At 37.8% G+C, this 206,638-nt stretch overlaps 3 protein-coding genes across 4 annotated transcripts in view; 2 read left to right on the top strand and 1 right to left on the bottom strand.

The window, feature by feature from the left end:
* atp6v0a1b (ATPase H+ transporting V0 subunit a1b) overlaps positions 1-11,350 on the top strand; it is a 40,615-nt gene extending 29,265 nt beyond the window's left edge. Inside the window, exons 18-22 of one of the 2 annotated variants that reach the window (XM_073830415.1) lie at positions 722-916; positions 2,546-2,563; positions 4,302-4,419; positions 4,514-4,685; positions 9,596-11,350. In XM_073830415.1, the coding sequence (XP_073686516.1) occupies positions 722-916; positions 2,546-2,563; positions 4,302-4,419; positions 4,514-4,685; positions 9,596-9,689 (597 nt within the window). In that variant the 3' untranslated portion in view covers positions 9,690-11,350. The remainder of the gene's footprint in view (positions 1-721; positions 917-2,545; positions 2,564-4,301; positions 4,420-4,513; positions 4,686-9,595) is intronic. The other variant, XM_073830416.1, reaches the window with a different exon arrangement.
* Positions 11,351-20,864: 9,514 nt separating this feature from the next.
* galnt11 (UDP-N-acetyl-alpha-D-galactosamine:polypeptide N-acetylgalactosaminyltransferase 11 (GalNAc-T11)) lies at positions 20,865-46,631 on the top strand. Its single transcript, XM_073830985.1, has 12 exons — positions 20,865-20,957; positions 23,507-23,794; positions 25,528-25,651; positions 25,945-26,111; positions 28,034-28,159; positions 29,483-29,723; positions 30,359-30,476; positions 34,913-35,065; positions 40,526-40,741; positions 42,207-42,311; positions 44,076-44,213; positions 45,631-46,631. The coding sequence occupies exons 2-12, from the start codon at positions 23,545-23,547 to the stop codon at positions 45,760-45,762; spliced, it is 1,770 nt and encodes a 589-aa protein (XP_073687086.1). The 5' UTR covers positions 20,865-20,957; positions 23,507-23,544; the 3' UTR covers positions 45,763-46,631.
* Positions 46,632-60,879: 14,248 nt separating this feature from the next.
* Positions 60,880-203,287, bottom strand: kmt2ca (lysine (K)-specific methyltransferase 2Ca). The gene is made up of 60 exons (XM_073830301.1): positions 203,217-203,287; positions 202,701-202,798; positions 185,203-185,353; positions 181,393-181,608; positions 173,646-173,797; positions 173,459-173,568; positions 162,402-162,564; positions 158,440-158,611; positions 155,165-155,279; positions 151,539-151,714; positions 148,702-148,844; positions 138,356-138,463; positions 137,446-138,272; positions 133,200-133,319; positions 130,964-131,080; positions 130,128-130,232; positions 128,290-128,394; positions 123,838-124,019; positions 121,607-121,771; positions 121,283-121,392; positions 120,681-120,758; positions 120,333-120,545; positions 115,856-115,984; positions 109,457-109,576; positions 109,250-109,374; positions 106,680-106,869; positions 103,710-103,808; positions 103,395-103,442; positions 100,368-100,505; positions 98,442-98,474; positions 98,056-98,190; positions 97,788-97,938; positions 97,456-97,682; positions 97,297-97,370; positions 97,006-97,200; positions 94,650-96,521; positions 94,209-94,537; positions 92,408-94,122; positions 91,981-92,092; positions 91,780-91,846; positions 91,578-91,641; positions 91,149-91,381; positions 89,069-90,688; positions 88,110-88,313; positions 86,978-87,142; positions 86,730-86,859; positions 85,912-86,059; positions 85,470-85,648; positions 83,755-83,891; positions 83,440-83,659; positions 80,674-80,813; positions 79,907-80,002; positions 76,106-77,255; positions 74,769-74,905; positions 67,572-67,714; positions 66,672-66,846; positions 63,456-63,572; positions 63,267-63,340; positions 62,935-63,043; positions 60,880-62,841 (listed from the first exon to the last, which is right to left on the bottom strand). The coding sequence occupies exons 1-60, from the start codon at positions 203,285-203,287 to the stop codon at positions 62,749-62,751; spliced, it is 14,790 nt and encodes a 4,929-aa protein (XP_073686402.1). The 3' UTR covers positions 60,880-62,748.
* Positions 203,288-206,638: the final 3,351 nt, after the last annotated feature.

Consider the following 206,638-nt stretch of genomic DNA (forward strand, 5'->3'; position numbering starts at 1 on the left):
GCTGTGATCTACTGCCTCAAAGGCATCAGGGCTAAAGTGGAGAGAACACAGACAGTCTTTAGGAAGTTTTATTTATCCACAGGCATCTTCCCATTCTTTTCTCCTCTTTTTATCGCTAGGAAAGCAGTGAAGACTTACATCACTTCTCTTGTTGCCCTTTGACTGAAAATCACAACCGAGAGCCACATAATGTGGCATCATATCTGTATTTTATTTTCCGAGTTATGTATTTTGGGTTGTGTTGCGGTAGAAATAGCGTAGCTCAGTGCCTGTCGCTCACCGAGTGCAACACTACTACGCAATCAAAATAATGATGCACCCCATAGTCTAAAATATGTATGAAATGATGTGGATTTTTTAAATAATGTAAGTCTTTCATGGGTTTTCTACTACATATTTTAGTAAGAAACATCATTTATGTTATATTAAGCCATACAAGTCTTAATACCCAGGATTCCCTGTAAGTTTGAAACAGCAATTATATTAAAAACTATAAAATAATGCACTAATGAAAATGCCTTTGAAAATCAATTCCAGGTGACACAAAATGTCCCTTAATTAGCAAAATAGTTCATTTCTGATGCTGGCCCAGCTGCGTTGTGATTAACAGGTGAAGCTCCATCGTGTTTTGGTAGGTGCCCCAAGCAGCCATACCAGACACAGCATACACTCAGGTGGCCCATGGCGTGCTGATAGCCACACAGACCTTGTTTGTATTTAGTCCCAGATGAGGGAGGCAAGACCTGCAGAGAATCTAGAAACTTTAGAGCAGACAGGCACCAGCTCACCCACCGGACTTACCCAACAGGGCACCCAGAAGTTCGGTGGCGTCCGGGTCGGAAACGGGCCTACAGAGGACGAGGCGGAGATCATTGACCACGACCAGCTCTCGCAGCACTCAGAGGAAGGAGATGAGGTGGGTGGAGCCTGTGATGTCAGCCAGTGGTACATGACATATGGAATTATTTGAATTAGGAACAAATTGGTGCATATTTGATGACACATAAAAAAACATTGCTGGAGTGATGTTTCTTGTGGGATGTAGTTTGTGGAAAAGAAACCATAGTTTATATACTACCAATGTTTTAAGTGTATCTGCTTAGACAGAGGTAAGACTGATTAAATGATTGTCATCCTACAATAATTTGAGAAATGTAAACAATGGAGTAACTCTACAACGAGACTCTGTGAGGAGCCTGACTCACCCGCTCCAAACATACCCACCACTGGAATGTGCAAAATATTTTCATCCTCTATCTTAACTTTTGACTTTGCCCTGAACCGTCTGTTCCGTCATGTGCTGAGCAGATAAAAACAACAAATATTAAAAAGTACACTTGAATGAATTAAAGGCTGCTTTCTTGGTAGCATGTTTTAGATGAGGGTGAATCTCATGAAATATGTCATGAAAAATTCCCAAAAAATATTTTACACCATAATTAATAAAAAATGCATGCAATTATATTTTGCATTAAAAAAAATGAGGCATCGTGTTTTTTAAGACCATTAAAATAGTTTTTACTATATAGTTATTGCTTTAATGCAAAAACAAAAATTATATTTTAATTGGGAAGTATTTATATTTCATAGTAGAATTTGTTGTAATACCTGATTCAAATAAAAAATATTGTATTACATTGCTTTACTGTAATGTAGTAAAAATATAATACAGTCAAAAGAATCTAATGAGAATCATTGGGAATAATGGAATTACCAACAACCTAAAAAATACTGCAATAAAAAAATTGCTTAATTGTTATAAAAATACTGTCATAACGCAAACAAATCTTAAAACGTATAATAATATGTTTAAATACTTATAGTATAATGCTTTAAAATTAAACAAAATAGCAAAGGTTAGATTTTTTGGTGGGACTTCAGCACATTTTCTTGAGATTCAGCTTATTAGATGTTTTTGTGGGCAAGATAAAGGGCAATAAACACATGTATGTCATTTTATTTATTATTAAATGTTAGTGCCATCACTATTATCGATGTGTGGTCTGTTCAAGACACTATGGAAACAGAAAGTTAGCAATACGATGATTCAATAATTTTGGAATGCACTGAAGTTTTGAAACTTGTTTTGAAACAGTGATTATTTATGGCTATCTGATTTGAATCTGTCTGTAATTTATTATTATGAGTATTATGATGAGTTATGACTGAGGTGAAGTTCTGTGGTATTACCCACACATGGCGTTAATTGTTCGTGGTGAAAGAGGATTGCATAGATCTACTGAGATGGAAAAATGTAGTATGTGTGCAAACACAAGGACAGGATCCAGCATGCACATATCAGAATATTGAATAATAGTCTATGAGTATCAGTGCTTGGTGCATGTGTGCCAGAGTTAAAGAGAAAACTACGCACATCACACGCCTGCTAAAGAATGAGTTTCCTAACAGATTGCTTTCATTGTCTGACCTGTAACCTATAGCCTAATATTTCATGCAGGTAATTTAACAAGAATTGAATTAGAAACACACTACTCATACTATTCTCTTATTTGTTTATCTAAAACTCTGTTCTCTACTTTTCAAGCATTCAGAGGAAGAACCGGTAAGAGAATTTTGTGTATTGTTCTGTTACTTTTGCATTCACGTAATTTTTCTCATCTATAAATTATTCATTAAAAGATTTAATCAAGTTTAATCAAATGGGCTACTAACTTGGAAGGGTGCATCCCGTAAAATTACAATATGAAACATGCCCCTACAAGTTACACTTCCTGCAAAAAATAAATTATGTCATATGCATGTGTTTTCAAGTACATTTATATGAAATGCAAGCTAAGTACATTGAATTTGACTCTTACGAAAAATGGAAAAAAAAAAAACTGCTTTTAGTGAAACATACAATAAATTATGCAATCAAATACAGACCTATTGGATGGTAATTACAGATACAAAACCCCCTAACCCTAAACCAAACCTCAGTCAAATTAAAAATTACTCTAGAGTTTCACTTTACAAAAAGGAAAAACAAGCAGGATGTTTTCTGTCATCTGTGATTTATAGAATACGGTTGTTTATATAGATTATTATTGGGAAATTATGACCTTCAGTGACCACTGTGGTTTATTGCATATTTGCATGTGCTAGGAACCACATATGGTATGTTTTATTAATTGTAATGTGAATGAATGTAAATGGGTGAAAACATCATTCGTGACACACTGTGGTTTCTTAGTAAGGCAGATATTTCAATACACGATTGTTATAGAATTACGTAATATCCTTGATATTGTGTTAATGCATACTAGTGTAATCTATGCACTTTGAGTCACTCAATAGCCTTGGGGTTCTGGTTCCTATGATATCCTGGTAACACACCTCTGCTGTAGAACAATGAGTGTGTTACGTCAGGTTTTCCATGATGGCTTTTGAACCATTCGACACTTTTAACAAAAGAATCAAGTGGAAAAGGGAAACCAGCCTCTGCCAAGCCAAACTTTACAAGACTTTGGGAAGAATCGGCCCTGTCTTTTCCCTCTTGATAAACACACCTGACATCAATCCTCGTTCAATTTTTTTTCTTGCAGAGTAAAACCTATTTCTATTGTACAGAACCTTCAACCTCCTAAGCAGCAACTCCCAAGTGCTGTCCATTCATTTAGGCAATGTTCAGACTGATATTTTTATTTTTATGTGACAGTTTTTTTAATAACAGTTTAATTCTAATTTGAGCCACTTACATGAGTGGTTCTAAATCAGATACTGGTCTGATGTTTTGCATTGAAACCTCAGTCTTATTGGACATTATGTGACTTTTGCATTACTCTAAATCAAATTTCCATCCATTTTCTATCCATATATTCTCCAAACCACTTGTCCTGTGTAGGACCAGTCCATTGAGGCACTCTAAAAAAAACCTCAGTAAGGACTCTTTATGACTTGACAGAAGAGGATATGTGATCTTTAGATGAAGAATGGAAAGAACATGCTCTTGTCTCTCTGTAATCTCTCTGGACTGTTAAAAGACAGGAAAACATTCACTGACATCACAATCATCACAGCTCTATTCTCAATGACTCCATGCATCTTACACAATATGAAAATATTATGATGGAAAGTGAAGATGAATTACAGAGCCAGTGCTCCTTGGCTTCAGTTTAAAAAGCTTTGAGTAGAAAAACAACAGCAGAATAATAAAGTAATATATGCACGAAAAAGTGGGTGTATCATCAGATAACTTTTTTTTTTTAAATATTGCTTTTAGTGCTGGGGGGGGGGGGATCCTACATTCAAAGATCATTATTGATTCTTTCTTGTATTTTTTATTATTTTTTTGTCTGTAGTTTGACTTTGGAGATGTGGCTGTTCATCAGGCCATTCATACTATAGAGTACTGTCTGGGCTGCATCTCCAACACTGCCTCATACCTGCGGCTCTGGGCCCTTAGTTTGGCTCATGCTCGTAAGTTCATACACACAAACACAGGCATAAATATCCGCAACAAATCCACAGGCTTGTTAAAATGTAAAATACTCTTTTTCTGTCATTCTATCAGAGTTGTCTGAGGTTCTTTGGGGAATGGTGATGCATCTTGGGCTGTCCTCAAGGAGTGGAGGTGGATTCTTTGGCCTGTCGATCATTTTCTCTGCCTTTGCCACACTAACAGTGTGCATCTTACTCATCATGGAGGGACTGTCTGCATTCCTGCATGCTCTGCGCTTGCATTGGTAAGATAAACACACATCAACATACAGGGTTACAATTTAACAACATACAAATGAAATGATTTCAAATTTTAGACTAATTTAAAATTTAAACAGTTCATCTATAACATGTTTTAGCCATTATAAAGACTTATCATTAAATACCATTGGAGGTATACATCTAGTTCAGTCATGAAACTGTGGATCGCACATTCTAATAGGCCTTTTCAAGCCTATAGCAAGTTTATTTGCTCAGCATTTAAATAGTCTGGTTCAGTGTTCACTGTATACTGATTCTGTAGACCATTGTCAGAGTGTCTGAAATCCACCACCTCCCCCAGCTCCACCTGTCTACATCTTCTAGGGTATTTATGTATGCCTATTCATGCAGCAGCAACGTCACATCTTACATGCTCACAGCAGCCTGTCTGTGTATCTGTTGACAATAGCAAGTCATATTTGATCTGCTAGATCAGGATGCGTAAGAGATCTAGTCTGCTAAGATCAACACACTTAAATTATTCTACGACAGCGTTTTAGTGCGACATAAAAAAAGATTACAAGATTAATGTCGTAATATTTCGTAAAGGAAGTCAAAATCACTAGAATGAAGTTGAAATATTACGAGAATGTCAAAATATTTCAAGAATAAAGTCAGAATTATGAGAAACAAGTCATGTTTTGAGAATAAAGTCAAAATTACGAGAATAAAGTTGAAGTGTTTCGAGAATAATGTTGAAATGTTTTGAGAATGAATTAATTTGTAGCAATTACGAGATTAAAGTTATTATATTTTGAAAGTATATTCTAGCCTATTGCACATGTAAATGGCCCGGATTGAGAGCACAGGGAGTTATTCCTAAGTCTCAGCTTTTCAAAATCTCTCCGTTTTATAGCGAAATACAAACAATATGTATATTACAATAATGTGTTTTTAACGCTCTTTAATGTGAACCAGCCGTCTTTCTGATTGCAGTGAGACATTCGTTTCATGAAATTAAGCTATAGGCCTACTGTTTTTTTTCTTCTACATTTCTTCTGATGTTCCTCCATGTTTATATCATGCTGTAAACTTCAAATAAAGAGGAAAAACACATTTATACTGTACTTTGTATTTGGTGATAAAACTGACAGAATTTGAAAGCTGAGCTGTGTTATATTAAAAGCAACAAAGCACAAAATTATTGTGATTACTGGGTGGCTGGCACGCTACAAATAATGAATGGAAGATGGTAAATATTGTTTCTAATCATTTACTGTATTATACCGTGAATAAAGCAGCTTGTGAATAGTGACTACCTCAGAAAAGAAATCAATATAACTTATGTTAACGAGTTAGAGTCCACTTGAACCTTTATAATGTTATGTTGTTTAAAAATTAAATACATGTCAGGAATAAAAGATTAATACCACATATGTTTTTGTAGAGTAGGTGGTGGAATTTTCACAAAGAAAACAGTATAATTTAATTAAATTAATTCTTAGTATTCGAAAAGACGACTGATTCACATAAATACAGCGATCTGTCGTGCCACATTAAAGAGTGTGTAAAACACATTATTGCAAGATACATTTTTGTATTTCGCTATAAAACTGACAGATTTTAAAAGCTGAGACTGTTGTATATTAAAAGTACCAAAAGCACAAAGCTCATTGCTATTGTTGAATGGCTGGCACACTAAAAATAGGCCTAATGAATGCAATCGAAGACATGAAATATTATTTCCAAGAACACTGTCCCTGCTGTCCCTACACATACTATGATTTCTGCTAATAATCCCACATATATTCGAATAAATTTCGGTGGCCTGACAACTGCTCCCGATGCTCGCAATCTGGTCCATTTGCATGTGCACGCTATACTCAAAAAAATTTAACTTTAATTGCTACGATTTAATTCTTATAATTTCGACTTTATTCTCGAAAGATTTCGAATTTATTCTCGTAGTATATTGACTTTAATCTCAAAACATTAAAATAACAAAATTAATAAAAGCTATGAATGGAGCTGTAAAAGTTGTCCATTCTACGTTTTTTAACAATCACTCTATCCTTGACACTCTTTTCTGTTAAGATCTCAGTGTGTAGATTATGTCATCCTTCTGAAATGTGCTACAGAGGGAAAGAATGTGAAGAGGAAAGGTAAACAATCACTGCCTCTCAAGAATAACTTGTTCTGATAATGATTTTACAAGGCAGAACTGCGTATGTATATGCATATATATAGCAGTTGTTGTATTCTATAGTCAAGGGAAGAATAAAACATTCAGTGAGACGTACTAAGTGTGGCTTGACCCATTCAAAAAGCCTTACATGGACAATACACACACAGACAAGTTGGTGGTAAATGGGGTTCTGCACCCTTGGTGGTTTTATTTGTTCTCTGTGCAGAAAGATGGAACAGTCTTTTCTCTCTTGACTAAAATATTTACCACAGCAGTGAGACATTCCCTCACGCTTAAATATTTCCTTCTCCTAAGTATCCACCCAACACAATGTACATCTAAAATAAGGGAGCAATTTTACATTTTTTATTTTTTTAACCCACTGTATAATCGTGTTCTGGTTTCATTTGATGTTTAAAGGTTTCTGAATTAAGGGAATACATGGAACATATTTTTCCCCCACAAGGAATTGCCTCCCTTGGCTTCTCAGATAACTGTCATGCACAAAATCACTCACTAACAGCTGTCTGTTTGATTTCAAAAATCTGTGTCTGGACATTACCTTACTCAAAATCTCAACCTTCAGTTCAAAAATATTTCTCTCAACGGCAAATCTAAACACTCTTATCTATGAGCCAATGATAGTGAAGGAATGTGTGCGATTACGGCTTTTTTCACTCTTGGCAGCAAAACCTGGACAAATTGAAAAATGTGAGTTTACAGGTATGAACGTTTTAGAAATAAACTTAAAGGCAAATATATGTTAAATAAGACACATTTGGCTAATTTACAAGCTTGAGCTATATATATATATATATATATATATCAGAATCACTCACTAACAGTATGTCACAAAAGTGAGTACACCCCTCAAATTTCAGCTACCATTTTAGTATATCTTCTCAAGGAACAATACTATAGAAATGAAACTTGGATATATTTTGGAGTAGTCAATGTGCAGCTTGTATAGCAGTATAGATTTATTGTCCCCTGAAATTACTCAACATACAGCCATTATTGTCAAAATAGCTGGCAACAAAAGTGATTACACCCTAAGTGAACCTGTCCAAAGTGTCAATAATTTGTGTTAGCACCATTGTTATCTGGCACTGCCTTAATCATCCTGGGCATGGAATTGACCAGAGCTGCACAGATTGTTGCTAGGATCCTCTTCCACTCCTCACGGAGCTTCTGGATGTTAGACACATGGTGCTTGTCCACCTTACGCTTGAGGATGCCCCACAGGTGCTTAATAGGATTCAAGTCTAGAGACATACTTGGCCACCCCAACACTTTCAGCTTCCTCAACAAGGCAGTTGTCATCTTGGTGGTGTGTTTGGGGTCGTTATCATGTTGGAAAACTGCCGTTCAGCCTAGTTTCTGGAGAGAAGGCATCATGTCCTGCTTAAGAATGTACAGTACATAATGAAATCCATGTTTACCAGCTCCCCAGTACAAGCAGCACTCATGCAGCCCCAGACCATGATGCTGCCACCACCATGCTTGACTGTAGGCAAGACAGAAGTTTCTTGGTACTCCTCACCAGGACATCAGCACACATGCTGGGCACCATCTGAGCCAAACAAGTTTATCTTATAGTCTCATCAGACCACAGGACATGGTTCCAGTAATTCATGCTCTTGGACAGGTTGTCTTCAGCAAACTGTTTGCAGGCTTTCTTGTGAGTCAGCTTCAGATGAGGCTTCCTTCTGGGACAACGCCTATGCAAACCGACTTGTTGCAGTGTGCAGCATATAATCTGAGCACTGACAAGCTGACCTTCTACTTCTGCAGCCTTTAAAGCAATGCTAGCAGCACTCATGCATATGTTTTTTGAAGGCAGGTTCTGCACCTGACGCACAGAACAAGTGCTCAACTTCGTTGATTGACTCTTGCAAGGCCTGTTTCGAATGGAACCCATCTTGAAAAATCTCTGTATGACCCTGACCTCAGTAGAGTAACTTGGTTTCAGGGTGTTACTGAACCTCTAATAGCCTTGGCCATCTTAGTGGAGAGCAACAATTCTAATTTTCAAATCCTCAGAGAGTTCTTTTCAACATGAGATGTCATGTGTCATGTGAACATCAGTGGTCAGTATGAGAGAATTGTACTTAAAGCACCCAATTTGAACTGCTCTAATAGAAGTTACACAACTTTCATAAACGTGATGAATAGGACATGTGGCTTTGCATGGTTAAACAACATACTGCTGTTATCACTTAGGGTGTACTCACTTTTGTTGCCAGCCATTTTGACAATAATGGCTGTATGTTGAGTAATTTTCAGAGGACAGTAAATCTATACTGCTATACAAGCTGCACATTGACTACTCTAAAATATATCCAAGTTTATAAATTGTTTTATAAAGGATTTAAATATATTCAAAGCAAATGTTTAATGTTTTGTTAATCAGTCAATCAGTCAAGTGAGAACCGTTATCAACGGATGCCAGAAATGTAGAAAATGAACAATAGTGTAGTTGTGTTTTAAGAGGGCAGGAGAGAGTTATTTGGCCCAGTAATAGATCCCACAGTATAACAGACTCTCCACCAGCTGACACATTCCTCATATGGTCATACAGCCCAACCCTCTCACCCTTTCACTTCAACACACTTTTGCTTTTGAGGAAACAACCACAACATACCACAAGTAAACAAAGATGCAAGCACATTGTTATAACCAGGAATCCACAGGTGTTTTTAATATCAAATGTCCCACTCATCACCGCTCTGACATTGCTTCTTTTGTCCTGTCCTTCCTGTCATTTAGGGTGGAGTTCCAGAACAAATTCTACACAGGACAGGGCTTTAAGTTTGTCCCATTTTCCTTCGAGAGTATCCTGGAGGGTCGATTTGACGAATGAGCGACTTCAGCTTTATCAAATATCATCAATTCCCACTCCTGCATGGATCCTGTCTCACCCTGTCCTCTTCTGGAGCAGTGCTGTCTGGTGAAGTGTTTGTAAGATGTGACCCCTAACCTCTAAATGCACATTTTCCTGGGTGTTTTTGAGGTGTTCTGTGTTCTGTAAGCCTTTCTGCCAGATTTATAACCCCACTTTATGTAAACAGTCCTTCAAAACAGTGTGTTAACTATAATGGATGTTACAAAGTAAAAAAATGTGTAAGGAGTCCTGATTGGAAATCTAGATTGAACAGTTTAATTGATTATTTGGAGGAATTTCACAATCCGAACTCAAAAAAGGGCTTTTCACACTGCGTTTAACCTTGGGTTATCGCCAGACCGTCATGGAAACATTGCACATTGTAAAAACTAACGTTTCAGAGTTTGAGGGGAAAAATTTTAACTTGTAACAGAAAACATGAAGAATGTGAGTGCCTGATAGTCTGCAAAGTATAATACAGAGATGACCAATGCTAAAACCGTTATTGTAAACTTATAATATCCAAATAAGAATGTTAAACCGGGGTTAAGGACTATAAAGTGTGAAATATCAGCTTATGAATAGCCAGAATCAATTGATAACCTTGTGTAAATTATAAGCAGTGTCAAACGTGAAGCAAATAACCCAGGATTCCATTTACCTGGCATTTAGAATGACCCAGGGTTAACTTCAATTGTGAAAATCCCTAAAGAGCAATATCCAGCTGAAGCAGGGGTGTCAAATCCTGCTCCTGTCGGGCCAGTGTCCTGCAGAATTTAGGTCCAACCAGCCCCAACTTACTTGCCCGGAAGTTTCTAGTGAGTCTAAAGACCTTGATTAGTGTGTTTAATTAGGATTAGAGCTAAACTCTGCAGGAAAGTGCTCCCTGAGGAGCAGATTTGGACACCTCTGAGAAAATATTGTAGAGCAGTGGTTCCCAGTCATGTTCCTGGAGAACATTTCAAATGTCTATTTCATTTTATAATGAACTGATGACCTGAAACAGGTGTTTTAATTAGGAACACATTCACAATGTCCAGTGGTGGGCTCCAGAAGTGTGGTGGAGAACCTCTGTTGTAGAACATAACTGGAATAAAATGTATATTCACTATAGAAATTTCTGTGGTGTTGACATAAAAATGTTTAGATTTTACAATTCTTTCCAGATTAAATGCGAAAACCTGCATTTACATCTAAAGTCATCAGTAAGGCTGGCCTTTATGATTAAATTACTTAATGAAAGGTATTCAACCTAGATCCCATCATGATAAAAAGCAACGTTTTACAGAAAGGTTAACATCCTGTTACTGAGTAAACATCAGTGGATATCATAAGTCTCATGAGGCAGCTAGTAAAAGGTATGTTTGGTGGACTGTCTTCAGCCGTGTCCTGCTCAAGTGAAACATATCAACATGGGAAAAAAATGTTGAAGATTTACTTTATCTATTTATTTGTTGCTGTGTTTAATTGTTTTGCTGTGGTGATGTGGCAAGTGTTTTACACGCAGAAGAGAGTGTGCACATGTTTGTGCATGAACGAACATTTCGGTGAGAAAATACAATCAGAAGAGTCAAAGCTGTCTGGTGTTGTAAAACCCTGTTCCTCCTAAATCTGATAATTAAAGATCTGGGGACAATAAACTAATGTCAGAGTGTTTCTATTAGATCTAAGACACTGTTCTCATCAAATACACATTTGATTGTTGGTCTTGAATGGTCATTTGGTGTTGTGTGACTTGCATATTTGTGACCCTGGACCACAAATTGAGATTTATACATCATGTGAAAGCTGAATAAATACGCTTAAAGTATATCCAAATTAAGTCTTTAGCAATGCATATTATTAACCAAAAGTTAGGTTTTTAGTAATAATTTTGTATGGTAGGTAATTTACAAAATATCTTCATGGAACATGATCGTAACTTAATATCCTAACAATTATTTTGACCCATACAACATATTTTGGGCTATTTCTACAAATATATCAGTGCTACGACTGGTTTTGTGGTCCAGTGTCATATTTGTTATATATTAAATATAACATGGAAAGATCTTGTTTCTTGACCCTGTGGCCATGGAAGGGATAGAAACGCCTCATAATACAATGAAGAACTTAATGAATCCACCAGGCTTTACAGCTCTAGTGGCTCCAGATTTCCTCCATGTTTGTGTCTAATTTCCTGTTCATGCAAAGGGAGGAAGAGAGGCAAGTATGGATGGAAAAAATGCAATCTGTGCTTTGTGTGCTATTCAATCTCTCTGTATTGTGAAACTCTGTACTGCATTCTGCACAGTTTTATTAAGTTTATATGCCATATTTTTTAAGTATTTATGAAGTATGTATTTGTTTTTGTATTCTGCCTACTATATTTTCAAGTTAATGGTTAGTGCGCCAACATATAGCACAATTGTGCTCACGGCGACCCGAGTTCGATTCCCACCTTGAGGTCCTTTGCCAATCCTGCTCCCCTCTCTCTGCCCATTTATTTCCCGTCATTTCTCTACTGTCCTGTCCATTAAAGGCATAAAAAGCCCAAAAAATATAACTTTAAAGACAACAACTATACCATATATAGGCAACTATACCGACTTCACGTGCTTTTACGTACCACAAGAAGGTCTGCGCGTGAAGCTGGGTGCAAACTGGTGACAGCAGTTAAAGAGGTCATCGGATGCCCATTTTCCACAAGCTGATATGATTCTTTAGGGTCTTAATGCAAATTCTATAACATACTTTGGTTAAAATTTCTCAATTGTAGTGTAATAAACACTCTTTTTACCTTGTCAAAATCAGCCCTTTTTAGAGCAAGCTATTTTGTTGCATGTTCCTTTAAATGCAAATGAGCTCTGCTCACCCCGCCCCTCTTTGCCGTGGGATGATGAACCCATTTAGCTGCGAAACTTGCCAACAACCACATTATTAAGAAAGGCCATTTGCAAAGATGCATAAAAAACCCTTATACTCACTTCTGCTGTGGCTGAAGCTGCATCACGAATGATTCGCACAAACATAGACACATATGTAGATCAGGATCAGCGCTTTCCTTTCAAAAACGAAAGTAACGTTAATCCTTTGCGTCTTCAGCGGCTCAGATGTCGGGAGTAAATGACTGCTATGTTCATTATTACATCCAACAACAGAACACCTCAATCGCTCAATCGGAGACATTCTTGTCTTCCCCTGCACCTGAGTCGACACAAAGGCGATCGGAGACTGTTTCAGCTCGGTGACGGTGGTTCTAAGGTAAGGCGCTCATGTCAATCAACTATCGTGGGAGCGGTGAGAATGATTAAAAAGGGGATATTTAATTTTAAAAAAAAAAAAAAAAAAAATACCACTGGGTGGATTTTGCTATATAAGCTTGACAATGTTTACTTCTCATTCAAGAGGCTCCATTGGTTTAAATTGATTTAAATCGATTCATAACTATTATGATTCATCACAGCATACACTTACAGCTGTATATAGCATTCAAATACATAAGCGTTATTTGAATGGATGAATGAACTCAACAAAGGTGTATGCCAAAGTGAATGCATCATGAGATTCTGGCTGAGATGTCACTGTGAAGGAACTTTTATTATTATATTTATATTTATTATTGTTTGCTTTACTCTAATAAAAAGTGTTCTTTAAACTGTCTAAATGCTTTATCGGTAGAAATAGAAAATTGCCTCGACAGTCACCGACAAGTCACAAGTCAAAAATGAAATAAACATGCTCATATATTAGTCTTTTGCCAAGAGTCATTTTTTTATAACAGATATGGGATCCCTGCAGTGTGAAAAGATGTTTGTACATATAAAATTGTTATTATTTATTAATCCTCATATTTCCGACCTATGAGTGGGAAAGACCGCAAATGTACACAAATTGAGTCTATTTTATGTCACTTTAAAGGAGTTATCATATTAGGCTATACAGTCTGAACAATTAAAACATTCATAACAATATATTGTACATCATAACTAATCCATAGCATCTGAAAATGATGTTACCACTCAAATGAAATCTGTGTTAACAAAACTGATCTTTCAACTGCAGAAAAAACAGAAGCAGCTGAAGTGCCATTTAGACGCACTTAGTACATGTTTAATGAAACTGAAATGTAGCATTAAAGCATTTCTACATCTACAATTGCAAAAGTATAAATAATGTTATGAGATTTGTGTAAAAAAAAATATATTTATATATATATATATATATATATATATATATATATACACCTACACTGTAAAAAGTTTTCACCAGATTCAACTTAAAAACCTAAGTTCAGCAGCTGCCTTAAGTTTTTAAGTTAAATCAGCTTAAAACTACAAGTCATTTTAACTTATTACAATAAAAATGAGTTGACTTGTGAGTTTAAATTACTTAAATTGATTTAATTTAAGATTTTAAGGCAGCTGCTAAACTTAAGTTTTTAAGTTGAAACTGGTGAAAACTTTTTACAGTGTAAGCAATGTTAAAGTAACATAATTTTTTTTTATTTAGATTTGTCCATAATTTTCACAGTAGATAGGGTGGGATTTTTCCACAATGATGTTTACGTAGGGAAAAATCTGGAATTATGTGTTCAGAGAGTGTCTATTATTTATTGGGATTATAAAAAAGTAAGTGGGTGGATTTTTACTGTTATAGGCTGATTGTTTTCACACACTGCGGTCACACAACTGTGTTCAAACACCTTATAAAAGTGATTTTTGCATAATAGGTCCACTTTAATATCTCTGTACCCACAGTAGTTACAGTTAGGTGTTACAGTAGTTACAGTAGTAATTGACCTAAACATTCACCAACAATCATTTAGCTCAACACTATACTATATCAAAGACTCTGTATTTATTTGTAAAGGTTATATTCTTGTTTCTACAACACAGTTCCCATCCAAGTATATTAGCGTACATAACTCCTTGCTGAGTTTGCTCTTTCAAGAGCACCAGCACTTTATCCTGGAATTATTATTCTGCAATGACTGCATCCGTTTCAATGCCCTGTGGTTAGTTATTAAATTTAATTTACATCTAAGTAAATAATACCTGAGAAAGTCCATGGCCCATTTATTAGCAAGGCCTTCATTTTTCAATTGTCTTCTTTCTCTCTCAAAGAGTTTTCAATTTAAAAACAGAATGAGCCTTTTAGTTCCAGACTCTCTGAAGTCACAAAGATGATACGTGTTCATTCAAGGTTCCATTATATACAGTCAAGCCCAAAATTGGCAAATTCTGACTTAAAGTTACTTTTATTCAACCAGCAAGTTTTTTTTTTTGACCAGAAATGACACAGGCGTCTCTCAAAAGATAATAAGACGATGTACAAGAGGCATCATTGTGGAAAAAAATATTTCTCAGCTTTTATTTACATTTGAACAAAAAGTGGCATGTCCAAAATTATTCATACCCTTTGCACACTGTCACAGTCTATGGGAAAATCCAAAGTTCTATACCATTCCAAATAGCCCAAGCTGTTCTAAAGCATCCTAATTACCCTGATTCATTGGGAACAGCTGTTTTAATCAACTCAACAGGTGAAAAGCAGAAGCTATCTGCTGTTGGTTTGTGGACAGTCATGGCTAAGACAAAGGAGCTCACTGAGGACCTGCGGCTGCGCATTGTGACTGCTCACAAGTCAGAAAAGGGCTATAAAACCATATCTAAATGTTTTGAAGTTCCAGTGGCTACAGTGCAAAGTATTATTAAAAAAATACAAGACGTTCCGCACTGTGAAATATCTCAGAGGACGTGGTCGGAAGTCAAGGATCACCACCAAGGCCATCCTGATGAATCTGGGCTCTGCTGGTGGCAACATCTCAAGGCAGACAGTCCAACAGACACTGCACACCACTGGGTTCCACGGATGCAGACCAAAGAGGAGACCACTTCTCCAGATAAGGCACACAAAAGCCCGCTTTGCCTTTGCAAATGCTCATCTTGACAAAGAAGAAGACTTCTGGTCTTCTGTTTTATGGTCAGATGAAACAAAATTTAATTGTTTGGCCACAATGATGTAGCCTTCATTTGGCGTAAAAAAGGAGAAGCCTTCAACCCTAAGAACACCATCCCCACTGTCAAACATGGTGATGGGAACCTAATGTTTTAGGGGTGTTTTTCAGCCGGTGGACCAGGGAACCTAATCACAGCAAACGGCACCATGAAAAAGTAGCAATACATCAAAATTCTCAACTACAACATCAGGCAGTCTGCAGAGAAACTTGGCCTTGGGCACCAGTGGACATTTCAGCACGACAACGACCCAAAACACACAGCAAAAGTGGTGAGGAAATGGTTGGCAGACAAAAACATTAACGTTTTGCAGTTGCACAGCCAGAGTCCTGACTTAAATCCAATTGAGAATCTGTGGAGGGAGCTAAAGATCAGGGTGGAACAACCAGCCAGGGATTCTAAGTATCTGCCAGGTACAAAATCTTGTCTTTTAGAATATACCAACCTCCACAGAACTTTTGTGCACCCACAGGTTTACCATCTACCTCACACACTTTCTGAAACAATGGCTGTAATGTAATATCTGACCTCTGCATTTCTCTAAAATTCAAGATTCAATCAGATCAGACTCAGGACCTGGGAGGCTTGGTAAAATCTTATGGGCCTTAAATTTCCTTCTATGTATTTCCTGTCATTGTTGTGTCCTACTCTTTTTGACCTTCTTGTTACCAAGGTGACAACTAAAGCTGCTCATTCATCTGTTTACCATCCCCAGGTTCTGCTAATGCACTTAAAATGGATAAAGAAGTTCTCCATATCGTCCCCTTTTCCAAAGAAATTGTGATTCATGATATAGTTTCAGCAGCTGGCTAAGTTGTACACTGTCAGCAGGATAAGCTTGAGCTGTAAGGGATGTCTCCTACTGGTTGTGTAATAGCACTAGGGTAGTGAAGGGTAAAGGGGTAGTGAGTATGTTGGCTGACTTGTTCATCTGATCCCCACTAATTTCTAGGTTTTTGAAGGGTAGTGGACTTTACAGTTATTCATGGTGGAAAGGAAATCCAGCGCCATACAGTGGAACTGACAAAGCACAATCATCCTTTGCGCAAGCCAAATGTTTTGTATCTCAAAGTGGCAATCAATCGCATGTCTAAACTTCTTGAATAGGAAAGCGAGGGTGGCGCCTCCCGATCATCAACTTCTCAGTGTCCGAAGAAGTAGACATAAGCATCTACAAACCAAAGGAGATTGCATCATGAGCTTCCGGATATCTTATGTGCACAATTTCTGATTCGCAAACTCCATCGAAGAAATACACTGCACATTGTCCAGGGAGAGCGAGAAAAAAGAGAAACCATCTTCACACTCTTCATAGCCTTGAGCATAACATCAGATCATCAAGACCTTATCTCAGCACCCGCAGAGTGATGGGAAATGGCCAATTTTTCTCCTTTCCTCAAAAATAAAGATAGGCCTTGAGCAAAGTACTTTCATTTTAAAGTTGCACTGTTAGCAGCTCAGTGAGATGAAACCAAAAACCAATAACACTGAATTGTGTATGTCCTTTCTCATAATGAAATAAGGACACAGAAGCACAGAAAAGCCATCCTGTTCCACCATGGAGAAACGGTTTTCTCATAGTTCACTCTACTAACTGCGATGCTGTTTATTAATGTTCTTTGGATCTATGGATTCGTGAAACACTAAATCGTTAAACTATGTTGGTAAAGATGGAACTTTTGACCAAATGTCTTACAATGTTTTTGGGAAGTGCACGCCCAGAATAAGTATTGTGCAGCTGCAGGTACACAGCTGCTTCTGTGCCAAAATGCATATGTCACAAAACATATCAAAGCACATTTTTGTGAGTAGCAGTCAACTTTGCCTTGCTCACGAGCAAGATTTGACGGTTGGATTTGGCAAATGATCTAAGAAAAACATTATTCATTTTTACAGAAATGGATTTAGTAGTACTTATGAATTTATATGCAAGTATGTTATATTATTCTTGCATCAAAGCATTAATGATGTCAATACAATAATGTCAATACAATTTTGGCATACATTATAATTACATTTAATTTAATGACATGCTTTCTTTGACTCTCTAAGCTTTTTTCTGTCAGCGCAATTCTGAATGTTGTCTCAAAACGTGTGTGGTCCAGGTGTGATTTGCCTTTTGTAGTGCACAAATTATAGATGTAGAAATTATAATTATGCCCAGGAGGCAACCAGCTCTGTAAAAATGTTAGCCACCCTCCCATAAGCATTTTGCATAATGTATGTGCTATCAGTTAAACTTACACATAAGCTAAATGTGCTTTATAAATCTTAGTACAACTAATTAAAAAATCTAAACTTGTTGTCAAGCAGCATGGAGTGTGTTTTTGTGTGAGATTAACCTTATTTTGAATGTTATTTTGTCATGGAGGTGTGTTTAAGTGGTGATGTGGTGAATGGGAGACTACAAATTTGCAGTCACTCCCTAGTAATAATAACAAAGCATTGTGTTATAAATTTACATTAAAAATATATATATATATAACAAAAAAATACTGCTAAAATCTATCTCCATTTATATTTGAAATAGCAGTGTATTCTCTTTGCCTTTAAAAATCTGGGGAAAAAACTGAAGTGACAGAAATGACTTCTGCAGAAGCCTCTAGGCCTGTACAGGCCCAGTTCCAGGCCAGTACTTGATGAAGAGCATTCATATTCTAAAAGAGGGCAAATAAACAGAAAACACAGACTTGTTATAGCTGACAGAAAAGCCTTTATGCAAGAAAATCACCCACAAATCCTGAAAACTATTGCTATGTATAGTAATGTACAATGACATTGGACATGAAGTCTATATAGACACAGAAATCACCACAGCAGGTCTATGTACTCCACTATATAACAAATAATAACAAAAGTAAAACTTACATTTAGTAGTCTTGGAGGTGAAACTTGCACAGTACATGTTCTTTCCACTTGTGATTTGTATTTTTTGGTCAAGTCTTTCTTAAAAGCAATGTTAAAACAGGTGGGCCTTTCTAAATGCAAGCAGTATTCATTTCTGTGCAAAGGAGTCACTCAGCAACAGCGTATTCGCTGTCAACAAGCTCCATACCTGTCAAGTCCAACAGTGGTTTAAGTTTGGTTCTGTCCAGAAAACACTCATTAGCAGGTTCCAGGACTATGAGAGCTTTCATGAGTTTACTTTCACAGTCTCCAGGCAACCATGCAGTCATTTTTCTGCTCACAGTATCAACCGTGTTGAAATAAAAATGACAAAGTTCAGTCTTGTCACTGTTAATGGTGTCTACTGATTCTTCCAAGAAATGCTCCAAGTTCTTACTCATCGCGTGTTGACTTTTGTTCGGTTTGGTTTCAGTTGGGGCATTCTTTGGTTGGGGCAACTTCTCAATCTGATCAAAGTTTTCTGGCACAATCAGCTGCATAAATTACAAACCTAATGGCTGAGAGTAATTCAGTGGTTTATGTTTAAAGCATTTTTTGGCTGGGACAAGAAGTTTCAGCATCTTATGTATTATGATACCATAAAACTGAAGTGGTCAAGTTGTCACTGACTGCACTGAATCAGTCACGTGGCCTCCACATGAGAGTCTGTTACATGAGCACAATCATTAATTACAGTATGTCCACCAACACTAAACTTTTATTTCCAAAGGACTTAAAGGGTCATTGGATGCCCATTTTCCGAAAGTTGATATGATTCTTTAGGATCTTAATGAGAAGTCTATAACATACTTTGGTTAAAATTTCTCAATGGTAGTGTAAAAAACACACTTTTTACCTTTTCAAAATCAGTTCTTTTTAGAGCGAGCTATTCTGTTGCATGTACCTTTAAATGCTAATGAGCTCTGCTCGCCCCGCCCCTCTCTGCAGTGGGATGATGAGCCACTATGTTTACTTTAGCTTAATTCAGCCAAGTTTAGCTGTAAAACTTGCTAACAAGCACATTATTAAGAAAGGCCATTTGCAAAGATGCATAAAAAAAAAACCTTATACTCACTTCTGCTCTGGGTGAAGCTGCATCACAAATGATTCGCATGAACATAGACTCATATGTAAGAATATGCATGTTTCGTTCAAAAACGAAAGTAACGTTAATCCTGTGTGTCTTCAGCGGCTCAGATTTAGGAGTAAATGACGACTGCTATGTTCATTATTACATCCAACAACAGAACACCTCAATCTCTCAATCTGAGACATTCTTGTCTTCCCCTGCACCTCAGTCGACACAATGGCGATCGGAGTCGGACTGTTTCAGCTCAGTGAGGGCGGGTCTAAGGTAAGGCGCTCATGTCAATCAACTATCGTGGAAGCAGCCTCTGTTGGTGTGGCTACACTATGTAGTTTCACCATAGTATTTGTAGTAGCTAAAAAATACAAATGGAAATCAAACCGCCAAAAAACATGGTTACTATACTTTTACTATAGGCCTAATATTATTATAGCCTAGTTAATTTTCATTACAAACATGACCCTTGATAATGCTAAAACATAACAGATTTTTCTATAAAGATATATTCAAGATGTAGCAATTATTGTAGTAGGCTAATTTTGACATTTAACCAAGAAAACAATAACACATGGTCCTAATGTAATACTTAAATAAATGTAGGCCTATACTATGTGCAAAACAAATTACAATGAGGTGGTTGTATTGCAACAAGGTGGAGATGTGTTGTTGAAAAGTGACAGGTACAAGAAAATTAGTGAAAAAAGTAAAGACACACATGAGAGACAGAGAGATGTCAGGGAAAATGAAGAGACTTAAAAAGGAAATTGTAAGTTCAAGAGATAACCTTTAATTATTTTGAGCGGCCACAGCCTAGGGATTTAAACTTTTTTAAGTGAAGATGATGGCCATACAAACAATACTGCTGTCTTTGGATTAAAAATTTAGTGTGGGTGTATGGGATGGCCTGGATGAGTGTGAGATTTCCCGGCCTGAATTTTTGTCCCAGTCCGCCCGATTGTATTCTTTTGTGACTATATGTCAACAGCATGTTGATGATACATAGGGTGCATTTTAGTAAGCTAATTTAACTAATTGAAACTTTTTAAAATCATCTAGAATAGGTGATGAGGGAGTCATCTCATAGTAGTCTCTGTTTAACGTAGAGAGAGCACAGCAGTCAACATTGTGCAGGTGGTGCCATTGTGAATCTCGACCAGCAGGCGGCAATAGAGTCAGTCAGGCGCAGCGGCACCGCTTCTCATCACCAGCGAGTAACGGACAGTAGCACTGAGAGCAGGAGAGGAATGGAGCTGTGAAAGACCTCTTCATCAGCGAGTGAGTCACTGGACCACATTGACATTATAACCACAGATTAAACGTTTTAGAGAGGTTTAGATAAGTGCCAGGTTACAGTACAGCAAGTGTTGTTTATTTTGTGCAGCTAGCGAGTTAGGTCGTAGCTCATAATGCCTGCGTCCTAGTGAGCCGCCTACATAGCCTACATCATGTTTGGGCGTCTGAGGAGCTTTACAAACCAGCAGGGATTTTTGTGCGTTCCGAGTAAGCAGTATTTAGGGCACCATCGGCGCTATTTATAAACCTCTTTGAGGCTCTTTCGTTTTTGAGATACAACCTGTGATTCTTTGACGTTTGTTGTGTGGTAAAGGTCATCTGATGATATCGTATTCAAAATGGTCTGGATGGGTAGCTGACTAGTTTGTGGAGACAGTCTGTGATGTTGTCTGTATACTGTAGGCAGCTCATAAGTTTGAGACTAAGCCCACTATTCGGGTTTGCGTGTCTGATGTTAAAAAAAAGCTTATGGGTGAATTATTTCTGTCTGTCATAACTTGTTCGTAAAAGAACAGAATTCTGGATAGTTAACAAACATGCCAACGCTTATCTTAAGGATATACACCAACGAAATGCCCTAAAAACTTAACTTGACTTGAATTTAATTAATTTCCTAGCTGATTAGTTTTTAGACTTGGCGCAGTCCTGTTTTGGAGAGATTGTTTAACAGTGCATATGACTGAAAAAAAATTATGCACAATATTTAATTACAATTGTTTGCTAGATTTTGGACTACAACTCTTATGATGACTTCTGGTTCTATTCCAAATCATCTAACATTCACCTAAGTGTGCATGTTTATCAGATGATGGTAATCTGAAAATGGCCAAAAATCAGCTGATCAAATAGTCTGCCCTATCTATTGGTCTTTCATTAGTTAAATTAGACTAGCATAAATCCTTGCATTTATGTGATGTCAGTTGTACCACACAGCGAGGTTATTTATTATTTAATGTTGTGTGCTGGCTTTTAGGACCCAAGCATAAATTAAACATTCACAAGAGCTGTGCTGTAATTCCATATGATTGCATTCACTGGTTTCAGATTTCGGATGGGTTCTCATATTATTGAGGCCGCTGGATGTCTGTATGGGTTTTTAAGACTGACACGTGTCTCTGTCATTCCTGTGATGCAATGCAATGAGACTAAACTAAACAATAAATTGATTTATTTTTACTCAGATTTGTTGTCTGATGTGTTACGGTTTAAAATGTTGTGCAATGTGCATGTTAATGATTGACCAGTGCATGCTTTTGAAATAGGCCTACATAATTTTCTTTATACCAAAAAAAGCATTGTCTCAAACTTTTTTCTTCCCCGCTTTTTAATTACTGAGGGTCAGTGTTACTGTAGTATGTAAGTATTTAAATGGGAGTCTGATTTGTGTTTTGCTATTAGGATTTTAAAATTGACACTGGATGATTTATAAAGTAAATGGTTATTATTAGATATTTTAGAGAAGAAAGGTACTTGTCATTTGACTTTCTCTTTTTGCTTGAAACTTGATGGTTTCTTGGATGGATTCTGATTATTCACAAATGAATGATGAATCTCTCATTAGTGCCAAACAGCATCACATTATAAAACACTGGTTTCCACAAAACTATTAAAGGAGTAGTTCACTTTCAGAACAAAAATGTACAGATAATGTACTCACCCCCTTGTCATCCAAGATGTTCATATCTTTTTCTTTCTTCAGTTTTTTGAGGAAAACATTTCCGGATTTCTCCTCCAATATAATGGACTTCTATGGTGCCCCCGACTTCCAAAAATGCAGTTTAAATGCAGCTTCAAAGGGCTCCAAATGATTCCAGCCGAGGAAGAAGGGTCTTATCTAGCGAAACGATCGGTTATTTTAACATTTACAATTTATATACTTTTTAATCTTCACACAGAGCTAGACAAGACGAGCATTTGAGGTTAAAAAGTATATACATTTTTTTTTTTTTTTTTTTGCTAGATAAGACCCTTTTTTCCTCGGCTGTGATCGTTTAGAACCATTTGAAGCTGCATTTTAGAAGTTCAAAATTGGGGGCACCATAGAAGTCCATTATTTAGAGAGAAATCCTGAAATGTTTTCCTCAAAAAACATAATTTCCTTACGACTCAAGAAAGAAAGACATGAGCATCTTGGATGTCAAGGGGGTGAATACATTATCTGTAAATTTTTGTTCTGAAAGTGAACTACTCCTTTAAACAGTTCAACTGTTTTTAACATTTATAATGACAAGAAATGTTTCTTGAGCACCAAATCAGCATATAATGATTTTTGAAGGATCATGTTAAAGTTTAGGTAACATCTTTCACGTTATTATTCTTTTTACTGTATTTTTGATCGAAGAAGTGCAGCCTTGGTGAGAAAGAGATTTTTTTTTTTTAATTCTGTTGATCCCAAACATTTGAATACCAGTGTACTGCAGTGTACAATGCAGATTGCCACCATGTCTGTCCAAACCATCTGATATCCACAAAGGATTTCCCATTATATTTAACTTTTGCCTAATTTCTTAACTCTCAATGTTGTCTTCCAGGGGCCTGATAATGGCCAGCCAAGGATGCTAGCATTACCATGGGCAGCGTCACTCTGCGCTACTTTTGCTATGGTTGCCTTTTCACCTCCGTGACCTGGTCGATTCTACTCTTCCTATATTTCAACCTCAGCCAGGAAAGCCGTTTGCCCTTCAAAAATGTGCCCATCCAGGGGCAGCACCGCTTTCAGCCTCGTTTTACCCGTGGCCCGGCGATCCATCGCAAAGATGGCAGTCAAGTCAAAGGGAAAGGACACGAGGCTCTCAAGCCGGACCTTTCTCCAGAGCTGGGTTAGTGAACCTTTTTTGATTTGAAATTTGTTTTGTTTATAGACATATCGTGAGGTGTAGAGGTCTGCTCCAGATTTTATATTGGATATCAAGTAGCACAGTAGTATTGTTGTTGACATTGGTTATATGCTTTTAACATCCAAAAATAATGGTACAATGGTTTTTTTAATTATTATTTAATTTATTTATTTTTTATATAAAAAAACTAAATTTTATATATTTAAATTATATTTATTTAAAAATACATAATTTTATTTTTTATTATCTATATCTATACAGAATGCAGTTTCACCTTTTTCATCTAGATCAAACTTTTAAAAAAATCCTTGCAACATTAGAAAAATAAAAAAAATAAACATCAAATCAAGAAAAAAAAAATTTGGACCAAAAATAGTTTGTCCAAGGTGCCATATAAGCTACAATATCTGTTGCAAATAAAATTTGACAATTTAAAAAGTTACTAACCTTTGCATGCAGCAGTTAGTATCACCCGTGGTCCTCCTCTGTGATATTATTTTCTCGTCACATGATCTTATATATTAACAAAATTGCGCCTTGAAATGGTGGTTACACCATGTTGACACTTTGAATTTGACTTGACTCGACACACATAATTCCCCAAATTAATTATAATATTCAGAACAATGGTGCTCCATTTACTTTTATTTACTATTAAATAGTACTAATGTAAGATTATGCCAAACCAGCTGGTCTGGTGTTTTATTGAGAATTTCACCTTTTTAAAACCAGATCAGTTATTTGGTACAAAGTTTTTACGGTTACACCACATTGACATTTTTTGCAATCATCCCCCTAATATTTTCTCAAAATGAATTAAAACTAGACAATTTTGACCTGGTCCACAAAAAATAGAATGTATGCAATTATGTTGCACATTTATTTTGAAATTTTAACCCTTTTAAATTTAATTAAACCATATGGACACACAAAAATAGTGTCACGTCATTGACCCAATTAATGAAATCTAAATAATATTTTGTATTTGTTACTGGATTTAAAGAATGAGGGAATGTCCATGCTGCCATGTGTCTAATTTTGGTTAGCCTCTACCACAATATGAATTTGCGCCAAAGTATTATAAAGTGAGATTGGCTGCTTAGCCTAACCTTTGACGTCAACAGCAGATGATGTGGAAAGTGTTCTCTCATCCTTGATGATCTGTTTGTCAGCTATCCTAAATAAACATGGCTATTCGATTTTTATTATTTGCATTTTCATAATTTTTTTGGGTTGCGACCCACCACTAGTCTAAATCTTCCAGCATTACTGTCAGCGAGTGAGGAAAAAGAGCCAGTGCTGCTCATTTACAGTAATGAGCTCTACTGGTGTCAAGCTGACATCTTTCTATGTGCTTTCTAGAATAATTTGTGTTTTGACAGTTTGTCACAGGTAATTAGAAAAGTCTGTTTGGCTAAGATGGAATTGCTTGAAAAAAGTTTTCATAACAGGGATGAAAAATAGAGTTGAATACAATTGGCTATTCACTGTGACTGTAATATGATTTTTGTAGGCAGTGAGGCAGGTTTTGGAACAGCGTGTGTTGCCATGACAACACACTTACTACCTATATTATGTTCTGAAACTGAATCAATCCACCAGTTTGAAAGATTTTTTACTAGACCACTAAATCCTCTGAAAAGCAGCTTTCTTTTAAGAAGTAGCCACAGAGTAATAAGTCAGTGTTTTAGGAGTGTCCTGATTTCGGATTTCAGGAATGATTTTTAACAAGCAAGACCAAGAGGTACGAGATATGGGCTATCATAAGCACGCTTTCAACGTTCTCATCAGTAACCGGCTTGGCTACCACCGAGATGTCCCTGACACCAGGAATGACAAGTACGAACATCTATCTGTGTACTAACCACTTGCTAAAATCATTATACTGTTAACTGTTTTTGAAAATGTATGTGACCCTTTCCCTCCCCCTCTCTATGATGGTGAGTAAAAAATTATAGAATGTTCGTTTTCAGGTAAACCATTATTTAAGACCTAGAGAAATGAGCATTTTATGAGGTCAAGGTGCACACGGTTTTGTGTAAAACATGCCATATTGTATGAAAGGAGGTGAAGGGACATGTGATTTGGTGTGATACTCCTGTAAATCATCACATGAATACTGTTCCCAACAGATGCAGAGACCGAAACTATCCCGTGGCCTTGCCCACAGCCAGCATAGTGATCTGCTTCTACAATGAGGCGTTCTCTGCCCTTCTTCGGACCGTTCACAGTGTGCTGGATCGCACACCAAACTACCTGCTCCATGAGATCATACTGGTGGACGACCACAGTGAACTGGGCAAGCTGCTTTACTTCTCTAAACATCTCAAGTCGTTTCTTCTCATTTTGGTTCACTGAAGCAAAACATGATAAATAATTGACAAGTTGGAACTGTCCTAATGTCCTAAACCTTAGTGAGCTACCTCACTGTCAAGAAACTCGACTAGCGCTCATGATCTCCTTACACAAGCGACTCAACTAACACTCATTTAGCACGTTTGCATGTTCCAAAGGTGAAGACTTGATTCACTTATAAACGTAAAACCCATAACACTGGAAGTGGGAGAAAATTTAATGACATTCTGAGTGTCAATATTATATTTACATTTTTAAAGTTTTGGTAAAATAGACTTAAATTCAAAGCAAGTCTGTGAAAGGATGGAATATACTGTAGAATTAGGTCAACACTCAATTAACTGTCCAAGAAAAGAATATAACTGCGCAAAGCACTGAAGACAAAAAAGTGTGTAAGAGACCTTAATATATCACTGTTTGTAGGGCTGCAACAATTAATTGAACGATGTTATGAGGCGCGTTTAGTCAATGAAGCCGGTACTTTGATTAGTAGTAAATCCCCATCACGTGCGTTCAGCTGGAGCGGCAATTCAAACACCCCGCCGTAAATCACTGACAAGCCACGCCAAATCGCGCTCAAAATCGAATTCGATTTTTAGCGCAATTTGGTGTGGCTTGTCAGTGATTTAAGGCTGTGTGTATTAACTGCCGCTCCAGCTGAACACACGTGTTCTGGTTGAATAAAAGTAACTTTAAAACTCTATTTTAAAGGAACACTCCACTTTTTTTGGAAATAGGCTCATCTATGCTAAAAGTGATATCGCCAAGATAGGAAAACGGCTGAACGGATTTCAAAACGGTAAAACTCAACTTATTAACTCCGGGGGAGTTGGAGAATGAGCCTATTTCCAAAAAAAGTGGAGTGTTCCTTTAACTTACTATGACTCATCTGTTTCAGTTATATTAAGCCTAAAAGTTCTGCATAAATAAGGGCGTGGCCACTTGGGAGACAGGTGGATCGCCGCTGCTGTCACCACTGTTGTGCTAGGTGGGCATGGTTTCAGTAACCAGCTCCACCCACGTCCCGCATTATTGTCCATTTTTGATTATCCTTGAGTGACGCGCAGTGACGCGATTCCAAGATGGCGACGGCTGACTACTGCCCACTTTGAGCTTCAAAAATGTTCTTCAGAAACTTACGGGTGACGTCACGGACATTACGTCCATATTTTTTACAGTCTATGATCTTAGTACACAATGTAACTACAGAAGTCAAGTTTTAAATAGGAAACATATCGAAACTCTTTGGTCATTTTTGAGCGAGATGCTAACGGTCTAATCAGATTCAATTATCTATGCTAAGCTATGCTAAAAGTGCTACCGCCAGACCCGGATATCTGCTGAATGGATTCGAAAACGGTAAAACTCAACTGCTTAACTCTAGGGGAGTTGAAAAATTAGCCTATTTTTTAAAATAGTGGAGTGTTTCTTTAAGAGTTGGGGGGCAGCCATGGCCTAAAGTCGGACTTGTAACCCAAAGGTTGCAGGTTCGAGTCTCAGGTCCGGCAGGGATTGTAGGTCGGGGGAGTAAATTACCAGCACTCTCTCCACCCTCAATTCCACGACTGAGGTGAGTCCCTTGAGCAACACACTGAACTCCCAACTGCTCCCCGGGCGCTGCAGCGATAGCAATATGGCTGCCCACTGCTCCGGGTCCGTGTTCACGGTGTGTGTATGTGTTCACTACTGTGTGTGTGCACTTGGATGGGTTAAATGCGGAGCACAAATTCCGAGTATGGGTCACATACTTGGCCTCACGTCACGTCCTTTCACGTCACGTCCTTTCCTTTAAAAAAAAAAAGAAATGAAGAAAGCTAAAAAAGGGTCGCTGGATGTTTGACTGATGTTACTTTGTATGTCTGACAGATGATTTGAAGGAAGACTTGGATTCTTACATACAGCAGCACCTGCAGAAGAAGGTGAAGCTAGTTCGTAATGAGAAGAGGGAGGGGCTGATCCGTGGAAGGATGATTGGGGCATCGCATGCTACAGGTCTGACCTGGCTTCACAAAAACTAAATTCCAAACTAAGATTTTTGTTCATCTTCAAAACATACCAATAAAAAATATTTTGAGGAAGTCTTAACATTATAATCTGTATTAAAAGCTTGTGCAACCTAAATTTTGACACTTTAAACAGCTGTTTAATCCAAGACTTTGACATAATATGATAAACAGAACACTGATGTGCATACATAAACCACATAAAATATGATCAACGGAAGCTCAGCTGTACCTCATTGGTTCTCACGTGTAAAGCATGCAAGTTTGAGCTTTATTTGATTTTGTGGTTTACCTATTTTGTAGTACATTATTATTATTGCAATACTAATGTCTTTCTTTAATGAATTGTTTAATTTACACTACAACTCAAAAGTTTCTTAAACTAAGATTTTTTATGTTTCTAAATAAGTCTCCGATGCATTTATTTGATCTAAAGTACAGCAAAAACAGTAAAGTTTTGAAACATTTTTACTATTTAAAAGAACTGCTTTCTATTTAATATAAATTAAAATGTTATTTATCCCTGTAATTTTAAATGTTTTAGTATCATTACTCCAGTCACATGATCCTTCAGAAATCATTCTAATATTCTGATTTTCTGCTCAATACACTTATACTTATTATTATTATGTTGAAAACCACTGAGTAGAATTTCAGGTTTCTTTAGAGAAGTAGAAAGTGTAGAAGAATAGCATTTATCTAAAATATTCCTTTGTAACATTATAAATGTCTTTATCATAACCTTTGATTAATTTAAAGCATATTTATAAAGCACAAAAAAGTATACTGACTCAAAAGCTTGTTACAAAAGCTTTTTTTTTTTCAGATAAATGCTAATCTTTGGATCTTTCTATTAATCAAAGAATCCTGAAAAAAAAACTGTTTTAAATATTGCTGATAATAAATTTTTTTCCCCTTGAATAGCAAAAATGATTTTTTTTAAATGATTTCTGAAGGATCAGTAATGATCAGTAATGAATTTGTAATGAATGATTTTGGTTGGATCACAGAAATAAATAGCTATTTTTTTTAAATATATTTAAATAGAAAACAGTTTTTTTAAACAGTAAAAAAATTTCAGATTTTTACAGTTTTGTTGTACTTTGGATCGAATAAATTCTGGCTTGGTGAGCAGAAGAGACTTCTTTAAAAAGCATTAAAAATCTTACTGTTCAAAAACTTTAGAAGTGTATATATAATTGAATAAATTAATAGTTTCTCTGCATTATTATTATTATTATTATTATTATTGTTGTTGTTATTACAACTATATACTCTTCAGTAAGACCGTCTTCATCTCTTTTTCTTTCAGGTGAGGTGTTGGTGTTTCTGGACAGTCACTGTGAGGTGAATGAGGCATGGCTCCAGCCTCTGCTCACACCCATCAAAGAGGACAGAAAAACCGTGGTTTGTCCAGTCATCGACATCATCAGCGCAGACACACTAGTATACAGCCCTTCTCCTATCGTGCGGGGGGGATTCAACTGGGGCTTGCACTTTAAATGGGATCCAGTGCCCATGTCTGAACTCAACAGCCCTGATGGATCCATCAGGTATTTCCTAATGCTAAGATGAAAACGTTCTGCACAATTTTCCATTTTGCAAAGAAATGTTATAATATTTTGCTTTGAGTTTATTAAGTACCAAATATACATGGGGTAACAAAACAACATATTCTATTTGTGACATTGCAATATCGTTTTTTTGACACTGCACACCCCTATGTAACACTGTACCGTGCACACTGCTGCATATCCAGTCCCTGAAGCTGCTTTCATGGACAGGGAAGAGGGCCAACACTTTAACCCTGGAGTCATAGACTGTCCTGTTTGGAATCAGTCCTGCCAAATGGATTCTTGGCACAGAATTTGAACCGCAGAGTTGTCTGCCCTTTCGCCCTTTCATGTACATGACCAGTCGTAATGTTTAGACACTTCTACTCGTTCTCTTTCATTACTATTTTGCAGATTTTAAAATAATAGAGATGCCAAATCAAAGTATGGGACTTATTTAGTGACCGAAATATTAAGTTTTGTACAAAAACAATTATATCTGTCTTGCATATGCCTTTAGATTATTGGTGTTTTACTATCATGTAAAAAAAACATCCAATTTGTTCATAATTTTGCTGGTAGTGCAAACAGCCCGACTGTGGTGAATTGTGATATGACTCTATGTTTCTCTGCAGGTCTCCCACGATGGCAGGTGGGCTGTTTGCCATGGACAGGAATTATTTTTACGAGCTTGGTCAGTATGACCGCGGCATGGACATCTGGGGTGGAGAGAACTTGGAAATCTCTTTCCGGGTAAATGGATTGTGTGTACATTAAGATACATTGTTTGATCTTTTTTTCTTTTTTTTTTTTTTTAGTCCAGGGTTCCTAGACAGGGGTTTACTAACCCCTGGGGGTTCATGAGGGAACAGCAAGAGATGATGAAAAGTTAATAATTATTAAAACTGAATGTAACATTTAAAAAAATAGTGCTGCACAATTAAATGTTGATTATCAAAATCAAAGGCTGCAATATAATTAAATAAAGCCCGGCGTACACTGTGCGATTTTGGCCACGATTTGGCCATCTGAGACTCATTTTGAAAATCCTAAAAGATTTCTATAATCCTAGGCTAAAATCTGTAGTGTTTGATCGTTAGTTTAACATGTTCACTGATAGCTGATTAATGGCTGTTGCAATCAAATTTTACCTCCAGCAAAATTCTGGCAGTGTCAGAAGTTTTGGCGCACAGTCCTGCAGTGTGACTTCTCCTACAAAGAACGCCAAACTGTCTTCATTTTTCAAGACGAGTCATGATCAGAATTAATGCTAGAAATTTATTCTATCCACATAATATCCGGCACTCCTGTCCTTCGCTCACACAATTCATCTAATATATTTCCTTTGCTATGATAAACACTGGTTGCACCGCTGTTTTCATGTGGGTATGTAGTGCTGCTTACACAAAATTCTTCTTAAATATGCCGGTATTGCCACCGTTTATATACTTTTCATTAGAGGTCGACCGATGTATCGGTTTTGCCGATTAATCGGCACCGATAGTTGATTGGCCGACCTATCGTTTATCGGCAAAAACCCTCGCCGATATTTTTTCCGGGTTGCGTTCTTTGCTGAAGCGGCTCACGCTCCGCTGTCATAGAGTATGAGAGGTTAAGCCCCAGACCAATATTTAATGTCAGGATTGTTACCATATATTTGTATTGATTTATATCCAGCTGTTCATATTCTTAGGCAGCAAAGTTGCAGATTTAAAGACGTGACATGAGAAAGCAAACTGTTCATTCAGCCGACAGAATCCTGCCGAGTCACAGCGGCGCCATAGTTTTACAGATTACAGATCTGTCCCAAATCATTGTTAATGTTCATAAAGACTTGACCCTGGGCTGGAAGATTGAGCAAAATATATTTTTTATTTCTGTAGCTCTAATAATGTCTGTATGCTTCATATAGAGCTATAATTTCATGTTTTAGCCTTTTCGTCAGGCAGCGGAAGCATGGTAGTTACGCACTTTATTTTACAATGCCATTTTCCTGTTCTTTTATTTTAATAACTGATCAACAAAAATATCTATTAAAAATTAAGATAAAAATTATACAAAACGAATTTCGTTTAAGAAGGGATTTTCCACAAATAAAAACGTACAAAGTGGTCAAAAATTGTGTCTGACCCTCTCAAATTCTCCCGGCGTATTGCCGTCCAATTCATACCACGTCCTTTATGACATTTACAAATTACACAAACTTCTCTGTAATTAATATATTAACCTGAAACAAAACAAATAATATTTAAACAAATGTAAAACAGAAAAGAAATTGTTTCTGAAATGGCTGCAATTGACGATATAGATCGCACTTTCTCTTTCCGTTTGATCTGTTCTTTAATCTAACCTTTGCCGCTTTTTTTTTATCATTCTTGAAGTAAACATTTGCCCATTTGGTGATTAAATAAACTGTTTTAGATTTCTGCTTGAACTACACAACGTGTCCTGTGTGTGTTGGATACCTGCAAGTTATCCGTTAACACAGCGCTGCACTTTTGTCCGGTTTCATTAAGGGTGGGTAAAAAAAAAAAAAAAGGATTCTCGGATGCATCGCAATCCTCTCTTCAATGAGCGTGTGTTTTCCTTGCAAATGGCACGTGTGCGCGCTAGAGACGCGGCGGGCTTCATTGCACAGGATTTGCACTGTGAGCTACATGTGCATTGTTTGACAGTGTGAACTTTCAACCGCAGATTTTTACTTTACATATGCCTTCATTTCTGCCGTTTGTAATGCAGTACTATTAGATGCACAAAACTCGCGCACTGACAGACTTTCACTTGTGCTTTGGGTTTGTTCGTCCTAAAAAGCTCGATTGCGGATGCGGTTAAATGCACTTGCATTTTTCGAATACTTTTATACGAAACTTATGTACAGTAGCCTACAGTCAGTTATGTTTTTAGAGCAGGACAAAACATTTGATATATCGAAGTAGATCTGTGCATTCGTTTTAATGCAGCCTGTTAAAGAAGCTACTGTCTACGATCTCATCAGTAATAATCAAATGATAAAGAAAAAAGAACACTTATTTTAAATAAGTAATTGTTTAAAAAAGTAGCCAAATCAATTAGATATAAAATGTAAATGAAAATTTAGCCATGTGCAGTAATATTGAAAACTGAGAATGTGACGCATGGTTATATTTAGTTGATATTGAAAATTTTAATTAAACTGAATTTTAATTTAAGATGGCAGTAGGCCTAAAGAGATTCCAAATATAAACAAAAAGGCATAAAACCTGCAATTTTACATATTGTTAAAATATAAAGATTCACACCCCTTTACAATGAGCCCATTTGTAACATCAACTAAGATTGATGAAAGCTGTAGAATAGAAGTATTGTTCCTTGTTAGAGTCTGTTAATTTCAACATTTTCTGTAATATTGTTAAATTTTGAAGTTTATTTTGTTAACATTAATGAACTATGAAATAACTTTAATGATCAATATATAATTAATATTAATATTTGTATTTATTTACAAAGTATGGTTTAGTATTTTTTTTTTTAAATAGTAGATTACTATTTTAGTTGCCGTTCAGTATCCATTTTCAAAAACTATCGGTTAATTAATCGGTATCGGCCAGTGTGGTCCAACCTAGCTATCGGTATCGGTAAAAACCAATATCGGTCGACCTCTACTTTTCATAATAACCAACATTTCAGCCCCGCAATGTAATGCAGCTTGCAGCCTCTCAGCGGTTATAGGTTGATAATAACTGATATCCCACAGTGTGACATGATCAGCATGTTCGCACAGTCTGACAAGTACAATCCTAAAGGAAAAAATCACACAAGTGTGCGCTTGGCTTAACTCCATCTCAGCAAGTGCTGTGAATTTAACATGCATTTGGAAATGCTGCTTGTAAATTTGTATCGAAGCCTTTAATATTAGTTGGTTCTTGTAAAGGGTGCACTCAAGTGTGAACAGTAGTGTCTTTGTTATTTGTAGTAGCTATATAAAATGTAATTTAATATAAAATGTCTCATCACATTTCAACTATTGAAACAAAATGCAGCAAAAGGAGTAGATATTTTGTTTACCTGCAAGTCAACCAATATAACCAATAGAAAACTATGAAAGCAAATGTGTCATTACATTTATTGAAATTCTCCTCAGGGTGTATTTTAAAGGTGCCATAGAATGCATTGATACAATATTTTAAATTGTTCTCTGATATCTATATAGAAGGTATTTGGCATAAGAAAATTCATAATATTTGGCAAAAATTTGGCAGAAATGGTTTTACAGGTCCATTTACACCCCTAGGATTTGTCCCTAGAATGAAATGGTCTGTTATTACCTTATTTGGAAGGTTCATGAATAATAATGATAAGCTCTGCTCTGATTGGCCATTTCACATAGGGGCTCATTTCAGTAGCTTGCACATGGAGGAAAATATATATTTAATCACGGAGCTCGAAACGCTATTAATATGCAGCTCATTGAAACTGCCGTTTTGAATGCGTGATCATTTTACTTTCGCTTTTGTGCTCTGTGTAACGTTATACTACAGCAGTAGTACTTACCACATAAGTTTAGATACTTGTTAGTGATGCTCAGGATCTGTAAATCATTCGCCATCGTCCACGCAGTCATCTCTCCGTTTCTGTGGTAAGTTAAATCTTATGTAATGCAATGTAACAGGCTACCGCTAACAGTAAGCTAACCATGTCCCTTCAGTGGCTTGTCTTATTCTATTAGAATGCCTTATTTGTTTTCCTTGCCTTTCTGAGTTACAGACACCAACCATCCCTGCACGTAACATCTCCTGCACAACCTGGAACATAACATTTATTTCCGTGATCTGCCATTTTCACTATTGTCCTAGCTTTATTTTTTCACAATAGCCTAGCTGCAGAACTTCTGATGATTCGGCTATGCAAATGTTGGGGGCGTAACTATTAACTATTTTTCAGTGGTCTTTTGCAAACAGCAGATTTATGTAAGAAAGAGGAAACAATGGTGTTTGAGACTCATGGTATGTCATGTCCATGTACAGAACTGTTATTATTCAACTATGCCAAGGTAAATACAGTTTTCCATTCTATGGCACCTTTAAGTAAACATTTCACTTTTAAGAGGTTTGGCTGACGAATAAGTTTGGGAACCCTTGGTTTATAAATTTTTATTTAATCTTGGTAACCAAAAATATCCTCACTTGGTTTAAAATATTTGTTTCCATCAGATTTGGATGTGTGGAGGCCAGTTACTGATCGTTCCCTGCTCCAGGGTGGGGCACATCTTCCGCAAGCGCCGACCCTATGGGTCACCTGGAGGTCAGGATACAATGGCCCACAATTCCCTGCGTTTGGCCCATGTCTGGATGGATGACTATAAGGTGGAGATCAATAACATAATACTTTTATAAAAATAACAATAAAATATTATGCATGTTGCAAATGGTACTTATTAACTGTTCTTTCTTTTAGCATTTGTATGCAAGAGAGATTGTAATATTTGAAGCTTAGCACCAGTGTGCAAGGGAATCTGTTTCCTGGAAGAACAGCCAGTTATACATCATTGTCTGAATGAGTGGACATTTCATGATAGTTGCTTAGGTTTTTTAGTCAATATTGTAGTTTTATTTTATTTTTTGAGCCAGGTCTCATTAAGGATTGACATTTTTTTTTTCTTTAAAAAAAAACTTATTTGTGGTCTAGAGGACAAATTGCTGAAAGTCAGAGGCAGTCTCCAAATTTTGGGCAGTCGGAAATTGACTGATTTCTCTGTAACCATTTACAAATCTGGAAAGTGTGTGACACATAGTGTTTTATAATAGTTGTATAGTGTGTTCCAGCCCTAAATTTGTGGTTTTCACTGACAATCTCTTTTAGAGTATGAAGTGTGACCTTTTATTGTAAAAACAGATAAGAGCAGGTATTACATGGTTTTTTGCTTTAAGAGAAATTAGCATGTACACCCTGACCCTGATTCTTTAAGGTCACTCAATAAATTGATTGTTTTTGTCGGGTTTGACATTGACAGCTGTGGTGCTGTCGTTCACTGCTGTTGGCAACACGTGCAGTGCGGTTCATTGCATGATGGAGATGTGTGAAATTCTTCATGCGTTTTTGAATTTTACAGCTGCGTCCATCCTGCAGAACTTCAAAGGCTTGTCATAATTGGCTCCTCGTCTAAGAGATAATTGCCCCAGTTAGAGGAGAACGTAATTACCTGTGTTAGACACATTAATGCTCTGCTTCAACTGGTTATTCTCAAGATTCTGTTTAACAGTGTCAGCTACTTTCTCAGCAATATTGGTTTAGTCTTTTTCTGTTGCTCTTTTTTTTTTTTGCTTCAGTGATGTGTAAATACTGTTGAGTTATTTTCCAGCCAGTGTGGGAGTTTTTATTTTTCGCTATGCTGTTTGCATGTCCTTTTTACTTGATGGTACTTCATTATGAATAACTCTGACATCAGTTCAAGTACACATAATGTAACACTTGAGTTCTTAACAGTTACACCATGTCGGTTCACTCATTTCATTGCAGTGTATTCTAGAATTTGCTATACTTATTGTATATGATGCATAAATTAGTGTATCAAGCAAAACTGTGACTAGCTGTTGGAACAGGCTTGACACTGGGATGACACCTATGATGCCTAAAAATGATGTCTAGGTGGGTGACTGACTAGTTTTTGGACAGGAGTTAAACTGTCTGTTCCGAGCGCATATGCCAACTATTTCCCCTGGTGGTAATAGCTTACAATTGGTGATCAGCTCAACTGCAATCTTTAGAGGCAGTGATGCACTGCCTCTTATAGGGTTCGTACAAGGTGTTTAAAGTGCTTGAAGTACTTGATTTTAACTTAAGAATTTGAATTTGAAATAAGTGTTTCACGGATTCATGGAATTCAAAAAAACACTCTTTTTGCTTATTTCAGTTATTATTAGAAACCAATCAAGCTAAGCAAGTAGTACTGACAGTGTCATGAAAAACAAGGCTGAAGATGTGAAAAGAAGGAACAGATGAATCAAATCATTTACAACCAAGTCATTTAAGCTGGAACTGCTCTAATTGATTCAAACTCGTGACTTCAATCATTCATTTGAAGCGATTCACTAGCAAAAAGCAGGCTAAATTAAAAGAGCCATTCATTTTCAAATTTTGACATTGCTTGTAACGGTTTTAAAAAGCACATAGTGATGGGTGAAATGGAGATTTACGAAACGCCGAATCATGTAAAACCATTGCATCACAAAATCAGGGGCGCCGCTAAGGGGGGGTAAGTTAGGACAATTAAGGGCCCACACACTTTAGGGGCCCCCAGAGATCTGCTTTAGTGTGGTAGGGGGGGCCCAACTTCATATTTTGTCATAGGGCCAAAAATTGCGAGCGGCGCCCATGCACAAAATTATTAACTATTTCAAATTGCTCCAATCGGATTGCTTTGTTTCGGATTATTTAATTTAGGTCGGGACTTCTGAGTGTAACGCAAATCATTTGATTTAGATCAGAGTGGGCTGATGAATCACAGCGATTTGAATGATTTAATTTTAAATAACACAAAATTCACAATACATGGTTTGAAGCATATTTCAGAGAGTGGATTGTGAATCATTTGATTCAGGTTGTGATTTTGGTGCGGGTTCATTAATAATCATTTGTTTCAGATGAGGATTTCATAGCTATTTTGCAAATGTTTTTTTTTTTTTTATTCTTAAACAGTTGAAAACATCAAACCATTAATGCAGTATGGTTACCAAAAAAAGTATACACAAATCCAAATCCCTTAGTATATAATAGTTATAGTAAAAGTGTAGTCACTTTTTTTGTCTTTTTTTTTTATGAGTACATTTTTAATTATCTATTTCTCAAGGAAGACCTTGTTCAATAAGCGAGACCTCTGATTGAAGTCCTTGCAAATAAAAAAAAGTAGTGCTTGAAAAGTCCTTGAAAGTCCTGGAATTTCATTTTACAGTATCTGTATGTAACCTGCTCTTAGTTCTTGTGGGAATTTTAAAAAATAACAATAAAACTAAGAACTGAAATACAAAAAGACTGTCATGTCAACATACATCAGAGAAGCATGAATATTGACCTAAAGTTACAGTATGTCACAAAAGTGAGTACACCCCTTTCATTTCAGCAACCATTTTAGTATTTAGTCTTCTGAAGGGACAATACTATAGAAATGAAACTTGGATACATTTTAGAGTAGTCAATGTGCAGCTTGTATAGCAGTATAGATTTACTTTCCTCTAAGAATAACTCAACATACAGCCATTATTGTCAAAATAGCTGGCAACAAAAGTGAGTACACTCTAAGTGATAACAGCAGTATGTTGTTTAACCATGCAAAGCCGCATGTCCTATTCATCATGTTTATGTTTGTGTTTGCTTGAGAGAACCATACAAAGTTGTGTATCTTGTATTAGAGCAGTTAAAATTAGGTGCTTTAAGTACAATTCTCTCACACTGACCACTGGATGTTCAACATGGCAAAGAACTCTCTGAGGATTTGTGAATTAGAATTGTTGCTCTCCACAAAGATGGCCAAGGCTATTAGAGGTTCAGTAGTCTCGCGTAGCCAGACCGAAAATAAAAGCGACACTCGTGTGTTTTGGTAATCCGATCAAATTCAACTAATCAGATCACGACTTCGACATTCCTGAAGTGTTTCCAGTTAAGTGTACCATATGCATCAGACGTTTAGCCGTGGGTGTGACGTCTGAGGCTGAGACTAGAGGTTCAGTAACACCCTGAAACCGAGTTACACTACAGTGGTCAGGGTCATACATAGTTTTCCAAGATGGGTTCCATTCGGAAAAGGCCTTGCAAGAGTCAATCAACGAAGTTGAGCACTCATTCTGTGCGTCAGGTGCAGAACCTGCCTTCAAAAAAAAAAGGATGCATGAATGCTGCCAGCATTGCTTTAAATGTTGCAGAAGTAGAAGGTCAGCTTGTCAGTGCTTAGACTGTGTGCCGCACACTGCAACAAATCGGTTAGCATAGGCGTCGTCCTAGAAGGAAGCCTCATCTGAAGCTGACTCACAAACAGTTTGCTGAAGACAACCTGTCCAAGAGCATGAATTACTGGAACCGTGTCCTGTGGTCTGATGACACTATAAGATAAACTTGTTTGGCTCAGATAGTGTCCAGCATGTGTGGCGATGCCCTGGTGAGGAGTACAAAGAAAATTTGCGTTTTGCCTATAGTCAAGCAATGGTGGTGGTAGCATCATGTTCTGGGGCTGCATGAGTGCTGCTGGAATTGGGGAGCTGCAGTTCATTGAGGAAAACATGGATTCTATTATGTACTCTACATTCTGAAGCAGAACTTGATGCCTTCCCTCCAGAAACTAGGCCAAACGGCAGTTTTCCAACATGATAACGACCCCAAACACACCAACAAGATGACAACTGCCTTGCTGAGGAAACTGAAGGTGATGTGGGGTGGCCAAGTATGTCTCCAGACCTGAACCCTATTAAGCACCTATGGGGCATCCTCAAGCGTAAGGTGGAGAACCACCATGTGTCTAACGTCCAGCAGTTAGGAGTGGAAGAGAATCCCAGCAACAACCTGTGCAGCTCTGGTTAATTCCATGCCCAGGGTGATTAAGGCAGTGCTTAAACAGTATATTGACACTTTGGACAAGTTCACTTAAGGTGTACTTACTTTTGTTGCCAGCTATGATGATTAATTTTCAGGGGACAATAAATTTATACTGCTACACAAGCTGCACATTGACTACTCTAAAATGTATCCAAGTATCATTTCTATAGTATTGTCGCTTGAGAAGATATACTAAAATGATTGCTGAAATGCTGTTTTGTGACATGTATGTGGCAATGAAATGCCTCACAATTCGTTTTGTGGATGTACAGTACAGTTTCTCAGTACAATACACTTTCTCAGTGCATCTCTAATGTTCAACAGCTGTGTAGAAGTGCAGTTTTGTACTTTGCACATCGCCCTTTCTGAAGTATGTAAGCAGGGATTTTAAAATATTAGTTTGCCCACAAATTAAAATTGTCTGAAAATGTACTCACCCTCAGGCTATCCGAGATGTAGATGAGTTTGTTTCTTTGCCCGGAACAGATTTGGAGAATTTTACAGCTTTACATTGCTTACTCACCAATAGATCCTCTGCAGTGAATGGGTTCCATCAGAATGATAAAAACATCACAATCCACAAGTAATCCACACGACTCCAGTCTATCATTCACATCTTGTGAAGAGAAGAATGTGTGTTTGTAATAAATCCATCATTACTATGCTTTTAACTTCAAACCATTGCAGGAGAGAAATATGCACACATCAAGCACTATGTAGAGTTAAAATAATCCAAAACAGGTCTACACAATTATGTCGGTGGAATTTTAATGTGACAGGACAACGGTCTTTTTCCACTGGAGAAAGCATTAACGGCATTTTGAAGTAAGAACATCTTAATGATGGATTTGTTTCATACAAACAACGAGCTTTTAATGTCACAAAACGTTAATTTTTAGTCTAGATGAGTGTGGATTACTGTAATGTTTGAACTCTTGACAGCACCCATTCAGTTTACCGCAAGTAATGCTAAATATCCAAATGTTTTCCCACAAGGAACTCCTCTGCCTCTTGGATGACCTAAGAAAAAGTACAATTTACAAATTGTTTTTTGTTTTATCTATTCCTTAAATACTTGCTTGAGTATGGAGTCGACTGCAACAGTCAATGTGAACACACCTTTTCACTTGTGATGTTGTGTTGTCCTTGCAAATGCTTTTATAGTGGAATTGAATCATTAACTAAACATTTCTATTGCATATGTGTGTGTGTGTGTGTGTGTGTGTGTGTGTGTACATCAGGAGCAGTACTTTGCCTTGCGCCCAGAGCTGAGGAACCGTGACTATGGTGACATCAGCGAGCGGGTCGCTATTCGGAAGCGGCTGCAGTGTCAATCCTTCAAATGGTACCTGGACAATATCTACCCTGAAATGCAGGTGTCCTCCCCACACAAGCCTCAGCAGCCTGTCTTTATCAACAAGGGTTTGAAGAGACCCAAAGTCCTGCAGCGGGGTCGGGTAAGACCTCACATTGACTCTAATGTTTACCATTTCCTATAACTCTGCTGGTCAATAAAGAACTGCATGAATCTTCAGCTGTTGTTGTCTAGGTTTGACTCTCACAACATACAAACACCTACTATATTCTAAGTGAAAGAAGTGAATTCAGGGCCATGTGAAATGAACTGACAGCTTTCTGTGTAAACAGCAGAGGGCAGTAGAGCAGCTCTTGAACAGTACCTGGTCAGCCGATTTATTAAGTCCACTGCTGGTTTGCATTATTTTTGCACTACATTAGCGTCATGCAAAAGAAGATTTAGAATATCGCCTGGGTTTTGTATTTTTCTAAGCCTAAAGCAATCATCATAAACTGGTAAGTGGTGTTTTAAGTATTGCTCTATGCAAGTAACCAAATTACAGAAATATGTCAACTTGAAATGTTCCTGGTCATATTGTAAGCCATTGCACATGTTATGCTCTCTCTTTTCAGCTTTTCAGTCACAAATCTCTTTTATTTTTTGACCTGTTTTTTCAATACACCACTTTTCATGCTCCAATCAGCATTTGTAAATCTGAGATGAGACTTTTAAAACATTACTTATTTATACAGAAATCAGTCATTTAGTTATCACATTATTAATTCATATCAAAATTTGGTACCTATCATATAAATTAATTAGGGGTGCTCCGATCAGGATTTTTGAGGCCGATCACAGGAAGCAGTATCTGCCAATGTATCACCGATGCAGACCTTTCTGTAGAATTATTTATAGTGAAACTCCAATCAGGATTTTTAGGCATTTAATCAGTTTTTTTAATTTGAGGGGTGGAGCGGAGCATTTTTAGAATTTTTTCAAAAATATATATTTATCTCACTGAAATGTTTGATCATGCAGTGCTTTTTTTTTTTGTGCAATTATTGCACAATATCTTAAACACAGCACAATCCTGATTTTCACAAACACATTTGTCCATTGTTTTGATTTCAAATCCAAACATTGTTATTGAAAATGCAGTAATACAGTACAGTTAATCTTTAATAGACGAGTTTAAACACTATAACTATAAGCAATACATTATTCATGTTTTTTACTTTTGCATTTACTTCTAGATTTATATATTAAGTTGCTCAAGCAAGTGGCAAAACATTTAAACTGCTTATGTTACCACAAACATTTTAAATGAAAAATTACTATTGACAGAAACAGTCAGTTCTACTGCCTTTCTTTTGCATTTAAATCTTTATTGCAAGCAATCCTGTTGTTAATAAAGAATTTTGTTTTCCTATCTCCACGAGTGTTATATATTATTGCCTTGTTTATCTAAAAATGCTCTTTTCCTTTAAACCTAGACAAAAACTGATCGTGATTGGTAGCGGATCGGAGCACCCCAAAATAAATTTCAGTAATATGTTTCCGCAGTCCGTAGGAGTTCTTCAAATAGACTTTTCCCAAAAATAATGTGTTTGTGTGTTTTCTTTTAGCTGCGTAATCTGCTGGCTGACAAGTGTCTGGTGGCACAAGGACGGCCCAGTCAGAAAGGGGGCGCAGTGGTGGTGAGAGACTGTGACCCTCAGGACCCTGAGCAGGTCAGTTCATCAGACTACTGTCATTCTGTGTTAATTATAGGGAGCTATTAAGTGAATTTTGTTGATAATTTGTTTCTTTTTTTAAACCTGATTTATTTCTTATCAGTATTCATTCCTTGTTTATGTTTGAAAAATGTACTGCCTTTCAAAAGTTTGGGGTCATTAATAATTTTACTCAGGAATGACACATTAAATTGATCAAAAGTAACATTAAAGGGATTTATTTTTCAAAGATTTATATTTAAAAAAAAAAAAAATCTTTTGAGCTTTGTATTCATCAGAGAATCCTGGGTGGAAAAAAATCCACAAAAATATTAAGCTGCACAACAGTTTTTTTTTTTTTTTTTTTTTTTTTTTACGTTGTTAATAAGTAGTGTTGTCAAAAGTAGTGTGTTAACACAGGTGATTAATTTTTCCAGTTTACCGGTGTTAAAGATATTCAAAGCAGTAAACGCAGGGACCAGGCTAGGGTTGACCACTCACAACTTCTAATATTAAAAATGGTTAAGGACATGAATTAATCTTATTGAAATTATTTCTGAATGAACATGTGACACTGAGGACTGAAGTAATTCCACTCTGCCATCATTTATATATATATATATATATTTAGTTAATATTAAAAAAAATAATTTAGAAATAAATCTTTCACAATATCACTTTTTTCTATGATTTTAATTAAATAAATGCACACACATTTTGTTGCTGTAGTTTGAAAGCTGTTTTTCTCAGCTAAAAAACTGATCCTTGTTATATGCTATAGACTAATGTAAGCAAAATGTAGGTAATTTTACTGTTTAACAAGTCTGAAAAGAAACGGGTTGAAATGGATCATTGTATCTAAAGATACAGTCAAACCAAAATTTATTTAGACACCTTCAACATTTCTCACATTATCACAGTTAAACTGTGTCAGAAAAAAATATCTTGATAATGTCAGATAACTGTGATAGAAAGGTATGTAATGAATTAGGTTTGTAATGTAATAGCTGTCAGCTGTTAAATGTAAGTACAAAAATTAGATAATACCAATTTAAGTCAACCAATTACCAAGCAATGCTTAATTTTGTTCAGTCTGTTGTGTAAAAAGGTCATATGTGACCCTGGACCACAAAACCAGTCATAAGGTAAAATTTTACAAAACTGAGATGTTTACAACATGTGAAAGCTCAATAAATAAGCTTTCTATTGATGTATGGTTTGTTAGGATAGAACAATATTTGGCCGAGATACATCTATTTGAAAATCTGGAATTTGAGGGTGCAAAAAAATCTAAATACTGAGAAAATCACCTTTAAAGTTGTCCAAATTAAGTTCTTAACAATGCATATTACTAATCAAAAATTACATTTTGACATATTTATAGTAGAAATTTGACAAAAAATCTTAATGGAACATGATCTTTACTTAATTTCCTAATGAGTTTTGGCATAAAAGAAAAATCAATCATTTTGACCCATACAATGTATTTTTGGCTATTGCTACAAATATACCCCAGCGACTTAAGACTGGTTTTGTGGTCCAGGGTCACATATTAGCAATTAAAGAAAAAACACTTAAGCAAAGCATGGTCAGGTCAAAGTGAATAATATTTGGTCCTAAATCAGTTTTACTATTAGTAGTCCATTGTATGAAGAATTTTTGGGTATAATATGTCACAGTTTACTTTATTTGACTGCATCTGAAGAACACATTTTAAGTTTTAGGATTAGTACCTTGTAGGTATATTGTAATTTATCTGTGTTTTTGTGTGTTGTTTTACAGGAATGGGCCTATGATGAGGAGCATGAGTTAATTCTAGCAGGGCTGCTGTGTTTGGACATGTCTGAGATTCGTTCTTCCGACCCGCCACGCCTCATGAAGTGTCACGGCTCAGGTGGATCTCAGCAGTGGACACTGGGGGTAAGAAATTATCCCATTACTGTCTTGTACCTCATGTATCCCCTGTACACTAGAGCTACAACTACCAGCTGTTTTGATTGAAATAATCTGTTAATTATTTAGTTGAATAAACAGATATTTAAAGCCAAATTTGTTTTTAGTAATATGCTAATTGAAAGCTATAAAGATGTAAATTCATTCAGTTGAGGTTAAAAGTTGAAATACACCTTGCAGAATCTTCAAAATGTTAATTATTTTACCAAAATAAGAGGAACCATACAAAATGCATGTTATTTTTGTATTTAGTACTGACCTGAATACGATTTCACAAAAAATGTTTACGTATATATATTCCACAAGAGAAAATAATTGTTGAATTTATAAAAATGACCCTGTTCAAAAGTTTACATACACTTGTATGTAAACTCATTCTTAATACTGTGTTCTTACTTGAATGATCCACAGTTGTTGTTTTTTCATGAGTCGCTTCTTTGTCCTGAACACAATTTTTATTTTTATTTTTTCCGAATTTTTGTGTTTGAACCCTTTCCAACAATTAATGTATTTTTTTTTATGATCCATCTTTTCACACTGAGGACAATTGAGGGACTCGTATGCAACTATTACAAAAGGTTCAAACACTCACTGATGCTCTAGAAAGAGAAACAATGCATTAAGAGCCGGGGAGTGAAAACTTTTTGAATTTAAAGATCAGATTAAATGTAACTTATTTTGTCTTTTGGGAAACATGTATTTTCTGAGCTTTTGAAGGGCAGTACTAAATAAAATAAAATAAAAAGATATTTAGGCAAAATACGAAAAATGTACACATCTTCATTTGTGCAAAAGTTTACACTCCTTAATGTTTTGTTTCCTTCTGAAGCATCAGTAAGTGTTTGAAACTTTTGTAATAGTTGTATATGAGTCCCTCATTTGTTCTCAGTGTGAAAAGATGGATTTCAAAATCATACAGTCATAATTAGAGTTAAAATACACAAAAATGCTGAAAAACCAACAAATTTGTGGAACCTGAAGGATTTTTCGGAAGAATAGCAGGCAGTTTAACCGTTCAGGACAAACAAGGGACACATGAACAACTATTACTAAAGAATAAAAACAGCTGTGGATCATTCAGGTAACAATATAGAATTAAGAATCAAGTGTGTAAACTTTTGAACAGGATCATTTTTATAAATGCAACTATTATTTTCCCTCTTTTATGTGAAGTATCTTATTATGCTTTTTGTATGATCCATCTTATTTTGGTAAAATATTGAACATTTTGCAAATACATTGACCAAAATGTGCACTTTATGCTTACTGTATATCCCTCAGTTGTTTAGCTCTGTTTAGCTGCCCAATTATGTGCTCCGCTTCAAATGCCATGTGTAATTAAATGAACAAAATAAGTGTAAATAATGTATTTTTGTTCTCTCAGAAAAATAACTGGCTGTACCAGGTGTCAGTGGGCCAGTGTTTGGCTGTGGCCGACCCTCTCAGTATCAAAGGATATGTTACCATGGCAATCTGTGATGATTCCCGTTCCCAGCAGTGGCAGTTAGAGGGTTGAGGACCCTGGAAGTGTAAGGAACAGCTATAGCCCCCCTCTGGCTGGGGATTGAACTGCACCGTCGCAGTGCTGTCAGCTCAGAAATGGACAACAGACCCTTGGCAGTCCAGATCGCTGTGACTGAGGGCCTGCAGTGAGAAGGAGCTCAACTTTCAGTTTCAGCCTTGGTCTGAAGCTTTCTTGACCCATATTCTTTACTCAGAAACAACTATTTTTAGAGAGTATTTTAAAAATCGTGTTTATTCAAGTATTTGTAAGTTTTAATAATTTTAATTTGCTCTTGAAATGTAAACGATTTGCACAGAAAAACCTTTTTCAATTTTCAATGTATTACAGATGTTAGATGTTAATGAATATAATCATAGTCTGATCGATTTTAAGTTCAACATTTTTAATTATGAATGCATTATTTCTTAGCATTACTTAATTGTATTTGCGTTTTTTTCAATCAAGCCTGTGATTTAGAATTCCTTCGTTTGATTTTATTTGATTTTCATGATCACTGGATTTACCTTGACCTTAATAAACTGAAAACCTATTGGGTCGTTTTATAATGGAGTAGTATTTCTTATTATTGCTGGTATTTCAATATAGATAAGATGAGATCAGTAGAACATCTTAATTAATAAAACCAATCAGTATTGGTAAGCTACTTTACTACAGTTAGTATTAAAACAAGAGGCTTGGAAAAGATGGACAGACAGTGTTTTTCAACTCCATTTTGGACTGACTCTGAAAGCTTCGAATATGTTTTGTCTTTTCATGGATAAAGGTACAAATATTTGAATGTCCAATGTGAATGTAAACTGCACTTATTGTAATTTTGTACATGAAATTGCAAATACAATTATATAAAAATATAACTTTCACTGGCTTTTTTTTTTTTTACTCAAATTGTTTTTGTAGAGTCATCTGAATGGTATGGAAGCACATTTCCGCTACTGAATAAAAAATGAAAAAGGTAATTGCGACTTTTTATCTCACAATTGACTTTTTTTCATGGAATTGTGAAATAAATGCGCAATTTGCAATTGCAAAATTTTGACCTTTTTTCTCGCAAAAAAGCGGGTTTGTATCTTGCAATTTTGACTTTTTCTCTCAGAGTTGTGTGATGTAAACTTGTGAGTTAGAAAGTTCAATTTTGAGGGGGAAAAAGACATATGTTTTAAGAATTGGGAATTTATATCTCACAATTCTGACTTTACTCGCAATTGCAAAAAAAGTCACTATTCTGAGAAAGTCACAATTGCAAGATATAAAATTCTGACTTCATAACTCACAATTGTGAGTTTATATAATGCAAAGTTGATTTAATTTCTCAGGGTTTATATCTCATAATTCTGACTTTATAACTCGCAAATGTGAGGTTATATCATAACCCTGAGAAGAAAAGTCAGAATTGCGAATTTGCATCGCAATTCTGAGAAAAAAAAGTTGCAGTTACCTTGTTTTATTTTTTATTCCGTGGCGGAAAAAGGCTTCCATAGTATGGTGTACACTTTTTGGAAACATTTTACAATAAGGCTGCATTTGTTAACATTAGATTTTTACAATAAGTTAACCTGAACTAACAATGAAATGAGAACAATTAAAAATTATTTTAAAGCATTAACAGTGAGGGAAAAAAATAATTTGATCCCCTGCTGATTTTGCACGTTTGCCCACTGACAAAAAAGTGATCAGTCTATAATTTTAATAGTACATTTATTTGAACAGTGAGAGAAAAAATCCAGAAAACGCATTTCAAAAAAGTTAGTCGCGTTTTAATGAGTAAAATAAGCAATAAATAACTTAGAAATCAGCAAGATTTCTGGTTCCCAGATGTCTTTTATACAGGTAACTCAGCTTGTTATCTGTATAAAAGAAATCTGTCCAAAGAAACAATCAATCAATGAGATTAAGATTGACTCTCCACCATAACCAAGACCAAAAAGGTGTCCAAGGATGTCAGGGACAAGATTGTAGACCTACACAAGGCTGGAATGGGCTACAAAACCATCGCCAAGCAGCTTGGTAAGAAGGTGACAACAGTTGGTGCGATTATTCGCAAATGCAAGAAACAAAATAACTGTCAGTCTCTCTCGGTCTGGGACTCTATGCAAGATCTCACCTCGTGGAGTTTCAATGATCATGAGAATGGTGAGGAACCAGCCCAGAGCTACACTGGAGGATCTTGTTGATGATCTCAAGGCAGCTGGGGCCATAGTCACCAAGAAAACAAATGGTAGCACACTACACCATGAAATACTGAAATCCTGCAGCGCCCACAAGACCCCCCTGCTCAAGAAAGCACATGTACAGGCCCATCTGAAGTTTGCCAATGAACATCTGAATGATTCAGAGGAGAACTGGGTGAAAGTGTTGTGGTCAAATGAGACCAAAATCAAGCTTTTTGGCATCAACTCAACTCACTGTGTTTGGAGGAGATGGAGCTTCCTATGACCCCAAGAACACCATCCCCACCATCAAACATGAAAGTGGAAACATTATACTTTGAGGGTGTTTTTCTGCTAAGGGGACAGGAAAACTGCACTACATCAAAGGAATGATGGACGGTGAAAAAACTTTGGGTGAGAATCTCCTTCCCTCAGCCAGGGCATTGAAAATGGGTCATGGGTGGGTATTCCAGCATGACAATAACCCAAAACACACGACCAAGGCAACAAAGGAGTGGCTCAAGAAGAAGCACATTAAGGTTCTGGAGTGGCCTAGCCCAGTCTCAATGCCATAAAAAATCTGTGGAGGGAGCTGAAGGTTTGAGTTGCAAAACGTCAGCCTCAAAACTTTAATGACTTAGAGAGGATCTGCAAAGAGGAGTGGGACAAAATCCCTCCTGAGATGTGTGCAAACCTGGTAGCCAACTACAATAAACGTCTGACCTCTGTGATTGCCAACAAGGGTTTTGCCACCAAGTACAAGTCATGTTTTGCAAAGGGGTCAAATACTTATTTCACTTATTAAAATGCAACTCAATTTATAACTTTTTTTTTTTAAATATGTTTTTGGATTATCTTTTGTTGTTGTTGTAAATCTGTCTCTCACTGGTCAAATAAACCTACCACTAAAATCGTAGACTGATAATTTTTTGCCAGTGGACAAACATACAAAATCAGCAGAGGATTAAATATTTTTTTACCCTTACTGTAATAATTTTATTTCAACATTTAATTTTATTTCAACAACTAAAATCAAAAGCTGTATCGGTGGCCTTGAACGAAAATAATCCAAAATTTTCATTTTTATTAAATTTAATTAAAAATTTATTTTGGTGATGCACTAATGTAAGCCTAATACAATGAAGCACACTAATCATGCTTTACAAAACGTACTTTATCTCCAAAACTGCAGCTCTAGTGGGGTGTTCTCGGTCTGCAGTGGTCAGTATCCATTAAAAGTGTTTCAAGGAAGGAACAGTGGTGAACCAGTGACAGGGTCAAGGCTCATTGATGCACGTGGGGAGCAAAAGCTAGTCCGTGTGGTCTGAGCCAACAGACGAGCTACTGTAGCTCAGATTGCTCAAGAAGTTAATGCTTGTTTTGATGGAAAGGTGTCAGAATGTCACAGTGCATTGCAGTTTGTTGCGTATGGGGCTGCATAGCCGCAGACCAGTCAGGGTGTCCATGCTGCCCCCTATCCACCACCGAAAATGCCAACAATGGGCACATGAGCATCAGAACTGGACCACGGAGAAATGGAAGAAGGTGGCCAGGGGCCTCATTTATAAAGACTTGCGTAGAAACCATCCTTAATTTTATCTAAGAACTTTTCTGATTTGATCGTAAGAGCGATTCAGAGAAACGAACGTACACACGAAATCCATGCGTACGCCAGTCATTCGGTTATAAATCACAAATGATCGTGGAATTGTGTGCAGCTGAATGTTCCGCCGTCGAAACGCCCCTGCTTAATTAATTAACATATAAAATGAGCTCATTCCTAAAGCAAAAACTCTGTGACAATGGCAAGTAAAAAGGAGCGCAAGAAATCAAATTAGTGAGGCTGAACTATCTGCAATACCAGGCATTACCACAAGGAAACGGTCGTACGCCAAGCTGGAATCTGACGTGGAGATAAGTACTTTTCCACGTCAAAGACGGTTTTTATAAATCTGTACTTTGACGTGTATTTGATCGTACGAACACTCTAAGATCAAATCAGTGCGTAAGAAAGTTTTATAAATGAGGCCCCTGGTCTGGTGAATCACAATTTCTTTCACATCATGGATGGCCGGGTACATGTGCGTCACTTACCTGGTGAACACATGCCACCAAATTGCACTATGGGAAGAAGGCAAGCCAGCGAAACCAGTGTGATTGCTTTGGGCAATGTTCTGCTGGGAAACCTTGGGCTCTGCCATCCATGTGGATATTACTTTGACACATACCACCTACCTAAGCATTGTTGCAGACCATGTACACCCTTTCATGGAAATGGAATTTACTGATGGCTGTGGCCTCTTTCAGCAAAATAATGCACCTTGCCACAAAGCAAAAATAGTTTAGGAATGGGTTGTGGAGCACAATGAGTTTGAGGTGTTGACTTGGCCTCCAAATTCCCCAGATTTCAATCCAATCGAGCATCTTTGGGATGTGCTGAACAAACAAGTCCGATCCATAGAGGCTCTACCTCACAACTTACAGGACTTTAAAGAATCTGCTGCTAACACATTGGTGCCCGATAACACAGCACACCTTTAGGGGTCTAGAGGGGTCCATGCCTTGACGGGTCAGGGCTGTTTTGGCACCAAAAGGGGAACAAACACAATATTAGGAAGGTGGTCGGAATGTTATGCCTCATCGTTGTATCTACCAAATAACTAGCTTTTTGAGTCAGTCAATTATTTCTAGCCCCTTGGTTGTGTGTTCTGTTGCATGAGTAGAAATAAAAAAAGTATTAGATGTGCAATGGTAGTTTTTTGACAGATTTGATTAATGCAGCCTAATTAAAAAAAAAAAAAGACAAGGGGATGCTAGGACATCAGAAACCCATTGTTAATTGAATGTGCAGCAATAGACAGAAATGTCTCATTTCACTAAAATTCTCAGTGTCCACAGCTCACAAAACTCCGTGCCAGACCTCAAAAGAACTGCGCACAGTCACCTAACTGTTTTGATTTGCTAAACTTTATTTATCCTCAGAGAGGGCAATTTTTCTGCTGCTAGCTCTGCAGTTCTGTGACTTTGGGTGCTTCTCATTTCCTAAGTTGTGTCCTTGGTATCCTTGGTTCCCTGCTTTCTTTCCTTAAAGTCCAGCATGAATGAAGGACAAATCATCATGCAGAGGTGAGAATTGAGAATGGAGGGAGGAAGCTTCCTGAGGTTGTTTGTGGGAGGAAACACAGGAGCGTTCTATGTGTATGCCTTTTTGTCCTAAATCAGGGATTGGCAACCTTTTGGGCATGAAGTGCCATTTTTATTTTTTCTGGTTAACCACTGTGCCAATAACCAATAATCCTTATTAACAAAAATGCATGCTGCATTTATACAATACATAAACATTTTTAAATGTTCAGATAAAAATCTATATTTGATTATCATACAAATAGTTTCCGAATTGTGTTTTAAATTTCTCAAATGTTTTTTTTATCTTAATGTTTAATTAGACTTTGAAAAACACCCTGGCGTCGTAAGACAAGACAAAACAGTGAGTAACACACTATATGGACGTATTGGGACACTTGCATAATGACAGTGCACTCCAACTACATAAACATTAAAGGTTTTTATTATAAAGCATAAAATAGCATTACATATTTGCAGATATTTAGGAAACATGCATTTCATATACTTGGTTCTCCAAAAAACAATGCTATAGCCTGTTATTCTACAGGTCCTTCTCAAAAAATTAGCATATTGTGATAAAGTTCATTATTTTCTGTAATGTACTGATAAACATTAGACTTTCATATATTTTAGATTCATTACACACATTTGAAAGTAGTTCTAGCCTTTTATTGTTTTAATATTGATGATTTTGGCATACAGCTCATGAAAACCCAAAATTCCTATCTCAAAAAATTAGCAAATCATGAAAAGGTTCTCTAAACGAGCTATTAACCTAATCATCTGAATCAACTAATTAACTCTAAACACCTGCAAAAGATTCCTGAGGCTTTTAAAAACTCCCAGCCTGGTTCATTACTCAAAACCGCAATCATGGGTAAGACTGCCGACCTGACTGCTGTCCAGAAGCCCATCATTGACACCCTCAAGCAAGAGGGTAAGACACAGAAAGAAATTTCTGAATCTCAAAAAATTAGCATATTTCATCCGACCAATAAAAGAAAAGTGTTTTTAATACAAAAAAAGTCAACCTTCAAATAATTATGTTCAGTTATGCACTCAATACTTGGTCGGGAATCCTTTTGCAGAAATGACTGCTTCAATGCGGCGTGGCATGGAGGCAATCAGCCTGTGGCACTGCTGAGGTGTTATGGAGGCCCAGGATGCTTCGATAGCGGCCTTAAGCTCATCCAGAGTGTTGGGTCTTGCGTCTCTCAACTTTCTCTTCACAATATCCCACAGATTCTCTATGGGGTTCAGGTCAGGAGAGTTGGCAGGCAAATTGAGCACAGTAATACCATGGTCAGTAAACCATTTACCAGTGGTTTTGGCACTGTGAGCAGGTGCCAGGTCGTGCTGAAAAATTAAATCTTCATCTCCATAAAGCTTTTCAGCAGATGGAAGCACGAAGTGCTCCAAAATCTCCTGATAGCTAGCTGCATTGACCCTGCCCTTGATAAAACACAGTGGACCAAAGTACTTTAGGGAAAGAGGGAAGGCCAGGGGAGAGGGAAATGCCAAAATGCCTGAAGTCCAGTGTCAAGTACCCACAGTCAGTGATGGTCTGGGGTGCCATGTCAGCTGCTGGTGTTGGTCAACTGTGTTTTATCAAGGGCAGGGTCAATGCAGCTAGCTATCAGGAGATGTTGGAGCACTTCATGCTTCCATCTGCTGAAAAGCTTTATGGAGATGAAGATTTCATTTTTCAGCACGACCTGGCACCTGCTCACAGTGCCAAAACCACTGGTAAATGGTTTACTGAGTCAGAGATCTACCCGACCTAGAAAGCTCCGGTATTCATCTAAAAAGCTGTGAGGCATATTAACACATGGACAAATCAACTAATCAACTTACAGTGCAAGACTTTTCACCATTCATTGTTGCGCGTCCTCAATCTGGTAACCCATGTAGAGAAACAACTCTCTTCAATATTTTGAATTTGGACTGCATACTCCTTTAATATGTAGTTGGTTCTATAACAGCTTCCACTTTTCCGGGATGGCCTTCCACAAAGTTTTATGGTGTTTCTGTGGGAATTTTTTTGCCCATTTATCTAGTAGAGCATTTGTGAGGTCAAACACTGATGTTGGACGAGAATTCCTGCCTGATTCAGAATCAGCCCCATATATTGATCCTTTTTCCCAGGGTCATACAATGCCCTTGACTTTTGACTTTTTGAAATTTAATTCCTGAAAAAGCTATCTGTTGCAGCTTATAAGGTGTTTGTTCAGATTTAAAATAATTTCCTTATTTACGTTGTTTCGTTCCAGAATGAATCAGCATTTTTTGAATTAATGTAAGCTGAACTGAAATTGCTGTTCAACTGTTCAACTGTCCCAACTGTGTTGGGTCTGTGTTGTTGAGTCCTCAACCAACTGAGTTTAAGATGTTAATTAATGTTTTGTAATCTTAATTTATGTTTATACACACACATAAATAGTTGCTGCTTATTAGTTCACTTCCAGAATAAAAATTTCCTGATAATTGACTTACCCCTATATCATCCAAGATGTTCATGTCTTTCTTTCTTCAGCTGAAAAGAAATTAAGGGGATAGTTCACCCAAAAATGAAAATTTGATGTGTATCTGCTTACCCCCAGGGCATCCAAGATGTAGGTGACTTTGTTTCCTCAGCAGAACACCAACGAAGATTTTTAACGAAAACCGGTGCAGTCTGTCAGCCAAATAATGTAAGTGGATGGGCACCAGACCTTTAAAAGTAAACAAAAACATGTACAGACAAATCCAAATTACACCCTGCGGCTCGTGACGATACATTGATGTCGAAAGACACGAAACGATCAGTTTTTGTGAGAAACTGAACAGTATTTATATAATTTTTTTACCTTTGATACGCAGCCACGTCCATCTGTCATGAGCACGAGTTTAGCATCAGGCACGTTACATGTGAACGCGCTCTGTCGTAGAATACGCAAACGCCGGAAGCGATCTGTCGCATGTATACAACACTCATTGTTTACACAGTGCACAGAGATTGTGGTTATAGCGGCTATTCAAAATGGTAATTACTTGCGCTTGTCCTGATTGTTCAAACCGATTCAAAGCTAAAAGATTACGTTTGCTTGCGCAAACTCATCCGGTACTTTACCGATTTCCCCTTACGGCGTTTGAGTATACTACACCAGAGTGCGTGCACATGTAACGAACCGGATGCTAAACTCGTGCTCAGGACAGATGGACGTGGCTGTGTATCAAAAGTAAAAAATGATATAAATACTGTTCAGTTTCTCGCAAAAAACGATCGTTTCGTGTCTTAGGACATCAATGTATGTCACGAGCCGCAGGGTGTAATTTGGATTTGTCTGTGCATGTTTTTGTTTACTTTTAAAGGTCTGGTGCCCATCCACTTCAATTATTTGGCTGGCAGACTGCACCGGTTTTTGTTGACTGCACTTTGTTTGTGTTCTTCTGAAGAAACAAAGTCACCTACATCTTGGATGACCTGGGGGTAAGCCAGGGGCCGAGTGGGGCACTAAAATCCACCGGGAAAATTCTGACGGCACCACCCCCTCCCCTAGAGAGTGAGCAACTGATATAAATATTGGTTGGACGTTTAGGGGGGAGTATGTGGAAGTATTTGGCTGCTATTCGCGGAGAATTTAGTAACGTCAATGAATCTAATAAGCTCAGGCCGGTCGCGTTCGCCTCGCGCACGCTCAATTTGTGATCCGCTGTGTAAATCCTTCGGCTGGCCGACCGGGAAAAGTCCCGGTCATCCCGATTGACACTCCGCCCCTGGGGTAAGCAGATAAACATCAAATTTTCATTTTTGGGTGAACTATCCCTTTAAGGTTTTTAAAGGAAAACGTTCCAGGATTTTTCTCCATATAGTGGACTTCAGTGGTGGCCAACGGGTTGAAGGTTCAAATTGCAGTTTCAATGCAGCTTAAATGGCTCTACACGATCCCAGCCGAGGAATATGGCCTTATCTAGCAAACATGCAAATAAAATTAAACGTCCTCTACAAAAAAAAGTAAAACAATGATGTCTGACAATTTTGAAGTTGGAGGGAAAAATTATGAGTTTTTCATCCTACCCTACTGTTTTGAACCAAAGTACTTAGACGAAGAACTAACCGTGCATGACTTTTCCAACACATATGTGCATCGCAGAGCATATTTGTGGTTAAAACGTACCTAAATCAGTAAGCTAAATAAGACCCCTTATTCCTTGGCTGGGATTGTGTAGAGCAGAGGTCTCAAACTCAATTCCTGGAGGGCCACAGCTCTGCAGAGTTTTGCTCCTACCAGCTCCAACTCACACCTGCTCAATAATTTCTAGTAATCCTGAAGACCTTGATTAGTTGGATCAGGTGTGTTTGATTAGGGTTGGAGCAAAACTGTGCAGAGCTGTGGCCCTCCAGGAATTGAGTTTGAGACCAATGGTGTAGAGTCCTTTGAAGCTGCATTAAACCTACAGTTTGGACCTTCAACCAGTTGGCCACCATTGACCTGAGAAAAAGGAATTTTTTCCTCAAAAACCTTAATTTCTTTTCGACTGAAGAAAGAAAGACATGAACATCTTGGGCCTCATTTATAAAGACTTGCGTAGAAACCATCCTTGATTTTATCTAAGAACTTTTCTGATTTGATCGTAAGAGCGATTCAGAGAAAACGAACGTACGCACTAAATCCATATGTACGCCAGTCATTCGGTTATAAATCACAAATGATCGTGGAATTGTGTGCAGCTGAATGTTCCGCCGTAAGAAACGCCCCTGCTTAATTAATTAACATATAAAATGAGCTCATTCCTAAAGCAAAAACTCTGTGACAATGGCAAGTAAAAAAGAGCGCAAGAAATCAAATTATAGTGAGGCTGAACTATCTGCAATACCAGGCATTACCACAAGGAAACGGTCGTACGCCAAGCTGGAATCTGACGTGGAGATAAGTACTTTTCCACGTCAAAGACGGTTTTTATAAATCTGTACTTTGACGTGGATTTGATCGTACGAACACTCTAAGATCAAATCAGTGCGTAAGAAAGTTTTATAAATGAGGCCCCTTGAATGACATGGGGTTGAAGAAATTATCAGGAATTTTCTGGAAGTGAACTAATCCTTTAAATGCTTCCACTTTCCAATAATACCACTTACTGTTGACTCTGGAATATCTAGCACGGATAGAATTTCACCAAATGACTTATTGCAAAGGTGGCATCCTATTACAATACCATGCTTGAATTCACTGAGCTCTTTAGAATGGTCCAGTTTTTAACAAGTGTTTGTAAATGCAGACTGCCTGGCTACGTGCTTTAATTGATATGCCTATGGCAGTGGGTTGATTGAAACACCTGAATGAAATTAAGAGGTGTGTCCCAATACTTTTGTCCATATAGCATATCTACCTTTATAGCATAACCATGTGCACTGTACAGGTCCTTCTCAAAAAATTAGCATATTGTGATAAAGTTCATTATTTTCTGTAATGTACTGATAAACATTAGACTTTCATATATTTTAGATTAATTACACACAACTGAAGTAGTTCAAGCCTTTTATTGTTTTAATATTGATGATTTTGGCATACAGCTCATGAAAACCCAAAATCTCAAAAAATTAGCATATTTCATCCGACCAATAAAAGAAAAGTGTTTTTAATACAAAAGTCAACCTTCAAATAATTATGTTCAGTTATGCACTCAATACTTGGTCGGGAATCCTTTTGCAGAAATGACTGCTTCAATGCGGCGTGGCATGGAGGCAATCAGCCTGTGGCACTGCTGAGGTGTTATGGAGGCCCAGGATGCTTCGATAGCGGCCTTAAGCTCATCCAGAGTGTTGGGTCTTGCGAATCTCAACTTTCTCTTCACAATATCCCACAGATTCTCTATGGGGTTCAGGTCAGGAGAGTTGGCAGGCCAATTGAGCACAGTAATACCATGGTCAGTAAACCATTTACCAGTGGTTTTGGCACTGTGAGCAGGTGCCAGGTCGTGCTGAAAAATTAAATCTTCATCTCCATAAAGCTTTTCAGCAGATGGAAGCATGAAGTGCTCCAAAATCTCCTGATAGCTAGCTGCATTGACCCTGCCCTTGATAAAACACAGTGGACCAACACCAGCAGCTGACATGGCACCCCAGACCATCACTGACTGTGGGTACTTGGCACTGGACTTCAGGCATTTTGGCATTTCCCTCTCCCCAGTCTTCCTCCAGACTCTGGCACCTTGATTTCCGAATGACATGCAAAATTTGCTTTCATCCGAAAAAAGTACTTTGGACCACTGAGCAACAGTCCAGTGCAGCTTCTCTGTAGCCCAGGTCAGGCGCTTCTGCCGCTGTTTCTGGTTCAAAAGTGGCTTGACCTGGGGAATGCGGCACCTGTAGCTAGGGCTGGGCAATATATCGAACGATATTGTGAGGCGCGTTTAGTCAATGAAGCCGGTGCTTTGATTAGAACCTGATCTGAGCCTGAGCGGAACGCACGTGATGGAGATTTTCTACTAATCAAAGCACCGGCTTCATTGGCTAAATGCGCCTCACAATATCGTTCGATATATTGCCCAGCCCTACCTGTAGCCCATTTCCTGCACACGGCTGTACACGGTGGCTCTGGATGTTTCTACTCCAGACTCGGTCCACTGCTTCCGCAGGTCCCCCAAGGTCTGGAATCGGTCCTTCTCCACAATCTTCCTCAGGGTCCGGTCACCTCTTCTCGTTGTGCAGCGTTTTCTGCCACACTTTTTCCTTCCCACAGACTTCCCACTGAGGTGCCTTGATACAGCACTCTGTGAACAGCCTATTCGTTCAGAAATTTCTTTCTGTGTCTTACCCTCTTGCTTGAGGGTGTCAATGATGGGCTGGACAGCAGTCAGGTCGGCAGTCTTACCCATGATTGCGGTTTTGAGTAATGAACCAGGCTGGGAGTTTTTAAAAGCCTCAGGAATCTTTTGCAGGTGTTTAGAGTTAATTAGTTGATTCAGATGATTAGGTTAATAGCTCGTTTAGAGAACCTTTTCATGATTTGCTAATTTTTTGAGATAGGAATTTTGGGTTTTCATGAGCTGTATGCCAAAATCATCAATATTAAAACAATAAAAGGCTTGAACTACTTCAGTTGTGTGTAATGAATCTAAAATATATGAAAGTCTAATGTTTATCAGTACATTACAGAAAATAATGAACTATATCACAATATGCTAATTTTTTGAGAAGGACCTGTATTTGTGGAATGTGGCAATTAATATCAAAGTGAATAGCTCCATATAGAGGAGTCAGTGTGTAGCGTGATACAACATGTTGAAATTTCTGTCTGGTAGGGACTAATCCCGAAAAAAACTTTCGACTGCATTCGTCCAGCAAGCGCCAGGATCGTCTCCTTAAGAGGATTCAGCTGCGGGATCGGAGTGCCACCAGTGCAGAGCTTGCTCAGGAATGGCAGCAGGCAGGTGTGAGCGCATCTGCACGCACAGTGAGGCCAAGACTTTTGGAAGATGGCCTGGTGTCAAGAAGGGCAGCAAAGAAGCCACTTCTCTCCAAAAAAACATCAGGGAACATCAGATTGATCTTCTGCAAAAAGTATGGGGAATGGACTGCTGAGGACTGGGGCAAAGTCATATTCTCCAATGAAGCCTCTTTCCGATTGTTTGGGGCATCTGGAAAAAGGCTTGTCCGGAGAAGAAAAGGTGAGCGCTACCATCAGTCCTGTGTCATGCCAACAGTAAAGCATCCTGAGACCATTCATGTCTGGGGTTGCTTCTCATCCAAGGGAGTGGGCTCACTCACAATTTTGCCCAAAAACACAGCCATGAATAAAGAATGGTACCAAAACACCCTCCAACAGCAACTTCTTCCAACAATCCAACAACAGTTTGGTGAAGAACAATGCATTTTCCAGCACGATGGAGCACCGTGCCATAAGGCAAAAGTGATAACTAAGTGGCTCGGGGACCAAAACGTTGACATTTTGGGTCCATGGCCTGGAAACTCCCCAGATCTTAAAACTTGTGGACAATCCTCAAGAGGCAGGTGGACAAACAAAAAACCACTAATTCTGACAAACTCCAAAAAGTGATTATGAAAGAATGGGTTGCTATCAGTCAGGATTTGGCCCAGAAGTTGATTGAGAGCATGCCCAGTCGAATTGCAGAGGTCCTGAAAAAGAAGGACCAACACTGCAAATACTGACTCTTTGCATAAATGTCATGTAATTGTCGATAAAAGCCTTTGAAACGTATGAAGTGCTTGTAATTATATTTCAGTACATCACAGAAACAACTGAAACAAAGATCTAAAAGCAGTTTAGCAGCAAACTTTGTGAAAACTAATATTTGTGTCATTCTCAAAACTTTTGGCCACGACTGTACATGTAGTACCTTGGGTTCAACAGAACTAGAATGAACCCCAAATGTCCAAACCTTTTATACAGTTACAAATTATTACCCATAATGTAAATGAAGTATCTCCTGTCATAACAGCTGTTGTCTGTATGTTAATAAAGCTCAGACACTCCATTATCTGAAATGGTTCTTGGTGTCCCACACCCATTCCCATTCTACATTTGTTGACCATTTGCTCAGGATGCGCTAGCTGTTATGAACGCGCCCAGGACAGTTGGACATTGCGGTGGATCAGAGGTAAAAAATGATTTAAATACTGTTCAGTTCCTTGCACAGACTGATCGATTTGTGTCTTAACACCTCAATGTATCGTCACGAGCTGCAGGGTTGAATTTGGTTTTGTCTGTGTATGTTTTTTGACTCTCAAAGCCTTGGATCCCATTGACTGCCATTATATGATGACAGACTGCAATGGTTTGAGTTAAAAATCTTTGTTTGTGTTCTACTGAAGAAACAAAGTCACATCTTGGATGCCCTGGGGGTAAGCAGCAGTGGCGGCTACTGGTCTGTCAAATAGGGGAAGCTCATTTTCGGTCTACATCATAAAATTGTCTATTTATTTAAAAGTAAATTCTGCCCTACGTTCCTTTTCAAGAAAATGGTCTGTGACCCTGTCGTACCAACTAGGCGTCTTTTCCAGTGACTTTTCTTGTGCAGTTTCATATGAATGAATGATCTAAAAAAAAAATATTAAACTCTGTAAAAGTGAAACAAGGAATGTGGTGTATAATTGTGTGAAATGTATGATGAAAATCAAGCAATTTCGCCAAGCAAATATAAAGAAATAGGTTGCAGCAGTGTTTATTTCGACTGAACTTGAGAAATCCACCACGATGGGACTGAGCGCAGAGAGCGCGAACGAATAGCTTCAGCGATTCCTTATAGGACAAAATCGCTGTCAGTCAAAAGGAGATGCAATCTTACGACAGACCCTCCAATCATCACGCAGAAGCTCAGCGTCCAGGCCAGCCCACTCCTCATTCACCCCCAGAGACGCTGAGCGTCCGTGGGCGGGACATAATCGCAGCGTTTATCCAATGACCGTCTAGTTTCAAAGCACTGAAAAAAAACGTTCAAAGCAGCCCCATTGAAGTCAATGGACGCTGGGCTTCAATGGGGAAATGCACTGTGACGCTACGGGAATGTATGAGAAGAAAATCAAGTCAGCCGACCTGCTATATCTAACTGATTCTGAACGAATTCGTCTTTGAGATTAACGTTTTCTAACGCATTTTTAGTCAATAAAATGTTAATACAATAGTACGTAATTTGACCATTAATTTTGTGACATTATAGGGGAAGCTGAGCTTCCCTTGCAGTCTTAAAGAAATCGCCACTGGTAAGCAGATAAACATTATATTTTCATTTTTAGTTGAACTATTCCTTCAAGAACAAAGCCTGCCCACCTAAACTACCTTTGTCCATTCAAAAGTGCAGATTAACCCTCAAAATGAACACAGGAAAAGATATATGACGTAAAATATTTTATTTTGTTTTTGTAAATGTTTCTAAATCTGATTCCACAAACTCCAAAACCCACACATTGTATACTTCAAAAGAAAAAAAAAAAAACTTTGTTTTAACATCGGATACTACTATACAGAACAAAGAAAAAAGACAAATACTGTTAAATGTCTGAATATTGTACAAGAAAGGAAAAAAAAATATCCAAGAAACAAATTTTATTACAGCCAGTCATTGAGAAATTATGTACAGTTGATTTATCTGAAAATTGAAAAAATACATCATGCCATCATGTATATTACAAGCTCAGGACTGTTTTAAGAATACCAACAATTGCAGTCCACATTAGTTGTGCACATGAAAAAACTTCATTTCAAACTGGTCTGCAAAGTGCTACCACCAGGTTTGAATTATTTCATTGAGTTTGTGACATCATACCATGATTTTTACTTTTACCAACACCAAAAATAAGTCATCATTTATTCTTTAAATGTAAACAAGAAAGAAGCATACTTTACATTTCATTAGATGTCTATGCATTAAGTTTTCTGAATGTGAAAGGCATTGAACTTCATCTGAAGTTCTAAATGTGAGTCTATGCTGTGGAGCGTTAAGAACAGCTAGTGCTCACTATTGGAAACTATCAAATGCATTATGGGTGGGAATTCACAGCGCACAGTAATCTGATGAACAGAGTTAAGATTTCACAATCGCCTCAGCATGATTGGTGCTCGTTCTGATTGCGAAAATATAAAAAAAAAAATGGCAAAAAAAGCAAAAGGAAGGAAAAAGTTCTTCAAGTGGTCAGATCATTTTAGACAATATTGATTCTACATTCTAAATACAACAAAAATACTCTGAATTCATTTTTTACAGAATCTGTACAATTTTATACAATACATATACTCTCAAAATGATATCTTGACATCCTTCTTAAATACTTTTTTTAAATCTTTTTTTTTTTTTTCCATTTCATTTTGTTGAAAACAAACAAAAGGTCACCCAGACAGCTATGATAAAGTTAAGGTAACATTTGGTCGAGTATTTAAAAATTTTCATTTATAGACGGATATTTACACATCGTATAAAGTAACATGTTCTGACCGTTCGGCAGGCTTTCCCAGCAGCTCGACTCTCTGCTTTTCCACATCTTTAAAAAATAGCTTCAATCAATAATAAATACAAAAGCTGTCTCTTATTTTACAGAAATCAAACAAAGGAAAAAATAAACTGACTCATGGAATCAAGTATTTAAACGGTATCTTTCTGTTTTAGTGCAAGTTAATAATTCCCTTAGCTTTATCCCTAAGGAAGTCTTCTCAGTACATTCCTTGTTCAGTGGTGTCTACATTTCTGTAACTATATGTGTATATATATTTGTGTGTATATATATATATATATATTTTTTAAATTTTATTTTACCCAGAGGACCTGCCTCTTTATATCTAAATAAGGCTGTGGCCAGCACTTTCAAGCCTAAGCCCACCTGAAAATCCTATTTACCACTCACTCGCCATCTGCCGGAGCACATTGTCTCGTCTCTCATGCAGGAAAAAATACAATTTCATTTACATTGTCTTTGCAATTCGGAGTTACCAGTGTGCAGCCTGTTTTATTTTAGGTGAAGGTGCTCAATCATAAACTACATCAACTCTTCCGCCACTGAACCACAACCGACCCCTGGAGTCGTTTTAACTTTATGAACACCAGGCTGTTATGCCTTTAAAACGCCCTACAGTTCTGCGGTCTACATCATGTCCTAACAATGTTTTTTTTTCTTTGTCAAAAATATATTAGAATTGAAGTAATTTCCTGGGCCTAAAAAAAAAATAAAGGAATGCATATGTTGAATTGTCAATCGTTTCGCTGATGTCTTTCAATTCATCCATTTCCGGCAGTTAACTGCACCACAGTGACAAGGGATTTTATGCTGATCATCCTCCAGATCAAACTTGTAGTCGTAACACAACTAGAAAAGGAAAACAAATTGACCAGAATGTTAAATGTCTGTACTATTGGGGAGAACAAATTCCTATCAGACTGATGGGATAAACTAGTTTACCTCTTCGCCTCTCTGGATTCTACGGTTGGAGCTGATGATAATTTTGTGACCTCTCTCGAAGCTTACAACCTCAGCAATGCAGTTGGGTGCACAGGAGTGGTTGATATACCTGGTGGAAAAAAAGAAAAATGTTAGATACAAATTTACCGTCAGACCCAGAAAGCAAGGCAGTTGATATTTAAAGCTAGCTATATGAATTCACACACTTGCAAAGCTTTGGCTAAGCAACTGTGTTTGTGTAACTTGTGTAGAGTATTTTTTCTAGTCTTGGTGTCTAAAGCTAACACTGCTGGCATATAAAAAATTTAATTTAATTTAAGTTAATTTTCCACCTTGCAGGTCCTCCTGAAATAGTCGCATCAATTACATGCTCACTATCGATGCGAAACATGTAGACTCCACGATTCTGAAAAACAAATAAAAAAAACAAGCAAAAATGAATTAACAACAAATGGACAAAACATGCACTTGTTCTGTATGACTTAATATTATTTTAGATTCAGTTTTATTACGAAGCATACCTGTGCCTCATACATCTTCTCTTTTCTGTTCGCCACCTCGTTGCGAATGATGGTACCAATGTATTCGATAACCATGGTGTATTTCTCAATGTCCCTAGCAGCGTACAGCCCTAAACCCTGAATTAAAATATGCAAGTTTCAAATTATAACAGGTTTGATTTAAGATAAAAAAACAGGTTAGTACATTAGAATATTAGCTAGATTATTTCTATATCCTGCATAGTATGAAATGTATATTGCTTACTGTATTCGACTGCAACAGTATTACACTAAAGAACATTTTATTTGATAGCATGCTATGACATTGTAATAAGGGAAAATGGCCTACAGTAACTGCTGGCAGTTCAACTATTAAAAAATAAATACATTAAATTAAATCATGTTAATTATTCTTCATACTGAAAACAGAAGATTGAGTAACGTGCATTGTATAGTGGAAAACATCATCTTACAATGCACACTTGTAGAGTGAGGGAAAAAATTATTTGATCCCATGCTGATTTTGTACGTTTGCCCACTGACAAAGAAATTATCAGTCTATCATTTTAATGGTAGGATTATTTGAACATTGAGAGACAGAACAACAACAACACAAAAAATCCAGAAAAACAGATTTTTAAAAAAAGAATTGCATTTTAATGAGTGAAATAAGTATTTAAGCCCTTCACAAAACAGTGTGTACTTAGTACTTGCTGGCAAAACCCTTGATGGCAGAGGTCAGGTGTTTCTTGTAGTTGGCCACCAGGTTTGCACACATCTCAGGATGGATTTTGTCCCACTCTTCTTTGCAGATCCTCACCAAGACATTAAGGTTCAAGAGTGACATTTGGCAACTCAAACCTTCAGCTCCCTCCACAGATTTTCTATGAGATTAAGGTCTGGAGAATGGCTAGGCCACTCCAGGACTTTAATGTGCTTCTTCTTGAGCCACTTGAGTTGTCTTGGCCGTATGTTTTGGGTCACTGACATGCATTGTCAATACCCTTCCACGACCCATTGCCCTGGCTGATTTGAAGGTGGGGATGGTGTTCTTGGGTACCCTGGAAATCCAGAGGTCTCGCGAGAGCACAATTTGAATTGTCTCTGCAAGACACTCTGGCATCGAGCAATGATGCAGGTTACTGCAATACGTAAGCAATTGTGGGAACCAATCAAATCGGTGTATCTGATGTAGGCGGGCCAGAGGCGAGCTAAGCTGATGATGACAGCACTGCGACGTCCGAATCATATAGTAAACTTTGAAAGATCGCTGTCGCTACAGATGAACAACAAGTTGTTTGAAACGGCTTTGGCCGCTACAATGAACGAGTTAGACTTGGCTTTCCATATAAAAGAGGAACAGAAAACAAAAAACTCGAATCGTTCCTCTGCAAGAAGGACGTTTTTGCTGTTTTGCCGACTGGATACGGCAAGAGTTTAATCTATCAGTTCACGAGTTCACGCTTACATATAATTAGCCGGAGAATAGTAGTGCATGTTTGGCGTGCTGTCTGGTGAAGGGCTCCGAGCTCGGGAGTGGCCCAAACCCAGAGTACGTTACCCCCCAATAGGAGTAGCGAGAACTCGGAGTGATGAGATTGGGTGGTGGAGGGTTACTGATAAACCATCGAGTGAATTGAGGTGAGTCAGCTGTATTTAAACCTATGGCGCTGATTGACTTGTGATGTTTACGCTAAGCATCTGACGCGCTTCTCCCGAACTTTGTTAATGAAACATCATTTAGCTCTGCTGGTAGCTAAGCGTGTATTGTTGTGATTGGTCGTGGCGTTATCCAATTGCGTGCAGTTAGAGTTTCAAATGCATGTTTGGTGCCGCCCCTCGAGTTAGGCAATTTTCATTGCTCGATCCCAGACCCATAATCTTAATAGATTAGGGTCTGGATTTTTCCAGGCTAGTTCTTGGGGTCATAGACAGCATTCCTCCTTCTCCAAAAATGACGAGTTGAGTTGATGCCAAAGAGCTTGATTTTGGTCTCATCTGACCATAACACTTTTACCCAGTTCTCCTCTTAATCATTCAGATGTTCATTGGCAAACTTCAGACGGGACTGTACATGTGCTTTCTTAAGCAGGGGGACCTTGTGGGCACTGCAGGATTTCAGTCCTTCACTGCGTATTGTGTTACCAATTGTTTTCTTGGTGACTATGGTCCCAGCTGCCTTGAGATCATTGACAAGATCCTCCTGTGTAGTTCTGGGCTGATTCCTCACTGTCTTCATGATCATTGAAACTCCTCAAGGATCCCCAGACCAAGGGAGATCAACAGTTATTTTATGTTTCTTCCATTTGCCAATAATCGCACCAACATCACCTTCTCACCAAGCTGACTGATTGATTGCTTCTGTAGACAGGTGTCTTTTATTCAGTCCCTTTAAGAGAGTGCTCCTAATCTCAGTTTGTTACCTGTATAAGATACCTGAGAGCCAGAAATCTTGCTGATTGATAGGGGATCAAATACTTATTTCACTCATTAAAATGCAAATAAATGCATAACTTTTTTGAAATGTGTTTTTTTTGTTAATCTGTTTCTCACTGTTAAAATAAACCTACCATTAAAATTATAGACTGATAATTTCTTTGTCAGTGGGCAAACGTTGTCAAAAAGTTGTCAAATGCAATAGGTCATTTGGGGCCAGTTGTTCAAAAAGTTGATTCTGGATCAGAATGATCTGGATTTGGAAATCCCATGTTTTGCTAACCAGGATCAGTCAACCCATCTTACTTTTGTGCAGTTTTTTTTTTTTAATCAAAATTGGATTGGATCACCTCGATCCAGATAAACACTTTTTCAGGTTTCCAAATCTGGATTACTAGTGCTCTACAGAGCCCCTAAAGGGACATAGTGATGGGAAAAAAATGACATGGGGGAGAAAAAAAGCCAATGATTTGCATTCTAGTTTTGCATATTATTTACATAAATAACTACTTCTGACTGGTCCATCTCTGATGATTGTGCCAATGTAGTTTACAATCAGTGATCACAAAAAAACAAACAAACAAACAAAATATTTTTGATCCAATCCGATGGCCAAAATCCGATCAGATTACTTTTTAACAAACGGCCCCTGGGTATTCTCTGTTTACAGAATATTTGCATAAATTTACTGCAGAAATTGTTTAAGTAGTTATGTTAGCATGCTAATCCAAACAATGTCTCTTTTTAGCTACTAAATCCCATAATTTTCTGTTAGACTCTAAACCATAATGATGTTTCTACCTGTATGCGTGAACGAGCCAGGTAGACGTTGGACTTCCACTCAGCTTTCATACGACGGTACTGAGAGGACTTGGAATGGACAAACTGCTTGCTGTATGGGGCGACACCCATCTCAGTCGGGTTTCCAGGAGTCTGTAGAGTCTTAGAGGAGCTACTGCTGGTTAGGGTATGAGGCCTAGAAACATAGGCATCAGAAACATAAGTATGCGTACTTCGTTTAAAAACCAAACAAACAGAACTTATATTGGGTCCTATTCAGAACCATTTTTGAGGTCATTTATGCTGCTTACTTCCATTAATGAATATTCCAATACCGGCATTACATTATTCTGCTGAAGTGGACCAAATGTTCTAAAAGAAACACTCCAATAGTATACTAGAGTATTATACTCTAAGAACAGTCTTTTCTGCTGCTATGCTAAATCTACAGTGCCACAGCAAAACAAATTAATTTATCTGAGCTGATTGACTTGAATGTGATGAGAAAGACTGCAGTGAAATGATAAATTAAACGGACAACATGACAACATGAAACATGAACAATGTAGTCTGATTTGCAAACAAATGACTCAGGTTATGAGCCAGGTTTTTAAAATAAGTAAGTTAAAAAGCTTCAAAGATTAGTCAGAGTTTGAATCATTGAATAAACTGTTCTTGACTCGCACTGAATTGCATGACTTTTTGTCCATGTCCAACTCAAAATAAACCAATTCTCATCACTTACTCTCTCTTTTTTAATATTAAAATGGATGCCCAAAGACTAACTGAGAGCAATGTTAACAGCAAACCAAGCTCACAGGCTAAACTGGGACATGAATAGATGTTCACTCACAGACCACAGGGAAAGCAGGAAATCCAATACAAACATGGACGGAAAAAAGTTTAAATTATACAGAATACCTTAACACGAACCTCTTGACATGTGTGCAAGCTTTTGGTTCAGAACGGGCACATCCAGATGGGTTAATGGCCAAGGGCAGCTGCATCAGCGGGTTACGGCCATAACGGAACGTGTACTGCTCACATGCTTCAACTCCAGGAAGCTAAAAGCAAAGATTAATGTTATAATACCATTCCTAAGAAAGGAAAAATGTCATTAAAATGTCATGTGCAAAATATAATGCTGTTTTGATATCCTATTGTATAGGATATTTGCATCTGATTTTGATCAATTGTTGCACACCAAATGTTGCATATCATCGCATCTTTTCATTAGGGGCCAAGCCCGAAGGGCTGTAGCCCCTATTGCAGGGCTAATCAATTGGCGGCCCGCCTATCATCTTCGTCCGGCCCGAGGGAGAAGTCCGCGCAGGTGGCTTATTGTTTTTGCACTAATTAGTTTGTCAACTAGGCGGCAACACTGGCCCGGGCCAACCAAAAAAGAAAAAAACAGAGAGCCAAGAACAACAACAATCTACCGGAGACCGCAGATTTGACAAGCGCTTGTAGGGCTCCAGACTGCGACCAAGTGGTCTCATTTTTTCTGCCGGTGCGACTAAATTTTGTGCGCAGTCGCACTGGCGCGACCACCGCGCAGTTTAACTCATAAGAGCTGCTATTTCTGTTTCATATGAGAAACATAAAACGGCAAACGAAACGAAAGAGAAACCAAAGCGCGCCACGTTTGAGCTGCGCTGCACGGACCGTTTATCAGCTCGGACCGCAACGCAAACACGCTTGTCCAAGCTCAGAACGGCCTTTACTCTGGAACCAAAGTTGATTTCGCGACACTGCACAGTGCTGCGAGATCCAGTGAAAAGTGTTTGAATTCGCCCAGAATGAATTAAGGTTGCTTAAAGATCTAGTGAGAACCATTAAAATTCTGCTCAGAACTCTGTTATTACTGTATTCATTTCAGGGTTTGTACAACCTTTTGAGAGAGAAATTCAAGCACTTTTAAATGACTTTCAAGCATTTTGCACAACCATTTTCAGCACTTTAAAACTCTTATGATCCAATTTGAATGTTATTTTGATGGCCAAAATATACTTTGAGGTAAACAAACACTTCTGTCAAATTAAAATACATAAAATCACAATTGTAACCAGTATATGGCAATAATAATCTGTATAGTTTATGCATATACAATTTATAGTTTGTGAAGATCGTTTTAAAATCACCTAAATTAAAAGTTCTTATATATTTCAGAGCCTATTAAATGTTGAAAATATTGGCTTTCAATTATACTGTAATGTTGAATAGACACAATCAATATGTAAAACTGAGAGAAAATTCATTCAGACACCAGTAGCAGTATTGAAATCAATACTTCATTAATAATAGGCTATTTTTAAAATATACTTTATGTTGTTTCTACCTTAATTTGGAGGTTCAGTGTGAAATTATGACAAAATAAATATATAAATATGCGATTGATCATGATTAATTACAGAAATATGTGTGATTTTTTTTATTTTTATTGATTGACAAACAGCACTAATGTTAACCTTTTATAGATGTTGGTGTTGGTAATATTATTTCATTTTAGTGAATATGCATTTCAATGTAATTGTATAGGCCCCCCTAGAAAGAGATCAGGACGGGCCCCACCCCCTTGGCCCCCCTTCAAATTTTCAGTTTGATAATCCGGCCCTCAAATGAATCTAATTGATTAGCCCTGCCCTATTGTATCTGTATGTTTTCTTATTATTATTCTGCTCGTCCAATGGGAGTCTATGGCAGCCCTATGAACGCAATATAGGAAAATGATGAAAATTGGCACAAGTATAGTCATGACCATGAATAGTAATCTGACCAAATTTGGAGTCCCTAGAACCAACTCTATAGCGCCACCACTAGTCCAAAAATTAAATATTAAAATGCTAGTAACTCCTGAACCCCTAATTCTAGCAAAATGAAACTTAGTACACATGATTCATCTCATCAGGCTGATCACATTCAATACCTTACATTAAGACTCCACCCATTACAGTAGCGGCCATTTTGAAAAGTACTTTGTAATCAGTCTTTTTGCTACTCCTCCTTCAAAATTGATCCAATTCTTCTCAAACTTGGTTCAGATGATCTCTGGACTGAGCTGAACAGACGAGACTAAACCAATTTTTTTTCTTCATCTTTGTTCAAAAGTTATGACGTCGCAAAATTAACGAGGTTGACCCAAAATCTGTTCAGAGGCTATATCTCTGCCAAACTTTAATCAATTGAAATGAAACTTGGTATGCTTCATCAGCACCATGGTCTGAGGGTCCATGCCAAAGTTGGGAACAGCGCCACCTATGGGTCGTGAGATACCAAAAATGCACTTTTTTGCTTATAACTTTTGAACAGTTAATCAGAAAATCATTACATTGGTGTCTGTGGATTCCTTGGGTCATGCCGAATCTGAGGATATCAATTTTCCCAGGATCGGCTGAACCATGTGTCCGCCATTTTGACATTTTACACAAATTGCAATATCTTTTGAACCATTTGACATATCTGCACAAAAAATAGGCATCATCAACACAATGTCCTGGAGGTACCTTAGAAGTTTGAAGACAGCGCCACCTACTGTTCCAGCGATATAACGATTCTTACAAAAACTACTGAAAACATTGTCCAAATTTCATCATTTTTATATCGTATTATTCCCTGGGTTATGCAGATTCTGACGATGTCTCATTTGTCATTTTCAAACAGTGTGTCTGTCCGCCATATTGAAGAAAATGAAAAATAGTTTTTTCCCTACTCCTTCTGCAAATTTTTCCTAATTTTATCCAAAATCTGGTCATATGATCTTTAGACCAAGCCGCACAGAAATGACTGAACAGATTTTTGATATTCACTACCGTTCCCAAGAAATACTAGCCTGGGTTTCCCCACACTGCCTTGCGCAGCGCGATTTTATTCACGCTGCTAGTCTAGTCTGGAAACCATGGACCTAATTTTCACCTAAGATAGGGAACCAATCACAGAACGGGGAGGGAGCAGCAAGACGATGACGCCTTCTATGCGACTCACCAAAGCAGTTTGTTAATAACTATGGATCTAGCATGGCAGCAGACGCGAAGTTATCTTTCGATGCAGCCTTACACCGTGTCTACACCGGACGGGAGCGGCGTGATGCGACGCGACAAATGACATTAGAACCTATTATGCTGTCTACACTGGATGCGGCGCGGGGCGGCAAATCCCAGACAGTAATCTGATGCCGCGTTCTATTTATGACGTGCTCACACAAAGTTTAAATGATTTGCAACGGTCGCCTTGTCGCGTCCAGTGTAGACAGACTTTAGCTGTTCCGGTGTAGACACGGTGTATAGTGTTCTAAGTAGTTTAGAACGCAAGTTTATTTTGAAAAAAGAGCAACTTTTGGCGTTCGCTCTACATACGTCATACGGTATAATTGAAATGATTGGCTATGAGCTACGCACAGGCCAGAGCCATACAAAGCTCTCTCTGTACGGCTCTGGCACAGGCGCATTTGATAGACATTCGTATCGCCCAATAAACGGCTCTGGGCATTCGTACACCACGCCTCAAATACGAGAAAATGAACATGTGGTTCCCAGACCACGAATCATGACGAAGTCATAACGTGGTCTGGCGTTAGCCAGGCTAAAGAAATACCTCTCCAAAGTTGACTGTGCCTGTGTTTGTTTAATTTATGCTAGTTAGCTTAGCATGCTAATTGGTTAGCATGCTAATTAGTTGCCATTCGTTCTAATGTGGCTTTTTAGCCATCGGTTAACTATAAGCTACTTTATTATTAAGTTAGCTTAGCATGCTAATCTGTCTACAATGCTAAATTACAGTTCATTTATGTACCAATTCATTCCTTTGAATGGATTCTCATTTGTACTTCTGAACTTCAGCAGCTGTGTCACCACCCATCTCCTCAGTGGCGCAACAAGATAGGTGACAGGCACTTGACTTGGAGGTAGTGGGTTCGAATCCTGTGTGGTGCAACTTTATAAAATTGTGTATAATGTCATGTCACTTGGAGCCATTTCCTCAAAATTTACCTTACAAAACTCAAGTCTGTAAAATTAAATAAACCACAATGTATGATTTGCATGCTGTCTAAAACAAAAGGTTAAAGCTTTAAAGCTTTTCTACAAATTCAGTGTGTAGCAAGTGTTTAAACATGAGAAATTTTAAAAGTTGTTTAAAAGTTTAACTATCAGGTTAACCATAAGCTACTTAATTATTAAATTAGCTTAGCATACTAATCTTTCTAGGGGAAAAGGGCGGTAGAGAGGTGAAGGGTGGTAGAGAGGGGAAAGAGGGTAAGGAGGCGATAGGGCAATAAAGAGGTGAAGGGTGGTAGAGACAAAAAAGGGGGTAGAGAGGTGATAGGGTGGTAGAGAGGTGAAGGGCGGTCGAGAGGGGAAAGGGGGTAGAGAGGTGAAGGGGTGGTAGAGAGGGGAAAGGGGTAGAGAGGCGATAGGGTGGTAGAGAGGCGATAGGGTGGAAAAGAGGTGAAGGATGGTAGAGAGGTAAAGGGTGGTAGAGAGGTGAAGGGCGGTAGAGAGGGGAAAGGGGGTAGAGAGGCGATAGGGTGGTAGAGAGGTGAAGGGCGGTAGAGAGGGGAAAGAGGGTAAGGAGGCGATAGGGTGGTAGAGAGGTGAAGGGCAGTAGAGAGGTGAAGGGCGGTAGAGAGGGGAAAGAGGGTAAGGAGGCGATAGGGCTGTAAAGAGGTGAAGGGTGGTAGAGACAAAAAGGGGTAGAGAGGTGACAGGGTGGTAGAGAGGGGAAAGGGGGTAGAGAGGGGATAGGGTGGTAGAGAGGTGAAGGGTGGTAGAGAGGTGAAGGGGTGGTAGAGAGGGGAAAGGGGTAGAGAGGCGATAGGGTGGTAGAGAGGCGATAGGGTGGTAGAGAGGTGAAGGGTGGTAGAGAGGTGAAGGGCGGTAGAGAGGTGAAGGGCGGTAGAGAGGGGAAAGAGGGTAAGGAGGCGATAGGGCTGTAAAGAGGTGAAGGGTGAGAGAGACAGAAAAGGGGGTAGAGAGGCGATAGGGTGGTAGAGAGGTGAAGGGTGGTAGAGAGGGGAAAGGGGGTAGAGAGGCGATAGGGTAGTAGAGAGGCAATAGGGTGGTAGAGAGGCGATAGGGTGGTAGAGAGGTGAAGGTTGGTAGAGAGGGGAAAGGGGGTAGAGAGGCGATAGGGTGGTAGAGAGGTGAAGGGCGGTAGAGAGGTGAAGGGCGGTAGAAAGGGGAAAGGGGGTAGAGAGGCGATAGGGCGGTAGAGAGGTGAAGGGCGGTAGAGAGGTGAAGGGTGGTAGAGAGGGGAAAGGGGGTAGAGAGGCGATAGGGTGGTAGAGAGGTGAAGGGCGGTAGAGAGGTGAAGGGTGGTAGAGAGGGGAAGGACGGTAGAGAGGTGAAGGGCGGTAGAGAGGGAAAAGGTGGTAGAGAGGGGAAAGGGGGTAAGGAGGCGATAGGGCGGTAGAGAGGTGAAGGGCGGTAGAGAGGGGAAGGACGGTAGAGAGGTGAAGGGCGGTAGAGAGGGAAAAGGTGGTAGAGAGGGGAAAGGGGGTAAGGAGGCGATAGGGCGGTAGAGAGGTGAAGGGCGGTAGAGAGGTGAAGGGTGGTAGAGAGGGAAAAGGGGGTAGAGAGGCGATATGGTGGTAGAGAGGTGAAGGGCGGTAGAGAGGTGAAGGGTGGTAGAGAGGGAAAAGGGGGTAGAGAGGCGATAGGGTGGTAGAGAGGTGAAGGGGGTAGAGAGGGGAAAGGGTGGTAGAGAGGTGAAGGATGGTAGAGAGGGAAAAGGGGGTAGAGAGGCGATAGGGTGGTAGAGAGGTGAAGGGGTAGAGAGGTGAAAGGGTGGTAGAGAGGTGAAGGGCGGTAGAGAGGGGAAAGGGGGTAGAGAGGTGAAGGGCGGTAGAGAGTGGAAAGGGAATAGAGAGGGGAAAGGGCGGTAGAGAAGTTAATGAAAAACAGTGTTATTGTTACTCTTTATTTTGTCCAAAATCTGATCAGATGATCTTTGGACTGAGCTGCATAGAAATGACTGAACAGATTTTTGATATTCGCTACCATTCCCGAGAAATACCTCTCCAAAGTTGACTGTGCCTCTTGATTTATGCTATGCTCTTTAGCTATATGGTTAACAGTGAGTTACTTTATTATTAAGTTAGCTTAGCATGCTAATCTGTCTACAATGATAAATTGTGCTTTTGTGAGCTCATTCTCACACCTAAACTTCTCTTTTGGAGCCAGTTATACTTGTGTCAACTTAGTGGCACACTCTGCTAAACTGTTGGCTCTGAAGCCAGAAGCCTGTTGTGTTGTGGGTTTCGAGTCCTGTGTGGTGCAGCATTATAAAATTGTAATGTTGTGCTGTTTTGATTAATTTATTATCCAGATCAGCATTGTACAAATCTGTATTGCTCCTGGATTAGAAATATATGTTGTTATCCATGTTGTGTTCATTTTCAATTGAACTTCTGTTTGTTGTGTTCATTCTTGCCGATAATTCTGAACTAGCCGTTTTTCATGTTCATTGAAGTTCTGCTGTATTTTTTCTTCCTGCTGTGCACTGGGGCTTGGCCCCGTAATCGCTGCTTGCAGCTATATTTACATCCTGTTTTTGATTGGTTTAGAAGTATTTGGTTCAGATTTCATTCAAACCGCACCAGAGTTTGTTTGGAAGCGGCACAAGGCCCATCCTTATAGCGGTTTTTGTTTGGTGCGCACCAATGGTTCGGATGGCAATGTTCACACTTCCTCAAATGAACCGTGCTAACAGATAATCTAACCAAACATGACAAGTGTGAACAGACCCTAAAAGTACAAAAAAATCCAAACGTGAATAAAACTCTGTAAAAAGAATTCAATAGTTCTATGTACACTTGCAGTCTGCATGCACACTTGAGAACTTAAAACCAGAGATACATCATGTAAGTAGAAAAGTGGTCATCATGTGCAAAGACCACTGGGAGAGACCCAAAAGTTGAGATGTAGACATCTATTCACCAATGGGAATTTAAAAAAAGGTGGTCCATTTGTGCTTTTAGAAATCTAATTAGCTGTTTTTACTCTAATTTAAATCTACCAAGTCTCTTTCCACACCTACAAAGTACATCTTAAACATTCCTATCTGTCAAGTGCTAAAATCAGAGCATTTGTTAACACTTAAAAGCATGATTTGATTTTTACTTACAGATTCTACAATCCTGGTAACAGCAGACACAGTCAGCCCAAACAGATCCTCTCCCTTAAGGTAAACTGGGAAGAGTTTTAGAGATCCTGTCTCGTTCCTTCTCTCAGCCACGGGCTCCAAAACTTTATCCCACACACCTGCACCACAACATGAGGAAATTGTCATATAGTTGACTCCCAGAAAACAACTGGATAATTCAACACAATAGAGACTTCTCAGAAATTGTCTTATTTTACACTATAAGGCTTAAAGTGCACATGCTTTTTGCAAAGAGAATGAGATACTTTTGTTAGAAAAACTAATAGTTGAATTTATTCAAATGACCATGTTCAAAAGTTTACATATGCTTGGTTTTTAAAAATGTGTTGTTACACAAATGATCCACAACTGTTTTTCTTTTTTTTGTTTAGTGATAGTTGTTCATGAGTCCCTTGTTTGTCCTGAACAGTTAAACTGCTCGCTGTTCTTCAGAAAAATCCTTCAGGTTCCACAAATTCTTTGGTTTTTCAGCATTTCTGTGTATTTTAACTCTTTCCAACAATAAGTGTATGATTTTGAGATCCATCTTTTTACACTGAGGACAACTGAGGGACTCATTTGCAACAATTACAGAATGTTCAAATGCTCAATGAAGTTCCAGAAGAAAAAACGTAAACAAAAAAAAACTTTTTTTTTTTGTGTGTAAACTTTTGAACAGAACGAAGATATGTAAATTTGTCTTATTGTGCCTAAATATAATTTTTTTCATTTATTACTGCTCTTCAGAAGCTACACAAGATACATATTACCCAGAAGAGAAAATTAGTCAAATTTACCCTGATCTTCAAATTCAAAAAGTTTTCACCCCCTGGCTCTTAATGCATTGTGTTTTCTTTTGAAACATCAGTGAGCATTTAAACCTTCTGTAATTGTCGCATATGAGCCCCGCAGTTGTCCTCCGTTTGAAAAGATGGACCTCAAAATCATACAGTCATTGTTGGAAAGGGTTAAAATACACAAAAATGCTAAAAATCCAAAGAATTTGTGGAACCCGGAGGATTTTTCTGAAGAACAGCAGGCAGTTTAAGTGTTCAGGTCAAACAAGGGATTCATATATCGCTAAAAAAAAAAAAACAGATGTGAAACATTCAGCTAACAACACAGTATTAAGAATTAAGCGCATGTAAACTTTTGAACAAGGTTTTTTTTTTATAAATTCAAGTATTATTTTCATTTTGTGAAACATGTATTGTATGATCCGTCTTATTTTGGTAAAATAAATAACATTCTGCAGATTCTGCAAGGTGTATGCAAACTTTTGCTGGAAAAAAACATCATATCATATGATCACTGATTACCTTTTGGTGAGGATCCAGTGAGAACCAAGTCATCGTAACCCTGCTCCACCACACGAATGATAAACTCAGGTTCACCATCTTTCTCATCGATGGAACACACGTAGTGGCAACGACGATTGCCATGACGCATGCTCCAGTAGATCCGGCTGGCCTCATAGCCAACAGGAAAAATGGCAGACATTGAGTGGAAGGCCTGCATCTGCTGAGGGAGCAGCTGACCAACTGCATGGAATACCAAGCTGCCTACACGGAAGGTGTGTTCCCGTTCACCCCTCTGAATGATGCTGGCGATCTGCCGTGCCTCGTCCCTCTGTACGTAGACCCTACGGAACACTGCAAAGCAGCGGAGTTCATGCTCGATCCCTGCCAGCCCACCTACTATTGAGCTAGTTCCTCGAGGTCTGTGGAGGTGGCACAGCATAGTCTTGTCTTTGAAGAACATGCACTGTGCTTTAAGGGCACAAGTAAAATGGTACGCATTAGTGCAACGCAAGCGGTGACAGCCACTTGTGGCGCCGGTTTGCTGACAGTACGCACAGCGCACAGATAGGCCTCTCCTCAGGGCCATCTCTACATTAATGAGAGCTCCAGCCTGGGTCTCGTACACTTCAGTAGACCACAGGGCACAGTTAAGGTGAACCCATAAGTCCAGATCAAGGTTTAGCAGACGGGCCGGCCCATCAGTGCGCCCATCACCTTCTTCATGGCAGAAGCAGCAACGGCGCAAGTCTCTGGGCATGGGCTCAGGCCTAAGAGATGTCCCCAGTTTTTTCAGTAGTTCATCAACCTCTTCCTCCTCCGGCAGGTGGTAGTTACCCTTAGGCACTATAATGTGAATGCTCCACTTTCTCCAACGTAGAGCCTTAAAGCGCTTTCCTGATAAATATCGAGGGTCGTCCCCATTGTGTACCGCTCGTGGTCGAGGCTTAAGCTTGACTGTGACCTTTAGAGTATCAGACTTGCTATCTCCTCTGAGTGTCTCAGAAGTAATGGAAGGGAAGGATATTATCTGAGTTTGGGGTGGAGACTGCTTAGGTTGCAGCTGGGCCAAACAGTGTACGTCAAGATCTGATATATTGTTACTGTACTGATGAAGCACCTTAGAAGGATTCAGCTTGTCCTCAGAGTCAGATGGTGGAGGTAAGTTTGACTGTGAGAGATAGCAAAAACAAAAATATTTTTTTAGTTTGGATTCGTTGGTCAATAAGACTGTTATCTTAAGGTGCGTTCACACTTCTAGTTCAGTTTTCTTGTTTTGTTTGGTACAGACCAAAAAAAGAAAACAACACATTTGGTCCTGGTCCTTCACATTTTAACAGCGACAGACAGAATAAAAAAAAAAAAAATCCAGAAAAATGAATTTCAAAAAAGTAAAAATAATTATTTGCATTTTATTGAGTGAATTTAGTATTTGATCCCCTATCAATCAGCAAGATTTCTGGCTCCCATGTGTCTTTTATAAAGGTAACAAACTGAGATTAGGAGCATTTTCCTAAAGGGAGTGCTCCTAATCTCAGTTTGTTACCAGTATAAAAGACACCTGTCCACAGAAGCAATCAATCAACCAGATTCCAAACTCTCCACCATGGCCAAGACCAAAGAGCTATCCAACGATGTCAGGGACAAGATTGTAGACCTACAGTTGCAATCAAAAGTATTCAACCCCCTTGACCTGCAAGACATTTTGCTGCAGAGAACAACATTATGTGAAAACAATTCAAAACAGGCATGAGTAAACTATTAAAGAAAGTTTATTAATACACATTTGAGTAATTCTGAGAACATAAGTTGATGAATAATCGCAAAAAAATTAATTGGCTCTAAACATTCATGTTCACAATTATTCAACCCCTGAAAGTAAATTTGGTGTAGAATCTTTTATTCTTTAAAACCACCAATAAAAACTGCCTGGAAGTGCTTAGATGCTTCTGTCACCTTTCTGCTGCAATCTTGGGCCATTCCTCCCCTGAAAAAGCTTTCAGATCACTGATAATATTTGGTTTTTACTTTGCCACTGCTTGCTTCAAATTCAACCATGTATTTTCAATGAGAATTAAATCTGGAAACTGAACAGGCCACTTAAAAACATTCTGACAGATTCCTAAACCAAGCTTAAGTAGATTTGAACGTATACTTTAGGATTGTCCTGCGGGAAAGTCCATTGATTATTAGCTTTAGACTTTGCACAAAAGGCATCACAATGTTTGCCAAAATGGTCTTATACTTTCATAAATCAATGATATCCTTTGTATGATCATGTTTTCCACTTCCTGCTACAGTAAAACAACCCCATAACAGGACTGGCCCACCTCCATGTTTGATGATGGAGATGGTGTTCTTCTGCTTAAAAGCTTTGTCATTTTTGCACCAGACATACTGCTGATCCATACACCCAAAAAGTTCCAGTTTGGACACATCACTCCATAAAACAATCTTCCAGAACTCCACAGGTCTATCCAAATGAATTTTGGCATGTTCAAGGCAGCCTTTTTGTTCTTCTTGGTCAAGAGTGGTATTCAGCAAGATTCCTCAACATGAAGACTACACTTGTCTAGTGTTCCTCTTGTACACAGCATTGAAATATTTTTCGTCCTTTCGTTGGGTCATCTTGCAAGTCTTTGGCTGTACATTGCAAGTTTTTCTCAGTTGATCTGATCAAACATTTTATGTTATTGTGCTTTTTTGTTCAACAGCCTCAAAGGTTTTCTGGTTCAATACACATTAATCTAAGGAATACGGCTGCCAGCTGTGTCTCTAGGGACTTGTAATGTCTTAGACATCTTCATGTAGTTTTAGACTTTCTAATATAGCAAACTATTTCTTCTCTATTGATTTTGTGTGAGCTTTGTTGACTTTACCATATTTGCTACTCCCTATCAGCACATGCATGGGCTAAGAGTATACTATGTGTAACACCCCAAGCTAATTCCATTTTGAATAAGTTTGTGAAGGCTTAAGACAATTTTTTAAGACAATTTTGTTCCTGACCATAAAAACAGCAATGTTGAATAGGGGTTGAATAATTTTGACATAGTTGTGTTATTAAAAAATCCTATAACTCAAAAACATTAAATTATATATTGACATTATCACTTTTTAATATGCCAGAAAACTGTTGTAGATGCAATTTAGTCCTGGATCTTCAGAAAGAGCAAAATTACATTTGTAAAGTACTGCAGTCTCTAGGGGGGGGGGGGGGGGGGGAATAATTTTGATTGCAACTGTACACAAGGCTGGAATAGTCTACAAGACCACCGCCAAGCTTGGTGAGAAGGTGACAACAGTTTGTGCGATTATTTGCAAATGGAAGAAACACAAAATAATCAGCCCACAACCACACAGGAGGATTTTGTCAATCTCAAGGCAGCTGGGACCATAGTCACCAAAAAAAAAACAAAAAAAAAATAAACAATTGGTAACACATTACGCCATGAAGGACTGAAATCCTACAGAGCCTGCTCAAGAAAGCATATGTACAGGCCCATCTGAAATTTGCCAGTGAACATCTGAATGATTCAGAGGAGAACTGGATGTTGTGGTCAGATGAGACCAAAATCGACCTCTTTGGCATCAACTCAATTGGCCGTCAATGATTAAGTTTGTAACAATTCTCATTGGTCTCATGATAACCACTTAAGAATTTATTGCCTTTATTAAAGGAGACACTACATAACATCACTTGGCTTTCTAAATATGGCAGCGGATCCCACACTGTCAGTATGCAAGCACAACACAAGCTTGCTGTTGTAGTTTCAGGCAGTTGATGACTATGTAACCTGATTTATTGTGATTTCTACTTACCCTGCCATCTACCAATTTAGTCTGCATGGCCGCTGCATAGAGAACAAAGCAGTTATGGCTGCAGAAGACAAGGGTCCCCTCTGCTCCTCTATGGCCCTGTAGAAAGAACATCTGTAAGATCAGGCACACCCTAGGCAGAGGCTGTAAAACGGGGAAAACAGGGCATGCCATTTCCCATCTACTGTCGCAAATTATCATTAGATCGAAGTGCCTCACTGGCAAGAGATCAAAGCTTGCATATGTTGCAAACCTTTGTTGATGCCATAAGGAATTAGATTTGCATACTATTAAAAGGAAAGGGAGGGGATAAGGGTGGGAGACATCAAAGGTGCCCCATGATTTAAATGACCTGGTATGGGCTTAACTGTTTTTGAACTTGGGTATCTCACAGCCTTTAACAAAATGTGCCTTGGTACACACAATCCCTTGGGTAATGTCAGTTAACCCAGTGACTGCAGAAGGGTGGATTTTCACTTCTCATCAGGGACAGGATTAGCATAATTGGAGCGCTATTCTGTGCCTCCTTGAGGGACTTTGAGGGGGTTGCACATTTTCAAGTGCTCTGTGGCCCTCGGCTTTAGCCTTCCTAAGTGCTATGTTCAGAGGATGAAGTCTAGACCCACACCAACTGACTGAAGCCCTTAGGTAGTGATATAAGATCTAATGACTCAACAAGGCATCCATGAGAAACTAGAATACACACGCTATAAATGACAGTCATCTGGGAAGGGTAATTTGGAAGTCTTAATCAACTTTGTGCTTTATACCTGTTTATTTATTGGCAGGTCTTTGATGGACTTCCGAACACCATTTCCAAGAACCACCACCCTGCAATGGGAGCACCACTGTGGTTTAAGTCCTGGACTGCTTCCACCCATCTGATAGTCTGGTCTGACCATAACTGAACCTGGAATTAAAGAAACATACAGTTGAGGTCAAAAGTTTACATACAAAATATTTTACAAGACTTCAAAGATATTTCACATAGAAGACTTTTACATATAGTCTACAAGAGAAAATAATAGTTTAACTTATAAAAATGACCCGGTTCAAATGTTTACATACACTTGATTCTTAATACAGTGTTGTTGAATGATCCACAGCTGTGTTTTTTGTTTAGTGATAGTTGCTCATGAGTCCCTTGTTTGTCCTGAACAGTTAAACTGCCTGCTGTTCTTGGGAAAAATCCTATAGGTCCCACAAAGTATTTTATTTATTTATTTTTTTGGCATTTTTGTGTATTCGAACCCTTTCCAACAATGACTGTATGATTTTGAGATCAATCCTTTCACACTGAGGACAACTGAGAGACTCATATGCAACTATTACAGAAGGTTCAAACGGTCACTGATGCTTTAGAAAAACCCCCACAATGCATTATTTTGTCTTCTAGGAAACATGGAAGTATCTTCTATAGCTTCTGAAGGGCAGTACTATATAAAAAAAAACATGATATCTAGGCAAAATAGGAAAAATGTACACATCTTCACAATTTTACACCCCAGTCTCTTAATGTATCGTTTTTCCTTCTGGAGCATCAGTTAGCATTTGAACCTTCTGTAATAGTTGCATATGAATGTCCACAGTATAAAAATAAGGATCTCAAATTCATACAGTCATTGTTGCAAAAATGCTGAAAAACCAAAGAATTTGTACGACCTGAAGGATTTTTCTAAAGAACAGCAGGCAGTTTAACGGTTCAGGATAAACAAGAGACTCATAAACAACTATCCCTAATTATCAGTATTATTTTCTCTTGTGGACTATATGTAAACGTCTTTTATGTGACATATCGTATTCAGGTCAGAACTAAATAAAAATAACACGCATTTTGTATGATCCCTCTTATATCAATCAAACATACCAATCATGCATTGGAACGATTACATCCATTAAGATTGCATGTTTTCTGTGTATTAACCCTAATGTGCTGTTACTTTTAGATATAGTACAGTACATGTACACTTCAGACACATACATGCGTAAATGTTTTTTTCTCTCAAATATTCAGATTCAGAGCTTATTTCAACCAATGCGTAAAACAGTAAATATCACTCACTTTGTCAATTTCACCACAATGAATTGCATTTATAGTTCATGTATTGGAAAATATATTGAAAATCACAACAGAGAACTTGAGAACTTTAAGAAACCACAAAGTCTTTGTTGGCTTTCTGCTAGGGCTGCACGATAGATCGTTTCAGCATCGTCATCGCGATGTACGCATGCGCGATAGTCACAACGTGGCAGTCACGATGCAGGGCCAAAAAAAATATATTATATGTGTCTGATTTAAAAGTGTACTTTCTATATTTCTAAACTTTCTATTCACTGATCTATATTTGTCTAAAATAAAGTAATTAACTCATGTATAAGGGTTCTTTAAAAACTACAATGCACACGTTGCTTCACCTACTTCATGCATGAAGTCTCTGCGTAAGCATGGCGAAATGAGCGCGGGACGGGAGAAAAGCGCCGAAAGGGAAGATTTGGTCGCAAAAAGAAACGCAACATCGGTCATATGGAAGTATTTTGGATACAAAAAGGATGCTGCTGACCAAAACCAGGTGCTTTGTCGGGAGTGCCTGGCAGTTGTTGCCACAACTCGCGGAAACACTACGAATTTAAGGGACCGTTCACATGTCGCGCCTAAAATGCGTGGAAAACGCTAGGCGTGCCGCTTTCTCCTTCTTTCCAAAGCACTCTGTAACTTGAGTGGCGTCTGCCGTTGCTAAGCAACCATGACCCGCGCTCTCCTAAAGACGCGGAAGTTTCAGCAAAGATAAATAAATAAAGATAAATGGATTTCCAAAACTAAAAATTGCTTGCAGTAGCTCTGCTGCTAAAAAATGTTATCCCTGTAACAGCTATGATCAGCTAGCTGTTCCTCCATCTTGGTTAAGCTTTTAATGTTTTTCGTGAAAGGAAGATGCTGATTTCCCTTTCATCAGGGTAAAAGCAACATTCATTATTAATTTCATATTAGAGCCTTGATTTGCCTGAATTGACAGTGAATAAGGTGAGTCAAACTGTTTATGAAACTACCCAAAATAAGCTTTAAAAAGTATTTTATTTCAGGGTTTTGATTATACTGTACTTTTACATTTTTTTATTCTTTGAAAATGCTTACAAAATTACCCCAATTATTCTTGAATTATTATTTGATTTTTAAGCAGTTCAAAACAACCTGATGAACATAAATTAATTTGTACACATCGCAATATATATCGCAAGAAAAAAATATATCGCAATGTAATTTTTTCCCAATATCGTGCAGCCCTACTTTCTGCTCTGATTTAAAAATACACATGAACATTATTTTAAAAAAAATGCCAATAAATCCAACAGATAGCACCTCAAAACTCTAAACCATTTGTGACATTAAATACTTAAAAATGTACTTTAAAATGTTTCTGCTAAATGTAACCCTGAGATATTGACAGTCAAAATCAATAACTGCATTTGTTTGATTCTAGAAGTCTGTCTGTTGATGTGGGTGAAATGAGTGCCTGTCTTGTTTTACATTTACTCACCCTGGCTGAATGTCTGGTGTGACGGTGGGGCACCTGGTGGTCTGTGGAGCCTCAAACCAGGTTGTTGGTGGAACATGGCAGTTTGAGAGGGTACCTTAAGTCCACTTAACATGTCTATTGAGCTACGGTGCTCTGGGCCTGGAGTGCGAATCACCTCAAAGTTTCCGGGTATGGACACACAAAGCATATTCGCCAGTGCTGACACAACTCCTTGAATGTTCTGGGACACAAGCAGACATATGGTCAGATGTGAGATTCTTGCTTTGAACAAGTCATTACCGCTATAGAAAGGATAATATAATTGCAGTCACTCACTTGTGCTGCCACTGGGTTCAGGGTAACAGATACTGATACCAGGTCAGTTTGTGAGCAATTAGAGAGCTGATTAAATTGTGAAGCAAAGAAACCACTTTGTGGCTCAGTCTTGATGTCCCACTGCCTGGCTTCAGAACCTAGAGGCAAATCAAGGTTTCAGATCATGTACTAATATTAAATTAGACTTAACATTTTAAAACAATTTCTGTTATGACAACTCTCTGAAAAGTTGCATGGTAAGGGATGTGACAATGTTAATATATTTGGTCTTGGCAGAACAGATCTGCTACGCCACTGCTGCTGTTGGTTATTGCTGTAGTTGTAGATTATTGCTGCTGCAAGCGAGTACAGAACTTGCTATTGCCAAAGCACATTGAGATACGGTGCTGTGAGTATTTAAGACATACTGCTGCTGCACAAATAGCATAAAATAACCCATAGCAGATCTATACTGGTGGAGCTGGGGAAGTGAATGCTACTAGCCATTTAAATAGCTACAAGCTCATTGGTTGCGTACGCAACATGAACCAATCAGCTTGTGCCAAGTTGTATAACTCTGTGATATCATCCGTTACGCTAACAATCCGTCAGCCTGCGTGATCTAGAGTTTCATGGCAGAACTAGGTATATTTTGCGATGCAGCATAATAGAGTGCAACAGTCAGGTTCCAGAAGTAAAAAATCTATAGGGAAATGAATTGTTAACAACTGATAAATCTTTAAAGGCCTGTTGTGAGCTTTAAGGTTGTTAATCAATTGTATATATTTTTGGTGAACCCATCGGTTTGCATTAATTTAACTTATTTTTAATGGTCAACTTATTTTATGGTGTTTTATTTCCCATGAAACACCATAAATGATGTAATCAAGTGAGTTTTTCTATGCTCTCAAAAAAAAAAAAAATATATATATATATATATATATATATATATGCAATATGTTGTTTCTATAGATACGAACGACAACTTTAAATGAAGTGTTTTATATTTTTCCATCAAATTTTAATTTAAAAGGATAGTTCACCCAAAAAAGAAAATTCTACCATTAATTCCTCACCCTCATGTCGTTCCAAACCCGTAAGACCTTTGTTCGTCTTCAGAACACAAATTAAGATATTTTTGATAAAACTCTCTGACGCTTCATAGACAGCAAGGGTCTTACCACATTCAAGGTCCAGAAAGGTACCAAGAACACTGACAAAATAGTCCATGTACCATCAGAAAGCTCTTGCATTTCATCAAAAATGTTCTGAAGACAAATGAAGGTCTTACAGGTTTGGAACGACATGAATTAATCACAGAATTTTCATTTTTGTGTGAACTATCCCTTTAAGTATTGTCATTTGCAAAGCCTCATGGGATTGTAGTGCTTTTCCTCACTAAAACCGTTTGTCTTTTTGTCCAATTTTTTGCTTTAAATAAAAAAATTGTAATATTGTGATTCTCCTCATAGCTGGTTGGCTTGTTTTATGGCTTATAACGCTTTAACAAAGCCTTAAAAAACCCCATGGGAAAATAAATGGGAAAAATACATCCAAAACCAGGGGATGCTGGCATATTCTATAAGCATCACCCCATTATCTTTTATTTTTGCTTACCCTGTCATTAATCTGAAAATTTTTTAGCTTCAAGTGCGCGCACAATGTCTTAAAATGCTATCTCAGCAGGGAGCTTACTAGGTTTTTATTACTCTTTCTTATTAGTGTCTTCAGATTACCTTTACCACTGGTGCTGCAAAGTATGGGGATGACTGGAGAGACAGCAGGGGATGGCGGTTCCTCTTTAACTCTAGAGAGATCTGGATAACGGCTGATCTCCATGCCAACCACACTCTCAGGAGAGGATGATGGGACATAACTGTCTGGAGTTTCCCTGTCGACACAATGCTCCTGACCCCTATTAAAAACACACAGAACCATTATTAACATACTAACCTAAACCAAGACGTTTTGGTCAACAATGGGTAGTCTCAAGATCAGAAAGCTCACCTATGGAACAGTGATCTGATGCATAATGCAACAAGACGTGCTTGAGCACAAAAGCTTATTTAAAGAGGAAGTTGGTGTTCTTGGCCAGAATAAGATATATGGCTTTATATAAATGAACAAACGTTTGGCTACATGGGATTAAACAATGTGTAAAAAGCCCTGAAAACCTACCGAATTTCCTCCTGGTTGTTGTGGGGTGGAGTGGGAAGTGAAGCAGGAACATCAACAGTCTTTGGGCCCTGAGTGATAGTGTGTCCCAGCTGGTCATCTTCAGCTTTGAATGGAGTATTGAGCTGCTTCTGACCCAGGCTTTTAGAAACTGAGACATAATGACAAACAAATACAGATTACCCAAGAGGGACTTTCAAAATAGATAGTGTATATTTATATTTATATTTCATTGTCTATTCTGTTTTAAAACAATGTGAAATAGACATTCCCATTAAGAACACACCAAACTGCTGAACATTCAACTTATTAAACTACTATATGTGACCCTGGACCACAAAACCACTCATAAAGGTCATTTATTTTTAAAACAGAGGTTTATACAATTATACAATGAATAAATTAGCTTTCCATCGATGTATGGTTGGTTGGGATAGGACAATATCTGGCCGAGATACAGCTATTAGCAAATCTGGAATTTGAGGGTGCAAAAAAAAAAAAAAAAAATCAAAACACTAAAAAAAAAATCGCCTTTAAAGTTGTCCAAATGATGTTTTTAGCATTGCATATTACTTATTAAAAAATTAAGTTTTTAAATATTTTCAGAAGGAAATTTACAAAATATCTTTATGGAACATGATCTTTACTTAATATCCTAATGGTTTTTGGCATAAAAAAATCTATAATTTTGACCCATACAATGTAATGTTGGCTATTGCTACAAATATATCCATGCTACTTATGACTGGTTTTGTGGTCTAGGATAACATATGATAAAACATCCATCAATTATTTCAGGCAGTGTATACCCTCATGCTTACCCATAACTTCTGCCTTCCTGGCCAGTTCTTCTGCAGTGGCAAAACCGTTCAACAACTTCTGCTTGGCTACAGGTGGCGGTGTGGGGGGCAGTGAGGCGGGAGGTGTTGGAGGATTGCTAAGATTGTTCTGCTACAAGAGACCAAACAAGCAAAAAAAAAAAAAAAAAAAACTTTGTTAAAGAACACAAATCTGCAAATTCACCATGTCTACACAACATAGCCACAAAAGCCAAACGTAAAAGCCAAACCTTATAGATAAGCTGTGAGTAGTAATCAGACACTCCATCCAGTGATGCACTTCCAAAAGTTCCAGAGAGCCTGTTCTCTCCATTTAGCTGCCCACTGCCATATGGGGAGAAATGTGCAAAGTTTACCCCGATCAAAGGCTCCATCAGGGGCAGCATAGACAGCTGCTGTAAGGATGAGAATGGAGGACATATGATTTGAGTGAAACAACAGTATTGTTCAAACATGCATATGATGTCTGCAATCAATGCCAGCATCTCGCTACCTAGGGTTACTCTGTTTTGTTGACGGTTTCACTCATAAGCCAAGTGGTCAATGGACATACAGTCAAACCAAAAATTATTCAGACACCAGATATAGTTTTTGACATTTTTTTTTTCTGGTGGGTGCAAGACACTATAGTTCATTTATGTAAGTGAGGATAACAAAATAAAGTAAACTGCCATATTATACCCAAAAAATTCTTACAGTGAGAGTGGATATACAGTGGATTGCCAGTAAAATTCATACAAATTTGGGAGCAAAAATTATTCAGACACTGACCATGTTTTGCTTAAGTGTTTTTTCTTTAATTGCTAATACAACCTTTTTACACCACAGACTGAACAAAATTAAGCATCACTTGGTAATTGGTCAACAAAGTATTGATAGTTGGCTAAATATTGTCATTCAGTTGTCTGAATTTTTCTTTCTATCAAAGTTCTCTGATTTTATCAAGATGAATCTGTTCTGACACAGTTTAACTCTTGAGTTCTTGTCATATTTTATTACCATTTTCTAAACTATAGTGAATAAACTGTGATAATGTGATAAATGTTGAAGCTGCATAAGCTCTAATAAAACTACTTTCCATAGATGACCATTATAACAAATAGGTCTGCACATAAAATCTATATGTCTACATCTCAGTTTCAATTGTATACTCCACTGTTAACAATATATTATATTATATATGTTAACAATAGATGTCAATTCAAGTCTAGCAATTCATAATGATCAATTATCATAATGATCATAATATCAATTATGCATAGTTTATTGTTGGTTATATCTGTCATAGAAGGTTCTATGACATAAGTTTGATCTTGCATAATCTTGAGACAGATTCATATAGGTATAGTAGTAGGTGTTCACCTGTTTAAGCTGAGTCATCAGAGTGTCTGTGTTGGTGTACACCGCCTGTCTCTCTTCATCATCCTTTTTCCTCTTCTTCCAGCGTGACAGCGGTTTCTCAGCCCCATTCTTTGGTGTCCGCTTGTTGCGCTGTTTTCTTTTGCATTGCTCTGGCACAGAAGGCTCCAAATCTGGATTGCCTGTCAATTGGCTGTTTAAGCCACTCTATAGACAATAAACAAGTCTTTCAGCTCCAAGAAAAAAATAGACCAGGACTAGCTAATAATCATCAATCAAATCTACCTTGACAATTTCATAATTCTGTACTTTGTAAAATGCTACTTTACTAACATCCTACATTTTCCCCCCACACCCCCCCAAAAAACATTGCATTCTATAATGTCATTCACCAGGTATTAAATGTGAAATTCAAAGATGAACAGATTCAATCATTTATTTCATTTTGCTAAACATTTTGAAAAAATGTTTAAAATGTTTGAAAAAAATTACAGATACCATAGGAATAAATGGGTGAATCCCACCTGTCGCAAAAAGTCAGAGACTTATAAAACTGCATTTTTCTGTGTAAACTCTAAGAAATACATTTGGATTGATATATTTTTAGTGTAAAACATGTGGAAGATTAGCCGATAGGCTGTCGAATCATTAAATGATGAACTGCTTTCTTCTAAAAAGCTCTATATTCAGAATTGTGAAGCCTCTCCTCCATTGACATTCATTAACTCCTCCTTTCCAGTAACATTAGCCATTACGCTTTTTTTGGCTAAAGGTTGCAGGTTTGCCTTCTAGATTTTTTTCAGGGTTGGAGCTAAACTCTGCAGGACAGCAGCTCTTTAGAACCAGATTTGCCTATCCCTGATCTATCCACATTTACAAAAGTGGTTACACAATTATAAGATTATAATTTTTAGCTTTATATTTTTAACTGGTTGTGTAACCATAAACCATAAAGCTCTTACCGAAGAATCTGTGCTGTCCAGTCTTAAAGAGCCTTTGCTGTCTGTCAACCCCTCATCCTCTGATTGTATACTGTCATTGGACATCTGATGCATAAGAGGTGTTGAGGAAGGAGGAGGGGTGCTCTTGTTCTTTAGAAGGTGCTTAAGTAACTCATTTCCAGTGTCCACTTTAGTGCTCTGAGCTGGACTCTGGGATGGTGGACTGGATGAGATTATCTCATTGCCCTCTTCCATCTTTACTATACCGGTTCCTCTTGCACCTTGGCCAGTCACTGCCTCTCTCTCAGCCTTTTGGCACACACTGGCTTCTAACTTTTCCAGCTTGATGTCATGGAGGAGGCCTCGCTCTGCCTCTGAGCTTACGCTGGACTGTCGCCCTAGTGGAGTACCTAGGGGGTTGGAAAACTCTGATGTGTCCTGGTCTCCCATGATGGCAACACTACGTGTTGGGGTGGAAGAGGTGTCTGATACACATGGCGTAAGTGGGGCAGTTATGTCAGAATGAGGTGTAGAAGGAGTTTTGACTGAATCTGCATCATCATCCAGTTTCTTCTTTCGACTCCTTTTCTTTTTGCCCTTCTCCTCAGGGATGATATTGGAGTAGAGCTGGATGAGGGACTGTCCTGACCCAGGGAAATTAGGAGGTAGAGGGGTTGTGGAATCCATACCAAATGAGGAAGCTTCACCACCACCATGGGGTGGCATACCATGCCCTCCAAACCCAGGTGCACGTGGCTGACCAGGGGTGAAACCATGCATCATGGGGTTCTTAGGTTGAAAATTAGGACCGATATCTGGGCCAAAGGAGCCATTCCCAGGCATAGGTCTGCGCTCACCACCTTGCAAAAAAGATGGGCTTGGACCTACAAAGTCTAATGGCATGTTTCCTTGCTGAGGGAACATTGGGCCCATTTGCTGTTGTTGCTGTTGAGGCCTGGGTGTTTGCATGAATTCCTGTGGCAGGTCAGAATTATAGAAGGGCATCTGGGCAAGCCCACCTCCACTGTTGTCAGAGCCAAGCCCCAAGCCCTGCTGCTCCAGCTCTAGCCTCTGCAAAGCTCTTTGTCTCTCCACTTCTTGCATGAGCTGCACCCGCTGTTTCTCCTGCTGCTCTCGTAGGCGCTCTCGACGCTCCCGCTCCTGGAAGCCTTCACTAAATGGATTATTATCATCAAACTTCACATGAGGGGCACTATTGCTAGATCCTCCACTATTACTTCTTGCTACAGGGCCAGGCTGCCCAGGTTTACCTCCTGGAACAATAGGGGGAGGTGGCTGTGCCTGGAGAGGCTGGGTGGGGTTAGGAAGTGGCATTTGAGGGGGCAGGTGAGGTGGCATCCTGGGTCCAACCATTGGTCCAGCAGCACCTGGATGCCAACCTGGCACATTGGGCATGTGAGCAGGCTTACCAAAGTGGGGTTGCTGCATGGGCAACATAGAACCCATCATTGGCTGGCCCACTGGGGGTCCAACAGGCATCATTCCAGGGCCCTGTCCTTGCATTCCTGGCATGCCCTTCATTTGACCCATCACACCAGGTTGGAGGCGCTGTTGCTGTTGTTGCTGCTTAACACGATATTCCTCAATGAGCTCAGCATGTTCTTTCTGTTGCTTTCGTATCTAAATGAGAAATGCTGTTTATATTATTCTGAACAATGTTGACCAAATAGCACGTAGTTAGTAATAATGTCAGATAATAATTAGAGGGAGAGTCAGGTGCTGAGTGGCTAAACTGACTGAATTTGTGCCTCACATTCTCTGATTAAATGTGTAACTGAAATTAACAAAGATATACATTTCCTGCTTTAATAAAGGCATGGTCAATGACAGTTTGTCTTCCTGACAGTTTGTCTACTTTGAGTGGCATGTGTGCAAGGGGGTGGCTCTTAAAATAGAATTCAAAGTTGATTGGTTGCCCAAAAATGGATTACTCCCAACTTGATTGACAAGTAGATAAAAAAACAGCAATTGGCAAGTAGAGAAATAAAAACAACTAAGTTTTGCTACATTTTAAAACATGGCAAACTATTTGGTGGATTATTTTAATAGTTATAGTTTATACTTTAAATAACTCTAATACCTGTTCCAATTGCTTTTGAACCACACTTTGCTGTTCAGTCACATGTTTCAGCTGTTCTGCATCCTCCTCTGGAAACTCTCGTCCAGCTTTCTTCGCAGTGCGCTGTTTTGCAGAGAGGGCCTTTTTAGATTTTCTGTGGGCCCCAATCTGGTCCTCCAAAAACTTCTGTTGCATTTGAAGAAGCTGTTGAGTTTCCTGCAGCCACTCCTCATATTGTTTTTTCTGAGAATCATCTGGGGGGAAAAATATGTGAGATTTTATGTGATGTCAAGGCTCAGTTGATTTACTTTTAAAATAATTACAATGACAAAATTACACATACTGATAAACAACTCCTTGGTAAATACTGAACAATAATAATAATAAAACAACTTTATATTTTAATATATATAATAAGACTATAAAAAAGAATAATAATAAACAACTTACTGACAAACCCTGGTCCGAAGTTCGGGGGATTGGGCCTTGCAATCTGTGGTGGCAACTTTCCATCCTAAAAGGAAATTATAGTATATGCCATTAGAACAGGTTTAAGTCTGGTGAGAAAAAGGTAAGTTTAATGCTGGTGAGAAAAGGTAAATTCAATGCTGGTGAGAAAAGGTTATAAGACTACATAAATCTGTGGACATACCGGTCCAAAAAAATTTTGTGAAAAACCAGCTGTATCTGGGCCATGTGATCCAGGAATCGGCTGCATTCTACCACGAAAGAAAATATGGAGAGTTTAGAAATTAACCATTCAAAATTATATGTGGCCATGTTCAGATGCAAGTTAATTGGGCCTACTGCAGTAATTGATCAGTAGAGCCACATTACATAATAAAGTGTTTACCTGTTCATAACTATGGGTGCCATACCCATACTGTTCTGTACCATCACTTTGTTGATTCCCTTCAGAGCCACCATCTTTGCCTTCATGATTGGGTCAGTAATGGCATCAAAGTCTACAAAGTAATAGAAACCACCACAGAAATTACAGGATTGTGAGTTGTACATAACAGTTAAATTCACATTTCAAGTATTTGAGTTTCTGAAGCATAAAAAAACCTACATGAAAACCTACATTCTAAATATTTAACACTTAAGCAAAAAAGCTGATATTTTTTTTTTTTTACAAAAACTATATTCGATAACAGTATAAACAGACTTGTAAAATAGGAGCTTTTTACAGTATAGAATCAAGTTAGGGTTAAACTACTGATAATGTACAGGTACAACAGCCTCATTTATCAATTAGTCAAAGTGGAGCCTAGGCTTACCAATGTTTGGAAAAAAAGTGTCACTTGAACGTTGCCGGATCATGGCCTGCATCTGCCTTTGCTGTTGTTGCTCTTGCCTCTCTTGATCCAGAAGATCTTGAAGAAGAAGGGGCTGCTCATCTAACAGAAGAGGCCTGTTCTGTTGACCCTGTTGTGCTTGAGAACCTTGTTGCCCTGTATTGAACATGCCCTGTTGAGTTTGGTGGTTTACAGGATGGGGAACAGGCTGCTGACCAGCAACCATAGACAGGTTTAGATCCACTTGCCCTTGCGAAGGTCCAAACCCTTGAAGTGGTAACTGCTGGTTACCAACCTGCATCAAATTTGCGTTACCTAGAAGTGCCCCTTGGGTTAGAGATGGATCTATCCTGTGCCCCATTGTTATTCCAGGGTTTATCCTGTGTTCTTGGGGTTGTCCTTGCAGCATCACCATACTCATGTTTGAGCCAAGATCAGCCTGGGCATTGGGGTCACCTGGGATAGGAGAAATTATGGATTCACTCCTAGTGTCCTCTAGTTTTTCCTTGATCAACAGACTTGACAGTACTGGAGCAGTTCCAGTATGCACATCAGTGCAAGATTCCTCAAAAAGACCAGAAACATCATCTTGACCACTTTTACTACTCATAGGCTGATGCTCATCCACTGAGGTTCCAAGACCTTGGCCTTCAGTTCTTAAAGTTTCAGACTGAGAATGATCCTGGCTCTCGTTTGACATACTCTTTTCTGGTTTGACATCACTTGGAGTCTCTACTCCCTCTGATTTACTTTGAGCTGAGGACATACCTCCACATCTGGCATTTCTTTTTTCAGACAAGGCTTTCTGAAGGTCTGAGGTATTCCCATGATCATCTTCTATGTGATCATTCAGCTCCAGCTCTTCATTAAACATATCTTTTTTGTCCTCAAGGTTTAGCTCAGGATCTGCATAAGCAATAAGGTCAAACCCAGATTCTAGAAGGTCATCAAGATGAAGATCATTTGTTTCCAAGTCTAAATCTTTGCCATCATCTGCATCAAGGTTCAGGTTGTCTAGGTCTTCATCAACCAAGTCTTTGACTTCCACATCATCAAGGTCCTTCACAGCAGAGTCATCTGTTTCTAGCTTTTCAACACCATCGCTGCAAGGTAAAGGGATTTCCTCTGTTGGACCAGAGGTTGTGACAGGAAGTAGTGCAGATTCGGTGGGAGTAACTGAATTACTACTGACCGAATGGATAAGTGGTCCTGCCAGAGGGGTCTGTTGTGGTGCTGTATTTGTATGGTGATGCAGATTATCCATAGTAGCTGTGGTCTGTAAGTGATTGACTGATCCTTGTTGTGACTGGGCCAACATCGGATCCATAATTCTGGGACCTTGGTTTCCTGTAAAGGCCATATTTTGGCCTCCCATGAAGCCATGAGGGGGTCTCTGGGAATGATTAGGATGGTCCAAAGCATTAGATGGACCAAAAGGTAGTCTGACCCTGTTCTCTGGAGCCCTGTGACAAAGTTCAATAAATGGTTGACCCATTATATTATGCTGTTGCATTGGAAGGCCACGTGGTGGAAAATGCTGGGGTAGGCCCATTTGATGATTACTACCTATTGACCTAACAACATCAACAGGTCGCCTCATATGTGGTGGAACATTGTCAACCATTGGTCCACCTTGTATCTGGTGAGGGGGCCTGAGGAAATGTTCTTGACTTGGAGCTCCAGGAGGAAATCCGAATCTGGAAGGAATTAAGTTTTAAGATAACTAAACACAAAATTAATTACTAGTTCGACAGTACAACTGATGAAAGAAAAAAACACTTACCTTTGTCCTTGCTGACTCATGCCATTGTTTAGATCCCTGGGGAATGGTGGTCGGTAGCACTGGGATTCATCAGGCATAGGCCCACGTTGATCGGCAAGGAAAGTTCCAGGAAATCTTTGTCCTGCATGAACTGGTGAAGATCTCATAGTACCTGGATATGGAGGTGGGGGTCTACCAAAAATATCATTCTGAGGCCCAGAATCTTCCTGTGACCAATGCCTTGGAGTCCCAGGTGCAGCAGCAGGAGCTGCCTCCTGGAGTCCCTTTTCTTGTCTGATTGCACTTTTTTGCTGCTGCTGTTTGAGAATTAACTGCCGTAATCTTTGACGCTAAAAAAAGAGCAATAACAGTGCATAATTAATCACATGCTATTAAAAATAGAACAGAGATTAAAGGAAAATTTAATGTTCTCTAATGGAGAAACGAAAAGTGTGTTCAAACCTGTTTAATTTTCTCTTCAGTCTCTCCAAGTGGTGGTTGCATTGTGTTTTGTCTATCCAATGGGTTGCCTGTGTTTACTGGAGCATCATGTGACAGTCTTTCCCCTGTTTGTGAACATGGTGTTAGAGTAGCTTGTTCAAAAGGATCATGAACAGGAGTCTGGTTAGGGTTTGTCTGTTGTAGAGAGAGACTTTCATCTGAAATCCCAGGATGTTTTGGGGTTTGAGAATCAGGAGCACAGGGACGAGCAAATGGGTCCTGCATTCTACTTTGTGCTTGAAGGCTAAGTGGATCTGTTTGATGGGACATGAAGTTTACTCTGGGATTTGGTCTGGGGAAGGCTTCTGGGTCAGCTCCTGGACGTGGGGTTCCAGGGGGTTGAGAATATGGGTCAGTAAGAACTGGCCTTGGTGTTCCTGGTGGTTGATCATAAGCTTCAATTTTGACTTGCCTAAGAGTTCTGGAAGGATGTGAAAAAGGATCTGAGGTTATCTGACTACTTGGTGATTTAGGGTATCTCTCTCCGGAAGAAGGTCTTGGAGTTCCTGGCATCTGAGCATATGGATCGATAGCATGAGCTGGAGATTGCCTGCGACTATTAGGTTGTGACTGAGAAAACTGATCAATTGTTGCACTTCTAGGTGTGGATGGTGGCAATGTATATGGATCAGAGTGTGGTCTTGGGGTACCAGGCATCTGGGCATATGGATCATGTGGTCTTGGTGTACCAGGAGGCTGAGCATATGGATCAGGCATTTGCTGAAGGTAGTCTGGTCTAGGTGTTGATGGTGCTTGTAAATATGGATCTCGTTGAGGGTGTCTGCTCATGGGCAATGGTTGGGCAAAAGGACTCCCTTGTCCTGGACGCATCATTCTGCCCTCATTATTGAAACCATCTCCCATTGATGGATGAGGTGTAAGAGGCTGATGTGAATAAGGGTCAGAGTGTTGAATTTGGGGTAAAGTGTCAGATGACCCTCTTCTCATGCCCTGTTGCCCTGCACTGAATGTGTCCAGCTGTAATTGGGAAGGAGGCATGGGTGTTTTGAACACAGGCACAGATCCTGACTCATTACTCCCTGGAATAGGTGTTAACAGTGGCCTAGAGTACGGGTCAGAAAGAACCATGCGGCTGTGGGCCATGCGCTGATATACTTCTGATCTTTGGCCTGGTCTGGAAAAACCATCTCCATGTGTGACGTTACTCATAAAATGTCGTCCTTGTTGCTCGGATAATGGTCCTGGTCTAGGTGGGCACATAGGTTTCACAAACAGGTCTGATGGTCGAGGTGTGTCTGGAGGCTTTGCATATGGGTCGATGCTGGTGGATGTTGGTGATCCAAAGGATTCATGGGCTGGTGAGGGCCGACTTCTTTCTTGCATGTCAGACACAGAACCTCTGCGAGGCGTGCTTGACCCAGATGGTGGTGGCCTGGGGGTTCCCACCATTTTGCCATACGGATCCCATGGAGAAGAAGGACGGGATCCAGATGATTCAGGTGAAAACATTTGAGGAGACTGAGGCTGGGATGAGGGACCCTGTGGGTACTGAGTGTCCTGGGTAGGGGTCTTTGCTGTGGAGGAGGGGGGTGGCAGTTGAGGACGCAGAAATACATCATCTGTTGATGCAACCGATGTTGCCGTTCCAGGCATCTGAGTCCTTGTATAGCTATCCTTGGAGGATGTTTGCAATGGAGAAGCATTACCTCCATTGCTGGGCTGGGTTGTTCCTGGACTCTGATCACCACTTCCAGAGGTGTCTCCACTGAGTTGTTGTTGCTGTTTCTGAAGTTGCTGCTGCTCATTTTTAACCTGTTCTAACTTTTGTGTTGCTTCAATTTTTGCCTGTTGTTTGCTCTTTTGTCTCATTTGCTGCCATGAAAAAAAAGATACTTTGTTAAATAAGCCATGAAAAAAATGCAGTATTGATTACATTTTTTTTTGCTACATTATTTCATTCAATTTTTACAGAAAAGTTACAAACCACATCAAATTATCCTCACAAAACATGCTGCAACTATTGCAACTAATGATATTTGATATTTATTTATCCACACTGCTGATGTGATGTTATCGCTAACACGCCCTGAGAACATCAGCAAGGCATATCGGCATAATTTTTACCAATTTTTTTTTTATCTGTAACTTTTACTTATTTACCATTTAATGCCTTAAAGCAGCACTGACTTTTACTTGTTATTTCTAACTAATTCTAATTAAAGATTATATTGTGCTGATCAACCCATGTTTTAAACATCAGGGTGAAAGCTTTCATCAGAGGTTGAGACACTACATTTTGCATAACACAGTCTAACAGTCTAGCTTTCAATGAAATATCCCTTGGGCTATCAATCACCTGTCTGAACTTCCACTCTTGCTCATGCTCAGACTCCTTGTGCTTGAGCGGGTCCTTGAAGAGCAGGTCTGTGTCCATGGGAACGCTGGGATCAAAGGGATCAGCTGGCTGCTGCTGTTGCTGTCTTTTCATTGTGTCATTAGACAACTGAACTTTGTTTATACGAAGGGCTGCTCTGTTGTCTCTTGCCTTTTGCTAACAGGGCAGAGCCAAGCAAAAAGTCAGAACTCTCATATATGTATACAAACACATCCAAAATTTGCATTTTTTAGGCTTAACAGAGTATCTTACCACATAAGGTGCTCTTTCCTGAGAACTAGCTTTCCTCCATAACTTTGCAATTTGCTTCACTCTAGTCGGCCAATCTGTGGAATAAAAAAAATCAGATGGTTGGTCTCTAACTTGACTCCATTTCAAGTTAAAATTAGTGCTTTAGGACAATCCATTCACCTGGAAATTCATCTTGAAGATTCGGGAAGTTCATATTGGTGTAAAGAACAGGAGCCACAGTGGCCATTTCACCAAGAGTTTCTTCTTTCTCCCACTTTAATGTGCTCCTCTGAGCATTGGACATGGTGTCAGTCTCCACCTCTGGTGGAGGAACAGATCCAGGCACGGGAACAGGAGAAGCCCAGGGACCAATCACATCACCCCCTATCTGGCTGAATTTCTTCTCCCTGTCATGAACACATCAAACCATTAAGTGTCACTGAAACTATTTAGATTTTATAAACAGAAATGTCAGTACCAATCTTTGTTACTCAGAATATGAATTTACTCACCTCACATTATCTGGAAAAGGCATACGGTGAATGGAAGAGAATGTGCCAGACACTCCAGCTCCAGGAATCACGGGGTTTGAAGAAAAGTGGGTGTCTGGCCCCATCATGCCATTCATCATAGGCATGCGTGGGAACATTCCACCAACATCTCCTGCAAATGAGACCATGGAGAAACATTTTACATGTGATACTCAAGGTAAAAGCACACAACATCAGGTGTGGTTGACCTGACTGTTAATATGAAGAGATAATGCAGATAACTTGATACCTGGGTTTTGGAGAGACATAGCTGTAGCTGAGGCATTGGGGACAGTGTTGGGTGGATGAGGAAGTTGAGGAGGCTGGCTGGCATTTGGACTAAGCACTGCGGTGAATAAGTCTTCCACATCTTTACTCTCTAGTTCTATATGGAATCAACAGAATGAAGGATATTCATATCTAAAGACCAACTTCTAACTAAGAAAATAATGCATTATTATATACATTGAATACTGTTAAAAGTTACAAAAGATGCACTGAATTTTCATGAAACTATGCATTTTCACAATGGGAGACAAAGGCATTTCAGAAAAACTAGGAAAAAACATTTAAAGTTGCAGAACGTGAAGTGTTCTATTCCAGAATGTTGTCAAAATACTTCAGAATGCAACAAACCTGGAATTTTGTAGAACTTATTCAGAATGGCCCCTGTAAAAAATATATATATATAATTAGACCATTAAACAAAATTCAACATTCAGAAAATCAAATATATCACAATATAGCAAATGAACAGACAAGTTAACTATTTATCAGTTATTACATCTACGTCTGCAAACAATAATCACAATTGACAAGTTAACTTCTAAGGAAAAAACAAGAAATATTAATCATTTAATAGAGATATCAAAATCAAATGTATCAAATTCATTATAAATGATCAGATATCTGTGTTAAAAATGTAACTAAAGTATAACATGCTTTATAAGCAGGGGTGCACATACAATTTTTTGCCTGGTTCTCGTGTATGTGACCCATTTATTATAACTCTAAAAAAAAATAATAATAGTGATAATAAAATCATCGGCCTTTATTTTTTTTAAATTTAATTAAAATAAAATAATGAAGTGTGGTAATACTATTATGTTTTAAAATAAAAAGGGAGTATTCTATAAAAATACAATTATTTTACAGTAAATCCTAAAAATAAAATGAAAATATTTACTTTTTTATGTGAATTTTCATCATTTTCAAACCTAAATTAGCAAGCTTATATTTTGGCGGGTTGCCGGCAAGTAAGTATACACGCCTCAGCCGGGTTTAGCGCTTCCGATTAAAGAGCGTCATTAAATGAAATGTCATGTTTTTGCACTGTGCTTAAAAAAGGGCAGAGAAAAGCAATTATGCTTTCAGTTTGGATAGAAATCTTATACAGTATTACAGTTTGTCGATCTAAAATGGTAATTGCGCATTAACAGCTGCAACTATGTCGGTACGCAAATGCGCGCTCTGAACTTTTTCACACAGTCTTTTTTTGGTCGCACATGTGGACCTGCGGACCACTTATGTGCACCCCTGTTTATGAGCAAGGATAATACACACTATATGGACAAATATATTGAGACCATTACACCAACAGGGCCTTTTTTGACATTACATTATAACACATAGACATTGATATGATGTTGGTCCCTCCTTTGTGGCTATAACAGCTTTCACTCCTCAGAGAAGGCTTTCCACAAGATTTAGGAGTGCTTCTGTTGGAATTTTTGCCCATTCACCCAGTAGAGCATTTGTGAGGTCGAACACTGATGTTGGACAACAAGGCCTGGCTTGCAACCTCTGTTACAGTTCATCCCAAAGGTGTTTGATGGGGTTGAGGTCAGGGCTCTGTGTGGGCCAGTCAAGGTCTTGCAAACCAAACTCACCCAACCATGGCTTTTTGGACTTTACTTTGCGCCCCGGGTGCACAGTTATGCATGTGTAGAAAAGGGCCTTCCTCAAAACTGTTCCCATAAAATTCAAAGCACAGCGTTCTTAAAAATGTATTGGTATGCTAAACCTTTAAAGAAAGTAAGAGGCCTAACCCAACACCAGAAAAATAGCCCCTCTACCCCTAAACTCAGCCCTTAAACTGTACAGTTGGCATAAATCAGTCAGACAGGTAAGATTCTCCTGGCATCTGCTAAAGCCCAGGCTCACCCATCAGTGAGCTCCACAGAAGCTCGTCACTCCACAGAACACTTTTCCACAGAGACCAGTAGTGGCATGCTTTACAACACTATATTTGGTGATGTAAGGTTTGCATGCAGATGCTAGGCTAGGAATCTCCCACCACGTTTTTACACTGATATTAATGCCAGTGGAAGCTTACAACTCTTCAATTATGGAATCAGCAGAGCGTTGTTGACTTCTACACACCATGCGCCTCAGCACAAATGCAGACTCCACGGCTAGGAGCTTGATTTCATAAACTGTGTCTTGATGAACACCATTATTCAATAAAAGAGGTGTATGCCAATAATTTTTTTGTCCATATAGTAAATGCATTTCATCTGTAATGTGTGAATAATAAAAGTTCCATTAGCAAAGTGCTCTTACCATCGGAAACCATCTTGTCCAGCTCAGGACTCAATATTACATCCAGAGGTTCTTCCTGTAGTGGCCGAGACCCTCGAGCAAGGCCAGGTTGAGGAGGAGCTGACTGATCATCTGGCAGGGTGCCAATGTCCAAACCAGCTGAGAGAAAGAGAAAGTTAAATAGCTACTCTCAAACTTAGTTTCTTATCTCTACTGAATATAAAACTCAACTTGCAAAATCTGCAGAAAAACAGAGCTGTCATTCTGCAAACGCCTAAATCAGTGTTGATAAGCAATTTATTTTCTACTGTGCCTGAATGTTTGCTAAGATAAGGAAGTAAAAAAACAGGGAGACTGTTATTTCATGTTACAGCAAAATGAGGAAAAAAGATTTCTTTCTCTCTCTCTCTCTCTCTCTCTCTCACTCTCTTTCATCCCCTCCACTAACTCAATTTTCCAAGAAAAACAGGAACCTAATTAGTGTTGCCTGCTCAACTGAGTGTGAAAAAGTCTCCTGAAAAATGGATGTTCTTTCATCATTGCTTATCGTTTTCCATTACAATACATCAGAGCTTAATCAATGAAAATGCAAGCAATTGCAATGATTAATCATATTAAATGTTGTCATCAAATCAAAGAGTCAGCCACTGTGCTTTGGTCTAAGTACAGTGGTGCGCTACCAAGCTTCCCAATGCCAATTACTCTAATTTCATGTAAAGTTCTTCTACCAGGTTCAAAACAGGTTAAACTCTATCAACAGAGTATGTGGCATCAGTTGTTTACACTACAGTAAATGCACTTACAAAGTCTATGGGGGCAAAGCAAGTCTGTTACAGTGTTTAAAAGCTGAGACGTGCAGCTTGTATTTTTGGTTAAACACTGTGTGAATTCTTCATTACAAAAAAAGGAACTTAACTATAATGTAAGTATAACTTTATATTTAAAAGGTTAGTAAGCAATTTTAATCACATTAATTTTTGTTTTGCCTGACTACCATTGTAAATGTGTTACCTTAAATTATTTTTTTTTTTTTACAAGTTGAAGGATAAAGTCTGATAGTGTGTTGTGAATACAGCTGAAGTTGTTCCACTCTAAACATTTTTAGGGTTCGTACAGATACTGTAAAATGAAATTCCAGGACTTTCAAGGACTTTAAGCACTACTTTTTTGACAAGGACTTCAATCAGAGATCTCACTTATCGAACAATGTCTTCTATTTCAAATTCAAAAGTAAAGCACATGCAAAGTATTACTAAAGTATACTACTACACTTTTAATACAGTAAAACAACGGTTAATTTTTCTTAAGGGATTCATAGGGATTCATTATTTCTTTTTTATGTTTTTATTACTGCACTGCCTTAATGGTTTGATGTTTTCTACTGTTTAAGAAAAAAAAAAAAAACAGGTAAAAAGATTCGCCAAATCGTTTTGAAATCCTATCCGATTGGAGTGCAAATCATCATCATCAATCGTGAATCATTTTGCGACGCAATGGTTTAACTGATTCAGAGTTTCGAAAAGCTCAGTTTCACCCATCAATACATACTTTTTTGTTTGTTACAAATTTGTTGAAAATTTTTTGCTAGTAAATAGTTTGAAATGAATGATCGAAGTCATGACATTTGAAACAATTGGAGCGGTTAGAGCATAAATAACTCAATTGATTGGGTTCATCTGTTCCTCTTTCCACATCTTCAGCCATGTTTACACGACACTATCAGCACTACAACTTGATTAGCTTGACTGTTTTCTAAAATGAACTGAAATAAGCGAAAAAGTTAATGTTTTTTTTAATTGTGTGTGAAGCGATTTGTGCATATTGAAAAAATTAAACACTTATTTTTTTATAGATACATTGTCTTTCAATAATTTAAGCACTTTTAAAGTACCTCTTCAGGAATACTGCTATTTTCAAGGGTTTTCCAGGCATTAAATTTCAAAGTCAAATTTGAGTACTTCAAGCACCTTGTACGAACCCTGCATTTCTCTAAACCAAGCAGGTTGGTATGCACTTAAAAACAAACCCTTATATATTTACATATATATTGCACAGAGGTTACGCTACGCTACAAATCACCATTATCTGTCACTTTGACAAAATGTAAATTTTCTGTCATGTTCTATGTTTATCCATCTGAAGAATATAGTAACATTTAGTATTTTAAATAAGAGACCACTGAATCTTTTGACATAATTTTGACATATTTTTTGTTTACTCTCATGTTTCTTTCCTAATTTGTTTTCACATTTCCAGGTACTCTTTGAAACTTTATTCTCCTTTATACACTTACAGTCCCTATTAGCCTCCGTTCACTGTGGCTTATTATTAGACCAGAATTATTATTCTTTTTATGTATTATTTACATAATTTTTTTAAGAACGGGGGAACAAATAGTTAGCTGTCAATGTTAAAATTCTGTAAATAACGGATTTTTAAAAAGCCTAACCTCTGATTGCGTGTTTTTACACTGTATGTTAAAAAGAAACCAGAAATAAAACTATTTTTTGTAACCCTGTGGAACTTGTTTTCACACTGCAGCAGTTACAGCACTGTCAAACCACTAGATTTTCCACAGCAAGGCCATTTCACAAAAAGAAGGGAATGTGTCCTTGCCAACTAAAAAGCTGGCAATTAGAAAGAAATAAAATATTACCTAAATTAGACTCTTGAGAAAAGAAAAAGAACTTCACATAGCACATTTCAAGCACACTTCAGTAAAATGTCGCACATTGCAAACAATCACAGCTGCCAGTGCCAACTAAGTTACAGTAGCGGCCAAACCCAACATCCATCTGAAGACAGTTTAGTTCTCACCTCAGTGTCACAATAGGTTCAAAAAACATGTGCAAAAAAACATGCAGTTTGTTTGTGGTTAGTAAAAAGATGCAGAAAGCCAAAGATGAGTGTGCGTGTTTGTCAGAAAAGGGATCATGCAGAAACTGGCACTACAAAAAGTCTGAGGGCCTGTTTGGGGGGCCAAGAGGCCAGGAGAGGGGGACAGCTCTACTTCTACAGCCAGGGAGGCTGTGCCAACAAGGCTCTTACCGAATGGAGAGTGGGAACTGTCCACCTGGAAAGGGCATAAATCAAGACCTACAAGAACCCAAACCAGATAAAACCAAATAATTATAAAACAGAAATGTAAAAAAAATGTAATAAGGAAAAGGAGGCGGATGCTAAGACACAACAAATAAAGAGAAACAGCAAATAATGCAAAATGCAAGTGTGAAAATGTGAAAGAAAAAAGGAGATGCAATTGTGAAGACAATCGCAAGTGTCCTTTCTGAGATTGTTAGAGCATCTGCAGAGTAAAGAGAGAGGGGATACTATCCTATGGACAGATCTTGGGACTGAGTCTACCTGATTCAGTGCCTGGCTTCACTAGGTCATCGGACAGCATTCCCAGGAGATCATCATCTGAATGTAGAACCAGCTCGGCTAAGGGATCCTCCACATTGGCTAGAGATCAAGAAAACAAGTGTTTCTGAGCACGCGTATCCATACTAATCACCAAGTGCTCTTCAAAAAAATTTACTCGTAAGTTTTAGGGGCTGGGTGGGGCAAGACATACTGTGTGAAGGTAGAAATGTGTCAATCGGACAACGTTCTTGATAACAGGGGTGCAACTTCTGTTACTTGTACACGGTTTGGATTTTAAAAACACAACGTCATGAACAAACTACACACTGTTACGAAAAGCTCTGATCCAAAACACAGTAAGCTGCCTATAAAGCATTTTAAAGTTACAATGAAATCTGAATGTATCTCCTTTTTTTTTACTTCCCCTTTTCCTCACGATAACATCTCTTATGACTTGTGCACCAACAACCAGTAACCTGTGACACAACCGACAAATCAATCAGTCAATTAAAATGAAAGTCTCCCCCTACACCACAATAGGGGAGAAAAGTCTATTACAAAATCTGTTTTAATGCAGACTTTAAAGGAGTAGTTCACCTCCAAAACAAAAATTTACAGATAATGTACTCACCCACTTGTCATCCAAGATGTTCATGTCTTTTTTTTTTTCAGTCGTAAAGAAATTATGTTTTTAGAGGAAAACATTTCAGGATTTCTCTCCATATAGTGGACTTCTATGGTGCCCCCGAGTTTGAACTTCCAAAATGCAGTTTAAATGTAGCTTCAAATGGCTCTAAACAATCCCAGCCAAGGAAGAAAGGTCTCATGTAGCCAAACAATCAGTTATTTTCTTAAAAAAATTACAATTTATCTACTTTTAACCTCAAACGCTCGTTTTGTCTAGCTCTGCATGAACTCTGTGTATACCGGTTCATGACAGTTAGGGTATGTTGAAAAACTCCCATCTTATTTTTTTCTCCAATTTCAAAATTGTCCTTCATTGCTGCAGAAGTACCAACCCAGTGTTTACAGTGGGTTAAGTGAACATGCAAAGAAGTTTTAAACACACTTTACAAAAAAGGTAAAACAGCCATGTAGGATGATTTTGAAGTTAGAGGAGAAAACGAGATGGCTGTTTTTTGACATACCCTAACTGTCATGAACCGGAATACACAGTTTATGCAGAGCTAGACAAGATGAGCATTTGAGGTTAAGTATATAAACTGTACATTTTTTAGAAAATAGCCGATAGTTTCCCTAGATAAGACCCTTCTTCCTTAGCTGGGATCGTTTAAAGCCCTTTCAAGCTGCATTTAAACTGCAATTTGCAAGTTCAAACTCGGGGGCACCATTAAAGTCCATTATATGGAGAATAATCCTGAAATGTTTTCCTCAAAAAACAATTTCTTTACCACTGAATAAATAAAGACATGAACATCTTGGATGACAAGGGGGTGAGTACATTATCTGTAAATTTTTGCTCTGGAAGTGAACTACTCCTTTAAGGCTGGTATCAAATGGCACAATATAACTCGTTTAGTCAAATTCTAAGGCAGCACTAAATGTATCATTCACCTTAAAGGAACAGCGACAAGATTTGTGAACAAAAATCAATCTAAGATGACACATTATGTGAGAAAATAAGATACTAACATAATTATTTCATTTAAAATTAAATATTTTCTATATAAAACAAGTCACAAAATTAGCAAGTTTAACCAGTATTTGTGCACGTTGTGTAACTGAAAGCCTCGAGCCTCTTGTGTGTTCCAGCACAATTTGTGTACATGATTCATCAACACCTTATGAGGTTGCATTTCAGTTAGGAAACTGACTTAAAAGGTAGCTGCCTGTGTATAAAGTAAGCCAAAAGGCAGCACACTAGATTTTGGAACAGAGCCACACTGTTAGAGTAATATAAAATTGCTCACATATCCTACCTTAAACATTAGGGCTGACATGTCCTGACATGCCCTCCCAAATATAAATTTTCAATGACATTTGCACCCCCTGCTCCTCATCGTTAATTTTTATTTCAGATCCTTGAAGTCGTATAAGATTTTATTCATCCCACCCACCGCTAACTAAAATATTCTTTATAACTTCATTAGCATAAAATGCATTAAATGTATGCATAATACGATTCCCAAATCAAGCACTTGTTTCAAGACTAAAGCTCCATAAAAGGGTTAAATACAAGAATCTGCAGAGCAGAAAGAGAAGCTTCACTCTATGGGAGATGAAAATCTCTAAGGACAAACAAGCGGCCCTGAAAGCCTTCAAATAGCTTTGTGATTGCTCTCCAAACGAATACGCACAAGCCTTCTAAACACTGCACTGTGACTGCCAGCTTCCTATCCTCCCAGAGAGCTCCGACAGGGAATTCAGAAAAGTGCTGGCAAATTGGGTTTTAAAAACATGTTAGGTTGGCTACGAGCAGAGGTCTGCCGGGCTGGGTGTAAATGAGGGTTGACAGAACTGAGGATAAGGAGAAATGGTGAAGAATGAGGCGTCTGAACGAGCTCTTCAGCATATAAGGGTATGCAAATCAGGGCTGAAGAGCACACAAAATGAGCACATGGGGCAAAAAAAGTTCATCTTCTTTAGTCCCCGTGGCAAAAGATAAACCAAACTGCCTCTAATGCAAACCACTGGAGTTACAGTAGACTGCAGTGCTGTTGGGCTGTGATGCATTCATAGTGTGCAGATGGGAAAGCGGGATATACGATGATAATGTGCATTATACCTCCCTGCAGAATTCACTGCAGTCTAGAGCAGAAAAATGTGACCTGACTGGTCAAAGCAGAAGAAATAAATTCATCTCTAAACAAAGGCACATCCTGGAGGTAGGAACTTCTAATATCTCTGGGCAGCACTGTGTGTATCTATTTGGAAAATATGTGTGTAGACATCAATAGCTCTATTTATCTATCTACATTTCTAAATATGAAGGTATACAGCTGAACATACGCAGTGGCCCTGCTTTAGACGAGACCGGAGTGGAAGTGGTACTCAGAAGCGGGTCAGATAAAGGGTCCAGGAAGCTGCTGCTCTGTGATTTGCTGTCTGCATGACTGGCTTCTTCCACCACAAGCCTTGTTTCCAGTGCTGACTTGGTCTGCTTGCTTTTATCCAGAAGTTCTTTCCCAAAAAACGCCTCCTGTAACACATACATGCACACAAGTTAATAATGCACAAGCACACCAAGTAAACACTGGATTTCCACATTCTCAAGAGTTTCTAGTGCATTGGTATGCTGTTGCTGCAATGTTCTGGGTACCAGGATCTCTAGGGTGATCTGAGCGGTTTATCCAAGTCTCCATGATAATTTGCTGTCTACAGTTGAGGTAAAAAGTTTACACCCCCCTTTCAGAACCTGCAAAATTTTAATTTTACAAAAATAAGAGGGATCATACAAAATGCATGTTATTTGGTTCTGACCTGAATAAGATTTCACATAAAACACGTTTACATATAGTCCACAAGAGAAAATAATACTTGAATTTATAAAAAAAATAACCCTGTTTAAAAGTTTACATCTTCTTGATTCTTAATACTGTGTTCTTACCTGAATGATCCACAGCTGTGTTTTTTTTTTTTTTGTTTAGTGATAGCTCCCTTGAGTCCCTTGTTTGTCCTGAACAGTTAAACTGCCTGCTGTTCTAAAGAAAAATCCTTCAGATCCCACAAATTCTTTGGTTTTCCAGCATTTTTGTGTATTTGAACCCTTTCTAACAATGACTGTATAATTTTGAGATCCATCTTTTCACACTGAGGACAACTATTACAGAAGGTTCAAACACTCACTGATTCTCCAGAAGGAAGAATGATGCATTATGCCAGGAGGATGAAAACTTTGAACAGAATAGAGATGTGTACATTGTTTTTATTTGGTCTAAATATCATATTTTTTCATTTAGTACTACCTTTCAGAGGCTACAGAAGATAGTTACATGTTTCCCAAAAGACAAAATAAGGTAAATTTACCCTGATCTTAATGCATGGTTTTTCCTTCTGGAGCATCAGTGAGCATTTGAACCTTCTGTAATTGTTGTATGAGTCCGTCAGTTGCCCTCGATGTGAAAAGATTGATCTCAAAACCATACAGTCATTGTTGGAAAGGGTTCAAATACACAAAAAATGCTGGAAAGCCAAATAATTTGTGGGACCTGAAGGGTTTTTCTGAAGAACAGCAGGCAGTTAAACTGTTCAGGACAAACAAGGGACTCATGAACAACTATCGCTACACAAAACGAAACAGCTGTGGATTATTCAGGTAATAACACAGTATTAAGAATCAAGGGGATGCAAACTTTTGAACGGGGTCGTTTTGATAAATACAACTATTATTTTCTCTTGTAGACTATATGTAAACATCTTTAATGTGAAAAATATGTATAATATAGGTATAATATATAATATATTCAGGTCAGTACTAAAACAACAACAGGCATTTTGTATGATCCCCCTCATTTTGGTAAAATAATTAACATTTTGCAGATTCTGAAAGGGGGAGGTAAACTTTTGATCAACTGTAGATATGGCTCGGGTTCATCCTTCAATGTAAATTCATAGTGGGTTTTTTTCTGCACATTTTGTCACCCACCGGATGAAAATCCATTTTCTAAACGTCAAAAGGTTGCCACAATGCTACATGGTAATGCACGTTGTACCACTTCAGAATAACTAACAGTACCAAACTATCAATGTGATGAGTCCCTGCTGTGTTAAAACATTAAAGACCTAATGTGCTACAATTTAAATCATTGATTCACGACATTCCTCTGGTGATGACCTTTACGTCTAATTTCAGGTTTGACAAACAGGAACGCCTAAAGTGACAGCTGTTACAGTTAATGCATCACTGCATCTCCACGCTGAGCATGATGGTCTCTTTAAGAGCATGTGTCAACCCTGCATATGCTCACAAAATCCCTTATCTCTACATTTCATTCCTCAGTTTAAACACATTCAGCTCTAACGTGGAGAAAAGTCTTGACAGGGATGGCTATGTTTACTGAGAGAACTAGTATTTAAGTCATTAGAAGAGAGTTTTATCTAAAGTGACTTATGTAGTACACTTATTACAGCTTTATTCCTCTGGAGTGGCTTGTGGTTAAAATAATGTTCCAGATTAAATACAAGTTAGGCTCTATTGATAACATCTGTGGAGTGCTCTCGATTTCCAAAGAAAATAATTTAGACTCAATTTGGGGAAAGTCTTTTCAGAGAGTTCAAAATCTGTTGAGGAACCTCTTTATAAAAAGCGTGTTATGAGCTGTAAAGATTTTTAAATTAGGCTTTTAGTAATGAGACTACTGTCCTAGTCTGTGGTTGTCAAACTTTTTCAAATGGTGGCCCCCTAAACCCTAAATATGTATCAAGCAATCAACTACTATTAAACAATTACCTACAGTCTGAAGTAGAGTACAAATTATTAGTTTTAGGGGCATTTCCTAAATTTCCAAAAAAACAAAAAAGCCACAAAAAAATCCAGAAATTAGGGAGAAACACTTGTACTAAATATCTTCGGGACTGACCTGTAGGTATGAGGGGAAGGCCTCCTCGAGTTTGGTTTTCTTTTTCCTGTATCTCTTCTTGACTTTCTCCAGAGGCTCGCTAATGATGGGAATCCCATCCACAGGAGTGTCTGGTTCATTCCAACCTGGTGAAAAAATAAACTTGATATAACGACTAAGTGTATTCCCCAAAATAAATACATGAAAACCTGAGATATCAGAACATACCTTCGTCCTTTCCTGTGAAGTTCTCTGTAAGCGAGCTTGTGGAGTTTTTCCGACTGAGAGACCGCTTGCCTTTCCCTTGTCCTGCTTTGCTCCTCTGACGCACCATAAACCCACCGATACCTAAATAGGGAAGATGGGGAACCAAAATCTCATTTAACTTAAAATAGTGTCAGTTAAAAAAAACAGCTGCTGGACCTCTAAACTGGGTGATGAATGCAATCAGGAATTAATAACGTGGAACCCTGACAGTGACGTCTTGACATTCATCTCCATAATTCAGGATGACGTATTAGCTTTGGGCCGGGAGAGAATGATTCATCTTGGCTACGCTCCTGGAGCAACCATTTCAGGTAAGTCTATTTCTGGCTGTACCACATTGGCTGAATCTGACCCAACTATGAAAGGAACAAGGTTCATATAAAAAAAATACAAGACTAACAAAAAAAAAAAAAAAAAAAATCTTGTTTGAATGTATTTATCTCTATCAAAAAATGTGGGGGTTCTTTAAAGAGCAGGTCATATGGGTTTAGAAAAATATCTTTTTTGCAGTTTGTAACATAGCTATCATTCAATGTGAACAGTCTGCAAAGTTGTTAATCAAAAAGTGCATTATACATAAAGATATTGCCTTTCAAAAGAAAGAGTCAACTTATAATCACCTTAAGGAGTCGTCATATTTTCAAATCTTCTGCCTGTTACCGATCTATGTCACAGTAACACAGTAGCATAATCCCTGCCTGCTTCCAAAATACGAAAAGTCTGACCTGCCCACAAACGCTTCCGCTGGTTAGTGTTTACATCATGTCTATGTTCTGCGCTGTGAAAGCAAGTTTTTGTTTTCATTGCCGAAAGATGATATGAAGAATCAGTGGTTAAAATACATTTAAAAATTCAACCACAGCAATACAATTCAAACCTTTTGTTGTATGATCGTCATTTTACTGAGGACTGCTTCTCTAATCTTGGATTTTATCTTCTTTGGCTTCTAATTGTCTTTATTTGGACTAACAAGCGTCTCCAAACCACAACCTGTAAGTACGGTTGATACGTTACGGGTACATTTTCAAGTTAGTGGTCAAAATATCTATTTTTTTTTTGTGTGCTAATATATGAAATATATACCTAGTGTAGTTTTAGGTTTGCAGGTAAACCACGATATTACTGTCTTACTGAAATACTTTTGATAATTTGCTGTGAACCTAAGAATATGTCAATTAACGTATACTGTTGATGTTCTAATTACTTTTTTTATAATAAAGAATGTAACTTAGACATATTTTGGTTTACAAACTGTGTTGTTTCATCAGTTAGCCATGATAGCACTCGGCTAACATATCCACCATTAATGTTTTGTAATGCGATTACAGTTTAGCAGCTAAACTTTAGCTGTGGGCACGATTCGCTTGCATAAGTGTTAAACAAAATGTTTTTGTTATTATTTTAAGAACAGATTTGAGCACTATAGTATTGCTTTCTGTAAAGGTGCATCAGGGTTGCCAGGTTTTTACAACAAAACCCTCCCAATTCCTACTCAAAAACTAGCCCAATCATGTTTCGAGGGGGTCCCCTGTTAAAAATCACATTGCGGGGTGTAAAATACATGCTTTTTGTCAGGGTTCCACTAATAAATTCACATGCCAGGAGCTAAATATGATGTTACTGGGGTCGCTTTAACCCACGGACTTGGCAACACAGATGGTAGCGCTCACTAACTTGCTCAAGAACTCCTCTCTGTGCCAATCACAACAGTCTTGGCCAGCTGACCAATCAAAGCAGAGCCTTATGGAAGGAAGGCGTTTACAGATATTACGAACCATTTTGAAATCATTGACAAATGACTATGTATAAATGTATATGGAAATTTTTATGTTTTCTGACTTTAGATGCATCTAAACCTGTTGTTGGGGACTCCAACACAATATTAGGACACTTTAAAAACTATATGACCTGCTCTTTAAAAACACCACTAAAAAGTAAGTGTGTCTATCAAAGAAAGACACAGAGGAAACAGAGGCTAAATATAGCTGCAAGCAGCAATTACGGGGCCAAGCACTCAAATGGGAAAATGAGGAGCTAAGGATGGCAGGAACAGCAGACCAACTGCAACAATAAGTAAAAAGAAGCCATTTTAGGATGATTTTAGTCAAAACGACAGAAAAATGATGTAGAATTCCTACTGATATGATTTAATGGCTTATTAGGTTTGACCAACAGGTGGCGCTGTTATCAAATCGATGTGGTGTGTTTAGTGTGAGATGACAAACGTTCACACAAAGTTTGGTGTCATTATGTCAAAGTTTTCCAAAGATATAGCCTTAGAGTCATTTTCACATCAAGCCTAAAATTTATAGAGCTGCTGTACGAAAACGGTTTCAACTATCAACATGAAATCCATAACTTTTTGTCAGCACAGTCTGAAGATGATCTGACTCGATTTTGGTGAAAATCGCACAAATGGTCTAGGACTAGTTCGAAAAAGTAGGTTTTCAACATAGATCTAAATGGCGGACAGGAAGTTTGGCCAACTGTGGCATAATTGGTATCTATGTTGTCGGCATGACCCAAGGAATATTTTGAGATCAGTTTCATTACAATAAGCTAATGCTATCTACAGTTATTAGCATTTTTGATCATTTTAAAACTAATGGTTAATGAATGCTTCATTACTCTTGACCAATAGGTGGCGCTGTTACCAAATTAATGTGGTGTAATAAGTGCGAGGTGGTAATGCCTCATACCAAATTTGGTGCAAATATCTCAAAGCTTTGCAGAGATACAGCTTCCGATGCACTTTGGCATCTTTCCAGCAAATTCGTTGATGCGTTAAATGAAAACGGTTTTGAATATCAACACAAAATCCATAACTTTTTGTCAGCATGGTCTGAAGATGATCCGAGTCAAATTTGGTGAAAATCCGACTAACGGTCTAGGAGGAGTTCGAAAAAGTAGGTTTTCTACATTCATTAAAATGGCGAACAGGAAGTTAGGCCAATTTTGGCATAATTGGTATCAATGTTCTCGGCCTGACCCAAGGAATATTTTGAGATCACTTTTATTAGAATAAGCCATTTTTTACAGAAGTTATTAGCATTTTTCGAAATTTCGTTATAACTTTTGACCACAAGGTGGCGCTGGCCCCAAAATTTTTATGTACATTCAGGACATGGTGCCGAACATTTTTGTAATTATTGTCGAAACGATACGTTAATCCCTTCTCAAGATACAGCATTTTAAAGCTAAATTCAAAATGGCCGACACCCAAAATGGCTGACATGGGAAAATTGGATATGGTTTGACTCGGCATGCTCCTCCGAATCTAACGGGACGAGTTTTGAGATTTTTGGCCAAATCACTAAGAAGTTATAAGCAAAAATAGGCAACTTTCATATCTCCTGACCACTAGGTGGCACTGTGACGAAACACTGCAGGTAGCCTCAGGTCATGCTTGTTATAACACACACCAAGTTTGGTCTCAATATTCCAAAGCGTTGCGGAGATATGGCCTCACTTCCATTTTTGAACGCTTTTCGTAGAATTAATTAGCACGTTATTCGATAACGGTTTGTTCAATTAACTTGAATTCCATAACTTTTTGCCTGCATGGTCTGAAGATGATCTGAGCCAATTTTGGTGAAAATCAGACAAACCGTCTAGGACGAGTTCGAAAAAGTAGGTTTTACAAACAATAAATTATTGAAAAAAAACTAAACCTTCCGAACCTTTTGAAATTTGGTGTTCATTCGACTCAGCATGACCCAAGGATTCAGAGAAAATTGGAATTTTGATTTTATGGCTTACGGTTCAAAAGTTATCAGCAAAAAGAAAGTGAAAGTTTGGACAAGTGGTGGCGCTAGAGAGTTTGAGTTAGAGACTTCAAACTTGCTATGGTTAAAGTTGAGACTGTCCTCTATCAGTGTGCCAAATTATACAACTTTCCCGCAAGCGGTTCTATGGGCTGCCATAGACTTGCGGCGGAAGAAGAATAATAAGAAATATAGCTGCAAGCAGCAATTACGGGGCCAAGCACTCAAAGCGGAAAATGAGGAGCTAAGGATGGCAGGAACAGCAGACTAACTGCAACAATAAGTAAAAAGAAGCCATTTTAGGATGATTTTAGTCAAAACGACAGAAAAATGATGTACAACGCCTACTGATATGATTTAATGGCTTTTTAAGGTTTGACCAACAGGTGGCGCTGTTAGCAAATCGATGTGGTGTGTTTAGAGTGAAGTGACAAACGTGCACACAAAGTTTGGTGTCATTATGTCAAAGTTTTCCAAAATTATAGCCTTAGAGTCATTTTCACATCAAGCCTAAAATTTATAGAGGCGCTGTACGAAAACGGTTCCATCTATCAACATGAAATCCATAACTTTTTGTCAGCACAGTCCGAAGATGATCTGACTCGATTTTGGTGAAAATCGGACGAACGGTCTAGGATTAGTTCGAAAAAGTAGGTTTTCAACATAGATCAAAATGGCGGACAGGAAGTTTGGCCAACTGTGGCATAATTGGTATCTATGTTGTCGGCATGACCCAAGGAATATTTTGAGACCAGTTTTATTACAATAGGCTAATGCTATCTACAGTTATTAGCATTTTTGTTCATTTTAAAACTAATGGTTAATGAATGCTTCATTACTCTTGACCAATAGGTGGCGCTGTTACCAAATTAATGTGCTGTAATCAGTGTGAGGTGGTAATGCCACATACCAAATTTGGTGCAAATATCTCAAATCTTTGCAGAGATACAGCTTCCGATACGCTTTGGCATCTTACCTGCAAATTCGTTGATGCGTTAAATGAAAACGGTTTCGAATATCGACACGAAATCCATAACTTTTTGTCAGCATGGTCTGAAGATGATCCGAGTCAAATTTGGTGAAAATCCGACTAACGGTCTAGGAGGAGTTCGAAAAAGTAGGTTTTCTACATTCATCAAAATGGCGAACAGGAAGTTAGGCCAATTTTGGCATAATGGGTATCAATGTTCTCGGTCTGACCCAAGGAATATTTTGAGATCACTTTTATTACAATAAGCCATTTTTTTCAGAAGTTATTAGCATTTCTAGAAATTTAGTTATAACTTTTGACCACAAGGTGGCACTGGCCCCAAAATTGGTATGTACATTCAGGGCATGGTGCCGAACATTTTTGTAATTATTGTCGAAACGATACGTTAATCCGTTCTCAAGATACAGCATTTTAAAGCTAAATTCAAAATGGCCGACACCCAAAATGGCTGACTTGGGAAAATTGGATATGGTTCGACTCGGCATGCTCCTCCGAATCTAACGGAATGAGTTTCGAGATTTTTGGCCAAATCACTGAGAAGTTATAAGCAAAAATAGCCATTTTTCATATCTCCTGACCACTAGGTGGCACTGTGACGAAACACTGCAGGACGCCTCAGGTCATGCTTGTTATAACACACACCAAGTTTGGTCTCAATACGACAAACCGTTGCGGAGATATGGCCTTACATCCATTTTTGCGCGCTTTTCCTAGAATTAAATAGCGCGTTATTCGAGAACGGTTTGTCCAATCAACTTGAATTCCATAACTTTTTGCCTGCATGGTCTGTAGATGATCTGAGCCAATTTTGGTGAAAATCAGACAAACCGTCTAGGACGAGTTCGAAAAAGTAGGTTTTATAAACAAAAAATTATAGAAAAAAAACTAATCCTTACGATTTTTGAAATTTGGTGTTCATTCGACTCGGCATGACCCAAGGATTCAGGGAAAATTGGAATTTTGATTTTGTGGCTTACGGTTCAAAAGTTATTAGCAAAAAGAAAGTGAAAGTTTGGACAAATGGTGGCGCTAGAGAGTTTGAGTTAGAGACTCCAAACTTGCTATGGTTAATGTTGGGACGGTCCTCTATCAGTGTGCCAAATTATACAACTTTCCCGCAAGCGGTTCTATGGGCTGCCATAGACTTGCGGCGGAAGAATAATAATAATAATAAGAATTCTAACGAAAACAATAGGTGCCTTCGCACCTTCGGTGCTTGGCCCCTAAAAAACAGAACGAAAACAATAGGTGCCTACACACCTTCGGTGCTTGGCCCCTAATAAAGAAATCAGATGCAACTAAAGGGGTGAAGCGACAAAAAAGCTGTGCAAATACACATACGTCTATACTGTCTGGATTTTTTTTTAGAAAAAAAGAAATGGAAGGTTGTGCTTAAAAAGGACATTACTTTAAAAAGATTGCTTCTTTGGTCAGAAAAAAGCTCAGAGAGAATGTTCTTTCCGGAGTTCTCCCCGGCAAGGAGCTTTAAAGAGCAAAGCACTGTGGGATGCTATTTAAGGTCCAGAATTTGCAGCCGCACTATTTCACAGTCCAGTGGAGCTGTCCTTTCCGATAAGTGCACCTTTCTCTCTCTCGCGCTCTCACCCGGTCTGTACGGCTTCCTCTTCCTCTTCTTGTTGCTGTCGCTGCCGTCGGCCCCTTTCAGGTGGTCATCACAGTGCTCCCGCTCAGGGCTGGAGTCAGATTTCCCAACACAGTCCATCGGGTCGCCCTCTGCAATGCGGCCAAACAAAATAGAGCACTCTAGATGCTGACAGAATATTCTCTAAATCGCACAAAGATACATATACACAAACACAGCTTGCACAACTCACTAAACAGAGCGGCTCAGTAGATGACATTAATAACCACAGAACAAAAACACAAAATAAAAACAGCACACATTTGTGTTCAATGCCATCTGACTTGTATAAAGATGAAAAAGAAAACAGTATTGTTTTGAAAAATGCTTGGCACATTCCTTAAATAGCGTACTGAATTATATTCAAAAAGCCACATTTTAATTCATTTTCAACAAAAGATTAAACAAGATGTTTAATCTTCAACTAAATGCTCTATTGTTTTTTTGTTTCTTTTATATAAGGTTTAGAATTTTTGAAGCCTTGTAAACAACTAGTCTCAATACTAATTAAATATATATATATATATATATATATATATATATATATATATATATATATATATATATAAAAAATTTAATGCTAACTCAGAAGCCATTTTTTTGCCATTTAATATATAATGTCTGGTAGAGAGGGGGTTAAACTGGTGGCCCCATTCCTCCAAATTACCCCCACCTGCACTCTCAGACTGGCGCTACGATGGAGGGGTCAGACATTAATTCAGTTAGAGCCGCCCAGCCTCTGATCAGTGAAATGCCAAAGCAAGTATAATTTGCTGACTGCTGTTTTCAAAGGCTCTTTTCTCTCTCTAAGTCAAATTCATTACATTGCTCACCTTCCTGTCAAATTTTCTCTCTTTCTAAGCACTCCACTCTGTTTTCTATATTTTTAACAAATCTTTGATTTTTAAATCTACTTTCTAGATTATTCTGTCTTTCTCGGTTATGTTGGCACACAATAATGCCATAGCCAGAGACTTACAAAATTACATTTGTGACCCAGAACAACAGAACCAGTCATGAGGGTCAATTTTTTGAAATTGAGATCTGAAAGCTGAAGAGATACAATTATTTAAAAATCTGGAATCTGAGGGTGCAAAAAAAAAAAAAAAAAAAAAATCTACATTGAGAAAATTGCCTTTAAAGTTGTCCAAATGAAGTTCTTACCAATGCATACTATTAAGCAAAAATTAAGTTTTGATAAATTTAGGGTAGGAAATTTACTAAATATCTTCATGGAACATAATCTTTACTTAATATCCTAATGATTTCTGGCATAAAAGAAAAATAGCTCATTTTGACCCATACAATGTATTTTTGGCTATAGCTACAAATATATGCGCTGTGCAGCTCAAACATAGTGCGGTTTAGTTTCGATTTCATTTAGTTTGATGTTTCTCATATGCAACAAAAATGGCAGCACTTATGAGTTGAACAACGAAGTGGTCACGCCAGTGCGACCGCTCACCAAAATTAGTCGTACTAGCAAAAAAAAAAAAAAACATTTGGTTGCAGTAAACAAAAATGCGCATCTGCGCCATTCATTAACACAGAGATGCACAGAATTCATATTTAAATACAGTGGTGTCAAAAGTATTCACATTCATTACTCAAGTAGAAGTATAGATACTAGCATTTAAAAAGACTTTTGTAGAAGTTGAAGTATCAACTCAAGCTTTTTACTCAAGTAAAAGTAAAAGTACTGGTTTCAAAAAGTAAAAGTAATGTAAGGAAAAAAATGCCATTAAGGACAAAAGATTGGGCCGCGCCACAGGGGCCTATTGTGCACTACCCCACCTCCCCAAAAAACATTTCTAAAGGCCATAGTGACTATGTTATATTAAAATGTTAATGCTGAAAAATTTGGGATGCACTAGGCTACCTGTTTCAGCCGCATATATGCCCAATGAAAATAAATGCATTTTATTACAATGCAAATACATTAAAGAACCATAAATGTGTACTACTGAGCATTAACGTGTTTCACGAAGCGGGAGATATGATGACTAGTTGCTGACTATAAGTATTGTGTTATCGCAACATTGTCAATCGCGTTGTCAATCGCAAACGCTAATTTATTCAAACATCCCTCTACCAAACTATCTACTGTAGCTTCATTTGCAGAGGATGAAGAGAAAGCACCCGTTTGATAAATAAGCTAGTAGTGGAGAAATAATAGCTTGTAAGAAATAATCTTTTTTGAGTAACGACCCGGACACTGGCTAAATCCTTGTTGGAGTGCAGGGCTGGACTGGGGTTAAAATTTGGCCTTGGACAAATCCAGCCCACAAGTTCCCCCGTGAGTTTTGTTTGGGTTATAGGGCCTTTAATTGAAGTAAATAAATGTATGAATAAAACAGGACAGAATCAAATAATGATAGATACTGAATTCAAATGCAACAAATGAATAATGCATTTTTGTCACATAGAAATGCATGCAGTAAAGCACTGATTTTGAGCTAGAATGCAGGACATTTATTGCTAATAAATTCTGTAAAAATGACTTACTTTTGTAGAACACAAAAGACATTTTTGTAGAATGTAACCAAAAGATATTCATTTACCCTTGATTTGTACTCTAAAGACAATTTTTTTTAAATTCTCAGAGTATCTTCCTTTATGTTCCACAGAAGAATGAAGAAGTTTATACAGGATTAAAAGTACATGATGTTGTATATAATGACATTTTTTATTTTTGGGTGAACTGTCCCTTTAAGAACTCCAATTAAAATGAATTACAATTTAACATTTAAAAAGAAAGAAATTTTTGATTAAAATCCAGATATTAACTGACTAATATTAGTAAGATATCGTCACAAGAAAACATTACAATAGTTATGTTTTTTTTTATAATTAATAATAATAAACTATAAAATTTGTAATAAAAATGACAGTATTGATGTATTGGCGTTTATCATTTTACCTCATCATGCAGCTGTTTTCAGCAGCCCAGCAGAACCTACAGAACCTGTAATGTTGTCGCATCACACAACTGCCTAACACAACTCTGTTTTAAATCTGAATGCGTCAAGCAACTTGCGCTGTTTATCACTTTACATCGCGGTGGAAGCGCAGCGTACGTTCGTCTGCGCTGTGCGGGTGACTGATCCCGCCGCTTCACACTTTTGGGCTATTTGCAGTTTCGAATGTCATTTAAAACAGCGCCTAATATGGGGGAGGTCTGCCTCGCTAAGGCGATCGGCTCACTACTCCACCGGCCCACCGGGAATGTCCCGGTTGTCCCCGATGGCCAGTACATCCCTGCTGGAGTGTGACGTGATTTGTGTCACGTGCAGGTGTGATGGATCGCGTACAAACCAATAGGATGTCGGAATGGGATATGTTTATACTTCTCATCCAACCACAACCAAATTCACAAATTCATGTGGATGGCGCAATTTATCTGGATAGTTTTTTTCTTTTTTGAACGATGACATGAATGAACACAATTGAGCCGAAAAGAAATAGGAGTAACGAGTCTATTTTTAAAATGTAAGGAGTAGAAAGTACAATAATTGCTTGAAAATGAAAGGAGTAGAAGTAAAAAGTCGGCTGAAAAATAATTACTCCAGTAAAGTATAGATACCCAAAATTTCTACTTAAGTAAGGTAACGAAGTATTTGTACTTTGTTACTTGACACCTCTGTTTAAATAATAGTTTTGTGGCTTAACATTTATAATTATTAGTCCAAATCGCGATTTGATTTAAGTGTAATGACCTACTTTTGATTAATTCATCCAAACTTTCTGTGACATTCCGCGTTAAATTCCATTTTTATGACTGGATTCCACAATTCCGTCTGTATTTTCTGCATTGCGGAAATCATATGGCCATACATATGAGACACATCGCCGTTTTACTGGTTGGTCCAGGCTGAAATACTGCCAGCACATTTGTTTTTCTTCTTCGCTGCTCTAAACAGTGGTTGCTTGTGGAGACATAGCAGTTTATGTGTTTGCATTTCTGAGCAGTGAAGAAGAATTGACTTCCGATCTGCAGTGTTAAGCAAAGCTAGCGGGTATAACTAGGTCTTGTTTAAGAAAATGGTATCAGATTGGTACATGGGTTCAAATACTCGCTGATACCAATGCTAGAATGTTTTGTGGTATCGGTGGCATTTCCGATACTAGTATCCTAATCCAATTTACACCCCTAGTGGTAGTGATTCCCCCCCCCCCCCTCCTTTTTTTTTTTTTACAGAGCAGAGTGGCCAACATGCACAAAATTCCATTTAAATGTGATGTGTGCAATGTTTTGCTCTTAAAATACTTTCTCTTATCCTATTTCAATATTTAGAGACAAGAATTTGAGCTTCTTTAAGCATCCTGACCACCCCAGCACAGAACCGACTCAACAAATGGTGTGAATTTGGGCCGGGCAAACATTAAAAAAAGAAGAAGAAAAAAGGAAATGTCACCTTTAAACACAAACACATTCTTTACCTCTACTGTCGTCCATGTCTCCATCCCTGAAGAGCTCAGCCTGAGGGTCAGGGGGTGTCTGCAACACAGCAACACTGTTTTGATTGATGATCTTCAGCTTAAGTTTGGGTTTGGGTCGTTTGCGGCGAGCAGTCTGGACACATAAACTCTTGAGCTGACATAAGCCTGACTCAGTCAGACACACGCCATCCTGAGTGTAGGTCCGCTGGAATTCTGGCAGAGAACAGAACACAGCGATAATGACTAAAAGAGTCTGAGAGAAACTGTTGCTCCAATGTTTTAAATAATTGTCACACAGCAAAACTACTAAAGCAAAGCTAATTGAAAAAAAAAAATATATATAAATACCATTTTCCTTGACTTTTGTAAGAATCTGTGTCACTACAGGAGGCTCGCTGATGTCCATGAGCTTTGCCACTGTGCCACCTGTAATAACACATAAGCAAGCTGGAAGCTTGACTTATTTCAGGATAACACTGTGTATTCATAGTCATTTGTTTAGTTATTTATTGATAAGAGGACAGTCTGGAGCCATTAAAGGCAGATTACATTAACTGCTGCTTAATTCACATGAACAGGTTGCAGCTTGATTTAAAATTCAGCCCATCTGCTTTTTTTTTAATGAACCACATTTTGCTGGAACAAAGTTTCATTGACCAAAACACTCTAGTGTCCATCTGTTACAGAAAAATCGGGCATCAACATGCATCAACGAGAGATAATTCCTGAAGCATATTCACCTGAGGTTACGATTAGAGCATTTTTGTTCAGCCATGCATCAAAAATCTGATTTTTTGGCCTATCCAAATCAAATCTGTTTAATTCTTTGTAGTTTGAACAAACAGAACGAGGCATGAAATCAATTTACAAATCCAATCCAAACTACTAATGCTTGCTGATTAAATGTGATTTTTGAAAATGTGAGCATTACAGAAGTTTGTGGCTCTTACCAGGAGTGGGCATGGTATGCGTTTTACATAGAGAGCAGTCGAAGCCCTCATCTGCTGCGCTCTCAACCTCTTCATCAGAGTTCAGCCCCTGACATGAGGCATGAACCCACCTGCAGACCAAACGTCATCATTAGACCATATTCACAAGCACTCAGCCATTAAGAATAAGTCACAAAGCAAGCAAATATCACATGCTCAACGTGATGAATATTTTCCCCCATCAACACCTGCGTTTATTCATGTACTAATCTACTGCTGAGCCATTTCCCAGGATACTCTTTTATTCTGCCGTTATGGCATTTGGCATGATGGAGTGCCACCCACCTGTCACACTGCCGGCACTGTAGGATGAGCTCTTCCTCTCTGTAGCTGCGCGCGCATAAGGGACACACAGTGAGACTCGCACATGGACCGCATTGCGTGTAGTTATTCTGCCACTCACAGCGCAGGCCAGGCGACGTGGCTCCACACTGAGTACACAATACACACCTAATGGAGAATAATAGAGTTATGCACCAATATAAAATACAAATACACATTATCAGACACACACTTTTAATGATAAATGCCTAAATCCATCCTTTTACACAAATTTTTTGGCCTTTCTGTGAATTGTTTGCACATGGCTTAGCATTGACTGTGCTGCCTTAAAAATAAATATTTAAATGGCTCCAATCCATGTAAAGCTCTGACTGAATGCGTCACAATGCAGTGCAAACCCAGCTCTGTTTGAATGGGGATTACATATGACATTACAGCAAATTTGTAGGAAATCCCTTTCGATCTTGTTTGAAAAAAGCTGCTAAAGATCAAGAGACTGTTAGATGGTTAAAGAGAGAGAAACAAAAAAATGAGAGAGACATGAAGCTAACAAAGAGATAATGCTACAGCATTCAGAGTGGAAGTGAGATTTAAATGGAAAAATCGAGAGGGAAAGTTCAGAAGTGAATCCACAGCATTTGTATAGAACTTGTCCAGGTTATATATCACCGCAAGATCAAGAGAAAGAAATAAGAACTATATTTTGCATAAAGAAACTGAAAGGATCGTTAGGATAATTACAATTTTTCATAATGGCGAGAAGACAGCATGAGAGAAGACAGCATGACTTTAAATATTTTTAGGACAAACTTCCTTGCAAATAAGTCCACCTTACTAATGCACTCATTATTTGCAAAAATGTTCCCTTCTACTCTAGCTCTCAAATACGTAGCTAAAACAGTCTTAACATTAGTATATTTACTAAATATGATTCACAAAAAAAACTCATTTGCATCCATAAAAACGTAATTTACAGACTAATAACAAATTACAGTTGAGGTCAGAAGTTTACATACACCTGCAGTATCTGCAAAGTGTTAATTACTTTACCAAAATAAGAGGGATCATACAAAATGCATGTTTGTTTTTTTTAACCATGCATAAGGTATTTCACATAAAAGACGTTTACATATAGTCCAAAAGAGAAAGTGATAGTTACATTTAAAAAAATTACCGTGTTCAAAAGTTCTTCAGAAAAATCCTGCTGTTCTTCAGAAAAATCCTTCAGTTACAACAAATTCTTTGTTTTTTCAGCAATGTTCTGTATTTGAACCCTTTCCAACAACGACTGTATGATTTTGAGATCAATCTTTTCACACTGAGGACAACTGAGGGACTCATATGCAACTATTACAGAAGGTTCAAACACTCACTGATGCTCCAGAAGGAAAAATGAGCCTGAAAATTTTGGGAATTTCAATCAGGGTACATTTAACTTATTTTCTCTTCTGGGAAACATGAAAGTATCTTCTTTCGCTTCTGAAGGACGGTACTAAATGAAAAAATAATGCATCATTTTTCCTTCTGGAGCATCAGTGAAAATTTAAACCTTTTGTAATAGTTGCATATGAGTCCCTCAGTTGTCCTCAGTATGAAAAGATGGATCTCAAAATCATACAGTCATTGTTGGGTTCATATAACCCCCCCCCCCCCCCCCCCCCAAAAAAAAAGGACGAATTTGTGAGACCTGAAGGATTTTTCAGTAGACAAGGGGCAGTTTAACTGTTCAGGACAAACAAAGAACTCATAAACAAATATCACTAAACAAAAAAACAAAAACTGAAAAGAAAAAAAAAAGCAGTGTGGAATAAAAAAAAAACATGCATTTTGTATGATCCCTCTTATTTCGGTTAATTAACATTTTTCAGATTCTGCAAGTGTATGTAAACTTTTGACCTCAACTGTATATTGCAAAATAATACCTAGATCTGCATTTTAAAATCATTTGTTTGTGGATCGCTTTGGATTTTCGTGTGCCTATTTTAAGACTCTTCGCTAGCCATCGACTTTGTGAATCATATTTAGTAAATATTAATTCTGAGGCTGTTGCAGCTCCACACACAAATCCCACTCTTGTGTTAATGTATGCAATTAATATGGGCTTGCAAATAATCTTGAAGGTTTAAAAAGAAAGAAAAATTACAAAGATGAAGACAGAACTATGAAAGTGGGCTGTCGTCCAAAGCTGCATCTAATTTTAGCAAAGACTTCGGTTTGTGTGTGTGCGTACATACCACTTGCACTTCCAGCTGCCTTTGGGTACATTCTGCAGTGGTGGGTCCAGACAGTATGTGTGGTAGCTAATGTCACAGTCATCACAGAGCAGCAAGCGCCCGGGATCAGTGGCCTGCCCACATGCCTCACACACTGTGCACTCCAGACAGCGCCAGCCTTTACTCAACACCACTTTTGTGATCTAAAACAGACACACACACACACCTGAGGTCAAAGGACGCAGGTCAAGCACAAGTCTAAAGGGCAACTGATGGTTATATATTTAGCAGGCTATAATCTGGATGGATATAAGAAACACAAAGAACACAGCCGTAAGGTGTCTCTGGAGTCAGAGGTATTTGTCAGGAAGGATTTGCAGGCATTTACAGATCAATTTATGTGGGTGGTGATAAATCAATCCAACCACATCATCCTCTACTAACAAATGTGTCCTGTCTGCCTGCTGTTCACTAGTACCTCTGGGTTTGTACTCCACTGGGGAAAGAGGCCATTTGATGCATATTAATGAAGAAAAATGTCCACAAATGTTTGAGATGACAGTCTGATAACCCATTTTGAACATAAAGAGTGTCAGTTAACAGAATAGTTAAAATAAAAATAAAAAATTGCCAGCATTTACTCTCCCACATAATTTCAAACAATATGGCTATTTTAGTGCTTCATGGGGCAAAACTGAGCTGTTCAAGGTTTTTTTATTTTGTTATTTTTTATACCAGCTGCAGTCAAACTCTAAAAAAGCACTATGAAAGTAGTCAATAACTCATCAGGTAAATTCCCAGTTCTCATTAAAGGGTTCAACCAAAAATAAAAGATCTGAAAGATTTCTGTGTCTCGATTAAAAGTCAACAAAACCAAAACTTGAATCAAGCAGTTTTATTCAATTCTTCTGAAGAAACACAATTACTTTATATGATGAACACATTTATTTAGGCTTTTTTGCAATCAACACACATACATAGTGTGCATCAAATATCATAAACTGAAACTCAACTGTACTTGCTTGGCGCAAGATAACAAATGGGGTTTGCATGGTTGAGCTGGCGTTGGCCATTTTGATGTTCTCTATGTATGTGCATTGACAAATGTTTGACAAAAGCCTAAATTAAATCTGTTAATCATATAAAGCAATTGTGTCTGTTCGAAAATCTCGAATAAACCATTAAACTCATATGGATTCATTTTACAATGTCTTTACAAATTGGTGGAGCTCAAAGTGTCGGTCGTGTGAATTTTACAAATAGAGGGGCCAAATTCTCTTAGGTTTCATTTCATCTTCCTTTGTGTTTTGAAGATAAACAGAAGACTTTTGGGATTAAAGGAACACTCCACTTTTTTTGGAAATAGGCTCATTCTCCAAATCCCCCCCCCCCCCAGGCTCATTCTCCAAATCCCCCCCCCCCCCCCCCGAGTTAATAAGTTGAGTTTTACCGTTTTGAAATCCATTCAGCCGTTCTCCTGTTCTGGCGATATCACTTTTAGCATAGCTTAAAATTAGCATTAGGAACTACACTCCCATTCCGGCGTAATAGTCAAGGAAGTTTGCTGCCGTAATATGGCCGAAGCAGGAGCAGTAATATCACGCAGCACATGTGCAAATGCTAAACTAGCTGGGAACTCATTTCTGATAATACTCCGCCTGCTTCGGCCATATTACAGCAGCAAACTTCCTTGACTATTGCGCCGGAATGGGAGTGTAGTTCCTAATCTTATCAGCCTAGAAACTCGCAGCTTTGCATTTCCACCGGTCTTAGTACACGATATAACTACGGAAGAGTCAAGTTTTAAATAGGACAAATATGGAAACTCGTTGATCATTTTTGAACGCGATGCTATTGGTCTAATTGGATTCAATGATCTATGCTAAGCTATGCTAAAAGTGATATCGCCAGAACAGGAGAACGGCTGAATGGATTTCAAAACGGTAAAAATCAACTTATTAACTCGGGGGGAGTTGGAGAATGAGCCTATTTCCAAAAAAAGTGGAGTGTTCCTTTAAAAGACATGAGGGTGAATAAATGATTACAAAATTGAACTAACCCTTTAAGTGTTCAAAAAAAAAAAAGCTCTTCTCTGCTGTAGCTCTCACATCTCATTCAAGAACCAATGGTGTTAAATGACTTATATTTCCAGTCTGTTCACCATACAAAGCTATTTTATGGCACATAATATAGCACACTATTTGTATGGGCTACTTTTAAAGTATTTTTAATCATGCATTTTTGTAATTTTTGGAGATTGACAGTATAAATCTTCATCCACTTTTACTGTTTGGAAAAAAGCTGCATTTTACATGAAAGCCCATTTATATAAAACAAAAAAGGTAAATGCGACTTTCTCAGAATAATGAGATATAAACTCACAGTTACAAGTTATAAAGTCAGAATTGTGAGACAACTAGCAATTTTGAGAAATGAAGTCATAATTGCGAGATATAAACTCACAATTGTGACTTTTCTGTGATATAAACTAGCAATTTGTTTCTCAAAATTGCGAGTTTGTCTTGCAATTCTGATTTTATAACTCACTATAAATTCAGAAATGCAAAACAAACTCAATTTTGAGAAATAAAGTCAGAATTGCGAGATATAAACTCACAATTGTGACTTTTTTCTTCAGAATTGAGCGTTTATATCTTACAATTGTGATTTGTTTCTCTGAATTGCGAGTTTATATTGAGAAAGTCAGAATTGCAAGAAAAAAAACTCACAATTCTGACTTGAGATATAAACTCGCAATTACAAGTTATAAAGTCAGAATTGCAGGACAAACTCGCAATTTTAAGAAATAAAGTCAGAATTGTGAGATAAGAACTCACAATTGTGAGTTCACATCTTGCATTATGACCTTTTTTCTCAGAATTATGAGATATAAACTCGCAATTTTGAAAAATAAAGTCAGAATTGCGAGATATAAACTCACAATTGTGAACTGTTTCCTCAGATTTGCGAGTTTATATCTTTCTCGCAATTGTGAGATTATATCACGCAATTCTAAAAAAAAGTCAGAATTGTGACTTTATATTTCTCAATTCTGACTTAACTCGCAATTGCAAGTTTGCATCATGCAATTCTGAGAAAACAAAGATAGAATTGCAAGAAAAAAAGACGCAATTACCTTTTTTTAACATTTTTTATTCAGTGGCGGAAATGGGCTTTAATAATTTTACCTATTGCATTAAATGGAAAAAGAAAATCAATGGGTTTAAAACAACATGAGGGTGAGTAAATAGCAGAACTTTCATCAATTATCTTTAAATAAATGTCCTTGTTCTGTTATCTGGGATAAGAGCAATTATCTTCAGCAGCTGTGATTGTTAATAGTCAGCTGCTTACACAGACCAATGGATGATTGAATGAGAGGCAGACAGCTCTTTCACAGGTGCTGGGCTTAGACATCAGAATGCATGACACCTGGTCATGACATTTGGCTGTTGGATACTGAATTTAAAACAAAATCACAAAACCATACATACATACGTTTAGGTTGTGCACATTTATTTCCAAGCTCTACATTCTAATAGGATCAACATGTGCTAAAGCTGTTGTAAAATAGCTGATAAATGCGTACCTGCCAATATCCATTAGCTAAACTTTCTATTAATGTACTAAGCTGGAACACAAAAAAGAAGAGCTGTATGTTGCTTTGCAACGTTAAACAGCCTGCAGATAAGCTAATGAACTACATTATGGATTCCCACATTTACTTTTTTCTTTAAGTACATTAAGTATAATGTGAGTTTTAAGGAACACATTTTGATTTGATTTTGATGAAGGGGTACTTAAACCTTACTGATAGAGCTTGCAGAGGTAAATAAGACAATAAATGTAGGTTTTTAGTACATTTATAGAACACTAGTGTTTTTATCATACTGCTGGTGCTGCCACTTTAGACACTTAATAAGCAACTCTCCACGACCAACAATCACTTTAATGCTCCGCCACTTGAGGTTTATTACTTTAATTGTTCTTAATCAGGCCCACACTGATTCTCTGTGTGTAGAACTCCACATTAATCTCAGCAGATTTCAGAATCTGCAGTGGGAATGTGGGAGAAAAAAAAACCCAAATAGAATCCATCTGGGCCTCTTATATTAAATGAAGATCAGGAAGTTTCTCTACTTGGCATATCTCAAAGCGCTGAGAGATACCGAAAGTACCCTGATGTATTCCTCTGTCACTGCTGTCTGTACGTGATAAAGATCTCTGCTTTAGTCTATCAACATAAGACACGGTCTTTATAGTGCTTCATAATCCTCTTAACATTTTACTCATTACCCTCGGGCTGCTTTCATCCAGGTCCTCTCACACACTGACCTGTCACACTTATCTCACACACCATTAACGTTCACTCCAGATAAAAGCAGCTCATAACTCACACCATTACATCTCAGGAACGGTACTGGTGAACGGGGTCAGCTGTGATTGATTGGGGCGGGGAGGTGGGTGTCTTACCTTAATATTGACGCAGAAGGGGTGGTAGCACTGGCCGCATTGGGAGCAGGCTAGCAATCTGCCCTCAGCACCCTGACCGAAGCTTCCACACACTACACACATGTCCTGGAGACACAAGAGAGATCAGACATCCTTCCATTAATTCTCACACCCATATTTCATGTGTCCTTTAAAGTGTTTTCACTGTGGTAACTGAACTACAGATGTGCTGCTTTAGGGCGTATTGATGATGTTGATGTGTGAGATATACAGTGCCTTGCAAAAGTATTCATACCCCTTCATTTTTCACATTTTATGTTGCTGCCTTATGTTAAACTGCTTTAAATGACTTTTTTCCACATCAATCTACACTCCATACACCATAATGACAGCAAAAACAGAATTCTGACAACTAAATTTATTCAAAAAAAAAAACTGAAATAAGTACACTGCATAAGTATTCATACCCTTAACTCAGTATTTGGCTAAAGCACCTTAACTGCCTCAAGTCTTTTTGGGGATGATGCAACAAGCTTTGGCAATTATTTGCCATTCTTCTCCTCATCTCTCCAGCTCTGTCAGGTTGGATGGGGGCGGATGCATATTATCTGGTTTCTCTAGAAATGTTTGAATGGGTTCAAGCCCAGGCTCTGGCTGGGCCACTCAAGGACATTCACATAGTTGTCTAAAAGCCACTCTTGCTATGTGCTTAGGATCACTGTCCTGTTTGAAGGTGAACCTTCTGCCCAGTCTGAAGTTCTAAAGACGGGGTTTTCATTAAGGCTATCTTAAAATTTTGGTGCGTTGACCTTTTCTTCTACTCTGACGAGTCTTTCAGTCCCTGCCGCTGAAAAACAACCCCACAGCATTAGGCTGTTACTAGCACGCTTTACTTGGGATGCTAATTTGCAGGTGATGAGCAGTGCTTGCTTTCCTTCAAACATGATGCTTGGAGTTGAGGTTCATCAGACCAGAGAACCTTGTTTCTCACAGTCCGAGAGTCCTTTAGGTGATTTTTTGCAAATTCCATGTGTGTTTTCATGTGTCTTCACTGAGGAGAGGATTGAGTCTTGCCACACCACCATGAAGCCCAGATCGGTGGAGTGTTGCAGTGATGTTTGTCCTTCTGTAGATTTCTCTCAACTCCACATACGATCATGGAGCTCAACTAGTGTGGGCATCAAGTTCTTGGTCACCAGTCTAACCAAAGCACTTCTCCATCGACTGTTTTGGCTAGAAGGCCAGCTCTACGAAGAGACCTGGTTATTTCAAACTTCTTCCATTAAGGGTAATGGAGACTACATGCTTCTGTGAACCTTCAATGCATTAGATTTTTTCTGAACTCTTCCCCAGATGTGTGGCTTTATGCAGTCCTGTCTCTGAGCTCTACAGGCAGTTTTTTGACCTCAGGGCTTGGTTTTTGCTCTGGTACGCATTTTCCAAATGCCTTTCCAAATCATACCCATTCAATTGAATTTGCCACAGTTTAACTTCACCAAAGTGTAGTAACATCTTCAAGCAATATGAATGCTCCTGTGCTAAATTTCAACGGACCCAGATAAGGGTATGAATACTTATGCAATGGAATCATTTAAGTTTTATATTTTTAATAAATTTGTAAAGATATTAAAAACATGTTTTTGCTTTGCAATTACAGTGTATGGAGTGTGGATTGATGTGGGATAAAAGTCATTTAAAGCAGTTTAACATAAGGCAGCCACATAACGTGAAAAAATGAAGGGGTATGAATACTTTCGCAAGCACTGTACTTGGGCCACTAAGGAAGCACCGACGTGACTACAAAATTGCTTCTTTTTGGCTCAAGTTCACTTTTGTTGACTTTGAGCTCATATACTTACTTGTTTAAGTGTGAAGGAGTCAGAAGTGGAGAACAGGACTACAGTGTTGTGCATGGAGTTCTCCTCCTCTTCTTTTACCACATATGGAGTATCTATTAAGCTCACCTGTAACAGAGCACATAACATCAGTTTACATTTGCTCAGATCATATTTAGCTGTTTCTAACATATTACCATTCTCTGTCTAATGACATCATAGTTGTTTCTGGAAAATTTTCAATGTAATTATGCAACTGAAAAGCTTTCAGCATTAATAGGCTTTGCTTGCAGTGCTGGTTGCGCAATGCAGGGTCATGTTTCTTACATGTGAGTGTGAATGTTGTATTTATATTATTTTATTATTCATTATCTGTTAATATGAAAAATATGCTAAATGTATTTAACTTACAGATGAAGGGAAATGTAACACAGCTTGTAAGAATGGGCTTCACAAAAATGTATAGTTTAAATTTAAAGGCTTGTCATGTTGAAAATTCTCACTAAGTGTGAACAGGCCTTTATGTGACAATTTAGTGTGGCATTGGACTGTAATGAAACTGGCTGACAAAGTTAAGATGACATGTTCATTGTGTGTGTAAACTACAGGACGGCTGCTGAGTACAAAATTGCCTATTTTATCATATTGGCAGCCAAGAACATGCTGGCTCAATCTCCCCCATCACAAGTCGTTCGTGTTGGGGGAAAATGTCAGCATTTGCTATTTTGAAAAGGCCATTTGGGCCAAGAACTCCTGCTGAAGCTCTACTGAGCGTGAGTGCATTTCTCAGGCTTTAATGTGAGCATTAAGCACATCTGAGTGCTGTTTTATTTATGCTTGTAGAGGTGGGGGCTTCATACCCCAGGGGTCACCACAGGGCTGCTCTCCATCTTTAGCCTGGAGCGTCCCCTGCCACCTCTCCCAGACAGGTTAGCTCCCCTGGGTCGCCGTCTTCCGGGAAAGCCAGATCCACGACCCTAGCAGACAGATACAGGGAGAAAGGATATTATTTAATTTCTCTGAAGGAAAACTGAGTGTGAATGTATAGTACTAATGGCCAAATACTCATAGCTAACAGGGCAAGATGATATATCATATATTGTTTTGTTGGTGAAATAAAATAAACCAACAAGGAAATATCATGATGACTTTAATGTGCTTTATATCTGACCATTAAGTTTCCTTCAGACCGTGACAGTAGGTCAGTTCTGTGTCTGCTCATTGTATTATAATGGCATAGCTGATTTAAACCTCACTAAAATGGTAAAAGAGTAAGTTTCATCTATTTATTTGTACAAATTAGTTTTTTTATCTACGTTTCAAGTTTTGTATCATCATTTAGAAATGTTTACTGAAAAAACCCTTCCTTGCGCTCACATTTTTTAAAGAAGTTGTTTTAAAGAAGTATTTAATTTTCATGTTAAATTTTTACTCTAAATTATGATAAAAAATTATTAACAGCATTTACAATAGCATTTAAAAGGAATAGTTACTTTTGAACATCAAAGAATTTTGAGCAAAAAAAAAAATGAATTCCACTGAAATTCGCTATATCACCCAGCTCACATTGAAATCCACACACAATTATCTCTAATAGCAAATAATACTATTGCGTGACTGATTTAATTGAAAATGCTTTTGCAGTTTAGGAGAAATAATTACCTGAATCCACCTATAACCTAGCTTGGCACGGTGGAAAACTTTCTGGAAGGCACCAAACCCGTTGCATCTGTGTTTGTGATACAAACTCATCCATCCATCCCAAGACCTGACCCTCTGAGGTTCAGCCCAACTCCCTGAACACTACACTGACTTACAGATCACATTTCAGGCCAGGCTTCTGCCAACTCGCCCTGCTTCTGAAGGTGTCATGTTGCGTTTGCATCGAGGCTGAAGCTCTGGCCCAATTCCCACTTCCTCCCAGGTAATTACCTCACTGTAGCCAAGCAGCACTACTCAGACAGGAGACGTCAACTTCATTTAGAGAGATTGCCTAAGGAAGCCTGGCGCACTCCGTCGCCTTTACAGTCTGAGTCTAATTTGTGCAAAAATGAATTATGGAGAGGGAAAAAATAGACGAGGGTTAAGGAAGGCACTCCTCTACATCTGCTCGAGTGCAGCCACAGAGAAGAACAGCAATTCTGATGAGATACTGCTGCAATGGGAAGGATGCAACTATGGTGTCTCATGCACATGCACTTGTAGAGATGTGCAGGGTTTGTTATAAGAACATGCTATCATATGAAATATTTATTATATTATTGTGCAATGTGAACATGGAAATGTGCAATGGATAACGAGATAAAAAGTAATGTGCAATGTGATGCATTTCAGAAACTGAATATTCAGTAATTAATAATGAGGGATGAGGCTTGTTTTTGTCTATCAAGACTTCAGTGAATCATGAGAGGATTAAACATGATCATATTACTAGTTACAATTGTTTATCTGGTTGCACTGCCTTGTTTTTGTCAGCATATGATTATGACATTATGAAAACGTGACATTTTTTTTTGAGTACCAGGCACTGATGCGTCATGACTGGGGACATTATAGTCAATTGTGTATATTATTACAACCCTCTTTCAATGCATCTCTGATTCCAAATATTAGTTTTTTTTTTAAAAAGGGGTCATCGGAGGCAAAATTCACTTTTACATTTTACGTTTGAACTAAAATGCGTTTTGGCAGTGTGTGTACACGACCACCCTATAATGATAAAAATTCACCCAGTGTTTTTTTAAATCCCCATAAATAATAACCTTTTGTCAGATCAAGCCATTCTTAGATTCTTGGCTGTTTGACGTGTCACATGTCAAGGCCCCTCCCACGATTGTTGATTGACATGGCGTTTTATCACTGACCCGCCCTGAGTGATCTGTAAACACTCTGCCATTATTTTGACACCGGAGCAGGAGTAGGCAAAAATGTCTTAAAGTAACCCTTTAAGATACTCACTTGTGTTTTCACCCATAATTCCTGTACCATTTTGAGCTTACTTTCTAGACTAAACCAGCTGATGCTCCCACCCACACCCACCTTAAAAGCTCAGCCCCCTGCAGGTCCCAAACCCTTAAACACCCTCCCCTCATTTACCAATCTCATGGTCCAGATGGGCAGCCCGTGCATCGGCCTGGTCTTAGGGCTGTCCCAGGCGTCCAAGCGCTCTGGAGACCAGGAGGGCGAGCTCATTGCGCTACGGTTACTCCATGCACCCTGAGGTAAAGCGGCGGAGAAGAGATGGAGAGGGGAGGGCATATTGGTGATGAGGGGAAGATGAGGGGCGACAAAATGCAGCAACATAAATGTGAAAGCCAGCAACAAGTTCACAGCATGTCAAATGTATGCAATACTTCTACACAAACGCATCATATCAAGCCAATACAGTGAGATGTTTAGTTTGGGACAAATTCCTAAAACATGACAGTGACACTATGTAATTAATTTTTAATTAAGTATTTGCTTTGAGTGAGTTTCAATTTATAGGGAAGTCTGTTAAATTGCCTTACAAACAGAGAAAAAAAAACAAGGATCCTTGTTATAAAGCGGCATTACGCCTCCATGGAAACAACCTTGTTTATTTGTTTGTACTAAACAAGCGTGATCGAGTCAGCATGACAACAAGCAGCTCTTTGAGATAAACTGAGAATTTCATAAAGCACAAAGCGTCATGGGGAGCATTTAGCCTGTTTCACGAGCTAATGAGGGTTAGTCAGTGTAATTACAATGCATAACACAATCACCGCAAGGCCTTTTTTGTTTTACAAAATGAAAATTATTTCTAAATTATAAATAATAAATAACAGCTGCGGGTTGGTTGCTTTTTTCCCTCCATGTCATGTATTGTTTTGTCCCAAACCACTTCTTTAAATTAATGTCTGAGCTCCAATACAACTTAACATCTCTAGACAACAGTGTGAAATTGCTGTCAATTACCAGACACAGTAATATTGTCCCATAATATTGAAAAAAGCCTTAAATAATTTGGACAATGAAGACCCTGTTTACCATTTCCATAATTTTTGCTTTATCTAATATTATTTTCTGTTGTAATGAACAATTTGTTGATGTGGATTGAGCATAACTTGTATTGAACTCAGAACATTACTTTCTAACAAAACAAAAGTACTTAATGAAACAAATTACCATTATTTAGGCAAAAGACTCAAGAATAGTTATCGAAGATTAAAAAAAGAAAGAAAGAGAAAAGAAAAGCTCTTTAAAGAGTGAGTAGAGGGAGGCAACTGAGAAACAAATATCATGCCAGCATGCCTGTGAATAAAGACTTAAAAATAACAATAATAAAATCTGAGTAAGTAACGACAATGATTAAAATTCATGGTGTTGACATTGGCAATGGCTTAAATTGCTTATTGACTGCCATGCAATGTTAGTTTGGTAAGAGTATGTTCAGATCTTTCAGACTTCGAACTGAATTTCCAGCCCTCGAGGCTTTTCAAAATGGACAAATACAGCACAAATGTAAAATAAATGGAGAGGTGAACACCTTTAGCTTATTGGGTAGGCACCCGAGAGACACTTTAACAAGACATATGTGGTAATATAAAATCCCTTTCAGCCAGGAGATACATATTCCTAAATGAAAACTCAAGCTAATCCTTATAGGACTCCAAAACTTTAACAAAATTCAGAGCATAAAGCATGCCTGATCGTCTCTGAAGAGAGTCAGCGGGAGTTACTTCAAGAAAACAATGAAACGCTAGAAGCTCATTTGCATAACAAAACGAGATCTCTTTCTCTCTTGTACGCACACACACACGATAACATAGGGGCATGCACATACTCATGAACGCACTTATACACACCAAACCGGAAATCTCAGTTGGAGCCAATGACAGCTGCCCACCCTTCAAATTACACTGTGCCCAGATGGCGAATACTCCAGAGAGAAAAGCGACCGGAGACATAGAAACTAACATATATAGACACGTATATACTCTTCTAGCCATTTAATTTTACACCTCATGTTCAAAAAAGAAAAAAAAAAGTATATCCAAACCCAATTGTCAACATGTTTATATAAGACATATATCTGAAAAACTGCAGAATGCCCTTTGTCGTAAGCTAATTGTTTGGTATACCACACATAAAATACTCATACCTGACAGACATCATTGAAACAGATGTCCTGACATACTAAATTAGTCATTGTTATGAACCTGAACTGGCTAATCAGAAATGCTCTCTGCCTGTGGTTAATTTTGTTAGGTTTTGCTTTACTGACACGCTTTTTGGCAGGCTGTGTTTTAAAGACAGGAGGTTAGCAAAATGATGGAAGTTAAAAACAGCTGTAATTGCTCACAGCACCTTTAAAGGGATAGTTCACCCATAAATAAAAATGTGGTCTTCATTTAGGCCTACTAACCATCATGTTGCTCTAAATCAACAAGATGTTTGCTCATCTTTCGAAAACACAATATAACAAGCTACTTTGAATATCCATTATCCATTCATTAACATATATACACTGAACAACAAATACATTGAGCTCATACATGGTAAACACGAAAGCTCAAACTTGCAATACATGCGAGAAACAAACCTCATTGGTTTTTGCGGAAACTCAAGCATTCTAGTTTTAACCACAACAAATGAAGATGCGAGAGAAAACCTCATTGGTTCTCAACCGTCAAGCAAGCACAATTGATCTTCCGTTTATTATATTTGTCAATATCTATGTATGTGTGTGTGTCAAACTGTCTAAGCTGAATCTGCTCATCACATAAAGCGATGGAGTACACCACTTAACTTCTGTCTTTATGAACACTTTCATATGAAGTTCTGGTTGCAGTGTTGGGGTAATGCATTACAAGTAACATGACTTACGTAATCAGATTACTTTTTTCAAGTAACTAGTAAGTAACAAATTACTTTTTGATTTAGAAGAAAATATTTGAGCTACTTTTTCAAATTGGTAATGCCAGTTGAGAGAACTCATGCTGAGAGAAATGCAGAGGCATTGTGCGCTGTTTAAAAATTATGTTACTTTAGATCTAGACTAAGTGCTAACCTTCGATGATTCAATTTAATCACAGTAATAAGCAAAAATTACTTTAGACTAACATTAAACTAATATATTACACTAACATTTTCAAACTAACATTATTGCTAAAGAGTGTTTAACCTTCTCCTGCGTTCTACTGTACAGGCGTGAATTTACTTTTCCTTCAGCCTGAGATTTCATTTCACTTTTGGTGTGAAAGGGCTTTTACATTTGCCAAAAATACAACTTTTTATATTAAAACAAACAAGCAAGCCATTAATTTGCATAAAAAGTAACTAAGTTATTACTTTTTTAGGGAGTAACGCAATATTGTAATGCATTACTTTTAAAAGCAACTTTCCCCAACACTGTATGGTTGCATGGGTTTTCATAAATTCTAAATCTTAAACATAAATCTTTCATTAAAAAAAATCATTAAAACATCTACATTTGTGTTTAGAAGACGAACGAAAGTCTTAAAGGTTTGGAACGACATGAGGGGTAAGTAACTGATGACAATTCTCATCTTTGGGTGAACTAACTCTTACGTACAATAGCTTGGCATTTCCAGCATTCAAACCTGCATTTTCGCACTCGCATAGACTATATATCGAACCTAAGCCCTGCTGGGAGCTGTGGTGTGATCTGCCAATTAGATCAATGATGCTGAAAGTATTCCCAAAGTGAAACGCCAAGGTGAGCACCAGTAAGACAAGAAAAAACACACTCTAATCTTTGTTTCCAAGAATGCTTAGATTAATTGTACTTTGAAGTTTACTCTACTGGGCACAAAGACACCGCAATGCCAGGATTAATTTAGATTTATGACAAGTTAGAAGGCCCTAAAAGGAGTTCTCAGCATCCTCCCTGCTCCAGAGCTCAAAGGGGAAATGGGTTTGTGCTGTGCTTTCCAGCTCAGTGAGCAGTTATCCGAATTACACACCTCCAAAAAGACTCCTTTATGTTCCACTAGCATAAACCCCTGGCTCTGGAGCCAACTCCCAGCCCCCTCTCTCCCGGGATACTGTGAGTGATGTATTTGAGAAGGGCAGTGGGGGGAATGGGGGGAACTGGGAGGCAGGAAAGAGAGCGGGAAAAAGAATGAGGGAGCGAAGCAGAGACTGAGCCAGAGAGAGCACAGTAAGAGCCTTTCCATGTTAATTAATACACGCTACGCTCTGGCACTAATCAATGTGACGAAGGAACATGGAGAGCAAAGGAGTAATTACTGTGTGGCTGAAAACTGTGGATCACAGACAGAATCAGTGTGGTAAAGAGACAGAGGGAAAACCAGGAGCCGAGCAGCAAGAAAGAAAGTCCAAAAACCAGGAGTTTTACCTGCTTTACCCTTGGCCTTCCTGGAGAGAACTTCCTTTTTGAGATGGCTGGCTTTCCCATACCTATCTTGGGTGTAAGGGGGAAGAAGGTAGTGTTGGAAACACTAGGGCTGTATCCAGACAGATTCAGGCCATGGGTAGGCGTCTGGCTTTGAGATGTCTCCCTCGGCGAGGCTTCAGTGGAAAACGGGGACTGCGTCAACTTGGTTGAGCCCTCGGAGGACAGTCCTGGGGAATGCTTCAAGACAAGGCTCTTATCCTCAATGGGAGAACTGAAACTGGAGAAACTGTGGTCGCTAACAGGAGTAGTGTCCATTTCCACGGTAGGACTGCACTCTGCAATCAGTGGGACACTATCAGGCTCAGGTAAATTACAAGCGACCTCAGGATCTGCCACCTTCTCCTCTTCATGCTCTTGTTGGTCTTGCTTCTGTCCCTGCTCAATTTCCTCAACAACACTCTGGGGTTCTGGGACATTCGTCATGCTTTTATCCTTCATACTGGTGGGGTCTGAGGGACAGACATCCATGGGTTCTTCCTCTTGTGCTTGAGAGTGTTTGGGGGAAGTTTCTTTGGTTGGCAAAGCAGGAAGAGCTTTTGAAACGTCCGCCTCAGGTTCATCCTCTGTAGTATCAGGCAGTTTATCCTCGGTTTCCTTCCCCATTTCCAAAGCACCAATGAGACTGTGCTCCTGATTATGGTCTTCAGTAGTGGATGAGGCCTGAAACGAGAGGGAGGGTACACCCACTAAAGTGGAGGTGCACGGAGGAGGCTCAGAACCCTCTGTCAGAGTGACAGTAACCTGGATCTCCTGGGCAGGTTCAGCAGCTGTGCAAAAGGGGAAAACACATTACTACAAAACATTATGCACACGTTATAGATGAGATTATCAGACTTAAAGAAAAACTTACATGACAGGAACTCTTCTGGCACTGTAGGAAGTGGACTAGTACTGGCCTCTGGCTCCAACACCACTTCCTCCTCAGCTTCATTTACTTCCTCAACAGCCATGAAGACATCTGGATAGGAAGGAGAAGTGTTCAGTTGCACAAGGAAACAACTAAGTATTTACTATTCAGAACATCCACAAGGATCAAAGAAATGGCATTCATTTTTTTTCTAATTTATTCAAAAATACATTACAAAGGCAATTCAAACTTAAAGTGACATTAACATACCTCTGAAAAAAAGATGTATTTATGTAGTTTGATTAGCATAATCTTTTAATAATATTTTCTTAAAAACAATGTGTACATAAGTATTCAAGGCGAAAGGAAAACATTATTACTTTTTACACTGATGACATTTTTAGAGTCATTAAAGTTTAACTACTGTTGAAAATTGTCTTTATCTTGGACACTGCTGTTATTGACTCACTGTTTTCCTGAATTAAAATAAATTGCTTGTGTTTGGTTGTCAGAACTCCAATTATCTTTGCTTAAACGGCACTGCAACATGCACCAAAGAATCTGACACACAAAACACTAGACTAACAGTTGGTAAACTGCTCGAAATAATGAAACAGCAGGTAGTCCTGAATTCTTAGTGCCACACAACTAAGGTCAGTGTACTTTTCTGAGATTTTTACGTGATTTACGCCACAGAATGGCATAGCTAACTTATTACTTGTTCCACCACCCTGGAGCAACCTGGGGTTTAGTGTATTACTCAAAGAGCAAAGATCAAACCAGCCACCATTTAGATATCATTCATATTTTACTGTTTCTTCAACAACTTTAAAAATCAGGCATCTTGACAAATGTTCCTGAATATGACAGCTATATTCAAAATGACCACTCACACCATCATTCAGATGAGATGCAAAAGATCTGAACTGGTTTGCCATGACAAAACAACAATTTTTCAATTCTAAATCGCATCTAAATGCATATTTTATCATATTTTATCATAGCGTGTCAGCTCAGAAAATGAATAGAGCAACTTAAAAAAAAAAGACATCTTATTTTCTACTAATATTTAATCTGTATTTTCTATATCTTACATATCAAATTCAACAGTGCTCCATTTGCCCCCTCCTCCACCATACATTTACGCTTCCCTCACTCTGAACAGGGAACAGGAATACTTCAGCTGCCACTGCAGCCCATTGTGCCAGTCATCACCATGACAACATATTTACGAGCCCTGCTCTTGTTAGACACTGCTGGGATGGTCTCATACAGGGCACGCAGAAATGAATAAACAAACACGAGCCATGCTCTGCACTCTTCATTAATCACTCATACGCAAGACTTCAGAATAACTGTTAGAACAAAAGCAAACAGTGTTTAAATGCTTTATGCATGCAGGATTTCAAACTTCAAAGCATGCATTTCCACAACAAACTAAAGCCATAGGTTGAATGAATGAGAACCCACTAAAACAAAACTATAACTTTTTTGTTTTTTGATGTATTTACTGAATACCAACATTTACAAAATCTGACCATGGGATGCTGGTGTTTAGCCAATCAGAAGACTTACCTGAATAGGTGTTGATGTATAAATGTGCTCATGGCTGTGACGTCACAGACATGACAATTTCCAAATAAATAATTTCGTAGTTTAGTTTCAGTTAATTGCCTGGGGTGGGGCTTAGTAAATTGATATACCATTTTATTACACAGCATATCAAACAACTTTATTTTAAAAGAGCAAGAAAATCCTATTTGGCATGACCACCTTTATATGTTGGCAATGTAAACCCTATATATCATGCCAATAAAACATCCTCAATCTGAATCTAACCTGGGGTGTACAAAACTGTGTAGAGCCATCAAAGACTCAGGATAGAGCAGCCATCATTCAGAGTGCTAAAGAGAAGTGAGGTTGGTTGCGGTGTCCTGATAACGTCTCAACACTTACAATCCACTAGCAGCACAGGGAAGATGAAAGCCTCACTGGTTTAGAGCTCCTAGCTATTTTTAACCCAGGCGGACAAGTCACGGTCTAGAGAATATCTTCCCCTCCCCCAGACTGCTGCGCTACAAAGAACGCTACAACAAACTCTCGCATCTACACATACCTACATAGATGAAAACAAACATTACCTTTGTGTCACCTGAAGTTAAACACATTTAAAAAAAATGTCTAATCACTTAGAAAAGTGTCAACTTAAACTGACTTATCCTCAACAAGCCACATGATTTAATGCGTCATACTATACGTACTGCACAAATGAGCAGGATCATTTACGGACGGAAATTGAATTGTTACAATTATGGGTTTGATGATATACAATTAGCAGAAGCAATAGAACTAGTGTGCTTGTCTTAAATCAAACAGTTGTAATGTTGAATTACATAAAAATATTAAGTGCATTCTAGTACTGCCCCCTAATAGTCGACTAAGAAGAAGCTTTCCACAGGAAGTGGCAATTCATTCATCAACCTCAAATATGGCAGCAACTGGACATGGCCACTTAATTTAATGTTAACCTAGTAAGATGTGTGCTATTCAAGTGTCTATGCGAAGTGTGGAAGCTGAATAGTAGCGTGCCTACTACATGACAGATGGAGGCACCAGGGCGGTCATGTGCTCTTAAAATACTCCGTCATTTTTGGTCATACAGAGTAAAAAAGTCAAAGTAATGAGTCCATGTTTATTTGTGTGCACTCGTGATAACAACAAAACATTGAGCTTTTGTAAAACAAAGAAAGCAAACAGAATGTGCTTTCTGCCGTCTCTGTCTCTGAACTTAAGCTTAAAAAAAAAAAAAAAAAAATCCCGAAACTGTGTATACTTGCCTTACAGACATGACAAGTATATCTATTGAGACTGAAGTGTCTACTTTCAAAAGAACCAATTCAAAAGGAAAACAAATATTCTCAGATTATGTAATCTATATGAAACATGCATATAGGTGCATTCACTACTGCAGAGATGATGAGTTTTTCACAATTTTTTTCCCACCCCTAGTCTAACACATCATCTTTCTTTAGAGAATCCAAAAAACTCCCACATTGGCAAGCTAACATTTCTCAGGTGGAGGTAGAGGGTCTCACTTTCATCTGTCATCTCATCTCCGACATGATTTTGTACAGCAGTAGTAGCTGCACACGGTGTCTCTACATTTTATGACGGGTGGCAACCAGTGTTAAGGTGCACTACTTGGATTGTCAGTCAAGGCTGTTATAGGCACTGGATTATTTACAAAATTGTGTTGAAATAACATGATATCGTTATTTAATTTATACAATATTGTGACACCCCTAAAAACAGCACATAAAAGCAGTAATGCTTTAAAGGCTGTTCTATACTGTGGCCCTCAAAAAAGTTCATTTTGCCACTGGGGGAAGACAGAGGTTCAAGACTAGCTGAGCAGCCCAGTAGAAGCAGCATGTAAACAGGCCTCAGGGTACCTCAGTGGACAAGTAGAGTTCAAACAAGAGGAAAGGCCGCTGAGGTCATGAGGCATTGATGCGCAATGACTGTAGTCTGACTGGACGGACAAGGAAAAAGAGGAGCTTAAAACAGGATACTGAAACATTCCTACTCTAGAGAGCAGAGCAAGTCTGCTCTCTGGCTGATGCTGGGCTTCAAACACCTATTATTGATGATCGGGTGTGCCTCAGGGTCTGCAAACTCCCATAAGCCCTCGCACTGACTTCACTCATCAATTCTCACCTGACAGTGTCACCTGCCAGCGTTGCACAGTGCCTGAGAGCAAAGCAGATGAACTTAAAGGATTTACCATTCCCAGTGTGGGTATGACATCAGACGGGCTCTAGCCTCCAGCCTAACAGATTAACACTTCATAACATCATGAAAGAAGCAGATCTCAAAGCAGCTATGCAGCAGCTACAATCAGCCATCTGTGCACCAGCTCAGGTGATTGTGTTGTTTGTGCACTGGGTCATGTGAGTAAGCGTGACTGTGGTTCTTTTCAGCCGTGTCAGGATGAATCACTGATGGCATTACACATCCATGGCAACAAAAAAACCTTTAGATAGGTGGTGGAGTCATTTTACTGCACTGTGGGGAAAATACCACCTCTAACATGTGGTCATAAGACCAAAGAGATTCTTTAATTACCTACCTATAAATCTACTAAAGATGTCAAAAGTATTGTTACTTCAATGCCAAAACAACAGGGCCTATAAGATTAAATCTTTTACTGTCAACCAGGCATCCACAAAAGTACCCAATTAGTCGATGGATCAATGTTCACCTTATGTATATAGCTTAAGATACAGCATGAAGCATTATTGATTGTTGAACTTTTGAACTCTCATAAGTGAAAGCATGCATATTCCAATTGCCACATTCATGCATTTCGAATTGTCATGCATGGTGTAGTTCTCCACTTCAGGTTTGTATATGCACACTCCAAATGAACTCCTTTTCAGACACCACAGCACCCTTGTTTACTCACCCTTCAGGCATCCCAGGTGTATATAACTTCCTTCTTTCAGACAAATGCAATTTGAGTTATATTAAAAATTATCCTGGCACTTCCAAGCTTAATAACGGCATAGTTTCTCTTCATCAGTCTAAAACAACTCCAATAACGTGCATCCATCCATAATAAAAAAGTGCCTCACATGGCTCGATGCGTGAGGCGTTTTTGTAAGAAAAATATCCATATTTAAAGCGTAAGAATCACTTTAATCTAGCTTGTGCCAACTGCTTGTACACGGAAGCTGCTCCGGGCGGATGACGTATGATATTGGTTTTGCACCGCTCAGAAGTGACGAACGTGGATACACCATGGAAGTTCAAAAACAAGGATTTGTAAAGAAAAATGTCAGAGAAGACTGGTTTTCCTTTGCTGAAGTAAGGAAACTTTGCTTCCTTTGCTTCTGTAAACAAATGTTGGTTTTCACGAGACTCACTGCACGTATGCGCACTGCAAACGTCCTACGTCATCCGCCCAGAGCTGTTTCCATGAACGATTATATTAAAGTAATTATTACGTTTTTGATATGGATTTTTTTTCTAACAAAAACACATCGATTCACTACAGGAGGTCTTTATTGTGAGCCTCCCGGAGCCGCGTGAATCACTTTTTATCATAAATGGATGCACTTTATTAAACTTGTGTTGGACTGATGAAGAGAAACACCCGCCCATTGCCATGACAGAGCTTGGGAGGGCCAGGATAATTTTTAATATAACTCTGATTGCCTTTGTCTAAAAGAAGGAAGTCATATAAACCTAGGATGCCTGGAGGATGAGTAAATAATAAGCAAATTTTCATTTTTGGGTTAACTAACCCTTTAAAGGTAAGCAGTAAGCAATGCAAGACTAAATCCTTAAATTCAAAAACTGGTCGCCACGCTTACATTTAAATAAGATTTTAAATCAGCAACAAAATGTCCTGTTCACACAAGGAAAAGTGTGAAAAATTTGGTGTGATAAAATTTGAATTTGAATGAACGGATGTTAATGCATCTGTTCAAACTGACACAAGCATTCGCATGTCGCCAGTGCAAGAGATATTTTGTACAGAGAGGCATGGATTTGTTTACCGTGGTAACAAGGGGTAACTGCTGCATTTCAGCTTTTCTATAAGCGGCACCTATTGTCAAAGAGTGAATTTGCATGCTTATTCAGCCCCTCTGCAATTTTTTATGTACTGATCTGTACAAACAAACTGAATGTGGATTTTGGATTTTGCAGTTTAAATGCAGCTTCAAAGGGCTCTAAACGATCCCAGCCAACGAAGAAGGGTCTTATCTAGCAAAATGATTGGTTATTTTCTAAAAAAAATAAAATAAAAAAAAATGACGATTTATATAAGTTTTAACCTCAAATGCTCATCTTGTCTAGCTCTGCATGTATTCTGTGTATTCTGGTTCAGACAGTTAAGGTATGTCAAAAAACTCCCATTTCATTCTCGCCTCCAACTACAAAATTGTCCTACATCGATGCAGAAGTACTAACCCAGTGTTTACAAAGTGAACGTGCAAAGGTCATCAATCGCCTTTTACAAAAAAAAGGTGAAACATGTAGGACGATTTTGGAAGTTGGAGGAGAAAATGAGATGGGAGTTTTTCGACATAATCTAACTGTCTTAAACCGGAATACATAAAATACATGTAGACAAGCATTTGAGGTTAAAAAGTATATGCATTTTTTTATTTTTATTTTTTTAGAAAATAACAGATTGTTTCACTAGATATGACCCTTCTTCCTCCCTTTAGAGCCCTTTAAAGCTGCATTTAAACTGCATTTTGGAAGTTCAAACTTGCAGACACCATACAAGTCCACTATATGGAGAGACATCCAGAAATGTTTTCCTCAAAAAACGTAATTTCTTTACAACTGAAGAAAGAAAGACATGAACATCTTGGATGACAAGGGGGTGAGTAAATTGTGTGTAAATTTTTGTTCTGAAAGTGAACTTCTTTAACTGCATTTCCCCCCCATTTTTTGACTTAAAGGGATAGTTCACCCAAAAATGAAAATTTGATGTTTATCTGCTTACCCCCAATGCATCCAAGATGTAGGTGACTTTGTTTCCTCAGAAAAACACAAACAAAGATTTTTAATGAAAACCGGTGCAGTCTGCCAGCCTTATCATGGAGGTGGATGGGCACCAAACCTTTAAAAGTAAACAAAAACATGCACAGACAAATCCAAATTACACCCTGCGACTCGTGATGATACATTGATGTCTAAAGACACGAAACGATCGGTTTTTGCGAAAAACTGAACAGTATTTATATCATTTTTTACCTTTGATACACAGCCACGTCCATTTGTCATGAGCACGAGTTTGGCATCAGTCACGTCACATGTGCACGCACTTCTGGCGTAGAATACGCAAACGCCGTAAGGGGAAATCAGTAAAAAGTCCCAGATGAGTTTGCGCAAACAAACGTAATCTTTTAGCTTTAAATCGGTTTAAACAATCAGGATACGTGCAAGTAATTGCCATTTTGAATAGCCGCTATACCCACAATCTCTGTGCACTGTGTAAACAATGAGTGTCGTATTCATGCGACAGATCGCTTCCGGCGTTTGCGTATTCTACGCCAGAAGTGCGTGCACATGTGACGTGACTGATGCCAAACTCGTGCTCATGACAGATGGACGTGGCTGTGTATCAAAGGTAAAAATGATATAAATACAGTTCAGTTTCTCACAAAAACCGATCGTTTCGTGTCTTAGGACATCAATGTATCGTCACGAGTCGCAGGGTGTAATTTGGATTTGTCTGTGCATGTTTTTGTTTACTTTTAAAGGTTTGGTGCCCATCCACATCCATGATAAGGCTGGCAGACTGCACCGGTTTTCATTAAAAATCTTCGTTTGTGTTTTTCTGAGGAAACAAAGTCACCTACATCTTGGATGCATTGGGGGTAAGCAGATAAACATCAAATTTTCATTTTTGGGTGAACTATCCCTTTAAGCGTGATATTTGTTTAGGTTTTTTTATTTTTTAATTCAATTTTATTTTAATTACAGTTTACATAAATAATTACCTATTTTTATTATTTCACCAATGTTTATTTCACTAAGAAGTACTTTGTACTTGAAAGCAGTTTTATTTGTTATATATATATTTTTTAACAAATTAAAAACAAATAAAAATGAATATTTTAGTACTGTTCAACAGCAACAGTATTAACTGATATTGTAATCCTAAACTATGGAAATTCTGGTGTCGTGACAACCCTAGTATGTACGTGTGCATGTGTGCACTCAGTGTGTGTTTATCAGGAAGTGGGGGTGTGGTAGGGTTGGTTAACAGGTGGGCGTCTCTGTCTTGATTAGAGCCGTCTCTCTTGGGGGCCCAACAATGGGATGATTGCTTCCTCTAGCTGCTGGCAGTGGCCCAGTGCATTGCTGCTGGCATGACTGGCTTTACAAAGAGCCCTTACAGCCGGGTCTGATTGTATCCTTTTCTGCCAACCACATGCCAACATATATCAACTCCCCACCACAGGCCCACAGGAAGAAAAAAAATCATTGGTAATAAGGTGCAGTTGGGGGATGTAACCACTGCAAAGGCACACAGCAAATTCATCTCTTTGCCATCAGGCTACAGGAAGAGTCCATTCTCATTACCATTCCTAATAAAGGGCCCAAAGAAAATACGATTTGCTTTTAGCTTCCAGCGTCTTGATGATAGGTCACCAGCTGAGACTCTAAGCACAGGAAGCTGGTAGGTGATTCATTTTCTTTCTTCAGTTGCAGTTTTTAAAGAGCTTTGTAGTGTGCAACAAAAATAAAATAATGTCTCACCCAATTCTCCTTCGTGGACTCAAAAACTGGCCATAAAGTCAACATGAAATGACATCTGCAAACCATTTTAATTCTGTAATGCGATTTATTGCCAGATGAAACAGTGTAAGAAAAAGTAAACTGACCAAAAAAAGAGAGATTGGTAGACAGTCAAGATTTCTAAGACAAACACTTTCACCTTAAATAAAAATGTAAACTGTAAGCAGGGCTAGTTTCATGTCATGCTGACTTCACATCACACTAGGGAGGGAAAATGTGGTCCCTACATGACACTGAAAAATGCAAACGCTCATTTAGGGCATATTATGAAAGATTTATTAAGACACGACGGTGGTGTTTCTCAACCTGCTCACACGCTCAGGTCTCTGGCTGAACTGACAAACACACTGTAATTACAATCAGTGACAGCAGAGAGGCTCATGCACTACTTCTTTGTCATACTCAATGCAACAGCCTCTGTAACAGCCATGAAGAGTGCTTAACAAAAAAACGGCCTACAGCACCTTACAACTGACCAACAACACAGACAAAACAGCAGTCAATAAAGTAAACAGGAAAAAAAAAAACACACAGCATAACAGGAAAATAGTCTAAGCTTAAAACTCCTTTCATGGAGAGTAGACATTTTAAACATTTAAATATATTTTTTTAACTTTTTAAATATACTTATTCCATGGAAAAACGGATTAAAAAAACTTTAAATGCTAAAACAGAAATATAAAATACACTACCAGTCAAAAGTTTTTGAACAGTAAGATTTTTAATGATTTTAAAGAAGTGTCTTCTGATTACCAAGACTCCATTTATTTGATCCAAAATACAGCAAAAGCATGATCCTTCAGAAATCATTCTAATATGCTGACTTGCTGTTCAAGAATCATCATCATCATCATCATTATTATTACCAATATTTAAAACAGATCCAAAGAAAGATCCAAAGCATTCAGCATTTACCCAATCAGCATTTATCTGAAATTAAAAGCTTTTGTAACATTATACACTATACCATTCAAAAGCTTGCAGTCAGTATTTTCTTTTCTTTTTAAGACTTTTATTTAGCAAGGATGCTTTAAATTGATCAAAAGTGATGAAAAATACATGTATAATGTTACAAAAGATTTCTATTTCAGATAATTGCTGTCCTTTTAAACTTTCTATTCATCAAAAAAACCTGAAAAAAAAATCTACTCAGCTGTTAATAATAATAAATGATACATTTTTGTTTTGTTGAGCAGCAAGTCAGAATATTAGAATGATTTCTGAAGGATCATGTGACTGAAGTAATGATGCTAAATATTCAGCATTGAAATCACATAAATAATTAAATGTTTAAATATATTCAAATAAAAACATTTTTAAATGGTAAAAATAATTCTAAATTTTATTGTTTTGCTGTACTTTGGATGAAATAAACGCAGCCTTGGTATGCAGAAGAGAGTTCTTTAAAAACATTAAAAATCTTACTGTTCAAAAACTTTTGACTGTATGTGTTTAAAGGAAATAAAATGTATGATACTAATAAAGAAAAGAAAGAAAAAAGAAATCAGATTTTTGTTGAATTAATTTACCATAACATGACTGAAAGCAAGCAAGAAAGAAAGAACAACTACGCACAACCTAAGTTAACTAAATAAAATGAAACTAAACCAAATACAAAATGTTACGATCTCAAGCTGTTATGTGATCCACTAAATTATAATAATTTGGAGGTAGTTAAAAACACAAATAACCACATATTATCTGTTGTGTAAACATTTGTAATTTTCTTGAGATAATAGCTTCAGCTTAAAAACAAAAAACAAAAAAAAACTTTTGTTCTGTAAGTAAGACCTCCCCTTTGAAATCTGATCACAAGTGGTGATAGGAGATGAATTTGATATGCAGGTTAATGCCAGGTGTAAACTGCAATCTGTCTCAGCTGACCAATTCTGACTGGATTAATGGACACAGATGCAGGTGTAAACAGGGTCTTTGTGTGAAGCAGTATGTCCAGCCTCCAGCACTCTACAATACTGCCAATTGCATGGATAACAACTCCATATGAAGTGTAGAAGACGTGTACTCACCCTCGGCAGGCTCTGGGTCAGTGATGGGCTGATTGTGCCTGCTCTCTTCCTCCACCTGCTTGCACACTCTGCAGGTGTACCCATCTTGCACCTGGGTGTCAGGGTCAGTGCCCTCCTGCCTCTCACAGTCCACATGAACCCATCTGACAGAGAAACACATAATAAACAACCATCTGTGACAACCATCAATGGTCTAATCAAGGTAACAGCTTCTGCCTAAACCCAACATCTTAGTTATTTATGAATGAATGGATGAAATCTGCTACTAAAGATTAACCTGTACAAGTAAAAACGTGTTACTTGAGCTAAAGGTCTTGCATCTATCATTGTACATTTTGCACACAGATATCATTCACTATAGAAATCAGTTTCTGTTTTTAAGTGCCTTACACCATCACAGTGTTTTCTATAAATAACCTACACTCTGGCCACAGTGTAATTCATCCCGCCAAAGTTTGAGTGTTTGGTGTGACCAGTGCTGTGGCTTTGAGGCTGGAGTATCTATTTGGCCAACCAATGGCAGATGGGGGGAGTATTTGACTGGAAACAATCATTATCTGTGCATTACTATTGGGTGATGCTAATGGAAACACATATGAATGCAGCAAACAGGGTGGATACACAGAAAACACAGGATGAGACTACACTCTTAAAAATAAAGGTGCTTTAAACGGTTCTTTACAGCAATGCCATAGAGGAACCATTTTTGGTTCCACAAAAACCATTCAGTTAAAGGTTCTTTAAAGAACCATTTCTTTCTTACCTTTTTATTAACTTGAAGAACCTCCTTTCGCCACAAAGAACCTTTTGTGAAACAGAAAGGTTCTCCAGATGTTAAAGGTTCTTTATGGAACCATTTAAACAAAAGATGTTCTTCTATGGCATCATGAAGCACCTTTTAATTTTTAAGAGTGTAGTCTAACAATGTCATAATGCGAATACAGAGCTGTGGTTAGGTAGGTTTGAAACACTTAAAAAATGCTAAGGAAAACACCCAAGTTGTTACCTTAACATAATTAAAACTCTCTGAGCTAATTAACTACAATGAATTTTGAACACGATTACATGTCTGACCCAATCACATCTCAAAGCAAGAGAATCAAATCAATCGACCATACAAATTACATGAGCATCTTTTTTTTCCACAGACATCATACAGCCACTCTCAAAAGCTGCCGGTTCAATTACTGTGTTCAACCAAAGACTGTAGAATACCCAAGACATGTCACTCGTGTAGTTTTGAATGGGGAAAAATGCAACGTTCATTAAACGATCGGCCCTCTAAGACATGTGCTCAGTACTGCGCATGCGCACTGGCTCATTTAGCCGGGAAAATAAGCGTTTTTTAACGCTATTGGAGCACAAGGAACCATATTTATGAGGTAGTTCTTGTTGGATTTCTTTGGAGATTTAAAATATGAAATTTAATCCTAAACTTGGTGAACAGTTTTGGAGAATTTGATGTTTCCCCATTCAAAGAGATAGGAGCTGCACTTGCCTGCCCGAGTAGCGTTTCAAAGATGGCCGCCGAGTGACATGACTTGCCTTAAAGGGACTTTGGTTCAACTCAGACTTCTTTGAATTTGATAGATCATTTTTCTATTGGTTAGTCATAGTCTTTGAAGCCTGCAGAGAAGTAATCAGCTATTATTCATACTAATAGCGGATAATAACACCTGAGATTATATTCTCAGTATTTAGGTTTGTAGAAATAATGTTATTACAGATAACTCTACTTGGAATGCTGACTGCTCAACACAGACATGCTAAAATACACAATATAGTAACAGCTGTGATGTGAAACATCTCTTCCCCATTTAGCACAGTTTACATTTCAGGGATTATATATACAAGCTCTGCAGTAATAATACTATAGTAGTAGCGTTAAAGGGATAGTTCAGCAAAAAAATGAAAATTTTATGTTTATCTGGGGCATCCAAGATATAGGTGACTTTATTTCTTCAGCAGAACACAAAGATTTTTAACTCATATAATGGCAGTCAATGGGACCCATGGCTTTGAGAGTCACAAAAAAAAACAAAAAAAAAAAAACATACACAGACAAAACCAAATTAAACCCTGCGGCTCATGACGAAACATTGAGGTCTTAACACACAAAACAATCGGTCTGTGCAAGAAACTGAACAGTATTTATATCCGTCTGTTATGAACGTGCTTAGGACACTTGGACATCGCGGTGGATCAGAGGTAAAAAATGATATAAATACTGTTCAGCTTCTTGCACAGACCAATTGTTTTGTGTATTAAGACCTTAATGTATCGTCATGAGCTGCAGGGTTTAATTTGGTTTTGTCTGTGTATGTTTATGACTCTCAAAGCCGTGGGTCCCATTGACTGCCATTATATGACTGACAGACTGCAACGGTTTGAGTTAAAAATCTTTGTTTGTGTTGTACTGAAGAAACAAAGTCACCCACATCGTGGATGCCCAGGGGGTAAGCATATAAACATCAAATTTTCATTTTTGGGTGAACTACCCCTTAAATGTCATGTGGTAGAAACTTGTCAAATTGGGTACCAACATGGACAGACTCTCCTTTAATGGAAAATACAATTTAGATCCATCACACACAAGTTTGCTTGCAACAAGGATAAAGTTGGCTTGTGTCAAACACAAGGAAGCCATTCAAATTCAACCAACATTTATAAACCAAACTCTCAAACACTGAAGAATGAGACTTAAAGAATTTCCTCAATAAAATAACATTTTAATGGAAGTTTGTGTCCTATTGTTTTTATGCAGAAACGGTTTCATTGGAGCAACAGGTCACTTGAGACTGTGTGATATTGTCATAGCTGAAGGGGTCATTTCCTACCTCTTACAAGTGCAGCATGAGTGTTTGTCCAGAGGGTGGCCTGAGTCCTGATTCTGACCACAGATGAGGCAGACCAGCGCTGAATCATGCTGCTGTTGACATCCTTCACACATTACACCATTAGCTGACCACTGGCCGTTAGGCCTTATGCCACACTGAGCACATGTTCGGCAGTTCTGCAAAACACAACACACAACTCAATGCAACACCATCTAATGCACAGTCATACAAAATGACGACAGCAAAGTAACATGATGCAAACAACAATATGTAAACTCACATGGTATTTGTTTGTATTAACATTCTGTTGTGTATATAATATAATAATGTATAAATGCACCCTGAGTAGTTTTTTTTTCCAACTCATGGAAACTCAATTTAGGACTATAAAAATACCCCAAAATGCATGAAAAACACATAAATCACTTACTATCATAATTATATATTTATTAGCTATAGGTTTCATTTGTGTTAGTCATACATACAAAGTATATTGTAAACTGTAAATAAAAAGTAAAGCAAATATGCATAAATGTTACACTGTACAGTGGTGTAAACAGTATTGCAAATTTTACTACTGCATTAGATGTTCATATACACTACCAGTCAAACATTTTTAAAATTAAAAAAATATATATTTACCATTTTAAATAACTGTTTTCTATTAGAATTCTATTTTCAAATGTGATTTATTCCTTTGCTTTCAAAGCTGAATTTTTAGCATCATTACACCAGTCACATATCCTTCAGAAATCATTCTAATATTCTGTTTGCTGTTAAAAAAAATATTATTATTATTATTATTTTTATGTTAAAACAGCTAAGTAGATTTTCAGGTTTCTTTGATGAATAGAAAATTCATAAGAACAGCATTTATCTGAAATATAATTTTTTTGTAATGTTATAAATGTCTGTATCATCACTTTTGATCAGTTTTTAAAGCATCTTTGTTAAATAAAAGTATTAATTTCTATAATTTCTTTCTACCTCAAAAAAAAAAAAAAAAACTCATTCCAAGCTTTTAAATGGTATAGTGTATAATGTTACAAAAACTGTCTATTTCAGATAAACGCTGATCTTTGGAAAAAAAAAAGGTTCTAAATATTGATAATAATAATAATAAATGTTTCTTGAACAGTAAATCAGCATATTAGAATGATTTCTGAACGATCATGTGACACTGAAGACTGGAGTAATTATGCTGAAAATTTAGCTTAGATCATAGGAATAAACTGAATTTTAAAATATATACAAATAGAAAGCAATTACTTTAAATAGTAAAAATAACATTACTGCTTTTGCTGTATTTTAGATCAAATAAATGCAGGCTTGGTATGCAGAAGAGAATTATATTAAAAACATAAAAAATCTGTACTGTGGAGACTAACTGCTTCAAGTATTATAATGAATTCAAAAAACTGTTTAGGAAGAGAGACAGAAAAAAGCATACTGTAGTTATCTGACAACAATTCGCATTTGAACAATGACACTTGAACCTAACAACAACTGCGAACTTCAAACTTTATGGGCTCTCTTAAATCAATTTGGATTGAGCTCCAGCATAATTATGGCTCTATGAATCCTCAAAACCATGTTCAGCTGTCTGCATCAGCTCTCAATGGGAGCAAAGCACCGGAAAATTCCATGTCAATTAAAAAAAATACATAAATAAAAGGCACTTCAAGCTCATCAAGAGCAGCATTTCAGCCTGCTGAAGAGGAGCAAGTATCAGCTCTAATAACCACCCACAGATCCTTAGCAGGAAATCCAAGCCCTGTCAAGCCTCTGATGATGGACAGACTCCTGTGCTGAGTCCTTGATGACAGGTGGGGGTTCTGGGCCGCCTCCACAAAGTGATAGCAGCAGTCTTAGACAGATCTGCGTATAATTTGATTCCGCTTTTCTACTCTTTTAGAAAAGCAGGATATTTAGGGGTCTACTAACAATGTGATTACAAACTCAATTTAGGAAAATATTGTGTAGTGTTTTGCAAAGTGCACTTCTTAGGGCATTTCACAATCTTCAGTGGGTTTCCGAATTGTAGGAAGTGTACAGTACCTTGGAAAAGTATTTATACCCCATTTTTTAACGTTTTATGTTGCTGCCTTAAGTGATCTCATTTTTTTTTTTCACACATGAATCTATAATCCATACACCATAATGATAAAGAAAAAACAGAATTGTCACAATTATTAAAAATGAAAACTGAAATAAGTACATTGTATAAGTATTCATACCCTTAACTCAGTACTTAGCTGAAACAGCCTTGGTGTCAGCTTGGATGGGGCAGACACACGTTTTTAGGTTTTTCCAGAAATATTTGATTGGATTCAATCCCAGGCTGTGGCCGGGCCACTTAAGGAAACTCACAGAGTTGTCTACAAGCCACTCTTGGTGTGTGCTTAAGAGTCATTGCCCATCTCCATCAATTGCTAAGTTTGGCCAGGTCTACAAGCTCTAGGAAGAGTCGTGGTAACAGAGACTACATGCTTCTGTAAACCTTCAACGGAGCAGATTTTTTTTTCTGAACTCTTCCCCAGATGTGTGGCTTAATGCAATCCTGTTGCTGAGCTCTACAGGTAGTTTTTCGACCTCAGGGCTTGGTGTTAGACCTTTTATTGAGACATGTGCCTTTCCAAATTATACCCATTTAATTGAATTTGCCACAGGTTAACTCCACTCAAACTGTAGCAACATCTACAAGCAATATGATTGCTCTTGAACTAACTTCCAACTGCCCCAGATAAGGGTATGAATAGTTATGGAATCATTTACATTTTTTATTTTTAATAAATTTGCAAAGATATTTAAAAACTAGTTTTTTTTTTTTTTTTTTTGCTTTGCCACTATGGTGTATGGAGTGTAGATTGATGTGGGAAAAAAGTTATTTAAAGCAGTTTAACATAAGGCAGCAACATAAAACGTATGAAATGAAGAGGTATGAATACTTTCACATGGCACTGTATGTCATATACAAGTTGGTTTTCTTAAAGGTCTCTAACAACTTGAATATTTTCAGAATTAGTTAAAATGCATTGAGTTCTTATTACACTAATCAAACTTGACTTATAGTCAAGAGTTTTGTACTGCACCTTCTGACAATTAAGACCGTCAGTCAAATACATTTTGGTTCCAATCAAAGTTTCTTATATTCGGGTTCATCTGGGAGCTAACGAGTTTGGTTCATAATAATAATAATAAACATTAAAAAATGCAATACTTCTACAGTCGAGACGAACATCTATTCCACAGCTCACTCACGCAGCTCTGTCTTCAAAGTGAGGGTACAGGAGAAGTGCATCAAAACCTTCGAGCACAGCATGCACATTAGGAATAATTAAACTATAGCATTTTGGAGGTAATTAATTCATCATGGTGATTAAATCAAGCTCCAGCATCATTCCACAGGGAATATACAGTATGCTGGTGAGATGAAAACCAATGCACTCTTCAATCCCACAGTCCATAAACACACCAAAAAAAAAAAAAAAAAAAAGAGGTGTGTGTGTGTACATTAAGTGTTACAGGCTCAAAGCGGAAATGAAAGCACTGCGTCTCTCTACTCACAGCAGGCCAGCATCAGTGTCACAATGCTGTTTGTAGTCCATACACAAATACAAGCTTACCTTGCACCTCCAGCCGTTGGTGGGTATTGTGTCCATGACAGGCTGCAGGCAAAAGGTATGATACCCTTTATCACACATGTCACACACCAGCATCTTGCTGTCATCCCCTGGGTTCCTACAAACCAGACAAGGGAAAAAAGATAGTAGATTAAAGATAGATTCCAGATACAGGGTTAGGGGCTTTTGCATTTCAAGCAAACAAGACATTCTGACCTATATAATGTTGACAGTTTGCTTGCAGCCAGTGGCCAGTTAGGCAAGTTACAGTGACAAGCAGGGCAAAACTGAAAATGATTTTAGCCAATCAGAAGCTTTTTAAATGTTTAATGTACAGTTATGTGGAGACCAATGGGATTTCACAGTAGGCAGTATAACAGCTTATCAAATAACTGACAAAATTAGTGAGTTGTTCTCCAAAACAAAAAAGTTGTTTGATGTCAACTATGCCAAAAATCTACATTTGAGCACTGATTTTGTGTAAATTGTGATTCCAATGTAAAACAACCAAGATGACTTTAAATTCTCATTGAAGTTCAGTCTTCACATTAAAAGCACCATACTTTTTGGCAGCTAAAATGCGCTACAACTCACTGAGGAACATCAAACGTCAAACTATTTGGCTCATATACAATGCACATTTAATGAATCTTACTTAAGTGTTGATTTATTTTTTACTTTTTTTTAATTGTTATTGCTCAAACATTAATGCATTACCATATCGACTCATCTACTGTCAAGATATCAGTGTCAGCCATTGAAAAATACACTGTTAACTGCAGGCACCCCCCTAGCCCAATACAATCTCATTTTACATTTACCCAGGCAAACAAACACCCCATTACATTCTCCCCATGAGGTATAACACTTCCACTTTGTCTTTCCAGAGCCCAAACCTGTCTAACTGGTAAATCAGAGGGGAGAAAGTGAGATTTATAGAGCTGAGAGGATGTGAGGGTGACGTTCAGGAGATTTACCCATTTCCAGGCCTATATTTTCACCCAATGCAAATCAACATTAAATGAGAATGTCATCTGATATTTACAGCTTAGCTGAGCCATCCCCATTATGGCCATTTTCACCCACCGATCGAGATGGATGCGTGTTCTGCCTCTCCCAGCCCTACTATATTTGATAACCAGCAACACTCTTTCAGCCAAGCAGCATATCCCATTGGAGAATTCAGAGTTTAAATAATATACAATCCATTTTCGACTATATTGCATATAAAGCTGCATTTTTACTCTACTGTAAAAATTCTTGCTTCACATGAGGTCCCAGATCTAGCATATACTGTATTCTGTTTCCTCAGAGCAATATACAATTGAGGTCAAAAGTTTACATCCAACTTTTCAGAATCTGCAAAATGTTAATTATTTGACAGCCCCTTGATTCTTTATTCTGTGTTCTTACCTGAGTAATCCACAGCTGTTTTTGTTTTGTTTAGTGATAGTTGTTCATGAGTCCCTTGCATGTCCTGAACAGTTAAACTGCCTGCTGTTCTTCAGAAAAACTCTTCAGATTCCACAAATTTTTTTGTGAGTATTCAAACCATTTCCAACAATGACTGTATGATTTTGATATCCATCTTTTTACACTGAGGACAACTGAGGGACTCATATGCAACTATTACAGAAAGTTTAAATGCTCACTGTTGCTCCAGAAGGAAAAACCATGCATTAAGAGCCAGGAGTGAAAACTTTTTGAATTTGAAGATCAGGGTAAATTTTACTTATTTTTATTTATACTCCATTCTGTTCAAAGGTTTTCACCCCTGGCTCTTAAGGCATTGTCTTTTCCTTTTGGAGCACCAGTGATCATTCAAACCTTCTGCAATAGTTGCATATGAGTCTGTCCTCAGTTTGAAAAGATGGATCTCAAAATCATACAGTCACTGTTTAAAATGCTGGAAAATCAAAGAATTTGTGGGACCTCAAGGATTTTTCTGAAGAACAGCAGGTAGTTTAACTGTTCAGGACAAACAAGGGACTTGTAAAAAAAAAACGTATCAATAAAAAAACCAACAAAAAACACAACTGTGAATCATTCAGGTAAGAACAGAGTATTAAGAATCAAGAGGACGTAAACTTTTGAATGGGGTCATTTTTATAAATTCAACTATTATTTTCTCTTGTGGACTATATGTAAACATCTTTTATGTGAACTATCTTATTCAAGTCAGTACTAAACAAACAACAACATGCATTTTGTATGACCCCTCTTATTTTCATAAAATAGTTAACATTCTGCAGATTCTGAACGGGGGATGTAAACTTTTGACCTCAACTGTACACATATAGAAATGCTTTAACACACATTAAAGGTGTCTGACATCAGATAAACAGATCTCCCAGCAGTCATAGTTAGTGTGTGGCTGGGAAGAAAGATGGCTCAAAACAAAATTCCCTAAGGTTTTCATCCATGGCATAGATACTGACATAGAAACTCAATTGTTATACTATTAAAACAGCAATATGAGGCTGGCAAAAGCAGAGATGCAAAGATAATTTTTGGAACAATAAGTGCCTGTTTACACCTGGTCACTATATGTGTTTTCTCTGATCCGACAGCTATCCGATCGTGAAAAGACCAGGTGTAATGCCCTCCGAAATGCTTTCGAGAAGCATTTAAATCCAACCGCTCAAACCACTTTAGGAGGTAGTCTGGGCCACATTCCAGATGAAACTGGACAAGTGTAAATGCATCTGGTTGTAGAAACCACATATTCAAATTTTACTCCTCCCAAAATATAAAATAATAAATGTGTGATAGCATTTCATAGGCTATATGGCATGTTATAGTCAGATATGACAGCGGTACTGGAACAAGCATTGCCGCGGACGAGTAGCTGAGTAGCTCTTCAGCAAGCCGACGTGCAAACTGCCACAAATGAAACAAAGTAGTCGTACATGCTCAACACACAATCATCTTCATTAAATGTAGTGAGACTAACTAAAATCTTTACAGTGTTGATGCCATGCTCTATCCTGTTGCAGACTTTTGATCTTGAAATGAGCTGATGATGAATAAAATGCGGCACTTATCCGTTGCTTTCTTTGACGTGAACGCCGTTAAATTTAAATATAGTGGGGGAATTGAAGACTGGATTCATAAGACACATTTATGTGGCCAAGTGTAAATGGAAACGTTTTAACAAATCAGATATCAGAGAAAATGCATGAAGTGAGCAGGTGTAAATAGGCAAATTCTCCAGAAGTCTGAACGTAATTCCTCAACTGCGTTAAGCAATTAATGTCCAGGTTAGCTGGATTACTTACTTGCATGTGAGGCAGACTTTGCACTCAGGACACTGCCAGCCGGCCCTCTTCAAAGGGGTGACAGTGATGTCCAGACAGGCCCCATGATAATGCTGGCCACATGTGCAGCAGAAGAGCTGATCGACCAAGTCTCCAGAACTGTCACACACCAGACAGTTCACCTCATCTTTCGCTGTAAAGGAGAGGTAATATATAATCAGTTTCCAACTACACAAGTATTTTATATGCAGTTATATGCATTTATGATATGAACAGATGCTCTATCGGTCTGTCATGAGCATACCTGTTTGTTTACGTTTTTTTTTATCAAAAGATTAAAATTGATTTATCAATATATGTGTAAATAATAAAGTATTAATTTACTCACCCCCTTGTCATCCAAGTTATTCATATGTCTTTCTTCAGTCGTAAAGAAATTATGTTTTTTGAGGAAAACCTTTCAGGAATTTTCTCCACATAGTGGACTTCTATGGTGCCTGTGAGTTTGAACTTCCAAAATGCAGTTTAAATGTAGCTTCAAAGGGCTCAAAATGATACCAGCCGAGGAATAAGGGTCTTATCTAGTTAAACGATCTGTAATTTTCTTAAAGAATTTTTTTTTAACCTGAATGTGCATCTTGTCTAGCTCTGCGATGCACATGCGTACTCTGTGCGCTACGGTTCAAGACAGAAAAACTCCCATCTCATTTTTTCCTCCAACTTTTAAATCATCCTACTAGGGCCGCAACAACTAATCGATAAAATCTGTTATTATCGATAATGAAATTCCTCGACAACGATTCTCATTATCGATTAATCGGGTCTGCCCACAGTGCACTTACAACTTCAGAGAATCACGTCAAATTACAGCGCTGAATGACGCATTTCTATAGACAAAATGCATCTAAAAATAGTGGAGGAAACAGACTGAGATGCTGCAGGAGAGTTGCGTGATCCAAGCTGCCCAAAACATGACAATTCCTTATTTTAAACTTTAAGCTATAGCGTAGCTACATTTACCTTATCTGTAAATGTCACAAATTCACACAAGCATTTCCATTTATGCATAAAAGTCCGTCCTGACAGTCTGTGTTAAGTTTAAATCTTGCTAGGCGCATTTCCAGTCATTTGTGTGGAGAGTGAAAGCTTTGCAGGACATGGAGGTGCCAGCGCCATGTGAAACTTGATTTTTGCTCATAAAGGTAAGAGTAATAAATTGACTTTAAATTATTACTTCACTACTATAAAACGAAATAATTCAAATTGACAACAAAACTCTTTTATTAGCTATAGGCCTAATTCATAAAGATGCATTTAGGCATTAAAAGCGCGTCCAGTGAGCAGATGGCGAGTCAGGATCGTCAACTTCATCTTTGCGACACTGACTCAGAAAATACTAGTTTATTAATAAACAGACCTGCAAACTCATCAGAGGAAAAAAGGTGACAGTGACCGCGGTGGTGTGTGTTTGTGTGTGTGTGTGTGGGGGGGGGGGGGGTTAATGGGGGAGTTCAGTATAAATTATATTATACTGAAAAACATTATTTTTTCCGTATTAGCCTGGACAAGGGTTTCACAAACACACGCACGCAAACGCCATGGAGAGAAACTGAAATACATTCACAAACTATTTAATATATTTTACAGTTATAAAGATAAAACTTAAAAGATGTAGTTATTAAATTATATGAAATATTTCAATATATAGGAATTATCGATTCATATTGAGTGCATTATTTAATTTTTATACCATCAATATTTCACGTATTTGTAGTGAACTATATATAAGTATTTAAATAATTCACCCTTATAGGCTGTTTGTGTGTAAGCTTAATGTCTTTCTACACTTGCTATATATATATATATATATATATATATATATATATATATATATACACACACACACACACACACACACACACACACACACACACACACACTTAAGGGAGGTAAAAGTATTACAATTTATTATACTAGATATTGTATAATAAATCAAAAAGAAAGCCGTCTTGAAAAATATAGGGAGTTTAAAAGGCAGCTGCATAATAAATAATCCTCTGCTGCCATCTATTGGTTATATGGGTCATTCCATATTATTTTTAAAAAGACGTTTTCTGCGAAAAGTCATTTTGTCCGATGCAGTTTTTTATGAATGAAAAATGAGTCCTTGAAGTACATTTTATTTCACAGCTGTAGAGTTGGAAAATAATAAAGGCTTTAAAATATTGTGATAAGATTTTAAAAATGTGTTCATGACTTTGAAGGCAAGTTAGTGATTATCAAGAATACGATTAAGATGTCCTTGAAGAGAAGTATGGCTTGCTAGCTAACGTTAGCCTAAACACGTTATGATAGTGTTTAGCTGTCAGCATTTAAATGTGCAACTATGCAGATACGGAGAGTACGGGATTGCAAGGCTCCGCATTTAAATGATGTGTTGTTAAATAATAAGAAACTGAATGTTCACGCCGCTAACATTGTTTATAATGTTGCAATTATCATTTTTCTCAGTTTCTGATAAGAACGAGGCAGAAGATCAGTCTCAAGAGTGTCCACATAATATATAGCACGTATAAAACGAGCTGCTTATCTTTATGCAGAAGTCCTAAAGAACGCTCCGTGCATACGGTCATTTCAATTTCCATCAGAGTTTCCACATTAGGTCAGGGGCCTCATTTATAAAGACTTGCGTAGAAACCATCCTTGATTTTATCTAAGAACTTTTCTGATTTGATCGTAAGAGCGATTCAGAGAAACGAACGTACACACGAAATCCATGCGTATGCCAGTCATTCGGTTATAAATCACAAATGATTGTGGAATTGTGTGCAGCTGAATGTTCCGCCGTCGAAACGCCCCTGCTTAATTAATTAACATATAAAATGAGCTCATTCCTAAAGCAAAAACTCTGTGACAATGGCAAGTAAAAAGGAGCGCAAGAAATCAAATTATAGTGAGGCTGAACTATCTGCAATACCAGGCATTACCACAAGGAAACGGTCGTACGCCAAGCTGGAATCTGACGTGGAGATAAGTACTTTTCCACGTCAAAGACGGTTTTTATAAATCTGTACTTTGACGTGGATTTGATCGTACGAACACTCTAAGATCAAATCAGTGCGTAAGAAAGTTTTATAAATGAGGCCCCTGGTGTCTCTTGACAGGCGCGAACACAGATGGCAGTGTGTTTCAAGATACTGAAGCAAGCGCTGAGATTGGTCCAGGAAAAATGTCATTTATAAGAATTGTCCAATAATGGCCTACATGGCACGCAAGCCCACCCCCACCTCCCTCTCTTGACAGGCGCGAGCTCAGTTGAGATTCCGATCGGCCCAGATGTCAACGCAAGACCACCCCCCCCCCCCCCTCCCTAAAAAAACTCTCCGGTTCTACACGATTCACGTGAATGACCCAATTGACAATGAAAACGGCGATTGTCGCCGAAAAGCGACAAGTTTGCAGGTATGAATAAAACATTTGAATATCTCCTTACTTTTTCCCTGGCAAATTCATGGTAATTACTTTAGCTGGGGCTTTGTGGCCAGATTAACCCTTACTGCGTGCATCTGAACGCGGAACTCTGCTGAAGGCACGCCACGGCAGAATAAAAAGCAGAAACACTATTTTATGCTTGTTATAATGTATTTTTCTTCAGATATTTGTCTTTTCTTTTTATTACAACAGATGGTCTAATAAATTGTTAGGCACTGTGTTCTCATAGCATTCAGAATGTGGAAAAGTATGATTTTGACAAAAAAAATTAAAATTGGAATTTTTAAGCCAACTAATCGATTAATCGAAAAAATAATCGGCCAACTAATCGATTACCAATTTCTTTACAACTGAAGAAAGGAAGACATGAACATCTTGGATGACTTATCTGTACATTTTTGTTCTGGAAGTGAACTAATCCTTTAATATATAAAAGCCTCTACATTTTGTGAAAGAACCAGCAGAAGGGAAGGTGTAATAGTGAAACTCACATCGGACAAGGGCTTTTTGGATGTGATCCGGGCAGAGGAGGGTGTATGCCTTTATGTCCTGGAAGGTTCCGGCAGCAGCTGCACAGGGGTAATGAAAGGAGCGCCCACAGCTCTCCTCACAGCACTTTATGGATGCTCCAAGGCGCTTACAGTATGCACAGCACTACAAAAGTTAATACAGAAACATATACATATATTAGAGGTGTAGTTTCAGTTCAATAAATGCTCCATACATCACTATTAAGAGACGCACACTTTAGATTAATAGTTTTTACACAGCTCCAATGTGAATAATCTTTCACATTTATAATGTTTACCCTCTTTAGGTTTTTTTAAGGTTAAGTAACACAGATCGTTTAAGGGATAATTCATGCAAAATTGAAAATTATCCTATGATTTATTCATCCTTAGGTCATCCTAGGTGTATATGACTTTCATCTTTCAGACAAATACAATCATGGTTATTTTTTTAAATTGTCCTGGCTTGAGGATGAGTAAATCATGGGGTCAAATTTGAAATAAATAATTTGACATGATTAAAAATAAGTGTAACCAACAATGCACTGATAAGTCTGTGTGCACTCACTGTGACTCATATTTTGACAAATACAGATAAGATGATAATAATTTCACACAAGTGACTCTGCACCACAAACCAGTCATAAGGGTCAATATTTTGAAATTGAGATTTGTACATAACCTGAAAGCTGAATAAATAAGCTTTCCATTGATGTACTGTATGGTTTGTTAGGTTAGGGCAATTTTTGGCCAAGATACAACTATTTGAAAATCTGGTATCTGAGGCTGCAAAAATATCTAAATATTAAGAAAATCACCTTTAAATTGTCCAAATTAAGTTCTTAGCAATGCATATTACTAATCAAAAATTAAGATTTTATATATTTATGGTAAGAAAATTTACTAAATATCTTCATGGAACATGATCTTTACTTGGCATAAAAGAAAAATTGATCATTTTGGCCCATACAATGTATTTTTGGCTATTGCAACAAATATATCAATGCTACTTAAGACTGGTTTTGTGGTCCAGGGACATGTATTGAAATAAGAAAATTGCATGAATATGTAATAGCAAACTATTTGAAATTATAAATAGGTATTTGCTAAATGACAATGGCACAATTTGTACAAATATATTTTTTATACATCCAGAAACAAGAGATGAACTGTGAAACAAACAAGTACTATACCTTGGATGGCAAACAGACTTTTTTTAGTGAGAAACCAAGATGCCATTAAGGTGTATTCACGCATATTTGGTGTGACCTTTAAGATTTTACAACAAAACACATCCTTCTAAACACCTTAAGAAAGTATGTGAAAATGAAAAAAAAAAAAACCCTGCACTGAAACACTTTTTTTCCCAGCACAGGTCAATGACCAATGAGACATAAGCTGGTGGACTCAATGCACTAGGGACAAACAAACATCAAAATAAGAAATGCAGTGGGAGTTTGTTTAGTTCTTAAAAAATCCCTTTTCAAGAACTACAACGAACGGCTCGTTTGGACTACACAGCATTTTTTTCTGGATGTTATGTCACAAAGCTCATTAGAATATCATTCAAATAAATCCCACCTACGGAAATTCAAATCGTTGGTGGGTAGGGAGGGACGAGGTGGGGGTTTAGCCTAAATTTAGCGATGTAGCATGGACAGCCACTTCTGGGATGCTTCAGCGAGCCGCAGGGCGGCTGGTATAAATGCATATTTCAGATGAATGCAATCAGTTATATTAAAAATAATCCTGGCACTCCCAAGCTTTAGAACGGAACAGACAAGTGTTTCTCTCCATCAGTCCAAAACAAGTCGATCCATAATAAAAAAAAGTGCCTCACATGGCTCCGGGGGTCAGTAAAAGTCTCCTTTAGTTTTTGTAAGAAAAATATCCATATTTAAAATGTAAGAATCACTTTAATCTAGCTTGCGCTAACAGTTGTACACTGAACTTGCTGCTTTGGGAAGGGGCATGCCAGGACTGAAACGCTGTCTAAACTGTTTGCCAATCGCAATGAAGTGGGACTGCTAACCAATCACAACAGATTTAGTTTTTCGGAAGGCAGGCCCTCATCAAACCTGGAACAAATTGAGTCATTTGTGCCAGACTGGGGAGAAAGCTATTGTAATGTAAATTATGTGAAAAATATTGCATCTTTTGCACCACCAAGCAAGAGAGCATGTTCTAGTGCACCCTCAAATAACAAAATAAAGAATTTGTAAAAGAGAAATAAATGCACACTCGCTTAACTAACCACTTCTCTTTTTTTTACGTCTTTGACAAACACATGCTATCTTTTAATTGAATCTGTTATTTATATTAACATCAGGCTTTTTAAATAATCTTTTCAAAACAAAATGTACATTTGATGTTGATGTAGTATCAGAAATGGCGAAATAAATGTCGAAAATTTCCATCTGTTAATTGCATTGCTCTTATAATAACCTTTTGTAGTAAGCGTGGTACAAAACTATAAACCCTGAACAGCAAGGTCGTCATAACACGCCGTTCCTCTCACAGGTCCATTGGCTCGTTACACACTTCCCCCTCTTTCATCACATATTTTTCAACCTTTCTGATACATCCAGTAAAGCATTCAGGATCAAGGCGAATGCCATTCAAAATAAGGACTTGGATGAAAACCGGCCAGACATTTAAATCACCACCATGGAAAAAGCACTCACACTTTGAATAATAGAGGACGCCAGGGCCTGAGAAAACGGCCCTAAACTAAAAATGTCTCTAGTCAGCAGTCTCTCTAGCTCTCTCATGCTTTAAAAACCCTTGGCCTAAAGCCCAAATACAACAATCTGCAAATACCTTTTAACACTGAGCTTTAAGCAATTATCGCCCAGGCGGTGAGTCCACTGGGGCTGACAGCAGCCTCTACCCACAATGCTCTTTTTTCCAATCACTCTGAAGGACAGCCATATAGAGCTCTACCGCCATACTGTCCACTCTCAGGGCAAGGTGGGTGTTGAGTATCTCATCACTCTATCCCATGCCTCACATAATGTATCAAACAGAAACCATCGCCTTCATGGGGTGAAAAAGCTACAGCTGATACGTTATTGCTGCCAAGACTCCAAGGACACTATTATAAAGTAGAACAGCATTCCCTCCTTGAAATCCTACATGCAAAGAGGCATAATGGCAGCATTCCAAACGGAGCAGGCCAGTGAGGAAAGATGCAGTAAAGTGTTGGATGAGTGTGATGTACTGTGCACAATGTCGGCTGGTTTGTCTCTCGGACAGTCAGTGTGTGGACTGCAGTTATGCAGCGATTCTGTTTATAGAATTTAAAACAGTTTCTATGATCCTAAATAGATGCACTTTTGCAACACATTTCTCAATGTTTTGTTGTATAAAAGTCAACAACATATTACAAAACTGACATGATTTATGCATGTCCTCAGTTATACCAAAACAATTCTTTTCACTTACAAATGCAGAATTTTTTTTTTTTTTTTTTTTTGTGTTGTAAGCTAAATAAATGATGCACCAACAGCAGATTATATGTGCAAATGAACTCAGAGGAAGATGATCTGGTGCAAAGGACTGTGTGAAGTTCAGGCTATCGTCAGCCCTCTGACCTTTACTATTTCACAGCTCAGCGAGTCTCACTGCCAGGCCAAACCTACATCACAACAAAATCCTCACTGGAACATGTCAGTTCACTCAGCAGCCATCTTGGCAATGCCCTCCAGCAGCTGGCACTTTCCTTAACCCTTAAAGACCTAGAACATTTTTGGGGCACCTGAGGCACCTGTATATTTCTTTGTTTTTTCAGACCTATTCTAGCAGTCAGCATCAATTGTCATATATCATTATAAACATAAGAACTTGAACTTTATGTCTAGCTAATTTAAAATTACAAATTTCCTTTTGTTTTCTCTAAAAATTAGTGAATTTCCAGAATTTTAGGAAAAAACGCTACCAACAATTGGGTGTTTTTTACTGTGTACTCAAACAAAAACTCCTGAAGTTTAGATTTTTTTCTTTAAAAATTTGTATTTAGGTGTTTTACACTTCCAAATAAAATTTTGTCTATATATAACATTCCCCAAGCAAGTTATAGCCAATTATTACAATATTATTTAGGTGCTTTTCAGTGAAAAACAGGCCCATTTCGTTTATTGACAATATAGATCTGTCCAAAAACGTTTCAGGAGTAAAGTCATTGCAGAAACAGTGTTAAATAATAGCAAAACACAGTAAAAAATAATTTACTATTTCATAAATATATTCTTAATCCAAAAGATGAACAATAAACACAAATAGTGTAGATAGTAGCACAAGAAAAAATGCACAAACTGTCTTGTGCAACAAAAAAAATAAATAAACAATCCAAATTATTCACAAACTACACACAAAATGAGAGAGAAATATACAGAGTGAAACCGAAAAAATAGTACAAATAATCTTTAAAAACTATATAATAATTAGTTACATAATATAACAACCAAATAGATGGATCTGCTGGCTGTAGTCTGCGTCGGAATCTATTTTACAGGGACATCGTCTAGTGACCGAAAACCCACATTCCAGTGCTTTATCCGATATCTACTGTTGTTTCATCCTTGTTTTTGGTTTGTTTTATGTCAAAGGGCTCTGTCGTGAGTATTTCTGTATATTTTCAAAGAATGCTGTCATGCAAATGTGTTATTTTGCGTTTGTTTTCATGCACGCAAGACGCACTTTGCTTTCACTTTGCGTCTGTTCAGATCTGCAAAGAAACATACTAATCGGTGGTTCAAAAGACCAAAACCTATGTTTATTGGTTGAATAGATGACAGTTTGAACCAATCGGGGCACAGGGGTGGGACTAAGCATCAACAATCGTTCCTGTTTGGCTCAGAGGACCAAAACGTGTTGATTTCATCTGACGAATCAGTGCTGAGGAAATGTGATGACGTAATCACGCTTACTACGGAGCCTCTGAATATCCAAATGAGACAAATGCGATATCACTGAAAAGAGCAGACTCTGTACTTTACGAGACTTTTTAAAGCATTCAAATTGGATTAGCGGTTCAAAAGTTATTAAACATTTAAGACCAATAGTTATTTTTAGCCGCCGGCGGCTGTCTCGGTCTTTGAGGGTTAAATAGGGACAAATTGGTGTCCCAATTACTTTTAATAAGGAATTCTAACAATAAATATCATGCAATTAATTTCGAGCTTTAAGAGATATAATTTTTAATAGCCAATGCTGTATGCTGTATGTTTCACACTGACTACGTTTACATGGACACCAGCAATCTAATTAACTACTTTATTCTGAACAAGACAATATGATGATTACGGCGTTTACATGAGTTGCTTTTGAATATTCCTTTCATGTTCCTGTTTTACATGTTATAGTATAAGATCGATTAATAACACATTATGTCCAAACGCAACGCTATCCGACGTTCCCTCCAGAATTTCACGTATCAACATACAGTTCATCTAAATTATGGTATATAGACGTTCTGGTGTTTCATTTTCAATTTTTTAAGCTTCAAGTGCAGTTAAAGGGGTCCTATTTTGCTCTTTTACAAAGTCTTTATTTTGTTTTGGGGGTGCAATAGAAGATGCTCTCATGCTTGGTGGTTCGAAAAACATTATTTTTCACATAATTTACTTTACTACAATAGCTTTCTCCCCAGGCTGGCACAAAGCTGGCTCGATTAGTATAAAAAACGAAATGTGTTGTGATTGGTTAGCAGTCCCACTGCGTTGCGACTGGCGAATAGCTTAGACAGTGTTTCAGTCCTGCCATGCCCCTTCCTAAAGCAGCAAGTTCCATTTACAATTGTGCAAACTAGATTAAAGTGATTCTTCTCACAAAAACACATCTAATCCAAAAGGAGGCTTTTACTGACCCGATCTAAAGCTTGGGAGTGCCAGGATTATTTTTAATATAATTCAGATTGCATTCATCTGAAAGAAGGAAGTTATATACATCTAGGATGCATGGAGGGTGAGTAAATAATACGCTACAGTAGTGTTGGTCTTCAGTCTGCAAGATCTCTGATACTATCGCTATTATCATTATTGTGCTAATTTCTTTAATTATTTACATGCCTGAAACCAGCTCCAGCGTGTTATTCGTTTTTGTTAATAAACGCTATGTAAGATAGTTTGTCATCGTTTTATTGTTGTTGTGATTTTTATTGAATTATCCAATTAAAAATAACAAATCCATCTTTTAGGAATTTGTTTTAATCTTAAAATTGATAAGTGTGTAAAAGGGAACAGCGTCCTTAGCAATTCCAAAAGTGGAATTCCCTTTCACAAAATTAAAATCACAAATAATACTGATGAAAAAGAACGGATTGACTGTTAACTACATCCCAGCAAACAAAGACTTTTCACAACGTTGTATTTTGGTTGCAATTAGGTAATGTTATAGTACGTGATTTTTTTTTTAAATAAAAAAAATTATGTAACCAAAATAAATATATTTAAATATATTTTGTGAATAAATACGATAAGTGACACAATTTGTGTGTAGTTTAAATTATTAGGCCTACATATGTTAATAGGCTTATTAAATCAACAAATTCAGCAATGGTACAAGTAAGGTGAAATGTAAAAAAAGTGCTGGTAATAAGATCAATATTCAGATTTAATATTTAGATGGCAGCATGTTAAGTACCAGTTTGGACGTGGTAAATACGTTCTTAAAACTTTGGAAGGAGACATACAGATGTGATAAAAACTGTTCTACAACATTGTGGAAAAACATATTTATAACGTTAAAAAACCCTGTCATTTGTTGTATTAAATACGTCAAAAAAAAAAAAATAAATAAATAAATATATATATATATATAAATAAATATATAAATAAATATAAATATAAATATATATATATATATATATATATATATATATATATATATATATATATATATAATATTATATATATATATAAATATTATATATTAAAATTTTAATTATTAATTATATATTAAAAAAAAATATATAAAAAAATATATATATAAATAAAATAAATAAATAAATAAATATATATAAATAAATAAATATATATATATAAATAAAATAAATAAAAAAAATTTTATGCCAGAAATCATTAAGAAATTAAGTAAAGTTCATGTTCCATGAAGATTTTTGTCAAATTCCTACTGTAAACATATCAAAATGTAATTTTTGATTTGTAATATGCATTGTTAAGAACCTAATTTGGACAACTTTAAAGGTGATTTTCTCAGTCTTTTTGATTTTCTTGCATCCTCAGATTTCTGATTTCAAATAGATGTATCTCAGCCAAATATTGTCCTATCATATGATGTATATATCTCATTTTTGTCAAATTTAACCTTATGACTGGTTTTGTGGTCCAGGGTCACATATATATATATATATAAACCTTTTCACAACGTGAAAAAAATGTTGTGTTTGCTGGGATGTTACCATATAACTATAAACTATGATAAAAGAAAAACTATTAATCAGCCAAGAGCATTGATTAATCCCATGTTGTAGAAGAAGAAGAAAAAAGAAACCAAAGCTTTGTGTTTACTTCAGGTATGACTTTAGCTGGATTAAAGTAATCAATAATGTTAGTTTACATGGTTGACTCTTAATCAGAGTATTGTCTTATTCATGTTAATATTGGAATATTGTTGTCCATATAAACATACTCAATGTTCCATTGGCTGTGAGCTTCTAAACATAGAGCAAATCAACTGGGCTTGGTGTTAAGATGACAAGGTCTACCATGAAAGACCTTGGTCACCCCAGTAATAAATTGTTCTCTGTCTGACAAACAGTAACAAAACATTCAGCCAAAGTCCACTAGATTACTGAACAGCTTTTACGTGTAGGCGATAAAGCTGCTAAATGGGTAAAGCTGCAGAGCAACCAGTCTAATGGTCTCGCATTTAGAGAAAACCAAGTGTGACGTAAAGCTAATTCATCATTTTGATCATTTTTTTTAACAACTGTCCCTACAGACTCATTATCAGCTTCTGCTTTTACAGAAAAGCAGAGTAAAGCCTGTATGTGCAAGACATATCAGATTAGTGTGTGCCAGAGGCAAAAACACCAAAACAAAAGGATAGGCAGCTGACATATTACTCATGTCAGAAAACATGGACAACAATTACTAAAAGCTCGAGTTTCTATTTGGATTGTTGGAGTTTTGACAGATCCAAACTGTATTTTATGTAGCATAGCCACACATTTGAATACATGCTATGTGTTTTCCTCAAGAATCGGATCCCAGGTGAAGAGAATATAAAAATTAATTACTCCTAATGTGCTTTCCCTACCCGGGTTCCATGTGCCCTTGCGTCTGCCACATTGCATTGTGTTAATTAGTGGAGTTGCACAAGAGAGAGACGGCTGTGGCAGTTCTGAACTGCTCTGCTCCTAATTAGAAAATATTTTAAAGACCAGGGGACCGACACAACCTCTCCAGTCTCTTCCACTGCCAATAATAACCCCATTCATGATTAACTCTGAATACTTAATCAACAGTGAGCGTATTTGTCATTCCTCCACAAAAATTACTCTCAGGGAAAGTTATAGCTCAGGTTTGCAACTACATTCAAAAATACAAATTGGCGCAAACACTGGGCCACTCAACCCCACTAATAGCCATTTGTCATTAAAATGATGCTAGATCAAGGGCTCAGTGAAGCTCTGCCAATTTAGCCAACAAGACCACAGAGAGAAACAATGGCGTACTGTTACTATAAAACCTGCCCATAAAGAAACAGTACACTGCAAGATTTGTTTACTTGAAATGTAAATCAAGTAAGTAACAGTGAATGGCTGATTGCAATAAACAGGGTTCGTACAGATTCTGTAAAATAGAGTTCCAGGACTTTCCAAGCAATTCAATCAGAGATCTTACTTATGGTTTAGATGTTTCTACTGCTTAAGAAAAACAAAATTGGCAAACCACTCTGAAGTTCTGATCTGAATCAAATGATTTGCAATACGCAAAGTTCCGATATAAATTTAGCGATTTGCAATACGTGACTTGAGGTTTCCGATCTAAATCAATTGATTTGAGATATGCAAAGTTCTAATCTAAGTCCTACCTACCAGTGGGGCAGAATAAAGACCCCAGTTACCTACCAGTGGGGTCGAATAAAGACGCAACGTTAATCTCACTCTTCTTTTAAAGAGTGTACTGGTTTAGCTCGATAGTTTTATGACAGGACTTTCAAGAACATTTCAACTAGGGCTGAATGATTTAGTGCTGATCACAGAACCCCACTTTCTTTTAAGAACTTATTTACTGGATCTTATTTATGGTTTGATGTTTTCTACTGTATAATGAAAAAAAAAAACTTGCCAAACTGCTTCAATATCCCAATCTAAATCAAATGATTCTAAGTTCTGATCTACAGCAAAAGATTTGCGAACTCTGAAGTTCTGATCTGAATAATGATTCACGAACCATCATTTCAAATCAGGACTCTGAGCGTGGATTGCAAATTCAATTTACTGAATGATTCAAGAACCCCCTCTGAAGTTCCAATCCAAATTAAATGATTCACAATACATGCTCTGAAGTCACTTTTTTCATAGATACATTGTCTTTCAATAATTAAAGCACTCTTTAAGTACCTCTTCAGTAATATTGTTATTTTCAAGGGTTTTCTGGGCCTTACATTTTCAAAAGTCAAATTCAAGTACACCAAGCTCTTTAAGCATGTTATATGAACCCTGAATACATTGCTGCTCTACAGAATTTCTGCATGTGCTAAATATATTAATACCACATCAGTTATCATGTTGTATTAGTTCAGTGACGTTTTTATAATTTTTTTAATTGATTGTTACTAGATGTTTAGCCGTGCACGCTCTTTCCCCCTATTTTTTTACATTTAGATCATCAACGTAATATAACATTATCATTGAAGTCATCTAATGCTCACTTAAAGAAGTAGTTCACTTTCAGAACAAGAATTTATAGAGAATGTACTCACCCCCTTGTCATCCAAGCTGTTCGTGTATTTTTTTTTTTTTCAGTTGTAAAGAAATGGTGTTTTTTGAGGAAAACATTTCAGGATTTCTCTCCATATAATGGACTTCTATGTTGCCCCCGAGTTTGAACTTCCAAAATGCAGCTTAAATGCAGCTTCAAAGGGCTCTAAATCAGTGTTTCTCAACTCCAGTCCTCGGGACCCACTGCTCTGCACATTTTGTATGTTTCTGAGTCTGACACACTCAGTTCAGTTCATGAATCTTTCTACTAATGAGCTGATGATCAAAATCAGGTGCCTTAAATGAGGAAGACATACAAAATGTGCAGAGCAGTGGGTCCCGAGGACTGGAGTTGAGAAACACTGCTCTAAATGATCCCAGCTGATAAAGAAGGGTCTTATCTAGTGAAATGATTGGTTATTTTCAGAAAACATTTACAACTTATATACGTTTTAATCTCAAATGCTCATCTTGCCAAACTAGACAAGACAAGCATTTGAGGCCCTTTGAAGCTGCATTTTAGAAGTTCAAACTCAAGGGCACCATAGAAGTCCATTATATGGAGAGAAATCCTGAAATGTTTTACTCAAAAAAAAAAAAAACATAATTTCCTAACGACTGAAGAAAAAATGACATGAACATCTTGGATGACAAGGGGGTGAGTACATTATCTGTAAATTTTTGTTCTGAAAGTGAACTACTCCTTTAAGTTAATATTTAAACATCAATAGTTAATTCTGATAAATGATAACTGATAAATATCATCTTTAAATCTAAAAATAAATACCTATTTTCATAATACAACTGGTTGGTTGTAATGGCGGAGCCATTACACATAATAATGTTTATTTGGTAAAGAAATTGTCCCAGTCCTCTGCCTCCAACATAACTGGTTGGAGACCAGCAAGACAAACACAGAATTCAATAGTCTACCTATTCATTGGTAGACACACATGGAATAGGGCCAAAATGGGTGCTGGCATGTTGGCCAAAAAAGGGTACAAGTTAACAGAGCAACCATTTCAAAGTTAAAAGCACAAACAAATCCGCCGACAAGACATTTTAACACACTGGTTTGGGTGTCACTCACCTCTGTGCTCCCTGAGTCAATTGCTTTGTCCACATTCAGCAGAGACTGTCCCTCCCCGCGACATACACCTTCCGACCAGGCCGCACAGCGCAAGTGAGCGCAACACTGGCCTGCAGGTGCAAACGAAGAATAAACACCATTAGCCACTGAAAGATACAAACAGTGACACTAGAGTAGGTTTACCTACCAGTGGGGTCGAATAAAGATGCAACGTTAATCTCATCGGGAAGGCCAATTTGGCCCAGTTCATCCCAGAACTTTCGGCCGGGCTCCTCAGCAGCGGGGTCTGTACTACCAGGAGCAGAGGTTGAGTGCAGGCCGCTGTCTGGAGAGCTGACCCTGAGGAAAGAAGCAAAGGGACACATTAGGTTTAACCTGTAAAGACGCTGAAAGAGTCACAAAACAATATTTGAAGGTGACAGCTATTGCTGTCCGCTCCTTTGTGAGATTACAAACACTTGGCAATTTATTTCTAGATGTCATCATCCCAGTCATGTTTCAAAAAGGCCTACGGTGCAACTACAACATCCATGAAGCCCTGTCTGCAACGGCGAGGTATGGGGTTATCATACTTGGCTGCTACACAAGGACTGGCTGTTTAGAAGCAAAGTATGAAAGAAACAGAGAAAGAGAGAGGACGAAAGAGAGCCGGAAAGGGGGTGGGGGGCTGGAATGACTAGCTGCTTGGATGTGGTGCTGAGAGAGTGAGCTACAGAGACTCAGAGAAGCGGAAAAAAAGGAATTAACATTTAAAAAGGGAGCCGGTTTGAAGAGGGCCAGCCAGAAGTGGGTTGCAGCGGGGACAGGATGAAAGACTACTGTATGTGATCCCTCTTCTGTCCAGAACATCTGCATAAATATAAATATACCGTTTGGTGGGCTACTTCCTCTTTAAAAAGATTTGCATCAGAGGAGGCGTGACATTGGGGTTATTAGGGGTATTGTATAGAAACTCCATGACTCTGAAACAATTCTATTAACGTCTTTGGTTTATATTGTTGACTTAAGAATTATGAGTTTTGGATTTGGTGTTTTTTAACATTACATAAGGAAGAAATACACTTGAAGGAGTCATTCACAAATTAGTATTTTCCCTACTGAGGTTCCTAAAATTTTAAGGCATCGACCTTTCCAAATATCAGGCAACAAATCTAAAAAGTGTCAAGGCTGCATCACATGCATCCTTTACTGATAGGACAATCTAAGAATGCATTTAGAAATTGATTCAAGACAGCCAGAGAGAAACACTGATTGAAACATTTGATTTTCTACTAAAACACATTAAAATCTGTGCAATATGATAAACATATCTATTTTACCCAATGTCTGATTATGCCGTGTATTTTATACCTAAGAGTATGTTATTAAGAGTAAGTTATTAGCTTAGCAACGTGCTAATGTAAAACTGTACTCCAATCAAGTGTAGCTGAGTATACCGCACGCTTCATGTAAAAAGCTATATTTGTCAGTAAAGTTGCTGCCTATGTAGATCATTCTTAGGTTATTTTTTAATTAGGATACAGCCTTAAAGGGATAGTTCACCCAAAAATGAAAATTCTGTCATTAATTACTCTCATGTCATTTCATACACATAAGACCTCTGATCATCAGAAAACAAATTAATAATTTTGATTAAATCCACGACTTTTGATTAAAACAGCAATGCAACTGACATGTTCAAATGAAAAAAAAAAAAAAAAAAATCACAATGATTCATGATTGAACCAATCTGAATCAAATGATTTGCTATACGTGAAGTTCAGATCTAAAAGAAATGATTTGCGATATGTGACTTGAGGTTTCAATCTAAGTCAATTGATAGGCGATATACAAAAGTTCAAATCTAAGTCAAATAATTTGCAAACCCGTGTTTCAAAGTTCTGATCTAAATCAAATGATTCACAAATTGCAATACGCGATTCATGATATGCAATCCGGTTGAAGTACTTTGAAACAGTGAAACATGATTCGCGAACCATCATTTCAGATCAGGACTTGGAGTGTGGATCGCGAATTTAATTGACGGAAGGATTTAAGAACCTGCTCTGAAGTTCTGAAGAATCAAATGATTCACAATACGGGAAGTTCCAATCTAAATTAAATGATTCGCAATACAGGACTTGTCAGTAAAGTATATTTGTCAGTAAAGTTGCTGCCTATGTAGATCATTCTTAGGTTGTTTTTGAATTAGGATACAGCCTTAAAGGGATAGTTCACCCAAAAAAAGAAAATTCTGTTATTAATTACTCATGTCCTTTTATACCCATAAGACCTTTGTCATCTTCGGAAAACAAACTGAGATAATTTTGATTAAATCCACAACTTTTGATTAAAGAGGCAACACAACTGACATATTCAAGGCCCAGAAGGGTAGTAAAGAACACATCTTTAAAATAGTCCAGAAGAAATTGTTGAATAAAATCATTAATTTAAGGCCAATTCATCAGATGTCAGTGTTACCCCTTTACTCTGACCCCCTCCACCTCCTCCTACCTTCTTTCTGACCACTGATGACTTTGTCAGCTTTTTCACTAATATGGTGGTAACCATCAGCAGTCAGTTCTGTGCACCACTTATCCACAACCAACCTACGCACAATTCACTCTTCTCTTCCCTCACAGAGAATGAGGTCTCCAAAGTTCTGTGTGCCAGCCGTCTCAGACCTGATCCACTCCCACCTACTACAGAAGATCTCACCAACACTGCTACCCACGCTAACTCACATAAACAAATCCCTTACTACTGGAAAACTTTCCACCACATTTAAACAGGCTTGGGTAACCCCACTGACCTCAATCCTACAAACCAGTCTCTCCTCCTTTTCTGTAGGGCAGGTAATCAGGCCAAAAATAATAGATTCCAAAACATTGGGAATCGAGAGATGTTATTTTATGGTGGAACTGGCTTATGTTGTCCACAGTTTTGAGAGCTTATATTATATATGAAGCCTACCCCTCTACAATATGGGTGGGGAAAAAATGGATTCTCCGATGCATCGCGATTCTCTCTTCAACAATTTTGAATCGATTATGGATATTTCATAATCGATTCTGAGCTTGTTTTTTTCCCGCATATGGCATGTGTGCAAACTAGAGACGCGGCGAGCTTCATAGCACAGAATTTGCTTGACAATGTGTGCTTCACCTGCCGTGTTTTACTTTAGATATACTTTCATTTATGCCATTTGGAATGCAGTACTATTAGAACCATCGAAACTCACGCACTGACAGACTTTCACGTGCGCTTTGTGTTTACTCATCCTAAAGCTCGATTGCAGCTTTTATTTGATATAAATGTATGTGAAAATGTAGCCATGTGCAGTAAAATAAAAAAATAAAAACTGAGAATGTGATGCACAGTCATGTTATGTTAATAATGAAAATTATAATTAAATTGAATCGAGTAGAAGATTCATACCCCTACTTTTAAGATGGCAGTACTAACATACAGAGATTCCAACTATAAACAATAAGCATAGAAGCAGCACTTTTACAATTTGTTAAAGTGTAAAGTTGTAAAGACGTATTTGCACAGCAGAAGAATTAATTGGGGAAAAAATGTAGATCAAGAATCATTTTGGAATTGGATCATGACTCCCAGAATCGCCATCGGATCGTGAAGTGCCTGAAGATTCCCACCCCTACTCTACAACCTTTATATCCTGCAGTCACAAATTGAAAAAACTTTTTAATTTTAAAAGAATCAAAAACAACAGTAAGGAATCAACTTTGAAATCGAATCCCATCAATTCCAAAATAATATGTAAATCAAAGAGCCCTACTTTTCTGTCGAAAACTCTTGAAAGAGTTGTGCCTAATTAGCTCTCTGCTTTGTTTTTTATACAACAGAACCACCAACTTGACTACAACCAACTTGACAACAACCACTCTGGCTTGAAAAGCGGACACTGGCGGCTCCGCTGACCACTGCTGAAACACTTCAGTTGGCAAGAGTAAACTTTAAATTGCCTGTCCTTATTGTACTAGACCTGTCTGCTGCCTTTGACACTGCAAACCACCAGATCCTACTGTCCACCCTCTCTGCCTTATGCATTACAGGTACGGTACTTTTGAGGTTTTAGTTCTCTCTCACAGACAGATCTTTCAAGGAGAGGAAGAGTGTCTGAGTCACATAAGCTAATAACTGGGGTTACTTAAGGTTCAGTGCTTGCTCCTCTCCTTTCTCCACTTACAGAACTTTATTGAGAATGGCTTCCACCAATGCTATACAGATGAACCAGAATGTGGCAGCACATCTGGTCTTCAATCAGCCAAATAGAACCCACCTCATACATTTTTTGATCTCACTGCATTCCCAATCATGGCCAAGATCAAATTCAAGGTTTTGGCACTCACTTTCAGGGCTGCCTCTAGAACAGAACCTCCCTACCTCTACCGACTCCTACAAATGTATGCTCCCTCCCACCAGCTAAGGTCACTGAACGAGTGACACATTGTTGTTCTTTCACAACGAGACGCAAAGTCACACTCCAAACACCCTCTCTGCTCCTCCCTGGTGAAACAAGCTGGCAACCTTCACCCAAACTGCTGAGACTATCACAACTTTTAAGAACAAGCTGAAGACACACCTCTTCCCTAACCACTTAATCACCCACATCCTTAATGAACTTACACCCAATGAACTTACACACAACACACACAAACAAGGAAAATAAAAATTTTTCTTCCCTCCATTTTCCTGACCTAGCCGTCTAATACATCTGACACTGTATATTACAAATTTATTACTGGCTCTATGACAAATTGCTTTTGTTACTCTATTGAAATTCACTAAATGCATAAATATAAACATAGCCCTGTTGGCATTGGTTGTGCTTGTTTTGGTTTCATTTAGTGTGTCTGGTCTTTGAATGTCTGAGAATCGATGTACAATAATCTGGGGACTGTTGGCAGTGGTCAGTGTATTTTGGGGCAGTGTGAATTACCCTTTAGAGATCAGCTGTTTATGGAGACATTACAAGAAAGCTCACTAGGTTTAAAAACAATTATACTTCACAGACATTCTTCAATGAAAAAGGCAGCATCACATGTATCCTCTGTGGAGCATACAACCTCAGAATGCTTTGCGACAAGCTCAACTGTAAAATAAACAAATCATTCGGGAGACAGGTCTCCTGTGAGCAGTTGATGTCTACAAAAAGCACTGTAAATCGCTCATGAGGTTTCTTGAAGCTGACTTAACAGTTAGTTGCAGATGTACACTGCTCACCAGGTTTTGATATTTTAACAGCAGGCTTTAGACATTCCAGTGTCTACCACGTTACATTCTACTAAGCTGCAAAGTTACTTAAGTTAGTAGTATATCTAAAGCAGACTTTCAAAATAAAGTGTTACCAAAATTTTAAAAAGACAGACTCTGTGTCAGTCATTTTTTAATGTCTGCAATGTCTCGTGGTACAAAAACTCACAGCAATGCTTTACATGTCTGCTCCACCTTAACAGTCTCCACCTTCAATGATATGCAGTGGTCCTCGTTTGCTTTTTAGAGCTGTTATTGTTTTCACTCCTCTGTCAATAACTGGCACATTTCCAGCTCAGAACGACCAATCAGATGCCTCCAACACAACAATCTACTGCCTGTTGGCAGGCTGCCAGAGATTGCACAGAGAGCATTACATCACTGTTCCTCTGGGACCTGTCTGATTGGTTGAGAAGAGCTGAGCAAATTAGGCACTCATCCAATGAGCCCGAGGTTGGCTGTGGACAGGAATTTTTGACAACAACAGGTCACGTGGAACTCTGTGAAAGGCTGTTGGTGGAAATCTCCCTTATAGATTTCTCCTTTAACCCTCCATCTAGTAACTAATCATCAGGCAATTCTGGCACCAAATTAATTGACCCAAATTGAATTGTGGCGTTGGACTCATTAGCAACTCCCAGCGTATTTGGGTCAAAGCAGTCCATTCCTCTCCATCACAAAGCACAATGGAAGAGAACACAAGTTTTGGGTCACACAGAACTTAAGTAATCAGATTCCATCCAGCAAAGCTAATGCCTTTTTTTGTCATAATTTAAAGGAATATTTAATATTAACCACTTATGTCATTCTAAATCCATGATTTGCTTTTCTTAGGCTGCTCTTTTCTATACAGTGAATGTATAGTAAGGGCAGTCAACGTATAAAAATAAAAGTATTTAAAAGAATAATAAAATTAGTTATGACTTGTGTTCTAGTTAAAGGATTTAAAGAATATTAGCTTGGAAGTAAGTCAGTCATAGAGGTAGTATATAATTACTACTTCATGTTTTCCATCAAAAAGTTTGCTTATTAATTATTCTACATTCTGAACTTTCAGTTTGAAGCAACACTTTGTGTGAGTATTAAGGTATTAAAGGATTAGTTCACTTCCAGAACAAAAATTCAAGATGCTCATGTCTTTCTTTCTTCAGTCGTAAAGAAATTATGCTTTTTGAGGAAAACATTTCAGGATTTCTCTTTATATAATAGATATGTATGGTGCCCCCAAGTTTGAACTTCCAAAATACAGTTTAAACGCAGCTTCAAAGGGCTTTTTGGAAGTTGAAGACGAAAACGAGATAGGAGTTTTTTGACATACCCTAACTGTGTTGACCCGGATCACACAGACTATGCATGTGCATCGCAGAGATGAGACAAGACGAGCATTTGAGGTTAAAAAAGTATATAAATTTTCTATTTGTTTTCGAAAATAACTGACCGTTTCGCTAGATAAGACCCTTTGAAGCTGCATTTAAACTGCATTTTGGGAGTTCAAACTTGGGGGCACCATACATATCCATTATATGGAGAGAAATCCTAACATGTTTTCCTCAAAAAAAAAAAAAAAAATTCTTCCCGACTGAAGAAAAAATCTTGGATGACAAGGGGATGAGTACATTATCTGTAAATTTTTGTTCTCAAAGTGAACTAATCCTTTAAGAGTATTATGCTTAATGAATGCACAAATACATTTTAAGATTATGTGGAAAAATTCAAACTTCACCATTACAAAGATGAACCTAGTTTACGGTTTTGTTGTGTTTGATTTTGAGGAGTAATTATGGACATTCTAATGAGATAGTGCCTAGCACAGCACTCAGCATTATTTCAGCTCTGCTGGGGTCACTGAGGTCATTGCTTTTTAAACAAGGGGCTTTTAGTCCCCACAGCAAACAAAACCTGCAAACCCTTCTCAACTCTCACCTCTATACAACCTCATTACACATCACAGCTTAAAAGCCACGTCAATCAAACACTTTAGAACTGTACCAACCCACTTCCACAATGAATACCACGTTCTGTACTTCCTCATTCCGTATGCCACTTAAGTACAAACAACAAAATAAGCCAAAACAAACTGTAATTTTACATTTTTTTTCCTCTATATATGTCTTCCCAACAGAATTGTACAACACGCAATAGTCATTTTTAAAACATATGTGACCCTGGACCAAAAAAACCAGTCGAAAATAGCAGGGGTATATTTGTTGCAATAGCCAACAATACTTTTGTATGGGTTAAAATTATACATTTTTCTTTTATGCCAAAAATCATTAGGATGTTAAGTAAAGATCATGTTCCAGTAAGATATTTTGTAAATTTCCTACCGTAAATATATCAAAAGTTAATTTTTGATCAGTAATATGCATTGCTAAGAACTTCATTTGGACAACTTTAAAGGCGATTTTATTTTTTTCAATATTTAGATTTTTTGCACCCTCAGATTCTGGATTTTCAAATTGTTGTATCTTGACCAAATATAGTACTATCCTAACAAAGCTTTCAGATGATGTATAAATTATAATAATAAAAAAAAGACCCTTATGACTGGGTTTGTGGTCCAGGGTCATAAATTGATCACTCATGATGCGAGATGCTGAAAAAAAAAACTGTTGTGTGAAGAAATCAATAAATGTGCAAAGCACCTTCACCAGACAACAGCATTGACAACTCACTTTTTCAGGCCACTCCCACGATGCCCTGGGCTGCGGTTGTTGTCATTGTCATCAAAATCATTGTCGTCGTCATGGTAATCGTCGTCCTTCTCAGAGCTGCCACGGCGGTTCCGGATGTGCAGGGGGACGTAACCAGGCGTGGGTCCAAACAATTTCAACTCACCCTGACCCAAGAGACTCTTTTCTCCACAGTAGCAGAAGGCACAGAGCTTTTCTCTGAAAGGAATAAGAGAAGAATGACATTTCAGACTTTCAACTATTTAATTAGAAACATAACCCAAGTAAACAATAATGTAGATGTGAATGTCTGGCCAGCACTGTACGTGCAAGCTTCCCTTTTGCATGCTTAATATAAAATGCAATGCTAAGGATGCAACGTGCAACTTGCGACGTTATGAATTCCACTGACACATTTTATATGGCAAAGAAAACTGAATTTGACCTTTCATAGCCAGAAGCGATTGCATTCAAGTACTTGGGAAGAGTGTTCTGCCTCAAGTCATTAAGCAGTTCCACATCCAACCCTCACTGTTCTATTTGTGCAACAATTGGACTAGTCAGGGGTTTACAGTCCATGCCCCAGTTCCCCAGACTGGGAGAACAAACTCGAAAAGGATAACAGGAGAGGACATACCATCCTTGGATGGCTCTGACAGCGAAATCACACGCTAAATCAGTCAAATGACAAGAGCTCCATATAAACCTACAACTGATATCTTTGTTGAAACACTGGCTGAAAACTAGGTCTGCATGATACAGCATGATAAAATATATACAGTGATGGGAAAAATAGCTGATTTTGTACATTTGCCCACTGACAAAAAAATAATCCATCTATAATTTTAATGGTAGGTTTATTTAAACAGTGAGACAACAAACAAATCCAGAAAAACGCATTTCAAAAAGTTAGAAACTGATTTTCATTTTAATGAGTGAAATAAGTATTTAACCCCTTCGCAACACATGATTTAGTACTTCGTGGCAAAAGCCATGTTGGCAATCATAGATGTCAGATGTTTCTTGTAGTTGGCCACCAGGTTTGCACACATCTCAGAAGGGTTTTTGTCCCACTCCTCTTTGCAGATCCTCTCCAAGTCATTTAGGTTTCGAGGCTGATGTTTGGCAACTCGAACCTTCAGCTCCCTCCACAGATTTTCTATGGGATTAAGGTTTGAAGACTGGCTAGGCCACTCCAGGACCTTAATGTGCTTCTTCTTGAGCCACTCTTTTGTTGCCTTTGTTTTGGGCTGATTCCACACTGTTCTCGTGATCACTGAAACTCCACAAGGTGAGATCTTGCATGGAGCCCCAGACCGAGGGAGATTGACAGTTTTTTTTTTTGTGTGTGTGTTTGTTCCATTTGCGAATAATCGCACCAACTGTTGTCACCTTCTCACCAAGCTGCTTGGCGATGGTCTTGTAGCCCATTCCAGCTTTGTGTAGGTCTACAACCTAGTCCCTGACATCCATAGACAGCTCTTTGGTCGTGGCCATGGTGGAGAGTTTGGAATCTGATTGATTGATGGATTGCTTCTGTGGACAGGTGTCTTTTATACAGGTAACAGGCTGAGATAAAAACACCTGGGAGCCAGAAATCTTGTGGATTGACGGGTTCAAATAGTTATTTCACTCATTAAATGCAAACTTTTTTAAATGTGTTTTTCTGGATTTTTTTTTTTTTCTGTCTCTTACTGTTCAAATAAACCTACCATTAAAATTATAGACTGATCATTTCTTTGTCAGTGGGCAAACATACCAAATCAAATTTTTCCCTCACTATCTCATGACTTAGGAATTTTAATCGCAAATATGCTAAATTAAACATATTTCAGAGAATCTTGGTTCATTTGCTGTGAATGAAGCCATTTTGAGACTTGTTTTTCTACGCAGTTGTCAATTTATTAAACATTATCTGAAGCGATTTTTGAATTTTGGCCCAGTAGGTCCAGAATTTTCAGTTTTGGTCTTGAGTTCACCTCTGTTGTATTACTGACAAAACTACGCCTCATCTTCTAGTAAATAAATTGCCCTTTTGATGCAAAAGTTCCCACAGCAAAACCATTTATGTTCTTGTACAGATGTCACCCTGAGAACCAATTAGTGACTGAACTGTGCTGAAATGTAACTACCTTTTTTTTGTAGTCACCAGTCTAAACAGTCATGATTTTTTTGTCGTTTTCTATTAATGGCCTTTTTCAGCTGGGTATTTGTATTTAATTGTATTTGCAGATAATATTTTTCTCGTAAACATTGTGATTGTGGGAAATCTTAGTGAAATGTCATAACTGTCAGCGCATTCTAATTAGAGTTCATTTATTTTCTCAAACACTGTTTATCTGTTCGTTGTGCGGCCCATGAGAGCTGCTGTCAGTGGGGGATGTTATGCGCATACAGTACTGGCTAAAGGGGGGTCTCCCTCCTTTCGCACATTTTGCAAATGGTACTACACATTAGCGAGTGCACAATCTGTGCTAATTGGGAATCCAAAAGAGAGCGCTCTCTCGCCCCCTCCCTTTAGTAATGACAGCAGCAGGGCTTCAGCGGTCCCCTTCCCCCCCGACTCCCTCGCTTTCACTCAGAGTGTGTAAAAAAAGCACACTAGCTGTGGCCATGCCTGTGTGCCAGTGTTTGTAATTGGAATTTTCAACAATTTTAAGTTGTACGTTTAAACTGATTTGTAGATTGTGTCTGACTAGGGATGTATCGACATAAAAATCTCATGATACGATAATATATCTTTACACTACAGTAGGGAAATTACAATACTTCTTTCCTAATTTGAACTAATATTAATAAATGCTGTAGAAGTAGTTCATACTTAGTTCATGTAACTAAGGTAGATCTAATGCTAACTAATTAACCTTATTGTAAAGTGTTACATATACTAAAGCCTCTAAGAATGATATTATGCTTTAAAATAACTTTTATGGATCATATAAAATGTATCGTATAAAATTCCTTTGATGGCAAAGCTGCCATTCAGATGCAATGCAATTTTCAGCAGCCATTAAACCAGTCTTCAGTGCCACATGATCTTTCAGAAATCATTTAAATATGCTGATTTGGTGCTCAAATTTTGGTTCAAAGAAACAACTTTTGACCGGTAGTATATGCGTGTTTCTCAACGGTGCAGGGAAAACATTTGCATACTCAAATCAGTTTCCACATGTCTTTTATGACACCTGCAGTGTTTACAGAGCTTTGATGACTGATGATCCTAAAATAAGCTGACTATATAAAACAAACAAACAAAAAAACAACAACTAAATATCAGATTACAAACTAAACATACATGAAAATTGTTAATGCATTCCTTCAGTTACTTTGGAATAAATGTGAACTGTAACCTGTATGTAACTTAATAAGAAATATACTTTGCTTTAATCAATAGAGCATTCATTTAATTATGAATGTTAAAGAAAAACTGTACTGTTTTTTTGTTTTGCAGATTGCATGAGCAATGTTTATATAAACTGAAAAATGTCAACATTAAGTGTAAGTGGAACATGAAAACAGTGAGGACTTTTTTTTTTCTTTTCAGAACACCACCACACACAACTGACACAAACACACAGGCAACTAAAGGCTTTCTTTGACCTGACATACACTTCCTCTTTGTCTTCTAAAACCCTGCTGACCCTCCCTTGTACACTTTCTTCTGTCCAAACATTGTTCATCAGCACACTGTGTTTGTGTGAACTCTCTCACCCTCTTCGGGGTGGCATTAAAAACTTATCGCTCAGCCTTCAAATGTACACATACGGGCAGCTTTGAGTCAGCCGAGAATGTGTGTGTGTGTTTGACACCAACCTAGTTTTGGCTTTTCTGGTGGTAGAGGCAGAGGAGCCAGCAGAGTCTTCGGACACGGAGCGCTGGAAGAGCAGGGACAGAGGCCTCTCGTCTCTGGGGCTGAGATCCAGTGGCTCAGGGAAATCATCATCCGTTTCTGGCTCCACCACATCTATGAATTCAAACAGGATAGTCACAGATTTAATATCATTTCCACTATGGGTGTGCATTATGTTGATATTAGATTACAAATGATTACAATGTCCATGCTCTGCCATCATAAAGAGATCATTAGTATTGTGTTACAGTGCATTCTATCACTTGCAGTTACATTATTATTATTCTTTTTGATGATCATTTCTGTTGCAGTTACGTGGCTGCAGTTCTTTGGGGTCACAAACGTTTTGTTTGAATGAATTTAAAGCCTTGGCAGTTTTTACTCTCACATTGTTATGACATAGAGTGTGAAGCCTAAAACATAAAAACAGATAAGTTGTCTGTCATGCAGTGCGTGAGTACTGCATTAAGTTCTCTTTCATTTCTTATTGTGCCTAAATTGTGAAAACTTAAATTCAGCAATTACTCTTTACTTAGAAGACATGATAGGGTCCTTTGGAGATATAATGTTCTAACAAGCCTGCTTGATCATTTACCAAAGACGTCTTTCAAAACTATTCAGGAAAATAAGATTTTCTTATAAAAGTGATAAAATGTTGTGTTGCAAAAATAAGTTCTCTTTCATTTCTTATTGTGCCTAAATTGTGCCGGCTGTTGTGAACGTGCTAAGAACAGTTGGACACTGCGGTGGATCAGAGGTAAAAAATTATATAAATACTGTTTAGTTTCTTGCACAGACTGACTGTTTCATGTGTTAAGACCTCAAAGTATCGTCACGAGGCGCAGGGTTTAATTTGGTTTTGTCTGTGTATGTTTTTTTTTTACTCTCAAAGCCGTGGGTCCCACTGACTGCCATTATATGACTGACAAAATCTTTGTTTGTGTTCTACTGAAGAAACAAAGTCACATACAGTGCATAGCATAAATGAGTACACCCCCTCTAAAACTTAAATTCAGCAATTACTCTTTACTTAGAAGACATGTTAGGGTCCTTTGGAGATATAATGTTCTAACAAGCCTGCTTGATCATTTACCAAAGACGTCTTTCAAAACTATACAGGAAAATAAGATTTTCTTATAAAAGTGATAAAATGTTGTGTTGCAAAAATAAGTACACCCTCCTGAAAGTTACTAAAAAAACATTTTAGTGTAGGTTTAAGGCAATTTTTGATCAACAGGTAAGTTCAAAGTGTTCAAAGTGTTATATAGCCTCCTGAATCATCCTCAGACATAATGCTGGCTACAATGGAACCACTTGGGAGAGAACTGTCAGGAGAATTATTTCTTAGCATTAACGAGGACAATGGTACAAGAGGAATACCAAATTATTGTTTTAAGTGTGAAAATACAGTAGAAGTAACACTGACATTCAAAAATAATGGACTAAAGCTCTTTAAGTTTTCATTTAGTAATGAGTGAGTTTTGCTAGAAAAAGAGCAGGAGAAATACCATGCAAGCGTTTTAGAGCCGGCAAAAGCTATGAAAAGAGTGACACTTTATCTCTCAGAGAATGGTTGTTGTGACCACTAGAATTACCTACTGTAGCCAAAGCACAATAAACTCATTTAACCTTTTCCAAGGCCCATTTTTAGAAAATATAGAATTCTAGGAATCCATACTCTGGTCAAAAGAGACTAAGTCAATAATTTCGGATCTAAAAGCATCCAAATGTTCTGGTGTTGCTAGAGGAGGAGTACAGTGAGAAGTGCCTGGTTCCCACAGATGTTCAGTGGTAGTAAAGCTTTTATATAGGGACGTATGAGTGCTGAAGGTGTGAGTTGTGCTTTATCAATGTTGAATCTAGGGTGTACTCATTTCTGCAATCCTTCATTTAAACAAAATTGGCTAATTTGCTTATTTTACATAAAATATTGGCATACATTTTTTGATTTATTAAGTATATGTCTAATACACTTAGTGATTATTAGTGTATATTAGTGATTGAGAAAATACATATTTTATATTTATTCAGAGGGGGTGTACTCATTTATGTTGTGCACTGTACATCTTTGATGCCCTGGGGGTGGGCAGATAAACCTCAAATTTTCATTTTTGGGTGAACGATTCCTTTAAAATACTTAATTTTCCTTTTTGCAAGATGCAACATAAGTCTCAGGTGTCCACAGAATGTGTCTGTGAAGTTTCTGCTCAAAATACCCCACTGATCATTTATTATACCATGTTTAAAATGTCCCTTTTTGGCAAAAACATGCTGCTTTTTATGTGTCTTTAAATGCAAATAAGCTGCTGCTTCCCACCCCCTTTTCCAGAAAAGGCTACATCTGTTTGTTTATGATTGTCATCTCTGTCTCACGCACATGACATTGCAGTTCTTTGTCATCATTAAAAGTTTATTCTTTGCATGCATTTGAAAAGTCTTGTCTGTTTAAACTTCTGATATAGTTTTCTGAGCGCACAGACATGAAAAGCATGCACAGAAAGCAGACTCTTTTGCACCAACATTCAAATACACACAAGGTTACGTTAAAACAACACAAAGCTCACAAACACAGTCGGGTGTATCTGTGAATGCAAACAGCTGCAAGTGTATCAACATATTAAATCTGTGAAAAAGTGTATCTTGAATATGGCAACAACACTACTAACAAAGTCAATCAGACCTGGTTCCCTCCTACTTTTCCCATATACAGTTAGTCAAACTAAAAATTATTCAGACACCACATGTAATTCTTGATGTTTTTGTCTTACTAGTTGGTGCAGGACACTATAGTTCATTTATGTAAGTAAGGATAGCAAAATATAGTAAACTGACATATTATACCTAAAAATTCTTCATATAGTGGACTACCTGTAAAAAAGATTCAGACACTTTAATTGCTAATGCACATTTTACACTACAGATTGAACAAAATAAATCATTGCTTGATAATTGGTTGACCTAAATTGGTATTATCTAATTGTGTGCTTAAGTTTGACAGCTGACAGCTATTCAACCTAATTCATTACATATCTTTCTATCAAAGTTATCTGACATTATCAAGATGAATTTCTTCTGACACAGTTTAACTCCAAGTTCTTGCCATATTTTATAACCTTTTTCTATACTGTAGCAAATAAACTGTGACAATGTGAAAAATGTTGAAGGTGTCTGAATAAATTTAGCTTTGACTGTATGTTGGGTGCATTTATTTAAACGTGGGATATTGTGACGTGTATGTACCCGGAAGAAAACTGTCTGAAAAATCAGAACTTTGTGCTATATAACTTTGCAGATCTTTCTCATGCACAAACAGCAACACGAAAGAAATGTAAAATATTATATATATAAACTAAAAAAAAAAAAAAAAAAAAAAAAAAACAACAGGACCCCATGAAGTCAAAATAGATCTTAATAATAATTTTACTAATTGGCCTTGTTTTTTTCTCCCCTATAGTGCAGAGTGCAAAAAATCATAAAATTAATTGAAATGTTAAAAATTTGCCTTCTAAAACCATTTTTTTTTGCTAACTTAACCCAGGTCACGCTCAGTATTTAATAAAATAAAATAAATTTAAAAAATGCATTGTCAACGCTTTTTTTAAAAACTCAACACACAAACAAAATAAATCAATAAGTGTTCCTACATAACCTGAAACGCAAACTGGTTTCCTGGGAAACATTTTTAGACGCCCACTGGATTGGTGGAAATGGTCGCATGAGTGAAGAATGTTGTCTTGCAGCACTGTAACGTTCATATGTGAATATGTCATCTGCTGGTGCTACATTAATGCAGAACAAGATAAGCTGGCAGACTGTAAGTACAATGACCCACATGAAAGCAGAAGAAATGTATATAAAACAGCAGATCTCAAACATGTTTGCTATATAATTGTACAGTCTATAGCTGACGGATGAGTCAATTTCCCACCATGCACACCTTAAATCGTAAATCATGACATAAGCTTGTGCGAATGGACATACAAGTGCATCTCAATAAATTAGAATGTTGTGGAAAAGTTCATTTATTTCAGTAATTCAACTCAAATTATGAAACTTGTGTATTAAATAAATTCAATGCACACAGACTGAAGTAGTTCAAGTCTTTTGTTCTTTTAATTGTGATGATTTGGCTCACATTTAAGAAAAACCCACCAATTCACTACCGTAAAAAATTAGAACACTTCACAAGACCAATAAAAAAATAAAAAAAAATTGTGAATTGTTGGCCTTCTGGAAAGTATGTTCGTTTCCTGTATATGTACTCAATACTTGGTAGGGGCTCCTTTTGCTTTAATTACTGCCTCAATTCGGCGTGGCATGGAGGTGATCAGTCTGTGGCACTGCTGAGGTGGTATGGAAGACCAGGTTTCTTTGACAGTTGCCTTCAGCTCATCTGCATTTTTTGGGTCTCTTGTTTCTCATTTTCCTCAACAATACTATGGGGTTCTCTATGGCAGCGGTTCCCAATTCCAGTCCTCGCGCCCCACCGCTCTGCACATTTTGCATGTCTCTCTTAGTTAACACACCTGATTCAGATAACCAGCTCATTAGAAGTGAGGTCCGTGCAGGAACTGCGTTCCGATTGACATGGTCCCTGCAAAGTGTTCATTGCTCCCTGCTCCCTAAGCGGGGGAAATCTGTTTACTATACTTCAAAACATTCATTCACATATTTGCGCTACGTCACCGCATGTAGCGTCTTCACACACAGATGAAACTTACTAGAGAAGTGTGACATAAGTGCATCTGTAAATAAATGCATTTTAAATTTACGTCTCGCACGCTTTAATGACCTTCAAATGGAACGCATACGCTCGCTTCAAACTAATGAATAATGGCGGAATATCCTGTGATGTCCACTTCGAAGGGCAGTAACGTTGGAATAGAACAAACGTCGGAAGCGATGCGTGAAACACACAAAATGTGCAGAGCGGTGGGTCGCGAGGACTGGAATTGGGAACCGCTGCTCTATGGGGTTCAGGTCTGGTGAGTTTGCTGGCCAGTCAAGCACACCAACACCATGATAATTTAACCAACTTTTGGTGTTTTTGGCAGTGTGGGCAGGTGCCAAATCCTGCTGGAAAATGAAATCGGCAATAAAAAAAGTGGTCAGCAGAAGGAAGCATGTAGTGCTCTAAAATTTCTTGGTAAATCGATGCAATGACTTTGGTTTTTTTAAAAAGTGGACCAACACCAGCAGATGACATTGCACCCCAAATCATCACAGAGTGTGGAAACTTAACACTGGGTTTTAAGCAACTTGGGCTATGAACTTCTCCACCCTTCCTCCAGACTCTAGGACCTTGGTTTCCAAATGAAATACAAAACTTGCTCTCATCTGAAAAGAGGACTTTGGACCACTGGGCAACAGTCCATTTCTTCTTCTCCTTAGCCCAGGTAAGACGCCTCTGAGGTTGTCTGTGGTTCAGTAGTTGCTTAAGAGGAATACGACAACTGTAGCCAAATTCCTGAATTGATTTTGCTTGACAAGCCTCTCAAGGCTGTGGTTCTCTCGATTGGTTGAGCATCTTTTTCTTCCACACTTTTTCCTTCCACTCAACTTTCTGTTAACATGCTTGGATACAGCACTCTGTGAACAGCCAGCTTCTTTGGCAATGAATGTTTGTGGCTTACCCTCCTTGTGAAGGGTGTCAGTGATTGTCTTCTGGACAACTGTCAGATCAGCAGTGTTCCCTATGATTGTGTAGCCTAGTGAACCAAACTGAGAGACCATTTTGAAGGCTCAGGAAACCTTTGCAGATGTTGGGAGTTGATTAACTGATTGGCATGTCACCATATTCTAATTTGTTGAGAAAGTGAATTGGTGGGTTTTTGTTAAATGTGAGCTAAATCATCACAATTGAAAGAACCAAATACTTAGGCCCAATCCCAATTCTATTTTTTACCCCTTCGCCTACCCCTCGCCCCTTCCCCTTGTCCCTTGAAACAAAGTGTAAAGGGGAAGGGCAAAAATATTTCCCCTAAGAAATGGGACACCACTACAACACTGTAATACGTCATCATAGGTTGTCGCTAGTTCCTAATGTTACGTCAGAGTACATGCGCAGATGTTTATCACTCATTCCAAGATGTCAAAATGTTGTCATGTTGCAAAAAGTACAAATGTACGGTGTACGCACCGTTCATTCACATGTGGCCGTAAGCAAAACAAACAACGCATTATCACATGCGCGGCAAATTGCTAATCAGTGTAGTGGTGCCTGGAGAAGTATATATGCTTCATTTGTGAATTTCGTTTTGAACTTTTTATTTGAACGCATTCGTTTTCTGGATCCTTGGACTAAAATGTTTACAGGGGTTCACTGGTTTAAGAAATTTCTGATCGTAAAAATCAGCTTCTTTTTATTTGTAAGGTATCGTTTTTATTATTATGTACTGATTTAAATTACTGGTGCGGTGAGCGGGCGCAGGTGCATTAGGCGCAATCATTAAATACATTTCAAAGCAAGCCGGCTCCACGGTCCTGACTGCATCATCACTGCCTTTATTGGGTGTTTTGAGCGAATATTTACATTTATTCACATGACTGGATGTGGTGGACTGCCATGATTTTGGCGAATGCAGGACACTGAATAATGCGCATCAGAGGGGATTTAAAAAGTGGAAGTGTGTATATATACACCGTATACCGCGTATACCACACCTACACCACCGTTGCAAATTGCCGTGCCACTGGTCTTTCATGTTTCTAACATGCAGTCAAGTGTATATGACATAAAAATATATTTTGTAATATCGTGCAATCAGTGCTATCTGCTAGCAAACTTTAGCGATTTTTTTGCAAACGTTTATTTACAAAACAACACCATAAACACAAACACAAGATTGAAGGTAATATACATATAATGAAACATTGTCATGAAAATCCTTATTAAAGGCAAAAATTACTTATATTTACGAGTCTGCTTGCTCGAGTGAGCAGCCATGTTGGAAATTTCTCTTAGCCCTTCGTTTGAAGTGAGGTCCTGAAAAATCTTCGTTTGGAGGGATATCTGGCCCTTCCCCTTACCCCTACCCCTCCAACCAAAAGAGAAATGAGACACCCCTACCCCTTCACGTGAACGCGCCAAACGGAGGGGTAGGGCTAAGTGTAGGGGTAAGGGGTAGAATTGGGATTGAGCCTTAAACTACTTCAGTCTGTGTGCATTGAATGTATATAATACACGAGTTTCACAATGAGCTGAATTACTAAAACAAATAAACTTTTCCACGACATTCTAATTTATTGAGATGTGCCTGTACATTTTGCCAATAAAAAAAAAAAAATCCAAGAATTTATTGCTTCAAAAATGTTTACATATATAGGTATATATGGAAACAACAATTCACAATGACATTTCCAAAGTGTCAATAAATACAATTAATTAAAATGTATTATCATTTCATGTCTTTTTTATTTTTTTAATATTGCAATAAATAACGTATCGCAATATTATCGTACCGTGAGATTTTACAGTCATTTTTTTTTTTTTTTCAATTCAGTGCATTCTATCTAAATAAAAACATTAATTTCTATCAAAAACAAATCTTACTGACCCCAAATTTCTGAATGGTACATGTACAAAGTACATCTGCAGCAACATTACCTACAACACTGCATCTCAAAATTCTCTTTTCTTTTCCCTGTGGATATTGACACTTAGTTCTCCTGGAGAACAATGCAAAAAAAAACAAAAAAAAAAACACAAATACGCTGCATCACAAAAAGCCACTACAATGGGAGCCGTGGCCTTTAGATCAACCTTTAAAGGGATGAAAATGGCTCGTCTCATGGCAGACTTGCCCACACAGCACTTGTTAAAACGATGTTTCAAAAGACAGAACATTGTTTTTCCATTGCTCAAAAGAGCATTCATGTCAGTAGACATAAGAAACCAGGACAACAGGGGGGAAAGAAAACAGGTGTGCGCCAGAGTTTGATGTACATTACTGAAGACGAAAACATATCAGTGAGACATAAAGAATGATTATACCTCAAGAATAAGTAAATTTCCCAGCACGCACAGCTTAAAACAAAAATCATGACATAAGCCTGTGCGTATGGACATATTGCTGCCATTAATTTTATTAAAGAAAATGTAAAAATTATATAAAAATAAAATAAATAAATAAATAAATCAATCCAAGGATCTAGTGCTTCAAAATGTTGTTTACATACAGTATAGGTGTATATGGAAACAACATTTATCAATACATTTCTAAAGTGTAAATAAATACAATTTATTAAAATGTAACACTCTCATGTAATTTTCTCATATCAGGAACATATCTAAATATGAAAATAAAGTGGGTTAAATCAATCAAAAGATTGATCAGTTAACGCACACTGCTGTAGATATGGGAACTGATGCATTATACAGTACAATACTAATAAGAAGAAATGTTTCTTTAGCAGCAAATTAGCATTTTAGAATGATGGAGTAAACTATATTTTAAAAATATATATTTAAATAGAAAACATTATTTTAAATCATAACATTTCACAATATTACCATTTTTATTAGATTTTTAACAAATAAATGCAGCCTTGGTGAGCATAAGAGATTTCTTTCAAAAATAGATAGACCGACAGAATTTGTTCAGAAGTTTTATCACAAAAGGACCACGTGCCATTATTTTCCATTTTTATTTACATTAATACATTTTATAAAAAAAGACAATACTAATAATACTAACAAGAATAAGAATAAGAATAAAAAAATAAATGAATAGCGAATGACTGAAGCTTGAACTTTGGAACTAGACAAAAAAAAAAATATGTCTTCACAAAATTTTGGAGTCAAAACTACATTTTTGCACTTCTGGGTCGATGGACCTGACTCTGTGTCAACCCCCTTTGGACAATTTTTGGGTTGTTGTGACATTAAGTGCTGAGAACTGGAGAAAATAAATATCTTGCTGCGTCACTGAAGCGTGCACAGCATCTTTATTTCAGTGCTGTTTCTTACTGTCTAGACACACACCTACATCTCTACAGTTTAATCAAAACAGCCCTTTGTAACTAGAGAAACAAAAAAATATATATCAAGTAGTAATTCCGTTCAACCATGTTCGCCCCATCTCCCTTAGAAAATCCTACAGCCCAGAGCAGGAATATTTCAGTGTAATGATTAGCAGGAAATGACTGCTCTCATAGAAGATTTCATGGAAAAAGCTTGTGTCATGATCATGATTGAGTCTGGGTTGGAGAAGGGTCACAGTTTAGACCACCCTCATACTAGGAAGAGCAGGAAACACTAATGTGCTAATGTCACAAATTAATGGAGTGCACAAAATAGAGACATCATGATGGATCCTGCAAAAATAGCAGTAGCTCGGACAACGCAAACATGGATCATCCATAGACTGCTTAATGCATGTTGCATGTCGAACTGACAAGAGCTTTATCCAAATTGTACGTCCAAATCTGAAATCTGAATATAAATATATATTTATTTTACTTGCCTAAAAAATAAATAAATGAATAAGTAAAATAAAATTATAATTAACTGTTGACAATAGGACATTTTACATGTCAGTCAGTGAATCACAGTTTATGTGAATAGTTAAAAGTCCAGTTTGAAAGAAAGTAGTTACTGCATATTTAGACATTAGAGAAATAGAAACCCAGAAAAGGGAGGTAATGTCCCATAATGGCTTTAGTACTGGTTGGGATAGCAACTACAGTAGTCTTCCAGGACGTGGCTGAGATCTAAAGATAAGACGTTATGACTGGTTACCAGAACACGTCTGTAAAAAACTGCAGCAGTGACACTTAAAGTGCTTTTCTAATGTTTCATATGCTATCAGCCATTGATGGATTCAGAACACCGATAAAAGAGCACAAGCTTCAGGTGAGAGACAAACTGTGTACCAGAGTAAAGAGCTAGCATACTAAAAGCAACGAAGATGTTAAAAGCTTTTTGTGAGTGTTAATCATCTGCCATCTCACTGACTAACACCTTAGAAACTGAAAAGTGCAAAAGGGCAGGAGGGGGACGGGATGTTCTTTTTTTCCCTTTCTTTTTTTATTAATTAGTGCTACTGAAAAAATATAGTGACAAAGACTCAATGGGAATTAAGCAAAAAACAGTAAGTCTAATTTCTGCTCACACAAGATCACATAACTACAAAAGTCTGCAATCACTATTCGCATAAATAAATTACAGAACATCAGTCAATGCACCACAGAACAACTATCAAGTTGTACTACCCTATTCACATAACACAGAAATGCATTAATGTGAAATTACACAAAATGTTGTTTATAAGCTATAGTGCAAACCAGACATACCAAACTATATACTACAGTTGGAGAAAAAAAAAAAAAAAAAAAAATCCAAAAACTTTCCAGAGAACTGATTTTGAATATGTACAGTTGAGGTCAAAAGTTTACATACACCTTGCAGAATCTGCAAAATGTTAAGTATTTTACCAAAATAAGAGGGATCATAGAAAATGCACGTTTTTTTGTTTGTTTGTTTTTATCTTATTCTGGCCAGAATAAGATATTTCACATAAAAGATGTTTACATTTAGTCCACAAGAGAAAAAAATAGCTGAATTTATAAAAATGACTCCGCTCAAAAGTTTACATACACTTTATTCTTATTGACCCACAGCTGTTTTTTTTTTTTTTCTTTGGTGGTAGTTGTGTATAGTGATTTTTTTATTATAGACAGATGTAACACAAAACAGTACAATGAGAAAAACAGTGTTTTTTTTGCCCCTATGCCCACTTACTTCCCTACCCATAAACCCCTTTAGGAGGATTATAATGAAATTGTATATACTATACATTTACAAAAATATGAAATGTATATAATGACATTTTTCAAATAAGAGAAAAAAAAAAAAATAAAAAAAAAATAAAAAAAATAAAAACTAAATTAACCTAAAACAATTATGCATATAAAAGTATATTCACATACTAACAAAACTCAGTCAGAATCTAGTGAGGTTAAAGAGTCAAAGGTATTTATGATGGGATTTCAAATTTTATAGAATTTAACAGTTGAGCCCTGAATAGTGTACTTCAATTTTTCTAGAGAAAGGAGTGACATGAGGTCTTTTAACCAGGAGGTAGTTGGGGGTGGAGATGGACACTTCCAATGTAACAAAATGCATCTTCTAGCAACAAGGGAGGCAAATGCAATGACATCTGTTTGTTGTTTCGAAAGAGTAGAAGAAGACACAGACACACCAAAGATAGCAACCATTGGACAAGGAGAAAGAGAAATATGTAAAGCCCTTGAAAGAAAATCAAAAAAGGAAGCCCAGTATAAAGCCAATTTAGGGCAACTGAAAAATGTATGAACATGGTCAGCTGGAGAGAAGGAGCATCTAATACAAGTGTCATCTGTTTCTGGAAACAATTTATGGAGTCTAGCTTTGGTAAAGTGGATTCGGTGCAACACCTTTAGCTGAATTAAACTTAACCGGGCACAGGCAGAAGTAGAATTAACTCTAGCAAGGGCCTCGGACCATAGCTCTTTAGACAAGCTAAGCTCTAACTCTTTCTCCCATGTTGACTTCAAACATAAGAGAGATGAAGTTCTAGATGAAAGCAACATGAGATAAATAAAAGAGATACGGTTACTACCTATAGGGGCTGAGAATAAACTCTCAAGCAGGGATTTTTCTGGCAATTGGGGGAAACTAGAGAAATTAGTTCTTACAAAATTACGAAGCTGAAAATACCTGAATAAATCTGTTTTATGTAAATTATATTTGGCCATAAGGTCATTGAAAGTAGCAAAATGATTACCAATGAAAAGATCTGAGAAATTAACAATGCCTTTATCACTCCATCTTTTAAAAGTGTGATCAACCATAGACGGCAAAAACAAGTGATTGTTGCAAATAGGACTGAAAACAGAAAGTGATTCTAACTGAACATGTTTTCGAAATTGTTTCCAAATTTTTAGAGTTGATAGCACAATGGGGTTCCTTGTATAACTAGAAGTTTGGAGGGACAAAGGAGCAAAGACTAATGCTTTAAGAGAAGAAGAGGTACAAGTAGCAGCTTCTAGTGTACACCAGTTAGACTCTGAAGCATTGCACCATACTGAAATCTTGGCAATATTAGCAGACCAGTAATAAAAAAGAAAATTTGGCAGGGCTAAACCACCATCACATTTACGGCGCTGAAGAATAACTTTGCTTACTCGGTAGTTGTGTATAAGTCCCTTGTTTGTCCTGAACAGTCCTGCCCACTGTTTCTCAGCATTTTTGTGTATTTGAACACTTTCCAACAATGACTACGATTTTGAGATCCATCTTTTCACACCGAGGACAACTGAAAAACTCATGTGCAACTATTATAGTTATAGACCTTTTTCCTGAGTAAACGATGAGCGCCGCCATTACGAATTCTAACGTCAGATTGAATGCTTTTCTGTTCCGGTTTCCATAACCCATTAAAATAGTTTTTAATGTATCTGTTTTTAATGTAGCTAACGTCCGCTGCTTCGTGTCATCTACACACTCATTAAAGTGAGGCACTGACAAATGACGGTCATTGCGACATTGCGCTATGGAGCCATGTGCTTTTTAAAAACATTTTAATAGGTTTAACATTAGTTTATTAGCTCAGAATATACCCTTATTTGACTAGAAACAATGCAGACCGGAAATGCAAAGCATTCTTTCAGTTAAGAGTCGGACTTACTTCCGTGTTCAGGAAAAACGTCTATAGAAGGTTTAAACACTTACTGATGCTCCAGAAGGAAACACAATGCATTACGTTTTTACAATTTGAAGATCAGGGTAAATTTTAACTTATTTTGTCTTTTGGGAAATATGTAAGTATATTTTACATTGTCTGAAGGGCAGTATAAAAAAAAAAAAAAAAAAAGATAAAAAAAAAGATATTTACGCAAAATAAAAATTAACATCTTCATTCTCTGGCCCTCTGGCTCTGACTGCATGTTTTTCCTGTTTAACCTTCTATAATTGTTGCATATAAGTCCCTCAGTTGTCCTCAGTGTTAAAAGATGGGTCTCAAAATCATACAGTCAATGTTGGAAAAAAACAAACAAATAATTTGTGCGACCTGAAGGATTTTTCTGAAGACTGTTCAGGATAAAGAAGGGACTCATGAAAAACTATCACTAAAAAAAAAAAGAAAAAAGAAAAAAAGAAAAATGAAAACAGCTGTGGATCATTCAGGTAACAACACAGTATTAAGAATCAAGTGTATGTAAACTATTGAACAGGGTCAATTTTTATAAATCAACTATTATTTTCTCTTGTGGACTATATGTAAACATATTTTATTTGAATTATCCTATTCAGGTCAGTACTAAAAAAAGTATGAATCCTCTTATTTTGGTAAAATAATTGACATTTTGCAGATTCTGCAAGGTGTATATAAACTTTTCACCTCAACTATATCATTAATCAGTGCCATATGAATGACCCCTAAGGTATTTAATTGATTTAAGTCTCACGCAATACTGATATACATAAACATGACTCATGATTTCAAGACCAAAGTCATTTGTTTGACTACATGGGTCACACAAGGAAGACAATTTGACAATGTGGCTCTGTTTACACTTGGTATTAACTTTTGGTCGATCAGATCACAAGTGGACAACAGAGTCACATGCCCATTTACCCATGGTGTTTTAAGCCGTCTCTTGTCTATTTTTGACCACTTTACTGACTTCTCTGAGGGGCGGGTCTATGTATGTATGGACTTTTTCTGATCTTTTGATCTAATATTGCAAAATACGCTTGCACAATTTACATATGAACGCAAAAGACAGAACATGATACGGAGAGCAGCTTTCGTTTCTGCTATGACACCTGCAAAACTATGCCAAACATGTGGGTTTGTACTAACTTCAGGACTGGTAAGAGACCATTGTGTTTTTTACATTTTTACACCTTCAAACCAAACTTACGATGTCCACCAGCAAATTTTAAATCCTTTTGGCTAGCGCACTTCAACAACAAGTCCCATAATGTTTCAGAATTAGGTCAGTAGGCAGAAAGCAGGTGTTGTTTTTGGGCTGTTCGAACGTATTTAACCACATATGAAAGCATTCCGGTCCAATGTATTTTCGACTAAACAAAATCAAATTTCAAATCCTGTTTACACTTGTATTTAGAGTTGCAAACTTGTGATCAGATTGACAAAAACACATGTTAAAGGGGTCATATGATGCGGTTTCTTGTTTTCCTTTGTCTTAGAAGAGTTAAAAGCTGTTGCAAAGATTAAAGTCTCAAAACCAAAGAGATATTTATCATAAAAGTTAAGACAGCCACACCTTCCTAAAATGGCGCATTCAAACACGCCTCCACTTGTCCACGTCACAGGGTGAGTAGATTAGCGTAACACCACCCATATGTATATGGAAAGGAAGGCGGCGAAACTTTTACCGGCTGTAGTAGTGCTGCAGTCACCATGTTGTGGAGACGCAGTGTGTTTCATTGCGAAAGAATTGGTGATGCGCATTTCACAGAGGACTGTTTCCTGAACCTGGGAGAGCAGCTTTCAATGCAAGCTGTACACAAAGGGTTAAGGCTATAAAGTGGGGCAATTCCAATGTTGCAAGGACAGTCTGCACTTCTGACTGATGGCCTGAGAGTATGCTTTCATATTTAAAGATTTCAGTAGTAGACAGTAGTTTTAGACCGTATCATAGCACTGAGACTGCTCTTATTAGAGTTACAAATTATCTTCTCCCGTCAGCCGATCGTGGATGCATCTCTCTATTAGTACTACTGGATCTTAGTGCTGCGTTTGATACTATTGACCACAATATTCTTTTAAATAGACTTGAAAATTATGTTGGCATTAGTGGTACTGCACTGGCTTGGTTCGAATCGTACTTATCTGACCGCCATCAATTCGTAGCAGTGAATGACGAGGTATCATATCAATCACAAGTGCAGTATGGAGTACCTCAAGGCTCAGTACTAGGGCCATTACCTTTTACACTTTATATGTTACCCTTGGGAGATATCATCAGGAAACATGGTGTTAGCTTTCACTGTTATGCTGATGATACGCAGCTCTATATTTCTTCACGGCCTGGCGAAACATACCAATTTGAAAAACTAACAGAATGCATAGTTGAAATAAAAAATTGGATGGCAAGACATTTTTTGCTGCTAAATTCTGAAAAAACAGAGGTGTTAATTATTGGACCTAAAACCTCCGCATGTAATAACCTAAAACACAGTCTATTACTCAATGACTGCTCTGTCAATTCATCGTCATCAGTCAGGAACCTAGGTGTGCTATTCGATAGCAATCTTTCCTTCGAAAGCCACATTTCTAGCATTTGCAAAACCGCATTTTTTCATCTAAAAAATATATCGAAATTACGACCTATGCTCACGATGTCAAATGCAGAAACGTTAATCCATGCGTTCATGAACTCAAGGATAGATTATTGTAATGCTTTATTGGGTGGTTGTTCTGCACGCTTAATAAACAAAATCCAGCTGGTCCAAAATGCAGCAGCTAGAGTTCTTACTAGAGCCAGAAAGTATGACCATATTAGCCCGGTTCTGTCAACACTGCACTGGCTCCCTATTAAACATCGTATAGATTTCAAAATCTTGCTAATTATAAAGCCCTGAATGGTTTAGCTCCTCAGTACTTGAGCGAGCTCTTATCATATTATAGTCCCTCACGTCCGCTGCGTTCTTAAAATTCCGGCAATTTGATAGTACCTAGAATATCAAAATCAACTGCGGGCGGCAGATCATTTTCACATTTAGCGCCCAAACTCTGGAACAATCTACCTAACACTGTTCGGGAGGCAGACACACTCTGTCAGTTTAAATCTAGATTAAAGACCCATCTCTTTAACCTGGCCTACACTTAATACATTTCATAATCCAAATCCATTAAAGGATTGTTAGGCTGCATTATTTAGGTCAACCGGAACCAGGGACACTTCCTATAACACCTGATGTACTCGTTGCATCAGAAGAAGAATGGCATCTACGCTAATATTAGTATCTTTCCTTCTTATTCCGAGGTCACCGTAGCCACCTGTATCCAGATCAGACGGTCACTGCAGTCTCCCGGATCTAGTCCGTGCCCATCAGCACCCAGAGATATCCTCTACAGCCCTGAATGTCAGCAGAGACCACATCAAAGACAGATCATCAGTGAAGAACTCATCACCTAGACGGCCATCGACGCAAGACAGCGAAAACCAGATGAGTCCTCTCCAATCTGATTTTGTGGCAACTTGGAACTCTTGCATCTACATTAATATTAGTCTGTTTGTTTCTTATTCCCAGGTCACCATAGCCACCAGATCCAGTCCGTATCCAGATCAGATGGTCACTGCAGTCCCCCGGATCCAGTCCAAACCTAGAGCAGATGGTGGATCAACACCTACAGCCAAATGTCAGCGGATACCGTGTCAACTAGATGAGCCTCAGAGACAGATCATCAAGAAAGAACTCCTACCCTAAACGGCCACCGGCACAAGGCCATGGGAACCAGATGATTCCTCCCCAATTTGACTTTGTTGCAATATGGAACTCTTGCATTATTATTGACATTTTATTTTATTATTTTAATACTGTAAGGTTGCTTTGACACAACTTATATTGTATAAATAATCTTGACTTGACTTGACTTGACTAGTACTGACTATTCAAATGTAAGTTTTGAGCAGTGTAGAGTAGAGCTTGTTGTTTCTCATTCTATGATCGCAAATGCAGACATGGTGTTATATTTAACTGCGTGACACAATGCAATGCAATGCATAAAAAGACAGTATGAGTCATTATAATCAGTAGTTATGTCCCCACTGGATGCAACAAATGCCTCATTTATAATGGGTTTTATTGTTTGTCTCATCGCGCCGAGAAAAGGCATGGTAAGGGGCGTAACAATTTCGTCAAACGCTTGAGGTATTCAGCCAATTACAATGCACCGGATAGCTGGCCAATCAGAGAACACCTCGGTTAACACCAACGATGAGTTTTGCAAAAAAGCGTTTCAGAAAGGCGGAGCAGAGATGAGCAGCAATCATGTACAGTATGTGGAAAATAATATGGTTTTTGAACCTCAAACTGCATAAACACATTGCATTACAACAAATGCACAAAATAATCCTCTTTTTTAGCAACATCATATGACCCCTTTTATATCAGGTGCAAACAGTGCCTGTGATCTTTATTTAATATCTTTGTATTATTTTATCTCATCCAGTAAAGACAATCCAGGAAGAATGTGAACAGTTCAGGCCAGTTAACAAGATTCATTTGTTTATTTGGAAAAATGTAGCATAAACAATGCACTTTTAATGACTTTCAAATTGAATCATTTGTTTTTGTGCAACACATGTAATCTGAACATTGGATTTCACAATAAAACAACTTCAGACTTTAAATTCACAACTCTTCACAACATACACCAGGGTCTTTTGCTATAGTGTTGTAGAAACAAAACTTGAAAAGCAAACTTAGGAAAAAAAGTCTCACCCATCTCCAATGCGATGTCAATGTCTGGAGTTGGTGTGACATCAGTGGCATCCATGCTGTCCTCATCATCGGCCTGTGCACGACCTCGACTACGAGACCTGCAACACAAACAAGACAATATTGCTAATATTCCACAACAGCTGGATTATACTGTTCTACAAACACACAGTGTATTTTCTGCACACAGAAGACTATCTTGTACTAATAACCTTATCCACCATAAACAGACCACTAAACTGTTTTTAGATCAGTGTGCAGATTAGAAACCAGCTCATCTAACTACAAAACTGTTCTTTTTGAAAGGATGAATGTTTAAAAAAAATACATAAATCTTTGATCTTCATTTGCATGTTTTTGTGAATGTGCAGCATTTGGCAATGGGTTTAAATAGCTTTTCTCTTTCAAACAAACAATTCTACTTCAAACTGAAAAGTTAGAACCTGCCTCACACTGGGTTATAGCTGTAAAACTCTTTTACTCGCAGGATGAGTGCTGATATATGGGTTAGTGATCTACATGACAGTGTGGGTCAGTGTGTGAGTCTCCACCCTTCCCCCACCAGCAGTAACCAACATGTCAACACGCATGTAGCAGCCAATGGAGGCTCAGTGTGGCCTGCAGCAAGTGCTCGGCTGCTCGTCACTATGGTTACAAAATCTAGTTCCCTACAACAGACGCGATCAAGAGGTGAACCAAAAAACCCTCTACACGCAGCACAGCAAGCACACAAGCTGTTTGGAGAGTCCTTGTAGACAGGTTTTGAGCAGATCCATTATTTATTTAGTTTTAAAGTAAACCTTAAAGTGAATAAAAGGTCTGTTCTAAATGTGCTGCCTTCTTTTAACAGGAGATGTCAAATTCACTTCCTGTTTAATGGCATTAGTGTACCATGAACTGCGATCTTGTCTTGTAAAATTTTTCATTTCAACTACATTTCCATTTCAAAAAAGAAAATATCAGCACTTGCAAGTTTTACACACCAGAGCTGCTGTCTTCATGACGCTTGTTGCTACATAAAAAAGGAAAAGCCTTCAACCCTAAGAACACCATCCCCACTGTCAAACATGGTGGTGGGAAGCTAATGTTTTGGGGGTGTTTTTAGCCAGTGGACGAGGGAACCTAATCACAGTAAACGGCACCATGAAAAAGGAGCAATACATAGTGGAGAAGAAATGGTTAGCAGACAAAAACATTTACGTTTTGCAGAGTGGCCCAGCCAGAGTCCTGACTTAAATCCAATTGAGAATCTGTGGAGGGAGCTAAAGATCAGGCTGATGGCAAGGAGACCCCCCAACCTGAATGAGTTGGAGCTCATCGCTAAAGATGAATGGGCAAAAATACTAGTGGAGACATGCAAAAAGCTGGTCAGCAAATATAGGAAGCGTTTGATTGCTGTAATAGCCAATAAAGGCTTTTCTACTGAATATTGAGAAGGGTATGAATACTTTTGGACATGCAACTTTTGCAAATAAAAGCTAAGAAATATTTTTTTCCCACAATGATGCCTACATCGTCTTATTATCTTTTGGAAGAAGCCTGTGTCATTTCTGGTCAAAAAAAAAAAAAAAAAAAAACTTGCTGGTTGAATAAAAGCAACTTTAAGTCAGAATTTGCCAGGGGTATGAAGAATTTCGGGCTTGACTGCATATAAAATTTACATTTTTTAACATCCAACAAGTCTTTTGGCTTTTAGTACAAATATGTTAGCCTTAAGGTCATCTATAAGTTAGTGTGTGCAAAACAGTGACAAAACTCGCATTTACAAGATAGACACATTCAAAACTTAGGGTGTACCAAATACAATGTTGATTCTTTTGTTTGGTGTGGTTCGCTTTCACACTGTCTTTTTTGCAAATGAACCCGAAATTGTAAACAAAACCAAACCATTGATTGGTTCATCCATTCAACCATACCAGAGTTGTTTGGAATCGGACCAAGACCACCTCTTCAGCTGGGTCTTGGTACAGTTGTTTGGTCCACACCCGAGTGTGATTTCTGTATTCACACCTGCCCAAAAGATTTAAACCTGGCAGAGGGGGGTGGGGGGGGGGATCAACTTGAGTTTGATTCAATCGAACCAAAGACGACAGGTGTGAATACACCCTTAGTCTCTAACTTCTGCAATAGACACTGAAGCTGCCACTGAAATTGGTCACTTGTTCACATAATTTGCATTTTCTGTAAGGTGAATGGCACATAGTGCACTATAGGGAATAGAGAACAATTCAGAATATGCATTCCATTGGGGCGAATGAAGTCTGGTTTAGCTTTGTGCCACACAATCCGCCACAGCATGCACACACTGTCTACTTTTGACATACATAATGCGTGCCATCACTCCTTTCAAGTTGAACAAAAATATATATTAAAAAAAAACCTTTTTTAGAGTTTTTGATCCTTTAAAATCCTCACAGGCAATCATGCACTGGCACTTTTCAAAGAATCCTGCTGTTCTCAGAACATTAAGATATAAAGACATAAAGCTTCTTACGCATACTTTCAACATATACAAGACAAGTTCACAAACCTCACTTTAAATATGGATGTATCAAAACGCATTACATGCAAAACAAATTTACTACAAACGCAGCAAAATACAATCCAGTTATCTGAAAATGCTGGATGAAACCCAAATAATTGTGAACTCGAAAAACTACTGTTCTTCCCAAGCACAATGCAGCATGGGTAGAATAATAGGCATCACATTTCCAGGCTAAGGTTTCTGGATGGAGACGGATACTGCTGCTGCCTGCTAGCCTGGCGCCCAGCGCTCTGATCAATGACCTACATCATTGAAAATGCAGGCTATTGTGCTGTGCTTGAGACAGGTTTAATCCAGGTCAACAATCCCCTCCTCTATAATGTGTCTCTCAAAAGATTCACATTACATGTGATATCTTGCCCAGCGACACAACAATTGAAGGCTAGCCAACTTCCCTAATGCCATTTAGCCTTTTAACACCAGAGTGAAATGCTGGATAACCGGTGAATGGCAGCTTTCAGGTGTTGAAAAAAAAAAACAAGTACACTTCAAAAAATTGTTTTCTGCTTCTTAAATTCACCTAAAATGAGTTACAGCAACATAACTGCTAAACATTTAGTTTCTACTTTGTTGAAACTACCTGAAATCACTTTTCTGCCATTAACTGAAACTGGGCAGTGGATTTTTAGTTGTAAGCATGTTTTGCATATGGCTTGATCAGAAGAATGAATGTTGAAACTAAGGGATTTTTTATGATTGTTTAGTGCTCAGTTATGTTTGACATTTAAAAAAAGTGTCAGTTATGTTGAAGGTTTTTTTTATTTTTATTTTTTTATTTACCACTGCTGAAGAGTGGAGCTTATGGTTAGGTTGTGGGTGGCTGCTTGCATTCAGTTTAAAACTAAGTCAGTGCAGTAAACTTTTTACCAGTTTATTGCAAACATTTCGCTATGCAAGCTGTTTTAATCGCACAATAACAATCAAGAGTTAATTGTACTCACTTTTTATGAGTAACTGGGTATGCAATGTATTGACAAATGTTAGGTCAACTTTTCCTTAATTCATTTATGTCATAGCTGTTAATTTAGGTAGCCTCTGCACAACATATGGGATAAAAACTACTGAAACAATTTAAGTGCAAATTGTTAACTAATTTTTTTGAGTAGATTCTATGAATTTAATTTGACATAATAAAAATTGCTTTAAAATGTACTGTTATAAAACCCTAAAGAAATTCATGAATAACCTGTAAGACAACAGAACAAACCCACAAATGGAACAACATTTTCACAAGAATTTCTTGAGAGTTTTTCAAAAGTTACGTGGAAATGACTGTGCTGAAGGGGGTTTTCATGACCTTTTAATTGCATAACCATGAGTGCACCTTCCAAAGGCTCTAAACATTCCCAGACAAGGAAGAAGGGTTATGTCTAGCAAAAAACAATATATATATATT

This window comes from Garra rufa, chromosome 24, assembly GCF_049309525.1.
Source record: "Garra rufa chromosome 24, GarRuf1.0, whole genome shotgun sequence".
NCBI classification, from domain to species: domain Eukaryota; kingdom Metazoa; phylum Chordata; class Actinopteri; order Cypriniformes; family Cyprinidae; genus Garra; species Garra rufa.

Bases quoted from the DNA above. Each gene is read 5' to 3' on its own strand.
- kmt2ca (XM_073830301.1), bottom strand. From the start codon at position 203,287: ATGCGTGTTGACATGTTGGTTACTGCTGGTGGGGGAAGGGTGGAGACT. The intron at 120,759-121,282 runs GTAAGAGCCACA...GTGTTATTACAG, and splicing joins GCATACCATGCCCACTCCTG to GTGGCACAGTGGCAAAGCTC. The intron at 66,847-67,571 runs GTATTCTGTATA...CTATGTTTCTAG, and splicing joins GTCAAGAGGTTCGTGTTAAG to GCCTCATACCCTAACCAGCA.
- galnt11 (XM_073830985.1), top strand. From the start codon at position 23,545: ATGGGCAGCGTCACTCTGCGCTACTTTTGCTATGGTTGCCTTTTCACC. The intron at 23,795-25,527 runs GTTAGTGAACCT...TTCGGATTTCAG, and splicing joins GGACCTTTCTCCAGAGCTGG to GAATGATTTTTAACAAGCAA. The intron at 40,742-42,206 runs GTAAGACCTCAC...GTTTTCTTTTAG, and splicing joins AAGTCCTGCAGCGGGGTCGG to CTGCGTAATCTGCTGGCTGA.